The sequence below is a fragment of the Ptychodera flava genome, chromosome 6 (assembly GCF_041260155.1).
Source record: "Ptychodera flava strain L36383 chromosome 6, AS_Pfla_20210202, whole genome shotgun sequence".
NCBI lineage: Eukaryota > Metazoa > Hemichordata > Enteropneusta > Ptychoderidae > Ptychodera > Ptychodera flava.
The window spans coordinates 32,280,741-32,524,533 of NC_091933.1; the positions used below are offsets into that span (position 1 = coordinate 32,280,741).

Genomic DNA, 243,793 nt, shown 5'->3' on the forward strand with positions numbered 1-243,793 from the left:
TTTTCCAGGCGATTGAATGCGTCACGTTTGAGTCTGCGCAGTAGTGAGTTAGTTTCTGCCGGATTCACCGACTTGGACTTCTTGCAAAGTACAGGCGGTGAGACGGACTGTGTACACAGTGACGTAGAACAAATACAAAATGATTGACAGCCCCCGCCGTTATTCTGGCCAATAAGAAGAACGCTTACTAATAAACCTCTGCATGCATTAAAAAGTTTGTTGTCATCTCCGCGTGCAAAGCTAGACATCGAGTGCTTTTTATATCTGGGCGAATAATAGCATCAAGTTCGTACATCAACCGCGTTTTACAACTGATTGGTCGACCACCGCTAATCATGCGAGATTACCAAAGAAAGCTTGTGGAGAGTTACATTGAGGGAAAAGATGTGTTCGTCTGCGCACCAACCGGCAGCGGAAAATCACTGACATACGAAGTCGCTCCACATTGTTTTGATTTCCATCGCTTTGGGCACGTAAGAGAACAGGCTACAACTGTAAGGACGCGTACGGTGTCTTTTTCCATCCTTGAATAACCGGCCACGATCTTCGCATTTTGTAACTTTGGCCCCACAAACAATACAGATATTTTCACGCGTTTTCGGTGATAGAACAGAGGTTGTGCTGACTTTTTATGGGAGTGATCGCACTCGACATTTTGTCAACAACGCCATGTGAGTTTTATGCACGTCTCGTTTGGGTCAATTGGTAACTCCTCCCAATGTGTAAAATTTAGTGATGTCATCTTATGAATAATATATGAGTAACGAAAACGTCATTTATGAATAATTTATAGCAACGCAAACCCTGCAAGAAAGCCAAGTCTGTGATTCCGGGTGAAACTCCGCTGTATAGCGTTCACTTCACTCATCGCGTTCACCCTACTCATCGCGTCCACTCATGCGCGCGTTTCACATGGAAGCAAAATACAAATCATTGCGTTCACTCCACTCAAACATTCACAAATCACAGACTTGAACCAAGTCTAAAGATCTTCATACCTTCTCCTTTTTCATTAACATCACTATCTTTCCGATGTTGACCAACCTCTGATAAGTCCACGGATTAGCAAAATTAGTTGTGTTGACGAATTAATTACAGCATGTGTGTATGAGAGATATACGTCCTTGTAATGGAGTGTAAAATAAATAAAGAGTCACAGAGGCTAGGTTAGGTTATATAAACCATTTATTTCATTTATTCCGAACATTCAGAGCATGAAGAAAGAAGAGAAAATGATAAAGAAAACAGTGTGAAAAACTCAGAACCTATTGGGTCGCCTGTGGTATAAGTACTTCGCCCTCTGCAACATTTTTGACAGGTCACGGCAAGATTTTCGTTCGGCAAACATCTGGAAGAAGCGGTGAGTCACATGCTGGCAGAGACAGTTCTCATTGTTGTTTTCTGGTTCAGATCATTACTTTATCAGAAGAATTTATGACATGGCGAATTGTTATCAATCTGGTTAAGACTATCCCAAACATTTTGCCCGAAGGTTAATTTAATCTTGAGAAGGCTGACCATGAGATCCGAGTTCAGGGGCCCGTTTGGTGAAATTAAATATCTTTGCCGCCAACTTCAACGGTGCTGTCGTGAGCCTGAGACCACGCAAACTTGACGCTGGCAGACTACACTAGACTGTCAATATCTAGAGAAAGCCAAAAGGGATTGTTCTCGACCGTGTTGGTGATTTTACTCCACCTATAGCTACAAAGGAAAACATGAAAGCCGCAACGGCGCTATGCCAACAACCCTCGGGCGGCGAATGCATTGTTTTGTAGTGATGTATTATTCACTATCTCCATAAAAACCAATCTCGTGTATACACTGTAGTACACTGAAGTGGACTCAATACAGACGCAGTGTGCATTATTTAGCATCGTAGCAAGGCCACGCACAGTAGCCGCGATCCCTTAGGGACTGGTCAGTTTCTTCGGCCTGGGGGGTCACCCTGTTTTTGACTTTGGTGATAGGGGGTCACCATGTTTTTGAAATGCCCAATAGGGGGGTCAGTGTGTTTTTGAATTTCAACACAGGCTCATCATTGCCTAAAATGCATCGTGTCAGCCTCAAATTTCATCATTCAGTTGCATTTTTCGGCGCCCTTCGGGTGCGTAACTTTAATAATCAGACATATTTTTCAGCACCCCCAACTTCCACATATCAGGCATACGTATATCAGAGATATCTGAATGTTCAATATTTTTCAGCATGCTCTTCAAGCGCATTACTTTAATATATCAGACATTTTTCAGCACGCCCTTCCTGTGCATGACTTTAATATACAAGACATATATATCAGAGATATCAGGATGTTTCATATTTTTCTCCGCGGCCTTCGGGCGCCATACTTTAATAAATCAGAGATATATGCCAGAGATATCTTGATGTTTGCTAAGTGAAAGTGTACCGTTATGAAATATGCATTTCATATGATAAGCAAGACAAATTCCTGATACTTTTCTGTTCTCTGTATGAGAATTCAGTATGAGAAAGCAACATGCATAAATATTTCACGTTGATACAGTGACTTATTTTAGAGATAGAAAAATGACAAGATATCTTTCGTTCTCATTGATGCTACTGTTTTCCTTTGTGTCTCAGGTTTTCTGTAGAATGATGCTTTTTTATGACCAAAATAACAGTTAAAAAGGCAGTTTTTGTCATTATTAGCTGTGCTTTTATGGTTTAAATGTTACAAGAAAAGGTCATCTCAGACACTGCACACATCAGATTTGGCTAAAATGCCTCTCTATGGCTCCTCAGGAGATTTAATTGGAAGGCTGGCAAGTCTTAACACCCATCAAAATTTTTGATTTACTGCTATTTCCTCTTTGATATTAATGATTGACATCAATTTCTGTACAACAGTTCAGGACATCTGGTTAAGCATAGAAAGTGTGAAATACATTCACAGCTCATTCAAAATGTACTGTATTCAAACTTTAAGATTAACACTTTGAAATTCATATCTTACAAGTGACATGTCAACAATTTCTTTAAAACACAGAATGACTGTTAAAATATATATATATATGATATATATATATATATATATATATATATATATATATATATATATATATATATATATATATATATATATATATATATATATATATAAAATTTGTGTCCACCTTTTGTTTTACAGTTGTCGCGTGCAGGGGGGGTCACCCTGTTTTCGAAATTTGGAATAGGGGGGTCACCCTGTTTTCAAAATTGGAAAAGGGGGATCAGCCACTTTTTGACGTCGGCCAAAAATAATCCACCGCCCCTTCCCCCCAGGCAAAAGAAACTGACCAGTCCCTTATATAGTATAAATCGCTTCAGTCTTGGATCTTTAAGTGTTTTTTTCCCTACAACTTCAGACTCAGTCATCGTGAAGCCCAGAGAGTTCAAGTACGATGCGAAGCAGAGAACGCATTGAACTTGTCAACAAAAAAAACAAAACAAAACAACAAACTGTTCGTAAACAAGTGAAATTAATTTCTATAGAGGAACTTGGACCAGGGGTGTATGTACCTCTTGTGCGAGCATGACAATCTCGGTCGCTATTGGACACGTTTCTACCGACGTAGAGGGCGGGAAACATCCGCACAGCCCACGTAGTCTGTTTAAAAGGCTTGTCATCGGCTGATCGTACAATAACTGGCGGGATACTTCTTTTGTGTCAGTCGACCGACCGAAGCAACACTGTGAAGACTGAACGGCCGTACTCCAAAGCCGCTGTTCAACAGGTACTGTACAACGACAAGAGTTGACAACTTTGTAACGGTGGAGAAGAACTTTTCACCAGGATTTTCATATGCAATCCATCTTCGATAAGGATTGGTGCGTGTATGATCTTTCATGCGGGAATCACTCTGTTGTTGACGTTGCTCGTGTAACGCACTCACCTATCAGTTTGCATGTGGGTAAGTGGGCCGTGCAGGATTTGTGGAAATATTCAGCGGTGTATGATTACGTCAGCGTTCCCCACTCATCGATATGACCAACACCGTGAAACCAGCCCGGTGACTCTACACGGCATTTGGGTGTAATTCAACCCAAGGAATTTCTTTGACGAGCTTTGCTCCGACGACCCGGACCATAGCGGGAAAGGCAACTGACACCTGCGTCGGACTGTATACATTACTCGAGCAGAACACTTCATTACTCACAGAAGTGTGCTCCTTTGACCGGTCAAGCGAAACACTGAGATCACTGGTCCGCACTCAGACTGGACATGGCTACCACGAACAATACGACAACAACTAGCGTAATCGAATGTTTCATGAATGAAGTGACGGTTGTGACAGTCACAGAGTTAATCGGCATCGTTGGCGTGATTTCAAACTTGTCGTTTCTCTTCGTCACGGCCCGTGTCAAGGCACTGCAGAACGCTACCAACTACCTTCTGATCAGCCTCAGCGTCTCCGATCTCGTGTATCTGTTGTTTCACATCACACTGCGGTCGTCCTGGATACCAGCGGATGATGAGAACTGGCAGAAGGTGAGGTGTGTCAAGGGTACACTCACCACCGGCGTGTACACAACGTCCATTATGACGATCTTGACGATCGGCATCGAACGATACCTAGGTATCTGCAAACCGGTGTTCTACAAGACACGTGGACTCGGCCAGAAAACTAGGATCATACCGCTGATCGTCGTCCTCTGGGTGTTGGGAATGATCTATGGTTTTGTGTATACGCTGCATTGTTATTTCGACTACAGTTCTTACAATGAAGTTGCCGTTTGGTGGGCCACGTCGGTGATTATGACCCTGCTGTACTTCTCTTCTATGGCTGTAGTTTCTGTACTGTACGCGCTGATCATCCGTCGACTGCACGTGTCGTCCGGAAGACTCGAGCATGCAAAGAAAATCCAGCGAGACAGAATTCAAGTCGTCCGGCTTTGCGTTGTCACGGCGATTGTGTTTTTCGTCTGCCTTTTCCCGCGCACTCTGTACTTTCTCGCCTACTTTCACTTCCTCGCCACGGATGACGAAGAATTTGTGGATCTCTTGTGGTGTTGGAATGACATATTCATCATTATCTTGATGTTTAACTCAGCCGTAAATCCAATGATTTACAACATCACCTGTTCCCGCTACCGCCGTGCGTTCGCCCAAGGCTTCGGTTGCAGGCCGATGGAGGTTGATCGATCCCGCGGTGTCAGCTTCACCTCCACTCGCAATCGCAAGCTGTCTGAGATCTCCCGCAGTACGTGCGTCACAAACACCGTCATCAGCAACGGCAACGATCCGTTCGCCAAGCCGTACAACAACTCGCTGAACGACAACACTTTCCAAGTGAATATCGAGGACGCGGACGAACATTTCGTGTAGCGTGCCGATTTTCCCACCCCTCTCCGCGACCAGTCACTCCCACCGAGTACGGAAGATAACGGTAATCGTTTCATAAACATTGGGTTTGAATGCAAACCAATGGCTTTTAACTTTTCATATTTACCTTCGATACTGCATATGTTGTACATAGAAAATTCAATTACATAGTACGTGTTGACAGTTGTATTCCCCTGTGTACGTAGTCGAACGGCATGCCAGGGGTTCTGTGATTCGTCTTTTAGTAGATGTATTGTATTCGAAACTGTAATTTGAAATGGATTTGTGGCAATTATGTCAATTACACACGATTATATCAATACGTTTCAATTTGTAACTTGTTTTGTGATCACTTTTATCGATTGGGCGAGATTCAATCAACTTGCCAAATCAAATACCAGTAAGTCATTTACAAAGGAAGTCGGGCCTGAGTTGGCTCATGTGCTTGTACTTCACACCTCATACGATGCTCTTCATTCTATATACGATGCGTAGAACCTTCATCGAGTGTCGAAATAGAAATCAGTCGAGATCTACTCTCTGATATAGGAATCGGCATGACGCTATCTTTTGTTCTGTAACTCGTCGTATGAACAACCATACAACAGGATCATGATATCTTTGCTTGTTCTCTTTTATGTACAGAAAGTGTAATTACTTCCAATTATATGTAATAGGAACGCAGTCGCAAACAGCGACAGCTTTCAACAGAACTTTGTGTAAATGTCACTTTTAGGTATTCAATTGCGTCGTTTCGCCTTTCGACAGTATCAGTCTCTACCATAAATTTAACTCGCGGAAAATGTGTCTGCTATATGTCTTGTGGCCGTCAGCGTGTCCCGAGCGATCCACCGAGGATAAAATTGGACAGTAGCAGCAAACCACCGGTGATATATAGCGTCAATTAGTGTCGTTTTCCTTTGGTGATGAGCTAAGCACTGCCTGGAGCCTGTTACTCAGTTCTGTACACAGCCACGGATTTATAGCCACTATTATAGTCACACAGTTGGTGCGTAAGGATTAAACTTCCAAGGCTGTAACTTGTGATAGTTTTTGACGTTTTGGTGGTCAAAACGAATATGTTTTGTCGTTTTTCTACCATGATGTAAATATAAAGTGTTAGCCTTGCCAACCAAACGCATGTTTTCCAGTGTCAGTAGCGTGTTGACATACAAATTTCTGTCCGGACAAAAATTCAGTGTTCGGTGAAAACACCGGGCATTAAATCATTGCGATTCGTCAAGGAGTAGAATAAGGAATGTATGATTACTAACGAGCAAAATAAATGAGTTACATCGAAAGTTACAGTAATGTAATTGTAAACAATGAAACCAAGGCGTTTTGATCGTACTTCAAGTAGTAAATGTAAACGTGAGCAATCTGAAAGTACAAGTAACTCTGTGTTCTTCTGTATTGCAATGATAGCCCAAACAAGAGGCAATTTCTGTGACTTTGATATTGCTCCTGTCATTCACTGACCAAGTGTGAGATGCATGTTCTTGACCTTCCATGCCTCCAATAGTACACAAACGAGGCCTGCAACTCTCGAACGGCGTCAAACAAAATCTACAAGTCTCGAAACGACCTTCCGTGCCCCCAATAGTACACAAACGAAAGTTTGTCAACTCAGAGATGTATTTGTCAAACGTGTTTTGTCCAAAACTTTTACCATGTGGTCTGATAGATTTCGCTTTTGTCGCGGAAGAAATATGCACACAGACATCACGATTGGGTGAGATTAGCCTACAAGCATACATTTAGTCCTTCCCGAGGTTTTATAGCCATGTTAAAGCCCACCAAAGGCCACTTTCAAATGATTCGTGTTGTGGCAAGTATTCGCCTAAGTACTGTTCAAAGACACCGTTGGAGACTTAATCAAGTCCCGTGAAGGTATTACTCGTATCATTGTATATGTTTTGACCAAATGGATGCAGGCTGGTGATATCAAAACAACAGATTAATCGAGTTGGCAAACTGAGGCACGAGCCCCTCCTTCATCATTACCGCCATGAATGCACATCGAGCCGCATTGTTTTAAGACCGTACGCTATTCAATCAAGAGGCTATTGATTCTGTCAGGTTTGACTCAAAGAGAATGATTGACATGTACATTATCAATGACAAGTATGTGTTTTTCGGGGTTTTATATAACTTGCAGGGAAACACGAAATCCGGACACTGTTTGAAAAACGTTTGGATATTCCTCGTAATACTGAGTCTTTTCCGTGTTGGGATTTTTGATGTTCACTGTGAAAATACCGGCTGATGAGCAAATGTGTATGCTTTAGAAAGTTACCTGGGATATATATATATATATATATATATATATATATATATATATATATATATATATATATATATATATATATATATATATATATATATATATACATACATACATTTTAAAAAATAATTCTAAGAAATGCAAGAATGATATCACTGCTCATGTTTTACTTGGGAAAACGTGGGAAAATCGGATTAAAAGGAATATGGATGCTATCGATTCTATTGTTTGTCAACAGCAAAACTTTCTTTCACTGCTAGGGAACGCTGGAGGTCAAGGTCAGGTCATCGCATGCAATGATCACTGTGTTCAAACTATGACTGCTCCATGCCCACATCGATTTCATCGCTAAAATAGTCTCAAGCTTTCAGCTGTTTTTCTTCACTAAGTCAGAAGTCTTACAGGAGGATACATGTATTTATACTTTACAAAGTGAGAATTGCGCCCCTGCGAAACTACGACCGGTCTGAGTGCCTTACTACTGTCTTTAGCAGCTCTCAAAGTACATTAGGTCTAAAGGACCTGAACACCAAAGTAACCAAATCTGACCATTGAAATGAAGGAAATATGGTAATTTCCCAACGGATATTCGTTTGTTTATTATGATAATTCGAAATTAGTAGAAAATTCCGCACCTCGAGTGTTTCGGGTGATGATTATGATTTGGAAAGTTTAGGCCCGGTTCCCGAGGCAAAATATGAGTTGATCCCAGGAGTTTCACACAGTACTTTGCGTAACGTTAGAGATGTGGAGTATATCCCCAGACCTATGTTTAGGCTTATGGCAATATGACTCAGTAGATAGGCTATGATTATTTGATATTCTCCATCAATAATAAATGTTCTGTAAATGCCATTCTGATTGTAAACAACGAATCGCGGTTGTCGAGAATGACGCCTTGAGGTTGAACCGACAGCATTTGATACAAATATAGATTCGGGTACGACTGCCACCGGTGATGTTTCGCACATGGCTTTCTTCAGATTTGAGCTAATTGCAAATAAAACGTACTTAAATGAGAATATAATATACTTTCCCTACTTTTCAGGTTTTCTGTAAAAATGTAAAATTAAACGGGCGATGTACAATTTAACTGGTATTCGTTAATCTGAATGAGGACATGGTCTGCTCCTCGGTAAATGTCATGTAACCAATAATTGAGAGAGAGAGAGAGAGAGAGAGAGAGAGAGAGAGAGAGAGAGAGAGAGAGAGAGAAAGAGAGAGAGAGAGAGAGAGAGAGAGAGAGAGAGAATTCTCTATCATTACAGTACTCGTATTGTTAAATTGTTAAGGTAGAATGCGCCTTGGGGACAGATATTCGGACTCTGTAACTTTTAAAATTCTTTCCTTAACTACCTCTTTTGGGTATTCATTAAAACTCTTGCTGTAAGAAAACTTGTCACCGTCTTAGGTTTTCGAAAATCGATTGAGTAAATTGTTTCCCTAGTACCAAAATTTGCACGATTTCCCCCATGTATATTTTTTATTTTGAAAGACAGTGGTTGAAATATTCCTTGAGAAAAGTTTGAGAAAAAGCTTAAGTCTTTCACATTCCAGACGCATACTACCTTTAAACAACAAAATACAACTAGGTTGAAAATTCTGACTAAGATTCATTTTATATCAATATGTTTATACATGTACGCTTATTGAAAGTCTACATTAGCCAACATAGTATAAATCTATTATTAGTCGTTACATAACATGTAAATTAACTATTTTTTAAGATAAACTATTATTTCGACGATGTTTTGCGTCTTTTGTGAAGTATAAATTTTGTGAAGTCTTTTATTTACAAGTGTCTGTGATGAAAATGTAAAAGTCCCTTGTCAATCATTTCGATCCTGAACATTTAATTATGTGTAAGTTACGTAATAAAACACCTGTATATAAAGCATTATCAGTGTGTTATTGTAAAAGCCTTTACACAAATTAACAATTGTCCGGGGATTTTGTTCAGCTAATGCTTCGGCCATCAAGTATATACCGTCCGGTTTGTAAGTCGTGAAGACGGTGTCATTGGCTTTGAAGATGATACCACAATTACTTTCACGAAGTTCAATCAAGTTAATGTAGGATTATTGTGTGTCGTTCTATCTTATTGCCATTTAAAAAGAATTTATGGTTTAATTTGAAATCGATATTATATCTTGGTTTCACCTTATTGACTGCTATCCCACAGCTTAATGAACGTTGGAGATAGTTTGTATATACTCAGTGACTGCGGCACAAAAGAAAAATTAAGTGCACAAACGCGTATCATTACTGTATTCGCCATAAAAGCGCCGTAAAGTCTATTTTAAAACGAGTTATGTAACGACCACGTTTTACCTTTAATGACTCAGAGTTCTGTAGATATTTGCTAGAATTTGAATTGACCTCAGTGATGTGTACCACAATGATCGTTCCAAAAGGTAGACATCCACAGTCAACACAGATTAAGAATAGTATTCTGTTGAAATCTTAATCTTATTGGGTGGGGAGGGATGGACGGGCCGCTTGTAATCAATGATATATGAAAGTGAATCAATGAAAGTGTCTTAAGTTTTTCACTCATTTGCTGGTTCGGAAACCTCACTGTACAGTGCAAGAACAAACTTGGTAGAATAGTAAACATCTGTAGTAAAATAATTGGAGTGCAACAAACTAATCTCAGTACATTGTATAAAAAACAAGTTTTACACAAAGCCAATTCTATAGTCAGGAATCATCACCACCCACTTTACAAGGAATTCAATATTTTACCATCTCGCCGGCGTTATAGGGTTCCAATAACTAGAACAAATAGATCAAAACATTCATTCATTCCCACTGCAATTTCTGTACTGAATCAAAACAGAAACGACTAGTCATCTCTGCTTTTATATAATGTGTTTTAACGTCACTGACCTTTTTTAAATATTTTATACATGTCTTATCTGTGTAACTTTTTGACTTGTCCGCTGTCGTACAAAGAATTGCCCATGTTTTGGGATAATAAAGAGCTATTGTATTGTATTGTATTGTATTGTATATGCAAGACGTTTGTCTATATGCTGTTATAGACGAAGAGCTTTAACAAATGGATGACCGTCAATCGTGATGGGTGTTACGCCGACGTTCGTTCCGGATTTTGGCCACTGTGGGGAAATTCTGTCATACATATGTATGTGCGTGAATATGTACATCCATACCTACACATACATACATACATACATACATACATACATACATACATACATACATACATACATACATACATACATACATACATACATACATACATACATACATACATAGGTAGGCAGGTAGGTAGGTATAGGTAAGTGAAGATGGAAAGCTTGGGGAGGGACGAGAGGTAATCATGTTACTGTGTTTAATAGAACATATTCCTTCCCATCACAGAGGTAATAAAAGGCATCTGTCCACTGTGTAAGTATTAGAGCTTGTTAGTCCTCTATTGTTTTGTGATCAATGATAAATGCTTTCTTTTCTTTGAATCAGTGCGTCAGCCAAGCTGTCTGTGGGTATGGTTTTCAAATCAAACACGGTCTGATCTACAACAAGATGAATGAGTCATTACGCACACACGCAAAGTGAATTACTGTAACATAAAATCTATTAGGTTGCAGTTAAGAGAAACGAAGATAAATTATCAAAGAAGGTGCATGGCTCAACTCTTTCAGCGCTGCAGATCTTTCAGGGCACAGAGTTATAGGAATATCTCTTTTACCGTATAACGCATCGGTCAACGCGACGACGTAGTCGGATAACTGCAAATCGATAGCTTGTGCGGGCCCATCAAAATCGAACAACCAGTTATTGTGTAACATCGTTTCGCCCCGATGAAAAATAATGGTTCATGTTTAAACCTGTAGAAGAGGGATTCATTCGTGTTCACGTGGCTGAAGGCCCGCCCAGCTTTGGCGAAAGTGTTTTTTATTGTGCGTGTGTGTAGAGTATTAAACATCAATTAGAAAGTTTGCTAAATCCGTACCGCAGATTAGTCGTAATATTACCACTCGAACTTAAATAACAGAGTAAAGTGATGCACTACCTTTAGGACGCCGACTTTGCAATGTATCCTGCATGTACGAATGTCTGTTAGCTGCATTTCGTCAGTGCCTAAAGAAGTCATTTTGTTCAGTAAACGTTTGGCGTTTGTAGGGACATGCGTGCTGTGAGGTTAGGTACGAGTACATGTACACGTATAGATCCATCAACTGTGAAAGGCTTGACGTTAGCTTTGCCACACTCCGAGTCGTAACCGTGCGTTCACGTGGTTTGGTCTGTAGGGTGCATCGTGACAAGATGACGTTTTCTTACATGAATTTTGCATTCAAAAGCATGTTAAGTATATTTAAAATGTAAAAATGGTAAAATAATTAGGAAGCCAGAATCACCGGGTTTGATTCCTTTCGTATTTTCTTTGCAACTTTACCATATTTAGTTTTCGTTTTGATTGGTTTGACACAATAAGCGCCTTTGAAACAGAACGTATAAAATATTTGTTCAAACTTTCGTAAGCGTAATTTCAACCATAAACTGTCTTTCATAACTGAAAATCAAAGCTATGGGCTACCACACCAATTTGGGGCTTAGATAGACAAATGACCTAAAATTCGTGATATTTTAAATTCCAAATGGTCGGTGTACCGATAGTAACCCGTCGTTGACTATATGGAGAAATTTCCGATTTACAATGAAAGAAAAAGGTAAAAATTTATCTGTTGTATTCAAGGGGTCTTGAAAAAACTGCACAATCGCACCTCACAGGGGAAATATTGTAAAGCTTGAGTTTTCAAAAGTGCCCGAGGTACTTCTACCTTAAAAGTACAAGGTACATGTGTAGATGTTAGTGGAGGTTTTTGAAATGCTTTTTACAATAAACTAATCGATGGGAAAATCGTGGATATTGTATGATTGACGACACCCTCGACACTTGGCTATACTTTACACCGAGGTGTACTGTTTGCCTGGGCAACCTTGGATGTGTTTCTGTTTGGGGACAGAAATTAGTTTGCTTTTCTGTTTGATAGCAATATACAGCAACTCGTGACAGCTACAATGATACAGAAATGAGAGAGATAAAGATGAAGACAGGGACGTTACCTCTCGACAAGGTATTGTTTTAACCATCAATTTGCCTCCACGTGTCACGTTTTGTCACGTGCATACCCTTACAGCGCAGAAGAGAAGTTCAAATTTCCTTCAGAGGGAAATGGAAGCAATTTGTTCTGATTAACATATCGCGCGTAATTTACGAAATGTACGGATTGTACGAAAAACGGCTGAAAATCAAAATTCACGAAATACGCTATTCTTTGTCAACAATAGTCTTAGGAAACAGCTTCTTAACATCGACTTTCAATGCTTATTCATTCGATACGGTTGGAAAATCCTAACGATCGATTGATTTTCTTTGATTCTCCCCACTGCCTACTACGACTTGATAATGTAATTTAGAGATGGGACTTTGCAAAAAAACAATACGCGAGGATTGAAAGATAAATGACCCATGTATTGTCATTTGTAGTGATAAAAATACCCCTACACAAACACCCGTCCTCGCAGGACTGAAATTAATAGGTGTTAATTTGTCATGACATATCGCGGCTAAAGTAAGCGACGGCCAGTCGCAACCTGAGGGGCTGATGGCCCGTCGCTTCGAAGGTACGTATGCAGAGTTATCGGAAATTCTATTTGACTAATCGGTTCATAAACACGCAATTTACTTTGGGCTTCAGTTTCTCATTACGGTGGTGTGTTAAGGTTTTTCGGGTATAACTTATTCTGCACGTATAGCGATTAACACAATATTTAACACCATAAATCATCGTTTTATTAAGAAAATTTAACTGCCCCAATTTCATAAGCATTTTAATTGTCTTCTTAAATTACCCGTGAAGGCCCTGGGGGACAATAATTTGTGAATGCCATGCTTTACGAGGCCCTGGGAGCACCAGTGTTGATATCGAACACATCAGACTGTGCAGCCGTGAGTCTTCTAAATCCAGATACCATGCACCGTACGTAGCTTTTCCTGTCGCTGTCCCGTTTCTATACTTCGGGAATGGTCAGTTTCTGTGCCGTAGGGGATCGGTCGATTGGAAGTGGGTCATCGAAATGCTCAATTGAGGTGTGCGGGTCGATGTGTAAGAGAATACAAATTTCATGCATCCTGCCATCCATAATGTGCATAATTCTATTTCGGCTTTCGGCGTGCTCTCCGGGCGCGAATCCATTCACGTTGTCACGGTCATTCTATCCGTACATGAGGCTAAAGTAAATGATGTGTGCAAGCTGTTTCTTTAACACACTACTACTACTTGACTGACATGATTGTTTGCATGCCCTACGATTCATAGATTTAATCGCGCTGGCTTCGATTTTAATCATCTCTTTGTATACGCATTAGATTGTACGATAATGTTGACGTATTTCTTGAAAATTGTCAATCCATTCCGAATATATTCTTTAATTCTGGCTTTTTAAATCATAACATAGCGCGATGGCTCCAATATTTACCTGGAAATAACTCAAGCTGAATTCAACGACAGTTCAGAAAATGTTTTATAGTAAGTACATAAGACTAGTGGCAAACAGCGTGATCTCCGATTTTAAACATCTCATGACCATCACCTTCAGGTATGGCGATCGAGAAAATAGAGCTGTTACTATTGACTTTAAGCTTTATACTACTCAAGGGTTTGGGCACAGATTGCGTTTCTTCGATGTGATGACATTGATAACTCATGATAGCAAGGGCAAGATCACAATTCGTTACCTGCCCCAGGGCCGGTGCTCATTTTGGTAATGTTGGTGACACCCTCACCTTCGGCTTGGTCAACATGATCAGACTGCGTTCTGCATAATAATGTTATGCATTTCTTATGTAAATGAGCACCTCCTAATATGGCTGATCAATCGAACACTCGGAAGTTTCAAGGAAGATGTGAGTCACGGAACAGCTTTATTGGAGCGAGTTCTAAAACTTTGTCTTTCTCGATGATACATGTACCCAATAAAGTAGTGGCGGGTAAAGTGCCTTGCTCAGGGGCACAGCACAATGTTCGAGTGTCGAACTTACCATTCCCCCTATAATGAGTCCCGTGCCTTAGACATTGTCCCACGATGCCTCCGTTTCATTTTCGTATTTTCCAAATTAACATGTGATTTCATCCGAAGGAAGGAAACAAATTTGGTAGATTAATCTTAAGTGACCACCCCATCAAGATTGATCGAAATGCCATGCATGGCTGTTTTTTTTGTAATTCCCATTTTTCCAAGAAGTAAAGACAAAATACATTAAATCAGTTATTATAATTGCGTTCGATAAAGTTTATTAATTTCATGAAACTAAACATAGGGGATTAGTTTTACCCGGAAAGAGGCAACATTATGAAATTCTGGTTGCCAAGTGACCCGTGTGGCTTGAGTAAACTGTTAACAGGACGTGTTCGTTGGCCGATTGGGCATTGCGTTTCCAGAACAGTGAAATCACGTTGATGCCCTTTTATATAAACAGTACTTGTACATTCTGCTATGCCTTTAAGTGTTAATGAGATGTTCCCAAGCACCATCACATTCCACCCGTCACATCTTGTTATACGATAGACGGCGTGAATTGCGTCAGTGTACATGACACCCCGAAGGGATTTCGTTAGAGGGAGAAGAGAGACCAACGCAAACTCCTTCAATACAACTTAGAAGAGTGATTTATTCCAATATGACCGCTCACTGATTGAGAAAGAATGGAAATTTAATATATTTACTGTAAACACATATAATCCTCACCGGCTAATTCCATAACCCTTCCGACACAAATTACTCTCCTGTGTTTCAACTCCGTCATTTAACTGAGTAAGGGACGGACCATTAGATCTTGGGAGGGGGGTGGTCAAAAACAGAAAAAAAAAATTTCAGAGCAGAAAGTTAGGAAAAAAAAATCTTCAAACTAGTTTGCAAAATAAAAAAAAATAAATAAGAAGACAAAGGCGTAAAAAGAATCTGCAAAAGTCTTTAAAATTTTGATTTTTTTTAGATTTTACCGACAGAAAGCAACTTTCTGTATTTTTTAGTACATCCTCCCAGAACATTTTTAATTTTAATTTATACATTTAGAGTGACTGTATCCCTTATACTGGAAGTTATGATTATCTTATCTTTTCAGGACTTTTGTATTCTGATCACTTGAAAATTATGAAATTAAGAACCTTTTTCTACTTGTTTCCTGCGTACAAACCAAGCAGGTACACTAGGTAAAACATTGAAACTATGGTATGGTTGTTAAGACAGAAAGTTGTATTTGCCTTTTAAGATCAAGGTAAACAGATGCAGGCCACATCAGTTCATTTTTTCACAGCATTTTATTGCAATGATAATGCAATGATGGGTTAACAAGTAGAAACACGTCAATAATGACAAAAGAACATCAAGTCATTATGTATTATCTTGCTTTTAAAAAGGCATTTTCAATTCTTTTTTCTCAAAAAACAGCCTCAAAAACCAACAGCAACATATGTTTTAACATTCAACAATACACTACGTAGAATGCCATCTATCCAACAAATCCCAACACAAAAAACACACAAAAGGGGTTGAACTTTGAAAGTTTCTCGATAGCAAATACTGAATAAATCTGCATGAATAATCGTTTTTGTGTAGCAAATTTCAAAGAAATTGGACAAGCCCTTTCAGAGAATACAGATTTTTGACCATGAATGGCATAAATTGCCCTAAAAAGAAAAATATTGAAATTTCAACACATCTATACACATCCAATCAATTTGGACATGCTGCTACAGAGAAATAGATGTTTTGATCAAAAAGGGCAACAATTGCTCTAAAAACACAAATATGCAAATTTAACTATATCATTTAGCTTATTTTAGCTTCTCAGCTTGTCAAAATCAATTGTAAATCATGAAATATGCATGATGTTTGGTGGGGTGAATGTAGGCATTTCACCACGCAGTAGGAAGGGAAGCCAGGAAACCAAAATAGTCAATTTTCAAAACTATAGGAAGCTACTGAGGAGCAAGAAGACCATGTTTCAGAGGAAGATGTGTAATCCGAAAAAAATGCTCCCAAAATGCCACCAAATAACACCATTTTATCTCTATTTTTCAAAAGCTCCAACGGCAGGAGGGGGACACCCCTCCTGACCACTCCCACAAAAATACTCCCCAAGTGCCACCAAATAACACCATTTTAATCTCTATTTTTCAAAAGCTCCAACAGCAGCAGGGGGACACCCCTCTCCTGACCTCCCCCCCCCCCGTGACCGCTTGCGTGGCCGCTTGTGGTGCTTGGCACCACATCTTTGCCCTCTTTATCTTCAGACAGCGACGAACTAAAAAAAAATTATAAATCTGAAAATTTACTCTGAAAAAAAAATTTGCACAGCTAATCTCAATTGGAAAAAAAAATTTCAGAAATTTACAATTGCAAAAAAAAAATTTCACAATTTCTTTGTGACCACCCCCCTCCCAAGGTCTAATGGTCCATCCCTAAACATGCGGTCTTTCCTCCAAACACTTCAGCTGCAGATGGCTGCACAGCACTGAGACAAGATATTACAAGAACACGTATAGGCGGGCACAAGAGGCAGCGCCAAAGTTTAGAAAGAATCGAAGAGTACTTAGCAGCCTCGCCGTTTGTCACGTTCGCCATCATCTTCAGTTTATGACAGTATTAAAATTAGGGAATATTCAAATCAATGTTTTCCTACAACTGTGTGCGTAGTACGTACAATTCATCTCATAAATATGTTTACCGTGATAAAAATGTCTACTCCATTCACGCTCAGGTAAGGAACGATCGTCGAACGTTGAACGTTATTTTATGTTCGATTGGCCGTTCGACAACGAGGTAGAATGCATGATGCTAGTTACACCCGTGGCCACTTTAGTGTTGATCAAGCCTGTCTGGTACAAGTAGAAATTCTGTCTGCAGAAGGGTGATAAAACGGTTACTTTTACCCTGTATCAGTGGTGATAATGATCCTACTATCGGTACCCCGTGGACACGCCGATTAGCCTGAAATTAGGGAGTGATTTAGACTTGGTTCAAGTCTGTGATTTGTGAATGTTGAGTGGAGTGAACGCAATGATTTGTATTTTGCTTTCATGTGAAACGCGCGCGTGAGTGGACGCGATGAGTAGGGTGAACGCGATGAGTGGAGTGAACGCTATACAGCGGAGCGGAGTTTCACCGGAATCACTAGTACATCACTGATATGGCAAAGTGCTAAAATGGAGTCAATTGCATGTTTTCTTTTTTTACCTCTCTTTATTAGAGTTACGGTGTTTATATTATGTTGCACATCGTATCAACAGATGATGATGAAGTACATATGCAATAAACTCATTATTGTTCATTGTTTATATTGTCGTAGTTTGTCGTATAAGTGACCTCGCTCCGATATTGAAATGCTGTTAATACATGCTGCAAATTTACTGCAGGTGCGATAATTGTTTAATAGCGAACATACGAAACTTCTCTCGAAATGTTTTACATTTCTCTCTCGAAATGTTTTACATTTCTTTGCGATCAAAGGGCGATGGTACACGACTTCTCTCAGAAATCTTGTATTTAATCTACAACTCTTTACGAATCAAGAGCGATAGAGGCTGTCTATTGATGGAATTTTATCGAAACTTCCGATTTAAACATTGTGTTCGAAGAAAAAGTGTATAATTTTTTTCCTCGACGAAAAGTGATTGACGAAAAGTTGACCTCCATATTAACAGACTAAGACTGGTGTATTCTTATATCATGAGATTTCTGTAACCTATACGTATTCATGATGCCTCAAGCACTAAAATAACATATTTACATGTAAAGTGTTTTTGCCAAGTGGCACGTCTCTGTGTTTTTCTCTCAAAATAGATGTCTGGAGAACGTTGTGATTACTACGATGCGGTGCTGAGCCCGGTAACATTGGCTTATGAAATGGTTTACGCAACTTCGGATAAGTTTTCCAGTATGGGCGTTTTCCGAGTTAGACGGCACCATGACAAGTTAGAGATGCCTTCACCCGTCTGACAGCAACGTAACATTTTAATATGTGTTCATTTCATCTCTGGAGATAGTGATCAATGAATGTGGTTTTCAGTCTTTATTGTTAACATGTCAAACCGTGAACGCTTAATGGCCCCACTTTTTTTGAAATCGATTATACATCAATGTGACATCCGGTTTCTTGCATCGTTCCGTCCCATTCTTGACCGTGGCGTCCTTAATGGTGTTGGATTACATTCTTGGTACTTATACACTCACATGCATCCCAAGGCAATATCTGTAAACGCATAAAGGAACTGGATGAATGGCCTTTACAGAACCTAGCTTCCGACAATAAAGTTGATCACAAAGACACGTGTGATAGATCAGACGACATACAGACACGAAGTTCAACATTGTGATTGATTCGGATTATATTCCCTTGAAATAACAACGGAAAATCCATTAAGGGGGCTTGCAAGTGAATCAAGCCGCAAGCCTTGCATTAGGAAACGACGCTTTCTCCAGTTTTCATTGTACAAACAAAATATCTTCTTTTTTCAATACAGCTTTTAATTGTAGAATCCTCTGAGGTATATTAGCAATATCAAACAAAAACTGCCCAGGTTACCAATGTTATTTTTGAATGAATTGAATACCGTAGCCGTCGATTTGTTTGACAGTAATGAGAAATTCGTGTTTTCATAATATGCCATCGATCTTCTTGAATGACAATATATTGTCGATATTTCAACTCGTCTGGCGTTTCTCCGTTGATATGGCGTGCAGAAATCTACCTCAAGGTTAGGCCAGAAAAAGATCATTTCTGGTCACCTGCGCGTCACGGCTTTTTTTTTGGGGGGGGGGGGGTTGTTACATACTAATCAGTAGAGCTATCTTTTATATCCCTGTTTGCATGTCCAAAAATGCAAAACGGAAGTATTATGCAGCCAGTGATAAAAGACAATAACTGTTGCATCAATAGTGCCAAACCAGCATTGTTAGGAATAAAAGGGAAAAATAAAAGAAAAACGAAAATCGCGTCGCCGCATACTTTTGCTGAATGTCAAGGACCAGAAACAATTTTTGTTTTTGGCCTTGTAGTCAACGCTACCCCTGATCACTTTATGTGACTATAATTTAATCTGATAAGATGACAAAATACCAGATCATGCTAAGCCACTTTTAAGCCTCAATTACAGTTCAAAATTGTCAAAGTGTGACGTTATTTGATAGTATGTATATATAACATAAACCCAATAAATCGTGACTTTGTAAAAACGGATTAAAGTTTATTGCTAACTCGGGTACTATCGTATTTAGATTAAATATCACATACTGAAGTAATTGAACCCAAGAAGCACGTAGATCACTGTATCAGGACCGGACACTCAACTCTGCAGGCGCGCCTTGTTAGTTGTCTGTTCTATCTGCAAGTGTGAATACTTGGTACACGGCGAAAATTAAGTTTCCACCTGAAATAGACTTAGGTTGTGAAACTCTATTTTAGACGATACGGGTAGCCCTTCTGGATTATCTGGAATAAAGTCGTCGATGTGAAGTGATGGAAGTCGGGTCGTACTTCGAAAGATTCCTGACAACCAAACTGAAACACAGTGTTGACAACGATGTGTCGTACCTGTTTGTACTAGACTCCAGTCATTGTATACGCATTGATACACTGATGGGTCCAGTTATGATTTGCTCAGAAAGTTGTTAAGTGAAGTGATCTCTTATAGAAAGAACGGAGGGGTGGGGGCACTGGATTGGGACTTTTTTTTTCTGTCCCTTTTTTAGCACAGTTACAGTGTATCTCAGAGCAGCTGCGCAAAAAAGAGTTTTAGAGCAATAAAATCACACGCCCAAATATCCAAAGTAGCCAAACATCAAAACAAAACATGAAATATGACGCACTATAATGAAACTTTAATAGATTAATATATCCTAATCAGCGGTTTTTCATTAGGCTGTACGTGTGACTACAGAGACATCTATTTCATTAACAATTTATCATGATAGCTGGATACTGATATGTTTCGAGTTGGCAGCCTTAGTGTCGACACATCGTTAAAGGGAGACGGTCGTCGAAACTCTGTCCAAAGATTGCCGGGGATCCCTACGACCAATGTAAACACTGTATGTAGGGTACGTTGGCGACCGATGAAAGTTAAAATATGTTTGTTAACAATGTATATCGTAAAATTTAAATGTTGCAGCTATGTTGACGTGACGCATCTATATATCATACATGAAATTCATTGTTTGTCAACAAGAAAGTCGCACATGCGCAGTTCCGACGACACCTACCTTTAATTGAAAAAGTATGATATTTCGTACGCTGAAGATCTAGAATCATGTCGCAAATTTAACTTCTAAGTTCAAGTGTGTATCAAGTTCAAATGCGAGAAACCTTGATAAGTCTTCATAGAGTACTGTACTATATTGCCATATTGTTTTTTTAGAGTACCGATTTATTTTCATTTTACTGTCCTCTAAGTGAAACTATCGGCTATACAGAGTCGTCCAGACGCTTACTCCCTTGCTTTCATTGAAACCCTGTATTCTGTCCAGTGTAAACACGTCACGCGATCTGTAGGCAAACACTGGTGAGTAGCTGGTGTATTGATTGAAAAACTGTAACCTTAATCCCAGTCGATATTGCCGAGTTCAACTTTTGACACGCAAAGATAGGGGAGATGAAAACGTTTAATATTTCTCCTTTGTGCGAAATATTTATCTCTTCGAAACGTAAATATAATTTAAAAATATGAATTTTCATGTTTATAAGTAAATAAGACATGGACTACTTACAAAAAATAATTGGAACGTAGACACTGATAACCTCATTGTGCATTGGGCAAATTTGTTATGGTTTGAAACAAGAATGATACGGTTGCGGCTACTATTCCGTTGTTAGTGTTAAACACGTTAAAAGAAGAGGCCGCCAATTAAATACTCTAGTATCCTCATGGATTCTTTGGAGATTGGAATTTCTATCATCTCAGCATAGCAAGACAGATGTAAACCATAACTTTCTAACTTTTGGCGTGCAAATAGTCAAACAAATGTCGAGACATTAAGCGAATGTCTTCCAGCTATGCTAAGATATGGAACCCCTGCAGCAACTGAATTGTCAAACCAAGGATGCCGACTTGGAGGAAAGAAGTGACATCTGACAGAATGTTTATTACTGAATTCTATCGGGGTCAGGGAATTCCAATAAAATGAATGTGACAGTTTGTTGATAATTTTTATAATTTACGGGCAACTATGCCGTTCGTTATAATCTTTATCTCATTCTCTCTACACAGTAAAGCAACATGGAGAAACCCTAGGGACTGTGCTGTCATGTATTGACCAAACCGGCGCGTTAGAAGTTAGGCAGTCTTGATTAGTCGGTGAATTTCACTCTTTTCGAGAAAGGAAGTTCCGATGGCTGTTTTGCAGAATGAGAATATTGTCCGTGGACTGTATGTATGAATACATGTACGGAAGATATATAAATATGCATGAAAGAACTTGTACATGTTTCTTTGAAATCCAATCTGCTTTCGTCTTTTTATTTGCAACGGTCGTCAAATTGAGCGCAAAGAGGATTCTATAACACTCACCATTAGCTTAATATGAATGTTGGAAATTAAGAAATGCCAAACTAATATCCGCCCACGTCAAATGAGAAAATCGAACCCGTTTCGCACACATCACATGACTAAATGACGTAAAGAAAGGTACAACGCAGAATGAAAAATGTTGAGTAGGCACTCTACAAAGAACACGATAACAAAACTGAAACTTGCACAGAAGTGACACTTTATCAATTACGTATGCAAAACATTACATACTAAATGTTTAGGCAGCTGGCTTTTTTCCTGAATCTGTCTTTGCTTTAAAAGACAAACGTTTCACAGCAACATGACTTTATTGTCATCTGAGATGTAACTATTATGTCGCACTATTTTCTGGTGTCTTATGGCCTTACTTTCTACTTACCATGCAAATAACAAGAAAACAAAATTACACGAATATGCGAACGAAAGTAAAGCTATTGATACAAGCACCATTGATCATATCGACCATGACACGCTCTCACAACTAGGAAAGAATTACCAAACGAACGAACGACAAAACGGAAGTGACGCAGACAACAAACCGGAAACGGCAGCCTGAGAGCTTGATTAACTCACTGTCCTTTGTGTGACTGTGATTAATTTTACTTTCTTATACCTGGTTTTACGTCTAATGATTTCAACACAGAGTAATTTAGGTATGTCTACAAGTGCCAGCCTTCTCATATTAGAATAATGTACCATGACCCGAGTTTGGCGTCTTACTTCAACTGCTTCGGGATATTCAGCAGGTTACCAATTTATCAGCATTTTTCCAATACAATTGCAGTAATATAAGCTTATAAGGCGTCACCGAACCTACTTGTGTCACCGACTTCATGAGTAAAGTATTACACAAGGTGGTTTTTCAGCTGAAAATAATTCGAGGTTTGTATCCTGCTAATTGCCATTCGAAATTTATATGCGTGCGATATTCGTCTGCTCGACTTGATGTATTTCAAACGCCCCTCACCAAGGGGGGAATACTTGATCTTTTACGCCTACATCGGCAGGAACCTTCTGGGTTGAAGTTTCTAGAATACATATATCAGGTACGACTACAGATTGAATACCGAATCCAACGATGAATCATCTTTATTTAATTTTGCAGGTTAAGTCAAGACTATAAAACACCTTCCTAATCAATGATATAATCATCCGTCCAATTTTTTGTGGCAAACGCTGACAAAATTGGCCTGGTTTCATGCATTTTTGTGGTCCAAATTGAATCACTGCTACGGAAAAAGAAAAAGCTATCTTGCTAATAGCAGACCAAGAAAGTTACGCTTCCACAAGTTTTGTTCTATAGCAGTAATTTACAGTTTACTTTAGTGTATTTTGTTGCATTTTGTTACTGCTGTATTTTAGTGTATGTAATTGCTGTATTTTGGTGTACATGAATTTCTGTAAATTTTGGTGTAATTTGGTTCAGTTCACCTCTATAGCCGGACATACAAGGAACTGACAATGTCTCTGTGTTCCATTTTCAGTAATAAACGCTATCACTAGTGAAATGCATTTGAGTGTCGGGTTGTGGTTGACAGCGAGGACCGTGACAATGACTATGTTACATTTTCATCTTCAGTCTGGCTGCTTGTGTCAATATCCAGCAAGATGACCTTTCGACCTGGAAAATACACAGGAAAAAAGTACGAAATTCACACCTTTTGAAATCTATGATGTTAGCAATAAAGGCATGTATTTACTATTAAAGGGATTTCTTTCACGTCGTCAGCATATCGCTAGATGTTGACTGATTGATTCAACCCCCCCCCCCCCCCCGATAAGGTCAACTTGGTAGAAAAGCAGGCAATGTTTATGGATCAACATCAGTGTGGTGGTCATGTGATCAGAGGGTACAATTGAAGTGTTAAAGTACAGGGAGAGGGGATCGTTAGCAAAAGATACACGTCTTTATGGAAATATCAATGATTTCAAAAGTAGTGAAGAATTTCGAACATTTCCTCGTGGCAAATGCGAAAAGCCCAATGGGTAGTAACTCATATCGCACCATCGACTTTGTAATAAATCTCCGATTCGACGACAAAATTAAAAACTATTGCCTTGAGTCATGAAGTCGATACACATGCGGCCTGTCTTGAATGATATGGTTGTGTACCCTGGTAGAATTATTTGTGTTCGATTTATGGGCTATAATCATGTGTCTTCGAGGGGCTATACTTTGTGTTGGATCAGCGCAAGAGCTGTTGGCAGACATCGTACCACAGTGTCTGCATATGGTGGGATCGTAAAAATTTCCTTCAGTTGAATATCCCTTGCCAACTCTTTGATCGTCAACTCTACACCACTTTTTAAGTCAAATTTCAAGTGCCCGACGTTTGATTTAAAAGTAAACATTATTGTAGATGGCAAGGATTTATGATACTATGGGCTTGCCGATGGGAACAAAAGGAACGCTCGTTCCCAAAAGTCTATTTCGACGAAATTTGCCGCCTGCCGGCCATAATTCAACCTTCTGTGATGAATGTAGTGAGTGAAAAATGATTATTATTACATATACGAGTACAGGGATTGTCGAAAAAAGTATGTACACAAAGAAACTATCTGCGTAACGACATGTGCCTCTGATGTTTTAAATGATTAGAAAGATTAGTCAGTCCATTTCGTGATGCAATTTTTTGCACATAAAAAGTCATATATCCGACGTCAATCTAATCCTTGCGTAATGGTTGTACCATGCATAATTACCGATGTGGAGACAAAGCTATAAATCAAATACATGGAAAATAGAGGAGAGGAAGAACAGGGTCACTAAGAGGGTAATTGATATTTTGAAAGTTGAAAACTCCCTCAAGGTAGCTAAAAATTCAGCGAGCAAAGATGACCACAATAAAACAGAACAGCTAGATTTCATACTGTTTACGAAAGCAGCTGCTGAAATTACTTGATATAATATTTATATACGCGGGGCACTTTTCCTGACTTACGTTTTAGGCCGTCCAGCTGTGTTTCTCTACTGCCTATGATTTGGTTTGTGGGCTTTTCTGTGGCTGACAGCAGACTACCATCGACCTCAAGATGTAGGCACAAATAAAAGCGCTCAGTAGTGGATGAGAGCGCAGTATGTAATTAAAAGCACACCAAATATGTCGCACAGAACCACCGTTAATTTGTTTGACTAGTGCTGAGGACCAGACCTATTTTCCAAGGACAATAATCCTCTCATGCACGGAGTTATAAAACCCGCAAGGAAACAAGCCTAGGCGAACAATTGCTGTAATATTTTGACAAAATTTATGCATCTCCTTATAAGCTTACTCCTTTATTATGAGAAAACTATGGAAAAATTATGAAAAAAAGGGGCAAATCTTAAAGACATTGTGTACTTTCATGTGACACGTGCGTTCTCTGAATCTTTGCCTGATAAGTATTATATACTATACTAATAAGTATTATACTTATTTGGCAAAGATAATCTTTGCCTAATAAGTATAACGCACTGGTGTTGGAAATTGATTGGTCCCTGGGCCCCAACCCTGGTGAAAATGTGGGGGTCCCTAAAAGTTTTTGGGGTCCCACATGTTATGCAACTCAACAGCTCACATACTAGCATTGCTGACTGGCGTTGAACATTAAGGTGATGAAATGGCCTCGTCAGGCGAGGAGGCAGTCCTTTGCGGGGAAACACGGTAACAAAGCGATGCATGACTCTGCTCTGAGCGTTATGAAGCATTCTTGATTTTCTGCCCCATATCTATACTCGATTCCGTCATAAGGCAGGTGAATCGAACATTGAAAAGGAACAAAGTTTTAAAGATTTTCTTCGTCAAAAGTTTTAAAGTGTGAGCCGCAAGTTCCTTTCGTTCATGAGTCGCCATGTCTGGTCTCGCTGCCGACCTTTGACGTTTGCATACATTAACATAAAATTATCACGACGCATCAAACTGTGATCAAAGCAAGTCGACCGCTCGTTCACACACACTGTACCCCCTGCTTGTCAGGAAGTTTTCATACTTCTTTCTTTACAAATGTCAAATTTTGAAGAAAGGGGAGTTAAAAACGTAAATGCAGGTCGACCGCAAAGTAAAAATAGGATCATAGGAGAGATCGATCGGCTGCAAAGCCGGCCGGGTCAGACGCATATGTGTACCCTACGCTATGAGTCCCAGGGACGCGCACATCAAAAGCAACTTGCTTCCCATGCAAGAAGTTTGCGTCCGGGACGCGGTATTCTGCGTTAACGCAAAGCCCGAACAACATCCCATAATTTATGGGATGTTGTTCTTATGACTAGTCCAGACTAGTAATTCAGTTGTCGACGATAAGATTGGACAAAACACGCATAAGATATGTGCTTATAAATTAAAGACGCACGTTTCCGACATGAGTTTGGGAGTTGAACAGGAAACTGTATTTTGCACAAGAAAATAAAGGCATTGGAAAATATTCTGAAAGTTACAGCTTACAGATCTTGAATGTTCCTTATATGAACATGGCTATTTTCAAAATGTAGATTGTATCATGTTTTGCTAACCCACCCCGACCCATCGAGTAGACATTTGATAGTCACTGTTTGCATGGGGCTTATTGTAAGCTGGGAAGTTCAGCAGTTCATGTTATAAACATGATTGATGGCAAATATAATTGGACTCCAAATTTCAGTGCAATTATTCGAAAATGTAACAAAGCAAATATGAATCCCCGAGCACTTTGCACAGCGGGTGATAAAACGAATTTTGAATTGATTAACATTGAGTCGGGACTGCAACTACGCTCTTGTGTAAACAAATCCTGAATGTATGACAGTTTATTTCCTAATATATTGTCCAAAAACATAATTAAATATTATGGAGGTGTTTAATTAATTCCTTATCTAAAATTTCCTATGTTTGTTTTATAAGCGATTTTCTCTTGGCAGTGCACGCAAATAAGAGAACATCCATGGTATTAAAATCGCGTCGTCGACGGTGGGTTCTCATTTTACCAATGGCGATACCACCTTTGTTTACATTACCGTGAAATGTCGGTTATGGATCATACAAAGACATAAAGCAGGCTTTTGGCAAGGGTCATGGTGCGCGACCCCCAGCATACAGATCAGTAATTGAACTTCTGATAACCTTGAATACGAGTGGAAACTATTAGTAACAATTATAGAGGATTACAAAGGTTAATTTCAGAGTCGGCTGATGTTTCAGAACTTTACTTTGACGTGAAGTAATGAAGTGAATATTTAACGCTATGAAAATGTTAGACAATTATAAATGACACACTTAACACGGAAACAATAATAGTAATGGTCTATATGGTTTCCGAGTATCCGGCTACATATCCCGGAACCCACCAGAACTGTTTAGATTTGAAAAAGCAGCTGGTTGGAATCGTCCTCCAACGACATCAGGCCGTTGCATTCAGTTCAATTCAATTATTAATCCTTTAATTGCCCGTCAGTTGAGCTTTATGGTGTCATTTTGCCTGCAATAAAATAGCCTTTGCATCTTTTCGTGGAATTTTTGTTGAAAATAAGTAGCAACTTACGTCATCCAGCTGCTCTGCATGTCATTAACCTATCGTGAAAGTTGCATGTTAATTACAACGGGAAATCCCTAGGGAACATTGTCGAGGTTCTAGTGTCAGAAATTACAATTTCGATCTGAGATCGCCAGTCACTGATGTAATATTTTAATCCAGACCACCAAGGGCGCAATTCAGAAACTAACGAGTACATTACAAGAAAAAACGAGACTGGACACGTTCACCCTACTATTTTTACCCCTGTTTGTGTGTGTTGAAGACACTTTAATGTGAAAAATCAGAATGTTGCATCTCAAACGTCACCATTTCAATATCATAATATAGTGAATATCGTATGCGGTTTGTAACAGCTGGACCACCGAAAACACTATTGGAACTAATTTGGTATAATCGGATGGTGAATTAAAAATGTCGTCTTAAACTGCGAATGTAACCTCATCTGCTTTTCTTTTTAGGTTATGCACTTGTTTTGCCGAGTAACTTGTAATATTGCAACATTCAGCTAAAGGGCACCTAAAACTTTCGAGAAATTTGAAAATATGAAGATCGAATTATCCCAAATTAGTTCCAATCGTGTTCGAAGTAAACGTATCACCTGTTAATTATTCATCTGTACTCAGAGAATCCCTTGCTTTTATATCAAAACTTTTATCAATATCAGAGAGAGAGAGAGAGAGAGAGAGAGAGAGAGAGAGAGAGAGAGAGAGAGAGAGAGAGAGAGAGAGAGAGAGAGAGAGAGAGATTATAAGAGAAAGGTTATATTTATATTTGTCCATTTACTCTGTTTGCTCCTGAGTTACAAATCCGTGGCACAATTCGGCCAACCAATAAACCAATTTGCATTTTCAAAAAAGAAAATGGAAATGGAGCTAATTTTCAATTTTCAAATGGTTTTATCGTCTTGATTTTTAACTTTTAGGCCTATTTCTAAATTTAAAATCTTTGGGCTGAGATTGAAATATAGGAAACAGGTGTATACTGCTGCCACGGATTATTGTTACAAGCTTGTTAAGTGAATTGAAGAATTTACCGAAACTATGATTGTAGAAACGAAGAATAATATAAGCTGGTGCAATAACGTTATCGCATTCTGTAGAATACAATAATACAATAAACGGAAATTTCAATATTTCTCGTCGAATATTGCTACATTAAGTTTAGGTGAAATCTCCAAGGATGAATAAAGTTTCCCCTGTACGAAAAGTTGAAACATTTCAGTAAAGGATTAGTTACATTTTCTCAAATCGACGATACTTCAAACTATCGACATCAAAAAGTAAAATTAACAATTTGCTTTTAGTAAGTAGATCATGTTCCAATATTTAATACTTATGTAATTTGTACGCCTAAAAGTCAATACATGATAATGACTTTCTACCTTCAACATCACACTGAGTTTATCGGATGACCTCATTACGTCACGAAGGACTGAACTCGCAACACAATTTTTTTGTTGGCGAACCAATCTTTCTTGTATCGATATCCATGCATTACGGCGCGCCAAATGTTTCAAAAATATTTATCGTCATAGAGTAAAAATAAACTGTCAAATTTTCTTTCTAAAAAAAAAGTCTTAAACGTGTATGAATAATAAAGAAAAAAGTTCTTTCGTCCATATCATTGCATTTTATATTATAAATGTACCTTTTCATAAAAATAGCATTCATTTGAAAATACGTGTCATTAAATATTTGAATGTGCCTGTACAGATAAAGATGACGTGCAACCGTCTTTCTCGATTGAAATAAAAATTCGATGGAATTACGGAAGAAAATAAAGGGCAGAATGTTATGTAATGCTTAATTGCAAAATATTCTTTAAACCGTAATGAGAAGATAAACTTTTCAAAAATTTGGAAATACCACACTCCCATACTTATTGACGTACGCATACACGTGTATGAGATGTAAAGGTGCAATGAATGCTGATTATAAGAGAAAAAAGAAAAAAAATCAAGCAAACACACAAAAAATATTAAAATGATGAAAAACAAAACCACAAATAGTACTTGCACTACTACCAAAAAAACAAAAGGAACCACCATCAGGTCTGACTAAAAAAGAAAGAGAATCACAATTGAAAAGTTGACCGAGATCGCGCCGGTGTTGAGATTGTAAAGAAACCAAAACGAGGTCAGCTTGGAAAAAAAAACCAAAGCGAGGTTACAAAAAAAAAAAAAAAAAAAAAAAAAAAAAAAAGAGGTTACCAAAAAAAAAAAAAAAACCCTCAGTAGAAAAAAAAGAGGCCCGTTCGAGAAAAGAAAACAGAGTGGGACACCCCGCAGAAAAAGCCCAACATGAAAATTGAATAATTGTCAACGTCATAATTGTTACTGTTTAATGCCAGATCGCCCTGCGTACGATGCTGTGTGTTCCGCTTACAGCTAATCGCCCCGTGGTGAGCGGGGCGATTAGCTGTAGCGGAACACACAGCATCGTACGCAGGGCTAAATGCCAGAGGGTTTTGGATCATCACACTCGGATGTTGGACATGATATTTGGGGTATTTCAGCGATAACTCTCAGCTTCTAGTCTTCAATATCATCTCATGGACGTCCAAGTTACCGACACGTCCCATTCTATATTAAACAGTTACCAGTTTTGGTTAAAAGTGGACAAAATACTCGTGGTGGTTCGTCGGCTGCCAGCGGTCCCCTCGCTCCAATGTACACTCGAGGTGGTAAGCCAGCAGCCGGCGGTCCCGTTGCTAGTACAGTAGGTCACACGCCGGCAACCAGCGATCCCTCGCTATAAAGTGTAGGGCGGCCTCTCCCAAATCATAGACAGTCTGTGCCCAAACCCCAACAAAACGGCTATTGACAAAGGTTGAGACGACCCAAACTAGCCAAAATTAGCCAAACCACCATAAACCACCATAAACGACCCATATCATCAAGTAAACGACCTAAAATAAGCACAGGGATGAAATATGTCTCAGATTTCTGGAGAAACCGCCCCAAAAACGGCGAAAACCAGCCGGCATTTTCGATCATTGCAAATTCCTATACATGCCATCAACGAGTTAAGGGGTTCGGTTTGTTTCTTCAATAGAGGGCGCTGTGCAAGATTGTTACTGCTTTTACAACGTAAAGTGTAGCACAGGGAATTTCCCCGTTGTCGTGTTTAGTGGCTTACCAAGGAATGAGATCAAAGTTTTTAGTTTATTACATTTTTACAGCTCATTCACATTTTTTTGATACCAACATTAATTTATTTGAATAAATTCTACAAACCAAATATTAAGATAACATGTGCCGTGGCCCTGGTTCCATACATGTACATACACATACCTGCATATATGTGCATGCATGCATGCATGCACACAAACATATATATGCGTGCATGCAGGTTACCATGGAAAGTTGAAGATCTAGCAAATAACAGATTAAGTGGGTGGTCGCTTTAAAAAAACAGCGCCCTCACATGGCCATATTGATACAAGGGCATATTACAGGAAACATGCATGTCTACATTTATATGTGGAGACACACACATACATACATACATACATACATACATACATACATACATACATACATACATACATACATACACATATACATGCATGCATGCATATACACACACATACATACATACATACATACATACATACATACATACATACATACATACATACATACATACATACATACATACATACATACATACATACATACATACATACATAGGCAGGCTGACAGATAATGAATGTAGACTCGGACTCTAAGCACGTGGTATTATCAACATCACGCAGGACTTTCAACTGCATAAAGGTTTTAATTTCAAAAGTTTGAAGCTTTAATTTTTTTCACAAACAAGTCATCATCAATAATACAGCTGCATCCACCTGATAGAGGTGTTTGAATTATCATGGTGACTGAATAACACATGTAGTAGACTTGTGCTTCAAAATACATGAAACAATAAAAAAATTTCTTCATTCACTTGGCTGGATGTACTCAAAGTGGATCCATTTTTCAATTACACATATTACCCACAGCATGTTTTCGAAAATTCGTCAATTATGCCCCACTAGCACTGCACTGCACAAAGTTTGAAAAAGCGCCCTCCTTCGGTGAGCCCAGTTACGATGCTGAAGTTATTTTCGTTTTCAGTTGTGTCATCGAAATGAGCCCCACAACTTGGTAATTGATAGTACCAACAACATGGCTGCCCGCAATTCTGTCGACGGTTTCTCCAGAAGGTGGAGTTTTATTGTATCCCTGAATACCTAGAATGTTTGTTTTAGGTCGTTTACTTGATGATATGGGTCGTTTTTGGTGGTTTATGCTGGTTTGGCTAATTTTGGCTAGTTTGGGTCGTCTCAACCTTGTCAATAGCCCAACAAAACTTTGTAATAGCCCACAAAACGATGGCTTGCCGCTAGCCCATGGTTACGTGTGGTTCGATACACAGCGGCCGCCATGTGGGTATGCACAGTAAAATTGCATACCACGCAGCACGCTGCGGCCTAGTTCTGCATGGCAGGGCTGTGTGTTACCGGCGTGACACGGCCTCCCGTATAACGCCGGTAACACGTACACAGCCCTGCCATGCAAAGCTAGCAGCGGCCGCTATGTATCGAACCACACACGTATCCCGTGGGTTTATCCTCTAAATGGAGTGTGGCAAAGGCAAAAATACTCGGGTTGAAACACTCCGATTAAATTCGAGGCAACGTTTTCACTAGTACCTGTAGAACGCGAACGCACCCGCGCCCGACTTGACAAACACTGATCAAGCAGCCGCTATTTCTCTGTACACTGTAGCTCAACACAACCAGCAAAGGGAGTGGTAGGGCTACGGAACCGCAGCAAGGCCGGGCTGTGAGTTGCCGGATACGGCCAGGCCGTATAACACCGGCGTTATACGGCCAGGCGGTATATAACGCCGGTTTTAAACTCACAGCCCTGCCCTGCCACCCAGAGCTATGTATAGGCTACTGCACAAATATCGTAGCTCCATATATTGGACTGTGTGGATATAAAGATTTCTGCAATGGGGATCGACATGTCGTGTATGTGCCGGTCTAGCCGTGCGAGTATAGTGAGAGTGTCTGGCGTTGCGAAGGCCAGACACTCTCGCCATACTCGTAGTCGTAAGGCTTGTACAGTTGCGTCGCTCGTCTTGTCGAACACGGAAAACGATGGACGTTCTCTCAACACGCGGCAGATTTCTTAAAAACTATTCATTTTATCATGATTTGGGTAATCTTTGAGGATAGACGAGGAATTAGCAAACAACGAGGTGGTTTATTATCATGGTATTTGAACCAGATGTATCGAACCATACGTATAAAAACTGTGTAGAAATCATGTAGGCCAAACGGCGATGACAGTGCGGCTCGGTGGAAGGCCTGCAGTGGGCTCCCTGCCATACCGCGCCTAAGGGACCGTCTCAGATTGTCGCAGAAGTTCAAGAAACGAAATTTCTTCGTTAGGTCAAAACCCCCTCCCCCCTCCCCCTAAACGAAACTTCAAAAGTGCGAAATGTTCATGTCTGCCTGAGAGTACAATGTTGCATTTTGCTATAGCTACTAAAGACGTATTCCCCTTGCCACATTACAATTAAAGTAAACGATCAGATTTGAGTACTTACAGGGCATTTTACGCATAAAAGTTTCATTTTATTTTACTTTCCCTTTTTGCATCTCTTGTGCTGTTGTTTGTCTTTGTGAACACGCAATTTGTACTTGGTAGGGCGGTAAATAAGCGAAAAAATTTGACAAGGGGGCCCAGGCATGTTCAATCATATTAAAACGACTATGACCAGGTGCATAACAAGAGAGAATAAAGACATCTAGTAGTTAGAGCAGACGCTTATAAATAGCACATTTTAAAAAAATGATACTTTTTGTCTTTGTATAATTTGATGAATGAAATGTTAAGGATACAATGTTCCTATCGGTAAATTGTGTTTGGGCCACAAACGAGATGGAAACAGTTACAAATTTGTTGGCACGAGTGTGCAGTTTTTCTTTAATTTAAAATAAACACACGAAAACTTGTGATCACAAAATAAAAGTGCGAAAGTGAAGTTCACTAATTGAATGGAGGTCAAACCCCCTCCCCCCCCTAAACGAATAAATTCGCTTTTTGAACTTCTGCGACAATCTGAGACGGTCCCTAAGGCATCGATATGTTCGCAGTGTTGCTATGAAGGGTCATGGGTTGTACGTCTCGCTCGTGATCTGACCTATGGACTGTCTGAAATTGGCTCAGCTAACTCGACTCTCTGGAACTATTCACTGTTAACTTGGACGTTCTTTAGGTGATATTGCCCACTTCATTTCATCAAGTATGGTTTCCAGTAGAGCAGGGCCTAGCCAAACAGAGCTAGGTTTCAAGATGTCACGTTATCACTGAAATGCTCAAGTAATATTTCGTCAAACATTGGAGTATGTGGTGATCGGATTCCCCGCTGTTGGGGATTCATCGATCGAAGGAAACGTGAACCATGAGTTTTTTGAATAAAATAATTGTAATTTAGGGCTTGTTGTTTTTTTTCTGTGGCGAGTGCTCGTTTTTTTCATTTTTTTTTTTTTTTTTTTTTTTGCTGTGGCGAGTCCTCATTTATTTTTTCTTTCCACAGGCCCACGCGTTTTTTTTGTATCTATGTTCATGGCATTTTTTATTTTTTCGTTTTTTATTTTATTTTATTTTATTTTTTGTAGATTAGATCCACTTTTGTCTAGAGCCATCACTGCCGAATGTTTTCTCCGATTTTCTCTCTTTACTGTCAAAGCGGCTGGTGATTCATATTATATTTTGATTATCTATAATACGTTTATTATGAGACGTAGTGCTTTTTAATTTTCTTAAGTACATAAATAATTTTATGTATGCATGGCTTTTTTTGTCTGATTCTTTTACAATCATTTTCTGTTTGTGGTTCACGTTTTTATTTTTTGTACTATTTTTCCGAGTGGTAGTAGTGATTTTTAGTGATTTTCTTGTGAATTTTGTGGACGTATCACTGTATAACATATTTTTCTTTTTTCTTTTTGTAAAATCAGCACTCATTGCACCTTTTTCGCGAACTATTATACGTGTATGTATGTCGATAAATATGGATGTATGACTTTTTCAAATCGTTGAAAATTATTTATTTCCTAATTACGCTTAAAAGATTTTTTCTCAAGTTAAAATGAAGTATTAAATGACATTTCTGTCTTTTGTTTTTTAATTATACTTTTCTTACTTATTTCCTTCCTAATGAGACCGAATTTTTATTTCAATTGAGAAAGACAGTTTATTTTTGCACTGAATCGATAAATATTTTTGAAACATTTGGCGCGCCGTACCATGCATAGTTTAGAAATACCCGAGTCCCACGGACTCTCACGTGACAAACGGAACTGGCTTAGGCAGTACACCTGTTTTAGATCCACCCAAAAAGCCGTCGTTGAGAAAACATGGTCGATTAGGTTTTATGACATTCTCATTAGACCGATGATATATGGTAAAATTGTCTTTCCTATTTCCCAGTTTGAATAGAATTGTAATTAGGGCGATGAATTGGCTTTAATGAGTGACTCTTAATCGGCAGTGAATATTTAGTGGCAACAGATACTGTTGCAAGTTGTGAGCAAGCGCAATCAATCTGTCTGCTCATTGACTAGATCCCGGGCATAAATCAATACAAAATAGAGGTTAGCCGCGATGTCTCCGTGGCTTTCTTGCTTCCTGTGGTCAGGTCGGGTCATTTCATCAATCTTATTGATTCCCTTTCTTAGAAAGGTGTTATAATTACGGCAGAAAATGACACCTGGGGTTGCTTCCATCTCGCGGTTTCTTTGACTTCCAAGGCTCGTCCAAAGTCATCAAAAGTTGCATTTAGACGCTATATTTTTAAAAAGTGCTTCAGGAACACGATTTTTCCCTAATTTTCCTAATTATTGTGGGTGATCCACCTGCGCAATATGCTCAGGGAGATACTTAACCGACAAGAGAGAGGCAAAGGACCCGATCCCGAAGAAAACAGATCTCATAACGTGTCATAGAGTATACTGATAGTCCCTTCCTTCAATGAACAAGATGTTTAACGTTGCTGGATATTTGGAATCGCATGGCTGTCAATTTGCTTTGTAAAAAATTTGCTTTGTAAAAAAAATTTGTTATGTGTAAACAAGGGGAAAAGCACCATTTCACCTACATTAAATATCATCAATTGTGTATCGTGATTTCGCCCGTTTTTAATAATACAGATGCACTCCATTAATAAGTGTAAAACGTTTTGGAATCACAAAAATCTTGCATCGCTAAAAAATGTCAATCATCCTTCATACAAATGTCGCGATCACTCTATTATGAGAATGCCTTAGTTGATTGCTCTGCTCTTTACGTGTCGTTCGGTTACAAGGCCAACATTGCAACACCACCTGACGGATTGCCAATTGACATTTTCTGTATTAAAGTACGAGCGAACCGAGACTTTGTATTTTCCATAAATTTGTCACTTTATTGCTTCCACAATATTTGCAGCATGCATGTTCGTCGTATCAATTATTTTTTTCACGAAAAACGACACCGAGCGATAATATTGAATGAATAAGTTATAGGCGATGACGAAACATAATGACATTCAAACACTCGTTCAATAGACAATTTAAACGCAATTAGAAGGTACAGAGTACGAGATGCCTGTTGCAGACGTAGGACAAGTTTCCGAGTAGCGATCAGCTCGTGAGTCAACACGTCTATGTCAAATGGGCACGCCTGGTCTCCATGCTGTGTGTTGACGTCTCCGCCGCTGAAATCATGGAAAGTCAATACAAACACTGGAAGACATTCTGATGATGACGTAAAAATCTTGCTGTGAGACAGACTGGCGGGATCAAACCCTCCCATCTGCCACTTTGTAGTGTGACAAGGTGAAAACGTCTCAGTACCACATTTTTATTCGTTTTTTTGATCACGTGACAAGGTGAAAACGTCTCAGTACCACACTTTTATTCGTTTTTTGATCAATATCGGCCAACACTGATATAAAAGTCGGTGTTCAAAAGACATCATATGCATCCCTGAAATCAATTTGTTGAGCATCAATTGTCGGTTAACGAGATATAATGGATTAAATTAATGACAATGATGTGATCGGGTTTTCCTGCACGACTGATAAGACATTGCGCAGTAGATAGAATAGGAGACGAACCTGCTTTCCTGAAATTACTGAATCAGATCAAGGTTTGGTGAAATCCATATGTCAGAATCCTCAAAATTGCGCGGGATTTTATCGCGTCCCAGAACGCTCATGTATCGACAGCGTAAAATATTGATTTTGGCGCCAATTTTGAGGATTCTGACACGCGGATCTAACCGATAGCTTGCACCATCATTATTCTCTATTTGTGAGTAGTCTGACAGTATAGATACTTTATCATGCGTTCTAACGTATATCAAGATCGCCATCTTCTACCTTCAAAATGAACATGTTCGGTCTACTGTGCCAGTTTAAACTCATGCACGCAGTAAAAATAGTAATGGCCTGACGTACCTATTGATGTTAAAATGCTTCCAAGTGGATTTACAGTCACTGTGTTGTCCTGTGCACTGAGCACGTTGTCTACCTAATTCACGTGTTGTTCTGTCCACTTTCCTGGGTATCTCTAAAGTCGTGTGCAATTATTCTTATGTCCTATTCATTTGAAATGTCGTCTTGTGCATGGTTTCTTGAACTTTTACAATTCAATGTTGTTACTGGCATGTTACCCTACTCTCCTGTGTGTCTTTCGCGTTTTCTAGGACAGTCTTTTCTTCCGTATTCACAGTTTTTGCCCTTTGCATTTAACATGTTATTTTGTTCGTACATTTCGCCCAGGCCGTATAACGTAATGACCTGAGCATTTAACGTGTCGTCTTGCGCATGAAATATGTTGTCGTTTGCAATGATAATGTTGCAATCGGCAGACTAGACTTGATTTATGGTCACTGGAGCGCACGGCGTTCCCAATATAGTAAGTGTGTTTATAAAAAGGAGGTGGTACTGTAATGTCCGGCTCTACATGTACTTACCGGTATGTAAAAGCGGGTACGCAATATACAAGTACACAATCGTGGGCATGTCGTAGGCGACAATGTCAAATTTAGTCTGGTATGTTCAGTTATTACCTAATGATTACAGCAGAGCCGAAAAGAAGCACAGCCCTGGTGACATACCGACTTAGAAATGATTTTGTCAAAAATATACATATTTCTAATTATGGTATTCCTAATAAAGCTGTGAGTGTTATCCACTACTGTAGCCCACTTTGTCTGATACGTTTTTGCAAATTCAAAACTGTATAGCGGCACTGCGTTGTTGTAACTGTAAAAGTAATTGGTCTGAGAAACACCGAGCAGTAATTGTACTGGCTGATATACCTCAGATGCAGAGAATCATGTTACCTTCCTGTAGTTCCGACAATTACATTAGGGGTACACAATTCGATTTTTGGGACGAGAACATTTTTTTGGATAAAAAATATCGCTGCCGGTCAGATAGGGGTAGATTATAAAACTTGCTTTGGGATGCTAAACATTTGTGTCGTGCACTCAAGCCTCTCTGTTTGGTAGAGTATGGTTTGAGTCGACTCTGTAGCATTTGCAAGCGGGTTCATCTTCCATCATTTGCCTATTATTTCGTATGTATGTATGTATGTATGTATGTATGTATGTATGTATGTATGTATGTATGTATGTATGTATGTATGTATGTATGTATGTATGTATGTATGTATGTATGTATGTATGTATGTATGTATGTATGTATGTATGTATGTATGTGTATGTGTGTGTGTATGTATGTATGTATGTATGTATGTATGTATGTATGTATGTATGTATGTATGTATGTATGTATGTATGTATGTATGTATGTATGTATGTATGTATGTATGTATGTATGTTCATACTTTGATGCCTGACCAAATTCTGCTTTTAGCAGCATAGTTTAGTTAAAAGCCTAGTGTGAATCTGTTACTTTTGACACGTTTTTCAGGTTTTAACTTCATAAGTCAGCAAGTTTTAGGAGTACATCCCACATCACGTTACAATATTATACACCTAGGTCTCAACTTGTCAACATTGACTGTATATCTTGTGTACCGCATTGTTCGGTTTTAAAACTCAAATTCAGATCTGGACTTGAATTCAATTGTCAGTAACATTGCTCGTCAAACAATGACACGCTGCATTGACCAGCCAAATGCCAGGTATTTTAAAATGTTGTCTAATGTAGACTAATGAATTGTCGTTGATGCATGGTACAAAAATCTTGGACAGAAAATTATGGGAAGTCACAAAGAACAAAAACTTATGGAATCAAAATTCAAGTGCTTCTTTAATGTTGTACAGAGGGGGTCATGACACTTTTAATTTCTAAGCCAGGGTCACGGTCAATTATATTTAGTCGATGGAGGATTCAATAATTTTGACAGAAGCGCAAGTATAGTAACACCCGACCATAATAACTGAACGTATCCAAGTACTACCTGCGATACGGGTGACTTGACATGCAATGTGTGCGCTACACAGCTACTAGTACTGGCGGTCGTCTTTCTCCCTTTATGATTACTTTATTAATTAATGATAATAAAACAAATTACAGTGTGCCTATTGTTAAGGCAAACTATTCTCTTTCAGAAATATCACCTTAAGAACAAATACTAATGGCACAGTTTTTAAAATCTACACATACATTTTTGCATTGCTTATGGCAGACCCTAAACAACGCTTTCATCACTTTATGATTAAAAAACAAAGAAAAGAGTGATTTACAACTTTTTTTCTCATTTAATCGCTATCTAATCATTCAAAAATAGTTCTTATCGTGTCATGCTTTTATTACATCTGTAGAATCTGTTAGATCACTTCATTCCGGTTCTTTCTGGCGTGGGAGCACGAACATGAATTTAAGAGGACAAATATCTCGCAAAAAAGATAATATGATCATCCTCAGAATAAAGCTCTATTAGACAACGTGACGAATGCCGAGAGACATCTATACATGGTAAACGCGGAGGATGACGTGAAGAATGTGCTTGACAACGTAGTGCATCTGTGTCAACATTATCCATGTAGAAATCAAAGAAAAAACCTGTGAAATAGTATTGCCAAATTGTCTTACTGCATTACGTCGTGTTCTTTGCGGTTACACAGAGACTATTACCGCCCTTATCTGAAAGCCTTAGCAAAATTATAGTCATGGATCTAGAAAAAGTATCACCGAATTGTGTAGTTTTTCGAAGGCACTTTTCCCGAAACTTCGTGTCAAACATTTCAGCTGTTGCAGGGTGCTAAATAGCCTGTGGTGTGTTTTGATCCATTGGAAAAAGTCGCAATGAAACGATGATAATAACTTACATTAAAATAGCGGCAATGACCTTGTAAGACAGCGTTAACCTCTATCTGACAGAGCGGGAAAGCATTTGAGCTGTGATATCTGTACACGCTATCTACGACCATGGAGAAGCGAAATTTGGTCAAGACATTTGATGGATCACAATTTTAAGAGATTAAAACCTCAACAATGATAGCACTAGTTTCACAGTAAGAGCTTGCCAAATCTAATCGTCGTTCAAAACTGACCTTGACTTGAGTAGGGAAGCCCTGATGTTGCTTGAATTGTCAGATAGCGAACTTAGGAAGAAATACAAGGACGACTTAGCCTATTGCTACACCCAAGCCATTGCGACACAACAAGAAACCCCTACAATACACCACTACAATGCAGTACAACACAACTCAGCAAACTATGACACCGTGGAACTTTCGACATAACACAGATGAACATGGGTGATGTGTCACATGACAACGCAACCAAAATGTATATGTTACCACATGACAAGTAAACAAATATACAAATCACAATTTACTTCTTCCCGCTTGCCACACTTCCACAGCCTAGCGACAACAATACAGACGGATTTATCGCCCAGAAAGTCTCAAATTTTCTAAATAGGTGCATTTAAATGGCTAATACGCTTACTGCTGTATTTTATGAGATTCAAATCATTGTTACAATTATAACCTCGCTTAAAGAAGTTCAACTCATGAAATAGCAATCTGATTTTCATATCATAATAATTATGGTTCTCTTTCATCAAAAGTGCGCACAGTCATAACAAATGTTCGTAATCAAACACAGACTCCATAAAACGTGTTTTCTCAAATACAAGCAATTATTTCTTATTTTATTTAATTTAGTGGTTTAACATAATTAGTTCTGTAAATTTCGTTAGCTCCGAGAGCCTGACCGTCAACTTCATCAAAACATAGCTTAATAACATGACAAGAGAATGCATTTTATGATAGCGGCATCTTTCATTAACTAATATGGCCGCGGGATCACAAAAGTAATCCTACGTTATCATCTTTATTTTCCTTTCTTTATATCTTTGTTTGAGTCACAACAAAAAGAAGCGCGGAGAACAGGCATCATGACAAAATAACACGCATTTCCATGACAACGTCAATTCTGCATGGACTCTGCAAATGAGGTCCTAATTCTATACTTCCGTCAATTTGTGTGAAATCACACCATTGCCATTTTATTGGTGTTTCATTTAGGATTTTATTTATTGACAGCGTACAGCGTCAGCAAATTACATCCCTGGTAACATCTCATTGCCGAGTCATTCATCCGGCCAAATAGCATACGCGCCACTCATTAGATTTAAGGTTGAAGGCACCTGGGGGACAGATTTCGGGACACACAGTTTTTTATGGCGCTTTTATGGCCTACTATTTGTGGAGACTCATTTCCAAGCCTGTGGAGAAAATGAAAAATTCATCGTATTTGTTTGGACTGAAAATTGAGCATTTAATTTTTCCCACTAGAGTTAACACAGAATATGGCCACATTTGAAGTTAAAATATCGTACAATTAAGTCAATCAATTTCTCCAGTCTTACATTTTTGCACGATATTATAACCTCTTGATTTTCCTTACGTCTCCTAAATACTTGCAAAAATTAGTTGTCTTACTTTTCTTGTACACTTAGAAGAATATGGTACACTTCGAATCTTCATTCCATATCAAACGTTTCATATTAATATTTTTCCTCACTACTGTCACTGCATAAAAACGCTATAATACTTACTGTATTAGCATGGATTATTGCCTGTATTTTAGCTGAATAGTGCATATACAGGTGAATACAGTCAATAATCCATTGCTTGTATTCAGCAAGCCTGTATTCATGTGGATTCATGTGAATTCACGTGTATCAAATACTAATGGCATGACTAATATCATATTCAGATTCATTAATAAAAATTATCACATCACACAGTGTCTTCTTATATTTACATATTTTCGTAATCTTCAAAAGGGTTACACATTCTTGTTCACTTTGAAAAGTGTCGTCTGCCTGCGCTGTAGTGCCTGCTTTACAGTATGCGACCTCACTTTCGTCAAATGATATGCATAACTAAAGCGCGGGCCAGCAAAATGACCAATGAGCATTCGTCAAAAGAAAATGACTCAGCTCTCGCGGGTACAGAGTGTGAGAATATATCGATCCCGCACCGGTGTTCTCACACTCCTTGCGTACGGGGACATGAAAAATTGCAATACGCAAAACAAACCCATAAACTTTGTCATTCTAAGTGGATTAGATGCTTGCGTTCAGATGAAATACAGCAATCGTCAAGAGATTTCATAAAAATATGAGAGGAATTTTTAAAACGGTGAAACTCACTTTCCTGAAGCTCAAAACACCCCCGTTTTCGCCAGCACGTCAATTCCGCTCAGCACTACACGACAACAACAACACAAACTTTGCCGAACATACTTTCGCTTAACAATTGGCGAAAATCCAAAAATTACCGAAGGATGCATGGTCGGCACTCTTCGGAAAAGAGAGGCGAGGCGAGAGCAACCTGAGGCGAGGCGAACATGGATGGGTTACGTAACCGCTTCACGCCGTAAACAATACCCCTTGCGACTCTGTCCATGTTTCTCTGTGATCGATCCCGCACCGGTGTTCTCACACTCCTTGCGTACGGGGACATGAAAAATTGCAATACGCAAAACAAACCCATAAACTTTGTCATTCTAAGTGGATTAGATGCTTGCGTTCAGATGAAATACAGCAATCGTCAAGAGATTTCAAACTTATTACACGTTGTGCCCGCTAGCTTCAAATCTATATTCTAAGTGACAACTACGAGATTGTTATTTGACAATGTTTATTCATGACAGAGTCGCAACGCTTGCCTGCCTTTTGTTCCATGGTCGTCTCGTAGACTATTGGCTTTTCATATTAAAATGAGCTTCAAAGATGTTAAACTTTTTGGAGGCTTTGTTTGTGGTTGATAATTACACGAGATTATGCGAAAAATACGACGAGATGGCATCGTACTGCCAGTCGCGTAGCAACCATAGTTACTTTGTGAGCTCTCAGGCCAGAAACACTGCTTCACGCCAATCAAAACATAACACGCCAGCAGTTTCATAAACATGTCCTTCCTTGACGCACGTGTAAAAGACGGTATGACTGACCGTAAACCATTGAGTAAAACCAGACAGTATCGATAAAAGACTTTCAAATTTGGTTCAAAACACACTCATTATATATTCATAAAAATATGAGAGGAATTTTTAAAATGGTAAAACTCACTTTCCTGAAGCTCAAAACACTCCCGTTTTCGCCAGCACGTCAATTCCGCTCAGCACTACACGACAACAACAACACAAACTTTGCCGAACATACTTTCGCTTAACAATTGGCGAAAATCCGAAAATTACCGAAGGATGCATGGTCGGCACTCTTCGGAAAAGAGAGGCGAGGCGAGAGCAACCTGAGGCGAGGCGAACATGGATGGGTTACGTAACCACTTCACGCCGTAAACAATACCCGTTGCGACTCTGTCCATGTTTCTCTGTGATCGATCCCGCACCGGTGTTCTCACACTCCTTGCGTACGGGGACATGAAAAATTGCAATACGCAAAACAAACCCATAAACTTTGTCATTCTAAGTGGATTAGATGCTTGCGTTCAGATGAAATACAGCAATCGTCAAGAGATTTCGAACTTATAACACGTTGTGCCCGTTAGCTTCAAATCTATATTCAAAGTGACAACTACGATATTGTTATTTGACAATGTTTATTCATGACTAAATGCTTTGCTTTACCATACATGTATAAACCTACAGTGAGAAAGCAAGTGGTCCTCTGCAGACAAATATATTTCTGCTGCTTTCCTTGCGTGGGGGTTGTCAAAGGGAAAATAAGGTTCGGCCCACGCTCAACTTAAAATTCTCCATTAGCTGTACTTTTTGGCGTACCCACTAATATTTTTCCTGATATTTAATACTGATCCCTGTTCTATAAACCATGTTGTTGTGTCTTGTTTTCAACACGCCAACAAATCATTTATGTGTGCGTGTTTTGTACAAATGTTGTTGTTGACAACTGCATTTTAGTCCAGACTAAAGGATTCATTTGCCAACACAGTGTTTGAAATTTTTTCCGGATCTTGAAAAGACATCAGAGAGCAGAGCGTCAGAGTTCTGTCTTTCAAGATAGTCACTGGTCCTGTTTTTCTAAACCTATTTTGTAGGTCAGATCACTTACTTGTACTATGAAACGGAGTTAGGCAGAAAAAAATATTGAGTTCAGTGATTGAAGTTGCAACACCTAAGTTTTCTTATGTTGATAAAAAGGTGTCTGTATGTACTATGCCAACTTTGCAACACACGGCGGTTTCATCAGTTTGCTGAACTCATTTTTCCACGACATGATATGTCTTTTTCGTTTTCTCATGTGTTATCACATGGCTTGTTGGAATTCCTTTTATCTCAATATTCCTGGTCTTTTTTCCCGGGTGCCCTCACCTGCCCCAACCGCACCCTCCAAATCGGCTATTGATAGGAAACTAAACCCCGAGACTGTGTCACAGGTACACAACACAACAAATGTCAATGGAAGTCTCGTGGTGTGCATTTTGTACGAGAACGAGAGTTCAATGCTTTGAAAAAAGACCGAAGACAATTAACACCACACAAGTTCATTTAACCATCTTCTTTGTAACACCTGTGTGTCCAAATAAATGGAGAGAACAAACATAACACCCAGCACAACAATCGTCAGAACATGGATGAGCACATTCATAATTTAAAAATTTGAAAATTTGATCAGTGTATTCATCAACATACAGCATATCAATATTAACAGTTTGTGGAATCAAGTTCTGCTGAGCGCATCGGCACATTTACTTTATTGTTGTGATGATCAAAATGCGCTCTCTAGACAGCAGCAAAAACCTTAAATGGTATAAGGTGTCTCTTTCTCGTCACAAGATTATGGGATTAACCTGACGCTGTATAAGAGTAATTGACACTTGACATATCGCTACGTCTTCGCAACGGTAAAACACCCCCGCAACACTCAGTAAATTTTCATGACGTATATCGTAGACTGGACAATTCCTAAATAAATCAGTAACGCAAAAATCAGCCTAATATACCTTAGTCTCTCGTTGAATCTGTAAAATAGGATACCGTCGAGCGGATAAAAAAACCCGCAACATGGAGAACGCGAAGCAGAGCTACGGTGACATCTGACAGTCGTCAACTTTACTCGTAAGCGCCTGTACTTCTTCCGCCGATGGTGACAAAATCATTATTGTATTGAATTATTACTCGCATGGTAGAGTAAAGAGACAGATTGCCAATAGGACATATCCTGAAACGTAACATTTACCTGGTAGAATTGGCAAACATCGTAAAAACTATTTGAAAGTGAGTGCAATAAAAATGGCATTTGTTCCGGAAGGTGATTGATCTACGAAACGGTAACTACAACAAACTCGTAATTGCTAAGTTCGCAGTGTCGACGACCTCTGTACCACTTCTCTGTGATTAGCGCTTAAATTCTCGAGAGCTATCCTAAACATCCTTGCGCGATATCACAATGAAAAAAACAGTCGCCGTTGCATTTTCCAATTTTATTGACCTGTGGACAAACAAAACACCCCAGGACTCCATTAGAGTAAAAAGTAAAGACATTTTAAGCGACACAATTAATAAAAAATCTTGCGACGAACAGTTTAATTTTGCATTCTAGTTAGAACAAATAGATGCTCGAAAGATTAATGACACGCTTTGATAGCAGGAATACATGTTGCCATGGTTACATGGTAAACGGGGCTCAAATTCAGCCAATAAGGGAGTGTTGATTAATCAATTAATCAAGCAGGGTAGCCCATTCGACCGCACATTTCTATCAAAAGTACGAAATGGTCATAATTTTCAACAGGCTTTTAGATTTTGCTAAGCATGCTACATAGCCGTAGAAGTGTTAAAATGTCGACGTTTTGCAACATGTTTCTGTGCCATTACATCGTTAAACGTATTTGACTCCATTACCGCGCTAACATGTGAGTGTATCTTGCAGGCAATGGGTGCTCAATTACCTCTTGATTGAAATTTGATGCAATTGTTACTTTCTTCATTGTCTCAATATGTTGTCACTTTTTTCAAATAAATGCTTGCCACTCTGATATGTAAAATATATCCAAAAACACTAGGTCAGTTTTCTTAATTTGCTCATTTGCTTGAATTCAATTAACCTGGCGGAGCAATTACACTTATAATCACTTGCAATTACAGATGCTATCTACAGGGAAATGTGTCGTGTTATTCTAGTTGTGTACTTTAAGAAAATGTAATGGTTTGAGTGGCTGAGAGAACATTCAGTTTGGAAACGTTTGCCATGTTTGAATTCACAACAATCTGCGCATTTTGCGAAATTTTCGTAGAGGGATACAGTCGCCAGAACTGCGCTCAAAGGTCGTATGGGACTCACACGAAAAATGTCAACACTGTATCCAAGGTACGATGTCTGTCATAATCTACATCGTATAATTTAAATGTTGCAGCTATGATGATGAGGTGCCTCTAGATACCGTGCACGAAATACATTGTTTGTAAACAAGAAACTCGCACAGGTGCAGTTTTGACGACGGTTTCCTTTTAATATTGCGAATGTTCTTAAAGCTCCAGTGCTGCTAACTTTCGATGTTTTTTTTTCATTATTTTTATTTTATAAATCAATTGCAACTTCTTATTCTACTCCCCAAAGAATGTTGAAACACCCACTATTTAGCTTGTCAACTTAGCGTCTATATGTGTAAAATGCATGAATATTGTTTACATCTGAATTATAGTCCGGACCAGAAGTCAGTTTTCAACAATAACAATGCACTTTACAACCATAGGGGCTGAGTTGACAAGCTGGATACTGTGTATATTAACATTCTTTAGGGAGAAGGACAAGGAATTATGGTTCACATTCAAAATAAAAATGGTGAAATTATCATCAAAAGTTAGCAGCACTGGGGCTTTAATATTCTTCATAGGATAAATTGAGGAACAATGTACAAAATGAATGTGAACATAGTATTGAATATGAACCAAAAGAGTGTCGTTTGGAAAATATCAAAATAGTTAATAAAACTAATTCTGATATATGATATCTTTGTTGTAACACCACTTTCGTTAGCGGCAAGCGGAATATTCATGATTGAAGGGAAATTGACATGACAGTCGCGTAGTCAAGCAATTAGATAGACAGTCGCTTTGTCAAACAGTCGCGTAGTCAAGCAATGAGAAGGCCAAGTGTAGGAAATTGTAACCATTGAGGTGGTCGTATCTATAACCAATCGTCAGGTAAAGGTATGATAGATAGAAAAGTCGCCGATCGACGATTAGAAGCGAAATGAGGGCAGTGTTTATCTATGGTAAACTCATCCTAGCAAATCCCTATTGTGTTGTGCGCGATTGCTTCAAAGCACAGCGAAAGAGTAATTACTTTTCAACCAGTGATTCGTTATAGCGCCCTAATAACATTAACACAAGTGACACTGTGACAGCATGATTACCTTTCATATTTCACAAATAGATTTCCGCAGGATTTATTGCTTAAGATAATTACCCCTGCGAATGTACCCTATGCCGTGTCGGTAAATATGATTAAAGCTTCCCATTGAATGTGATTGATCAAAAGACCTCGAGATTTTGACAATTACATTAACATTGAGTGACAATGAATCCGTCAGCCGATAGGTATATGAAGTTTTGCAAATCGTTTCCAAGGTAATTTGAATATATATATATATATATATATATATATATATATATATATATATATATATATATATAGTCGTCACGTGGTGATGTTTTCCTGAGCAACGTTGTGAATATACCAATATTTCATTAAGAGCTCTACTTGACACAGCATAATTGTTAGGGGATATTTTAATCACGTTTGACAAAGTGTAAAGTTTGTGAGATATTAACGACTGTTTGATGAAGTTTTACAAACGCGCAGTGATTTTGGGTCGTCTACAAATATCAGACACCATTGGAATCGGGTTCCGTGCCTAACGTTGATCTGACACTAGGGAATATGAGATGAATAAAGTTACTCTGTGATCAAATATTCCTGGACAATCTCATGGTATTGTATACAGGAACACAGAGTCTAGAAAGGGTTTTTGACTGGAGTTACGGATCACATTTCCGTAACAGCGTCACCTGTACACATGTCATCGGGAAGAAGCGTAGTGATTGTCAATATTTGGTGTGAGCAAAATTTGTTTTGATCAGATAAGATTTGACTGATCAGACGAAGATTACAATGATGACGACTACGACGACGACGCAAGCTGCTGCTCCTGCTGCTGCTGATGATGATGATGGTGATGATGGTGATGATGACGTGGTGGTGGTACTATTGTTGTTGATGATGATGACAATGACATGATGATGATGACGACGACGAAGACAATGACGACTACGGCGACGACTATGATAATCATCATCACCATCATCATCATCATCATCATCATCATCATCATCATCATCATCATTATTACTATTGCTGTTGTTGTTGTTGTTGTTGTTGTTATTGTTTTTTTCATTGTTGTAGTCATCATTATCAACATCGTCTTCATCATTATCATCGTCATGATGATAGTGTCATCATCGTAATTTCTGTTATACCAGATTATTACCATCATCGTTGTTGTTTCTTTTGTTGATGTTATCGTTGTTTTTGTCGTCGTCGTCGTTGTTGTTATTATTATAATTGTTAAGAACTGTGTACAGTGTTTCTCACAGGTTTCAAGTGCAGCCTCCATATTGAACGAGGTTGTTACCATATCCCGTATGCATACAACAGTCAGGGTCACTCAGTAATATGTGCAATGTAAATTGTGGCCATAGATTGAACGGTAGCACACCCGTATGACTAGTCTGGGACATCACATCATAATAGCAACGATGAAGCATGGCAACTAATTTCCATAGCATACCTCATCGGTCTTATTACTGTCATAGGCGCCAGATTACAGCTCATTTCATGTTAACATCGGTCGACAGTTGGTCCCTTTCAAGGAAACAGATGCACCTACAACGATGGATGTGTCTGGCTGGTTAATGTCAGGTTTCCAGAAAATATTTATGCAAATCATTCTTTAGTCTGGGCAAGTCATTTGATACTTAAAGAAATATTATTGTGAAGTGTTTGACCTTTTTTCGATGCAGATAGGCCTTAATTCGAAATTCACAAAGTAAACTGCTAAAGTTTGCCTCTAGAAAATTGACGGCGAGTCGGTGTATCTTCCGCTCGATTTACCACATACTGTAATTAGTTGAAGAGGTCACCGGGTAAACATTAGATCAGCAATAAGTAAATTAATTTCAATGTGTTTTTTAATGTGCTTCCGCAAATTAATTAGAATGATTCGTGTTTGTAATGACGATGGCTTGAAGAAATAGACCGCGGAACGTGCATGTAAGTTTTCACAGCTAGCATCATATATCTCCGAACTTTAGGGGTCGTCGATCATAAAGGCTGACGGACCAGAAACGTAATTGCTTGGTGTTGGTGTCAATACCCCTCCCCCTCAATACGAAACCTCTTGTATTCTAACTTCACGTTTATACTTTTTCAACGTTCCAAGTAGTCTATATTCTTCTTGAGTTCAAATTATGTTAATTTTTTTGTTTTGTGGTTGTGCCCCATTTTTTCTCGATGAATGCGAAGATACTACTGCGCAGAAGCCGTGACATCACATTTTAGTCGAGTCCACATATTTAAAACTGCACACTCGGTGAATTCGTGTCCACTGTCTGTATTGTCATTTCTTTTTCTTCTGTTTTGGTTTCAAATCTGATTGCTTTATCTTATTTTTTGTAACAGCCTACATCGTACGCTTTGGTATTGTCCGAGACGACAATACCTCCGCTGCACGATGTACTCGGACATAAATCCTGGTATTTTGGGAATAACCTTATATTAGAAAGTTGTATCCTGAAGAGTCAGGAGAGTACGTTGGCTGTAAAGATTGTAACCTTCCATTTTAATGTGTGTATACTAAGACTGATAGAGTAATGGTATAAGTAAAATATCAAAATATAATCCTGTTCGCGTCGATTGAATGTGTTATATTTTTGACGAGCCCCGTTGTCCGGTTTTTCTGATCGGTTCTTCGGCCCTATTTTTTTTTACATTTTCAGAACGTTATGCGTTCATTTTCTGAAACCTACCGTTTTCTGAGGGTCACATCTTCAAAAATCGATTTATTTAAACACAACTCCCTTGCAACCCATTGAAACTCTATTTTGCATATTCATCGAAGTTTAGAAACTCTATATCCGTAAGGAAGGTACGCCATGCTGATTCGGCATTATATTCACAATATTATCGAAATAAGAGTTACGGGCGGAATCTAGTCAGGTGTGCGGCAACGACATCTTCAACAGGGGGTCTTGGAGTTGGTGCAATATTGGCAGGTAAGTCTGGAACGTTGACGTTTCCATCTTCACGGCCACTCCTTCTTCTTGCGATGACATCGGACATCATTTCACTGACATGACTGTAGGATTTTTTCTCCTTGGTTGGTTTAGCCACCCATGCCTTCCTGTTCTTTGGGAACACAGTCCTGTACCTATGTTCCCCTTGTCTGTCACCATTCGTTATCGATGCGTGGTTTCTGACTGAGTTTGCGTTTATGGTCTAATGCCGCAAGTTGTGCTCTCGCTACCATACCTGTAAGATATCAAAAATATTAAATTATAAATAGTATTTTTATATAGTCAATATTCAAATGTACTTAAAATATAAAAAGATTCTTAACTATGAAGAGATATAAATTAACAGTGCAACGCGAGATGTAAGAAACAATATTTCTGACGTATTGTATGATAATGACACTGCAATACGATAAGATTAGTTTTACCTTTATATGAGAAATGTTGTCGCTTTGGACAGTACTTGGTAAGCAAGCAATGCATGAAATGACTCCAAACTACCAGTATGGCAGAATTCTGAAATCTTCTCAGCATCTGCCTGGATCTTCTTATCAAAGACCACCTCTTTCAGTACGTCATGGCTTTGTTCTCCTATTTTCAACCACTTGATGGCTTTCTCGGCGTCTCTCTCAAGCGGTGGGTGGGCACAGCCATGGAAGTGTGTACACCCATCCCAATCGTGGACACTGGCAGTACTATGATGAACGATGGACAGCCACTTTTCCCTAAGGATATCTGGATTTCCATCACATGTTCCGGCGCTCCACCACAGGTGGTTTGAGACGGACTGAACCCATGACTTCAAATCTTTGTATTTCTTCCTCTTGGTGTACTCGGTTAGCCGTTTGGTTATAGACTTCGCGACGTGCCAGACATCAAACTGATGGGAAATTTCTGGGTAATCTTTCTTCATGGTGTTGACGATTTGTAGATGCCTGTCAGTTGCTACTGTTGACACTTTGACTTCGTCGGTTAGAATTCGATCGAGGGTTTTCTTAAAACCTGCCTTTTCCAACGCGTTATAGAGTTTGTAAGCTGCGACACTTTGGTAACTGTGAAATCGACCACTTTCTCGCTGCTCTGTTCGCTAAACGAGTACAGTCCGTACTTTGCATTGTAGTCAGGAGAGTCGCAGCGTCCATCGCCGGATAGCTTCACTGTCTCCATATTTCGCAGGTCGGCTTTAACTTGTGTTGATTCTCTTTCCCATGCAGTGTTAATGACGGGAAACAGATACCTATTTTGTGTTGACAGATAGGTAACCTCGCTTAAGAACGTGAGATTGAGAAATGAGAAGCACTGTGCTATACGATTGAACGTGTTCCCACTAAAAAGTATGGCAGCCATAAGTAAGTTACCGACAGACATTCGATTTATAAGTGGCTGTGAGCGCCAGATAACGCTATGTGAACGTCTGCATGTCATTTTCACTGTCAACATCGATCCGTTTGTACTTCTGGAGACTTCGGTTACAATTTCTCCGCATTCCGAACACCTCTTGAATAGTATATCTAGGCAGCTTTCAAAAACGATGAATTTCTTGTCACCAAGAAAGTCTTTCTAAATCGTGTTCTCCTTCGGAGTCGTCAATTGTCTTCCCACTTTCGCTTTCGTCACTATCGCTTTTAGCAGTGAATGAATCATCTGCATCTACAATACTTGACATCGAGACATTTAAGAGAGACCATTTATTTTCACGTTCTGGTAGGATCGAAATCACCTTTGTCAAATCTGTCATAGTGCATCTGAGGACAGTTCTCACACCCTACATCATATGGCGTTGTCTAACCTGGCAGTGATCTCACAAACTACGTTGTTGTGCATAAGACATTCTTCACTGTCAACCATAAAAGACAGGTCTTGTACCAGTGGATCTATTTCTATATCAGTGTCATTTGTACATTGTAACTGCGTCGTTACAGATATCGGGGAATTTCCTGCATTATTCCGCCTCTTCTTTGATGAAAACGTGTCGCTAGAGTATGGATGGTCCAACTTTACAGACATACAGTTGGGACGCTCGATGTTATAACGGCTACATGAACAGACTGTCTCAGTTTGTGTGCCAACGTTTATCGAAGACGTGTAGGCCTATAAAAATGGAACTATTACTATTATTATTGTTGCTGTTGTTGTTGTTGTTGTTGTTGTTTTTGTCAAAACCGGCTACGTTCTTATTGAAAACGAGTTTTCTTTTGTGAAATGAATTCAATTATCGACAGGAAAACTTTGCAAACACCAAAGCAATTATAGACACACCAGTCAGTCATTCCGTGGTGAATAAAAATCATTTACCTGCCCGATCTGACTGGACATTCGTGTATAAGACAAAGTAGTTTTATAACACAAAGAGATTCGCTGGATTTGTTTTCTCTTTGAATTTTGTCGACATATTCGAACTCATGAATGTAAATTTGCCCCAGAGCATGGAGCTAAAAAGGAGCCCCATGCCAAGAGTAACCGTGATTTGCCAAAAGTTTAGCAGTGACTTTCAATTTGCGACGAGTGAATCAGAATTCCACTTATACAGCACAGTTGACTTGTAGTGAAATAAATATGTTTTCAAACGAATTTTACATGTACTTTATTTTGGTTTTCGTGCTCAATTTACAAAATCGGCCTTTTAAGACAGTAATTCTTTGTATCCAATAATTAACACTTCGCATTGTATATAATGTATGGAAGACAAACTATCTGTGCGGAAACAAGCCACACTTTGACGCCTCGTTCGACAAGCCTAATTAACCACAGACTGACATCCTCCTACCTAACTATATCTTTTTGTCCAAATACACGTACTGAAGCTGCTGAAACATCCCATCATGAAAACATTCCACATTTCTGCAAAATTTCTGATCACGATTTCAAACTAGTCTCATCTGTAACACGATCCTTTATGGAGGGATCGTGTCTGTATCCATTACAAACCGTTAATTCCAGATGAGTCGTAATGTCTCAGCAATCAACCACGACCAGTAGTTTTTGCATTTCTCTAATATGTTCGCAAGGCGATTAAAAAAAATGAATGAAAACTAACCTTCAAATCCCTTATAAAACAATTATCCTTGAAATGTGCAGAACATAACTTTGCGTCTTTTATCACCTCGCCCTACTTTTGTTGGGGAGCAAAGTGACGATGTGAATCCCCTTGGGTGGGGTTCGAGATAAACTGACGTCGAAACAGAAGCGAGTGATTCGGTTTAATGTAAAAAAACAAGGTTGGTTTATTACAATTCGAATCCAACAACAATGACTAGTAACACCAGAGAAGCAAGACTTGTCCAGCCATGCTATGAAGCATCGGCAATCAAGAGCTCTCTCTAAAACCTGCTAAACTAGAATCGTGGCAAGTTCCTATCCCACCTCATGAACGCTGGCGTAAACATCAGGAAAAGTAGCAAAGTAAGCTTAATTTGAGCTGGAAACATACCAAAGTCTGATTGGATAAACTAAACGTGTGTGATTTGCTGAGAGTTTCTATCTAGTGTATGAAAGGAATAAATTTTGAATTACTTTCTAAACTTCTCCAAAACGTTTTTGCGCAAACTGTCTCGGGAAAAGCTGACTTGTGGAAAATCGGTAAAAACTGACACCGTTTTTGTTCTTCCTCGAATCGTTTTTGCACCCAACTGTACAAAAGTAAACCATTTTGCATGCTACTGTCAATTAAAAAGTTGTAACGTGCAGAGATCAACACTTAAAAACTGCACTACTACAGTCATAGACTATGATGCTGTAGTGCGTTGTAACACACGTCTGTGTATCGCCGATGACGTCACGCCCGCTCCTCCCATGAGCCCTTTCACGCCAATGGGATTCGGAGCTCATTTTTAGCTCACGTGTGTAAACACGTGGGCTATTGTCATAGCGATGTCTGTCTGTCTGTCCGTGTGTGTGTGTGTGTGTGTGTGTTAGTGTGTGTGTGTGTGTGTCTGTCTGTCTGTCTGTTTACACGATAACTCAAAAACGCCTGAACGGATTCAAGTCAGATTTGGTACACAGGTACCATGTGCTACTTGCAAGAACTGATTAGATTTTGGTTAGTGTGGCTTGCATATTAATGAAGTTATGCAATATCGTTTTTTTCCGTACAATGGTTTCCCTATGGAGACGGTAATGACAGTGTAGACATATATCAAGAAATACTGCACAAAATTTCATGAAACTTTTCACAGATGACAATCTAAGAACATTATGATGATACTGTGAGTGTCATGTCAAATATCTTCTCATTTGCATATTTAATGAACTTTTGTTATTAGTGAGATAACTCTGAAATTCCTGCACCAAACTTGATGATACTTGCAACAAGTATTGATCTAATGTATATCTAATTATAGTTAGAAGCATTAGGCAGTGTAAAGTTAAAAATAGCTCATTTGCATATTTTATGAAGGTCTGTAATTAGTCATATAACTCCGATATAACTTCACCAAATGTGATGAAATCTGCTGCAGATACTGATAAGACAGATATCTAACTGTTGTGTAAAGCATTTAGTAGTGTGAAATTAATTAAGGGTTCATTTGCATATTTATTGAACTTTGTAATTAGGTATATAACTCTGAAAGTACAGCACCCAAGTCAGTGAAATTGGGTACAGATATTGTTTTGATAAATATCTAATTGTACTGAGAAGCATTTGGCAGTGTCAAGTTAACAAATAGGTCATTTGCATATTTTATGAAGTTTAGTAATTAGTGATATAACTCCAAAATAACTGCACCAAATATGCTGAAATCTGCTGGAGATACTGATCCGACAGTTATCTAATTGTGGTGTAGAGCATTTAGTTGTGTGAAGTTAATTAAGTGTTTATTTGCATATTTAATGAACTTTGTAATTAGTGATTTTACTCCAAAATTAAAGCATTAAATTTGATGAAACTTGCTACAGATGTTGATCTGATAAATATCCAATTGTACTGAGAAGCATTGAGGAGTGTCAAGTTAATAATTAGCTCATTTGCATATTCCATGAAGTCTTATAATTAGTCATATAACTCCGAAATAACTGCATCAAATGTGATGAACACTGCAGCACATACTGATACGACAGATATCTAACTGTGTTGTAAAGCATTTAGTAGTATAAAGTTAATTAAGGGTTAATTTGCATATTTAATAAACTTTGTAATTAGGTATATAACTCGGAAATTTCGGCACTAAAACTTGGTGAAACGTGCTACAGTTATTGACTTGATAAATATTTAATTGTGCTATGAATCATTGAACAGTGTCAAGTTAATGTAGGGTTTATTTGCATATTTAATGAACTTTGTAATAAGTGACATTACTCTAAAATTACAGCATTAAATTAAATAAAACGTGCTACAAATGTTGATCTGATGGATATCTAATTGTCCTATAAAGCATTGAGCAGTGTCAAGTTAATTGACAGCTCATTTGCATATTAAATAAAGTTTTGTAATTAGTGATTAAACTCTGAGAGTACTGTGCGAAGTTTAAAAAAACCTGCTACATATAGTGATAACATATATCTCATTGTTCTGTGAAGCGTACTACTATTAATGAACCTGTTGTAAAACACGTGAGCATATTCAGTTCATATCTGGTCATAAATGTCGTTTACTCCAAATTCTCTTTCGTCGCGCCGTAGCCGTCTGCGCGTGCGAGCATGTTGCAAATTCGAGCCGCATTTTATTCAAGGGCTATTTTGGAAGGGATAAAGGGTGACATGCGCTGGACTTAGGTTTCCCTTAAACGTCTCATACACAGCAAAAATTGGCTATTGGCGACAGCAAAGCCCCTCCATTATCTGGATTGTGTCGTCAATTATTGTAATTGTAATGATCACAAAATGGCTGATGAGGTCGCCCAAAGTGCACACAGAGATCCTCTCTTTCCTTGACGTCACCATATACATATAGTTGTCTGTGCGCGTTCCGGTCTATCATTCAATATCATTCAATAGAATTTTTTTTTTTTAAATTTCCTCAACGGATTAAATAGTAAGCATAGAGTAATAGTGGTAACAGTAATAGTACTTCGACGAATGAGACAGGTTTGAAATTCGTAGAACGCAACTATTGTAACCTTAAGGCCCAACTGATCATGAGAAATACATGGAGAAATGATTAAACATAATCCTGCGAATTTACTTATCGCGAGAAGCACGAAGCTGGTGTCGGAATGAACATGAGTACATTGGTTATTACACAGTCCGGGACTGTGGTTATTACAATTTCAAATGAGCATTTTACAGTGTATTTCTAGCACACATACATCTGGTATAAGTAGGAGTAAACATAATTATATGAAGAGCCCGGGAGTGGCGATACCGTCTTGCATATGCTCTGTCAAGTAGGGTAGACATTTTGGTCACCTAGTCCGAACTGCTTTCAAGAATATTTGACCATGAAGCTCTCTGCTGTTGATCGCTTTCAGTTACCGGCGATCGATAAGTTAATACCCTGTGTAAACGTCTCATGGCATTCTTTTTTACGCCTAGTAATCGCCTTGAAATTCCATTTCCGTTTGTCGCCGTGACGCAACTTTTTTATAGGAAGTAAAATCGGAAGAGATTTTTTGTCGTCGACTTCTAATTCTTTGCCGCTGATGTGTGCCTTTAGAGTTGTTGGCGGGATTGAAGCAAATGAACCACTTTGTGTATGGTTGCATAGCAACATGGGGGAGGACGTAAAAGTGTCATAAATGGCGTCATGGTAACGAATGCACTATGACTGCGCATGTACACAATTGAACCTTAGGAAGAGTTCACTTATTATATGAACAGGTTCGACGCCTCCGTAGAGGGACCGAGGGACTTGTAGACTTGCACGGGCAGGTTAAATCGAGTCGGGTCATCTGACATTTGAAAACCGCATTGTGGTGGTGTTTCACACAACACGTATTTTTTTCGAAATTTCTGACTGTCATAATTTTCTCATCATTTTAAGGGACCCCTGTCTGTTTTTATTGATTGGGTAGGGAATTCACATATCGTGACAAACTTTCAAAGGCACGAAAAAAATCCACCAACCTATCCCCGGACGCGTTTACTGAACATTTCCTAAACATGCCGATGAACAGTTATCGAAAGATCCGACATCGTACATTACCTTCTTTGGCTTTCGAAATCTTCTAGAATCCCGTGTACCCTTTCAAGATGTACGATGACCGAGGGCAGTACTTTATTTTCTCGTTGGCAGACTGACTTTTCAATTCATTATTTTGGTCATTAGGTAACCTTTTCAATTGTACCAAAACTGATGATACAGTTTTTTAATAGCATATCAATAATAATGCCCTCTCGTAAAAATGGATATGTGCAAGTAGATGTATGACAAGCAAATACTCATTTCCGGTGCCACTCTCATAAGAAACTTGTTTGAAACTTGACCTTTGCCAAAGAACGAAAAGAACACGTGCGCGCCATTTTATTGATCGATGCGCGCTCTTCTAAATGCCATCCCCGCATATTTCTGTAATTTACTGGAACACGTGAAAATTTTCCTCAATCATTCACGGTGGCAATCTTCGATCACTCAGCTTTTTCTCGGGAAATATAAGTATATATAAATGAGAAATCTCATTTATTTTTGCCGTACAAATACATAGACACGAAGAAGAAAAATAAGCATTGAGAATTTAGAAAAACGCAGATGTAATGCAATTAGTACATAGTGTACATATTTGTCGCGTGGTTTATGTTTATCTGTTGAATTAGTAATCATTACTTGTCTATTTGATGAAAATGCGGCGGTTTAACATTTACAGAACGCCGCTTATCTGCTCTTCGTGTCGCCAAACAAACTATTCATGTCTGCCATGACGCATACGTATGACGTCACCCTAAGGATCTCACATTGTGTTGCATTATTATCGATTACAATTAACTCCTACTTTTAAACAAGGAATGGCAGCTCACAGAGACAGCGTACATCAAAACCCACCGTCTTCGCGGCGTCCCATTTCCTATGCATCTTGCGAAACAGTTGATGGAGGTCGGGCGCAATTAAACGAAGTACAATTGTAGGGCATCACCATTGTCCATTGAACAACAAACGGTGAAGTCACGTGATCTTTGTGTGGAAGATATTTTTCGCTATATTAATTTTTAAGGAAGCCGTACCAGGTTAAGCACATATAAAAAGCTATGCAAATACCGATGACTAACCTGATGGCGTCTGCACTTTATTACGTATATGCAGTCAGTTACGTCTCATAAACAATCTGTTTCAAATTATGAGTCAATTAATATACTTTCTATATGTGCCTGTCTTTAAGGTAGTATGGGCCTCGAAAGTTGAAGACTTAAACATTGCTCAGACTTCACTGAATGAAACTGTCAATCATTCTCTTACTATTGAAATAAGCAATAAAATCGGGGGTCACCGCGCAAAGTTTGGAACTAGCGAAATAAATTAACCAACATTTTGCGACATTTGAAATTCAAAATGGCCGCCACTCCTGTGTTAACCCAATGGAGGAATATTAAATTTTGATTTTCAAAAAAAATTAGACAGTGAACGTTTTTATTTCTCCAAGAGCTTTAAAATGAGCTGCCACAAGTGGTGGATCAGAAAAAAAAATTGTAGAAATTTGAGAGTCCGACTACCTGTCCACGAGGAGAGTTCAACCTTAATATATAGTCCCACACTATGTGATGGCAAATCAACATATGGCACGGGCCAAGGAAATATTGTTCCAATGGATATATCGTAGAAAATATCGTAGAACTAATGTATGTCTGGGCCACGGAAAGACAAAATGGGGATATTGACACAATATTAAAAAGTGTCACAACCCTTAAAAAACGAAAAATTCCATTGAAGCACCGTTGGCGGTGTTAGCCTCTGCGCCAACTTTAAATGTGCGTCGGCAAAATGGTAAGATGTTACACCACTCAGAATCGGGGAAGGGGTATCTGGTTTGTTTTTGCTTGAGAGAAGTAGATAGTGTTGGCTATTGAGAACATTCCTTTAAGTTTCTGTGAGTATATACCGTTACATACCTCTACTGGATTGCCCATAGCGAGGCATTCAACGGCACAACAGCACAGCATTTCTTGATCATTGCTATATATATATCACCGTGGATTCAGAGTGTGTCATAGAAAGTCAATTATCGCTCTATTGGTTCGTAGTTGAATATCCACGTAGGCAACTTCTCCAATGATTACTGACTCGTTTAGATTGAACACATTACAGTAAAGTTACAGCGAGAAATCCGAGTCACAGGCTCGCCATCTGATCTTAAGTGTGATACTATGAATATACAACATACATTAAACATATAAATAGTTCATGATACAAACGATAATACTAATGTTGATGATGATGATAACGATGACGGCGACGGCCACAACAAGGATTGCGACGACTATGATTATAATGATGATGTTAATGACGATAACAACGACAAAACAACAATAACGACAAAAACAGTATAACAATTATTGCTATTGATACTATGATTATTGTTATTTTCTTATATGATGTAACATAAGCAAATATTATTCAAACAGTGGAATGTCTAAAGTATGATTGCAGTGCAAGTCTCGGATGCTTTGCGGTCAAAGCACTGGTGTATCACGCTCATGTTATATGATGATACTGAATACTTTACAAATTTAGTACAGGCTATCATCGAGAGCCTTAGACGCCAACGGTGTCTCGGCCTCTCCTTCGGAGGAAGTGGCATTCTGTTGCAAGACCGTATCATGAAACGATATTCTCTGTCTGTTGTGCCATTATATATCATTTTAAACGGGTTACTAAACGTATATATGTAGTTTAGTTGGGTCAACCCTGTATCCCATTTATCTGAACTACATATGGATGCCACAACCTCCAGTGCTATCTGATCGAGCTGGTGTAATTGATTGCAATTTACAAGTGTGATGAATGGTCATCGTTTCCTGCTTCACGCCCGTGCCTTTAACTTTTCTTTTTCATCGATCTGGCAGCTTATAGAGTACAAAGTAAAGTCTGCTGGTTCTGTTGGTGACATGCAAGATATATGTAGTTTTGAGTTCAAGATTTGGGGAGAAAGTGAGACACGAGAACATGCGTTTCAGATAAAAACACTACAATTGTTTCACTGGCACATTGTATAGAGCCATTGCCCAAAGAAATTTAAAGAGAGAGCCGTTTATTCTGTTATTAGATAAAAACCTTCAGTCCGTATTCTGACTTGTAGTCTCTTTATTGTGGCCTACATTTCCACTTCTTTTTTCTCCTTTATAAAGATACGCCTTTTCTTTCCTGAAACATAACATGTAAAACAACAATCATTGTTGGCTTCTGATTGAGAAATCATTGTTGGCTTCTGATTGAGAGAAAATAATTTTCTTCTATGAGAAGATGCTCGACTGGTAGAGTATTGACCCCTTGAATGGATAACCATCTTTTTATGGTGTTTAAAGATCCTCGAATCAAGTCAAGCATCTTGTTCGCATATCAGAATCAAGATGAACCTGTTGACGTCGTGATCTAAAAATATCGGAACAGTCAACGTAGAGGGCGAAACGTCATGTAGCGAATGACAGTATAGTTTTGTCTCACTTTGCTTTGCTAGTCTCACGTCCACGCACGCACTTCAGAGTGTCACCCCCCTTGAAGTGAACAGTCGCGAAGTGTGAGGGTCTTGTTCAGCGGTTGTACACCGACCTCGTCGTTTTAAACCGGATAAACTTGGTAAATAATTACTTGGCAAGGTTTATCCTCAGTGACCGGAAAACGTTTTCATTTCCTCTGTGTATATGTTTCACCCTGCATGAGAAAGCCTGGTGTCGACCTATTTCGGCAGACAGTGTCAGACCATTGAGGATAACACACATCGATGATCAACACGGATGCCGTTCAATATGACCACTGTCCACAACACAACACTGTGCTGCCTAAACCCCAACAACACAACACTATGCTGCCTAAACCCAAACAACACGACACCGTGCTGCCTAAGTCCCGACAACGGAGAAGGCTCTGTCCGTTGCGTGGATGCGGTGGCGGTCGAGACGATCACGGTGTTGATCGGAATAGCGGGAGTGATCTCAAACCTATCTTTCCTCTTCGTCAACGCGAGGGTTAAGTCTCTACAGAGTGCGACGAACTACCTCCTGATAAGTCTCAGCGTCTCTGATCTCGTCTATCTGTTGCTTCACACCACCCTGCGGTCGTCCTGGATACCAATGGACGATGAAAGCTGGAAAAGGGTAATGTGTGTTAAGGGTACGCTCACCACCGGCGTTTATACCACATCTATTATGACAATCCTGACGATCAGCATCGAACGGTACCTGGGTATGTGCCAGCCTGTTTTGTACAAAACTCGCAGACTCGGACAGAGGACTAGGATCATACCGCTTATCGCCATTCTCTGGATGTTAGGAATAATCTATAGTTTTCTGTATACGCTCAATTGTTATTTCCACGAAAACTCTTACCACGAATTTGCGGTTTGGTGGGCCACGTCGTTGATTATGGTTCTTTTATACTTCGTTTCGATGGCCGTCGTCTCTGTACTCTACGGATTGATCATCCGACGGCTGCACATGTCGTCGGGAAAGCTCGAGCATTCGAAGAAAATCCAGCGAGACAGAGTTCAAGTTGTCCGTCTCTGCATCGTCACCGCGATCGTGTTTTTTATCTGTCTTTTCCCGCGCACTTTATACTTACTTGCCTACTTTCATTTTCTTGTTACGGGGGACGAGGAATTTGACGACTTGCTTTGGTGTTGGAATGGCATATTCATCATTATTTTGATGGTGAATTCAGCAGTCAATCCGATGATTTACAACATCACCTGTTCCCGCTACCGTCGCGCGTTCGCCCAGGCCTTCGGCTGCAGGCCGATGGAGGTGGGTCGGCCACGCGGTAACAGCCTCACAGCGTCCACTCGCAACCGACAGATCGTGCGATGCACGGATGGAAAGAATGGGTGCAGCCACTACGCCAAGCAACTCAACAAATCGTATTGAAGGATATCATTACCGACTTTGCCGGCGGGAACCGTGGTGGAGAGTGCCGTGTTTAGCTTCGCGTCACCTCATCACCCATCATAATGTAACTTGATCGGAGAGAGTATTTCGACTTCCAACCACCTCTCGTGGATCGAATTACCGTTCACCTCAGGAGATGCGCGGTCACCCGATAAGCATAATGCCAACGAGAAGGTCAACGATCAACAACGTGTGACTTTATTAAGCGCGTACCCACCGTCTTGAATGTGAATATTATCTGTATTCGGGATACGTCGCCAACATGGGCAGACTCTTTAATTAGACTTTCTGTAATTTTTAATACGGTGTTTTCATTTTGACACCGACTGTAAACACGTCAAAGTCGACCAAATTGCAAGTTTCCATTAGTCTGTCAGATAAAGCTAGAAGATTTTAATGATTGACCCTGGAGAAATGGCGAAATAATTACGGTTTACTTTTGAAGTTTGCAGTTACTGCCTGCACAGCGAGCCATCAAACCTTCAATTCAGGAATTCAGCTTTGAAATTTATTCTGAGTAAACAATAATTGATAAAAAACACTGATTATATCCGTTCGTGGTTATTAAATTTCACTATTCGGCTGGATATTGTGTAGTCATGGAAAATGTATTCTTAATATTGTGTAATAAATTAAGTCACACCATTCTAGATGAAAATGAAGCAGTAAACACTATGATTACATTTTATTTTATTTTATTTCATATTTTAGAATGACAGGAATGTATCTGGTAAGTTTGCTTTCGGTGTACTAGACTGGTATGGACAATCACTTTATGGTATTGACCGACATTGACCGACGTCAACTTAAAATACGATCTCATAAGCAAGGGTATTCTTATTGAGACATATAATCATACACGGATAATTGTACTCTGTTATTCCATGGTTGACTGAATTTGATGTCCATAATTCATGTTATCATTAATGTATGGTTCTGCAAAATTATCGGAACTGGTTATTGTAAATTGGTATTCAAAGAACCCGTTATTATAAACTAATTAATGCATGATTCTATGAAATTACCAATACACCTTATTGTGTTTTAGCCTTCACTTGGATCTTTTGTCATACTATGATTAATATGATTTGGTTCTCGGAAATTACCGGAACGCCTTGCTGTCTGTTTGCAATCACTCAAATCATCGTCATATCTTGATATTCGTCATCCATATTGTCCTACTTACCTTTTGGCGCCAACGTGGGCAGCGCATTTATTTAATCTTTATACCATTACAGCTTAGACCCTCCAAAAATTTGGAGGGTCTATGATTAAAGTTATTGTAGTGTGGTTGAAAAGCTCCGTCCAAACGTCACTGGTATCCTGACTCGTTCGAAAAAATCTTCTTACGTCACCGATCATTAAGCAAACAAAGGTCTGTTGATTGCAGTGCGCATGTTCAGTAACGCAGGTGCCACTTTCACTGGTAATGCGGCGGTGTTTCCTGTGATAACAAGCGGGCACACACAATATGAACTCATATTTATAGAAAAAAATACATCACCAATGAAACAAAAATACAGAGCTGCTGGGTTCATCGCTTTCTGTAATTAAATCAAGCGGTGTTCCTGACAAAAATCCATGACACATCATGTCAAAATACATAATAAAAAATACATTAAATATACAAAATACATAGTATATAATGTACATTCCTGGTGAATGCATCGATTACACAGATTAAGACTTAACATTTGGCACCATTACCAAAGATGATTGATTGGGTCATGAAGATGTGACGTGCATGAAGCGACTGTTGTATAATAATGAGATGCAAAGTGTCAGATGTACTGTGGAGGTTACAGCACGGTCATTCCGTCTTCCAGCAATTTTATACTTGCTATTATTACTGTTTTATTATATTTTTACGGAAACAAATATCAGTATTGTCAGCAACCACGCGTGGGTTTACTCTTATGATCTTGACAGCCCCATTGAAAGCTCTAATCGCCTTTTTGCCAGCCCAGTTGTTTGATTAATTCAACCACATCACCTCCTCCGCACAAGAAGCGACGCGCCACAAAGGAATCAGATTTTTCATTTCCGTTGTCGAATACTGTTACCATAACAACGACGGAACAAACACTTTCTAGACCAGCTCTCCCTGGAAGAGAACAGTCCACCAGCGTAATTGAAAATGACTTTGGCTTTTACCAGGAAATTCCACCCGTATCCCCGAACAAGTCCATCTTCAAGAAATAAGTCCCTTCAGAGTATCGTTCAGGAGGATATCTTTCCTAATTATCTTTGTATGACAGAACATAGTTGCAACATTTTGTGGTTACTGATGCGACATGGTGTTGATGATTTTGACCTCGTCATTGTTGCTGTTGTATTCTTTTACATGTAAAGGGAGGCAGTCGTTTGAACTTTACTCAAAGGTTGTCAGGGACCCCTACGACCGATGTAAACACTTTATATCATGCATGACTCTTGTTTGTAAACAAGAAAGTCGCACACGCGCAGTTCCGACGACTGCTTCCCTTTAATCTTGTCGGTGATGATGATAGTGGTGAACGCACTGCTGTCGTTATTGTATATCCGTTGCTCTTGACCCAGTCTCGGGTTAACAGAAACATTTACAACAGACAGATACAAATACCTACATGTATATCCCGTTTCACTATCAGTTCCTCAAAATCCCCGCAGCGTGAGACATGTTTAGGCAGGAAATTCCAAAGTGTCACGGGCAGGAAATGTGATTTATGGAAAAGTGCCGAACCATTTGAAGTTCGAGATGTCTAATTCACCCATGTCTGGTTTCCAGAAAACAACAAGACTTTTCGGCTTCATATTATTGGACGTGCACGTGTGCAGACCATGTCACCAGTACATATTCAAGAAGCACGCTTTCTCGAAAAAGAAAAAAAAAACACTTTTCGCATTCTTTTCTAAATGTAGTAGTATTTTTTGTGCGAATCGATATAATAACAAAGATTGATTCACTGATCTTGACGATTTAAAAGTTGTAGACGGCGATAATTTGGAACCCGTGGTGTTTTGGAAGAGTATCCACGTGGAAGCTATTGTACATTGCGGTGTAGGTCTAGACTCTCCTTTCCGGCTCTTAGAACCCCAAAACAACAGAACCGGAAAAGACTTGCAAGATTCTGGACCATGACATTTCGACAAGATAAAATAGGGTGAGTAAGTACTATGACCAAGTAACATTACAGCAATAAAGATATGCTACAAAGGAGTGGCATGAGAAAAATTTAAAATGTTTCTCTTAAGGTAGAGTGTGCCTCTTTGGCAGATATTCGGACTCTCACACTTTAACAATACGTTTTGTTGTACTTGAAACTAATGGAGTAAATAAAGGTTTCACCTGGTTGTTTTTGTGAAAATAAGAATTTTCATTTTCCCCATAAAATTCATACAGGAATGGCGGCCATTTTGATTACAAAATTTGATGAATATCGGGTAATTTGATTCTCAAGTACCAAGTTTTGTATGGCAACCCTGATTTGTATTCTTGAATTCGACAGTCAACTGTTTAACCCTTTGAGTGCTGTAATTTTTCCACCAAAATTATAATGCAACATTTTAACAATTTTTATGAATTTTTCTGCATTTTTGTTTTGGTTATATTGGACCAAACTGACATCACATTTCATTGGCTACAGGTTTTGATCAATATTTTGACAAAAATCAGAAAAAAAATTGACTGGGGTACATTTTATATAGGCGACAAAAGTTGACTTTAGCGCTCAAAGGGTTAAATTTTCCTTAAGGAAAGTTTGAGCAAAAGCTTGACACTGCCCATTTCGAGGCGCGTACTATACCTTAAGGAGACAAAAGTAAAACTTTGATGATATTTTCATCATTTGGCTTCTATAAAAGAAGTACATTTTCGTCACCCGCTTTCTCAAGGATACAATCAAAATACATGTTGTTAGGATAATGCAACACGCAATATGAACAATGTATTAAAGTAGCATGCGCCTCGAAAGTGAAAGACTGGAACTTTTGCTCAAACCTTTCTCAATGAAACTTTCGACCATTCTCTTACCAAATCGACATTAAACATCAGAAGTCACCGTGCAAACTTTGGTACTAGAGAGACTAATTACCCAAGTTTTCGCGATATGTGAAATTCAAAATGGCTGCCATTCCTGTGTTAACTATATGACAAACAAAATTTTCAATTTTTGAAAAACTAAGACGGTGAAAACTTTTCTTTCACTAAGAGCTTTAAAATAAGCTCCCACAAGTGGTAGGTCAGAAGACAATTTATAGAATTTCTGTCCCCGAGGTGCATTCTACCTTAATTGTATCTATTGTTGACAAATAAATTCTAGTATGGACTAAGGTTTAGCCGTCAACAGAGACATTGGACATCATTATCACATTCAGACTAGTAACACTGGGCATTTCAAAATGATCTTAGGATTAGAACAGAGATTGTATTTTACAGAAAGAACAAAGACAATGCGTCAAAAATTACAGCTAATAGAGCTGCAAATAGCCCGTGTTAAACCTTTACCTTATCGATGGATGTAGTTGTTAGTACTAGGATTGAGATCATCTCATCCACTTAACGACTGTAATGAGTAATGAGTCATTTTGCTAATTGGAAAGTCAGCTGTCACACATTATATATATATATATATATATATAGATATATATATATATATATATATATATATATATATATATATAATGGTCATGATTATGACCGCGGAAATGGATGAAACTCGAGTAACAGATACATAATAATCCGTGGCAGGTCTAGCATATCGAACATTCGATATTGCATTAAATGTATTGCATGGGTCCAGCTGATGTCCGATGAAGATGTTAGATACATCAGCGCGTAATAGCTCGAACGTCACACTGTTATCGTAATTCACATCAAAAAAAAATTAAAAGGGGTTAAACTATCGCCTTACAAAGGGTTTGAGTAAAATCGTGTTGTGCGGGGAGTGGCAATTTGGCAAGCTTGTTTGATTTCTCGCTCTGGGCTTTACCCCGGTGACGCAAGTCGGACGGCTGAGCCATGCATGATAAAACTTTAGTAATACGTTAACGAACTGGTCAACTAATGATATGTGGTGACCAAAAAGGAATATTCATAGGTTCCACTTTCAATAACTAATTTCGCTGTTTTCACCGAAACTGAGCTGAGACGTTACTTAGTCTCCATTTCAAAGTAGGGTGGGCTCAGGGCATGGCTTGCATTTTAGTTCCCATCACCTAAAATGGTGGATACAACGTTTCAAGCAGGATGCAGAAAGATGCCGCCATGCTTTGTCGTTTTGTGGTAACACGATTGAAACTAATTTTGGAGAATATGATCTTTTAATTGTTCAAATTTATCAAAAGTGTTAGGTGCCCTGTAGCTGTAATTTCCAATATTACAAATTACGCATAAATACAAGTGCACTGCAAACAAAGAAAAGTAGGTGAGCTTAAATTTGCCGATTAAACCAACATTACTGCAATATACGATTATCCCAAATTAGTTCCAATTATTTTGGTGATCCTACAGAAATAACCTGATCGGTGGACTCAACATTTACATTAAAAGCCACCGCGTCCGTCCGCCGTCGTCATGGTTAATACGCACCTGAAATCGAAAGACTTAAACTTTCGCCCAAACCTTGATCTGGAAAACTTTAAACCATTCCCTTGCGAAATCAAGGATGAAATTAGGGGTCAGAGTGCAAAATTTCTCAATATTTACTCAACTTGATATCCAAATTTGCCGCCATCCCTGTGGTAACTCAATGGGGAAAAACAATTTTTTCTATTTTCATAAAAAATCAGACATTGAAAGATTTAATTACTCAATGAGCTTCAAGATGAGCTCCGACAAGCTGTAGACCAAACAGGTATTGAAACAGTGTGAGAGTACGAATAGCAATTCTCCTTGAACTCACAACTTTGAAAATGACACACTCATCGAGTTATAGCCGTTCCAGATCCATGCCTGCCCTGGTGCCACACTCTAAGGTAAGCCCTTGACCGGGTAAACAGTTTCTCAGCAGATGATCTCAATCCTAGTACTAGCAATTACTGTCTGAAATCAAAGGCAGTAACTCTAATGTTGGCAGAAACCACTGAGTTTTATTTGAGGCCTAACAGTGCAGGAGCGTACGCATGATTTGCCCATTTAGCGTGTGGCGGGGTAGGTAAACCAATATTGAAAAGCGCATAATCGATCCGCACTCCGTCGTATAAAATGCTAGTGCACGTTGCACAAAGACCACTCTACCGAATGCACCGTGTTTATATCCAACCATGCATCATAATTGAAAGCTGATTCAAGTTGACACATTCCTTTTCACTTTCTGAACAAGAAAAATACCATGCCGAAAATGTAACGCGCATATCGTATGATGTTCGAATGCGTTTAGAAGTTCGCTGCAATTTATGTAAAAATTGCCTGTGGCTGCTAGTTACGTCGTCGCTTTTTAATGCTGGCAAAATTGTTATATAGGGATATATTTCAATTCATAAAAGATGAAACAGCCCATATAGCTCCACCCAGGTGAAGTTTTCCGTAAAATGCCAGCCTTGATATTTTACGGTAAACGTCTAGATGTGCACGATACACGTCAACAGTTTTAGAGTGTTCCCGAACAACATTTGCTATTTGATAGTACGCAGAGTAAACAAACAAAATGGCTACCGCTTCCGCCTACGGTGCGACGTTGCCGACATAATGTCTGAAAAGCTTGAGGAACAAGGATATTTCGGGTAGTTAAATACCGGAATAATATGTTGAATCTTGTAATATGTTATCACCTGGTTATGCCATTATAGTTTTTGTAATTTTTTTAGACAATCTCTAGCAAACATTCTAGCTTTCGCACAGCATGCTCTACTTCCGAACGAGTCGCATGGCGTGCATAGCGATGTTACCGCGCGACACCTGTTGACAGTGCAACTCTCAAACAAAGTTGCCGCCTCTCTCCGCTCTGTACGACGATCGATCGAGCGCCATCGAAATCGGGAGAGATTCAAAGTTTTTGATCGGTAATGGTTGTAATAAAATATTTCGCCATATAAAAAGTTCTTCCCGTGCGACTATTATTGAATCCCGGCATCTTCTCGTTTGGTGTTCACGGAGATATGGAGGATTAGTCGCACGAGGTTTTGACTTATTCGTATTATAGTTTATAGATGAAGCCTGTGTACACAAGCATTGCCATATGCGCAAGGCGGAATAAAGATAAGACCCATCATTGTAAAATTCTGGGCACGAGTCCTTGCATCGTATCAGCATTCACGTCATTTGTGCCGCGTTAGACACTCACTCATGCCGATACAACACAGGAACAGGCGATATGGGCAGCAACCTCTCTATATAATACACGACTGTTTTAGCTACGATATTACAGTCATCTATTTCGAGTAGATTAGGTAAACATACCCATATTTTGCTACGATAATATCTAAAGCGATTCTCTATCCATTGCACTCACTGTCAATTGTAATAAAATAAAGTGATACTTGTAGGAAGCGTCCATTGATAACCCGTGCAATGGTATGACCAGCGGACAGATTGTTTACGTGTATGAACACACGCAAATGACTTTACCATTCCGATATGAGATAAATAATCTATCCTCTCAGGCAATAAATATGGCTAAAACATGCCATATAATTCATTAATCGGAGTGGAAACAATAAACGACATGGAAAAGGCACAGAGACAACATGTCAATATGCACATACGCAATGAAAAACTGACCTCTGAGTTTTAATAGTATCGGGTTCGATTCAATCTACGAACTTCAAGTAAATTCATACATCATATAAGTCAGATGGTGACTTCAAGTCATGCATACTCTGAGTCTGATTACGCGTATTATATCAGGCATGGATAGAGCAAATGTCCCGAAAAGAAGTTCACCCAAAAATGGGATATACGATCCAACGATCAGAGCTAAAGAATGCAATATTAAAAATAACGTTACTTACCGACAACACAATGTTCCTTTTTTTAAAGGTATACAGTCACCTGTTCCAATCTTGCCACAGTTACCATGGAAAGAGAAAATCTAACCAATCACAGATTTTAAGCGGGTGGCCGCCTTTAAAAAAAGCGCCTTCACGTGGGCATTTTGAATACCAAGAAATGCCCCTGTGACCATATATGGGCATATTTAAATTACAAGTATATCTTTAATTGTAAACTATACTGTTGGCCTCCGTAACTGCAATACGTGCATGTAATTTACAAAGACAATGTATTTGTTCAACTCTTTGATTGCGAGTTACTTTCCATTTTATTGATTCATTTTATCATTTAGTCTTTTCTTTTCTTTTCACGTGGATGTCTTTCTGTTTTTAGTGGGATTGCGATATCCGATGAAAGGGAAGCCTGTGACTGCACATTTCAGTACTCGATTACAAAATTGTTGCCACTTCGAAAGAGCGAGGTCTACGCCTGTGACAAGGATAGCAATCGATCGTTGAGGGGGTATGCAAACTGATCTTGTGGAACGCTTGAAAGCTAACTACAGAGGCCTATCAGGTTGAATTACATACAAGTAAACAAACAAACAAACAAACAAATTGAATTTTCAAGATTCCGCTTATATATCAAGATATACTGACTCAAAAGTTGATGAAACTTGGTACAGATGTTCATATACCAGGGCTGTAAACTGTGTGCAAAGACATTTAGTAGGGTAAAGTCAATTAATAACTAATTTGCATATTTGATGAATTATTGTAATTAGGGTGATATGACAAGATATACCAACTCAAATTTGATGAAAGGTGGTACAGATGTTGATGTACCAGAGCTATAACAGTGTGCAAAGATCTATACATTAAGCAGGATTATGTCAATTAATTGCTAATTTGCATATTTGATGAAATTTCGTAATTAAGGTTATATGTTTAAAAATTGTGCAGCAAATTTCATGAAACCTTGTACGGATGTTGATCTCTCAGTGCTCTAATAGTGTATAAAGACGTTTAGAAGTATCTTGTCATTTAATTGCTAATTTGCATATTTGATGAATTTATATCATTGGGGTGATATGTTTAGAATACTGTAGTAAATTTGATGAAAGTTGGTACAGATCTATAGCACACAGAGCTGTAATAGTGAACAAAGACATTTAGCAGTATCATGTAATTAATTGCTAATTTGCATATTTGATGAATTTTCAATTTGTGTGCTATATACAGAAATACTCCACCAAATTTGATGAAACATCGTAAAGATATTAAGTTAAGAAATTGTGCAGCAAATTTCATGAAGCCTTGTACGGATGTTGATCTCTCAGTGCTCTAATAGTGTATAAAGACGTGAAGAAGTATCTTGTCATTTAATTGCTAATTTGCGTATTTGATGAATTTCTATCATTAGTGTGATATGTTTAGAAATACTGTAGTAAATTTGATGAAAGTTGGTACAGATCTATAGCACACAGAGATGTAATAGTGAACAAAGACATTTAGCAGTATCATGTCAATTAATTGCTAATTTGCATATTTAATGAATTTTCAATTTGTGTGCTATATACAGAAATACTCCACCAAATTTGATGAAACGTAAAGATATTAATCTCTTAGTACTCTAATACTGTGCAAATACATTAAGGTGAAGTACTACGAATTACGTCAAAATTAAGTTGTGGTGTCATTTTCTTGAAACTTTGCACAAATATTCTTGGAAGTTGTGCAAGTGCAAAAATGAAATAAAAAATGGGGGTCACCACGCTCGTTTCCATGGAAACGGACGTTAAAATGGCGTCGTTAGAAATAAATAAAAATGATATAATTCACTTAAACTAAAGAAAGCAATTATAAAACGCTTAGCAAACGAGTTAATTTTAATAAATACCAAGACTTAAGATCCATATCTATCGAATGTATAGTTTTCATGATGTTTGTGGAGAAATTTAACATAAGTATCGATTACAAAATGACGATATCGAAATTATATCACTACATAATTTTCGAACTTTCTTCCTGTCGCTTTGAATGGTGTCATTTTGACCAAACTTGGCGAATAAACTCCTGAAATAATACCATTTAGTTTACACTTTTAATAAAAGGGTGTCACCACGCTACTTTTTACAATATCTCCAGGTGAATGGGTAATTTGCGCCATATAAATGGGAGAGAAGTGTTAATTTTTCGATCATATTGAATAAAAACCAGCTTCCTAGGGGGTCAAAATATGACAAGGTTATAGGTCACATGTATTTCTAAGACACTGGGTCAAAAAATTAGGTAAAAGCGCAATTTCAACAATGACAGGTGATGTTAAATATATGCGCTACAAATAACCCATTTGCGGCAGGCTGGAGTTAAATCTGCGCAGAAACGTTCGAAAGCGTGTGCGCGTCCGAATTCGTCGCCCTTTACCTTAAGCCGTATCATGACAATTATTTACTAATTTGCATATTTAATGAACTTTTCTAATTTATGTGCTATGTCCAGAAATACTGCACCAAATTTGATGAAACATGGTACAGATGTTAATCTCTCAGTATTCTAATACTGTTTAGCGACATCCTGTTCATTAATTATTATTTGACTAACAATGACCTTTTGTAATTAAGGTGGCGGCCAAGATTGGCTGTACATTTTAACCACCGTGGTAAGGAACAAATGCATTGTTTTCTGTAGTAAAGTTGAGCCTCTTGTAACCTCCACAAATGTAATATCAACCACAATTGTAATAAAATAAACCCATAAATGTAATATCGCCCATAAATGTGACAAAAATCAACCATAAATGTAAGAAAAACACCAACCACAAATGTAATAAATGGCAACCATAAATGTAATAAACAAAACACCCATAAATGTAATACTTATCAACCATAAATGTAATAAATCTATTTTGTCGTTGCAATTGAGGAATTAGCCCTTAAATATTGATCTATGTAATAAGGAAAGCAACTCCACACATTATTCATTTCTTAATTGTTTGCGTTTAGTGTGTTTTGCATATTTGAAAGTGTATTTTACGTTTCCCTGTTTTGTGTACAGAACTGATTGGCCATGGCTAGACACAGCTGTAATGTGAATGTCAGTGCAGTCTCTACGTCAGAGTGGGGAAGACTGTGTAATACTACGATCCTTTAACGCCGTTTTTTCGAAAATTGCCGTACTTTTTTAATCAATTGCCTCAAATTCGTCTTCAGTGGATAAATTGTGTGGAATAATCGATAGATTGTCTGTATTCCTATGTTTTCCTACTTGAAGTTTGTTCCTTCACTAGGGATGCCAGGATGTCTAAAGATTGTCTGTATTCCTATGTTTTCCCACTTGAAGTTTGTTCCTTCACTAGGGATGCCAGGATGTCTAATTCTGTTCTACTGTGTTCAAGGTAGTGTTCGTATTGTTTTTTACTAGATTGAAATATGTTCTCGTCAACATGTTTTGTGTCGTAAGTTTCTGTTATAAGGTTTTATATTTCTCTGTTATTTGTTCTGAGTCATCTGTCATAAACTTTGTGTGGTATCACTGGTTGACGAGTTATTTTGACGCTTCCTTATTATGTAATTATCAGTGTCTAGAACTGCTGTTCCACTTCCATTATCTAATGGTTTGATCAGTACCTCGCCGTTTTCTGATAGCGTTCTCAAAGTATTCTATTCTGTGTTTCGGAAAGGAAACCTAGTTTCAGGAAAGTATGCAATAACATACACTAGTCTTATTAAAGTTATTATTTACTCAGGCATTGATAAACAAATGATCACGTATGCAAGTTCAAGTTTATTACATTTATGGTTGAGTTTTATTACATTTATGGTTAATTTGTTTATTACATTTGTGGTTGCGGGTTGTTACATTAATGGTTGACTATTTTATTACATTTGTGGTTGATTTTATTACAATTGTGGTTGATATTACATTTGTGGAGATTATTACATTTGTGGAGGTTACATTTCTTAACAGGGAAACAATGTTTGTAATTAGAGATCTATATCCTGAATGACTGCATTAAATCTGATCATAACACTTGCTGCAAATGTTGATCATACAAAGATTTAACAATCAAGAAAGGCAATTAGCAGTATCAATAGCTAATTATAGGAAGTCTCTTTTGTACTGTATATGAGGGCATTTTTGGTTCACATCTGACGTTCGGACTTTTAATGTCAAGAGCCATTGCTGAGACATGCCTGGACCAGTTTCTTGCAGATTTAGTTGAATTTTGACATTTCAAGAGATAGGGTATGACATACCTAATTTTGTCCAACTTCGTAAAAGGACATAACCCCATGGCATGTATACTATTACTGATGTCTACTTGTTTACAACACAATCCAATATGCGCATCAGTCACGGACAGGGTTTTCGTAACCGCATTTCTTTTTTCATGCGCATCATATCGACTTCAATTTAGTCACTTCCTATAACAAATTCCCAATTACAAGCGGGGACTATGTCATTGTAAATGACTTGTTCCAAATAGTTACTCTCAGACTTTTTTGCTAACCGCTTTGGTTGAAGTAATAAATGTGACCTAAATATAAATGTCTGTTATGATTAGATGTACTTTCTTTTAGCGTGTCAGGGCCACGAAGCAGCTGAGGAAAACACAGAGACTATAATTGAAGTGATATCATGAAGGAAGCTATCACCTTACAATTAGCAGATCTTAGTGCAGTGTGTATGGTTTCCATTCTGGACATATTATTTTAGCATTCATGTTTTTATTTTTCACATTTCAACATGTCCTACAAAGAAAACACGTATTAAGACAGAAATAGAACAAGATTTTGTTTTGCATGTAGACCTATGACAAACCGCTTTTAATTATAATCTACGCTCCTTTTAATTATGTTACTTTGCTTCCTAGCAGGAGAGACACATCTTCATCCGGGGGGGGGGGGGGGGGGGGGGGGCAAAGGCCCCTATTTCGTTCGAATTCTACTACTACTGCAGTTTCTTATTCTTCATCTTCTTTAAGAGCTCTGTGCCACCAACATCTGTACAAAGTTTCATTAAATTTGGCGATGTCCCTTTGGAAACAGAACACTTATTTTTTTTAAATCACTGATTATGCAAATTAGCACTAATTATGCATATCACATCCAAAACAATGGGCGCGCATATGTATATCACTGTGTATTATCCTTGTACAAAGTTTGAAAGGAATCGTCTCACTGAAGGCATTTATGAGATATCTGCGCCCTATTCATAAGTTCCCCGTATTTTTACATCGAGACTAATAACCAGTACCCTTATTGCGACTCGAATTCAACAACATTAGCATGTGAAGCACTACCTATAACCTGTACTCCACGAGAACAAGTTGGAAAAGGGGGTGAAATGTTCCATATGAAGGTTAGGTTGATAAATATATGCAGGAACTCGTTGTTCATCGATTTATACTGTTCACTGGCAATTAATTTGGGCATTTTGGTTTTTTTTAATTTATGGCCTGGCATTGATTTCTTATTTTTTTCATTGTCTTGTTTGTTATGCAAGTATATCATTGTTTTAATATAACCAGTGATGATCAATAAAATTTTAATACCAAAACAGGAGGAATTAATGTAAGCATGCATAAAGACATCCTTGCATCTTGCACTAAGAGACCGGAAATGGATACTAGTCATGCGGTGTACGAAAGGTTATGTCTGTGTAATTCTTATTATGACACAGTTACTAAAAATAAGTAATTACAATCCATATGGCGAGAGATAAGATATCAGGATGACCGGTACCAGGGAAGTACATCTGGTCAACACCTATATCCACTAGTAGCTTTGAACTCCACGGGAATATGAGCAGTAGTTACTGGCTTGCCAGTAACTATACCGGCGTTTGAGTTTGGGTTTTTGCGATCAACCCATCAACGCGACGGTCTGAGTCTGATTGTAGTTATTCGGTCAATTCCACGATCAGCCAATCATCAACGCGACAGTCTGATGAACTTTGTTCGTTCAGTTTTACTCTTCTATGATATCAGTAAGCCAACGGACTTTGGGAAAAGTCTACAAAAGAACAAAGAAAATGAGAAAATGGCTCTAAATGATTAATAATTAAAGCTGCAAGTAGCATTACCCTAGCTTGACGGTAATTGGAAAAAAAAGCAATTATTAGTCGCTCAAGTTTGTGGGCTGACAACGTTTGATCATTACTGGTTATATTAAAACAACGATAAATATTGATGAGCATTCCACATTGAATGATTCTGTATCAATGTGGAATATTCATCTACTTGGCATCTTATACTGTATATATATATTCAGTATCAGGGTGTATGCAGAAGCGAATGACAGCTGTGATTTATAATTTCAGGTTTTGCCAAACCCACTCAACCAATCTCCTTGGCGAGTACACTCATTGATGTGAATAAATGTCTAGATATTGTTTTGTACAAAAACATACATTTTTAATTTATTTTTCTCACAGCACTAGTAAGAAAGGGAAAGGGCTTTTTAAATTTTTTTGAGTGTTCGGTGTTTCATTTCTTACTTATCCGCTCGCTCGGAGATGTCAGAGAATCTGTCTACGGACACGGCTATTTGACTGAAGCCACCTCCAAAATATGAATCACGACTTCCGGTCCTAGATGCGATAGCGAGAAGCCGCCGCACATTTATTTTTTTTATTGCACTTGGCAAAACACCTACCACGCGAAAATTCGGAAAGTATAAATAACTTTCCCTTATTTGCCGAAGTACATATACTAAATGAATTTATGCATGCAAAACAATAGCAAGCATGGCAAATGCAGTGGATTTTTTAAATGTTGGGTATATATAGTGTTACGGAGGTCATTGACGTTGATGTTACATTAGCATAATATCTAGACTTTTTACTTTTCGCGGGTGGCTGATAAATCATAAACTCTATAAAAAGGCCATCAAAATGGAAACGAAATTGGGGTAACAGTGTACAAGGGTCTGATCGTGCATGATATCCACATGTACAGTGGATGATGTGACGAGTTTGCATTTCATTTGCATGTAAATAAGGATTGTACAGTATATAGAAGGTGTCTTTCGAACACCAGGGCTGGCACAGATGAAGGGACATCTTGAGAGAAGAAACTATCTGGCAATATGTAACATCCATATATAATAGATAAAACGGTGGTATCTTTCAAGGCTTGAAGTCACGCTGTTTCTGTGTCCCGACGTCCTCTCGCATGGCAATTCCCGGAAAATTGTCGATAATAGGTAGCTAGGAAATGCAAAAAGGTGCCCTGCTTGCTAGTCTTGGAGGGCCACAGGGAAGGGAACCCTCTTACGTAAGATCCACTCCTCCCTGAGTGAGAAAAAAATTGAAACTTGAACGTATTTGGGGGAATTTTATGCACTCTTATGTTTTTCAAATTGGGAACGCAGCTTCGTTTGCCTGAGATGATAATCTTGGCCGTAGAGATATATGCACACCAGACTTTTCAAACGAATAGGAAATAATTATATAAAACTTGACGTAAAACATTACATGTATTTCAGTCCATAGACCCTTTATAACGTTCTTTTTTAGTTTCCTTGTTCAGTCTGAAAGTGGTGTGGAAACACTAGCTAAAATCATACCTTCAGGCTAAGTAATTTACCATTGGTGATAGCTCTGCGTGGCAGGGCTGTGAGTTGTAGACCGGCTATTAGCCTCCCAATAGCCAATAGGCACACAGCCCTGCCACGCAGAGCTACATTGGTGACAGCCCTTAAGTGTGACCAGCAAGATTTAATTGACACCATGTCAATTTGGCCTACTACCTGCTAAAAATAGACAGCCTGAAATGTTACGTAAATGACATTTACTGTTTATAATTAATTTGTGTACGACAATATCACGACGTATTTGCTTTTGGCCTGTCTCTGTGAGTCTCACAAAAATCATCTGCTTCTTGAGGCAATGTCACAGAACTGTTCTTGGTGACTTGGGCCACGGGACTTTATTTTCAGCCAATACCTCATAGTAAATCAGTCTGTGTGCATCGTTCCACTTAACGTCACTCTGACGTAGATGGATCTTCCAACCACTGTTCTGCTATCGGCAATTATAAGATTGCAATTAAATGCACATTTCAACTAACTGTCTGCCAAATCTATCAGACTCTATGTTTTGATCCAATATCCATATTTTTAAAGAAATTTTCTGTGGAGTTATAAGTGAGTAACGGTAAATATTGCTTCCAGTCACCATCAATCACATTGTTCAATTTTCCAATTCACCCAAAAGTAAAAATTTCATTTTGCTTTGAATCTTATGACATCTTTCTGTAGTATTTCAAATAAATTCGGGATATTAGAGCGATTTAAATTTAAAATTATCTGGAGGGATGTAAACACATCGGCGTCAAATCTAGAGAAATTATGACCATTCGAGCACTCTATGGCAACCGAGGGCATTCATTCTTTTTATTACATGCCTAGATGTGCATGAGTGCAAATCGGTGCACTGATTTAAATAGGAACATCCGGGGAGGTAGCCGGCCGTGTGGACGATGTACGGACCGATTTCCTAGTTACCCGTCCCGGTTTCAATGTCAAAGTTGATACTTATACCATAGACCCTCGAGAAAAACATTATACGCTAGATGCAAAATGTTTTTGCTCGCACTGCTATTCTCGTTAAAATCTGTTTGATGCTGGTAGATAATGGTAAAATTGTTTAGGAATGCCCTGCATGTCACTAAATGTCGTGAGGGCGGGGGTAGGGGGGTAGGGGTTTGTTGGTATGTCAACACGAGTACAAGATAATGTTATGCTTCTAAAGCTACTGTAACCGTATATCAGCAATGCATGCTGTATGACGTATGGGGAAGACTTGCATGTCCGCTGTTCACTCAATCATTCAATCCGACTCCATGGAAAAGTAATCGAAATCTAAAATGGGCAATACTTTCATTGAAATTGCTCATAGGTCATTATAAGACCAATACCATATGTGTACGATAAAGCGTGGCTCTTACGAAAGTTTTTTTTAAATATTCTATGACGAATTAAATGGCCGGCACATGACTTGTATACATTCGAGTCGAAAACGATTTCCTTAAACGCGGACGATTTCATTCTCCTGACATTGCCGACATGTTCATGTAGCAGATGACAATGTGCATTTCGTAATTTTATACTTCTACAAGGCGAGACTGTGCAGCCACTACATGTCGGACTTACTAGACTGCCCTGGAACCCGGAGGGGCACTCAACTCTGAATTTGGTACAGTTGATCTCCAGTAGGAGAAAGGTGGGTGTTAAGACAGCGATACATATGTGTGTACTCTTCGAATGGGAATGCCCCTGGCTCGATTTTCGAAGGCCGGGTGAATTACTGGATCGAAACTGAGAGAATTAGAAATATGATTTGTATGAAATAAATTCCTATTTACAATATTACAACACTTGGTTTAACTGCAACATATTTAGTCGAGTCCTACTGTAATGGAAATGGATTCAGTAGTAGATAATATTAAATTCATGATATCACCTGAAAATTCAGCAATTGTCCCCGACGTAGGCAGATAAGCTTATACTCTCATTTGGGTACAATCTTATTCATGTAGCACCCGTCTAGTAGCTGTTCTCTATGGCGCGCGTATTGTTCAGTTCCGAGTTTTCCGAACTGCAGCGATGATTATTTATCTTGAGCTTAAGACCACAGGCGCACGGCGAATTTTAAAACCACTTATCTGAAACTTCAATGTTGACACATGCATTTTATTAATAACTGTGCAAACGGAAATTATGCGGACAGCTTTTGAGATATACAGTGAGCAGAGCCCAGAGCACGGCTGTGGCCGCTCGGCTGTCTTGTATACATTATACCCACTAAGCATAATTAATTTATCTTAATACTGCAGGTGATGCACGATATTTTCAAGATTAAGTGTGTTTTTAAAAGAATGTAGTTTTTGTCTTATGAAAGTCTATCAACCTGTGGCATTTTTTTAAGTGTTAGAGTAACAGTAGAGCTGAGCGACCACAGCCGTGCTTTGGGCGTGTTCACTGTATGTCTCAAAAGCTGTCCGCATGATTTCCGTTTGCCACAGTATTAATAAAATGCATGTTTCAACATTTAAATTACAGACAAGAATTTAAAAATTCGCCATGCGCCTGTGCTTAAGATGGGAAAGGTTTTTGAAGTTTGTATATGGAAGTGTAGAGTGAGGTGACGTGACGAGTGAGCGTCGAAATATTTTGCCGTTTTTCTGAGGGTAGAATCAAAGACCCGGCCGTGTGCGGGCGCCCTTCAGACGAGGACCTCAAACTGCCGGCCGGAGCGGCAACAGAGCCCCTGACGGCCGAATCTTTCCGTCTTATCCCATGAAGTCACAAATAAATAAACAGCTTCGTGAACTTAGCTTACAAACTATATTTTACTAACATTTCCGATCAATGTACCGCTAGCGGGTCAACTTTTCCATTAAAACTCTCCATACGTTTGTAGACGTTTATAATCCGATAAAGAGAAATAAATGTACATATTTTTATATTAGTCACGAAACAGCCGTGCATCAGCTCAGTATTTTCCGAAAATTCGTCGAGACCACAAACTGCAAGAAATTATATGCGTGAAACTGTTCTACTCTGGCGAACATTCATGGTTTATTACTCGGGTTGACCCTAGGTGAACCCGGTATGTGGCGACAATTGATTCTTTTGGCCTTTTCGTACTTTTCCAATGTCAGTGGGACCTTATTCACTATCATATGGAGTGCTTTGGTTATTCATCATGAAGACAGTCAAGAAGGAAAGTAGAACTTCAGTTCGCGTTATTCGACCTGCGGCCATGTCTGTTTACTTTGCGCTTAAGCTGTTGAAAAATGTGAGAAAACAATTTAATGCTGCGGTGAAAGTGTAGAGTGTGGTGACGAATGGGCGTCGAAAATTTTTGCCTTTTGCCGGGAATAGACTCAAAGACCCAGGTAAGTGCGGGTGATCTTTGGCTTTCAACGCCAAACTGCCGTCGAAGCGCAATGGAAACCCTAATCTTTCGGTCCTTTCTCAGGAAATTCAAACAAATGAATTTACCTTGTGGACTAAGCTTACAAACTATCATCTTATCGACATTTTCCCCACAATACAGCTGCCAACTTTTCGATCAAAAGTGCCACAGTTCGATAGACATTCATAAGATAAAGAACTAGCAGGAATACATTCTTTTAAAATACACATAAGCCTTGAAACTATCATGCATTACCTGAGTAGTCAGAGAAATCATCGGAGACGATCAGCGGTGATATGCGTGAAACTGTTCTTCAGTAGCGAACCTGTAAGTTTCATTGCCTGGGTTGACCCCAGGTACTAGGTGAACCTATCGTGGAGACATTTTGTTCTTTTGGCCTTTCGTACTTTTTCCAATGTGGACCTTTATTCACCGCCATGCATCACTTTTATCACTGAAATGTATCTCTCGTATATACAGTCCTATAAACGTTTTACTTGTATCTGGGTCACGTGAAATAACATGTCACAGTTCTGAAAAGTTTACAATCCATGTCCTCTCCGCTGACATTTGACACCCGCCTTCATTAAAATCTCTGATTCTCTAAATAAAAACACTTCGTCAAATATATCATACTTCCCGGCGCCCCACCGATTTCTCGAATTTCACATATTTTTTGACTGAAATATAGAACTTCATATATTCGAATAAAATGTGGGGTCATGAACCTACTTACGTAGCTATGCACCTCTAATTAAATATCTATCAATTTCAAACCAGATTAATAAAATATAAAAGCAGATTAATGTAAAAGAAACGAGTGTTCTTTACGCGATTCTCTTGAATTTTTTATTAGAGATTCTGAACTGTACCAATATCTAACGATTTAAAATTTCAGTCTTTGAATTTCATTTAAATACGTCTTCTCACATGAGTTGCTACCAGAGCTGCTTGCATAAAAGGGGGGGCGCTGACAATGCAAATTGAAAGTTTTGATGTTTTTCCAGAAAGTCATTTTGTTTTGAAACACAAAATATTTACATTATTTGGTTTAAAAAACGCTAATTATACAAAAGATGCATTGCACGGAAGGTTCAATGATGTGTCATCCTCGGCCACCTTGATTCCAGTCCGCTTTATATCACCTGGACATCTCTCTCTCTCTACTGTCTCTACATATTAGATGGATTATGAAACCATCGTACGAGTCCAGGAAAGTAACCGTCTAGAACCTCCGTAAAGAAAGTGACGTCGAACCATGGGTAATAAACGTCAGTTCTTCGTGTCGCTGCCGATCTCACGATGAATTCTGCCGCAGCACTCGGAGAATGGGAGAAGAAGGCTGGGTGAAGGATCCCTTTCGTTGCGGCTATCACGTGCTCTGTGCTCACTCCCCCGAGAACGCACACAGTGACACTGACGTCGATCGATGATAACACCAGTTCATGCCTCAGACTGCGGAAAAATCCATGAATTGCGTGCTTTGAAGCACTGTAGTGTCCCACATAAGGCAAACCAATATTACCTGCACATTGTCAAGGAAAACAATGTCTTAGAAAAACTATCAGCATTAAATTTTCGCTCGAGGGATGCTTAGGGATACTCTGTCATCATTCTGAGTGTTTTTGTTGTGTTATTTCGTTTCAATGTCATTGTTTATACATATGCTTGTCTCCCAAGATGTGTACAATTAGATGAAAATCTTGCTTTGCTAATGTAGACATTAGAGACAGAATCTTTCATCCTCTAGAATCTACCTGATTGCATATCTTTTCCGAAACCCCAGACAATTAACTTATTGGACGCTCGGAACTGAGGTGTACACGATACGAATATGGAACAACTGGTAAAATGTTTAAAAGTTTATAAAGATGAGGCTGAGTTGTGACGGCGAGATTGCTCTGGGAATTTTAGTGACTTGCAGAGAATCTTGTATAGAAAACGTAATATTTTTAATTCCTCCCCATGGACATATGCCGGTCTTACTGGATTGGTTTTTAGTTAAGCTCTGTGAAGTTGGTGCATGTACGGAACGTGTCTGTCCGAGTTTCTGTCTCTCTGTGTCTTTCTCTGTTTGTCTCTTTATATTCGTCTCTTTCTGTCTTTATCTGTCTGTCTCTTTCTCCTCTCCCCTCGCTCCCCTCCGTTAGTCTGTCTATCTATGTCTGTCTGTCTCTCGCGCGCGCATCGCCGCGCGCGAATTTGGAAACTATCCACAAAGTAAGGAATACTGCTTGAGAGCGCGGACGTTACCAGAAACTCTTTACAAGATTATGACATGTCAAATGAGCAAGTTATCCTGCACAGAAATAACCAAGAATGTTTAGTGATACATTAGAATCATCTCGTAATAAAATATTTCATTAAAATCTCATTTTGATGGTTCCCTTTCTTTCCATGTCATTTCGCTACTTTTTAATTCATTCAATAATTTCAAAAACATTTCGCGGTCACAAAATATCAAAATAACGTCAATGTTTCTCAGTCTTACCTAAGACTGAAGAGACAGCTGTTACACTGCCGTTGGAGTTCTGAAGGAGAGGCAGCAAATCCGTTGTCATGGCGACAAACGACATGAAGTTAATATTCATGACATCCACTAAACGGCTGAGGTCTCCATCCCATCTCTTCCAGTAATAAAGGGCATGGTTCAATATAAGAAAATCCAGATCGCCCAATTTCTTCTTGATCTCTGCCGTTACGACGTGCGTCTCGTTGTATTTCGCCATGTCAAAGGATACGAAGTGGACCTCTTGGGCGCCAAGAGAGCGGCATTTTTCAGCTACCTGTGGTAAGAAACGCACATGAGCTTGCACATAGGTCAAAGCTGGGTCGAAATGATGGCTTTAGAAAACTGGAAGGCTATCTATTCTTTGGTACGCCAATACGTAAAGTGAAAACATATATCAGTGATAACATATTGTATAAATTGAGCTTTCTGTTTTATTTCATGGATAATAATTGCCGGTGATGTGATGGGGTTATTAATTGGCAAGAAGTACAAAGCAGATGTAATTTGATGACATGTTCAGTACTTTTATTCTACGAAAGTTGTGTATATTCTTATTCTTCTCGTTCTTCTAAAATAGTGCATTTTGTACAATATGCAATGGCGTTGCTGACGATTGAATATTAGTCGAGACTTGAATTCATTTATCAACAATAGTATCGAACATATACACGTATGCACGTATACAAGCTGTGTTACGTTGACGGGAAGAACGCTGGACATGTCAACTCTGTGAGACAACTTTAAGAAAACACTCAAGAAAGTTGATCTGACAAACAGAATAGAAAATACTTGGGAGTGCGTAAAAGATGACAACTAATGCAATTTTGGGCGCAGCTTCATTGCAGATGAATGTTTAATGTTAACTTGACGTGCAGACCCGAAAATACGCTTTGCCGATGCGTCATAACGAGTGACGCCTACACACTAGGCTGTGAAATTCAAATTGGAGGTGCTGCAGACCAATTCTTAGGTTCTCTTATAACACTGTCGATGGGATTTATGGATCAATGCGAAAAGACTAGCGGTTGGAAGTATTGCTATGACATGTCAATTTTGAACGTTTTCGACTTTTGCCACTTTTCACCAGCCGGGTACTTACTGACAGCTACAAGTAATTTACTTTTCATTCACAATGGATTCAGCATTTGGGGTTACCAAGCCAAAGTCTATGGACAATAGAAGCCTTTTAAGCATTCTCTGCCTTTCTTTTAGATGCATGGGTATGTCCTCTCATATATTGAGCCCACTGACATTTCCACTTTTCAACAGATACGAATATAACAGGACCACTATGTTAATTACAAAGGACAGCAAAAGCCATTCACTGAAGACGGGTCAGTATTTGGACAGCGGTCAAAAGACGTGTGGTGTATGACGGGTTACTGTGGACTACATTATTTTCACTGGAATTTATTTTAGCTGAAAATGGATTTTCAACGTTTCACTGTGGTCTTATTTTCACTTTGTCTAGTCTGACAACATGCAAAGTAAAAAAGATTAAAATTTTCATTTGGATTTTATTTTACGGAAAAAGGTATAAAATAGCGAAAATAAATTCTAGGTGAAAATAAAGTATTCCACAGTATGTCCAATCACCGAGGAATTGATGAGGACGAGCGTTTGCTGGGCCCATTGCCATAAAACATAGCATCGATGGCCGATGATCGATTCTGAGAAAGTAAATTGATCCACAAAGACGCGCATGAGTATAGTGAGGGAGTTTTAAGTAGTTTTTATATGGTATTACTGATTGCGATGCTGAAAATGTCACTCGGTAAAGGTCTGTTCACAGTCCCCTGCACACACGGGACTTAGGTCTGTTCAACACGACAATTGTTGATTTTACCTGCTGTAGAAGATTTTCCCTTCTTGCAGTGATTAGGATCCGAGAACCTAAGCGTGCAAAGTGGTATGCTAACTCTTCACCAATGCCCGAGCTGGCCCCAGTTATGACAACAGATTTCCCTCGGAGTGCATCTAGATTGCAAGACAAAAGTGGACAGCGTCAGTTATTGAAAAACGCCGTCGCAAACCTGTAAATCTTAAGAAGCATAGTTCGTCGATTATACAAACGAGCGAGGAAATGCGATGTCAAACAAGAAATACATTTCAGCAAGGTGGTTGTCCATAACATGTCACTGTAATCCTGGGGGGGGGGGGCATGACACGAGAGGATTAATATATACACATATATATCACGCTCTTGCCCCATTTTTCGCCTCATGTAGACTTTCGAAAAGGGAAATTAATGTAACATATTGACCTTTGACCCTTTTAAACTATGGAGAGCAAAACTTTCCACCCGAAATGAGCTTATTAGGCACTTTCGATCTTTCATTTTGTAAAAAAATATAGTTTTAACATATTATTTTGCCAATTAAAGTAAAATTTTGAAAAGCCCCCGACATTTAATGGAAAAACTGCAAGAGTTCGTGCAGATGAAGTTTGAACTACTAAATGTACAACTGCACCAAATCTTCTTTGTGTTCACCCGAAACTAAATTCCAAGATCACCGGGGGAGGGGGTGTCTTTTGCTGTAGCTTGCGTACGGATCCTGCGAGGAAAAGGGAAAAACAAAACCAGGGCATGAATGTACTTCGGTTTGGCTTGTTCTTCGTCACTCACCTGGATCAAAGTTGTTCCGTACACAGTAACCGATATAAATCGCCACGGCTGCGCAGAGAAAAGCCGTTATCTTTATGACGATTGCCATTATACGTCCTACAGCAGATACACTCAATCGCTATTCAGGTGGTTCTACCTATGGCAACGCCAAAACTTGTACATACCAACATTGACCGTACGTATCAATACAAACCAGACACATCGGTGGATGGCGGCTTCTCATGGAAACCTCTATAAATGCCTTTTATCGGCGATGTCTGAGAAATGTCAAAAAATTGTCCGCTGGATTTTGTTGATGTGCAAAGCTCGGCCGTAAGCTGAGTGTCGCAGTGACGTGTCGAGTTATTACTAATATATCGTCGCCCCCCTTTTTCTGTTCGCATCGACCTCACTGACAACTACCATTAATTTCTGTTTTTCCCTTCACAATGAATGAATTCTATGTTCTGGGTCACCGAGTAAGGTATATGGAAAGTAGACGCCTTTTTATGCGTTTTCCGTTTCTTTTAGATTTTATAATATGTCGTATCATATTGTGCCCCATAGACATATTCAGAGTACAACAGATACGAACATAGCATGTCCATTATAGTAAATGTAAAGAAAACGAAAAAAAACCCTACTCAGCAAAGTCGGCAAGATGGGACAGTGGCAAGAATATATCTAAGCTCCAGGCGACGACTGCCCATAGATGTTGGTTTGGCTTGTTCCCCGACACTCACCTGAATCAAAGTTGCTCCGTACACAGTAACTAACATAAATCGCCACGGCTGTAAAGAGGAAACCCGTAATCTTGATGGCGAGTGTCATCCTACCTACTAACGGATGATTCGGTGGCCTGCCAATTGCTATCCAAGGGAGTCAAACAATTGCAAAAACCAAAACTTGTATATACATACCAACGCGAGCCAACGGTGCCACAATACAAACGAAACAAATCGGGGATTTGTATCCCCTCTCAGAAAAAACCTCTAGCCTCCTTTTGTAACTAGTGTCACTGCCTCGCTGAAGTGCTCTACCCACGTTGACAGACCTGGCCAACGTTTAACCGTGTAAACTTAAGAAATCTATTCACAAAAGAGAGACAACAATCAAACGACAACTACAGCAAGTTTCCTAAGCATCTCGAGTGGATCAGTAAACCGTCGTCTCTCTTTATTTTCTGGACATGTAAACAACTAATGTGGGCACACAGAATTTTTAAACTTTGCTTTCACAATCGACTTCGTGGCGTTGTTTAAACGGTATACTCTCGACCTGTGCGGAAATGAACCAGAAAGAAATTTCCCAAACTGTTATTGTTAAAGTTGTGATGTGACTATACTACAATCCACCGGAAAATCCAAATCGTTCACTAACACCATCTGACCGACCTGTCGACACAGCGCAAATACACTATAGTGGCTTAAAAGCCTGGTAATTGGTAAAGCATAGACCGTCGAGTGTAAAAGGTGAGCTCTCTTTTGTCTGGCAAATCCCTACTCAAAGATGGGCAGTCTTGCTTACTGTTAAGGTACATGCGAGCTTTGCAACCGGGGACAAAGATTTCAAATAGCGACCGTTGAAATGTGGGAAGGCCCAGATAGATAGAGATGAAAGGGAGAGCCATTAAATGAATTGGGATGCATTTTGAAAACAGTTATTTCATATTATGTGAAATCTCGCATAGCTGGGCAGCTTAGGGAAGTTTGAACTTTCTATGGTAATTCGAATAATGGCAAAGCAAAGAAATAAGTTCAAGTGACCTCAATTTATGGATTTAAAAGGCAAGCGGATGTAACTTTTGTTTTTTTCACTATTTTTGATTTGTATGTCAATTTAAAACAATTTTTGATTTGTATGTAAATTTTCAGGTCTCGTCCAACTCCCGAAAGCATGTTGAAACACAAAGTATAAAGCTTGTCAACACCGTGTCAATAGGTGTAAAATGCGCTGTTATTGTGTACATTTCAATTCAAGTCCGGACCAGAATTTACTCATCAATAATTACAATGCAGTCTACCCACGTACAGCGCGAATTGAAAAACTTAACACTATGTACCACAACATGCTTCGAGTAGGACAAGAACTGCCGTTGACATAAGAAACAAAAAATTGTGAAACTAAATCGTCATAACGTGCAGCTATCGGCCCTTCACTAAGTAAGTGCTGTTAATAATCGTATAGACCCATGAGCTTGTTGTTTTGCTATGTACCTCTGACAATCATAGATATGACAAACATAACCACACCTTGGGGGTCTACATTGTATGTATGTCGGGAAAACTTTGAGGAATGTTGCAAGAGTAAATGGGAATCCAAGAATTCCTGATATTTCCGCACGTTTTGCATTGAATTACGTAAAGGGGCAATCCTCAATCCCTGGTTCTCGCATTAGTCCTTGTTGATGATGTGAGTATTTACATGGTGTTAGCCCTTGGTTTTCCAACGAATTTTTTTTATCAATGTGGTCCATTTGATTTTACATAAAGCTGATGTATATAACCTGTCCCTTTAAGTTATTGATTCTATAGCCTTGCTTCAGACCATAGGGTTATAAGCCCCTAGCTTCAGACAAGTAATCTTACAGCATTTGACCTTGCCTCTTATCTTTTAATTGCTGGCAATTCAAAGGATTGAAAGTTATATTACTTGCACAAGTAATGAAATTTCTCTTGGATACGCAGTACGGCACAAGTGATAAAAATTTCAGATAAGCCACATAATCAATAACCTCGGTCATGATTTAAGTGCATAATGGCAAATTTAGGCATTGACCCATGTGTGCTTGCTCTGATTAATGGCAAAGCATACTTAAAGGTATACAGTCACCTGTAATCTAAATATGCCCATATATGGTCAAAGGGGCGTTCCTTGGTATTCAAAAGGACCATGTGAGGGCGCTGTTTTTAAAAAGCGGCCACCTGCTTAAAATCTGTGATTGGTTAGATTTGCTTATTCCATGGTAACTGTGGCAAAATTGGAACAGGTGACAGTATACCTTTAACTGATGTATTCAGATAAATGCGTGCTCTGTAGGTCTACTGGTTTTGTCTAATGTTAGCCACTGATTAATGACAGACTTACACATTCCTCCACAGCACTTTTGTTTTTATGACCACTACAATATTGAAAGATATTGGTGCTGTATGGAACATTACTCATCTTCCTGGGACAAAAATCTTGTAAAGTGGCTATTAAAAGTGAACAAGTAACCACAAAGACTTGACGAGAAAGATTTGATGTAATTTTTCTGTCATGCGCAAAACTATAATTCACACACTACAAGGAATACATGCTCAACTCATAATGTTTAATACTTTATTATGGCAGAAACACATTTCAATAACTTACAAATGTTTTTTGTTTCATACATTTTTGGTTTGTCTGTGTGATATTTCTCAGAGTTTGTTGCATGTGAAAAATGACAAGTGTAACTAGATCACTGGAACTCTATTTACATATTTACAGTTAGTGGGTTATAGTTTTTAAAATACAACACAACTTTAAATATAAAGCTATTTATGTTGGAGAGTTGTACATACATCTGATCTGCAGCACCCTACATCGACTATAAAAGCATGTAACACTCTTGCACTGTATTCATTTCTGATAGAAAGTACGATTCATATGAATTGTCTTGTGTTCTCACTATGAACAACTTCAGCCAGTTTTGCAACTTTTTCGATCACATGTTTAAGCAATGCTACAGGTTCAGTAGATGATAGTCGCACACTGGATACCGTATTGACCTTTCCACCGAATGTTGTCAGAAGTAAAAAGGGAGTAGGTATGTATATAATAAGTTGGCAGTTGGATTCATATTATAACACGACAGATCTCTTATAATGAAAGTTGTATCGACAACTTCTTTCTACAGCCATTAAACAGGTCAAAGTCCACACAAACTTTCACTCCTATGGTAAATTTCAGCTCATTTGCATTATTGTCAGTTAATGCCACCATACAAAGGTTCTACTAGAGAGTAGAAAGTACTTTTGTGTTGCAATCAAAGAAAACTTTTGTTAGCAGTATCCAAAAGGCATTTGTCACATGTGGAAGATCTGAATCAGTGGTCACCATGGTAACATGAGGACTCAAAGTTACATTTAATGATAGAATTTCCTTGAAAATGTAATCATTGAGTATTATATGTAGTCTGCATTTAGTCATAAGAAACAGCACCAAATGTAGAAATGAGAGTGCATACATTGGAATTACCCTGAACCTTGTCGAAATTTGTTTGTAAAAATGTTAAGGTAAAGTTAACACTTTCTGTCACTGTGATGGATGTACAGTTTTATTAGCTGTGCATATACTTGTTGTATTTCCTACTGTTTTTGTTCCGTGTTTATAAATAAAGTTTCTTCTTGTTTACTTAAAATGTTGAAATGCTTTGTGTTTATTGTGTCAACACAGTTTACCAGAGTTAATTTCAGCGCAGATGTCAGTCTACACTAAAATTCGTTTTAATGATATAATTGTATAGTTTTGCAATGTTGTGTTGGTAAGGCTAAACAATTTGCATTTCAACATTAGAGAAGAGAATGAGAAAACATTTTAGTTTTACAGACCCATAATAGATGAAAATATTGTCTAAACTTACATCAATAGTTTCTCTAACTCTACGGTTGAGGCAGGATTGTGCGCTACATACATATCACAATGAAAATCATTAGAGTTGCGTGTACTGAATGACTTTTAAAAAATAGCCAAACTTCAGGATGGAATCCAGGCATTTGTCTGCACATGTATTTCCCCAGTGATTTCCATGCAGTGAGCACAGTGAGAAAACTGTTCAGCAAGGGACTACAATTTAACTACTGAAGGTAAGGCAAAAAAAATAAATTGTGCTGTTCTGATAAAATGGTTTTCATAAATAGGGTAGGTAGGTCGGCAGGAATGTTTTTTTTTTCCGAAACATTTTAAATATGCATTTTTCAGGGGTTCAGGGCGGCCAAACACTGGCCACACTATTTCCAGAAAAATGTATTGTACATATAAAAGGAATAAAAACATAAAAGACATCCTTCTTCAAGCAAAAATCAAATGCCAAGTAACGAACGCATAATTTTAATGGGTTTTTCTTTCCTTCTTTTTCTTTCTGTCTTTACATTGTTTTAAACAGTTAGGGTCAGCAGGTAAAAAATACGTAGGTCGGGTTATCGGAACAGCACAATTTATTTTGTTCCGCCTAATGTTCTGAGTGTTCTGTTGAGAAAATGTGATGGGTGACTTCACAGAAATGCAATTTGCAGAGTCTCAGAAAAAAGTGATGATGAGACTGAGTTTACGCTGAGCTCTGAAAAATTTCTTGTTAGTCTGGTTTCACTGGTTTCAGGCTGTTGAAGTATTATTCTCAAACCAGAGAAGAATCGAAAAATTCGAAAACAGTGTTGCTGTACCACTACATGACCATTTGTAATCACTAAACAAAGTTGTTCTTCTGTATCTTCTGAAGTATGTTCACGACGACATCTGTGGTGCTGGCCTGTCCACCCAGATCAGGCGTGTGTATCTGAAATGAGAAAACAATAAAACGAAATGAGATACAAACTATTTTGAAGCCTTTTTCCTGAATCTGGTCTTAAAGGGATCATTTTTACCTTGGCAAATCAAATTATACCCACTATTTGAAATTCACAAGGACTGTCAATTTATATGTTACTCTATGGAGGGAAAGTCAATTCCTTGAGTTTCCTGAGGATTAAATGTGTTTAGAAAACATAAACACCTGGGCAAGTAAACTCCAGGGTTATTATTGTACATTTGTGTTCTTTTCAAGACTGTAATTTACACTGTGGCAAAATGACGGAGTGATACCCATATAACATTCATTGGCTCAGTGTTCATAACCAAAAAACTATGCACCAGGTACAACCAAAGGTGAAAATTCATTTTCAAGAGGGCGCTGTGCATAATGCAACATGCAACTGTCAGAATCCGTAAACTTTATCAAAAAATTGAACTTGAAGTTGATTTGAAGCGTCAAAGTAATCACACACACATTAGTGAACAGGTCCATTAGGAAACTAAATGTGTTTTATTTTCAAGAACTTGACCAGCAATGAGCAGAGAACGTCATACGAAACCAGTGAACTATGAACATGCATCAATTGCTGAATTTCCTTCACATTTGAACGACATCCATCGCCAATTTCTGGGAAGATGCAATGTTTATCAACAAGATAGTCTCACAGCTGCAGAGGGGATGACCTCTCCCTTTTAAGTTAAAATAGTTCAAAGAATTCAAGTTCGCAGAAGCAGTCTGTGACAGGTTTCAATTCCAATTTGTCACTTCACCAACTAGGGGCAGAGGAGATAATATGCTATCCGTGATTTTGTTCTTTCCAATGATGAGGATGTTATCAATTGTGTGACGATTGAAACTCCACAGGGTAACAGTGACCATGCAATTCTGTGTATTGAGTTGAACTATTCTTACAAAAACAATAATGCTAAAAAGTCTTGAAAGAATAATAACATAGGAAACTATGCCAGCTTGAAACTAGATGTAAATATAGATTGATAACTTGAACTGAGCATACTTGAAGAAAACACTGATAAACAATGGCTAATATTTAAGATGAAACTGAAAGAAGCATGAATTGGAATGCAAAATATAGATTGATAACATGAACTGAGTATACTTGAAGAAAACATTGATATACTATGGCTAATATTTAAGATGAAACTGAAAGAAGCTAGGATTGGATGCAAAATATAGATTGGTAACATGAACTGAGTATATTCAAAGAAATCATTGATAAACAATGGCTAATATTTAAGATGAAACTGAAAGAAGCGTGAATTGGAATGCAAAATATAGATGATACATAGAACTGGCATACTCAAAGACAACATTGATAAACACTGGCTAATATTTAAGATGAAACTGAAAGAAGCTTGGATTGGATGCAAAATATAGATTGGTAACATAAACTGAGTATACTTGAAGAAAACATTGATAAACAATGGCTAATATTTAAGATGAAACTGAAAGAAGCTTGGATTGGATGCAAAATATAGATTGGTAACATAAACTGAGTATACTCAAAGAAAACATTGATAAACAATGGCTAATATTTAAGATGAAACTAAAAGAAGCTTGGATTGGATGCAAAATATAGATTGGTAACATAAACTGAGTATACTCAAAGAAAACATTGATAAACAATGGCTAATATTTAAGATGAAACTAAAAGAAGCTTGGATTGGAATGCAAAATATAGATTGATAACATGAACTGAGCTACTCAAAGACAACATTGATAAACAATGGCTAATATTTAAGATCAAACTGAAAGAAGCGTGAATCTGAATGCAAAATATAGATTGATAACATAAACTGAGCATACTCAATTTGCTAACATTGATAAACAATGACTAATATTTAATATGAAACTAAAAGAAGCTTGGATTGGAACACAAAAAGTTTATGGATGCCAGACAATAAACGATGACAAGCATTCATCTATTTGGCATGCTTTGCACCGCTGGCAGTGGAGATAAAAATAATGACATAGAAGTCTACTGTGTTAAACGCATACATGTAGAGCTACAAATTATTACCAGGCTTCAAAGGACTTTCTTAGAAAGAGAAGTTAAGAAAACTAAAGCTACCACCGTTGAAATATAGGTGAGTTAGAGGTGACATGATAAAGTTTAATACAAATCTCTATCTTAAAAATAAGGACGATGAAGACTCCAACTTTATCAAACTACATATAGCAACAAAAGGCACAAGGGGGCACCAGTACAAACTGATAAACAATTTACCAGATTTAATAACAGGAAGTACTTGTTAAACCATAAAAATTTAGTTTTACGGAATAGTTTACCAAATACCATAGTCACTACAAAAACAGTTCAAACACTTGAAAAGAGATGAGATTAACTATAGAAAGAAAAACTCTTCAAATTCAATACGTATCAAGACAAGGCCACTCCAAGACAAAACCAAACAAAGCTGGCAATCGGGACCCAGCAAGAGCTACTGTCAAAAGATGACCTGAAAACCTGTAAGAACCTGTGCACATCAAGTAATAGCTCATCAAGAACTTTTCACCAACTAATTTTTGTGAAAATCAAAATCTAATTTTTCCCCGTAGAGTTAACAAAGGGATGGCAACCATTTTCAATTTCAAATATTGGTAAATTTAAAACAATTTGATTTTTTACTTAGTGCCAAAATTTGTGCAATGACCCCTGATTTTTATTTTTTATTTTGAAAGACAATGGTTGAAATTTTCCTACAGGGAGGTTTGAACAAAAGCTCTAAGTCTAAAACTTTTGAGGTGAGTACTACTACCTTTGCGATGACTGTGAAAGAACAATTTTGAATGATTTTTATCTTACCCTGTCTTCGGTGACAGTTTTCCAAACAGCATCTCTGATGTTACTGGCATAGCTGCCAAGCTGTAAATGATCCAGCATCAATGTGCTGGCCAGCAACATTGCCGTTGGGTTGGCTATGTTTTTACCAGCGATACTTTTACCAGTATTTCTGGTTGCCTAGAAAAAGAACAAAAACGTTTTATTCTTCTAGGTTGCACTTCTCGGTTAAGTCAACACGGTCAAATTTTAGTTTCATAAATCATCTACAATAAATATAGCAATACTGGTAACAAGCTGTTTATAATAAATACTTACGGCTTCAAAGACGGCAAAATCCTTGCCAATATTCTCTCCCGGCACAACTCCAGGACCACCGACCAGGCCAGCGCCAATGTTACTTACGATGTTACCATACAAGTTCGGCATGACCATCACATCAAACTGCTGGGGTCTTGACACAAGCTGTAATGCCAAACAAGATGTGACCTGAATGTGTACCCTTGTCTTGAAAGGAGGCTAAATATTTATGGTTTTGTAAATTGTTGATATGGGCAAACTCAGAGACACTGATAAATCCTGATAGGTTGCCTGTTGACTTATTTGGTAGCAATCTAAACTTGAAACCACACCAAGGCATGTAAAGTTTATTGATGTTCTACATAAGTTTTTGACCTCCTGTTATGAATTTACATACAAAGGTTAACCCTTCTGAAAGTGCAGCAATTTTGATCACTTCGTATATTGCCCTTAAGTTTCTGAGAACACCTTAGTGTAAGTGCACACACATAAATGCACACACACACATACACAAACAAAATTATTCAAAGAATATCCCCAGTTTGTACATGTAGTAAATTTAGTCTAATAAATAATTTACTGCATATTTGCAGCAAATCAAATGTTTTAGATTGTTTTTTCAATATGATCATATCTTTATATCATGAACACATTTTCTAATTGAAATCAGCGCAGTCTTTTTGTATATTTACACTTATAAATTTGCTAAAGACTGAAATCAGCAACTAATTGCATGACACTGCTGATTGCTTTTTAGTACAAATAAATATTCATATGGCCTTAATTACTAAACTCTGTCTATTAAACATGCAAAGGAGCACTGAATTGAATGACACTCTTAATAATTGCCTGTTGGGAAAACTGCCTGGAATAATGGCAATTCGTTACAATCTCTCTTGTCAAGAAACAGCCTTGCTAATATTAGTGAAAGATGCCAATTATTCTGCCAGAAACTGGTCAATAATCACGTCTACTCGTAGTTTCCTCTGTGAGTGAATAAATCATTCTGCCACACATACCTGCTTACTGCCATATCAATGTATGTACAGCAGGTACATGTAGGTATTGTGCCAAATATATACCCACCTACAACATACATGTACCTATTCATCCACAGCCCTCTCTCATACTTCACCAGTAATTATCACTGAAATCACACTGACCTGCATACTGCAGTTGTCAATAATCATATCGCTGAATTCAATGTCTGGATAGCTTTTAGCAACTTCACGACAGCATCTCAGGAATAAGCCATCCCCTAGTTTCCTGTAGCAAATATGATTGAAAAACAACAATAAAATCATGGTGACTGGCTCAGCTGTCATGCTGACAGTCAAACAACTGATTATTTAAAAACATCTTTGACTGTTGTTCCTTGTAAATGATCATCAAACAATATTGATATCTACCTGTATTGCCAGTTTCATTGACAGATTACAAAGATGAAACCGAATGATGTTGAAAGAAAAAAACTACAGATAAATAGAATAAATGAAGTTGGGGAGCAAATGAGACACCTTGTCTGTTCAAGGAGTCTACTTCCTTGCTTGAAAAATATTTTGTTCGTTTTGAGCATAGGTAATCTACAATGACATGCATAGGGGAAAATTTCTGGTAGCTTACATACATGATATTTGCTTTATGGATAGCAGTGACCTTCTTTCTGCCATGTTTTCTTGCATACTCAAAGGCGTATTCAGCAATTCTCGTGGATCTCTCTGCTGTGATTATCTTCAAACTTTCAACTACACCTTTCACGTTCTGAAAATAGAGCCAAAAGCTCACTTTTCAATCACAAGCGTCACTTGTATTGTGGTCATGAAAGTACTAGCAAATGAAATCTATGCCACATAACAGTATTCCGTTTAGTTACAAAATGAAAACACACACTGTGATGAGGATATAGTCAACACATTTATTGTACATGTACAGTTTAGATTAAAACTCACCTAAAGTTCAAGCCTGATGTAACGTAGATCACTTACACACAAAATTCCATGAACTCACCTCGTGTTCGAGACTAGTATACTCTCCTTCAGTATTTTCTCTGATGATGACGATATCAATGTCGCTGTGTCGTGTTTTCACTCCCGGTATACTGACACACCTCAGTACATTGGCAAACAGGTCCAGCTCTGTCCTGTTTGCACAAAAGTGGATAGACTCATCCTTATTGGCAAGTACAGTTGGTTGGATGTGAATTTACATGAATTTCAAAGTACACTTTACAGGAGAGGTTGACTTTCCTTAGATCATTCATATGATGTTGATAAACTGGGTAGTCGCTTAATTTATGAATTCTGAGTCAATTGAGGACTATCTGGAAATTTCTTCACATCATCCCTATACCAGTACATGTGTAACATGTAAAACTTTCTTGCATCCGACAGAAATTTCAGTAGTCAGTGATGTGTAAATTTACGTATACAGCACAGTGCAAAAGTGAAATGTTTGAAAACAAGCCTCTACACAGTAGATGAGTGAGTTCATACAATCTGACTCTGAGTTCCTGTAGAAAGAAAAGTTTTGATAAATTACCACCAAAGCAAACACAAACATACCTGAGTTTCACATTTTTTGTTTTGGTTGGAGATGGGTCATCGTGGTTTGTTTCCACATTGCCCTTCAAAGCCACACCGTTCCTCTTGACTGCTGTGATTACATCATCAATATCATCACTCTCCAGGTTAGAGGACAGGTTTACCTCCTCAAAGTCCACAGGAACACCAGTTTGCCTGGGAGAACATACAGAGAAGCATATACACTTAAAGGTGAAATGTGGTATAGTTCTATTTGATACACAAAATCGTCAAGGTGATTTCAGTACCATCGATTGAACCGAACTATACCATTAGGAATCCTTTACATATTTTTATCCATTCTTGGTCTTATGGTAGACAGCACCTTGGGTACAGTTCAGACTCTCAAACTTTTACAATATATTTTTGGTCGACCACTTGTGGGAGGGGGGGGGGGGGGGTTCATTTTGAAGCTCATGAAGGCACAAGTTAACATGGAGATGGTGGCCACTTTGAATTTCAAATGTTGTTAAGTCTTAGGTAATTTGTCTCTCTAGAACCGAAATTTGCACGGTAACCCCGGATTTTTATTCTTGATTTTGAAAGAGAATGGTTGGAAGTTTCCTTGAGGCAAGATTGAGCAAAAGTTAAGTCTTTCAGTTTCAAGGCACATACTACCTTATCAGTAGGTCTCTTTGAAATGCAACAGCCATTATCTAAGATGGTATGTATGATTACACAAGTCGACATGTAAATATCTAAATCTGGTAAAACACTACTTTCTACATTTGTTTCATGTAATCAGCAAAAAAGTTAACCTCCCATTACATTACAGTGAGAATATATTCACCATTGTTTTTGGAAAATTCATCACCCTCATTCCCTTCTTTGAAAACTGATGAATTTCAGATTATATAAGAACTTACTTGAAAATGTCTCTGATGTGTACCATGAGCTCTGGTCCTATTCCATCACCAGGTATGAGTGTTACTGTATGTCTCCCACCATACTGTGCTGGAGGGGGCTACAAGGCATAAGGAGACAAAATTAATTTTGTGGAATAGTAGAGGAAAGAAATGCAGTTTGGTACTCTCCGATGGATGTGATTCCTTAATATTTGGTATAACACTGATATGTCATTCACACTTGCCTTGAATGATATAACATGAGAAAGGCAGAGTCGGGCATAGATGTACTATTATGACCAGGGTCAAAGGTCAACTTGCTTCGCCCAATGATAATCACCATGACAACACTCCATGTTATGGCTGACAGTGATGTAAAAGTACAACAATCCAAAGTCAACAATTCCCATGTGCAGATGAGTATATTGCTACATGGGTATTTTGATGAGAGTCAAGGGCAATAAATTTCAAATAGCTGTACATTTCAGGATACAGAGTGAATCTCGGTTTGAATTTGTTACACAGGATTTGCACCATCCCTGACAGAACTGGGTGAAGTATAAGTATACTAACAAACAAACAACCAATCAACAACCAATCAAGGATGGTTTTTACTCCTACAGTGAGGTGCTTGGTTTGTTAAATCTTGATACTTTGGAGACTAGAGATGTCACAATACATGTACCTGTCAAATATTTGCCTTACGCATTTTAATGTTGAATCATAAACTTCACTTTTTTACACCAGATATCACTTCTCATATATGTCCAACATACAGTAGTTAACAAGTGACTTTCAAAAGCAGAACATAGCGTGAGAACAACTTCTGCACTGAGTATAGTGTCAATCTTAATATGCGAGTACATCTTTATCTTTTTCTATTTTCTGAATCAATGTTTAAGTTTTTATGAGTATTTCATTGCCAGACGTATTTGTATGTTTGATTTTATAGCTTTTATATCAGCCTATCAGTTTTAAAGGCCATTTTCATTTGGCAAAGTGGTCACAATAGTGTGTTAATAAACAATAATTATTATCTGTACATGTCTTTTGTACAAAAATATAATAACGAAAGCAGGTCTTAGATAACTAAACTTGACAACTTAATTCATCTTGACAAAATACACACAGCTCACTAGTACAGTGTCCACTCACAGACTTTTTTTCTTCACATGGTATCTATTTCAACTATTAATTGAAGTGCAAATGAGCTGCAACTACCTATCCGAGAACTAGACTGTGGTAAACATCAAATTATATGTGCCTACAAAAGTAAATGGCAGATATTGTAATTTTTCAGTATGTGATTGTTGATAACTTTTCTCTTTCAACAACTTTTATTGAAGTTCTCCTCAGTCAGTGTGAATAATTAAATGCTGTTAATCAGTGGAGTTTGAAATGTCACTGGACAAAGCACAACCACCAAAACAAAAATTGCAAGACCAGCAAAATACCTTAACAAAACACATGCTACCTGAAAGTAACACAAAAAATGCAATGCAACAAAAAATGACAGCCATATACAAAACAGAAACATGTAAGTATAAATAGAATACACTTACCAACAATGTTATGTATTAAGATAGCGTTAGACCACAGTATCTACTGCACATATGCACCTGTTCCCCATTACTTTGTCCATAGTGGTCAAAGCTAACCTTGGAAGATTTGGTTCATACCACAGGACAAGACAGGTGATAGGGTTTTAGCCCTTACCACTAAACCTTACCATAATTCCTGTTCTTATGCTACCTAGCAAGCTAATGTAGCTAGTAACCTATTAAATGCTGACTATTTCCACTCTTATGTGGAATTGTGTTTTCTATACTGCTTGTAGCGTTCTTCTAATGTTCCCACTTACCATCCCCTTATATGAGTGATCCTAAGATAAGAAAAGTAGACACAATTGAACAAGTGAAGATGAGTTACTTGATTATGCGATGCAGGTCTAAGCAATGAGCAGGTTAATACAGAAACATACAGACTGAGATAGAGCTGACAAGTTACCGTCACACAATGAATATTGAGATATTCATTATTGTGTTATAAGACTTAAGTGTGTAGAACAAATAGAATTTAGTATGAATATGTTGTGTACGGAACTGAATATTACAAACAAAAAATCATCTTTGACAATACTGTAACAAAAAACATCTTCTATAAATTGCATAGTTTCAGTCAATGAGATATTGATATGATCTGGTTGATGGCCTGATCCTGTTATTAATCTATTACTTTTAAGGATCGATTACAATCATGGAAAATGATGGCAAGACTGAAGATAAGTGGACACAAAGAAATTTTGTTTGATTGTTAGTAACCGTAGGAGTCCACTAATACCATCACTTTTATTTAGACCCCCTCAGAAAATCCTGTCTCTTTGGCCACCAATGGTGTATCCATTATTTTCGTCAGTCATCCAAAAATGACAAATAGTTTTGTATGCTAATTTAAACTAGAAAAATATCTTAATTTGATCTACATGTATCTCCTTGAACTAGAAACACACAAAACAAATACAGGATACTTTCATGTGCTTGGTGCTCATTTCTTAAACATCTGAGCATGAAGATGTGTATATTTGAACATTTTCCACAAGTGGAAAATGTCTTTAAAAACATAAAACTCATAATTTGTATGTAATAAAAAAACACACACTGAGGGTGTTTTTACATTTCTTCATAATAATTTTGGTGTTAAAGTATAGTCTTTACTGCATCTTGCAAGTCAGGAGTTAAGAGCTAACTGAGTCTATATTCTGTATTCAATATCCAATTTCTGATGAGTACCGATGTCAAGAGGAAAGGAAAAATATTGCAAATATCAGGCAAAACAGAAAAAGAATTCAGGAAAACAAACTGTAAAATACATGCCCTTTCCATGCAAACAGTAAAGTTCAAGGACGTGTCACATTATGTAAACTGATGTAAGCTTACATCATCACATGCAGTGCACTACAGATTAATATCGAAATTGTGATTTGACAATTGTTTAATAAAACTCCGATATTTATGTTATTTTCACTTACCACGGCTGTAAGACATCGTTCATCTCTTCTAATCACACTGGCTGGTGCCAGTAACTTAAAGAAAGCAGATGAAATAGATTGTTGAAAATTTGGCTAAACACAGTCCCTCTATCAACAAGGGACTGTGGGATAAATAAAAGTTAAAACTGAAAGCACGAATGCAAAGGTTCGTCTGCTTCCTTCCTGGATATCCTGCCACTGTTGTTCGATACACACTGGAAGTGTCTACTAACTTATCTTGAGCTTTGTATGAGAATAGATGAAAAAAGAGAGTTCATCCTATCTATGATAGGAAATTTCACATATATACGTCTAGGAGATAGGTGATGAACGTGAACTGCGCGCTGCGTGGTTTCTCGATCCATACATGGACGTAGCAGACAACCGAATATTATTTGCGACCTGGCAGATCCGTCCGTAGGTGAGCATAAAATACAAACCGCCGAATTTGGTTCCATTTGCGACTTACTGCGTGAAAAAAAGTGATGGTAGTTTTAAAATTAATCCTTACAACAATAAAAGAGGAAAAATACCTTAAGAACTGAGTTTGATAGCGAAAAATTGTGGAATTTGCAAAGCGAACGGCGGAATATGGGTACAATGGTAGCCATCTTGAATAGTGAAATTTCGAGATTCTCGCGAGATGTGCGAAAACGAGGCTGAGGTCTGGCATGTAATAGTATTAAAAATGGCCGCCGTAGAACTTAGAAACTCACCGATCCCGGAAGGAGTTACAAAGGTAACTAATTGTTTCTCCATCAAATATATATTTAACGCTGTTGAAATTATTATCATGTAATCATTTCTTGCGAAATTCATCTAAAGTTTGCCAATTGCTAAAAAACCGTGTTGTTTATTCATTCTTCTGTAAATCGACACGGACGGTTTGCCCCGCCGGTTTGGTTTCGACAGAACTGCAGAACGAAATTTCTTGACCGCGGAACAGTAGCTGAAACGCACGTGAGCGAGGTGAATTAGAGATCAAACGATGCAGAAGAGCGAATGATACAGAAATTGTGTGAAAAAGGCAGGGCTAAATGTTATGTCGTTTATGCCTGTTGAAACTTTGGTGGTTGAAAGTTGTTTCACTGCGCTGTGACGCCAAAATGACGTAAGAACCCGCAAGTACCCGTATCATGGCCCGCAGTCAAGAATACACTCAGTGTGACAATTTTCGGACCACCTCAGTTTTCGGACATTTAGTGACATGCTGTTAGTTACACTCACTTCGCTCCGTATCGATAGCGTTTTACAGGTCATGTGACCTTATATTAAGTCAGGTGACACTGTTGTCCCGTTTTCGATAGTTTTTCAGCTCCCATAGCCATATGTATATATGGCAATGGAAGCTATTCTTATAGGCTAGGGAAATGTCTGTATGTATGTCTGTATGTCTGTCCGTCAACATCAAAAACTCCAAAACCGCTGCACATTTCATCTTGATATTTGGTGTGTACATGGATGATGGGCTGTAGATGAGATTTTGTTCAAATGAAGTTGTCATTGCCAAAAATATGCAAATTAAGTGAAAAAATGTAAAAACAGTCAAAATTGAAAATCTCAATAACCACTGAGGAGATTACATGAAAAATTAGCATGTAAGTACTTTGGGCTGACCTGAAATAATTGTGCTTTTTTTGATTTTTTGATATTGTTGAAAATATACAAATTAGTGCCAAAAAAGGCGTTTTTGGTAAAAATCTTCTTCTTCATGAACCGCTGTCAGACAGCTTTGGTATTTGGTATACAGGTCCCTAGGGATAACCCAAATTGGATTTGTTCAAATTGTGATGAAATATGCAAATCTGTATTTTTAAGGAATTTTTTTGTCATTTTTGGTCAAAAATTTATTTCATCAAAACCGCTCGTCTGACAGTTTTGATATTTGGTATACAGGTTCCTACAGATAAACTAAATATGATATATAGAATATATGATGAAATCTGCAATTTTGTATTTTTGGTGCAATTTTTGACATTTTTGGTCAAAAAATGTGTTTCTCAAAAACTACTTGTCTGATGCCTTTGATATTTGGTATACAGGTTCCTTGGGGTTCTCCTAGTGTGATATAGTGAAATTTGATGAAATCTTCAATTTTTGTATTTTTGAGTCAATTTTTGCCATTTTTGGTTTATGTCAATAAATAAGTAACTACAAGTGCTATGTCCTTTGTATTTAGTAGGATGGGAGACCTTATGACAACACATGCTTTACCTCATTAATTTTGCACACATCTTATTCTGGGCAAGTGAATAGAGCTAGAGGTCTGATTTTTTGGCATATAGGGATTAATTAGCAATATAATTTTTTTTTCAAAATGTCATGTACCTCAATGACCTTTGACCTTGATTATACATATATATGCATATCTCAGTAACCACAAGTTCTATACCCGCCAATTTTGATAGGATAATTAGACCTTAAGATGTCACATCTTGTACCTCATTTATTACGCGCATATGTATTTCTTGGCTGGCCAATACTGCTAGAGGTCTGATCTTTTTTCCCGATTTAGAACCATAACTTAGACATGCCTCATGTGTTTTCAAATTGGGAACAACGACATAGACCTATTTGCCCATAGATCTCAACATATACACTCCAGTGATACTTCTTAATGACCACATTTCCCTGCCCCATCAAGACTAATACTCCTATTACAAGTGGGGACTGTCATTGTCAATGACTTGTTTAGTTAATGGTTGTATCACAGTATACGATATTTCTAATTCTGTATTTTTTCCATTTTATATTCTGAATAATACATTAAACATATTTCACTGTCTCCAGTACATTACATTTAAGTATTTTCACTTCATGCACTTTATCCCTTTCACACATGTTCAAATATCTGACCAGAGAACAAACACTAAATAGTCCAGGATGGGAGCTACAGTGTCATTGACGCTATTTTTTGGTAGAAGCTATTGAGTTCGCTACGAGCGGCGGTCACAAATTGTCGTCTGACACGGCGTCAGTGATACTGTCAACATACTGCCGTCAGGTCAAAGTAACTGAAATTTTGACAAAGTCCTGATTTAGCATTGAATTTTGAATGTGGGGGAGAATAATGATTTTGAAAATATTCTTTCCATTGTTCGCTACGATTGCATGTAGTTTTAACGAAAACTGCGCAGTTGTTCCGAGAAAAAAAAAGTACATTTAATGTACGTAAGAAGTACAAGTTTTCGGACAGACAATATTTAGCATGTGTAAACGTAGTAAGTGACTTACCGCGTAAAAAACTTGACAGGTAAATAATTCCATACGATGAAATATACCGTAAAAACCCGATCAATTCGACCACCCTATTAATTCGACCACCCTATTTTTTTCACAAAACATAATTTTATTGGGCCCTTTCAAATCGACCACCGACTAAAATTGGGACTTTCTCGATCTCTATTAATTCGACCGAATTACATACCCTTCAAAACCTTCCTTCAGTTGGTGAATGAACGATATTTCAAGACATCGAAAACCACCGTTACGAATACGATGAACCACGGGTCAGACAAAAAGGTAGAAATGAGAACAACAAAGGGCTTTGTAAACGGCTTTCAGATTGGTTTTCATTGGGTCACATGATTATTTTCGCTGAGTATGAAACCTCAGTGATTTATAGTGAGCTGGATCTCAGTCGCCCTCTTTCGAAATCTGCGTGAGTTTCAGCGTGTGTGAAGTACCAACCCTCTAGTCTCTGGTTTTGTCACTATTTTCTCACCTTAATATCGAAGAAACTAAGAATAAATTACCTACTTTCTCCTTTTCTTATTGTCTTTTCCGAATTCTTACCATCCCGTGTCGATTGAAATTTACAGACTCTTTCTGTGTGTGAATCAATATCCCTTCCTAATTGGACAGATATTATGTTTCTAAACCACATGTTGCTTGTTCCTAAAACACATAGACAGATGTGCCCCGTGCAATAAAAGGACGAGTTTGCGAAATCTTTTGCGAACGCTGAAAAAATTGCTGAGGAAAAATCGATGTTACATGTCAGTAAGTACGGCCGCCGCCGCCGCGCCGTGCGTTCTTACCGACTGGGAACAGAGTAATATTTTCAAACGCAAATGGGGACAGTGTCAAGGAAAGAGTAAGACGACGACTTATTTTTTCAAGCTGAAGAAAATGCTCTTTCTGGCTGTTTTAATGACTCAATCGAATATTTTTGTACCCAATTAATAAATCATAGACAATCTCAATTCTCGGTTTCTGGCAATTTTTGTCGACCGATAAGTCTTTTCATCTTCAATATTCCATTCTAATTTCACCTATATAATATCCTAACCTCCTGTGACTTTCCTTCTAAACGTTGATTTGCCTTGTGCACCAAAAGAGATGCTCTATTTTATGCCAAACGATGAAAAGATCCCTGAAGGCAGGCGAAACCCGGATGGCCATACCGATTGGGGACAGAGCAGAGTAGATCGAAACGCAAACGGGGTGTTATTATAGGAAAGGCGGTTACTTATTTTAAAGCTGAATAAAGTGCTGTCTCTGGTTGTGTAAGTCTGTCGATCGAAATATAATTATTTTGTTCCCAGTTGATTAATCATGGGGGATGGCAGTCTCGATCTCCCCTTTATGGTTCGATATTTACTGACTCGTTCCTTCTCATTTTTGTCAATCGATGAAAGCATTTTCGTCTTCCTTATTCAATCTTACTTTGACCGATGTGATATCCTGACCTACAGTGTCATTAGTTTTGACCAACGTACAAAGACGTTGCCCATTGCGCCCGGTTGACGAGGTATTTTGCAAAACGGTGAAGAAATATTATTATTTATTTATTAGCCGTGTTCACAATAATGACACTGGCTCAGAAGAAAGAGAAGGACAAGAAAATGTATAACACTGAAATATTTGGACACGTACGGCCGTACTGCATGGGGGCCCGGGAGACATCGATATCAGTCTTTCCGGACTGTTTACATGTAGCTTAGGGGATATCAAAGGAGATGAATCAGTTGGTTGAATAAAACAAAAGTTTTCAGACATATTTTATGTCAATGTTGTAAATGTTGGACTTTTGATTCGATTGAGAAACCAGAATCACCTTCGAGAGATGTCTGTATTAAACACGGACGCACAATTCGGAATAGTTTGTTGTGCTACTGCCGTCTCCAGTCGTGGTGTCTCTCTCATAAAATTTCGAAGCTATAGGCCTACACTTGTCGTTTGATTCACAGGTAGCAGTACACCGATGACCGGATATTAAAACAAGTCTAAGCAATTTTACGCCGTGAACGTCCTTGAACCTATGGACGTGACCATTGTTTTACTGCGCCCATTAGCGTGTAAACCCCTGCTCGTTCCCAGCAGAGTACTTTTTTAAAGTTCTGTACATCAGTGTACACTTTGTGTATAAGCCCTAAACCTAGTTTAATTCAATTATGGAAAGGTATTAGTAAAGAATAAAGGGTCGTTACAGTTGCTAAAATTGCGAGAAAAATGGCACGTTTTTCCAGTACTTTTACAGTTCTGTGCTTTCCATCCCTGTTACTCAAATGGAATAGTCCTATTCACAAGGGCTATTGTTTTAAATCACGTCCAGGATGTGCTGTTGATTTTCATTCTTTCGTGCAATTTCATTCGTTTGAAGCAATTATCCTTTCATTTGACTGCTCTGTGGGACTCTTCTGGATATGTGTTTTGGATAAAAAGAACTCTACAGTGAAAGACATAAACTTTGACGGTGATAGGTATACAATATCGGTTCGATGTGCGAAGATATACAGATTACAAGTTATTTTAGAATTCTCAAAACCAGTAAAAATATTTCTGCGCGCGCACTTATTGATCGTGTCTTTATGTGAACGTCCTTGAATCCGTGACCGCGACCATTGTTTTTGAAGTATTCGACGGTCGATGATCGGTAGATTAATGAAGACATATGTTACTGAACTATCGTGTGTTTGTTAGCATGGTTAGGTAATAGACGGTGTAGTCTGTAGAGGCGATACGGCGAAATTCCAAGGCCCAAGAGAGCATGTGACGTACATCGCATGCTTTCTTACAACGAACGAGCCGTCGGTTTCCATGTCCCTGTCCTGATTCGGAGAACAACTTTCAAGCTGCGAGTTGAGGTTCAGATGTCCGATTTTATCATATTCAAAGGCTTATTGATTCACAGCGAACGCCCGTCTTGTTTTTAGCACATGAGGGCAATTGAAAATTCAAAGCCAAATAGCCAGTGGGAAAAAATTCCACCGGACGACTCGCTCTCACCAGCGGTCGCAATGAAAAAAAAATCGAAGTCTCTGAAGTCGGTATCATTGCTCCGCCATGTTTACTGTTAGTAGTACCGCCAGTTTAAAGTCACAGATTTTTCTACACGGCAAAATTCATATAATTGCCATACCGCAAAGTTCCCTGTGCAATATGTCTTATGTCAATTTGGCAGCAAAAGCGTCACGGACATTCGATCGATGGTGATACACTTTCTCCAGGCCGTGACATGTCACCAGTTACGAACTTTACCGGTTTTCGATACGAAATATGCAATATATTATCAGCATTGTTCACGTTGTGTTTTGAGTCTGATATCGAATATAACAGGAAAAAACTAACGATTTGAGAGACGATAGAGACCATGCCCGATACGAAAATTGACATCAACTACTTGCATTGAGCAGTGACCTGAAACTTCAGACTTATATATAAATGTCGACAATATAAAATATCGAAATACCGGAGAGAGAGAGGGAGAGAGAGAGTTTACGCTGTCGCGATCTGATTATACTGTTTCGGATATGACTTCGGTATAGACGATACACAGACATCGAAAATGTACACCTACTTTCCAGAAATTCGACTAATCTTATAATAAGAGTAGAATAAATATAAAAGTGTTGGTTGAAGTAAATCTTCAGATGTTGGTTTTCCAAAGTTAGACAATACTTACAGAAATATGGTCATCATAGTCTTCTCTTAAAAACTATTATCTTCAACACCACGTTTCTTATGATCGGTGATGTCATTTTTTATTATTTTACAAACTTTCAATGCATCAAACGCCATTAGACTATCTCATCTGCCTGTCAGGGAGTTACTCTATATTTCCAAGGGCTGGCACACGATGTCAACTTACGCGTCGTCCGTCGAGCGGCCGGTGGCAGTGTCACAGATCGCTCCGTCTGTAATCGCGGCCACTTTGATTTTGATGTGACACCCAGGTGTGTTTGAGGTTTTTTGTTACCTAATTTGTCGACCTCAAAAAATTCCACAGTCCATGCTTTGAAGCAGTCTCAACATAGCAAACATGTCTCGCGTAAATTCATCCTCGTCGTTCCAATTAATTCGACCACTAAATTATTTCGGCAGTTTTAATTTCCTAATAAATCGACGATTTTGAAATCGTAATTATTTTTTCTGGTCGAATTGATCGGTTTTTACGGTACTCGCTATTTTTATTAAATAATGCCTGTGCGATTCTAATACAAACAAAATATGCAATGGAAACAATTATAAGTAATACTCACTGAACAAACTTAGCGAAGTTAGCCACACCGTACGATACAAGTGCCGAAAGCAACACACAGAGACAGCCAGTGTCCGATATCTAAGCGCTATACACGTCAAAATATAGTTGAGTCGTCCATGGATTAAACATAACTAATTATCATGAAATATTCTTATATACAGTTTTCTAAACACATCGAAATTAAAAATCGGTGGTTTGAAGTTTCAAATTATCAATACTTAGCTCCTAATCACATTCCAAACACGACGTCCGATTACTGGGATTGCAGTCCGATTATTACGCCTTCAACATGGGGTCAAAACTTTGGCAACTTTGACCCCGAAATACCACTCCCTTCGTGTCAACTGATTTTCAGGATAACCACAATAAAGTTTCGAAAGGTATGGTAATAAGATTTCATATTGCTGGTCATTTACGAAACGACTGTGGGTGAAATTCACTACCCTGTCCGAAAACTGTCACACTGAGTGTACTCAACTCATAGCAAGAGTGTGGTATGGTACATTCCAAAATCTGACAAAGTACAAAACTGAACATTTTCAAGAGGACAACAAAGCATTTAAGTAGTACAAAAAGAAGGCTACTGTAGGGTCAGCACAAATCAGTGTTCTTCAAGAATAGCGAGATCTAGGAAATTATACTTCATAACCCTTTTTATTTTTTGTTTATTTTTTTTTATACTTCCTCACCGGCATTCAAAGATTACAAGACTGAACATAGACACCCAAAAATAATAAAAATAATAAGGGCCTTCTAAGGGACCGTCTCAGATTGTCGCAGAAGTTCAAGAAACGAAATTTCTTCGTTTAGATCAAAACCCCCTCCCCCTCCCCCTAAACGAAACTTCAAAAGTGCGAAATGTTCATGTCTGCCTGAGAGTACAATGTTGCATTTTGCTATAGCTACTAAAGACGTATTCCCCTTGCCACATTACAATTAAAGTAATCGATCAGATTTGAGTACTAACAGGGCATTTTACCGCATAAAAGTTTCATTTTATTTTACTTTCCCTTTTTGCATCTCTTGTGCTGTTGTTTGTCTTTGTGAACACGCAATTTGTACTTGGTAGGGGCGGTAAATAAGCGAGAAACTTTGACAAGGGGGCCCAGGCATGTTCAATCATATTGAAACGACTATGACCAGGTGCATAGCAAGTGAGAATAAAGACATCTAGTGGTTAGAGCAGACGCTTATAAATAGCACATTTTTAAAAAAATGATACTTTTTGTCTTTGTATAATTTGATGAATGAAATGTTTAGGATACAATGTTCCTATCAGTATTGTTTGGGGCACAAACGAGATGGAAACAGTTACAAATTTGTTGGCACGAGTGTGCAGTTTTTTCTTTAATTTAAAATAAACACACGAAAACTTGTGATCACAATTTAAAAGTGCGAAAGTGAAGCTCACTAATTAAATGGAGTTCAACCCCCCCCCCGTAAACGAACGAATTTCGCTTTATTGAACTTATGCGATAATCTGAGACTATCCCTAAGGCCCTAATTGTGTAACACTGCAACAAGTGGAATATCTATTCCACTCTCCTGGGACAATAAAACCCGTTCAGTGATAAACTTTTAACATGAGAATACCGTAACAAATGAAACTCATCACCTATTCTTGATCGCGGACATCCGGGAACGTGCGGTTTTTCACGTCATTTTTGCGTCACACTGCCGTGAGAACAAAATATTGAAGTGTGGCTTTTTCAACCTTTACACAAGTATTCAAAGTTTCAACATTATGTCAATGATAAACACTAAGTTCTGTCCTTTGTCACATAATTTCTGCATTGTTCACTGTCCTGTATAGTCAAATCCCAATTCACCTCACTCGCGTGCGTGAGGTGAAAGTGACGTCACTCCGCGGTCAAGAATTTCATTGCTATCACATCTAAGACAAAGTCTTATCTTTCAAAGATAATTTTGGCTTACTTTTCCTTCCCAATTCAATACTTAAACTATGATCACTCAATCTTAATTTCAATAAAGCTCTGCGAAGAGTAAAATTTGACAATATCTTTTAGGTATTTTTCAAAATAAAAGCCAGTCTTGAAAGTTCTATATCTACGCAATTTGTTACCACCTCCATTTTTTTAGCTCATATTTGGTTTTATATATAAATACCAAAAAGAGCTTATATGATCATTTCCTGTCATTGTTTATCATGTATTTTTGATATATTCTCTCTCCAAGTATTCAAATACTCGTTTGATGTCTTTCTTTTTAATTAAATGTTTAACTGGGTAAATAATGTCAGTCTTAGGGACTTGAAAACACTCATTTGATTGTAACTTCCCAAATTACAAAGAATAAAATTTGCCCAAGGAGAATATATCTATGTTTTCTTGAAGAACCTGTTTCAGAATATCATCTCCTTGCAAACTATTTAGACTCACCTCACCACACAAATTTTATTTATTTTATAGTAAATGAAATGAAAAGTGATCCATGGGGGACTCAAACCTACACATCCCCCAAATACATTTTGGATGCTCTACCAACTGAGCTAATGGATTAGTCGGAATTACTGTGGTCAGTCCTGTCACTTAGATGGGGCTCTTCATTTCATGTTCATGTATACATGTAGTGAGTTTTGGCAAAACTCTTTACCTACATGTACATGTAATCTTTCTGCCTAAGGATCCTATGGATTCAACAGGGATTCGCACGGACGTCACCAACTTAGAAATTGATTTTTGGTAAATCTGTGTTGGCCGTTTTTTCTCAGAGTCTTCATTCAAATTATGTGGCAGGACAATTACAATTTCTTGAAAAGCACCTCAGTCTAACACCTTCAATAGTGCATAACAAAAAAGGGCATATAAAGGAAATGCCAGACATGGATTTGAAGGGTATTCATGCCGGAAAATGCCGAGAGAGTTTGACCGGTTAAGAAGGGCTTGACTACGCAGTTTCTGCGTAGTGAAGCTTCATTACGTATTCATGGTGACCCCTGGCCAGCTGTCAATAACTTTGGGGGCTTTTGTCTTTTGGCCTGCTTTGCATATGCGTCGTTGGACATGACCTGCCAATCACCCAGGTAGTCAATTAAACTATTAGTTGACTGTTTACCGACCCAATTAACACTATCCAGCAGTATCAGTCATATTTTAATCGCGTGGCCCGGGTGGGCACAACGTAGGAACGCGTGTATTTCTATGTGTACGTTTCACTTGTGGTGTTGTTTGTACCATGGAGGTAGGAATGTTTGTTACCATCGTGCGTTTGAAGTAAGCTTACTTGTTTCACCTACAGCATTACCTTCAAGGTGACAGGCTTACTATTAATGTTCAGTATCATTGCACCGAGTTCTGCCCACGGTGAAAACCACCTGTTTTGCCACGGTCCCTCTGTGGAGGGACCGTGGTTTTGCCTACTAATTACTGCCCGTCACTGCCCGTCCTGAATGTAGCCTATCTATAGCTACAGTAATCAGTCAATATATAATACCCCGCGCCTTATAATTTTTATATAAACCACAGTCTCTCTATCCACGAGGGACTGTGTATAAACTTATAAAATCATAGTCCGTGCCGTAAAATTGTTGACTTTCGATGCGATATAGAGGTTGATCGTTGAATCGCACCGGCGCATCCATATTTACTTGCCCCATAAGCTTACTACTCTGTAAAGAGTGGGTAGATGGAATTCCTGGGCCAAAAATGAACACCGGGGCGAAACTTGTTGTGAACCCATGTGAAAACATAAATCATTTTATCAGTTTTGATATATACTCCTAAATTGTAAGTTTGATCATGGAGGTACCTCCATGGTTTGATCAAAATCGAGACCACATTCAAGGGCTATGCAGACTGTCCATGTACGCACACACAGTGACAAGAAGGCGGCAAACACCTACTTACCAAGCACATCGAATCGGCGAAAAGACGTCCATGGCCAGAAGTCGGGATTTTTTCATTTTAGACATTTTTACATTTTAGTAGTGCATGTTTGACATGTTAGGTCGGAACTAACGTGACCCAAAAAGCCAATCGTGCAAACCTATCGTGTATCGTGCACGCCTAACGTGTACGGACCTAACGTGTCTAAAATGTCTAACGTGTATGTCATTTTAGGTTTTCATCATGAGTCAAAATCTATCATGCCAATCGTGCAACCTATCGTGTATGGTGCAAACCTAACGTGTACGGACCTAACGTGTCTAAAATGTCTAACGTGTATATCATGACTGTACCATTCAACTTATCTGGAGACCCTAAAATGACATACACGTTAGACATTTTAGACACGTTAGATACGTACTCGTTAGGTATATGTACGATACACGATAAGTTTGCACGATTGGCATGATAGACTTTGACTCGTGGACAACCTAAAATGACATACACGTTAGACATTTTAGACACGTTAGCTCCGTAAATCTTAGGTCGGCACGTTATACGATATGTCTCTAACTCTATCATGCAATCGTGCAAACCTATCGTGTATCGTGCAAACCTAACGTGTACGGACCTAACGTGTCTAAAATGTCTAACGTGCATGTCATTTTAGGTTTTCATCATGAGTCAAAATCTATCATGCCAATCGTGCAAACCTATCGTGTATGGTGCAAACCTAACGTGTACGGACCTAACGTGTCTAAAATGTCTAACGTGTATATCATGACTACCATTCAACTTATCTGGAGACCCTAAAATGACATACACACGTTAGACATTTTAGACACGTTAGATACGTACTCGTTAGGTATATGTACGATACACGATAAGTTTGCACGATTGGCATGATAGATTTTGACTCGTGGACAACCTAAAATGACATACACGTTAGACATTTTAGACACGTTAGCTCCGTAAATCTTAGGTCGGCACGTTATACGATATGTCTCAAGATTCACGTGATGGCCTACAAACAGGGTAAGGTCTAACTCTATCATGCCAATCGTGCAAACCTATCTTGTATCGTGCAGACCTAACGTGTACGGACCTAACGTGTCTAAAATGTCTAACGTGCATGTCATTTTAGGTTTTCATCATGAGTCAAAATCTATCATGCCAATCGTGCAAACCTATCGTGTATCGTGCAAACCTAACGTGTACGGACCTAACGTGTCTAAAATGTCTAACGTGCATGTCATTTTAGGTTTTCATCATGAGTCAAAATCTATCATGCCAATCGTGCAAACCTATCGTGTATGGTGCAAACCTAACGTGTACGGACCTAACGTGTCTAAAATGTCTAACGTGCATGTCATTTTAGGTTCTCAACATGAGTCAAAATCTATCATGCCAATCGTGCAAACCTATCGTGTATCGTGCAAACCTAACGTGTACGGACCTAACGTGTCTAAAATGTCTAACGTGCATGTCATTTTAGGTTCTCCACATGAGTCAAATCTATCATGCCAATCGTGCAAACCTATCGTGTATCGTGCAAACCTAACGTGTACGGACCTAACGTGTCTAAAATGTCTAACGTGTACGTCATTTTAGGTTCTCCACATGACTCCAATTTCTATCATGCCAATCATGCAAACCTATCGTGTATGGTGCAAACCCAACGTGTACGGACCTAACGTGTCTAAAATGTCTAACGTGTAGACTTTTACAGTGTTTAGTCATGCACGTTTGCCTTACACGTTTGGGTTCTATAATGTACAATGGCATACACTCCCCATAGCACGATAGCTTCAACAATGTGAAACGTGCATTTTTACCATCTACTGGCCATAGCTCCGAAAAGAAGCATAAAAAAGCTATAGGCTCATCGCCAAAACAAACGCGCCAAGCGCTAACAAAAACCCATACCAAGCGGCCCTTTTCAGGGCCACCAAACACTCCAAAAAGAGAACTACCCAAAAAAAAAACCAAACCATAAAATGACATGAACACACAAACACTTAAAAGAAATAACAAAAATCGTACACATAAAAATAACGTGACAGAAAAAATGGCCGTGGAAATAAATCAGCTATTTCCAAAGAAAAGCCGACAACAACATGAAATTCAACAACAACCTACCATCGCTCAAACTATGAAACTCCGAAAAATAGTACTAGGCAAAGGCCTTAAAATTAATTCGGACGCCAACAAAATCAAACAGAATAAAACCACCTCAGGATTTCAACAAATAAAGTCGTAAAATGTGACTACGCTACATCGTGAGACACAAACAATCGCAACAACACAAATTCAAAGAAAAGTCAATTGGGCTCTACAAACAACAAACACCAAAAACTTGAAAGCTATCTGAAGCTGCTAAACTCGCACTTCTAGAGATACCCTTTCAAACAAGGAAACAAAACATGTCGCGTGCTAAAAGGATCGCGATAAACCAGCTTGCAAACAATAGACAAGTTTCGGGAAAAAAAACCCTCGACAAGGGTCGGTTTTCGTCATTGTCAACACAAACGATTACGTACTCGAATGCGAAAGGCAATTACGCAACACTCAGTATTATACACAACAAGCCAGAACAAACAGTAAACAAAGTAAACGAACTATGAATCAAAATGTACGAGAACAAGCACATCAACCAGGATACTTGTGAGTATCTTGATCCAATAAACATAAAATCCGTACCCCCAGTGGTACTTATTGCCTTAAAATTCACAAACCTCCGCAAAAATCTAAAAGACACACCAGTCAAAACAAAATTTACCGAAGTAAAGAAACATAGAACAAACAAACCGAACCACCAAACGGACTCACAACGTGACCAAAATTAATATACTTGCCTCGCTAATCGAAAAGCAAGACCACTAAAATGCATTAAAATAATTTTCACAAACACAAACTAAGGAAAGAATCTACACCGCGACTGATGAGAAAAAACATAACCGGGTTTCGAAACGCAAGCGTCAAAGGGCGACTCTATCAACTTTTGTAACAACATAGGTCCGGCTGCGTCTCGCCATAAGCTTTCGCCACACAAACAAAACATTACCGTACACACTAATCCAAACTTCTCTACAAATATCCAAAGCGAAACAAACATTTTTATTAACACACACAATCGGATAAGAATGTAGGAACACATTTTAAACGAATCAAACACAAACTCGACACAAAAACATTTAGGATAGTTAGATGGGAGCCTCTTTCACATTTTTTACATCTCGCTATACTGTCTATGATTCTAAAAATAAAGTCATCTGCCACTTTTTCTGTATACGCGGTTTGGCAAACCCATCTCTTCAATCGAAAGTCGGCGATTTCATGGTTCTTTGGGTACGTCGAGCTTAAGGAATGTGGTTATATTCGCGATGTTTTATTCGAAATTATTTATTTCTTCTAGGGCAAATGCACGTAATTCATGCTGTTGGAAATACTGGCCGCTCATAACAAGACAATAAACTCAATATCTGTGCATCTTTACTTTTATTGTCAAAGTACCATCGACACCCAAAAAAAACCAAATGGTTCAGTCCACGCGTGGGTTCAGTCCAGGTATTTGCAACGCCAGTCACCTAGGCGACGGTAATCCGCACCACTTATCACCATCGGGAAGGTACTCCTCCCCTATACCACTGGCGATCCCACCCTCAAGGCACTGCGTCATTCGACCAAGCATTGTTATTGTAATTTCCTGCATAAAATTAACAGCGAGGTCAACCGGTCAAACTCTCTCGGCATTTTCTCTCATGATCAAGGCTTGTCAATGCACAAATTTGAGCCGGAAACCGTGCAGCGTGTTCGCTAAATTGAGGAAAAACCTTTTTTTGGAAGGTTCAACAAAACGCTTGTCACATGATTATTATGCAAATAATAACTATGTACTGTGCACGGTCAGATTTCCCAATATCGGGGCTTTCAGAGAATACACATATATACTTAAGTGAGGTTTGGAACTTCTATAACTGAGAAAAAAATAAAAATTTGAAAGTGTGTGTAAGGTATGTAGCTACCTTAATCTTACTGTTATTATCTTTGTAGAAAACCAGAATCAGCAGAGGAAGGCAGTGCTGCGCATTTGGTTGTGCAAATACTGCCAGGGACAGACAAGGTAATCCTACTGGAATCCACCATTTTAGGTTTCCTCTTAAGCCTCCCATGAAGGATATATGGTGCAGCAAGATATGCCGGAAAGATGGGCGAGACAGCTTTAAAGTGACAAAGTCAACAGTGATATGCCATAAGCATTTCAAAAAGGAAGATATAACAGTTTCTCTTGGAGCTAAAATTTGGAAATTGAAACCAGGTACGAGTTAAATAATTCCAGTCATTTATATTTTTTGAAAAATATTTGAATAGTGTTCAAAAGATATGTAAAAAATTGTATGTATGACAGTACTTAATCAAAAGATGATGGAAATCTTATTTGACAAGATTTCGTGTCATTTTTAGCTCCCATATAATATGCATATGTATATATGCAAATGGGAGGTATTCATATAAGGTGGCAAAATATCGTCTGTATGTATGTATGTATGTATGTATGTATGCAGTGTTGGAAACTGGCCAAAATATTTGCCAGACATCAGGACTGGTAACTTTCAAAACTTGCCTGTCCTGCCAGAAAGTTGCCTGTCCTGAATTTTTGACAAATCCATTCATTCAAAACACAAAACCATTATGAACTTCAAACTGTGAACAACTTTATTTTCAACATGAGTATTAACTGTGATCTTACAAACATACTGTTCTGAATTCCACTGTTTGAAATGAATTCTAATCCGGACTTGAATACAAAATTTCTGCAATAACAATGCTGATAACACTCTGATTAATTAATTAGTTAATTCAAACACACTTTGCCCATATCGCTCAAACAGTTAAAAGGTCTCACGATAGCGGTTTTAACAACGGGGAAACATTTTTTTTTAATTTGTCTCCATTTTATGCCACTTTATCGTATAAAACCAAGATGCAATCTGTCATCGAATTGGTACTACAATCAACCAAACTGAAAAGATTGCTGAGCAATACAGAAAACATCATCTGGCAAAGAAAATCAAAAACTGAGAGAGGTGCCATATAAGTAATCAAAGTTGGCGGCATGAATTAAATAAACCAATACTCTCCTCAGACCAAACCGATTTCAAAGGCCGTTTACAGCAAATATAGTTAACGAAACCATGAAACCTGGGAATGGCTAAACACAGAGAAACAAGATTTATTTCTCGAAGCAGCCCTTCACAACATGCTTTTCAAACACCGGAAAGCAGGCAAAAATATCGACCCGAAATCTATTACAAAGTCCACGAAAAATTGACACAAAACTAAAAGTTCGGATAATAGATTTAAATGCCTAAACAAACTAATCGTTGACAGATTAGGACAACATGTACTGTTAACATAACGAGCACTAGCAACGCTCAAAATATGCCCTAAAACAAAAATCCTTATAAGCGTCCAGAAACTCCGGTCGATGCTTGGTCATGTTAGATGTAATATGACACCACACACCGGATCGCTCACTATAGAGTCAGTCAATAGTGGCTAACTCTCTCAATAACGAATCTGGCTTCTCCTCCTGGAGGACGAAGATGACTTCATCACACAACCAAACGGATGGAACGAGAGAGCGACTGATGAAGGAACCCCATTTGTGGTTCCGAAACACCGTTAAGACGAATCACTCAATCAACAAACCGGTTTACCGGGGACCCAAATCACATGACTAGGGTCAAGGCACTATCGATTCACCGGTGTCTCGCCATGTATTCCACACAAAATAAATGCAATGATCCTTTTATTCACCATATCGTAATACTAAACAATTTTGGTAGAGCCGATGTGTGGAGTTGCCCTCATTTTCCTTTATATCCTTTATATCTTTCCTTTACATCTTTATATTTATAGCACTGGCTGATATCGCGCAAATCTCGCTTAGTGTGAGATTTACTAGTATGAGCGACTTCCTGTTTTCCCGTGTTTACATGTCTCGCTTGCACTGCATTCCGGCGTCACACAGTTGCACAGTTTCAGTAGCATATTAGCGCGTCGAAGTCCGACATATTGGTATACTACATTTCGTTTAAAACAACATCTGGAAGCAGCTGATCATGATCGATGAGATTACTGGGTATGCCGTATGGGCCACAGTTACGAGTGGAGTGATACGTACCGGCCGCCGCGTACTATGCATATAAGAAGGGGTACGCGGCGGCCGGTACGTATCACTCCACTCGTAACTGTGGTATGGGCTACTATCGAGAGCCCGACACACGGACGTGGAAGTACAATTTTCCTCCCGTCCGACTGAAAAGTTACCCGTCTCGGACGGGAGGACGGGCGTAGTTTCCAACGCTGATGTATGTATGTATGTCCGTCCACATCAAAAACTCCTAAACCGTAGCACCTACTGTCTTAGTATTTGGTGTACAGGTGCACCTAGGGGTGGAGATGTGAATTTGTTCAAATGAACATGTCAGTGCCAAAAATATGCAAATGAGGGGGGAAAAAGGAAAAATCCTGCAAATGGCTAAAACTCAGTAAGCAGTGGTCAGATTTGGTTGAAACTTGGTATGCAGATTTTTTTAGGTATTCTAAAGTATGTGTGCAAAAATTGGGATGAAATTTGCATGTTTGTATTTTTAGCGTATTTTTTCAGTTTTTAGTCAAAAAATCTTGTTCTCTGAAATCGCTCGTCTGATTGCTATGAAACTTCATATTCATGTTCCTCAGAATGACCTCAGTCATGCTTGTGCAAATTGTATTGATATTGTCATATTTGTAATTTTGGGGCAATTTTCCCAATTTTTGATAAAAAAAAATTTATCCAAAAACTACTCATTTGATAGCTTTGATATTTGGTATACAGGTATCTAAGATTAATCCCAATATAATGTATTGAAGGTATGTTGAAACTGGCAATTTTTTTTATTTTTGGGGCAATTTTTGCTTTTTTTGGTCAAAAAATTTTTCTCCTAAAACTTGTGATCTGGTAGCTTTGATATCTTGTGTACAGGTTCCTAGGGTTTATGTTAATGAGATATATTTAAAATTAGGATGAAATCTGCAATTTTGTATTTTGGGGGCAATTTTTCTCATTTTTGGTCAAAAAATTTGTTTCTCAAAATTTACCAGTCTGATTGCTTTGATATTTAGTAAACCGGTTGTTAGGGTTTTTGTTAATAAGATATATTGAAATTAAGTTGAAATCCGGAATTTTGAATTTTTGGGGCAACTTTGCGAAACTGTCAGTTTTACTGAGATATCTTTCATTTTGTATTTTTAAGATTTTTTTTGGTAATTTTATACCTACTGGAATTAAGAGTATATAATGTGGTGATTTAGTAAGCATTTGATATGGTTAACTTTATTTGGTGTTGAAATGCAGTAAAAAATCCTGGCAGATTTTGACACAATTCCAAACAAATGCCAATAAAAAATTCAGCCAGAGAAGGTTTGACAAAAAGAAAAGGTGGGAGAGTGGGGAAAAAAGAATGTACAATGGATCGGATAAAAAAGATAATGTACCTCATCGATCTTCCAGACACCATCCCTCATCATATGGTCCACCCCGATGTATTTTTGTGCGTAACTAACCATGCAGTGTATTTTAGTTTAAGATGTCAAGTAAGGTAAGGATTTGAAAGGAATAGTCAAGTTCACCACAGTTTAACTTTATTTCTTGTGTCATCATCCTTGTGTAATTGGTTAAGTTTGTAAGTTGTTCCAGATGTGGATGCACCAGCTGTTCTGGAAGAAAACAATGTTTACTTTTCCCTGTATAGGGTTTTCTGAGTAATAATTTTATGTTGAAATTCCTCCATGTATCTGGTGTATGGGCAAAGTGTAAACATTGGTTGCATGTTATGTATTTCAGTCCATGTCAAATATTGTAAATGAAAAATCAAGAACAGTTTACTGTGTGCTTGTAAAAGATAACATATTTGTCAATACATAAACTGCCTTGCAGATTGATTGTCTTAAAGATTATCACAGAAGTAGAAAAGGAAAAGAAACTAATCAAATTGCTGTAACATATTCACTCTCAGTGCCTGTATAGGCCTATACTTAACTATTTTATCATTACATTCAGCTGTTTGCTATATCTTTATCACTCTCCATGGGCCAAGGCACACTTGGGGTCAATGCCATCACTCTGTGCCAGTCTGTGTATGTCAGTCTGTCTGTATATGTATGTCCATGTTTCATACAATTGTTGACTTGTTTTGATAACTATATGGGAGCGAACAGTGATGTTGTCACTATTTTTTATCTATTTGGGCATTTTTCAAAGAAGGTTGTCAACTTGGAGAACACATATACACTATGTACATTTTAGTATATGCATGTACAACATAGCCATTTCTCTTACAAACTGTTAAATCAAGGTTACACCAGAGAAAGACTTGTCTCTACATTCAAACACGGTCCCTCCACAAAACGGTCGGGAAACGCAATGCATTTCTATTGTCCTGATGCGCATTGCGCTTCCGTTACACTGTTTATTCGCGTAAAGAGATTATCGCGACTTGGTCTAACATTAGCATAAACGATGACACCATTTTTACCTGACATGCAATGAACTAAAGGACAATGCGCATGCGTACATAGGCTGTGTTTCATATTTACACGTGCTGGTTGCGTTTGACTGGACTACACTTGCAGTCAACACCAATGTAATCATTACGACCATGTTTTCATTTCTCTTGATGACAAGACATCGATTTGCAACATTTTCATTAATTGATGGTCGTTCATGTTAGAAATATGAAACATATTATTTAGTTGAGTTAAAGCGCAGTGGTCGTCGCGCTGCGTGTGCGTGTTTTTTTGTTGATAAACATAAATGTTTGTAAACATAAGTCTTCTCAACTTCAATCGGAGTGAGATGGGAGCGGTCCCTCACTTTGTCAACGGCCTGCCTTCGTAAAACTCATCATCATGCAATAGTAAAATATTAAGATCGGAAAAGAACTTCAGTGGTGTATTTCTATCTATAAACTCATGTAAGGCTACGAACATTGAGAGACTACACTCGGCACATTATGTCGCTGAGTTTACTGCATGCAGTCACAGTGAACAAATGGGTTTGATCGCGCGCGGTCACGCTGGTTGTACACAGTGCTATGTACAGCACAGTAAAAATACATCACTAAAATGATCAACATTGTATATATATATATATGTAGACCAGCAACAAGCACAATGCCTAACACAAAAATTACACTCAAGACCATGATCGGCAAGCCAGAGCAGGACACGGGAGATGCTGTTGCTTCGATAAGGGAGAAGGTCACCGCGTTGACGTACACACACATATAACAGAATCCGGTCCCACAATGTACCGGCCCCGCGACGACTTGGCCCACGACCCACTGTTGATCACCATTTCTTACTTCTTCTAGTAGTACGTGACACGAAATAGTCAAATGACGGGACACAATAGACAAAACGAGCGGGTTTTCGTGGCATTTTGCAGGAAAATTGCACGGTTACACATAGGGACGTATTGAGAAATCCTGTGCACGGTCATGGCAGTGATCCAACGGCTAGCTAGTGTAGGCCTACTGGTGCTGCGCAAACTTCGTTGTTGTACCTTCTGATTGCCAGGTAGGTCTGAATCCTCTTTCAAATGAGATAATCCCCACATAACAAGAAGACCTATGAAAGGTCCTTCGCTTGACCTGATGCCTGTGCTCGGAATTCTCATTTGCACCCCCAACGAGGTAAACTTCGCAGTGGATTTGGATTCTTCACAGCCGAGTGTGGCGCGCCATATACCCGGTTCTCTTGACACCGACGTTCATGCAGACCACGGAACAGATGCTTCTTAATGCAGTGGGCATTGCTCTGCGAGCTGTAGATTTCTGTAGCTTGCGTTTTTGTAAATTGTACTCCTGTTGGGCCTCTTGAAATGAAAGTTCTCGTCCTTGCTAGCAATTTCGTAGACCATAGCCCGATCATTGATAGTCTGTTGGCATATACACGGGTACGGGTAAGTGTTTAGCTCCATGGCCAGAGTAAGCCCCATTCAACTGATTCAAGAAAATCATGATCAAATGTGATCTCAATCCAGCGTGTAATTACTGTTCAATATTCAGCAGATATTTAACTTAGATTAATTGACCTTTTATTGCGTGTTAGATTTGGTAAGTTCGTATGCTTGTGACAGATCAGCCACCATTTCAACAAGCGGCAATATTGCAAACATAATAATTAACACGTAACCTCATGCGGCATTCTCAGATATGTTTTCAACAAGGGGGGACCCCTTCAGGAGCATGCGCGGCGCGACAACCACTGCGATTTAATACATCAATCTTTAAATTTCCATAGGAGCTGTTCCTAAGCCTGTCCTATCAGGAGGTAAAAGTGTAGGCCCTGAAAAACCAAGAGAGAGAATTCAAACAGAAGCAATACCAAAGGCAGTCAGACGAGTAGCTTTTGATCATTCGACAGACAGAAAGGTAAGCATATAACATTACAACATTCATCAATAATGTATTCCATGATTCAAACATAGATCATCAAAAATGCTGATTTACACAGTAACAATCAAGTTGACTAAATTCAATTTTTTAAACTTTTTTTAGGTTATTTTTATGGAAACTATTTTTGGCTCATATTTGGTATGTCTACAAATACCAAAATGAGCTTATATGGTGAGTTGGTGGCGTCTGTATGTCTGCATGTATGTATGTATGTGCGAATGTATGTCCGTCACACGCAAAAGCTCCCAAACCGCCGCACCTACCATCTCAGTATTTGGTGTACAGGTAGACCCAGGGGTTGAGATGTGATGTTATTCAAATGAACATGTCAGTGTCAAAAATATGCAAATGAGGTAAGAAAAAGGGGAAATCCTGCGAATGTGCGGGAGTGGTGTCACTACCTAAAACAGCCCACACATCTGAGTTGGAGATTCTGTAATCTCTAACCTATTTGTATGCAGTGTACCTATTATGTGTAGGAGTGGTGGCAGTGACTGAAACAGGCTACTCCACTGACCTTGAGTCATTTCCTGTCATTGTTCATGAACTGATACATATTGGCAGACCTGCTGAAACCATGAAGGACTGTGTTGAAACATTCCTCTGCTAAGCCTGTTCCTAAAGTTGACCTCCAGTACCTAAAGTTTCAGACCTTATTTACTTTTGTCGTTCTTGTTTTTCTGGTTTAAATATTTCTTGATGGACCAATTCAAACCAAATATGAGCACACTGTCCTTGACGGTATTTTAATGATATACGAGGCATACAATGTATATGTGCTGTTTCTGTATTAAGCAAGCAGTTTGAAAGTTGCTCTGTGTCATATCCACAGATCACTGATTATCGTCCAAACACATGTGACAGTTGTGAATAATATCGAATGTATTAATTAATTTCTGTTATGCAACAATCTGACAAATTATCTCATTCTCTTCATATTTTTCAGATATCTGTCAGAGATGCTTCTGTACAGACTGACATTCATCATATTATACCACACCAAACACATATCGAAGACCATTCGTATTCTTTTATTAAGCCTTCTTACCTTGATACCGTTGATTTGTGTAAAGAGTATATTTTATTTTTAGAGAAAAAACTGTCAGAGAGCACCAAGGAGATTCAGATGTTGAAATGTAAACTTAAGTAACTTCAGATTGAATTAGATGAGTTTAAAAACAAAAAAATTTTTGTTGATAATTTGAAAGATGATGATTTTCCAACAGTGTATAGGAATTCCTATGGGTACTAAATGTGCACCCTTGCTTGCTTACTTATTTCTGTACTCATACGAGGCAGATTTATCCAAAACTTAATCAAACAGAAAAAGGTCTCTGTAGCTAGAACTTTCAACTTAACATTTAGATACATAGAAGATTTTATTTCAATGAATAACTCCAAATTCAGTGACTATCTCACTATATCTATCCTCCAGAATTGGAGATTAAAGAAACTACAGAAACAGCCTCTTCTGCTTCATAGCTGGATATTTTCCTTGAATTTGACTCTAATGGTCACCTTTCTACTTGGCTATATGACAAGAGAGATGATTTCAACTTTGGTATTATCGATTTCCCACACCTCATCAGTAATATTCCGCTCTCACCAGCTTATGGGGTATACATTTCCCAGCTTATTCGATATGCAAGAGCATGTAGTTCATATGGTGATTTTGTAGACGGACATAGCCATTTCTCTTACAAACTGTTAAATCAAGGTTACACCAGAGAAAGACTTGTCTCTACATTCAGACACTTTTTTGGCAGGTATCACAAGCTGGTAGATAAATACAGCATCTCTCTTCGACAAATGATCGCTGATGGCATCAGTGACATTGGACCTTAGTTGGTGACCACTACCTATCTGACTTACAGATTGATATAGTGCGGGTGCCACATGTAGGGCAGGATGTGCTTACTATTTTCGAATCACCTGACATCACTTCTTGGCCTTTTGGCCATAGGTCCATATATCTTTCTTTCATGAATTTGACTTTGTTGTGTGTACCGGTGCTTTACTGTCTGTTCTGTGCTGTTTTGTGTCTATGTTTATAACTAGTGTATTACGAATTTTGACCTAGTGTTATGGATTATGGATGGGTATGATTGCGGTTATTTTGCAACCCAATTCTATACTGGTTTTCCAAACTATGCAAGTTTTTATGCCTTTTTTCACTATCTTGAACCAAAAGCCACAAAATTGCAGTATTGGAAAGGTTCAGAGACAGACAAAAGCATCTATGCCCTATCAAGATCATTCCACGTCAAAACCTGGACCAAAACATGCTGTTTTATCGGTTAAATTTATAATATCCTCTAACTTCTAAGTTAGAGTGTAATATTAGAAGGGATGGTGGCAGCTGATACCTGACATACTGTTTTATTAGATAATATCAGATAAACTTCCAAGTTAAATTCTAATATTAGAAGGGTCGAGAAGTAATAATAACAGCAATGTCTGGATTTTGTCTCTAATTCTGATTTTAATGGTGGATAAATGTTCAGTGTTGCCACCAGGTCTGGAGTGTGAAGGGGAGCTCCTCCCCCTCCCATTTCCACATCATCAATATGTAAATTTATGTAAATAACCCAAATCATAGCAAAGTCAACGTTCTGTGCTTTCATCCCCGTTTACAACTGGTCAGATGCAGTGGAATAATCTAAGACACTTCACCCATGAGTTTGGTAGAGGAAGCTTCTCACGAAAACATCGAACTTCTACTTCCAGCCAATGACATTATATATAATACATCAGTGGAATATTGGCCACGCAACACTTATCTGAAGGTTTGACCAATACATCTAGCAAGTCTGGTAGGTTGCAGGGAATGTTGGAGGGATAGAAATTTGGCTTTCCTGATTCCAGTGAAACCAAACTGAGTAGCAGCATTGCTTGCCACAGTTGCCTTGATTCAGACTTATTCTACATCTTCCAGCTCAGATAGCATTACAGGTATACTGTCACCTGTTCTAATTTTGCCACAGTTACCATGGAAAGAGAAAATCTAACCAATCATAGATTTTAAGCGGGTGGCCGCATTTTAAAAACAGCGTCCTCACCATGGGCATTTTTAATACCAAGGAATGCCCCTTTGACCATATATGGGCAGATTTAGATTACAGGTGACTGTATACCTTTAATAGGGGGATGTTCATGCTATTGTACAGTCACTGTGGCTCAGTCTAGTATATTCCTGTTATTATTCCTGCCAGTCTTTGTGCCTTGATTGATTTTCACATCGCTAAGGTCATTGAACTCTGGATTCAAAGGTATTCCAAATCGAAACTCGTTTATGTTTATAGTAAGAAAAAATAATTTATTTTATGCATGCAAAATGAAAACAGACTGCATACTCAGTGGACATAGTGCCTCACCGAGGTATATAAAACTTTGTACATGGAGGTGCAGAGCACCGACGTAGCTATATATGGAGTTACCAAGTGCCTTGAGAAGTTGCTTAGTGCGTTTTTTAACCATGCACATAGTTCAAACTGGTTGAAACTGGTTAGAGGTATCCCAGAGTATACCATCTACTCCCGGCTCTTTCCTTTAAATTCTTTATTAAAGCCCCAGTAATGCTAACTTTTGATGATAATTTCACCATTTTGAATGTGAACCATAATTTCTTGTTCTTCTCCCCAAAGAATGTTGATATACACAGTATCCAGCTTGTCAACTCAGCCCCTATGGTTGTAAACTGCATTGTTATTGTTGAAAAGTGACTTCCAGACTACAATTCCAGACTCAAATGTAAACAATAAAAACGCATTTTACGCATTTGAACGATAAGCTGACAAGACAAATAGCGTGCATTTCAACATTCTTTTGGGAGTAGAATAAGAAGTTGCAAATTAATGATTTATAAAATAAAAATAATGAAAAAAAATACCGTCAAGGACAGTGTGCTCACATTCGGTTTGAATTGGTAAATTCAAGAAATATTTAAACCAGAAAAACAAGAATGACAAAAGCAAATAAGGTCTGCAACTTAGGCACTGGAGGTCATCTTGAGGAACATGCATATCAACTTCTATAGCAATGGGACAAGCAGATACTACATACATAATATAAGCAAATGTCAACAAAAAAATTAGCCAGAGAAGGTTTGATAAAAAGAAGAGGTGGGAGAGTGGGGAAAAAATACAGAGTGGGAAAAACATGTACAAGGGATCTGGTAAAAAGTAATACTAACTCATCAATCTCCTAGACCTTTCCCCCTCCTGAATATCAAATGTTCCACCCCTTGGTAGACCATGTTTACGTAAATCCAGCTGGCAGGAAATATATTTACAACCTTGGGGATGTTTTAATTAATGCTATGAGAGCTTTCATTCGAATGTAAACAGCACTTCCACTGGGGGGGGGTGGGGGGGGGGGGGGGTGATTACGACATCTTGAATTATCCTGGATCCAAATTTCTCATCAGTTCTTGTATCTTACATGCAAAAGTTGCAAAAATTGGTTCGCAATTAAAAAAATTTACCTCTGCTTTGTCTGGATCAAATTTTACTACAAATTGATACCAAATATGACAAAATTATGTTCACAGCCTTTGAAACTGTCTCACAACATATCCTGGGTTGGTGTAGGTCATTTAAGGTCACAAACTGAGAAAATTACCTAAAATATAAAAATTTGGGGGTTTCCCAACACTTTGAGCAGAAAATCTATCTAATAACATCCCGAGGGACTTTTGTAGCAAATTACAAAGCTATCAGACAAGTAATTTTGAGAAAAAGTTTTCTTGACCAAAAAATGACAAAATTGTCTTGCAAACACCCAATCCAAATTTTAGAGGAATTGGGCTAGCGGTTTCAGAAATTTTACTTAAAATGAGAAAATTAACCAAAAAATTCAGCAAAAATACGAAATTTGAAATATCTTCACGATATTCATAAAACTGATTTTGATCAACCTTAGGAACCTGTATACCAAATATCAAAGCTATCAGATCAGTACTTTTTGAATAAAAAAAATTTTGACCAAAAATTCGGAAAATTGCCCCAAAATTACAAATATGAAAATTTCAATTCAATTTGTATAAATTTGACTGAGGTCATCCTGAGGAACATGTATACCAACTTTCAAAGCAATCAGATGAGTGGTTTCAGAGAAAAACATTTTTTGACTAAAAACTGAAAAAATTACCCCAAAAATAGAAACATGCAAATTTCACCCAAAATTTTAAACACCTAATTTAGAATACCTCAAGGAACCTGCACACCAAGTTTCAACCCTATCTGACCAACGGTTACAGAGTTTTAGCAATTTGCAGGGTTTTTCCTTTTTTCCCCTCATTTGCATATTTTTGACACTGACAAGTTCATTTGAACAAATTCACATCTACACCCCTAGGTGCACCTGTACACCAAATACTAAGACAGTAGGTGCTGGGGTTTAGGTTTTTTTGATGTGGACGGACATACATACATACATACATACAGACATGCAAATTGGATGCAAATGAACTGATTCAGCTTATACGATTACCTCACATTGGTATACCAAATGTGAGCTAAAAATCATCAAAAGTTAGCATTACTGGGGCTTTAAAATGTAAGATACGGGACATGTTATGCCCACCAGTTTTGATCAACTTTCAAATGATGGTGACATAGGGACTTGGCAGGGTATGTAAATGCTCTCCATTCTGTGTCCTCTAATCCTACCCTACAATGTGCAGTATAAGAGAAGCCATAAACAGAAGACACAAAACCAGAAACTTTACAATGTCTCATTCACGATTTTTATTGTAGATGCTTTCATAGATCATCTTTATTGCTATGAAATTTGAAAAAAAATGTACATATTTGTCAAAAGATTCTTGATGATTTTGCTGATGCTAAAACAGGTTTGTTGGAAGGCACCATTTCAAAAATGAAATTGAAACAATGATTGATAAATGGTAAAAATGCAATGTCACGAGAACTAATGAGGCGCAGACACAAGTGATATGACTTGGTTTGGCACTGAATACGATGTGCATCAAACAACGTCATCAAAATTGAATTTCATGTGCAAAAGGCACGCAAAAATGATTTAAGAAAGTTCCTAGTTCATGGTCATGATGAAAGAGGTGCTAACATCGGGTTCTTCCCCTCTGTCTACTGCCCTCAACCTCCTTGCCGTATCTGTCTGAACACCAACACTCACGAGTTGTTGGATCGCACTGTTCTTTCTCGTAATAGCCATCTTCATCGCAGTATGGAATGTGTTTTCCTGAAAGAGTGACAACCAAGAAGATTTAAAGTAGTGTGGGTAACTTTCTTGAAGTACAAACCAATTGGAAAGTATATATATGCTTAGACTTTTAACAAAGTCTGGCACAAAAATGCGCCATGTGCCTTGGGTGGGGAATTTGCTCAGAAAGTGTCGATATTGCAAGATTAAATATAGCATATCACTTCCGAATTCACTGTACTCTTGACCTGCAAGAGTGTTTATGTTCATACATACATCTGGTGGACAAAATGAATCTTACGATGAGCATATACAGACTACCAGAGAAGTGTGTGTATAGATTTGATTTGATTTGAATATTACAAAATTTGCTTTGTTTTACCCTCCAAGACTATTATAATCCTTCAGATAATTTTACTCCTCTTTTGATAACAACAGCAGTCAAAATACAGTGTCTCGCTTAGACGTGTGTTGCAAGAGTTCACTAGAACTGCAACAGAAATGGAATTGCTTCTCTTGCATCCAAAGCACAAAAAATTCAGGCACACTTTAGGTCTGAATTAGATGACAGATTCAAATTGCTTACCTTGAACAAAGTTAGCATAGGCCTCACGGACAGCAGCAGTACAAGGTGGCTCTGATGGTTCTGTAAACAGACACATGTAAAAATCAGAATAGAGAACAGATACGGATGTGGTTTCTGATTAGAATACATGATGTTTTTTAACGTACTGGTTTCTGTTATTTGATGTCTGTCAAACTGCGTTAATATTATTTATGATACTCTGTATAGTTGCCTAAGCCTGCTATACACCATTGCTTGTCTGTATACAGATAACTGACAGTACAAATACAACTGAGAGAGTTAAAGGGAAACCTAAGTCCAGCGACATTGACCGTTTATCCCTTTCAAAATCACCCTTGATTAAAATGCAGCTCAAATTTGCAACATAATTGCACGCGCTGACGACTACGGAGCGACGAAAAGAGAAGTTGAGGTAGACGACATTTATGGAAATGAGCTCGGAATCCCATGGGCGCGAAAGGGCTCATGGGAGAAGCGTGCGTGACGTCATCGGCGATACAGACGATTGTAGCTTGCAGCTGGAGGAGTACCGTGAACAGTTTAGCGCGTTCGTAAGACGACTCTAGAGAGTTCGGACAGCGATATTTCTGACATATCGAGTATTACTTTCCCCACACTAAAATCAAACCATACTAATTTAAACCAAGATATGTAATAATGGGAAAGTATCTCCACACATCGTTCGTAATTCCGCGGAGGGAGTCACTGTGCTTGTAGGCCTACAGACCCCGAACTGGATTGGAGACCTGACACTGAGTGACTCTGCGATCCTTTAGCGTTACGTTTCTAAAGCAGAGTTTTCTTTATCAGTCGCTTAAAATTAATTTTTGGTTCGTGAATGATACGTAAGTCGAGCTTAGCCAGATCTTTTAGGTTGCGAAATCTTCAATATACGGTATATCGGAAAATATTTATTCGCAATTTGACAAATGTATAGCGTCGTCTTTTTTTCGAAGTTGGTGTCGAACTTAGGAAGTCGGGCTTACTCAGATCTACAAAGTGATGAAATCTCCGATATAATGGATATTTGCCCGCTATTTAAAACAATAGTATCGTCTATATTGTTGTAAAGAATGCATTTCATACAAGACCAGCCAAAACTCTCGACGATGTCCGATATGTCCTCTGTTCAGGTCTCGATCGCCAAGTAAAAATGTATTACATGTAAAGAATGTTATTCCTGCACGGCAATCCCCAACTCACGGTGATATCTGATTGGCCCTCTCGACGAAGTTCCGATTGTAGTGTATGAAAGTTCGTGTGGAAATTTAATGAAAAAAATCCTTTACATGTAAAAAATGTATTTCGTGCATGAATAATTCTAATAATGTAAACATACAGTATTCTTGACTATCGGCCACGGATGCTATGAACTAAGAGTCGGACAGAGGTGGTCGGGTGTAAAAAATGTGAAAGAGGCTCCCCACCTAACTATCCAAAATGTTTTTGTGTCGAGTTTGTGTTTGATTCGTTGCAAAAATGTGTTCCTACATTCTTATCCGATTGTTTGTGTTAATGAAATGTTTGTTTCGCTTCGGATATTTGTAGGGAGGTTTGGATTAGTGTGTACGGTAATGTTTTGTTTGTGTGGGGAAAGCTTATGTCCAAAGTCGCCGATATTTATCGGATAAATATCCGTGATTTCGCAGACCCGTCGTGCCGACACCACACAGTGCACGTAAATCTAGTATCGTCTGGTATCGATATCGATATTAGCCTAGGAGTCCCGGTGCAATTGATATTTAGGCCTATTGGGTAAATATAATATCGGCGATTTCTCAGACCCGGCGTGCCGATCGAGACACATCATTCTCGACCGCGGGCCATCCGGGTACTTGCGGATTCTTACGTCATTTTTGCGTCAGCGCCGTTGGAAGTTTGAATTTTTCAACCACCAAAGAAATATTCGAAGTTTCAATATACATAAATGACATAACTTTTAGTTCTGCTTTTTTCCACACAATTTCTGTATCATTCTCTCTTCTGTATCGTCTGATCTCTCATTCACCTCGCTCGTATGCGTTTCACCTACTGACGTCACTCCGCGGTCGAGAATAGGCAAGAAGTCATTCCAGTATCTTGTAATATCAATATTACCAGATATAGTCACGAAATCGCCTATATTTATCGTGTATATAAGAGCGATTTCGCAGATCCGGGCTGTCGAGATGAGAGACGCTTTGTGTAGTTTCGTCTTCGGATTTTAGAGTCCCGAAATCGCCAATATTAACATTATCTGGTTAAAACCGGCGATAGTAGGCTGACTCAGCATGTCAAGATACGAACCGCATTGTGTAGTACCGTCTTGTATCGGTATCAGAGTCCCGAAATCCCTTATAAAACATCCTGAAAGAAGTAGAACATAACTTTGTATCTTTTGAGATTTAAAAACTCGCCCGACTTTCTTTAGCCACTGTCTTCGAAAAAGCTGTTCTGTGGGACGACGATAAAAGCTGACTCCGTTTGTTCTTCCTTGAGTGATTTTTGCACTCAACTGAACAACAGTTAATAATTTTTTATGCTACTGATGAGATTTAAAGAGTCGTAACGTGCAGAACTGCACTCCTGCAGTCATAGACTCCAATGCTTTGGTAAGCGGTCACACACGTTCGTGTATCACCGATGACGTCACGCACGCTTCTCCCATGAGCCCTTTCGCGCCCATGGGATTCCGAGCTCATTTCCATAAATGTCGTCTACTTCAACTTCTCTTTTCGTCGCTCCGTAGTCGTCGGCGCGTGCAATTATGTTGCAAATTTGAGCTGCATTTTATTCAAGGGTGATTTTGGAAGGGATAAACGGTCAATGTCGCTGGACTTAGGTTTCCCTTTAAGCATACTGTTCCATATGACGAACTCTATTATTCCAATGCTTGCATCTACTAGATTGTTACTTTTATGTTCCCACTAGACTGTCTAAGCGTGTCTGTTAATGTATGGGCAATATCATTTTTGTCTGATTTGGGAGACAGAACAGCATTGTAGACCTGTTGAGAAAATAATGAAGCACCACACATACTGATATCTGCATTGTCTTTCACCCTTTGAGTGCTGTAATTTTTCCCATCAAAATTTTAGTGTAACATTTTACCAAGTTTCATAAATTTTTCTGTAATTTGCTTATAATTTTGGACCAAATGGATGCCACGTTTCCCTACTACAATTTTTAATCAAAATTTTGGTGAAAATCTGAAAAAAAAATTCACTGTGGTGTATTTTATATGGGCAATAAAAACTGACTTTGGCACTGAACGGGTTATTGCCATAATAGGGCTGATTCGCGACGATATCAGTGTTCAATCATAATATACTATGCAAAAATAAATATCTAACCAATAGTTTTGACTAGTCACATTCTGAAATTACGATTAAAGTTGCACAAAACAAGATATTTCATGGTGGGAGCAGTCGGAGACATTGCAACTAGCATGCAAATACAGGTAAGACTTAGCGGGAAACTGTTTGTTGGTGTATAAATAGGGTCACTTCATGATATTTCTCTCTGTGACGATTCAGGTTTCAATATGCTTGGCCTAAAATCAACAGTTCATATTAGGCTGCACATGGGTAGACATATCCCTCTTGTGCATTGTTGCTATACGAATAAATTTTTTCCACAAGTGATAATTTCTTAATACCTTGCATACATTTAGTAAACAGGAAACGCACCTCTCGTGGTGAGCACAATAATGCAAGACAACTTTATTGGAATCCATAATAACACACTCTTTAAACCAATTTATTAAAATCTGTGATCTTTACATGATATAGCCACAAAGGCTGTACGGTAACATTAGATTATTTGTATGCAATTATAAAAGTGGTGATTGACTTCAAACAAAGTTGAGCGAGTTGAAAAATCTAATATGCAAAAAAATTGGGTACCTTTTTTTTAAATTTGCACAGGTGAAACCAGTGAAATACTATACGGATAAATGTTTTGTGTCTGTGATACTACCGGTAATTCAGAATATTCAACACAAAAAATCAATATTTAAGTTAAAACTAAATACGCTAACATTTTCATCAGCGTATTATAACTATATGAAACTGCACACAAACACCATGTGGTACTTCACGGTGCGTTATACTAAATCACTGGCATTAACTGTATTACAGTTAGTGATGATTTGAAATCTTGATTCCTACTGGTATGTCGGAATAAAGACGCTGATTAGTATCAGGGAATTTCTTACCTATTCTGACACAGACATGACCGCAGCCATTGGAACAACATTTCTCCTCACCATCACAATCATGATCATAGTCACACAACTCCGCACAGATGCCCACAGAATCACTCTGCACAGCTGGACACGTTCCTGGTTTATCTGTGAATAAATAGAGCAATCATTTAATAGCAACTGGAATATTTCTTGAGCCTACAAATTCAACGTAGAAGATATTCATCATATTGGGCAACAAATAAAAAAAAAGATGACGCTATCACCAAAATAAGGTGAAAGTGCCCTCAAAAACTAACATCATGAAATTTTCTCATCATTTGTACAGAAATTGAACGCCAAGAAACTTACCACATTCAAGAGGTCCCCTTGTCTTTGTTCCTTCCACTTCTTGACCGTCTTTGCTTGCACACCAACAATGACCAGTACTACCCCAGCACTGTTTCTTCTGATAGTAGCCATCGTCAGTACAACGCGGTTTGAAAGCTCCTGAAACAAAGGTATATTACAGGCAAAGAGTTCTGAGAATTTGTTTTCAAAGTTGACAATGGAGTGGATACTGCTATGAAACAAAGAATGTGAGGATTTTACACTTCTTAAAGGGGAAGTTCACCAAGGATGATTTTTACATGTGTGCTAGCTTTGTGTTAACTTATTCTGGAAAAGCCATTTTCACCATGTATAACTTATTTTATTTTATTTTATTAAACCTTGTTTAACGAGGGTAGCCTGGTAAGCTTCAGTAAAGATGCTTATCTTCCCCAGGGCCCTCAAATGAACATACAAACTGATACAAAGCAGAACAACATGAAACATGACAAACAAAGCTAGAACAATACAATGCACAGAAAAAAGTGGCCAGGAGTCACCACCTGCACACAGGAGGAAAAAAAATGCACAATCACACTAGATAACAAAAACAAATTTAACAAGAAAACTAAAACTTACAAACACAAAAAATTATACCCAATAAGCTTTCAGGTAGGCAGTTTTAAAACTGCTTAATGAGTTACTAGATCTTATATTTAAATCGACATTATTCCACTGATTGGCACTATTTACAGTAAAGCCTTTTCGATAAAAATCCTTATTTGTTGCAGGAACCACTAACAATTTTTGCATCTTGGATCTTGTAACTCTTTTATGATCAATTTCGGTAAAAAACTTGTCATATATTGCGGTGCAAGATTATTTAAACATTTAAAAACCATACAAACATTCTTATAAACTATTCTATCTGGTAATGGCATTATATGCATTGTTTTAAAAAAATGCTCGGTCGAAGCATTATACCTTGCATCACACATCACTCTGATAGCACGTTTCTGAATCTTATGCAACCTTTTCATAAACGGTGATGCTCACCCATAAATGACAACAGTAATCCAAGTGTGGTAAAATATAGCTATTATAAAAAAGTTTTCTTATATTCATAGGTAAAAACTGTCTTATTCTCTTGAGCAAAGCAATATTACTATTTACTTTTTTAAAAATCTTGTCACAGTGCTGCTTCCATGACAGATTTTCATCGACAAGCGTACCAAGAATCTTTTCACAGTGTACTGCTTGCAATTCCGTTTCACCAAGATTACAGTCTAAAGTTTGTTTATTCAAATGTCTACGTCTTTGTTGCGTTGTTACAATCATTGTCTTTGTCTTGTCACAATTAATGGCCATTCTATTATTCTTACACCAATTATGAACATTATTTAAGTCAGAGTTCAAAGTTGTCTCAATTTCTTGAATACATTTTGCACTGGTAGTTATGGTTGAATCATCTGCGTACATGTCAATGTTATTATCAATATAAAGTGGCAAATCATTTATGTAAATGATGAAAAATAAAGGCCCAAGTATACTACCTTGGGGAACGCCAGTCAAAATATGTTGCTTTGTAGAGTAAAAATTTCTAAATTGAACCAATTGCATGCGATTTTGTAGGTAAGATTTAAACCACCGAAGAGATTTACCATCACACCTGTAAATTGATAATTTTTCTAACAATACACTATGATCAACCAGATCAAAAGCTTTCTTAAGATCCAAAAACACTACTCCATTAATATTTCCATTATCCATAGCTTTTAGCCACAAGTTGCTAAGTTTAATCAAGGCTGTAACTCGCTCTATCTTTCACAAAAATGGATAAAAATAGTGCCAGAAGTTGCATTTTAGGGCTTCATCAACTCCATCTATTTTGAATCAATGGAATAAATGACCACAAAGCTAGCACATATGTTGAAATCATCCTTGGTGAACTTCCCCTTTAATGGCTGAACTTGGGATAGTCAAGATTTATTGACAGATTGATTAGTTGATGATGTCAACTGTACTTGTTCTCAACACAGTTAAACATAGTTGTTTACAGTGCACAAAACAATTTATAACTTTTTGTTAGCGTACTGAGACCCCTAATTTTACAGACTTCAGACAACTTTGATCTTGTGCACATAACTCTATTCTTGGAGGGGGTTGAGTGTGACTCTCTGAGTCGACATCCTCTGTTAAAAGGGAAAGCATAGTCCTTGCATGATGATAAATAAAATTTCCATGTTGTCATGATAGTGACATTATGTTTATTACCAGGTACAAAATGCAAACATTCCTTTATAACTAAATTGACTTTATGGTAGGAAACACCTCAAACTTTCTGTAAAGAAATTTTGAGCCATTCCCTTTTGAATCAACAATGAGTATCAGGGGTCACAGTGCAAAATTTGGTACCAGAGAAATAAATTATTCAATATTTACGGACACTTGATACATTCAACATGGCTGACATTCCTGTGTGGACTTCATGGGGAAAAATGAAACTTTCAAAATTCACAAAAATAAGCCCATGAAAACTTTATTTATCCAACAAATGGTAAACAAAAAAATATTGTAAAAGATTAAGAGTCCGAATATTGACCTCTGAGGCGCATTCTACCTTAACACAATGTATTCACAACTTGGTTGACAATGAAACTATGTGATCATAACCTTGTGGATTGCCGGTGAAACAAACACCTTCTGCAAGTAACTTGACTAACAGGGAAATGTGTTTTTACGTGTAAGGTGGCTGACAGTGAAACCATTGAGCTATAAATGTATTGATAGTGAACTAATCTATTCACAGCTTGATAAATTTGTAAATCAACAGCAAATTGTGTGAATTATTGTCTCACCAATTAATCGTCCCCTGCTCTTGACTTCCTTCAGTTCTTTATGGCAAGGTGGTAACTCCTCTTCAGGTTGGGCTGTATATGGGAAAAAGTCAGGAAGACAGTTCATAATGGTATGAAGCAACATCATGTGCCCACTATGCTGGCCAGATTAAACAAACAATCAATGACATTTTTTGCTGGTAAAACAAATGATTAATACGCCTGTAAAGGTGTGTATGTGTGGGTAAATTGAGTTATGTTAGTTTTGAATTACAGCTATACATCGTATTTAAATAATTGGAAGAGATGAGTTAAAGAATTCTATGACATACATGGTACATGCATTTGTAAATGATTTCATGATCCAAGATTTATTTTCAGTAAAATTCTTTGCTATGTAATCCTACAGATGTCAAGGTCTGTGTTTTGAAACATCTGCCACAGTGCACCAACTTCAACTGCTTTCTAATTTGGGGGTTGTGTTTCTCAATATAATTTGTCTGGCTTTTAAGGGTCAGTAACTTTAAGCTTTGATGATTTTTCACTATTTTTGTTGTACTTAGTGTCTACTACATCTTGTTGTTCTATTCCCCAAAGTAAGTTGAGATACACAGCACTCAGCTTGTCAACTCAGCCTGTACATGCGTGGACTGCATCGTTATTGTTGACATGTGAACTCATGTCTGGACCAGAATTCAAATAGCATTACATTTTACATGTATAGATGCTGTGTTGACAATCTAAATTATTGGTGTTTTCAACATGGGCTGGAGAGTACAACAAGAAATTGTACTTGACATCAAAAACAAAAACTGTGAAAAAATCATCAAAAGAATAGCTCTGATGATAACTGATGATTGGTACATCTCATACACCTAAGTACGGATGTCAGTAATGTTTCCCTGACCTAGCTTTATTTTTTCAATTCAATTCAATAGAACTTTATTTATCCCAAACACGGGCAATTAAAAAGGCGTGGCTCAAATACAACATCAAAAATATATAATACAAATTTACAAAATGGAGGAGACGCAGGACTATACAAAAAAACAGTTTAGGAATCATTTAAAAGCCGCACAGCGGTTGGAATGAATGACAACTTGCGCCGGTTTGACCTGCAAGCCGGGTATCTAAAACGCCGACCAGAGGGAAGTGTGTCGAACTCTGCTGATAAAATATGATCACTAGACAAAAGAATTGAGCGGGCTTTCCTGAGTACTTGCTGATTATAAAACGTAGAAAGACTTCTCTGGGGTATACCAATTAGTTTTGAGCTAAGTGAAACAATTCTATCAAGTGAAGTTTTGTTTTTAACAGACAGATTTTGATACCAACAAATGAATGAAAATGAGATAACGCTTTCAATGTAAGATTTATAAAAAAGAGATAAAATTTGTCTATCAACCATGAATGAACGCAGTTTCCTTAAAAAGTACAATCTTTGCTGCCCCTTCTTCAGTATAGCATCGGTGTTATGATCCCATTTCAATTTGTTGGTCAAATATTGAACCAAGGTATGTATACTTCGAAACAATCTCGACTTCTTGATCGTGAACAATGGACGTAGGAGGGTTGCGTTCTTGCCTCCTAAAATCAATTATCATTTCCTTAGTTTTCTTAACATTTAAGTTTAGATACGAATTATCACACCACTCAACAAACTCACTAAGAGCGGGACCATGATGACTTCTGATCCCTGTAGAAGTGTAAGCAGAGCACTATCGTCAGCAAACTTAACAAGATGGCTACCTTCATGTGTACTTCTACAATCGTCAGTATAAAGGATGTACAACAGAGGAGACAGAACGCAACCCTGAGGAGAACCTGTATTTGTTTGAATGATACTTGACAAAATACCATTGACAAACACCCTTTGTGATCTATTTGTAAGAAAGTCATAATCCAAAGTACAAGTTGATTGCTAAAATTAAATTTTAAGAGTTTTTCTGCAAGGATGTGGCGTTGGATTGTGTTGAAAGCACTGGAGAAATCTGCGAAAAGGATTCTTGCATGAGCACCTGTTTTTTCTAAGTGTTTGTACAGTGTATTGAGAATGAAAAGCTTAGCATCTTCAACACCTTTTCCCGGTCGATATGCAAATTGTAGGGGGTCTAGTTTGTTGCCAACCTTTGTCAGAATAATGGACTTAATTATTTTCTCAAATGTTTTCATTACCAGGGAAGTACAGCTTTCGAAAATCATTGGGTTTTTTATGGTTAGCTTTCTTTGGGACTGGTACTACTATAGAATTTTTCCATATGGCAGGAATACTAACTGTATCAAGAGAAACTTGGAAAAGGTGTTGTAAGACTATAAGCTGATCAGCACAGAACTTCAGGGTGCGACCACAAATACAATCAGGACCTGGACTTTTGTACACATTTAATGATTTTAAAGTTTTAGCTACTTTCTCTGTCTCAATAGACATCCCTAACTCAGGAGATAATGACTGTTTTAGATTTGAGATTTGAGATGAGAAATCCTCTGTTTCAAAACGAGTGAAAAATGTGTTCAGGACCTTTGGCAGCGCCGCTGAGTCTAAGTTATTTAGTGTAACTTTTGACTCTGAAGGAGTAACCTTATTTACTGCTGCCATATGCTTGATACCTTGCCAAGTAGATCGAAAGTTACCAGAAAGAAACTTTGATTGAATTTTATTTTTATAATCTAACTTTGCCTGCCTAATCGCTCTCTTGACCTCTTTGTTTATCAACTGCTTCTCGCCTGATGTACCCTGAAAAAAGATTCTCTTCTTCTGGTTGAGAATAGACTTTAATTTTTTGGTCACCCATGGCTTGTTATTGGGGAAAATTTTAACAGTTTTCGTAGGAATAACAGAATCCGCACAAAATGAAATATAGGAAGAAATGACATCGACAAGTTGATTAAAATCGATACAAGAATGATAAAACATCTCCCAGTCAGTACATTCGAAACACGCCTGTAAGCTAGAAATACTGTCTACTGACCAGTTCTTCACAGCTTTTGTTACTCTACGAATCCGCTTAATGACTGGTTTATAGATAGGGGCAAGCATTACAACATTATGATCTGAAGATCCAAGAGAGGGCAACGCAAAAGATTTGTATGCGTCAGGAACTGTACCATAACATCTATCAAGTATTTTATCAAAACGAGTAGGACACGAAACATATTGGTGGATATTTTTTGCACTCTTGCTAAAGTCACAATGATTGAAGTCACCAAGTACAAACTTCGGAGCATCCGGGGCAAGTGATTCCAATTTCTGTAAATTATTTGATATGTGTTCAGCTGCTGTAGAAACATTCGCTCGTGGGTGTACGTAGACTAAAGTGAAAAACAATTGAGAAAATTCTCTGGGAATGTAGAACGGACGAAGAGAAATAGACAATAGCTCAATATCAGGTGTGCACATTCCATCACGGACAGTCACGGTTTTACACCATCGCTCATTTACATAAAAAACACACTCTGCCGCCATGATCTTTTCCTGTCTTCTCTTTCCAAACGGATTGGTGTACCAAAACCATCAACAAATAAATCTTGATCACAAACCTGTTCATCCAACCAAGTTTCCCTGAAAGCAAGCAGACATGAATTTTTATATTCATTCATGTAGTTTACATTAGCTTGCAGTTCATCGACCTTTGCACGTAAAGAACGAACGTTTGCTAGAAGAACAGTTGGTAATGGCAGTCTGGATTTTCGCTGTCTCAGTTTTTGTCTTACACCACCCTTCCTACCTCTTTTCCTTCGCTTGTGAGTTCCTGCAGTAAAATTGTCGTTCTCGTCTGAGTGTATCGTTGTACGTAAAATATCAACTGGAAAGTTAGCATTCAAAACATTAGCAGACACCTGTTGGTCACGCAAGCTCAGCAAGATTTCCCGGCTGTAAACAAAGGGAAATGGACCATGACCATGGCTGTTCTGTGTCTTCACTCCGCCACATCGATGAAAGTGTACCAACAGAGCCAGGAACACCAAAAATACACAGAACGAGTTGCCGTCCATTCTCCAACCATTCATGATGAAAATACGTATGAAAATGAGGGAAAAATATCACTCACAAGGACGAAAATCCAACAAAAAAACGTAGAGATAGAGCCACAGTGTCGCCGCTAGTGCAGCGCCAACATTCACATTCATTTAGTGATGGCAATTAAGACTGCCTAACTCACCTCTGATACAGGAGTGGCCGCAGCCATTAGAGCAACACTTCTCATCTCCTGGGCAGTCATGATCATAGGTACAGAGTTCAGCACAGCTACCATAAGATCCGGCGGGCTCTACCGCGGGACAAGTTCCCGGTTTGTCTTCAAATGATCAAAAAAGTTATTGAGATCATGTCAGTGCTTTGTGGATGTTTGTGAGCACCGCAATAAAAAACACAACCACACCTTCTAAAAGCTAAAATATTATGTAGACTGTGGCATGCAAAACGATGTAAGGAAGATGCAATGTTTACTTTGTAGAAATTATCCATCTTCAGTCCTACTGCTGTCAGTTGACTGATATATTACCATGGATGAAATTAAAAGACCTAATTAACTTGAACTTCTCCTCAGGGAAACTTTCCAGTCATTCTCTTTCAAAATCAACGACGCAAACTGAGGGTCACAATGCAAAGTTTGGTACTATGGAAACAAATAACCACAAATTTACTGAAAATTCGAAAAGGCTGCCATCCCTTGGTTAATTCTATTTGGTTTAATGAAATTTTTGATTTTCACAAAAGTAACCCCTTGAAATATTTGTTTATTCCATGAGTTTCAAAATATGCCGGACAAAAAGTATGGTGAAAGTTTAAGAGTCTGAATATCCGTTCTGAGGTATATGCAACCTTAAACAAGCGACCTAGTGGCAGATATAGCTCCACTGCTGGGCTGGTTTGTCAATGAAAAGAATATTGGTGAACGTTGGACATTTCCTTTGACAGAAACCAGCAAATTTTCCCAAAAATCATAAATATGAATAATTTCAACAATCTCAGTCAGGTCATCCTTACAAACCTGTAATACAAAAGCAATCAGACTAGGACATACTATAAAATGTGATGTTTTTTATGAATTTTTTGACCAAAAGTGACAAACATTGTCCCAAGAATACAGCTTTACAGATTTTTTCACAATTTGAACAAAACTGATATGATAGTTCATGTATGGGAAATGCGATTGATCCAATATTGAAAGTTAAAAGGACTAATTGAAAAATGACTTCTGCAGTTGCTTACTGATCAAGTTCACTTGTACAGCATACTTCAACTAAACCTACCACAGACAAGGTTGTCTCCAGTTCTAACATTGGTACGAGTTCCTTCCACTTCTTCACCGTCTTTGTTTGTACACCAACAATAACCAATGCTTTTGTGACACTGCTTTTTGTCATAGTACCCATCATCTCTACAAGTCGGCTTGAAGGCTCCTACAACAACATAACAACATTATCACGCATTTGAAACATATTCTCTCTATGTCCTGAGGTTTCATATGGCCACAGAACTTTTCAAAACGCCTTCTGTATTATCATATCTTGTATTAGATTACACCTGTTTTATAAGCAATGATTGTTGTTGTTCTTGAATATTGCATCTCCTTTATTTTGTACACTGAAATCTGTCTCTGCACAGGTTTTACTAAAATAAAAATAAAAGTAAGTAAAATAACAATTTAAAGAGAAATTATTATTAATATAGCACAGACCGCCAACAATCTACGTTACAACTTTTGAGTTGAAAAATGTTACACAGAAACCTCCCCTTTCCGCTGTAATTTTTGATGAAAATGGTCTGTCTACAACAATGAGCACAATAGTGTCATGCCTAATACATTTCTTCTGCATGAAAAGTCCTGAAAGCAGAACCAAGTCGAGTGTTCACAGAAAATGTTCATGGAATTTCACTGTTTATTACAAGTCTCGATGTGAGTGCAAATCAGTGCATTGATTTGAATAGGATCATCTGAGAAGTAGGCGGGCCAGAGAACCAAGTACTGACTGGTTTCCATGGTTACCCGGTCCAGTGAAGGTGTTTGACGTTTTCGATGTCAACGTAGATGCTTAATGCTAGAAGAAGAATATCCATACACTGCAGCAGGAGACAATTTGCCCTCCTGGCATCAGGCACATTGTTACCTGCTCTCGGGTACATAAACCCATGTATTCAGGATAATATATAATCTTAAACGTGTGAAAGTAAAACTGTCGTGGTAAACCATGGACTGGACAAGTGAAACCAGGAGTTCACAACTTTATGTAATATATTTATACAGAGAATACAATCGCTATGTCTACTCTAAATCAGCACCTACAACTGACAGCAAGTTGCCATGAGTGACAAGTATGTTGCACAGTTAGGTGACATTGCCATGTAACTCACCTAGCAAAGGTCCCTGCCTATCAGCATCACGGAGTTCCTTGTGGCAGGGTGGCAAGTCCACTTCAGCTGGTACTGTGAATAGCAAAATGGCAGAATTGTATAGTTTGTCAGTCTAGATAAAGAGGAATCAAACCTATCGTTGAAGATTTTCAAGACAATGCATCTCCGAGAATTCTTTCATATTCTGAGATTTTTCAAGTACATTTCTTGCCTATTATTTATCAAAATTATCCGTAAATACATGATTCATTTATCATTTCTGTTCTATCTTTGTGCTCTACATTACACAGTGACAAGGCTACTTTACGTTACTCTCACTGACTTCTGCCAGACCCAGTAAAGAGTACACACGATTTCCATTTTGTGACTGAATTTATATTGACATCATTTTGACTTGGAGCAACGACAGCAGGACTGAACCTCACCTCTGATACATGAGTGGCCGCAGCCATTAGAGCAACACTTCTCATCCCCTGGGCAGTCATGATCATAAGTACAGAGTTCAGCACAGCTACCAAAATATCCGGGCTCTACCGCAGGACAAGTTCCCGGTTTGTCTGCAACAAAATAATACAATAAAATCACGATGATACTAATACTTTACAAGTGAGAGTCTTTACAGATACGTATTTGCACCATGGATTTTTTACATCCATGATGACACTGAGACGGAGCAGATACCACACAGCACATTGATTGTCACCATGTTGTGTTTAACAATGGGATCTCTTTGGGTTATGACTCTTTTCCCACAGGTCTTGTAATTTCTGTACTCTCAATGTTTGTCTGACAAAGAGAATCAGAATAACACAAAAATATTTCCTACAAATCAACATCTTATAGAACGCAAAGTCACATAGTGACACACAGATTGTTATGTGTTACATGTACCCCTTGTTACAATACACCTACCACAGTCAAGTGTGTCGCCATATCTAACATTGGTACGCGTCCCTGCCACTTCTTCACCATCTTTGCTTGAACACCAACAATAACCAATGCTATGATAACACTGCTTCTTATGATAATAACCATCACCTGCACAGGTTGGTGTGAACGATCCTGCATCGAAATGAGAAATATATCGCCCCCAAATGGTCATTAAAAATTATGTACAACTGACTCTGGCCTAGAAGGCAGGACATCTCCATGGGGACAGTTTTTGATGGCTTTAGCACAGATATTGATTTTTATAGAAGAAATCTTGTTTTATGTAATTTCCATCAACCTACATGTGTTAAAGATTTAGCAATCTGATCTGTATAACTGAATCCCTTTACTGTAAACCATGAGAACAAATTTGGGGAGAATACGAGACTGCATACAGAATGGCGCTAATACTTGTACAAACCTGAATACACTGGCTAAAGAGCCAATAGCTTTCACCTTGATGATTCATTGCCAACAAAATGACCGATATATGAATATCTCAGTTGCTATATACCGTACACATCTCTGAAAGTCAGTCCGTGATTGAAAGACAACAGTGCGCATAGGTAATAGAGTTCCTTTTAAAAATTGTTGTGCCATTAGCACCATACATATCTGCATTGTATGGAAACTGTTGCCTTACCTGGTGGAGAACCACGTCTTTGTACTTCTTGGAGTTCTTTCTGGCAATCAGGTAAATCTAAGAGACAAAAAGTGGAGTAAGACCTAAAAAGCATCACATACCGTCAACTCTACAGCCAGGAATATAATCTTACATTATTTGTAAATTGTTCTATACTATCCTGATACACAACTTATATTTTTTCCCCATATCACAGATTTCACTCGATCATGTCAAGTCAATCAAAAGCACAATGGACATATTGGCTCACTGAGTTTAATGTTGATGGCTAAGGTAACCACTTAGTTTTTTGTTGTGGATAAATAAAATCTTTCACTTTTGAGAGTCACCGTCAGTAAAACACTGCAGCTATAACTCTGGACACCAAATTGCCTTAGCCCTTGACATTGAATAGTGTAATTAAACGAGCACAAACCTCCTTCATCTTTTCTGTTGTCTCCTCCTCCTCCTCCTCCAAGATCAAACGGAGGAAGACAGATGTGACCACACCCATTTGAGCAGCACTTCTCTTCTGCGATGCAGTCATCGTCTGATGAACAGAACTCTATGCAAACTCCACTCACACCTGGTTCCACAGCTGGGCAGCTGCCGGGCTTCTCTGTAACAGAGTGGATAAAGACTGTGGAGTCATACAGTAGGTTTATGACAACCAAAGTGTATCTGGGGACCACTTGTATGCTCTCATGTGTACCACATTTGAGGAGGAATAGACAGACATGAGTCTGCAGAATGTAGGTCACAGTATTAATTTACTTAGATTCAGTTATTGGCATTGTTTGTCAGGATTCATTGGATCAACAATCTGCTGGAGTGTACATTATGTCAAGATGTTACTAAATCTGCGATATGCCATTTACAAACAATATCAATGAACCAGACATATTGACAAAAGCAGTGTAAATATTCAAATTGAGTCCACCGGGTGTGAAAGATGTGATGAATACTGCGATGGAAAAAGTTACCCTTCACTGTGTAAATAATCATGTACAGTAATATGCACACAGTGACCATACATTGCTTCATTTGCGTTGTACACAAGGCACCACCTTGACAGATGCAAGTAAGTCAAGCACGTACAATTATTAAAACATGCATTGAAAGCCATACCTTTCTTGGCTGGTGATACACAGGTATGTCCGCAGCCGTTGGAACAACACTTGTCAGTGCCTGGACAATCTCCATCGTGGGTGCAGAACTCAAAACAGGTGCCAAAGGCTCCTTTTTCAACAGCAGGACATTCTCCTGACTTGATAATGACTGTAAAGGTACAAAGACAAATAAAGGCCTTTATAGTTCTTGGCATACAGCAATTTACTTGTAAAGTGTTGAGGCAGCTTGTAGACAATTTTCACAGAATACCACGTTTTAAGAAGGATAAATTTCAAAGTTAGGAAGAAATGAAAAGATTATACATTCTTCACTTGAAACACAATCAATATGAGCCTACAAGCCATAACACCATGTTAGAGTAAAAACAAGAGTGCCACAATTACCTGACACTTGAGGGCGTATGCATGTATGTCCACAACCATTGGAGCAGCATTTTTCATCACCCTCGCAGTCAAAATCATTGTTACAGTCTTCCACACAGATACCGCCAACTCCAAGCCCAACAGCGGGACATCTGCCTTCTTTCTCTGTAACATAATAAAATGCAATAATAATATTGAAAACCACTGAAACAAGTAAGCAAGAAATAATCAAAATATATGACCTGAAATGAATGTAATCAATTTTCGTAATTAGTGCTTGTTGTACTTGGGCCTCAGCCCAAGTACATTTGTTTTCATTCCGTGGGAAAAAACTGTAAGGTATGACCATTTCTGGCTGAGACCAGGGAGGGCAAAATGTCTTGGCTTCATCTTTCTTGGCATAATAAATGGCGTAATGATGTTAACAGAATGGAAGTGCTGCTCTCAGCCAGTCTTGAATAAGTGAGATGTGAATATTAATGCTTCTCTATCTGAGTTTTTGCCACAAAATCTTCTGAATATAATCAAAATGTGCACCGAAATGCAACAATTAATGCACCCTCCGTTTCCTAGTCATTGGCACGACCCTTGCTACACCCACTGGACGAGCCAAAGTGGGAGGGGTAATTTCAGTTTGGTCGAACAAGAGGGCTCGAGACCAGAATTTAACATTTAAACTTGAAACATGTTTAATCGCTGACAAGATGTGGACTAGTGTTAATCAGAGTAAAATTGTGAAAAGGAAAGGTTTTATATCCCGGACACAATGAAAACCATTACGACTGGAAACTGTACCCCCAGTTGAGAATAGTAATGCTCACAGTGATGGAGAACACTTATCCTTGAGCTGAGAAAACCAGACCATCATTTCGAAATAGAGCTGCAGATTCGAGAAGCTCGTTCAAAATAGCTAGGTACACCCCATAAAGGGGTGGTTTCGAGTTTTGAGGGCAAATTTCGCCTCCTTCATATAGAAATCGTACGTTTGTTTTTCCAGGAGAACACACCATTTGACACAAAATTTGCATGTAAAGGGGTCGCCAGTAAGCACGTGGTCAAATCTGGCATAAGAAACAATATGAAATGTTGAGTAAAGCCAGTCCAAAATAAACTGATTTGAACTTTTGTGTTTTGTAATTTATACCACTGCAGTAACATTACCTTTTTTTGACAACATCACACAATGTAATACGTTTTGAAACTGAATACTCCAACGTATTCTGTGTCTCCTTTGCTAAAAAATACGGTATGCCGATTACCATGTAAGGAGATGATGACGTCAAGACAGATTTGTAGTGCGTTTGGTCCTGGATGGTGCACGAAGTTTTGTCAAGGTAGCTTGTGTATTTATTTCCTAAATGGGAGAGATTAGGGTCGATCTAAACGAAGGCCGAAGAATGTTATGATACCCTAAGCGAGCTGAACTCTAACGCGAATGGTTGGATAATTTGGAGGATGTCTAGAGTATTGAATTTCAACTGCGTCACAAGTTTGCGAAATGAGTATTCCGTCGAACGGTCAACGAACGATATTTTAGAAATCTGGAGACATGGCACATCGCATTTTTATTTTAGTATTTTATATTTTACAAAAGATTTAAGAAGCAATGATTTTGTCGAAAATTCTGAAAAAAATATAGGAAGATTTGATCGCGAACACATTTTCACTTGGGGTCAACTACTGTAGCCCTGCGTACGATGCTGTGTGTTCCACTACAGCTAATCGCCCCGCTCACCGCAGCCCTGCAAAGACCCGTACGTAGGGTCGGTGACTTCAAATCCATTTTGGGACTTGACGTAAAAACTTAAAAAAGCCAAATTACTGCCGAAATTCAGCGTTCTTGGGCCCAAGTCGTATCCCAGCCTACCTCAGCTACTCGATCGCTTCCAAAAATGACAGTCTTTTATTCACTTCTCGTAAATAACCGTCGATGTCGGCAACTCTCTCGCTAGCCCTGCGGCCCTGCGTACGATGCTGTGTGTTAGCTGTAGCACATAGCATCGTACGCGCGCGGGGCTAGGGGTCAACATGGGGTCGCAGCCATGTTGCCTCAAAACTTATTTCTGTCTGCACTCAAAACTCAAAAATGTCGGATATGAACCTGAAAAATCGATGCAATTTTGTCAAACTTCGGCGAAATTTCAGCCTATAGACAAAATTTCATCCAGGTAAGGTAAATTTACTGAAATTTGATCGACAAATAATCCTGAGCTTGAACGTGACAGCTCGCCTTCCTTCTCCGGGAAGTCAAGTATCCAGCTGCCCATACACAGTTGCCCATATGGCCAGGTTTATGAGATTGCTTTCAAGCGACGGCGGCAGACCGTACGGTGCTCTGGATATGAACCTACCGCCGGTGTAGCTGTAATAACTGTTGCATTGTTTTTAGTGCCCAAGGACGAAGTCCTGGGGGAGTTATAGGTTTGGTCATGTCAGTCCGTCCGTCCGTCCGTTCACGCAGATATCTCAGACATGCCCTGGTCAATTTCTTTCAAACTTTGCACAAGAATAGTACCTAACCCCATACAGATGCACGTCGATTTGTTTCACAATGCGATCAAATTTGGCCGTGTTAGAGGACTTTTTAGTTTACACCTCCATAGACTCCCATGTATAAGGCAGTTCTCCATAGACTCCCATGTATAAGGCCAAAAAAAATAAAAATTTAGTTTCTCATCGTATTCATATTGCCTAAAGGATGCAGTGACACAGTTTTTTGTCCCCTCGGATAAAGTCCAGGGGGCTTATAGATTGGGTCATATCCGTCCGTGAGTCCATCAGTGAGTCCATCGGTTCACACAGATATCTCAGACATTTTGACAAAATATCATGTGACCTTGGCGACCTTTGACCTCAAATATACATATTTGTCCATAACTCGGTAACCACAAGTGCTAAACCTTTCATATTTGGTATGATGGGACACCTTATGACGCCACATATTGTACTGCATTAATTATGCGCATATCTAATTTTGAGCGAGCCAATAGAGCTAGAGGTCTGATTTTTGGTATATAGGGATAAGTTAACAATATAATTTGTTTGACAAAACGTCACCTGACCTCAATGACCTTTGACCTCAAATATACATATTTGTCCACAACTCAGTAACCACAAGTGCTACATCCTTCATATTTGATATGATCATAGACCCTAAAAACGGACTCCGTTTTTAGGGTCTATGGTATGATAAGTCACCTTATGACACCACATATTGTACCTCATTAATTATGTGCATATCTAATTTTGAGCGAGCCAATAGAGCTAGAGGTCTGATTTTTGGTATATAGGAATAACTTAGCAATACAATTATTATGACAAAAGGTCACGTGACCTCAATGACCTTTGACCTCAAATATATATATATATTTGTCCACAACTCAGTAACCACAAGTGCTACACCCTTCAAATTTGGTATGATGGGACACCTTAATGACACCACATATTGTACCTCATTAATTATGTGCATATCTAATTCTGAGCAAGCCAATAGAGCTGGATGTCCGATTTTTGGTATATAGGGATAACTATAGGGTAGAAATCTAAATATGCCCATCTAAATATTAGACATCTACCATCGAGAACAAAAGAAATTTGCTGTAATTTGAATATTTAAGGAGTTTAAGCAATTTCCACTATAAATAAAGAACCCCTGCCTCAAACTCCACAAAAGTTGCTAGACATATTTTGCCGTTGTCATGCCATTGCTTCGTTTAATAACCAGTTACTCAAATGCCTAATTGACAGGAGGAAATTCAAGACCATATTTGAATAGTAGTATATATTGTCCTCAAAATTACTCTATCACGGCCCAAGTACTCATTGCCTTCAGCAATACTGCCTTGTTTGATATGTAATTGTTCCTTCAACTGTTCAGTATTTTGTAGAATAATTAAAGTAACACCGAAGTGTTCATTCTATGAATACTGTGTTCACTGTCATTGCCTGTGTTTCCTCATCCACTCTCAAATTCGTAAAATTACTAATTTTTTAGATGATTTACTAATTTTTTTCATTGTTGATTGGTAAATATACGAATGCAAGGAAGCAGCTAGTTGATTGAGAGCTGAAGGCCCTCAAACCTCAAAATAGTTCTGTCTAAGCACATGTTGTACTTAATTTGAATTTGATTGAATGATATTCCGTATTGGAACGGTTAAGTTTACTTAATAAATTTCAAAATTTACGAAAAGTTTCAATACCCGATTCGTAAATTTACTAAAAAATTTCAGAAGCCAGAGGAAACACAGATTGCCCTTCATCAGTATCTCCTGTCCTTTGAAAGAACATTAATGATAAGTCAGAACAGAGCATGTAGGAAATTTGGATTATGACATTGTCTTTCCTCTTCACAGTGTGGCATGTGTGTGGCAAAATACAAGGCAAGATTCAAGATCACAGACAGCATTTTGCATTAATTTCCAGTGACCTAGGGGCATCATCAGGGTTACGCGCAACCCTTCTGCTGCGAATTTAATATGTCATCATCATCAGGTCAAGTTGGCTAATACTAGTTATAAGTATAATATCTCCCATATCTTGCATTCTGACAAAGGCTTGAATGTTTTGAGGCCTTGGAACATGTATATGTAGTAAACATGATTTTTACTCACTTATACTTAAACAATTACATACCATGCCAAATAGGTGAAAATATGGATAGGTTTTGGCTCAATACCACTTTAATACTAACTTATAAGATGAGGAGTTGACAGGCCTGGCTGGATAAGGGTTAAGGATAGTACATACAGCTAGATACTCCCAGCAAAACCTTTATAAACCTTTTAAGTTTAATCCAAATAGATTGTGACCACTAATCCACTAAATTCCAAGATGTTACACAAGAACAAGCATTCAAGCTTGCAAGAGATTCTTAACCTTAAAGGTACGGCAAGAGATTTTGATATCTACTTCTGTTTTTCAAATACATCTCAATAAAAGTATCAATAGCCTCTGGGGCAGCTTGTCCACCATTATTGCAATCAATCATTGCTACATTCTGCACAGACCTGAATGACTACCCTGACTGAACAGCTGGTCGTCAACCTAATTTTTTTCCTTAGCAAAACTGTCAAAGAAAATGATCAGTTTGAAAAATAATACAATTGTCGGATTAAAACAAATTATCAGTGCTGAAATGAATAAAGAAACATATTAATATACACTCATCCATTTGAACATAATTCAAGCGTAACGGTGGAAGAACTCTGTATATTGAATAAGAAAATACAGTTATCTTAAAAAGTACCTGGCACTTTGACATCGATAGTATGTCGACAAACGTGTCCACATCCATTGGAACAACATTTCTGGTCTCCTTGACAGTCATAATCATCTCTACATTCTTCAACACATGCCCCGATTGAATCTGACTGAACGGCCGGACATGTACCTGGTTTTTCTGAGAAACAAATGGGAAACCTTTATGAGTTCACAGTATCAAAGAGTCAAACTACAGAACTGTAATATTTTATGCACAAAAAGACATAACACTGGGTCAAATACACTCATAGTCAACTACAATTGAAAGCTTTTTTAAGTACTTTATTCAGCTATTTTCAAGGTGTTTATAGGCCAAAATTCCATTTTCTAGGTATCATTTTACAGTACATCATATTGTCTAACATGTTACATATCATTTTCAATATCATGACTGAATGTTTCGTTATTTTCTAAAACTATGGGTGCGTATCAACTCTCCAGGACTTTCCACAACTCATTTTTATTTTGAAGTAATTTCAAATGACTTTCCAGGCTTTAAAATTCACAGACTTTCAAGAATATTCTAGGAGCACACAGACCCTGATGACAAATTGGTGAATTTGAATATTGTTGTGGCAGATGAACAGAAAGTAAATGTAATATACATTGAGTAAGAATACTGGAAGGTATGTGACACTTTTCATGTCTTGAGGAACATGTCAATGACCATCAAAGGAACATCATAGATCTCCTTTACAATATTAACTGCTATGGTGCATTCTTCAAAAAGGATACTACTAAAACCTGACCAGACGGAGGATGTATAAACTAGAGTTGTGCTACTGTGCAAATACCAGCAGGAATATGCACTTCTAAACAGTTGGGCGACGTAAACTAGTCTTCAGTCGCTAACTGTTACCAAGCAAGAGTACATGAAACTTCCTGATCTCTGTCCTTCTTACTTCAGTAATGAACTAAGAGATTTTTAACTATAAATATTATAACAAACCCGATGATAACTTTGAAATGCTGTTGTCGCTACTATATTATTGTTATCAACTAGCATTATTAACCCATCTCTGAATGGGTTTCCTGGTGCTGTTACTCTAAAGAACACAAACATCTTTGTCATAAACTTCTATGAATAATCCTTGATGATGAAATAAACAAGCCTGTTGCGTGACAAACACTTCAGAATAGGCTGTTTTGATTTCAATGGTAAACAACAGGATTTCCAAATGTGCAGAGAGCTTCCATGAGCTTGACAAACTGAATTACTGAGAAAAGATATAGCACAGAAAAGTTGTTTTGATTTCCACGATTTGCTAACACTGTCCTACGATGAAATCTTTTCATTCATGAATTACTATGAAAGAATATCAGCACAGCAGGCTAATCTTAGGGTAACAACTCATTGTAAATGGTGAATATTCAGATAGGAAAAATCATGCACACTATATGTACGTGAAGGCAAATTTAACATTTGTTTCTTTGTTTCTTGCAACAACATCAATGAATGTAGACTTGCATAGCTGTAACGTAACTTTTAGACTTTATTTATCATATATTGACAAGTTGACACACAACAAAATTGTGCTTTCCGCTTGGTTTTGAAAGTCATATGTGCATATAGTGGGACAGGTTATTTATAAAGATCAAATGGAAATGATTAGATTCAAAATACAAGAAAATTATTCTACTTCTGAAATCATAAAGCCATGTACAAAACTTTCCTCCAGTATCACATTTAATTTATATCATACCTGGAACTGCCAATGGTTTCACACATGTATGACCACAGCCATTGGAACAACATTTCTCATCACCAGAGCAATCACCATCAGAACTACACTCCTCCACACAGGTTCCAAAACCATCGTTCCCACGGACAAAAGGACATTCACCTGGTTTCTCAATGTCTTGAAAATAAAATGTATACCGGTAGTCTTTATAATAATGATGTAAGACCAAAGAATTAGCACATTACAATAAATTATATTACCATGCCCTGCCTGTCGCATTTTGATTGGTCGAGCTGAACCACGTGACTGACCACAAATAGACAGTAATGGTCTGTTTATATGCCCTTGAATATGAATAATAAGATTAACAACTCAAAGTATCGTAACTTTGCAGCTCAAACGCAAATCATAATCAATCACAAAATAAAATGGAGCACTTGTGGGCCAAGTTGAGATACTTTTTTCTGAAAATATTTCCAGATTTGCCAATATTTTACCGTGCGCATGACAGTGCGTCGCGTACTGCTCAGTTCTGGGGCCCAGTTGTCGTTCGCTCCGAACATTTTCGCTAATTTTGACGGTTTTCTCCGGTTCGTTGATAATATAATGGAAATAACAGACTCCGCACTGACCATTAACATTTATTTGTGGGCGCGGGCTCGAGGAAAGCCAAATTAATGGGCTCGGCAAGCCTTGCCCGTTAATTTTTGGCTTTCCTCTCGCCCTTGCCCACAAATAAACATTAATGGTCAGCGCGTCGCCCGTTATTTCTATAATATTTAGAAATACTGTCACAGTGATTTTTACGTAATATTACAAAAATTTTTGGACAATATACTAAACAGTTTGAAATCTTGGAAATATACACCAGCTAATGTTGTCAATTATTTTCTTATCACAATGAGCAAAAAGGCCTCTATTTTGTTCATTCAACGCGCGCCCACTTTTTGCCACACATATGTCGAGTGAGCATACAGAGAGTCAAATCAGTCTTCCGCATAATGTTGAAAACTTCGCCGAATTTCCTAGCCGCACAGCTAAATATTCATGAAAGAGTTGCAGATTCCATTTCCTTATATGTTCCTCTTTCCATTACATTTCGGCAATAATTTCATGAAGGAATTCTTAAAATACCGAAGCAATAATACTCTATGCAAAAACAGGTGAAAACAAAGCAAACAGCATTGACAGTTGTAAAATCGTCATTTCATAAAAATAAGATAGAAAATTAAAAAACTAAAACAATAGAGTTATAGTTAACCTTCATGAGAAAAATTATCAGTGTTGACATGAATAAAGACAGATATATACCACACATCCATTTGAACATAATTCAAGCATAACGGTGGAAGATCTCTGTATATTATATAAGAAAATACAGCTATCTTAAAAAGTACCTTGGATATAGATAGCATGTAGACAAACATGTCCACATCCATTGGAACAACATTTCTGGTCCTCTTGACAATCATGATCATTTCTACATTCTTCAACACATGTCCCGAGTGAACCTGACTGAGTAGGCGGACATGTACCTGGTTTTTCTGAGAAACAAATGGAAAACCTTTTTGAGTTCACGGTATCAAAGAGTCAAACTACCGAACTGTAATATTTTATACACAAAAAGACATAACACTGGGTCAATACACTCAAAGTCAACTAAAATTGAAGGCTTTTTCAAGTACTTTTTTCAGCTATTTTCAAGGTGTTTATAGGTCAAAAAATTACATTTTCTAGGTATCATTTTACAGTACATCATATTGTGTAATATTTTACATATCATTTTCATTATCATGACTGAATGTTTCGTTATTTTCGAAAACTATGGGTGCGTATCAACTCTCCAGGACTTTCCACAACTCATTTTTATTTTGAAGTAATTTCAGATGACTTTCCAGGCTGCTTTAAAATTCACAGACTTTCAAGAAAATTCTAGGAGCGCACAGACCCTGATGACAAATTGGTGAATTTGAATATTGTTGTGGCAGATGAACAGAAAGTAAATGTAATATACATTGAGTAAGAATACTGGAAGGTATGTGACACTTTTCATGTCTTGAGGAACATGTCAATGACCATCAAAGGAACATCATAGATCTCCTTTACAATATTAACTGCTATGGTGCATTCTTCAAAAAGGATACTACTAAAACCTGACCAGACGGAGGATGTATAAACTAGAGTTGTGCTACTGCGCAAATACCAGCAGGAATATGGAAAACCACGTACATTACCACTGCATTTCTAAACAGTTGGGCAACGGAAACTAGTCCTTCAGTCGCTAACTGTTACCAAGCAAGAGTACATGACACTTTCTGATCTCTTCAGTAATCAACTATAAATCAACTATAAATATACATGTATAACAAACCCAATGATAACTTTGAAATGCTGTTGTCGCTAACATATTATTTTTATCAACTAGCATTATTCTCGTATCTCTGAATGATCACATTTCCTGGTGTTTTTACTCTAAAGAATGATTCTATAGTTACAAACTTCTAGGAATATTTCTTGATGATGAAATAAACAAGCCTGTCGTGTGACAAAACAAGCACTTCAGAATCGGTTAATTGTTTTGATTTCAATGGTAAACAACAGGATTTCCAAATGTGCAGAGAGCTTCCATGAGCTTGACAAACTGAATTACTGAGAAAAGCTGTACCACAGAAAAGTTGTTTTGATTTCCATGATTTGCTAACACTGTCCTACGATGAAATCTTTTCATTCATGAATTACTATCATGAAAGAATGTCAACACAGCAGGCTAATCTTAGGATAGTAAATGGTGAATATTCAGATAGGAAAAATCATGCACGCTATATGTACGTGAAGGCAAATTTAACATTTGTTTCTTTGTTTCTTGCAACAACATCAATGAATGTAGACTTGCATAGCTGTAACGTAACTTTTAGACTTTATTTATCATATATTGACAAGTTGACACACAACAAAATTGTGCTTTCCGCTTGGTTTTAAAAGTCATATGTGCATATAGTGGGACTATAGGTTATTTATAAAGATCAAATGGAAATGATTATATTCAAAATAAGAGAAAATTATTCTACTTCTCAGGCCTCGAAATTAGCGTTATAACTGCCTCCACAGACCACCAACTTTTCTCTGGAGCTACCAAACTCCATGAAATGGTAGCCAACAGGGACTACCAAAGCCTGGGACCTGAAATTCAGTCAGTACTTGGCATGCCATGTCCGGTCCGTCACTTTGGGACGAGCTAAATGCATTAAAACCCAGTTTGACTTAGAAAGGCCATACTATTACTTTGCTATGCAAATTACAAAGACGATGGGCCATGCGGCGGAGCTTTGCAACAAAGTTTCAATATCTGAACCGACGTACTTGAATGACAGGTAGAGGATATGATGGCAAATGAAAACGCATTTTGTTACATTTTGATCATAATGTATCAATCACAATTACACGGAAATTACGCCTCTTCGTCTACTTTTAGCCCTGCTACAATATGTCTCAGTGCCGAGAAGGTGGTGTTGTTGTCATGACGACTAGCAAAATTTGTATACAACTGAGAGTGAAACAGGTTGTCAATAGGTCCATCAAACTTGTGAGTATCACTATTGTACATTGCACCTGTTTTCTTGGGTATTAAAGGTGTGCAATATTCACATCAAACGACTAGAAAATTCACTTTATGAGCAGAATCTTGAAAAAGAGCCTTTCCTTGTCTAGTTAACGAAAAAAGATATCCCTGAACTAAAATATGCATGGGCTACCAGCCATTGTCACCAGGCTACAAACTTCAGAAAACGGTAGCTTAAGTGGACTACTACAGGCAAAAAAATTAATTCCCAGTCGTGCTTCTGAAATCATAAAGCCTTGAACAAAACTTTCCTCCAGTACCAAATATAATTTATATCATACCTGGAACTGCCAATGGTTTCACACATGTATGACCACAGCCATTGGAACAACATTTCTCATCACCAGAGCAATCACCGTCAGAACTACATTCCTCCACACAGATTCCAAAACCTTGATCACCACTGGCAGCAGGGCATTCACCTAGTTTCTTCACGTCTTGAAAATAAAAAATAGCATAACATTAAGAGCAAATAAATAACCAAACACATTAGCATAATTTACGATATGAAGTATTCAAAATTTACTGAAATGCTTTCAAAGTGTTGAAAAAAGCCTTAATCACTCTACAAAATAGTTTGAGGAAATCCTGAAATTATTGACTAAATTTGGTCTTCAAACAAAAATTTGTACAGTGAATTTTGATATAGTACTTCTTTAGCATACATGTATATAACATAAACATACCTGATACTCCCAATGGTTTTACACATGTATGACCACAGCCATTGGAACAACATTTGTCTTTACCAGAGCAATCACCATCAGAACTACATTCTTCTACACAGATTCCAACACGATCGTTGCCGCGGACAAAAGGACATTCACCAGGTTTCTCAATGTCTTGAAAATAAAATGTATAAAGTCTTTACATATCAATGATGTAAGACCAAAGAAATTAGCATAATTTATGATGAAATATATAGAAATACTGTCACAGTGATTTTTTTTAATATTAAAAAAATTTTTGGTCAATATAATAAACTGTTTGAAAATATACACCAGCTAATGTTGTCAATTATCTTCTTATAAATTTTTCAATCAGTGCTTCTATAGCATACAACATACCTGCTACTTGCAGTGGTCGAACACATGTATGACCACAGCCATTGGAACAGCATTTCTCATCACCAGAGCAATCACTGTCAGAACTACATTCCTCCACACAGATTCCAAAACCATCATTGCCATGGACAACAGGACATTCACCAGGCTTCTCAACATCTTGAAAATAAAACAGTATAAGATATTTCCATATCAATGAAGAAAGACCTAGCATAGTTTACCCTAAAAGCATATATAGTCATTTGTGATATTTTTCACAAATGTTATAAAAAAAATTGGTCAATACACTTCACAGTCTAAAATCTTGATGTTTTGAAAATGTACACCAAATAATGCAGTTGTCAATTATTTTTCTGCTGAACTTCAGTCCTTTGATTTCTTACAACCTACCTGATACTTGCAGTGGTTTCACACATGTATGACCACAGCCATTGGAACAACATTTCTCATCACCAGAGCAATCACCGTCAGAACTACATTCCTCCACACAGATTCCAAAACCTCCGCCACCACTGGCAACAGGACATTCACCAGGCTTCTCCACATCTTGAAATTAAAATATCATAACATAAAGAGCTAATAGATAACCAAACACAGAATAATTTATTATATAATGTATTCAAAATTACTGAAATGCTTTCAAAGTGTTGACAAAAACCTTAGTCATACTCTACAAAATAGTTTGAGGAAATCCTGAAATTATTGACCAAATTTTGTCATCAATTAGACATTTTTACAATGAATTTTGATATAGTACTTCTTTAGCATAAATGTATATTTCATAAACATACCTGATACTCCAAATGGTTTCACACATGTATGACCACAGCCATTGGAACAACATTTGTCTTTACCAGAGCAATCACCATCAGAACTACATTCCTCCACACAGATTCCAACACGATCGTTGCCGCGGACAAAAGGACATTCACCAGGTTTCTCCACCACATCTTGAAAATAAGATACATAACATCTTCACATATCAGTGATGTAAGACAAAAGACATTAGCATAATTTACAATAGAATATTTAGAAATACTGTGAAATTTTCATATTACAAAAATTTAATGTTCAATATACTAAAAAGTTTGATATCTTGACAACTTCTTGAAAATGTACACCAACTAATATTAACAATTTTTTTCCTTGCGAATTTCTTAAACAGTCCTTCCATAGCATACAGCATACCTGATACTTGCACTGGTTTCACACATGTATGACCACAGCCATTGGAACAACATTTCTCATCACCAGAGCAATCACCGTCAGAACTACATTCCTCCACACAGATTCCAAAACCTCCGCCACCACCAGCAACAGGACATTCACCAGGCTTCTCCACATCTTGAAATTAAAATATCATAACATAAAGAGCTAATAGATAACCAAACAAAGCATAATTTATTATATAATGTATTCAAAATTACTGAAATGCTTTCAAAGTGTTGACAAAAGCCTTAATCACTCTACAAAATAGTTTGAGGAAATCCTGAAATTACTGACCAAATTTTGTCATCAATTAGACATTTTTACAATGAATTTTGATATAGTACTTCTTTAGCATACATGTATATTTCATAAACATACCTGATACTCCCAATGGTTTCACACATGTATGACCACAGCCATTGGAACAACATTTGTCTTTACCAGAGCAATCACCGTCAGAACTACATTCCTCCACACAGATTCCAAAACCTCTATCACCACTGGCAACAGGACATTCACCAGGCTTGAACCTCACATCTTGAAAAAAATATAAAATTTTATATATGTCAACAACAAAAGATTAAAGCCATTCACATCATTTATGATAAAATATTCCCAAGTACTAGGAGGCTATCAATATGCTTTTAATCAGAAATCTTAAATCTATACTGAACAGAAATCTTAAAATTATACATGGAATTATAGTTGTTTCAGATTTTTTGATGAATTTCTGATGGGGTCTATTGCTTACAACATACCTGATACTTGCAATGGTTTCACACATGTATGACCACAGCCATTGGAACAACATTTCTCATCACCAGAGCAATCACCGTCAGAACTACATTCCTCCACACAGATTCCAAAACCTCTATCACCACTGGCAACAGGACATTCACCAGGCTTCTCGACATCTAGAAATTAAAATATCATAACATTAAGAGCTAATCGATAACCAAACACAGCATAATTGTATTATATAACGTATTCAAAATTACTGAAATGCTTTCAAAATGTTGAGAAAAGCCTTATAGTCACTCTACAAAATAATTTAGGCAATCCTGAAATTATTGACCAGATTTGGTCTTTAAACAAAAATTTGTACTGTGAATTTTGATATGTTACTTCTTTAGCATACATGTATATAACATAAACATACCTGATACTCCCAATGGTTTCACACATGTATGACCACAGCCATTGGAACAACATTTGTCTTTACCAGAGCAATCACCATCAGAACTACATTCCTCCACACAGATTCCAACACGATCGTTGCCGCGGACAAAAGGACATTCACCAGGTTTCTCCACCACATCTTGAAAATAAGATACATAACATCTTCACATATCAGTGATGTAAGACAAAAGACATTTGAAAAATTTACAATAGAATATTTAGAAATACTGTGAAATTTTCATATTACAAAACTTTAATGTTCAATATACTTAAAGGTTTGATATCTTGACTTCTTGAAAATGTACACCAACTAATACTAACAATTATTTTTCTTGTGAATTTCTTAAACATCCTTCCATAGCATACAGCATACCTGCTACTTTCAGTGGTTTCACACATGTATGACCACAGCCATTGGAACAACATTTCTCATCACCAGAGCAATCACCGTCAGAACTACACTCCTCCAGACAGATTCCAAAACCTCCGCCACCACTAGCAACAGGACACTCACCAGGCTTCTCAACATCTTGAAATTAAAATATCATAACATTAAGAGCTAATCGATAACCAAACACAGAATAATTTACGATACAAAGTATTCAAAATTACTGAAATGCTGTATAAGTGTTGAGTAAACCTTATAGTCACTCTTCACAATATGGTTTGAGGAAATCCTGAAATTATTGGCCAAATTTGGTCTTCAAATACAAATTTTTACAGTGAATTTTGATATGTTACTTCTTTATATCATATATTAATTATATATATTTTATATATTACATAAACGTACCTACGACTCCCAGTGGTTTCACACATGTATGACCACAGCCATTGGAACAACATTTCTCATCACTGGAGCAATCACCATCAGAACTACATTCTTCCACACAGATTCCAACACGATCGTTGCCGCGGACAAAAGGACATTCACCTGGTTTCTCCACGTCTTAAAAATGAAATGCATAAAATCTTCACATATCAGTGATGAATGACAAAGACATTATCATAATGTAGGATAAAATATTTAGAAATAGTGTGAAATTTATAATACAAACATAGGGTCAATGTCCCTGAAGCTACTATAGACATGGATACAAAATTAAGTATTTCCTGACTGTGTGAAATTATCTCACTAAGGTCATCCTAGGGATCTGTATACCAAATATTAAAGCTGTCTGACCAGTGGTTTTGAAAACACAAGCGACCTAACAGTTGACAGAGCTCCTCTGTGTATGTAGAGAATAACTTTTTGTGACACATGTGTTGATGATGAAGGTGGATATCTTTGATAGCTCATTTCAGGATGGCCTGACCAACCATATATGAACTGAAAATGCTCACATGTTTCATTATATTGCAGTTATGTGTAAATTTGAACCTTTGCCACATGTTTGCAACTTCATTGAAAATGTTATGAGCAACATAATGAATAATATTCACCACGGCTTAATTCTAAATCCAAGTATATATCCCCAATCAGGAAAGTTCATTAACATAGGCAAATTAGGAATTGACTGAAATGTTCTTATTAAATATGCAAATTAGGAATTGGCTGAAGTAAAAATGTTAAATGACTTTCAATAATGTTGTATCATAGTATCTTTAATGTAAAAAGCAATTCGTCAACTTTGGTCTAGTCAAGACAGATAAATATCCTTAATTAGGAAACTTCATTAAATTTGCAAATAAGGAATTGGCTAAAGTAAAAATGCTTAATGACTTTCAATATTGTATTATGGTATCTTTAATGTACATAGCAAGTTTCACCAAATTTGGTCTAGTCAATACAGTTAAATATCCCTAATTAGGAAAGTTCATTAAATATGCAAATTAGGAATAGATGATGAAGGTAAATGTAAAAAAGTAAAAAAGTGGAAGTAAAAAAGTTTGCTGACTTTCAATAATGTTGTTTTGTAGTATCTTCAATATATGCAGCAAGATTCATCAACTTCAGTCGAGTCAATTCATATATATATCCCTAAATAGTTAAGTTCATTAAATATGTAAATAAGGAATTGGCTGAAGTGAAACTGCTTCATGATTAAATGTTATATCATAGTATCTTCAATGTATATAGCAAGTTTCATTAACTTTGGTCAAGTCAATTCAGATATATATATCTATTAGGAAAGTTTATTAAATATGCAAATAAGTATTTGGCTGAAGTAAAAATGCTTAGATGTAATGACTTTCAAAAATGTTATGTCATAGTATCTTTAATGTACATAGCAAGTTTCATCAATTTTGGTCATCAATTCAAATAAATATCCCTAATTTCAAAAGTTCATTAAATATGCAAATTAAGAGTTTGATGAAGTAAAAATACTTAATGACTTTCAATAATGTTAAATCATAGTATCTTCAATATACATACCAAGTTTTGTCAATTTTGATCAAGTCAAATCAGACATATATCCCTAATAAGGAAAGTTCATTAAATATGCAAATTATATCCATTATCTTTTATGTCACCCTTAATATCTTTCACAGCTGATATATCTTGGTGTGATCAACATTTGTAGCTAATCTCATTAAAATGTGTGCAGTCGTTGTCAATATATATAAGTTTTTTCTAAAATTATTAATTATGCAAATGAGCAAAAAGTAAGCAACCCACACCCACCAAAAACTAATCAGTTCTTGCCATTTGCAACTGAATCTATGTACTAGATTTGATTCTGATGTGATGAACTGTTTTTTAGATATTGAGTACACAGGCAGACAGACAGACAGACAGACATTGCTGCGACATATGCTCACGTGTGTCAACACTTGTGCAAAAAATGGCAAAATTAGCTGCAAAAATACAAAATTGAAGATTTCATCATAATTTCAATATATTACATTAACCCTTTGCACCCTGACCCCCTGGTACTCTATGACGTCATCAGACATTTCTGTCCGAGCCGGGTTCAAAGGGTTAAGATAAAGCCTACAAACCTGTATACCAAATACCAAAGCCATCAGATGAGTAACTTTTGAGAAACAAATATTTTGACCAAAAATGGCAAACATTGGCCCAAAGATACGGAATTGAAAATTATTGAATATATTGAAATATTGCATTAAGATAAACCCTAGGAACCTGTATACCAAATATCAAAGCTATCAGATGAGTAACATTTGAGAAACAAAGATTTTGACGAAAATGGCAAAAATTGACCCGGAAATACAAACATTGAAGATTCATCAAATTTCAGTACATCACACTAAGACAACCCCTAGGAACCTGTATACCAAATGTCAAAGGTATCAGACAAATAGTTTTTGAGAAACAAATTTTTTGACCAAAAATAGCAAATATTGCGAAAAAAGTACAAAATTGCAGATTTCATCATAATTTAAATATGTCATATTTTGATCATCCCTACCAAATATCAAAGCTGTCAGACAAGCGGTTTTGATGAAATAAATTTTTGACCAAAATGACAAAAAAATTCCTTAAAAATACAGATTTCCATATTTCAGTTGGGTTATCCCTACGGACCTGTATACCATATATCAAAGCTATCTGATCAGGGGTTATGAAGATGAAGATTTTTTACCAAAAATGCCTTTTTTGTGCAGAATTTGCTGAGGCACAACTGGGTGAACATGTCAAGAACCTACGCACATATATAAGAGACACACCACATTTCATCAAACGAATACAACAGGAGGAGAAACAACCATTACCACCAAACACCATTATGTACTGCATGGACGTAAAAGCACTTTATCCGAGTGTTCCTAAGGAAGAGGGGATGAAGGCCTGCAAAAATGCCCTTGACAACAGAATAAACAGACAGCCACCAACGAAAGATGTCATAGCAATGATTGAACTGGTACTTGACAACAACCACTTCACATTCAATGGTAAATATTACATAGAGACAGAGGGAACTGCCATTGGCTCACGCTTAGGAATGAATTACGCCTGTACATATATGGGAGAATGGGAGAGCACTTTACTCGCAAATAGCCCAGACAAACCGCTAATACAATGGAGATACATCGATGATATATGGGGAATATGGATACATGAAGCAGAAAATCTAGAAGCATACCACGCGTCCTTTGATGTCTTACACATACCTGATACTTGCACTGGTTTCACACATGTATGACCACAGCCATTGGAACAACATTTCTCATCACCAGAGCAATCACCGTCAGAACTACATTCCTCCACACAGATTCCAAAATCTCCGCCACCACCAGCAAAAGGACATTCACCTGGTTTCTTAATGTCTTGAATATAAAATAGCATAACATTTGAAGCAAGTCAATACAACACGGCTTTCGACAAAATACTGGCATTCATGTCTGAGTACATCGTGCAGTGAAAGTCTTACCAAAGCATACCACATACAGGGACATAAATTCCAGTATTTTCTGAATAACATTATTACTATACACCTTTTTAGTTCAAATTTACCAGAAAAAGTGGATGATTAAAGCATCTTAGGATAATAGATGATTTCTGAAATTTCTTAAAACAAAAGCATTTCAGAGTTACTCTTCCTGTGAGGGCGCTGTTGGTGGGGCTACACTTTACTGCAACCTGTGTGTAATGGCTTTGGTCAGCTACAGGACACATCTGCTGGAAGTGGTGATGCTCTAATTTTATAGCAATGACAGACTGAATTTAAAGGCTGAATTTGTTCAATGTCTCAGAGCCTGGTGACTTTAGAACATATGGGACGAGAGTTCATTGCGTAAATGTTCTATATCTGCAGCCATTGTAACCCCACTAATCGTAAATAAACAGCACCCTCTGAGGCAAAATTGTCCTGAAATACTTTTGTTTTCAGACATTTAAGAAGTCATCTATTGCCCTTCACTCATTGCGTTGTACAACTGCAAGCAGGCTGGGTACGCATTCAGCGTGTCTGCTAAGCATACAGAACGAACCTTTAACCTACGTAATGCAAGGCATGTGGTAGAAATTGTAATCAGCAGCATAATTTCACTCACACTCACAGGCTTTGGACTGGCCATTATTCACTGCATGAAGTACCGAATGTTTAGATGTAAATTTTTTTCAGAAAAAAAACCGTAAAATCTTCTCTTGTTTTTCCCCGTTAAGGTCAAGGTGTTATGGGGTCAAAGCTAACATACAGTCCAATAACACCAAAAGTTATTGTTCTCCACATCGTCTGATACCGAAACTTACTGTAGGATGAAAACTCGATAGGTTGCAGACACAGGTGTATAATAACCAAAGATATGAGTAATTTACAGTAAGAATTAAGAAAGACATTAAATTAATGATTTCATAAAAATCTTCCATCAAGGTTAATTTTTGAGGAAATGTTGAAATTGCAAATCAAACAATTATATATATTTCATGATTTTTCTGATGAATTTCTGATACAGTTTTTATCCTAAAACGTAGGTTTTCTGATACAATTTTTGAGGAAATGTTGAAATTGCAAATCAAACAATTATATATATTTCATGATTTTTCTGATGAATTTCTGATACAGTCCATCGATGTCTTACACATACCTGCTACTTTCAGTGGTTTCACACATGTATGACCACAGCCATTGGAACAACATTTCTCATCACCAGAGCAATCACCGTCAGAACTACATTCCTCCACACAGATTCCAAAACCTCCACCACCACTGGCAACAGGACATTCACCTGGTTTCTTAATGTCTTGAATATAAAATAGCATAACATTTGAAGCAAGTCAATACAACACGGCTTTCGACAAAATACTGGCATTCATGTCTGAGTACATCGTGCAGTGAAAGTCTTACCAAAGCATACCACGTACAGGGACATAAATTCCAGTATTTTCTGAATAACATTATTACTATACACCTTTTTAGTTCAAATTTACCAGAAAAAGTGGATGATTAAAGCATCTTAGGATAATTGCCCTTCACTCACTGCGTTGTACAACTGCAAGCAGGCTGGGTACGCATTCAGCGTGTCTGCTAAGCATACAGAACGAACCTTTAACCTACGTAATGCAAGGCATGTGGTAGAAATTGTAATCAGCAGCATTATTCTACTCACACTTACAGGCTTCGGACTGGCCATTATTCACTGCATGAAGTACTGAATGTTTAGATGTAAATGTTTTTCGGTAAAAAATACGTAAAATCTTCTCTTGTTTTTCCCCGTTTTGATGCCAAGGTGTATTGGGGTCAAAGCTAACATAGAGTCCAATACCATCAAAAGTTATTGTTCTACACATCGTCTGTTCTTGCTGTAGGATGAAAACTCAAAAGGTTGCAGACTCAGTTGTATAATAACCAAAGATATGAGTAATTTACGGTAAGTATTAAGAAATACATTAATGATTTCATAAAAATCTTCCATCAAGGTTAATTTTTGAGGAAATGTTGAAATTGCAAATCAAACAATTATATATATTTCATGATTTTTCTGATGAATTTCTGATACAGTACATCGATGTCTTACACATACCTGCTACTTTCAGTGGTTTCACACATGTATGACCACAGCCATTGGAACAACATTTGTCCTCACCAGAGCAATCACTGTCAGAACTACATTCCTCCACACAGATTCCAAAACCTCTATCACCACTGGCAACAGGACATTCACCAGGCTTCTCAACATCTTGAAAATAATATAAAATTTTATATATGTCAACAACAAAAGACTAAAGTCATTCACATCATTTATGATAAAATATTCCCAAGTACTAGGAGGCTATCAATATGCTTTTAATCAGAAATCTTAAATCTATACTGAACAGAAATCTTAAAATTATACATGGAATTATAGTTGTTTCAGATTTTTTGATGAATTTCTGATGGGGTCTATCAGCTTACAACATACCTGATACTTGCAGTGGTTTCACACATGTATGACCACAGCCATTGGAACAACATTTCTCATCACCAGAGCAATCACCGTCAGAACTACATTCCTCCACACAGATTCCAAAACCTCCACCACCACTGGCAACAGGACATTCACCTGGTTTCTTAATGTCTTGAATATAAAATAGCATAACATTTGAAGCAAGTCAATACAACACGGCTTTCGACAAAATACTGGCATTCATGTCTGAGTACATCGTGCAGTGAAAGTCTTACCAAAGCATACCACGTACAGGGACATAAATTCCAGTATTTTCTGAATAACATTATTACAATACACCTTTTTAGTTCAAATTTACCAGAAAAAGTGGATGATTAGAGCATCTTAGGATAATTGCCCTTCACTCACTGCGTTGTACAACTGCAAGCAGGCTGGGTACGCATTCAGCGTGTCTGCTAAGCATACAGAACGAACCTTTAACCTACGTAATGCAAGGCATGTGGTAGAAATTGTAATAAGCAGCATAATTTCACTCACACTCACAGGCTTTGGACTGGCCATTATTCACTGCATGAAGTACTGAATGTTTAGATGTAAATTTTTTTGGTAAAAAATACGTAAAATCTTCTCTTGTTTTTCCCCGTTTTGATGCCAAGGTGTTTTGGGGTCAAAGCTAACATAGAGTCCAATACCATCAAAAGTTATTGTTCTACACATCGTCTGTTCTTGCTGTAGGATGAAAACTCAAAAGGTTGCAGACTCAGTTGTATAATAACCAAAGATATGAGTAATTTACGGTAAGTATTAAGAAATACATTAAATTAATGATTTCATAAAAATCTTCCATCAAGGTTAATTTTTGAGGAAATGTTGAAATTGCAAATCAAACAATTATATATATTTCATGATTTTTCTGATGAATTTCTGATACAGTACATCGATGTCTTACACATACCTGCTACTTTCAGTGGTTTCACACATGTATGACCACAGCCATTGGAACAACATTTGTCCTCACCAGAGCAATCACTGTCAGAACTACATTCCTCCACACAGATTCCAAAACCTCTATCACCACTGGCAACAGGACATTCACCAGGCTTCTCAACATCTTGAAAATAATATAAAATTTTATATATGTCAACAACAAAAGACTAAAGTCATTCACATCATTTATGATAAAATATTCCCAAGTACTAGGAGGCTATCAATATGCTTTTAATCAGAAATCTTAAATCTATACTGAACAGAAATCTTAAAATTATACATGGAATTATAGTTGTTTCAGATTTTTTGATGAATTTCTGATGGGGTCTATCAGCTTACAACATACCTGATACTTGCAATGGTTTCACACATGTATGACCACAGCCATTGGAACAACATTTCTCATCACCAGAGCAATCACCATCAGAACTACATTCCTCCACACAGATTCCAAAACCTCCGCCACCACTGGCAACAGGACATTCACCTGGTTTCTTAATGTCTTGAATATAAAATAGCATAACATTTGAAGCAAGTCAATACAACACGGCTTTCGACAAAATACTGGCATTCATGTTCGAGTACATCGTGCAGTGAAAGTCTTACCAAAGCATACCACGTACAGGGACATAAATTCCAGTATTTTCTGAATAACCTTATTACAATACACCTTTTTAGTTCAAATTTACCAGAAAAAGTGGATGATTAGAGCATCTTAGGATAATTGCCCTTCACTCACTGCGTTGTACAACTGCAAGCAGGCTGGGTACGCATTCAGCGTGTCTGCTAAGCATACAGAACGAACCTTTAACCTACGTAATGCAAGGCATGTGGTAGAAATTGTAATAAGCAGCATAATTTCACTCACACTCACAGGCTTTGGACTGGCCATTATTCACTGCATGAAGTACCGAATGTTTAGATGTAAATTTTTTTCGGTAAAAAAAACGTAAAATCCTCTCTTGTTTTTCCCTGTTTTGATGTCAAGGTGTTATGGGGTCAAAGCTAACATACAGTCCAATAACACCAAAAGTTATTGTTCTCCACATCGTCTGTCCAACTTACTGTAGGATGAAAACTCGATAGGTTGCAGACACAGGTGTATAATAACCAAAGATATGAGTAATTTACAGTAAGAATTAAGAAAGACATGAAATTAATGATTTCATAAAAATCTTCCATCAAGGTTAATTTTTGAGGAAATGTTGAAATTGCAAATCAAACAATTATATATATTTCATGATTTTTCTGATGAATTTCTGATACAGTACATCGATGTCTTACACATACCTGCTACTTTCAGTGGTTTCACACATGTATGACCACAGCCATTGGAACAACATTTGTCCTCACCAGAGCAATCACTGTCAGAACTACATTCCTCCACACAGATTCCAAAACCTCTATCACCACTGGCAACAGGACATTCACCAGGCTTCTCAACATCTTGAAAATAATATAAAATTTTATATATGTCAACAACAAAAGACTAAAGTCATTCACATCATTTATGATAAAATATTCCCAAGTACTAGGAGGCTATCAATATGCTTTTAATCAGAAATCTTAAATCTATACTGAACAGAAATCTTAAAATTATACATGGAATTATAGTTGTTTCAGATTTTTTGATGAATTTCTGATGGGGTCTATCAGCTTACAACATACCTGATACTTGCACTGGTTTCACACATGTATGACCACAGCCATTGGAACAACATTTCTCATCACCAGAGCAATCACCGTCAGAACTACATTCCTCCACACAGATTCCAAAACCTCCGCCACCACTGGCAACAGGACATTCACCTGGTTTCTTAATGTCTTGAATATAAAATAGCATAACATTTGAAGCAAGTCAATACAACACGGCTTTCGACAAAATACTGGCATTCATGTCTGAGTACATCGTGCAGTGAAAGTCTTACCAAAGCATACCACGTACAGGGACATAAATTCCAGTATTTTCTGAATAACCTTATTACTATACACCTTTTTAGTTCAAATTTACCAGAAAACGTGGATGATTAAAGCATCTTAGGATAATTGCCCTTCACTCACTGCGTTGTACAACTGCAAGCAGGCTGGGTACGCATTCAGCGTGTCTGCTAAGCATACAGAACGAACCTTTAACCTACGTAATGCAAGGCATGTGGTAGAAATTGTAATAAGCAGCATAATTTCACTCACACTTACAGGCTTTGGACTGGCCATTATTCACTGCATGAAGTACTGAATGTTTAGATGTAAATTTTTTTCGGAAAAAAAAACGTAAAATCTTCTCTTGTTTTTCCCCGTTTTGATGTCAAGGTGTTTTGGGGTCAAAGCTAACATAGAGTCCAATAACATCAAAAGATATTGTTCTCTGCATCGTCTGCACTTACTGTAGGATGAAAACTCGATAGGTTGCAGACTAAGGTGTATAATAACCAAAGATATGAGTAATTTATGGAAAGTATCAAGAAATACATTAAATGAATGATTTCACAAAAATCTTCCATGAAGGTTAATTTTTTAGGAAATGTTGAAATTGCAAATCAAACAATTATATATATTTCATGATTTTTCTGATGAATTTCTGATACAGTACATCGATGTCTTACACATACCTGCTACTTTCAGTGGTTTCACACATGTATGACCACAGCCATTGGAACAACATTTGTCCTCACCAGAGCAATCACCATCAGAACTACATTCCTCCACACAGATTCCAAAACCATCATTGCCACGGACAAAAGGGCATTCACCTGGCTTATTGACATCATCTAATCAAAACACCAAAAAAATCAAATGGTAATTACAAAAACCTATGACAAAATATGCACAATCAATGAAATTTATGCATTGTAACTGAGATTTGTATATGTGTGTGCTGTAAAAATTGGATCCTTTTGACTGTAATTGTCATTGTTGATGTTTGCTGGCAAAAGAAACCATTTAACTTCCTAAAATCAGATGTGTTATTTATACGTTGTCCATCTTAGCTACTGTGTATCCCAGAAAGCTCAACTCCATAAAGGTCAAGTCAGTAAAATCAACATGATGCTAAAAGTCACATTTGACTTGGGGATCGTAGGCAACTGTAAACTTGAAAGAAAACTCATTTCATTTTATTTCATACCAGACCCCTCCCTGAAAATGAAAGTTTCAATGAGCAGCATTGCGACTAAGTATTGATATTACTTTCCTGAAATACAAGAAACTGCTGAAATAGGAAACTTTGAGCTGCAGACAGGTTTTTCAAAGCAAAATTTGAATATTCACCATAATTTCATATGGATTGTGCGAATTTTGGCGCCACAATGAAGATATATTATGTAAACCCCTAGTGAGTTTTGTTTGATATGCGTGTGTTTAAGTTATTTACAGCCCTTAAGGAAAACAAGTCTGCCAAACTTCTGCTGTGTACTTAAGCCAACCTACACTATAAATCAGTAAAATATGTTGTGGGAGTTAGCTAAAAATTCATTTCACAAGGCAAGTTATTCTTTAGTATTTCTAAACCATTTAGCCCAAAAGCAATGAAAGAATTTGGCAGCAAGGGGAGGGGGGAGCGTCAATAAGCATGGTCATGATGAGAACCAAACGCCAACACAAAAATAACAAAGACCAATTTTTAGCAATATGCCATGCATAGTTACCCTTGGCTTTTAGCGACACACATGTATGACCACAGCCATTAGAGCAACATTTAGCATCACCAGAGCAGTCATAATCAAAGGCGCACTCTTCAATACAGGAGCCGAATATGCTGTCTTCTAAAGCTGGGCAGGTACCTTCCTTGTCTTGAAGAAGAAGAAAACTTGTGAGAGTTTCTCGCCAAATTAAGGCATTCAGATCAACAGTAGTAAGTTTGACCGACAGTTTTGAAGAACACATCAACTATATACATTGTGCACTGTCATTAATATATCGTCCTTTACAGAGGCACAGCTAAAGCATTATCATGACTCTCAATTAACATTAGCATGCAACGCAGCAAACCGACAGCATGATGTAAGCAGCAAATGTGTTAAACCAACAGATGCTGGAGACAATCTTTTGTTTCGAGTGCCTAGCAGTAGTTCATTGTCAAAATTGTATCATCGGATGGACGATGACAATCTTGGGAATCATAAATTTTTCCCAAATTTGCCGACTTACCACAGTTTGTTCGACCTTGCCTCCTTGTTCCGTCCACTTCCTTACCCAACCTGGTGGTACACCAACACTCTCGTTTGCTGTGCCAACATTGCTCTTTTTCGTAAAAACCATCCTGAGAACATCTGGGGAAAAATACATCTGACACCAAACACAGACGACATTATGTCTCTGTAAGCTTTATCTTCAATCAGATTTGTTCACAAAAACTTTCCAGGCATTTTGTTTCAAGTCGCACATGAATGGCAATAGACAGAGTTGCAGTTTTTCATCTTGTTTATGTGCCTATCACTTGTCTATTGTGTCAGCAGCTTGATCTTCTGAACATCCTGTCAGGGAATTTATGATTTAAGATTGAGGATGGGTACGATTGTTGCTAATACTTCACTTCTCTGCTGCCTATCAAGGTAGTAATCCCAGGGAACAGGTCTTTGCACTATAAAACTTTAATACTTCTTTGCTGTTTTGTACCATTTGAGAACTCATTTTGAAATGTACAGATAATGAAATTTTCATGGACCCAACTTTTTTGATTAAAAAGTTAAAATTTTCCTTTCCCAGAGAATGGATAAGTAGCCACATTGAATATAAAATAACTGAATAAATATATCTGAGGTAATGTCTCTCTCTCCTATCCAAAACTTTGCACAAAGTGAAACTCCAATTTTCATAATTCTTGATTATTAAAGAGATAATAATTTTAAGTGTCCTGAGCACAGCCGGAGAGAAGTTTAAAAATATTATTTATTATTTGCATATTATCTCAAATGTGGTAATATTTAATACATGATTTGCACACTTTGGTGTAAACAAAATTCAAAATGTTCAAACATAGCTGCATTTTCCCTTGAATCATGGTACATGTAAACATTTACAGTAGCTGACTTTTTAACATGATAATGGAGATACAATGATTTTCCTTGTGATAAAATACTTGACACAACAGCTCAACCAGCATGACGATAAAACCCCAACCCTCGATCCTTACCTCGGCTCCCTGAATCATATGCCTGGCGCAATTCAACGTTGCATGGCGGCTCATCTGGAACAACATTTTCTGAAATGAGAACATTAAATTGAAATCTGAGCTATTCACTTTAGTTTTATCAAAGATGTCATACATCACACACAACTGTTTGATGACAAATAATTTGCAACCTGAATGTCAATTCTTGAGATTTTATTCTAATACTTTAACATGTCATGCCCCAGAAGTTTTGCAAATGTCAGTATTTAAGTTATATTTTTACAAATAGCGAGCAACTTGTAGTCAGACAACACATGACAGAAACACTGACGGCTGCCATAACAACACGCTGGAAACTATCATATCAACATCTTATGGGCTAGAATAATTCCATTCCTTCAGAGGTCTTGATTGCTGTTTTTAATCTAGACATTTAGGGTATATATCCTTTCTTGTCAGCAGTCTTATCAGTTACCATATATGTTTAGGTTGAGACACAGACTTTCCATACTACTTCATTAAATAATGTGATAGAGAAACAGCATTTGGGAAAATTAAGCTATATATATATATATATATATATATATATATATATATATATATATATATATATATATATATATATATATATATATATATATAGATATATATATATATATATATATATATATATATATATATATATATAAATGAAGGTAAAAACATACACGGAAAACATATATATATATATATATATATATATATATATATATATATATATATATATATATATATATATATATATATATATATATTATATATATATATATATATATATATATTGAGACACAGACTTTCCATACTACTTCATTAAATAATGTGATAGAGAAACAGCATTTGGGAAAATTAAGCTATATATATATATATATATATATATATATATATATATATATATATATATATAAACATACACGGTAAAAACATATATATATATATATATATATATATATATATATATATATATATATATATATATATATATATATATAATATATATATATATATATATATATATATATATATATATATATATATATATATGAAGGTAAAAACATACACGTATGAAGAATAAATCCCAGGGTTTAATGAGATGGAAAGGTCATAATCTACACTGTGTAGAACACTGTTGCACAAAATGCATGAAATCTGCATTAATTGTCTCATGTCATAATGTTTTACAAATGCAGTTAAAACTGCCAATGTTGTACCAACCTGTACATGCAATGCATATCAAAATGAAAAAGTATTTAATATGTAAAGGTTACATACCAATCAAAGTACAACTTGAGGTCAAAGGTCAAAATTGTAAAGACAATAGCCCTATACAGACCTGTATGAGAAGTTTTGTGTACAATACTTAAACTCGGCACAACTTCACAAACATTTTCATCTAGACCAATTCAATCAGTCTACACTTGGTAATTGAAGAAACTTTTTTGTGCCGCAGATCTCATAATATATTACAACATGACCCTTTACATAAACTATGTGATAGAAAGAAGAAGGACACAAATTAAACGACAAAACAAAATGAGTACAGAAAAATGAACAGATATCTAAGGGGGGGATCTGTGGGAGGTCAAAGGTTGATCTTACATACATATATACATGTGGTGGAGTTGCATGTCGGAAGGTGGGTGCTGATTCAGTTCTGTGGATCATACAATGTATATTTATATACATTATCTAGTTCACAAGTCTATAGGAATACTGCACTTACAATTAGGGCTGTTTGCAAATGACAACATTGCTCTCTCATTATTGTGCAAAAATAAACACCCGTGGGCAAATCAAACTTTTTTGATCATTTTTTGTAATTACAGGAATGCGCTTGTAAACTACCTCTGCTTGGCTTTGAAATGAGTTCTTCAATTGTACAACATGCATCTCCCCCAACAATCATTGTAAAGAACAGATACAAATGTACATCTTGTAAATTTATACAATGTCTTAAGAACTTGTGAAATACATATATGTCAGTGCGAAAAGTCTGAAGTGACATTACATGTTTGTGATTTTGAAAACGAGAAGTTACTCATGAGTGTTTTACAGGGTCAATGGTGGAAAACTGTGCTTATTCAGATACCACCGAGAGAGTAGCACCTCTGAGATGATAATATTCACCATTCAGGATATACCTTTTGTGCGCAGTACATGTAGGATATGAGGTAAGTCTTTGAATAACGAGTATGGTACATGTAATATCAGAATTTGAAATAAAAATTATGAGATGTACTGACTCCAACAGACACACATCATGGAAGAGTACAGTACTTGCTTTGCATCTTCAAGAAGTATAGAAAAAGCTGTTATATAGGAGTAGGTTGTTTACAGTTAGAGGTGTATTGTGGGATGAGGATACTGTGATGGTTTCAGTAGCTGTTGGCATCCGGAGAGCCGACTTGACAGTATTGAACTGACCTGGTTTCAGAAACTCATCCACCTCATCAACAAGATCAGCGATTGTGCCACCGGAATTCACAAAGGCATCCAGCTTCTCATCTAGGTTTTGCAAGGCGTCATCGTTAAGGATGCCGGCCAGTGCATTAGCGTCAATCACATCCTTTACATTGCCCTTATTGTCTACATCTTGTATCTGGCCGATCAGATTTTTATCGAGGACGGCGCCAAGCCTGCTTCGTAATTTTTCAAGCATATTTTCCAAAGTCACTTTCTCTGCCTTGACGAGATCCCTCACGTCATCATCCCCACTTCCGTCGACATCGACGTCGTCAGGATCGACCGACATGCAGTCATGTCCACATCCATTTGAACAGCATTTGTGGTTGAGTGGGCAGTCATTATCTGAACCACACAGCTCGACACAAGTGCCAAGGGAGCCTGGCTCTTGGGCTGGACATTTGCCCGGTCTCTCAGCTGGAAGTTAAGTGTAGGTGGTTTTGCAGAATCCAAGGTTAATAATACAACTATCCTACATTAAGTCATTACCATTGGGTTAAAGGCAGAGATCTTGCAGCTGGGTAAGTTTACATTGACTATTTGATGTGAATTTGAATCCACCTTTGAAAGTTGTATTTAGTTAATTTGTTCAGAGATATAAAGCTGGCTAATAAACTCTGCCTTTAACTGAGACTGGATGAAATGTTGTGTACAGTGAACATCAGCACAGATGATGGAAACAGAGATACAGTACTCCATTTGTTATGTATGGATTCTAAACTGTTGCATGACGAGTCTTGATATGAAAATGGACATCCAAAGCACCATTGACAAACAGGCAAGTGCTACAAGGTGCACCCACAGTTTGTTGCTTGATCAAGGTGTATCTTGTATCCTTCAAAGGTGGACAGGTCTCAAAAGGAGATATAAAGGCGGGAGGTAGCGTGACCAAAAGGAAAAAAATATTGCTAGCAGAATTGTTCTGTCTATCTGTATAAAGACACTAGGGCCATGTATATGAGGACTGAGCAATCTGACGTATTTAGTCTGTGACTGCTGGTTTGTTTAGTTTTGCTCTCGATCGGAGTTGTAGAATTGAGATGCAATGCGCCGAAACAACAACAAATAGTTAAGGGGGAGGGGGGACGTACATGATAGATAAAAAACTCAGTCCAGTATGTACACCAAATACACATACATGTATGAATTGATCTCAGCGACATTTCAAATATTAAAGAAAACATGATTAGACAAACCTCTGCTGAAATGTGAAAAGTGCTTTTTATAGCGTCTATGTACAATCATCATACTGCCCTCTCATGTTAAAAACTGAAATATGAAAAGTGCTTGGAGTGTTAGTGTACAAGTATGTATGATACCGCCCTCTCGCGTTCAGGTGCGATAAAGAAGGTTAAAAACTGCCTGGTGTAAGCTGGTTACATTGATCAGTGTCCATACAAATGTCATCTTTCTATACCATTTTTTTCTTCATCGACACTATATCCTAATTTCACTTGTGAAGCAAAGAGCGTGAGACACATATTTACATACCTGTCATGGAAACACAGACATGACCACATCCATTGGAACAGCATTTCATATCCTCTTCGCAGTCGTGATCTCGACTACACTCCTCCACACAAGAGCCAAGGGTATTGGGATCTGCAGCAGGACAGGTACCTTCCTTGTCTGTGCAAAGACAAAAAGTTATGTCACATAGGTAAGAGAGCCGTGTCAGATTACAATTTAAAATTGTTTTACATACTGCTGAGAAAGATCTTTGAATATGAAGATGAGAGGAGCCGTATCTTTAGTTTTAACCCTTGCACTATCATGGTTTGGCCCAAACCCACTGCTATGGATGGTGAGTGTGGACCAGTCTACATGGAATTAGGGGTGAACAGATAAAACACTAACTGCATGGTGCTCTTCCTCGTCTCCTGGTATTTTCAACTTCGTTACCATTCTTGTATGTGCACCAGCACTGTCCATCATGACACTGCTCCTTGTCATAGTAACCCTCTTCTGTGCATCTTGGCACCATCATTCCTAAAATTTGAAAATCAACCAATGACAAAATTGTTTTCAAAAATGTCTTCACACTGCAACGTCACTGTCCTTTTTTCAAATGAATTATGGTAAACACTTGAATGCAAGTCACTTGTGAGAAAATGAAAACTACATAATATGCCACTGTTCTGTGACATCTTCTTCAAGGAGTTATAGTGTGCAGTCTTCTGATCAGTAAGACCACAGGTGCTGTCTTCCGAAAGGACCATTAACATTTGGGAGTGTGGTGATAATAGTGTCAAATAGTTTAAGTTTCTTTGGTATTCAAAGATTTGACAAATTTCTTAAAGGGAGGGGGGTCGTACGAACTCTGCTCACAGGTTGCCAGGGACCCTACAACCGATTTAAACACTGTATCCAGGTTATGTTGGCAGGGTTCAGCATGACTGTCTGTACTTGTGAATCAATCACAGCCTAAATGCATCATTTTGAGCCAAAAGAACACTCCACATGTTTCTCTATCCCTCATGGACCTGCATGTTTCCAACACAGTTTTTTCAAAGCAATATTTCTCATCAAAGATGACAAGGAAACCCCCTAATACCATATATTTTCCAAAAGCAGAGACTCTACAGTTTAGTATGGTAGCTGTAGTTTACTCGAAGGATAAAGTGGGTGTATATTTGGGGTAAAAACCTCAGTCTTGGTATTAATGATGGAAATTAAATTAAGTCAAACACTTGAAGCTATTTTCTGAAATGTAATATTTCACTTTAAAGAAGAGTATATGAAGAAAACAAAGACAACTTTATTTATAGCATTATATATCCTCATATTAAAATGGCAAGGGTTGAAAGACTGACACTCAAAATAAGTTATTAAAATCATGATTAGCAAAATTAAAATGTCTCCTATTCAACATATAAAAACTTTATTGCCAAACAAAATAGTCATTTTGTTAAATAGAATTTAAAGAATATAGTGAGACAATTTCAGAAAATTTGACCCTGCCAGAGAGGAGTTAAATTCTGTGGAAATTTTGAAATTGAGAAGAAAAAGAAGCCAGGAAATCGGGTGATTTGCATACATTTGCATAAATTAACACTTCTTTATCACGCAACTTACACCTGCTTGGCAAGCTAAAAGGTGAACCCAACCAATATTTTAATCTTGGGTTGACAAATTAATTAAAATTGAATTTACATCTGCAAAAATGTGATTTTTTAGCAAAATATGCTGTGCTGGGTGCAGCACCCCATTAATTTATGTCTGAACATTTAAAATGTCTTATTCAGTTCAGTTTTGGTATTCCTGTGGCTGTCATTACACAACACATAGGAATAGCCTTACCTTGCGGAAATGGGTTTGGCATGTCCTGCAATTCTTTACGGCATGGCGGTTCATCAGCTGGTACTATTTCTGTGAGAAAGAGAACATCAACATAAGAAAGCAGACTAGAAATCTGAAATTGGCTGACGCAAAAAAAGTCAATATGAATTGAGTTGGTTTCCTGGTCCAATGCTACATCCATGTACCTCTGCCCCTTCTTTAATAATTCAATGATCAATTGGCATTAGTTGAGGAAAATTGTTCATCTCATTTCTGCTCCAAATTTTCTGCTAATACTTTGCTTGGTGAGGGATGTACCTTTCCGAGTTTATACTTCTCTTCTACTAATAATTATCATATTCATATTTTCTCTTGATTCATTGCTGATGTAATCACTCTGTGATCCTCTTCCATTTGATAAAAACAGAGACGACAATATATTTTTTTGGAATTTTTCTCAAATTTTTGTAAAAAAGGATTTACAATTTTCAATTATGACAACAGAGGTCCAGACAGTAAACCCTTCAAAAGCAAACACACCCACTGATGTTTTCTTACAAAGAGATAAAACATTGAACAGATCAATAAATCTCTTCACAATCTAATCTAACTGCTGGCAATAAAATCTGCAGATCAGCCGATATCATATCACAGCACCGCAGCCATATCAATATTTACCTGGCTCAAGCCGACCACTGTGCAAACATGCCCGCAGCCATTAGAACAGCATTTTTGGTCCCCGGGACATTCCTGATCAATAGTGCACATCTCAGCGCAAACACCAACTGGGCCTCCGTCTACCACTGGGCAGGTGCCTGGTTTTTCTGCATGAAAAAAAGTAAAACACACGACAACAATGATTCTCTGGTTCTGTCTCTTTTATGATTTAATTCTGTTTATTGTTTTGGAGAGGAGGGAAAATTCTCTGTATTGTATTATTTATTGCAGGCAGTACAATTGTGATAACATATCATTGATTTCTGATGAATTCCAGCACACGCAAAGTCTCACATATATCTTGTTTTGACTTTGCACACAAGCAATATGTGATACTTTCATTGCAAAAGACAGTTTCTTCTTCTCCCGACAAGGAGTTGCAATGCCAAGGTATTCAAGTTGTCAACTAATCAAAGATTGCTTTCCACAAATGAATTGCAAATACTGCGTTCACACGGGGTCCATTGAAACACTTTTTGAAATGTCTCAGGTCAAATACAATATAGTGGCATAAAAAAACTACATGTATGAGTGAACGGTCCTTATAAGTCATACTGGTCCCAGAAGGTTTTAGATTTGAGACGATGTTGCCCGCAAGCAGACCTGAGCCAGTGTAAGGATTAACTCTATCTGCAACACGTTGTCCAAACAGACCGAGATGCAATTGAAGAGACTACTGCATCTCATTGTCGTAAACCACACGCCCCTCTACGACAACAGCTTTGCATAGGTCTGTGGAGCGGATTTCATGCTCTGGCTCCTGCAAGAATGTTGCATCTCCGGTCAACAATCAGTCTGATGAAGAGGTTGAATTACTAATTTCAGTCTGCTCAGATGAAATCATCCAACGAATGCTGAACCAAACATGCAGGGACAACCATATTCATTAAAATAATAGTGGAAATTTAGACTCAACCAGACAGCCGAGCAGTGCCACACGAAAATCAAATCACTGAAACCCCAATACAAGCAAATTTTAGATAGATGTAGCAACAGACGAAGTGATACAGGAAGAACGCATGTAACTTTTTATTGTTCAAAATAACTTTCATCACATCATTGAAAGCATACAGTTGTACGTTTACCTCTCATGGTTTCTTCAGCATTAAGGCAGACGTGTCCACAACCATTGGAGCAACACTTCTCATCACCAGCACAATCGTAGTCACTGCCACATTTCTCAGCGCAGACGCCATAGATGTTTCTCGTCGCATCAATTCCTGGGCAAGAACCTGGTTTCTCTGAACATGCACACAGGACGAAACAAGTTGTGTAACTGCAAAACATACTTTACAAAGATATGATGGTTGTGTGAAAATTATATTCGCCAACTATAAAAATATGCATCATTAAACCATTCATCGCATCCATTGTCAACCGTGATTATTTATTAAGTTTCTCTAAATTCATACTGTCACTGTAAAAACTTCAGTTTTTTTAATAAATGCCATAGCTGCATTGATATACAGTGCGCACTCTATGGGGAGGTGAAAAAAAATGTTTTTGAGTCAGATTGCTTGGTGCAAAATGATGCAGGCAAGTATAACGCCCTCTATTATTGTATGCTCTTCTTGATTACTCATACTCTTGAGCAAGTCTGCGAGAAGACAATGAAAACAACAATGGCTGTGCCCTTTCTTTCTCATTATTCAAAACAGCTAGATGAGTGGTTATCAGTGCATACTATGCTACAGGAACTAATAGAAATGATGTACTCAAATATTTTTTTCCATGTAAATTATGAATCCACTGAACATTCTTTACAATCAAATTGTACTTGTAATTTCACAGCATCGGGCAGGTCTAAGCTGATACTGCAGACAACAAAATCGTTAATTTTCAATCTTTCACTTCACCTGCTGGTGGTTTGCATTTGTGACCACATCCATTGGAACAGCATTTGTAATCGGACTGGCAGTCATCATCACTAGAACACAGCTCAGCACAGGTACCGAAGGACGACCCAGACACTGCAGGGCACTCACCGGGCTTCTCTGGTGTCACTGATAATAAAGCAATGTCAGAAAATCTTATATGAGGAGGGTAAATTCACGATCAAATGCTTGATTGTCTGAATAACTGGCATACATAATGCACTGTATATAGGGATAGATAGACAGACAGACAGACCGACACACATACATCATACGCCCACACAAATACATGCATGCAGTATTGAAAACTGAGAGCTAGTATTTTTGACTTCATTTTTGAGTTGAATAATGAACTGTATAATATAGACACAAGACAGATGTAGAAAATGCAAGACAGATACCATTAATAGAGATTTATAAGTTTCCTTGATTATTAAGCATTTAAATAATGCAAGATGTTTGAATGATATGTGCATAATGATTTTCATCATTTGTCTAAATTTCATTTATGTTCATGAAAGGCACGCAAAGTACAAAATAACATTTACCCTGTATATCACAGCTAACTTGGTTTCCATTACCGTCGAAGAATTCAGCTTTGCAGTCTCCGCAGTAGTTGGGCTTACACCTGGCAGAGGGATTGGCAGCACAGGATGCACCATCACAGGGATTCCTCACGCAATTGATGAGTGGAACTCCAAGAGGACATTGCGAACTTGAATGAGTTCCTGTGATATCACAATTGAAATACAGCTGACACTATTGAAAAACACTCTGAACGTGTTGCGATGACAAACAAAGGGTAATATTTGCATAAATTTGCATAATTTACAAATTTAAATACTGGCGTGTTTTTTTCGCGTATGCAACAACAATCAGCAGCTCATGCAAATTACAATATGGGGCATCCTAGTACTGGAAAGGGAGAATTAAGTTAAATATGGTGACAATACAGCCATGCGAGAGTCGTCTCTGGTGAACATGAGGCCTGTAAAACCAAACATATCAATACGGTAACTTTCCAATAATTTGATAAGCATTCCTCTACACTTACCTCCATTACCACACTCTACAGGACTACCATCGTCACCGAAGAACTCTGTGTTACAGCCACCACAGAAATTGAATTTACAGCGAGCGTTGGGATACCGAGGACACGTGGCAGCAAGACAAGGGTCAACCCTGCACGCCACAATGGCAACACCTGGTGGGCATCCGTAGTAGTCGTTGTCTCTATTGCTAACTGCAAGACAAAAAATACCGTCAAGGACAGTGTGCTCACATTAGGTTTGAATTGGTCCATTTGAGAAATATTTAAACCAGGAAAAACAAGAATGACAAAAGCAAATAAGGTCTCCAACTTAGGTACTGGAGGTCATCTTTAGAAACATGCATATCAACTTCTATAGCAATGGGAGAAGCAGATCCTAAATACATAAGCAAATGTCAACAACAAAAAACAGAGAAGGCTTGATAAAAAGAAAAGGTGGGAGTGGGCAAAAAATGCACAAGGGATCTGGTAAAAAAGTAATGCTACATCATTGATCTTTTAAACCCTACCCCCTCCTGCATATCAAATGTTCCACCCCTTGGTATTACATAAGACCAAATGACAGGAAGTACATTTACAACCTTGGAGATTTTTAATTAATGCCACCAGTGTTATCATTCTAATGTAAACAGCACTTAAGTTAGTTACAGATAGTGAAATGCCTTCCACTGTGGGTGGTGATTACAACATATGAAATTATCCTGGATCCAAATTTCTCATCAGTTTTTGTATGTCTTACATAGAAAAGTTGCAAAACTTGGTCCAAAATGAAAAAAATCACCTCAGCTTTGTTTTCTGGATCAAATTTTCCTACAAATTGGTATCAAATATGACAAAATTATGTTCACAGCCTTCAAAATTGTCTCACAACGTATCCTGGGTTAGTATAGGTCATTTAAGGTCACAAACTGAGAAAAGTACCTAAAATATACAAATTTTGGGGTTTCCCAACACTTTGAGCAGAAAATTTATCTAATAACATCTTTCGGGACTTTATACCAAATTACAAAGCTATCAAACAAGGGACTTATACCAAATTACAAAGCTATCAAACAAGTAATGTTGAGATAAAGTTTTCTTGACCAAAAATGACAATATTGTCTTAAAATACAATTTTCTATATTTCAGGACAATTTCCACATATCTAACTATTGTCATCTCTGTACGTCTGTGTACGAAATATGAAAGCTGTCTGTCCAGGGGTTTTAAAAAGGAAACACTGTCTAAGATTTTTTGACCAAAAATGACAAAATTGCACAAAAATAGTAATTTTCCCAATTTTGTCATAATTTCAACAAATTAGAAGAGTAACACCCTTGCAAAGAGACAACCCAAATTTGAGAGCGATTGGGCCGGCGGTTTCAGAGAAGAAGAATTTTTACTGAAAATGAGAAAAATCACAAAAAAATTCAGCAAAAATACAAAATTAAGGATATCTTCACAATATTCATAAAACTGTGTAAGGTTAACCTAAGGTACTTGCACACAAGTTTTCAAAGCAATCAAAAAAGCGGTTCTTGAGTTATTAATTCTTAACCACTTTCACATTTTGTAAGCTCATTTGCATAATTTTGGCAATGCAGACTTCATTTGAACAAAATCCCATCTATAGCCCAGGATGCATCCACAGACCAAATACCAAGCTGAAACGTGCAGTGGTTTGCGTGTTTTTGATGTTGATGGACATACTGTACGTACATACATACATACATACATACATACACACATACATACAGACGCCATCGACTTCAGCCTATACGATAAACTCACATTGGTCAAACCAAATGTGAGCTAAAAAGCAAACACCGATGATGATGGACAATATCAGGCAGGAAAATATCAAATATTCACTGGACTAGCTAGCTGTCCTTTACAGCCCTCGGCTGTCTTTGCTAGGGCAGGGGCCACGTTCCCAAAAACTACCCTCGATTAAATAGGCCTGTAAAGTGTGTATCTTGTGGTAGAAAACTGCCTGTAAGAAGGAAATCAACTCCTCACTAGCTATTCTGTACACCTCAAAACAAATGTTTCAAAACTGAATGGTTTTACGCAAGGCTAAATTATGATGTTGTAAAACTTTTCAATGACTCACCTCCAAGTCTGCAATCTACTTTGTTGCCGTATATATCATAGAAATCAGCATTACAGCCACCACAGTAATTTGATCGACATTGAGCATTAGGATATTTCGGACATTTGGCCTTGTCGCACGGATCACGCCCACAGTTTACAATCTCAACACCTGGCCTGCATCCATGTTGTACGGCTGAAAGAAATTGTCGGGAAATGTGTTCATCATGACCTTTGACCTCAATATGGATAGATACCCATTATTATAAGTATGTAGGCAAGTTGGACCGTGAATAAAGAAATGGGAGAGACAGGCCTACTGCTAACAAATATGACAAACACACATGATTCATAGATTTCAAAGAATTAACTGCATGCTATTCACGTTCTATGCATCTAGACATGTTCCTGCACTATCGTAAGTTGTCTTTTTACATATATGTTTATACTTTGAAAAAATTCAAGTTGTAGACATATATGTTTAAGAAGGGGAATCAAGCCACATCACTGATTTTGTTTGGGTGTCCACATGAAAAGAGTGCACCCTAGTACAGTATGCTGCTACTCAAAAGTTCCTAATCCAAGCGTACACATGGCTGACATGCTCCTTATACTGTATCATATACATGTACATATGTAGGAAACTATGTTGTCACCAAGTATAATTTTAACTTAAATGATAAAGTAATCGACACATTCTGTAGGCCACATACTTCTCAGTAATGCATTATGTATATGCAAAGGAGCTTGAATACTGACCTCCACATACAAAAGTTCATAGATTATGTGAACATTTTTTGCATAAATTATTACAGAATAGAAATTTACATGATACCAGCATATCTTGCACTGGGAAGTTAACATTGAAAGAGTGTATGTACAACAACAACTTGATCAAGTGGCTAAATCTAACACTTCCACTCAGAAATCATGCACACTTTCAGTGAGAAATCTAACGTGAAAATGTTGTTACCTTTCATCTAAAAACAGTGAATTATATTTACCTTGACTTTGGCACTCAACCTTCTTGCCAAATATATCAAAGTGTTCAGCATTACACCCTCCACAGAAATTGGCTTTACAGCGATAATGCGGGCATTGGGAGTTTTCACAGGGGTCGACTGGACATTTCACCTCACGCACGCCTGGAGGGCATTTACCAGTGGTGGCGCTGTCTACATCAACGACACCTGAAAAGTAAATCCTTACCTCAGTGGATGCCATTGGCTACATTGCATTTATATCAAAGTAATGTAATTTCTCATCACGGTCTGTACAGCTGAATGTTAAAGTCAACATTTGGATTTTAGTTGGGACTGGAAATCATTTGTCACTGATAACATCGCATGTTTTCCACACCGCTTCATATTTCCAGAGCCAATGCATTGCATTTCAAACTAATTTTGGGAGAAGGACAAGAAAATACACCAATTTTCCCTATTTAATACGATGAAATTATCAAAAGTTACAGACAAAAATAGAATAGTAAGTTCTCAACTTTTTACAGGCAAGAAAGCAGAGGCAAGTATGTGTCTCTGTTATACAGAGCAGTTAATGCTTTCTTTGCAGTTTTGTTCTATTGAACGTGTAGTCATTGCTAGTATCTGTTTTTGGTAGTCCTGGTTCAAGTCAAAGAGTTTTGTGAAATAAAGTCATTCCAGTAATTTATTGCACATTAGTGTTGCTTCTTTGCAAATTGCTTTAACCTGGATAACTGCAATTGCGTCGTAAACAGTCTTCACGTGGTTCTACAAAGGTGTGGTACATGCCAATATATTTGAGATAATTGACATGGGTAAGTTAAAGTCGGAATCTCACGAAAACTACAATAGACTTTGATAACTCTATTACATCACATTCCAAAAATAGTTTTCATAGTTTTCCTACAGACAAAAATATGATCCCGAATTAGACGTTTCTATCCAAATACAGGCACCGGGCAAGGGTGTGATACAATTATGTGCGGTATAAAATGCATGGATGTGAGGGCGCTTTTCCTATAGCTTTTAATACACAAACACTTACATCCAGGTATATGACAAGAACAATTCCTTCCCTTCAGCTTGTCTTAAAAGCAAACTATAATCAGCATGTGAAAAATATAAAACAAACATTTCTTTGGCTGAATGGAAATTCTCAAAAGTGATAAATTATAGCAGCCAGTGAACAATTATTTAAATATCTTACCTGGACCTCTCCTTCTACTTGGTGTTTTGTAGTAATATACCATGGAGATAGGCCCACCACCCATGGCATTGAATGCCTGTACAATAAAACCATATTGTGTCTCCGGTTTGAGCCCTTCAATCACAGCCCTAGTGTCTTTCCCATCGATGCGTTTGATTGGCCAAGACATGTACGATTGTGAATACTCTGCCGAGTCCACCTCAGTGTAAAAGATGATATGACCTAAAATATTCAAAATAATGAGAATCAAAAATTGTTTTCATAACCAAGTGTTTTGACTCATTTTTCTCCTTGTGACATTTTAAACATTTTCTATCTTAGATGGAGAAGCCTAAAAGAATCGTAACTACACTGTACTGTGCTGTACTTGAAATTATTTTCTTTCATAACCGAAAATAAATCCAGAGCTAGAGGCAAATTTTGAATAAGCTAATAGAATAACTTCAAATTTACCAATATTTTAAAATCAAAATGGCCGGCACTGCAGTCTTTGTGGCGACACTCTGAGCAAAAACTTGGATATTTTGTATCCTTGAGATTGGAATCATGTGCATCCCTCTTTCTCTTGTAAGTCTCTCAAAGCTAACACGTTAAGCAAAACATGAAAAAAATTTAAAGAACTTCAATTTCTCTGAAAAGCTGTTTTGCAAGTTCCTTTCCACTAAAGACACCATCATGCTGATGGTCTTGATCAGGTCTTGTGTTACAAAGTCGGCCACACAAATTCACTTTGACTTCAGTTTTCAGTTTTCATTGTACCTTAATCCCTTATATCCTGGACCAAACTGGTCTGCACTCCCTAAGTCCACTATAGTGTGTCCACATTGGTTATTTTGAAACATACACCTGTGTCAGGCCAAACTGAATTTTGTAATGTGAATGAGAACAGATACTCCAGTGATCCTACCCAGACAGAATTGCTCCAGAAAAGGCTTTTACAATTTAAAAACCATAAACGTGTTCTTGTCTTGCAAGTTACACATGACTCACCTGTAAGTTCATTGTCAGGGTCATTTTTGGTGGTCCATCGTATCAAACCATTGACAGTATCATAACCTCCATATTCTTCGACACTCTCAATAATTGGAACAGAGGTTGGTGATCCTTTTGCTGTGTGCGGAAAAAAACATTTGCAAACCCATTAGGAACCTAAAGAGGAATTGTTCTACTCAGAACACAAGTCATCGCTCGCACCATTGACATGCACACCACGATACAATGGCTGTGTGCCTGTTATGGTTCAAAAACGTAGGCAGAATGAATTTGGTTTTAAGGGGGAGTCGTCTTACCCTCTAACACTACTGTTGTCACGGCAACTAGTTCGCTTGGTTCACTGACACGCCCATCTTGCACGATATTGATGAAAATTTCGTAGCGGGTAAAAGGCGAAAGGTTCTCCAGCGCTCCCCATGCTTCATCTGCCTGTTCTTCCTGGAAGCTGAGTCAAAACATCAAGTACCGTTATCTTGACTGCTATCACGGTCCCTCTACCATGGACTGTGATTACTGACAGACACCGTGATATCCAAAGCACCACATGGGAGGCCGTATAACGCCGGGAACACACAGCGCACGATACGCAGGGCTAGCATCAAGAGTAACAAAACGCGCTCTCTCTCTCTCTCTCTCTCTCTCTCTCTCTCTCTCTCTCTCTCTCTCTCTCTTATTGCATCGAGTTCAATAGTTGATTTCACTATGCTTCTTCCTAAACCATGGAAAATTTGACACCAGGAAAATCGAAACTTGCGAAAATCACATACCTGGTCTGCCACGGATGAGTTGCCCTGAAGTTTATCAAGTATAATCTGCCACGAGGGGGAGCCCTTCCACCGGGTACATCCGGGTCTCTCCAAGTTATCATGATTTGATTCACTGTGTGCGCCCTTGCAATGACATGAGTTGGTGGCTGTGGATCTTGAGCTGCGTACAAAATTTTTATATATGAATAACATATATTCGTACAGACACTTTCACGAGAGGAACTGCAGTGAGCTGTTATCAGCGTAGCATGTATGCGCGGCAACTTCAATGCCAACAGAGCCAGAGGCTGATGTGCCTATTTCGTCTTCAGGGACCGATTAAAAGAAAATGTAAGCTTATGGATGAAAAATGAATAATTTAAAACAAATTTTTTACGCCATTTTTAAGAAGTCGTCAAACAGTTGGACGACGACGCCTTCACATTGTACACATGTACGATGGTTACGGTCTAATGTGTTTTAGTGGTTTGTTTACAGTACAATATTATTTATTTGTAGCTCTCAGGAGAGTTTGCGCGCGTTTGATGTTGATGATGCTGACGGGGGGGGGGGGGCAACAGTCGTCGGAACTGCGCCTGTGCGAGTTTCTTGATTACAAACAATGTATTTCGTGCACGAAATTTAGAGGCACCTCATCATCATAGCTGCAACATTTAAATTATACGATGTAGATTATGACAGATATGTTTTAACTTTCATCAATCACCATCGTACCTTGGATACAGCGTTGCCTTTGGTCGTATGGGTCCCATACGACCTTTGAGCGCAGTTCCAGAAGAAGCTATTCTCGTTTCTATTGTCTATGACATCATTGTGTTATTATTCATTAATTGTTCGGTGCAAATTTCTGAGGTATTCTTATATCTAAGCGAAACCGATAGAACAATACTCGTTTCTCGTTTTATTGTTTTGACCATCAGATCAAAGGCAGCTAGAAAGTTTCCGGAGATGCCTCCTTCAACAGTACATGTACTAGTGTTCGATGTTTGGTTCATTTCTACGAGTATCGCGTACTTGTTCTGCCGATCTATTCGGACGTATAGGCCTACGTAAACATATCCGCTGATGTTATCCCTGATGGGAAAAGTGTGAATTTGCTCAATCGATTTACAGAGTGATATCAAGCCAAATATATCTTCCTTGCCAGCACAAAAAAAAGCTGAGAGAACCGACGTTCTTCAAAATTCTGGCAACAATAATCCATATTGATTGCATTCGTGTGACAGATGAACTCATATTTAGGAAATTACTCAATCCTCTGCTACCATAACATTTGGTCCAGAGGAAAACATTTTGCAACTAGACGCGGGTCCATAATAATGCAATTTTCTAGTGCATGAAGGTGCTTTCTGACGATGTTTTAATGTTTAAAGCCGTCCGACATCAGCATTTGTGCGATTTATATCCCCGACAGCTGCAAGTTTTTGACCTTTGACATACAGATATGGAAGCAGCTTCTTGTCTTCCACTCCAAAACATATCGCGTATCATTCCGATTGTCACTGCTATTAATAGCACATGTTGCGTGGCGTCTTGGTAGCATTTAACTGTACAGTTTGCTCCAAGTGCTCTTTGATGAAACTTTCAAAAACTTTTCGAGCGACAAATTTGCAATGTGCTGATATTGTTTCGCTCGTAATTCCTTTTTGGACACACCAAAAGAAATTACGGGATCTATATTATATCCTTATATAGGGTGGTCAAAACTGAGGGGAAATTAAAATTTGCAGGGTAGGAATACTTCTTCCTATTGCTATTAGCAACTTGAAAAAAAACCGATAAGTTAGTATGAAATCAGAAAAATACATGTGATTTTTAGCTCTTTCCAAATTTCAAACAACCTTCAGTAAGTTTTTTGGGAATTCAAATCACAATTTCGTCGTTGGATTTTCTCAATTCAAATATAAACCCTGGACCTAGAGTCTATGAGTCAAACTTTTGTATTGGAAAAGAAACACGTCACTCTCAAATAAAGGGTGGCGCAAATAGTTGCACGGTAAACATTGTTCAAGTCGGTGTAAAAATCAATCTTGCCATTCATAATGAACAAAGCGTTTCTTATCTTGCAGGTTGCAGTTCATACTAACATCCGTAGTTAGGGTACAGTGTCTGACCTTTGACAGAGTTCACATGAACTGAAGGATGCAGTACGTACATAAAAAGCGGCTGTTGAAATTTCAAAGACTGCACAAGCGTATCTGTGCCCGAACGACGGAAAGACAATAATCCTAAAAAATCTAACAATTTTCAAAAAAAAACTAAGATTTTGATGCTACTACTTTACGGGTTTCCCAAACTCACTTTTTCTGGTGCGAAGTATCGTTCTGAAATGATAAAGCGTCCAACAACAATCGCAAGTGACTGTAAGGTTTGAAAAAACAATTAAGGTAGATCGCGCCTCGGGGACAGATATTCAGACTCTCAAACTTTTACAAATCTTTTCTGATATACCACTTGTAGGGGCTCACTTTAAGGCTCTTGGTAAATGAAAACTTTTCACCGGCTTAGTTTTTCGAAATTAGAAAATTTTATTTTTCTCCATAGAGTTAACCACAGTCGCTCGAGAGCTATTCAGCTCTGGGACTACAGTATTCGCCCCATAGACGAGTGTACATAAGCGAGAATGTACACTCGTCTATGGGGCGAATACTGTAGTCCCAGAGCTGAATAGCTCTCGAGCGACTGTGAGTTAACACAGGGATGGCGGCCATTTTGAATTTCAAATACCGGTAAATCTTGGGTAATTTGTTTCTCTTGAACCAAAATTTGCACGGTGAGCCCCGATTTTTATTCTTGATTTTGAAAGAAAGTGGTTGAAAGATTCCTTGAGGAAAGTTAGAGCAAAAGTTTAAGTCTTTCACTTTCGAGGCGCATACTACATTAATAGAACTTTGGAGGCGGGAGTAATTAATCCGGTCACTACCTTGTAGTGTATTGATGTTACGTAAGCGAGGCTTATACCTGGGAGCTCATGCTCTTTATGTTTTACACTAGTAGAATCAGTGAATATATGAAAAAAGCTGACACTTGCCATTTTGTAGGCGACATTGCGGGAAGTCTGAAGTGCTTCCCCTTTGAATCAATGAAAGGTTTCTTCCTTACACTGCTCCAGGAGTAAAACATACAGCGACAGACGATAGTTCAGTTACTTGCTTTCGAATAACCCTATTCGTGAGGGTAGAAGCGACTCGCTTCTACCTCTTTGCAGAGCCCCTCCATCATGCACAGTCCGCTGTTGCAGTCCTCCATGCACAGTCCCTCCATCGCGTGATGGAGGGACTGTCCACGGTCCTTTGTGGAGGGACCGTGGACTGTGTCACACAGTCATAACTCGCGAAGAGCGATGCAGACGAGTTGATAAGAATCGAGCTGGGCACCGGGATAAGCGCGAGGATCGCCATAAACCATCGGCTGGGTAGTTGCGTGTGGGTCAAACTTGTCAAGTTGCCGTGATTTGCCTTCTAGGCCACTGGTCAAAGATAACGTGTAAAAAAATCAAAACGCTTACCTAATGCACATGATGAAAATAATGCACACGCTAAAAGGATAGCGACGCGCCCCATCTTCACCGACGAAAATTATATCTTAGGTATATATATACTGTAAGACTTCGAAGAAGAGATAGGAGTTGGATTTGATGCGAGCTAGTGTCACCTCCCCTGTCTTGTGTGGATTGCGAACTGACCTGTCCGATTCTTTTATCAGGGGTCATGGGAGTTTACTTTATGGCCTGAGACAGTGATTAGATATGCCATTGTTAGAGGGCTTTTCTTTCAAGATTATTAATATGTTAATGTACAGGTTACAGTAGGCTCGTACAAGGATCATAGGAGGATGGTCATGAAGTCAATTAATGCCCAGGGGAATCGAAGTCACGTGACAAAATTTCCCCTTGACAACTACGCTGCCACTTTCAATTTAAAAACCTTGCAAAGCGAAGTATTATTTAGGATAATTTAAACAGAATTTCTTTGAAAATAGTCACTCTATGATTTCGCCACCTAGAGCTCCGGCGAACACATCTGGTCTTTTCGACATCACTCTGTAGCTGAGTGATTTTTTAGCTTTGCCGTCCTCGACAGAAGTATCCGCTGTCGTTTGACCTGTAAACACTGGCAGTATAAAAAGCAAGGAAATTGGAACAATGAGTAACATGTGTGACTAGAATTATGAATATGTATATCCGCCACCAGTGGTCTATTTGACCTGGCAGATAATGGAACGCGTAATCCGTCCCATGGGCGAAACAAACAAGTTAGGCCAATAAATCAACGGGCCGACGTGGCAATAAATCTTCAGACGCTGTCATCGGTGAACTCGAAATTTCTTTACTTTCAGGGATTGAGACGTCTGAAATTTCAGGACTAGTTCTGAGTCCTTGCAAACTTTCATGAGGGGATTGGCAGGCACAAAGCATGTAGTATCTAGGCTAATCCCCTGAATGCGGAAAATTTCCACGTTACCGAATTAATGGTTTGTGACTCCCCAGAGAGTAAATAAACTACCGATCAAGTAGAAAAAAAGATTACAATGTTTGTACATATGACACCACCTGTAATATTTGTAGAGTTATCACCGATTGACAGTCAGTTCGCACCTCAAGTAAGGTATCTTCTGTATCTTTTCATATGGAAATGATTTCGAACCTACAGCGTTTGTGCTGGGGAATCTTGGCATGTTCATTCAACCTTCGTGGTCTCACAAATTACTGCTTCCAAAAAGTTTTTTTGTAGCAAGCAACAAAGTCCTATCATACCAAGCCATGTATTTGCTGTCAGAAAACAAGGCGTGGGCAACTTGAAGTCCACTATAGCAGTTCATGCGGTTTTATTTCTTTATGACTGCAATATTTTGATATTTTGATGCAGGCCATTTCCTATGCTATAGTCTGACGTATGTACAGACGTGTGGGCAGTATACCATTCTGTTTGACTGCAGTACGCCATGACTAACCGCAGGGTAGGTCAGATTTACAAACTTGCAAATCTTGCTATCGTGTCAAAACGATTTATTAAGAAAAGAAAACAAAGGGTGCTTGGTATGTAGCGGCTGGTTTTGCATTTTTTGTTTTTGTTATTGTTTGTTTTGTTTTCATATTGTCATGTTCATTTTCCAGAGCCAGAGTTACCTATGATCACATGTTCACAAATCAAGTATCGCATCTCTCTCTCTCTCTCTCTCTCTCTCTCTCTCTCTCTCTCTCTCTCTCTCTCTCTCTCTCTCTCTCTCTCTCTCTCTCTCTCTCTCTCCTTTGTTGTCCGGGTAAAGCTCGGTTAGCTTTAGTGTTTGGTGTATTTGTCATTATTTTTGTTCTGTTATATTTGGTGCTCTTCACCAAAAATCACGTTAAGACGCCGCTGTTGTTCGACCCGTCAACATAACCTGTATATAATGTAGTTATCGTTTGTCAATTGAACCATAATCCGGACTAACATTCATTTGTCAACAGTAACGTTGTTAGATGTGCACAATATATCGTGGTTGTAAAGTTGATTTTTTTGTATTTCGACCTACCTCGTAAAGATGAATACGATAAAGCTTAAATATTTGTTTTATATAATAAATGTCTTTAGGCCTAAAGATGCCATCAAAAGTAACAGATACACCTCAAACCTAAAGATTGTCACCAATGGTACTCTACGTAGCCTGTGCTCCTACGTCATTGGTGATACCTCAGGCCTGTATTTTTTGAAAAAGATAAATTTATTTCCACATAGTCACAAATGAAACAAATCTACATAACTGTGAATGCCTGTATTGCTTGCGTGTTACTGAAGAACACGCCCTCGCTCGGTGGTTTATCTAGAAAAGGAACTTTGTCGACAACGCACTCTAAGAATATTCTGAATAATGAAAATCTAAATTTCCTTTTTTTGCCATTGTTATTACCCTGTTACATACTCTGGGATATCATCGTACGCATTGTATGCTAATCATCACATGACAAGACGAATTCCCGACTCTGATGTAATTTGTTGATTCAGCAAACTTGCATTTACTGGCGGCATTTTTACCACCTGAGTGACCTGAGGACGTTGACCCCCGAGAAGCACTTTGTAATTTGCATACAGCCAGTATCTTCCGAGATACGAGACACCTTAGCCTATCGTGTGTGACACAGCTGCAGCTGGTGGCAGATTCAGAAATCTTTCTCCCTAACTCAAGACTACGGTTATTTACTGTAAGTGCGCTGATTTTCCGTAAAGACCACAAATCTGCTTATCTCACAGTGAAACGTCTCGATTCCATAGAAATAAAGATACCTGCATGTGTCCTGTGCAAGTCAATAAAAGCGTAGCAAAACTCTAGCAAAGTGAAAAGGCTGTTCCCATGGACGTTTCCTGTCCTGTCTCAGGTGTAGCTGAGACGCGACAAAAGCTTGTGACTTTATTTTGACTCACGATCTCGGACATCCATAACTTTTAGACGTAGTCAAGTAACTTTTAGTGTATGTATTGTCGTGATTGTAGTCAAGTGAATAAACAAACTACTTATGCAATTTTTACACTAAATAAAAAATGGGCGCGGTTTCACCTAATGTCCCATCGATTTGAATCGTTTTGTGATGGGGTTATTATACCCTTTTTGTCTAAAACACAAAAATCCTTCTATCAGGAACCAGGCAATCCTAGTCCCCAAGAGCAGTTGGGATCGAGAGAATGGCGCAAAGATGACTTGATGCCCTATGGTGTCCTACGAAACATCTTGATTCAGTAGCCACTATGCCTGGCCAGCATGCGACTCATGTACAAATATTCCCATAAAGATAAAATTCGAAATTTATTTAAATTTCTGTGAATTATCAGTATCATCATAATATTTTAAGTTCAATGGGGACCTCAAGAACGTTATGCCCAAGCCCCGTACCCCTGTACCTGCCCACCTGGTACACTAAGTGTCCGGCCCCTGCAGCTTGTGTCCTATTAAAATCCGGAGAGCCTAATATCGGGTACGGACATGATTCTGAAACAACTTCAGGCAAAGAAGCAATTGAGCTTTTACATTTGGAAAGGCCTATTCTCAGTATACATTGGCTAGCGGCTAGCATCTTCTTTTAACCTGTGTTTACGTTCTGCAAAGTATATGGCTTGCTTATGCGATCAATCAATCCATGCCCAGAACTCAATATTGTTGTTATGACATCTTCAAGTTCCGTTGATCTCAACGTTATAAGATTTCCATGCGCATATAATCGTTGGAGAATATATATATATATATTATATATAATATATATATATATATATATATATATATATATATATATATATATATTTGTACTTGAAGTAATTTCTGTATTATTTTTAACGCTCTGCTTTAGCATCGAGCACTGTAATTTCCAACGAGGATATCTGTATACTTACACACACACACACACACACACACACACACACACACACACACACACACACACACATATATATATATATATATATATATTGTGTGTGTGTGTTTGTGTTTGTGTGTGTAAATATCTGATATAGATGTACAGGTTTTTACCCACAGAGCATCTGCGCATCGAAAATGTACCTTCCGAGTGACCCATTTCATGCTTCTTAACTTCTTAACGCCTATATTACGAGATACATATATTTCGATGTTGGTGTCATCAATGGTAGGAAATCTGCCATTACTCTGCATATAGATGTATACACATAATACACAGACCATGGAATGTTAAGTTCTTTTGTTTATTTTGTGTCACATCTGAGTACAAAAAATTAACTCGATCACGACTCTACATAGCTATGATGACAGAAGATTGGTTAATTCTAAGTTTATTGGTGAATTCTAAGTTTAATTGAATTAAGTCTTTGACTTGGTGAAAACAAAAACAAAATGACGACCCGAGCGCCCCATCAGGATGCTAGTGCGTCGCTATGCAGTAATGTCGATTTCTGTCTCAAGATTGGACACCGTGATGACGAACACTTTCATCATCCATCCTTTCCTTTGATCTGTGAATTCAGTATTTGTTTATTTCTTTGTTTTTCTATCTTTTCTCTGTACAAATTTGAGGCATAGATTACAATTCCATTGCTCAACAATAAACAGAAGTCTCTGAAGACTCATCCAGTATCAATCTCCAAATTACAGTACTTCTACTCCTCGGGCTTGGGCACGCGGCCAATCACACAGCAGCCAAGACGAGCGCCGGCGTTCCCTGTTGTCAGACTGCCTTGGTCACCACCTTGTCCAAGATCATCAACCCCGGCGTGAATCTGCGAGGGAAAGTTTCACTTCATCAGTGCTCGTAAGATACGATTGACCAGGTTAACAGAGCTTGTGACTATAGGAAACGGGAAGAAATCTACCAGGCCTACATCAGCACAACTTACAAATTCAAAACGTCTCTATTAATCGAATGCCCCGCCAAATACGGTGTCATCGCATGTTTTACAGTCTCACCCGCGAGATATGAAACAAGTTTTCTCTTCGACTCAACGCAATCAGTACGATATAATGTTAATAAGGCCTGTTTTATGGGGTGTTTGCAATTCGTCTGGGCTGATTCTCGATGTCCGGGCGAAAGCCTGAGCAAAGACTTCTGAACTTACGACAAAAGATCGCCCGATGATCGAGTTTGGGCCGAGCAAAGAGGCTACGTTGTCTGTCATTGAAAGTTGGATTTTGCCATCGCCGTCACTTACAATATTACCGAGATCACCAACATGTCTAGGAAGAACAAAATGAGAGAAAAACATGATTAAATGAGCAGAGCTTACATATATCATCACATATGCATATGTGGGAGATGCGTATATACAGATGTTGCAATGAGATGTTGCCTGCCACACTTTGAACAGTGGGAGCGATCTTTTGTGTTAGATAGACAGCGTTTGAAAATCAGAGTGAAATATTTCATTGCCATTTGAGCAAACATAGATCGACAGGGTAGCCAGACAGAACGTTTGAACTATAAAGTTCGATTTTAAGGCCTAGGATCAAAGGCAAAGTGCAAGAATATGCTTCATTGTGAGAAACTGTAAGGGGGTTTGAAACAAAGTGATGGAGTGTTCTCAGAAGCGCAGAACGTGTTCAATAAGAAACTTGTAATACTAAATAAATGAAAAGCAGTACCTGTGGGTAACTGAGCTACATTTTCCAATTTGTATTTGCTGTCCATCATAGCCGAATATGAATGGAGACTTTACCAAGTTATTGGAAAATTAATATTTTGTTTTAAACGCGGAATTCCCATACTTGCTCAGGCTAGAATAGAGATGTACAATAAATTGTTATTTCTGTTTGCTTTGAACTAATAATTCATTGTATATTCTTGAGAGCAAAATCGTAGGCATAGACTCTACCGTTCTTCGTCTTCTGGAGAGCCGTGCACCTTGTCATGAGGATTGTAATGACCACCGGTGGCGCTACAGCCCCGTTGCGAGTCGATGTAGCCATACTGGTGGACGTGAAATCCATGGGTAGTGTTGGGAGTAAATCCAATCAGGTCCAAGTTGATGACAATGGGATCGTCGGCTGCCTTGAAGTCGAAGATTTCAGAAGATCGTTAGTATTCATACAATAACACGCTACAGAGGTTGTTGGTGGCGATGAGAACTAAATATTTTTTATTCCGTTTATTGGTTTTGACAGGCATCATTCTATTTTCTGTATAGCAGACGATACGGAGATAACTGACTTGATACTGCTACATCATGAAGAATAACGGTATGGTGACTGCAACTTCATTATTGAGGTTCAAATGGTTTCCAGTTTTTAACTCAATTTTCTTGGTGCACCTCAGCGAGCACATTAAACTATACCCGAAGTTAGCTTTGCTATTGATTGATATTGAAGTTCAGACAGAAATTTCTGCGCCTCGGGGACAGATATTTGAACTCTCACTCTTTTACAATTCTTTTCTGATCTACCATTTGTTCAGGTTCGTTTTAAAGCTCTTGTTGTAAAAAAAACCACTTTTCACCGTCTTAGTTTTTTTGGAAATTTGAAATTTCATTTTTCTCCACAGGAGTTAACACAGGAATGGCGGCCATTTTGAATTTCAAATATCGGTAAATCTTGGTAATTTGTTTTTCTATTACCGAAATTCGTACGGCGACCCCAAATTTTTATTCCCAATTTTGAAAGAGAACGGTTGAAAGCTAGATTCCCTGAGGAAAGTTTGAACTAAAGTTTAAGTATTCCACCCCAAGGCGCATGGGCCCACTACCTTAAAGACTGAAAAAAGATGCGTTGATTGGCATGGTTAATTCATTATGCTGCCGAAACAAACACAATCCCCCCCCCCCAAAAAAAAAACAAAAAAATTGAGAGAAAAGACAAGAGTCGCAATTACCGGGCCTATAATTTTTGTGACATGATATAATTAAATACAGCAAACTGGTAGATCGATGAGTCTGACTGATGACGAGGGGAAGCGAAGTGTAAATATACAATGATATTTTCTTTCGTTCTTTAAGCTTTGCGGCTCGTCTGTAAACTCATCCGGCAGTCTTAACGAACGATGGCGAATTTTGCATGAAATAATGTACGAGGCAAAACGGAGTACATTATGGAGTCCAAAGTTTGCTTTAGTCCATTATGGGTGGGGAGGGGGTACATTATTTTTATTATTTATTGTTTTGGTAATTGTATAAAACACCACAATTCTGGGTTATCGGATAAATTGTCAGTATAACATGCCAGATGACGCACAAAATTCACTAGTATCGACAATAATATAATATAATATAATATAATATAATTATAATATAATATAATATAATATAATATAATATAATATAATATAATATAATGTAATGTAATGTAATGTAAGTAATGTAATGTAATGCAATGCAATGCAATGCAATGTAACGTAACGTAACGTAACGTAACGTAACGTAACATAACATAACATGCAATGCAATGTAATGTAACGTAACTAACGTAACATAACGTAACATAACATAACATAACATAACATAACATAACATACATAATATAATATAATATAATATAATATAATATAATATAATATAATATAATATAATATAATATAATATAATATAATATAATATAATATAATATAATATAATATAATATAATATAATATAATATAATATAATATAATATAATATAATATATTATAATATAATATAATATAATATAATATAATATAATATAATATAATATAATATAATATAATATAATAAAGAATAAGAATCTTAAAGAACTGTTACTGCAATTTCAAATCGATACTATAATCATTGTCACCCTTAAAGTGGCACTCCCACTTGGTAACATTTTTAAAGCACATTTTTTTAATGGCAACGGTCGATATTTGACGTGGCGACTGCGCGCGGATCGCGTGATATCGATAAAAACATTTCTTCAAAAAAGTAAAAGTTTGAATTTCGGTGGCCCACCTAAAGTCAGCTTCCGAACATCGAACGTGGCACTGGGGCCATTATCAGCTAAGCTATGGAGTACGAGTCTACACTTACGCTGCTGTATGCCACAGTACCACTCGCGTCGGTGATCGGTCATGCCCCGTGGGAGAAAGCTGAGTCTCACTTACTTGGCGAATAAACGAAAAACAATTTTTGCTGATTCCAACAGAATTCGCATAGGTGACTAGCACTAATAGGTACGGTTGATACATAGCGGCCGCCGCGTGGTATGCATAGACGCATACCACGCGCGCGGCAAACCACACGTACTGTGTGGCAGACGACAAAATGTAGTCATCGGAGGCGGCTAATATTTAACACGTAAAAACTGATGTTTATGTGGTATTGGTTAAAAATATAATACAACTGATTTAGAATAATGAAAACGACAAAAACTAAGGAGAAGTTTTTAAAAACTTACCTAAGGTAAAGGCATAATGCTGTATAATAAAGTCTTTGCAGTGGGAAGTAAATTAATTGCGTCGTTCGAACTTGTTGTAGACTCCCAAGAATATCGTCAATCAGCACAACAACAAACCTTCGGGGGATTTCGCGTCAAAATCAGAAACGATCGTGAAACTTCGGGATGTGAAAAATACGCTCGGGAAATGACATGTTTTTATCGATATCTCGCGATCCGCGCGCGGTCGCCACGTCAAATATCGACCGTTGGCATTAAAAAAATGTGTTTTAAAAATTATACCAAGTGGGAGTGCCTCTTTAAAACCCTTTCACCACCATGGTTCAGCCCAAACCCATTGTTATCAATGGTGAGTGCCACAGGTAATTAAGGTTTAATACGTTAAACTTACCCTTTGTGAGACAGACAATCTGCCTTGGATGGGCAGGTAACTTCTCAGACTGGGACTCATCGCCGGATTGGGAAATATGTAGCAACCAGCATATGTCGTTTCTGAAAAGGAGACGGGGTACGCAGACTGTCTTACATTGGTGAAATTACTATTTTATTATATTTTAAGATATCTCGCCAATTTTGAGGGACTATATATTGCAGAACGGTTTGAGAAAATATCTCAAACTCTGCAAATGGGGAAACGCGCTTGATGGATTATGTGCAGGTGGAACATGATACTGATTCAAAAGAACGCTGTAGTGTCTTTTGACCCGTATAAACAGTTATCCCTCGTAAAGTCAAAGAGCTCTGGTAGTTTTTAACTTCGTTCCACCCTGCTTTGTTAAGGAAGATAGGTAAGAGAAGTGTTCTCGGACCTTTCAATGGGGATATTTCGTCCTGTCCAAGCTGCTAAAATTTCAGAAAACGGGCGAACAATTCTCTCTGATATAATTCCCCGCTCGTGAAGATATACTCTGGAATGCTAGGTAGACATAATATTGAATGTCGTGTAAATACTTCACCACAGGCATATTGCAATGTCCACCTATTGTGTATATATTGCTGTTGGATCACAAACCTAAACAAACACGGTAAACCATACCCCCCCCCCCCCAAAAAAAAAGAGATAACAAATAAAATTTTGAGTGCATGCTTTGGTCTATCTAACCTGTGATACAGAGAGGTTCGGTGCCGGACCACTGTTGTTTGTCATCACATGTCCGTGAGATGCTGCCTTTCAGTTCGAAGCCGACGTCGCACGTGTAGTAACACTCCAAGTCGACATTGTTGCCGTTTGAGCAATTGACATTGCCGTTGGCAGGTGGTTCCAACTGCGTGCAAGTCCACTGTTGTATAGGCTCTACAGAGAATAGTTCAATTAGTTAGTTAGTTCAATTAGTTAATTAGTTCAAGTCGTTCAATTATTTTGGTGTAATCATTTTATAATCATCCGAAATATGTCAACACTAAAACGCCACCTCCCTCTTCTACAACGCACACGGTAGATTTCTGTTTTACAATATGAACAAAGCAACTAGTGTCGGTTAAAACATTCACAATGTTTGGTTACCATTCCTTTGAACTCAAGCAACATGTATTGAAGAACATATTGTCGCCTTGTCATGGGAGAGCAATGTGTTAACCCTTTGAGCACTGCAATTGTTCACACTAAAATTATAGTGTGCAACGTTTTACCAATTTTTGTGAATTTTCCTATAATTTGTTGACATTTTTGGACCGAATAAACATCACATTTTATTGGCTTCAGATTGTTATCAAAATTTTAGCAAAAATTAGAAATAAATTGACTGGTGTATATTTTGATATAGGCAACAAAAATTGACTTTGGCGCTCAAAGGGTTAACATTATTATGATTCTGTAGAATATCTTCTTACCTGGTAGCTGAGGAGCCGTCGGGGTAACACAGTTACGTCCACACCCGTTGAAACAGCAAATTTGTCCAGCCGGGCAATCGAAAGCTCTTTGGCATTCATCGACACAGCCGCGGTAATTTTCCATGTTGGGACAGAGTCCGTATCGAGTTGGTTCTCTCGGACCTATATTTGAAAGAATAAGAAGTAAAATGAATATGCATGTATTTCGTAAAGCGGTAATTTATTCTTTAAATTTCTAAATACGACACTTTTATCTTACTGAACACTGACATCTTCTAATCTAGAGGTAGGGCTGCGTTCACAAATAACGGTTTTGGGGGAGGGGATGGAAGAATCGCGATTAAAATCTTGTTTTTCAGATCCCCCTTAGTACCCTAAAAATTTTCAAGTCCTCCCCTCTATATGATCTAAATTTTTAAAGTCCCCCCCCCCCATTATCATATAGCCCCATACTTATTATGTATTGGGCAGTTCTACTCGCAAATGTTCGACGCTACCTGTCATAAGCAGTTTGTAGAGTCATATTCCTATAAGGCAAGTTCTTAAATTGATTCATTTTTAAATGCATCAGTGGATTTTTTGGATTTATCAGTCTAAGCTGACTTGAGTCAATCCAACTCTTGCCAGGTCAATGGCATCTGCTGAAGAGGGCACAAATGGCCATCATGAGAGAGTATGTAAATTGTGGAATTCCTGGCTACGTTTTGCCAAACTGTGAAAATTTGAGCGAAGTGACCAACCAAAAAATATCTTTTTCAAAAGTACAAGACATTTATGACTAAGATGCTGCTCAAAATTGACAATACTGGAAGGTTAAAATATTCCATAAAATAAACTTTTTCATCTCTTAAAGTTTGGGTGTAATAATGGCAAATTTGGTAGAAAATAAATAATTCCATTCAGTCACGTATTTTTTTCGTTTAAATTAAAGTCTTTACTGTTCAAAGTTTTACTTTTGTGTTATCTACCGATGAGAATGCGAAAATTTTGAAAATCTAGCACGGTGACCTTATCTTTTTCCTTTAATATTTGATGATTCCCATATGCCAGAATTCAAAAATTCCTGATAACTTTCAAGTTTCCTGGTCTTCCAGATCATGTTTTACTCGCTGGTCTGATCTTCTGCACAAGTATGTTTCACTGTCATGAGCGTCATTTGACCAAAACTCTTCTTCAACTACATCATAGTCAGAGCTTTCTCTGTCACTGCCGATATGCAGTGACAGTGACACTGTAGTAGCAAAGCAGTAGCTGTATCAACTTTGATTATTTGGACAATATTTTTGTTCAGTTTATACAACCGCGTTCTTGTTTTACTCCCTACAGCATGTTAAACTGTCCAGTATTCAGCTTGCCAACACAACCAGTGTATGTGTACCGTGCATTGCATCATTGACAAATGACTTTCAGTCTGGACTCTTTGTCAATTATCATCCAGTACATATTTACATATCGTGACAGGCTTTGTCGAAAAAACGAAATATGTACCAGCACACTGTCGGGAGGCAGCAATAAACTGTAGAAAATATTGAAAAAATTATAAACAGTTGCAGGCCCACTTGTTTGGGTTTTTACGAAAAAATCATACGTTTAAATTTTTTCGAGATAAAAGTCATGAAATGTGACACAATGGCTCTAGATTTTGTCTAAGTATTACTAATATTAGAACAATTAGATGGCATTAAAATGTTATTCATTTTTCATTGAATTACCTGGCAAACCTTGGAATTGGAATATGTAATTTTAAGGTCAAGAGAACCAAAAAAAATTCACCCCCTCCCATAGGCAGTGCTAAACCTTCAAGTCTCCCCTCCAATACCCCCAAATTTTCGAATCCCCCTGAATTCCTCCCGTGAGCACCCCCCCTTTCAGTGATTTTTGTGAATTCAGCCTGGAGTGGAGCACATTTTCACAGTACATAGGTATCCTAAGGCGTCCCAATGTTAAAATAGCACTTACAATCCTTCGTGTTTCACACAGTAGTAGTAGTAGTAGTAGTAATTTATTATAGTGACTAGTGATAAACACCAAGCCACAACGGGCTTATTAGTCACTTTAAAATAAAGTTAAATACATGTGAGGAAAGCTGTTCCTAGAAAATCTAAATACAAACAATTACATTTTCACAGTACAAATCAGGTAAGTCATTTGAAAACTTTAACACATTCAGTTTACTCTTTGAAACTGGTTTGGTAAATACATCAGCCACATTACATTCGCTTTCAATGTAAGTTAGTACAATATGACTATTGTGGACTTCATCTCTAAGAAAATGGTATTTGATGTTAATGTGTTTTGACCTCTTACGATACACTGGGTTTTTAGCAAGTGCGATGGCACTCTGGTTGTCAATGAATATTTCAGGTGTTTTCTCTGTGTGCCCATGCATGTCAGAATATAATTGTCTCAAGAATTTTCCTTCTTGGACAGCACTGGCCAATGCAATATATATTCAGCCTCACAAGTGGATAAAGCAACACACTGTTGTTTCCATGAGATAAGTGGCCCACCCTTGCTTAAGGAAAATGCATAACCTGAGATACTTTTCCTATCATCTGAACCCGCCCAGTCTGAATCACAGTAACCTATTAGAGTTGGTTCAGTATCTGATCTACAGTATTTCAACCCAAAGTGTTTAGTACCCTTTAAATATCTCAGCACATGCTTTGCCATGTTCAAGTGCATTTCTGTCGGCCTGGACATAAACTGGGATAACTTTGTCACAATAAACGAAATATCTGGTCTTGTAGTTGTCATTAAATAAATCAAACTACCAACTATCTCTCTATACAACCTTCCATCTACCAACTCTGGTGATGGTTCATTCATGGCTTTACAGGCGCCTGGATCACAAGGCGTATATTTGGGTTTACAATCACTCATTTTAAATCTCTGTAACATGTCATTTACACTTTTTGTCTGTTTCATTACAATACAGTCTTTACCACAATCAAATTCAAGTGCGAGAAACCATGATAAAACTCCCATATCTTTCATATTGAATTTCCGACTTAATGATGCTTTACATTCTACTAAAGCGGTATCATTGTTGGCAGCTACAATAATGTCATCAACCCAAATAATTAGGATGATCTTATTGCCATTACTCTCTTTTGTGTACACACAGTAGTCAACTAAAGACTGTTGAAAACCCTCATTAATCATATGAGTGTGTAACATCTGGTTCCACATTCTACCACTTTGTTTCAAGCCATACAGTGATTTCTTAAGTTTAAGAACCGTATCTTCTTTGTTTCTAGTTACATAGCCATCTGGTTGTTCCATATAAATTACACAGTCAAGAGGAGCATGTAAATATGCTGTCTTAACATCCATCTGATGTACAGTAAGACCTTCATTCATTGCTAATTGCATTAACATTCTTACTGATGTCATCTGGGCTGTTGGCGCAAATGTTTCGTGATAATCAACATCTTGTTTCTGAGTAAAGCCCTTAGCAACAAATCGTGCCTTATATTTCTCGGTACCATCTGGATTCACTTTAATATTATAAACCCATTTACCTCCTACTACATTTTGGTCTTTTGGCAATTTTACCAACTCAAACGTATCATTCTCTCTTAGTGCTAATATTTCGTCATCCATTGCTTTCTCCCACTTACGTTTATCAGGTGAATTAACAGCTTCCTGATAAGTTTGAGGTACATGACACATTTTGTAACAATAATATATCTCTCATCTTCCATGACTGTTACATAATCTTTGAGATACTCTGGCCTTCTAGTAATTCTTATAGGTCTAGTCTTAACCTTTCCTTCCTTTTGTGTCACATCGTCCAAGTTTTCTTTACTACTTGAACCCCAAGTTTGACAATCATCTGGTACAATCGCCTTATCAACATCATATGTGTTTTTAACTTCTGTACCTGTGCTATCTGTGACATCTCTCCTGAATATCATTTCATCATCATACACATTTTTGTTATCACTTAACTCTTGTACAAATTTGACACATCTTACTCTTTTTACAGAATTATTTTCTTTAAAATACACCAAGTATGCTGGGCTTTCTTTGTCATACCCTACAAAAGTACCCTTAATACATCTCGGATCAAGTTTTGACTTAACTTGTACATATGCATAACACACAGATCAAAATGGATACAGATTACTTAAATTAGGTTTCTTGCCCGTTAAACATTGGAAAGGGGTCATTCTTATTCTATGGTTATAACATCTGTTTCGTGTATAGGCGGCAGCCATTACTGCATATGTCCAGAACTGCTTGGGAAGTTTGGACTCTAATAACATACATCTGCCCATTTCAAACAGTGTACGCCAACTTCGCTCTACTGTACCATTTTGGTGTGGTGAATATGATGCTGAAAACTCCTGACAAATTTTATTCTTAATCATAAGAGATCTAAATTTGTCTGAGGTGAATTCAGTCCCGTTGTCACTTCTCAGCCTCTTAATCACACCATAAGGTGCACTCTGAGCCAAAAATCTTTCTGTGGCTACAATGGTATCACTCTTATTCTTAAGAAAATACACAAAGACTGTACCCGAGTAATCATCGGTAAAACAAAGAGCATATTTGAAACCATCTCTTGCAACAGGATCAATTGGCCCTGCTAAATCACAGTGTACAAACTCCATGGGCTTGGTGACACGTTTATCGGCAACTCTATTAAACGTTTGAGTCATTTTCCCCTGAATACATGTATCACAATCGAATTTTTCTTTATCGCTTATTATGAAACCTTTGGATACACCCTCTAAACTGATAATATCTTTAAAGTTACAGTGGCCCATTATTTTGTGCCAATCTTTCAGTGATCTAGATGCCGTTTTACAGGAAACTTTGTTCAAGAAATACAATCTCCCATCTTTCTCAACATCAAACGTAGTGCCCTTTGCTATCAAATGAGCACCATTTGGATAAAAACTTACTGACGCCCAAGTACTTGTTGCAGCTTGAACAGAAAAAATATCTTGTTGATAAGATGGTACATACAAAGCATTCTCTAAAATACAAAGCAACTTTCGCATTTCCTTTGCCCTTAACAACATCATTACTCTGGCTACCGTCCGCTAGCTCTATCGTGTGTTTTCTGCTATCGAAATTCGTCTCGAAACTTACAAATTTGAATTTATCCTTTATTATATGAGTAGTTGCTCCACAATCTACTAACAAACTATGCTGCTTAGCTTCAAAATTACATAAATTCTCATGACTTACACAAAAACAAAAATGAATGTTCGTCTGCATCTAGCGCATCTTTGTCTTTACTTGTCTTTGCCGCGTCTCTGTCTTGTCTCTGTCTTGTCTTACGGCATTCTCTCGTCATGTGTGTCGTGGTTCTGCAAACGTCGTTTGACAAGTTTTCCTTCAGGGTTTTCGCTGAAGGCTTAAAGGACCGACTTGACAGGAGCTACGCTTGACCTGTGCATGTTGAACTTATGAAGAACTGGCCAGTTTTCATGTAAAGTGGTATCACGCGGGAACAATAACCTGTCAATCATATTGTTGGCGGTTTACAAGTAAGCTTACAAGTATGGGAATGTAAATACACTCTGAACATGTTTCCGGTGTAAACAACGCCCGTCTATTGCAAGTGATATATAGACTTTCAATCTAATCAGTTGCACGACTTTTCACTGTGCGGAAAGCTGCAGCGTTGTCGTTTAAACTAAATTTTTTGACGATTTGGTTGACATTTGAATGTGTTTTAATTGACATCAAAGACTTTTGTGGACAGGTAGCTCTATTTATTAGAACGATTTACCTATAAACCAATCTCTCAACAGAAAACTAATCAACCAATTAATCAATCAATCAGTCAATCAAACGTATAAATAGCATAAATGTGACATTCCAAATGTGTAAGGGTACATAGTCGGAACAGTATTACTACTTGCGGATTGACATATTGTCTTAAACTCCTTGACAGAGGACACCTCTCCCGTTTAAATTTCAGAAAAAAAAACCAAAAGTGACATAAACAGTAAATACTTAAGTCGAGCGAGTAAAATAGACAGTTTTCAAAGCCGTGTAGAAAGGATTTGCTGTGTAAGCTGGCCACCTTCCGATTGAAAACTAGCAGTATTTTCTACCCTGGGTTGATAGTTCTGCTTGTGGACAGAATTGTCCCCGAGACTAGTCGTTCGCCCAGTTTAAGCAATGTATTCATTGCTTCGCTTCGATAAGTTTGTGTGTGTGCGATGTGTGATAGTCAGCGTTCGTGCGTGGGTGCTTCACGAACTCTAAAACGTGTGGAGCGGTCGCAGTTAGAAAATGTAAGAACTTAGCCGGTTATTGAACCACTCTTTATTGAGAGTGGGGATTCAGCCGAGCGATTCTGTCTGCTGCCTCTGCGCAAGGCGACTGATGCCGTATGTTGTGGGTTCGAACCCGATTGAAAACTAGCAGTATTTTATATACTCCTAGTATAGAGGACGGCTTATGTCATACACAACTCATACACATACAGCGTTTTTTTTATCGAATTCTCCTCCTCATAAAATAAGTGCAACCTGGACGAAATACGAACTCGCTTATGTGATATCATTATTTCATAATTACGATTAATTATTTTTATAATTATTTACAAATTATCATATTTTAGACTATTAATTTCCAGTTGGCCTGTCATGTAGCTTGTTACGCCAGACATCGATCTAACATGTTGGCTTGTTAGTGCAGTCTCTCTCTCTCTCTCTCTCTCTCTCTCTCTCTCTCTCTCTCTCTCTCTCTCTCTCTCTCTCTCTCTCTCTCTCTCTCTCTCTCTCTCTCTCATGTATTTTTTGTAAGGATAAGTTCTATTAGACTTGTGGCAAGTAAAGTACAACCAGAGTAACACTTACGTAGAGGTACGGTATACAGAACGACATCAGAGTATGGTCCAAACCCATACTGATTTCTTGCTCTCACAGAGAAAGCATATTGAGAACCAGCTTTCAGATTATGTATGTAAATCGGGAAGTCAAATGTGCCTAAAATGAGCCTAGAATTACGGTCGTCGCCGGATGGATGTTCATGATAATAAACGGTGTAACCTGTGCAAGAGACGACACAGAAACCGATAAGTGCCGATTCGCCTACATTAGAACTTTGGGATTGGCTTCTTGTTCGTGAGGAATGTCCGTTTGTCACAAAAGTTGTAGAACCCGTGAAAATCGCCAAGTCAAAAATTCTAACATAACTTAGTAGCACGTTTAATTCTAGAAACGGTTCTACCCAATGTGAAACAAACAGCAATGCTATACAAATATCCTCGACAAATAATTGGTGTTATGGATAGGCAAAGTTTCATTTCTATAACAATGTTTTCACGTGCCCCACAATGATGTTGAGTAAAATAACTATTTTGTCACAGAACACGCATCTAAGGTACCGTTCAGTTTTTACGGCCGGGGGGGGGGGCGGCAAAATCCAGGGGGGGGGGGTCATCAAAATTTTGGAATCCGCAAAGGGGGGGTCATCGCTTTTTCACTGGTAGGAAAGGGGGGGTCACCACATTTTAAAAAACATAATACCAACAATAAAGTTCACTTTATGCCATTGCCATGATCGACCCTCTTTACCGGCGGGCCGGCTTCGGTGGCCCACTCCAATAAGGTTTACTTCATGCAATGGCCATGATCGACCCTCTTTACCGGCGGGCCGCCTTGCGGCGGCCCACTCCAATAAATTGACTTTATGTCATACCCCACGGCAATCTTAATGGCCGTGCGCCTTCAGCGGCCCTGTCCAGTAAAGTCTACTTTATGCAATAGCCATGATCGACCCTCTTTACCGGCGGGCCACCTTTGGTGGCCCACTAGAATAAAGTTGACTTTACGTAATGGCCCATGACCCTCTTAACCGGAGGGCTGCCTTTGGCGAACCACTCCAATAAAGTTCACTTTATCCAATGTCCATGGACATGAGTTGTCTATGGAAATGAAGTTAAAAATTGCCTTACAGTCATCCTAATTAACAGACGTTTCAATGGATGTGGCTGAGAAGTTTGTGCACTGGCATCTCTGCTACACGAATAAAGTGCGCCGCATACTGGAGTTCAAATCCAAACCATGCGGGTAAATTTGACATATGGGTTTTAGTTATTTTTAAGCGGGGGGGGGGGGTCATCAATTTTTTTAGTCTGACAAAGGGGGGGTCATCTTTTTTTCACGAAAAATGCAGGGGGGGGTCTATATTTTTTTAAACACCGGCGACAAGATTTTGCCGGCCCCCCCCCCAGCCGTAAAAACTGAACGCTCCCTAAAGCGTATGGGCATTATGCATATGGACAAGAACACCTACCTCCGCGTCCGTCCTCATCCGGCAACGTGTTAATCAGCTCAAACCTGACTTCGACGCTGCCTTCTTCACTTCCGGCTGACACTGACAAGCCGGTGGGAGCTCTCGTTGGCGGTCCAGGCGGTTCTTTGATAAATTACATAAAAGATGCGGAAGAAAGAGAATTGTCTCCAGTAAATACCTTTATCATCCGACAATGTGTGATGGATAAGTGGAATAATTTAGCTATTGCGTTTTTCGGAAGAAAAATAAACCAGTGACATTGTTTTAATTGGGTTAATTTATATTTGAACTCCTTGACTTACTGCCTGTGTACCAAGGCTCTCCTTTTTCGTGAATCTCTCACAACCACCATTGTGATGGTTATCTGAACGTTTTTCATACAGATAGTCAGGAAAAGGCCGATGTTTGACAAGTTTTCCTTCAGGGTTTTCGCTGAAGGCTTAAAGGACCGACTTGACACGAGCAACGCTTGACCTCTGCATGTTGAACTTATGAAGAACTGGCCATTTTTCATGTAAAGTGGTATCATGCGGGAACAATAACCTGTCCAGCATATTGTTGGCGGTTAACAAGTACAAGCATGGGAATGTAAATACGCTCTTATCCTATTTCCGGTGTAAACAACGCCCGTCTATTGCAAGTGATTTATAGACTTTCAATCTATGCAGTTGCACGACTTTTCACTGTGCGTAAAGCTGCAGCGTTTTCGTTTAAACTAAATTGTTTTGACGATTTGGTTGACATTTGAATGTGTTTTAATTGACATCAAAGACCTTTGTGGACAGGTAGCTCTATTTATTAGAACGATTTACCTATAAACCAATCTCTCAACAGAAAACTAATTAACCAATCAATCAATCAATCAATCAGTCAATCAAACGTATAAATAGAATAAATGCGACATTCCAAATGTGTAAGGGTACATAGTCGGAAGAGTATTATTACTTGCGGATTGATGTTTTGTCTTAAACTCCTTGACAGAGGACACCTCTCCCATTTAAATTGCAGAAAAAAAACCAAAAGTGACATAAACAGTAAATACTTAAGTCGAGCGAGTAAAATAGACAGTTTTCAAAGCCGTGTAGAAAGGATTTGCTGTGTAAGCTGGCCACCTTCCGATTGAAAACTAGCAGTATTTTCTACCCTGGGTTGATAATTCTGCTGGTGGACAGAATTGTCCCCGAGACTAGTCGTTTGCCCAGTTTAAGCAATGTATTCATTGCTTTGCTTCGATAAGTTTGTGTGTGTGTGTGCGATGTGTGATAGTGAGCGTACGTGCGTGAGTGCTTCACGAACTCTACAACGTGTGGAGCGGTCGCAGTCAGAAATATGTAAGAACTTAGGGAGCGTTCAGTTATTATGGCCGGGGATGGGCCGGCAAAATCCAGGGGGGGTTTACCTCAAATTTGAAAACTGCAAAGGGGGGCATGTATTTTTCAAACAGCTCAGAGGGGGGGGGGGGTCACTTAATTTTCATAAGTAACCGTCCCGTCAAAAAGCAGTTTAAGTGTTCAGAAATATTCTGGGAGATAAAAATGATTCGTTGCATGATTTCATTCTCTGAGGTTATTCACCTGTAAATCTGAACAAAAGAATAATTATCTGTCACATGAACATCTTGACTTGACAACTCTGAGGCTTGTCTTATTGTAAATCAAGCTCACTGCACTGAGGGCAATGAACAATTCCTATTAGAGATATAGCAAGTTTTGTCAGGGAAATTATTTAACTGTTACCTGTACTGAGACTACTAGTACCATGAAAAGTTAAATAATACTTTTAGGTGAAATTCCAATATCATAATTGTTGTCCACATCTGAACTTTTAAATACTCTATTTGAATCAAGTACATTTGTATCAATTATCAAACACCTATAAAAGCACAAATTAATTTAGTTTAGCATTGTAAAAAAATATTCTTAGTTTTCTCATAGACTCCAGTGTATAGTGAATCAGCATTTCGATGAAATTCCAAAATCTAATTTCTTGCACACATATCAACCTTTTACCATCCTAGGCTAACTAAGTACTTTAAAATGAATCAGCAAATGTCTATAAATACACAGATTTTGATAGTTTTGTATTGGAAAAAAATTATTCATATTTTCCTCAAAGACTCCCATGTACAGTGAATGTACATTTTGGTATAATTCAAAAATCCAATGTCTGGCGAACGCATCTATTTGTTACCACCCTAATCTAATCAAGTACATTGATATCAATAATCGAGAGTACATAAATACATGGGTTTACCTATTTTTGTATTGGAAAAAAGTAGTCATACTTTCCTCATAGACTCCCATGTACAGTGGATGAACATTTTCAGTGAAATTCCATAATTTTTCAGTGAAATTCCATAATCAGATTTCTTGTACACATAATATGCACCTTTAACCATCATATTCTAATAAAGTACGATTATGTTAATTATTGACCGTCTGTATTATGCACAAGTATACCAAGTTTTTCATTGGAAAAAAAATTATTCACAATTTTATCATTGACTCCCATGTATAGTGGATGAACATTTTTGGTGAAATTCTAAGGTCAAACTTTTTGTCCACATGCCAGTTGTAACAACCCTATTTCATTTAAGTACATTTATGTAAATTATCAAATATCTATAAATGCATAGATATAGTTTTGCATTGAGAAAGTATAACATAGGTTCCTCATACATGTATGAGAAAATATATGTATACCATGTGTAGTGAATCAACATTATCAACAGCTGATTTTTAATTAAATCCAAATATCAAAAAATATACACACACGCTTGCGCAAAAATATTGCCATCCACCAGTAATTTCTGTCCAACCCCTTTGAGCGGTAATTTCAAAATTATAGCAAGTCAGAATGGGAAATCTGAGCATTAACACCTTTTGAGTTTGTAAGGAAGGTCATTTGAAAAAATCTAAGCTCTTTTTTGGGGGATTCTATCGCTCCATACCCCTGACGTGTTTGTGTGTGCAGTTAATTTACTCAAGCAATGGGGGGGGGGGTCATGAAATTTTTGACATCTTGAAAGGGGGGGGGTCATCAATTTTTTGGTACAATGGGTAGGGGGGGTTCACTTATTTTGACTGGTGCGCAGGAAGAATTTGCCGGCCCATCCCCGGCCATAACAACTGAACGCTCCCTTAGCCGGTTATTGAACCACTCTTTATTGAGAGTGGGGATTTAGCCGAGCGATTCTGTCTGCTGCCTCTGCGCTAGGCGACTGATGCCGTATGTTGTGGGTTCGAACCCGACTGAAAACTAGCAGTATTTTCTACCCTGGGTTGATAGTTCTGCTGGTCGACAGAATCGTCCCCGAGACTAGTCGTTCGCCCAGTTTAAGCAATGTATTCATTGCTTCGCTTCGATAAGTTTGTGTGTGTGTGGTGTGTGCGATGTGTGATAGTGAGCGTTCGTGCGTGAGTGCTTCACCAACTCTACAACGTGTGGAGCGGTCGCAGTCAGAAAAATGTAAGAACTTGAACCACTCTTTATTGAGAGTGGGGATTTAGCCGAGCGGTTCTGTCTGCTGCCTCTGCGCTAGGCGGCTGATGCCGTATGTTGTGGGTTCGAACCCGATTGAAAACTAGCAGTATTTTATATACTCCTAGCATAGAGGACGGCTTGGCCGGGCATGCGCGCCGGCCAGCCGCTTATGTCATACACAACTCATACACATACAGCGTTTTTATCGAGTTCTCCTCCTCATAAAGGAAGCGCAACCTGGATGAAATACGAACTCGCTTATGTGATATCATTATTTCATAATTACGATTACTTATTTTTATAATTATTAAAAAAAGTATCATATTAGACTATTAATTTCCAGTTGGCCTGTCATGTAGCTTGTTACGCCAGACATCGATCTAACATGTTGGCTTGTTAGTGCAGACTCTCTCTCTCTCTCTCTCTCTCTCTCTCTCTCTCTCTCTCTCTCTCTCTCTCTCTCTCTCTCTCTCTCTCATGTAACTTTTGTAAGGACAAGCTCTATTAGACTTGTGGCAAGTAAAGTACAACCAGAGTAACACTTACGTAGAGGTACGGTACACAGAACGATATCAGAGAATGGTCCTAATCCATACTGATTTGTTCCTCTCACAGAGAAAGCATATTGAGAACCAGCTTTCAGATAATGTATGTAAATAGGGAAGTCAAATGTGCCTGCAATGGTTAAATAAGTACGGTCGTCGCCGGATGGATGTTCATAATAAAAAACGGTGTAACCTGTGCAAGAGACGACACAGAAACCGATAAGTGCCGATTCGCCTACATTAGAACTTTGGAATTGGCTTCTCGTTCGTAAGGAATGTCCGCCTGTCACAAAAGTTGTAGAACCCGTGAAAATCGCCAAGTCAAAAATTCTAAGACAACTCAGTGGCACGTTTAATTCTAGAAACGGTTCTACATAATGTGAAACAAACAGCGGTGCTGTACAAATATCCTCGACAAACCATTGGTGTTGTGGATAGGCAAAGTTTCATTTCTATAACAATGTTTTAATGTGCCCCACAATGATGTTGAGTAAATAACTATTTTGTCACAGAACACGCATCTAAAGCGTATGGGTATAATGCATATGGACATGAACACCTACCTCCGCGTCCGTCCTCATCCGGCACCGTGTTAATCAGCTCAAACCTGACTTTGACGCTGCCTTCTTCACGTCCGGCTGACACTGACAAGCCGCTTGGAGCTCTCGTTGGCGGTCCAGGCAGTTCTTTGGTAAATTGCATAAAAGATGCGGAAGAAAGAGAATTGTTTCCAGTAAATACCTATGTCATCCCACAATGTGTGATGGATAAGTGGAATAATTTAGCTATTGCGATTTTCGGAAGAAAAATAAACCAATGACATTGTTTTAATTAGTTTAATTTATATTTTAACTCCTTGACTTACTGCCTGTGTACCAAGGCTCTCCTTTTTCGTGAATCTCTCACAACCACCATTGTGATGATTATCTGCGTTTTTCATACAGATATGTCAGGAAAAGGCCGATTTTAATTAAAATATCTGTCTGTCAAAAAAGTTAAAAAAAGACATTGTTCATTTTCGCTCAGCGAAAAGTAGGATGTGATAACACTATTTAAGTTACCATCTGCTTCTTCCGGTCCGCCGTGCACATCATAATACATTCTTTCCGACAATGGTCCTGCCCCTCTCATATTGAAGTTCTGAACAACGAATACATATCGAGCTCCAGGTTGTAGTCCCGTTATAAGAGGCGACTCGTTTTCAGTGTTATCCAAACGAACAAGAGGCCATGAGAGATGGTCCGTAGAAGTCGGATCATCGGAGTAGAATACCAAGTTTCCTGAAATAATTAAAGGACACAAACTCCAGTTTAATAAACGGATCTTTTTCCGCTAGGTCGATTGATTAGAATCACGTGGAAAGATCAGTCACAGCGAACTGAAAGACAGCTCTCAAACATTTTAAAGGATAATAACTCGTAAAATGATGCAAAAAACACTGCAATGAGTCGAAGTCCTTCTGTGATAGCATTTCTGAAGTGAAGTCACGCACTCACGGTATTGTGTAACTTTATGAACAAAACATTGCAGAAACTGTCGAATAACACATAAACACACATACATATCCACTAAAAACCTCTTCTATATTCCTCTGAACAGTCGCACTTATCCATCCGAAGAAAATCTGTCTCACCTGTGTGCTCAAATCCTTGGGCACTGACAGATCTGAAGGTCACGGTGACATCAACTCCTGATTCGGACCTACCCACTTCCTCGACTTTGACTACAAGAGGTTTGAGAATTGGGGCATCGCGGCCTTTTTTGAATAAAAAGATATGTTACAGTTGTTACAGATAAAGCTGGGATATCAATGATGAAATTTTTGAGCTTGTTGGAAAATGTGAGACTTTGGAAAAGCTTTTTTGCAGGTCCATTACATTGAGTGAAAATCTTCTCAAACAACACGTCAAGGGTAAAGTAATGCCTCTTGAAAAAGTATATCAATGTTCTGGTCAGAAAGCTCAAAATGTATCGCAAATGTTCATCTATTCAATGCTTGCACTTATACCTCCAATCACAGACGTGGTGGCGTAGACTGGCTCTCCGTATGGTCCGTAACCCGTGTCGTCCCCCTTACGAAGTCTGAACCGATATCGAGTGAAGGAGCCAATGCCGTTTGTGATGGTTACTTCTTGGGAGTCAACAACTTCCTGATATTTGGCTCTAGAACAATACAAATGTTTTTGTTTTTAGCAATTGATCGATTGACAGTAGAACCATCGATAGATTAGTAAATGATGGGTAGATAGAAATGTATAGATAACTGGCGGATAGGTACATAAATTGATGAACGTTGGCTAGATGATTGGAGGAGTACACGGATGGATACGTGATCAAGAGGACGGGCGTTTGGACAGATGTATAGATGAATGGCATCAAAGATGCGGTCATAGATTAACGGTTTGCTGGTGCTGTATGGGTAAGGAGATGGGTATTCGGACAAAAACCGAAATTGCATGGTAGGGACAGACTGAAAAAGAAACCAACGAAAAGAAGAAAGATGGACGGACGAACAAAGAGAAAAACAGGTTTTTGTTGCACAAAACAAAAACATCGTCTCGAGAAATCGAGGAACAAATAACATATTTCAACGCCAGTCAGAAATGCTCAAAATTTTCGTGTGCATTCATCTTTTTAGAAAAAAGTTTACGTCAATCATTTCAACCCTTGATCATTTGCCCAGACTGCTTTCTTTTATTCTATTCGTTCGTGCGCACACCTGTGTGTGTGTGTGTGTGTGTGTGTGTGTGTGTGTGTGTGTGTGTGGGTGGGTGTGTGTGTGTGCAGGAGAGAGCGTCAACTTGATTATCGATATTATCAACTTGATAATATACATAATTGCGTATGAATATGCTTGTGACAAAAATAACTTCAGTCGTACTCTGGAAAAATGAAAAGTGAATACAAACACATCAAAACTAAAAGCTCTTCACGCAAAGTTTGGAAGCCAGTTTTAAGAATCCCTTCAAGTACAAATCTTCACCAGACACAAACTGAAGGAATTCTAGCAATTGTTCACAAGTTTCCAAGGTTATTAGTTGTACCCGTATTGTTTTATTTTCTGCAAAGATGAATTTTTGTCATCTGAAAAAGAAGGTGTTAATTGCAAAGAAATTCGCCGATGAAAACAAGAAATAAAATCGTGTCTTAAGTTGTGGACTATCTTTAAGTATCAGGATCATGGGAGAACCTACCCTTGACTTGTCGATGTCGGATTGACGGGTTGATATTCTATGGTGTAGACGACAGGGCCTGTAGCCAACGAGGCCAGGGGGTCATCCCATGTCAGCCTCACTTTAAACAACGTCACAACTTCAACGCTGATATCAGGCGGCTCATCGTTATAAGTGCTAGCTTCACATTTGACTGTAGGTATTCAAGAGGAACAGTTAAGGTTATCAATCACAGGCGTTATCAATTTTTCATAACACAAAATTACATGATTGTCGACGTTGATATCGATACTAAATGTACCATAGCCACATCAACAGAAACCCCTATGTCATCATATTTTCTAATCAAATTAAATACTACTGTATAACCAAATTCAGACATCAGAACAATATGAAACAATATTTAACTGTAGTTTCATTATTGTGATATAGTTGACTGTATATAACATATTCCTGCTACTTTTTGTGACATTCATAGACCACCTATTACATTTCAAGTAATTTTGCTTGCATACCTTAGGAAGACTGGACTGAATCTTTCTTATAACAATCGAACCTTCTTATGGAGCTACTACAACTTTATGAAACAAGTGAACCCCTAGCGTGCCGTCATCTGTACCTTCATCGTTGACACTGTTTCATTATCAGAATCACGATGATAGCCGTCATCAGTCTTTCTCGTCCATCTTTGTTTTCACCATCTTTGCAACAACAATGTGCTACGTTCGCGTACAATACCGGCATGTGATGAACACGCGAGTTTGTTTACAATTCCTTATCTTAAGGTTTTCTGTCTACGCAATCATTTTCAATCTTTCAATCTAAACAATACCGAAATCACAGCGATGATGACAAACGACAGCAAGTCCTGTAGAATGTAAAGGATTAGCTGAAGTTTTGATGACAAATTTGTTTGACAAGTTTTCCTTCAGGGTTTTCGCTGAAGGCTTAAAGGACCGACTTGACACGAGCAACGCTTGACCTCTGCATGTTGAACTTATGAAGAACTGGCCATTTTTCATGTAAAGTGGTACCATGCGGGAACAATAACCTGTCAATCATATTGTTGGCGGTTTACAAGTACAAGCATAGGAATGTAAATACACTCTTATCCTATTTCCGGTGTAAACAACGCCCGTCTGTTGCAAGTGATATATAGACTTTCAATCTATGCAGTTGCACGACTTTTCACTGTGCGGAAAGCTGCAGCGTTGTCGTTTAAACTAAATTTTTTGACGATTTGGTTGACATTTGAATGTGTTTTAATTGACATCGAAGATTTTTGTGGACAGGTAGCTCTATTTATTAGAGCGATTTACCTATAAACCAATCTCTCAATAGAAAACTAATCAACCAATCAATCAATCAATCAATCAGTCAGTCAATCAAACGTATAAATAGCATAAATGTGAAATTCAAAATGTGTAAGGGTACATAGTCGGAACAGTATTATTACTTGCGGATTGATGTTTTGTCTTAAACTCCTTGACAGAGGACACCTGTCCCATTTAAATTGCAGAAAAAAACCCAAAAGTGACATAAACACTAAATACTTAAGTCGATTTTTTCTGATATCAGAGTGTAGTCAGTGGTTTGCCAACCGGTCAAGTCTATATAGTGTATAGGCAGTAACAGCAATCTATAAACTGCACAAGCGAACCATATCTCGCCATCGTGGATAGATAGTTCAGCCCCTGTTCATCTACACTGCCGTAAAGTGATAAACAATGTAGTCGACTAACTCGCAAGGTCATTCAGCCGTTATCAGACAGTTACACCGAATGCTATGATGTTAATAACATATTGTTGCATGGAACTAAATCATATCTGTTGTACAACATAATCGGGAACTGGGCAATTTCGTACACTGAAAGAAGATATATTTGTTTATTGAAGAAGGAATGTGAGAAAGTAGATAACAGAAGTATTTACAGCAAGTTTATGTTTTTGGTGTGTATGTATTTTGCAATCATCCACTACAATCATGTGACCATTTATTTGTTCGGGTATAATGGAGTTAAAGGTCAATTACAGTGAAGCCCTATATTACTTGCACTCATCATCATCACCACCATCGTCATCCTCCTCATCCTCATCTTCCTCCTCCTCCTCATCATCATCATGTGGTTGCGCTATTGTTTAGCTTGCGCCATCGGTTTGTTGGCATAAGCTGCCATTAAAATGAAACAATATGTTCTCACTGTTCTCTCAAATAAATTCAAAGTAAAAGTTCAAGTATGGCAAACACGTTGTTATTGTCTTTCTTGACATGTTTTCATTCTAGATGCGTGTGACAATGTCAGTGGGAATATGTTTGCGCAATGCAAGGCTAGGCTTTTGACTTAGAACTCTTGCTACTTTAACAGATTAAGGGATTACTCGCTAGTCACCGAACGACATGAATGATTTCCTCGGGACAGCGTGAACGCCCTTTTTGATTTCAACGACGGAAGAGCCAATGGTCAACAACTTGATTATTTTACTATCCCGACGCGTTCCTCTTGCCGCGCCTCGAGCTCGTCATAGTTGTTTGGAAGCAATGGAAAATTATAAAGTGCATTTTCTGTCGCAAGTTTGAGGCACTCGAAAATGTTTGTGAAGGACAAGAATTGAAACCTTCGATACCAATTTTATTTTATTTTTTCTGTGAAACAAGTGTATTTTTCTCAGTATTCTCCCAAAAGATGTTGATATGTAAAGTGCAAACCTTGTAATCAAACGGCCACTGTACACACTCTGTTATAGTTGACCGGGGAATTCAATATCAGACTAAAATGAAGTCGTCGGCAATATTGAACATTGGACGAAAATACTGGAAAAACATCAAAGTAAAACAGGTGATTAAGGGTAAAGAGCCAGTAAATGTAACTTTCGGTGATTTGTCACATTTTTGTTTTTCAATGTCAACTACAGTGTCTTGTTCTGCTCCCAAAGCATATTGCAACACGTATCCAGCTCGTCAACTGAACTCATCGTGCACACATGTAAAACTGCACAGTCTGTTATGTTTGAAATCTCGTCCGGACTAGAATTTAAAGGTAAACAACAACAATATAGTACACATGTACGCTCCATGTTGACAAGCTAAATATTAAAAGTTTCAATATGCCTAGGGGAGTAGAACAAGAAATTGTTGTTGACACACAAAATACAAAAATAGTGGAAAGAAAGATTGTCAAAATCTATCGCTACTGTTGCTATTGGTGAAAGCTACAGTAGAGACGGTTATGCTGATAAGGAGGCGTGGTCTGGAACTTTGAACGGCTTTACGATGAGGGTCGACTCTAAAGTGTGTTGACCCTTTGGCTAAATTTCTTGCATATGGTCCCATATTGATTTACAACATCGTCGTAAACCACGCGCTTCTTTACGGCAACAGTTTTGCATAGGTCATCGGAGCGGAAATTATTGCTCTGGCTCGCGAGAATGATTTACAACTGATCTATAACTCATCCATGGCACTTCATTGCATATCTACTCACTACGTGAATGAGCTATAAGAATGTCAGCTGGTTCAAATTTACTTATTTTCTGTAGCGCATGATACGGGGCAGTTCAGTTTCTCTCATTCGGGGTTTAGTACACAGTATTTTCTTTCAAAGTATGCTGTCCTAACACGATAACTCCAAACACTCCCCCTTCCCGGTCTGAATGTGAGAAGATTGAATGTGAAAAGATAAGCAAAGTCAGAAAAGAAAATCAGAAGTAAGATTTTTTAGGTTCTGTAAAAGTCAAAAGATGTTTCTGTAATTATTATTAGAAAATCGATCGGATACATTTCTTGGAGTATATGGGCATTATGTCTGAAGTTTCGTTTTCGAGGCGACCGTATCATAGACAGTACGAGAAACTTCTCTATTGTCTATAATCATATCTGTGACTGTAGTAGAGTTGCCCGAACGACGTAGTGCCTCTATACACGGTTCCTCTGTGATAGATAGCTCTGGATCTGTAAAAAGTACTTTTCTCAGTACTTTTCTGACGCTTGCCACAGAGCAGCTATCGTGTGACAATTCACAAACGACTGTGATACGGCATGTTTGAATTAGTACTATCTCGATGGATGACTTTTATAGCGTGTTGGACTTTAACTTCAGTCGAACATCAGAGTTACAAAAGTTATACGGCCCTTCGCGGAGGTTGGGGTGTTAATATTTTAAGACAAAGTTGAGGATTATAAGAGATAGTCTCGAATAATAAAAGTCAAACGGCACCAAGTTGTTTGTCATATTGATATAAATTTACGAAAATCAGAGTTACTACTTTACTATATGCTAAAGTTTGACATCGGAAAATTGGTAATTTGTACACCTGCTATCATAAGTTTTCTAACACATCACTGCTAAATTGCTCGTTAGCACAGAACTAGTCGATATTGCTATATTTTGTCTTTCAGAAAATTCGTTTTTAGGAAACACCATAAACAGTCATGCAAAACGACCATATCAAAAGATGTATTTCATCTCGCAATATAGGCTTATGTGTTACATAATCAAAGTACTTACCAAAGTGACAAAGAGCAAGACAGATAGCCAGCACGTATATCAGCCTTACGAAGTAGGCCATTCTTGAAGTCACCGTCCAGGGCCCAGGCTAGAGATGACTGATTCAAAGGAGGATATGACAAGCCTTGAAAATACCTGCAAAAATAAACAAATAGCATTTGATTCCCCGGGGGACACTCTACCCATGGGAGATGTACAGGGTTAAAGGTCCAATTTTTACGCCAGTTTGATTGAGAATTAGTTAGCACTTCATCGGTATGATTGTAGAATTAACTTTTCAGTCGTTCGTTGACACTGTATGAAAATATAAAGACACGGAAAGAAAGGAATTCGAGAAGAAATTGGCCATGTAATAATTCTTTATTTGACATAAACAAAAAGACAAACAAAACAAACAAATCACGTGGATCTCTTTTGGACCTAAAAGAGCGACCATGAAGAGGCGTCCATGAAGAGATACTCTTCTGGACATCAACTGATCGTTATTACGGGTGTGCACAGATCCAGTGAGTGATTCCATTTACATGTAATATTGCGAAGGATTATTAATATTGCGAATGATTATCGATTGCTCTTTTCGCTTATTACCGTAGAGCCCCCGGAATATGATTTTATCGACAACACGCTCCCTGACCCTTGCTCTATTTCAAAAGATAAAGTGGGCACTTCTCGGGATCGTGTTTTGCATTCAGTCATCGATAACACGGTGTATATATTAAGCTGTGCGATATGAATATCAATTTACTTAAACTTAAGGTTATCGGTGACTGGTCGCTTTCAGCGAATAGACATGATGAAAAGGGGTGGGGTGGGGGTGTTCATGCAAATAGGAAATTTGACATCTATCACGTATATTATGAAATCATTGTTTTTCAGGCATTATGTCTACGTAACATGTTCAAGATCTCGATTCATCTTGCACTCCGAACGATTTTGAACTCTGTCTGTCTGTCTGTCTGTCTGTCTGGTCTCTTGTCTCTCTCTATCTGTCTGTCTCACTATCTGTCTGTCTGTCTGTCTGTCTGTCTGTCTCTCTCTCTCTCTCTCCCTCCCCTCTCTCTCCCTCCCCCAGTCTCCCCTATCAGATGCACAGTATAAGAAGTGGAAGTCAGATCAATATTCATGAACGTTCATTCAGACATACAATACATGCTTCACTTTTGGTAGCTTCCCCAACCTTGGACGATATGAAAAAGGTCTTCGCAGGGTCACATAAGTTCCTTTGCCCTGAAGATCGCTGACCTTGACGCTGACTTGTGACTTCGAGTTGTACAGGAGATGTTTTGAGCGACGCGGAGACAACATGTTTAAAACGGGTCTTCGTGCAAATCCTCTTCTCACTCCTCAAAGGCAGTTCGTGCTTGTATTCTAAAAATCTCCATCTTTTCTTTTGTACTATGATACAACGTGAGGCTCGACATTCACCAAGAAAAGCGGGATAATTAATTTTGACTCGTTTGTTTTGCAAAAAAAGGAAATGTTGCCAAACCACTTTCAATCACAAAGTCTGGAGAGATTTCTTTGATTGTCTTCGTGTAGTCAGTCAGCATTGAACTCTATTTCGCAGATCAAGATTGATCAGCCAAACCAGAAACGCGGATAGCCTAGCCGCCGTTTCGCAACCTCAAAGCTTTCAAGTTTTAAAGTCCGAAAAAGTGGCTAGGTTACAGGAGAAGGGGTGGGGGAGACACGGACTTTTTTGAAAAAGATAAATTTATTCCAACAAAGTAGCAAATAAAACAAATGTACATAACTGTGAATGTGTCAAAATTACAATGAAGCAACTTGTCTGAAAAAAATCAGTCATTTAACTAAAATGACCATCATCTAAATGCATTCAGGAAGCATCCTTCTACTTCAAGTCTCACAAGGATTGAAAACTTTGTGTTGTATATATATATATATATATATATATATATATATATATATATATATATATATATATATATATATATATATATATAAGTGTGTGTATAATATAATGGCTCTGAAAAAGATTAAAAACTATAATTAATCAAACAACACACAATCATGACAACAGACCTGTATGCATTTTACAGTGACAGTGGTGCATACACATTTTTGGTCACAGCTGCGTGCACAGAAGCACAAGTCAGCTGTGCAGAGTGCCGGTCAACTGTAATTTTCAATATTTTATCAATTAAAGAAATTAAATACCATACCCCTGTAATTTTTCAATTCCATCACTTATGCACCCATCTCTGAAAAATTGGCGTGAAGATTTAAAACTTACCACACCGTAACTGTATGTATCCAGTTTATCGGTGATCAGCCCTTGGAAGGCCTCTTTAGGCATGTACGGAGAAGTGCCAAACACTGTGGTTGTAACGACGGACCAAATCGGACAACTCCAAAATCGGCTACTTTGCCCACATAGTCTTCATCAAGTAAAACATTGGCACTTTAACAGAACAGAAATTTCCATAATAAATTTTGTGAGTACATTATGTTTTACGCCTATGTACATAATCGCTTTGGTGGTAAAGAACTCAGTATGTGGTCACGCCCGTATGAAGATAACTGCTACATGTTCACAGTGAATCAAAATGTCACTGTTGAGTAACCATCGTTGAACGTATTTCAGGGTCCCCTTGAAAACTGTGGACAGATACCAATAATCTCACAGATGACTGCTGTGGTCATATTCACACTATGGGATTTCTTCAGATGTGAAATATTTCCCTCAAATAACATGAAGTGAGAATAATATGAATATGAATCCAGTGAAAGCATGAAATTCGTTCATGTTTTCACTGGATTTTCATTCTTGTTGTTTGATGGCCGTGTGTTTATTTTTAATGTTGGGATGTAAGATGTCTTTCCTGTGAGGGCAGTGTTCTCACAGTCATCAGTGTTGTCCAGCACAGGTACTACAAACGTTACTAAATGAGACTTTGAATCAAGATTTGGCGGTAATTTTCAACTGCTGATTGACCACCAGATTTAAACACGGGGGACAACATTGGCCTGTTTAAACTGAGAAGGAAACTGACCAAGACAATGGATTTTGGAATAAAATTTGGAGGGGAACAACAAGAACATCGGTACAGTGTTTAATGATGCAGGTGGAGATACCGTCCGGGCCACTCGCTTTGTTCAAGTCTAGAGAAGCGATGACTTTCTTAATACTGTCCGGACATATATTAACATGTGATAATTGTCCAAAACATGGATAATTAAGCTCGTGCAGATTAGGATCATTGTTTTCAGTGAACACAGAGGCAAACAAATCTGCAAACATTTGAGCAGCCTCGGAACTGGAGTTAGAATGCTTACCGTTAAATTCAAAGTTCAAAGAATTCAGAGTTAATTTGCGTTTTGATTTCACATAACCCCAGAAGCGTTTGCTGTTATCGTGGATGGAGGACTGGACATCTGAGAGATATTCCCGATAACGTACGTCCTTGGCTAGATAGGTTAAGTTGGGCACGCAAACGCGAGAAAACAGAGTAGTCGGTAAGGGACTTAGAACGTTTATACTGGCGTCTGGCGATTTCCTTCTCCCTAACAAGGGAGATCAGGTCAGCATCAAACCACTGAGGGAACTTCCTTCTTTTTATGCGGACTTTAGGAACAGTGTCATCTATAGCTGATTGTAAAATATCGTAGAAAAGTTCTACATCTTCGTCAATGTTTGAGCTGTTCAGAAAAGCAGACCATGGAAGTGTGGAAATGGTGGTATTTAAGTGACTGAAGTCCGCGTTTTTGTAGTTGTAAACCCAATGATCACTGTAAGAAATCCGCTTCGGAACTGCCAGATTAATGTCACATTCAAGTGGAATGTGGTCCGATGGGATAAGAGATTCACAAAGTGCGACGGAGATTTCGTTGAAGCTTGAACATACCAGGTCGAGTGTGTGTCCATTACAGGTGGGATGGCCGTTTACTTGGTGGAGATTGTGTTCATTAAGAGTCTCAATAAATCTCTCTGACGATGCAGAGGACCATGCACTCGGAACAAGTGGTCCAGCTCCACATCAGAAACCCAAGAGATGTCCGGTAAATTGAAGTCTCCTAGCAGTAGGATTGAGTCATTGGGCGTACAAAGGTTACTTATATGGTCGATACTGTCATCAAAGAAGTTGTATGACTGAAGGTTGGAATTTGGCGGCATATAAACAGCACCGAGGTAAAGATTGGTGTTTGAAAGCTTGAGTTGGATCCAAATAATTTCAATATTACTGTTAGAATCAACATCAGGACATTGGTGAGCTTCTATGTCCGATCTGACTGCATGAGTACTCCACCACCACGAGACTTGCAGGTAGTTGATGTGTCACGGTCGCGGCGGAAAATAGAGTATTGACTGTTCAGAAGTTCACTACAGTTAACCGAATAAATGAATAAATGAACTTGAATTGATTGTTACATTTCAACACATCAAACAATTTTATTTCAAAATAGTGCCAAAGGAGGTATACTTCCTTTACAACACGCCAGACTTATAAAACATTTGTCATCTGACAAACAAACAACTGCGAAGAATGTCTCCATATCAGACAGCTTTCAGTAATAAGAACACTCATTTTAGTTTTTTGATGTGACAGCTATTGAAATGATTCTGGCATATATACTTGCATATGAAGAGCCACTTTTCAGTAATGTACGGCTTAGGGTACATGGCTAGCTATGGACAAGACAATATGTATGGTACATGGCGAGCTATACATAATGCGATATGTAGGGTATGGCTTGGTATAAATAAGGTGATATGTAGGGTAAATGTCTAGCTATTGAAAAGTCGATATGTAGGGTACATGGCCAGCTATGGACAAGGTGATATGTAGGGTAAATGTCTAGCTATAGACAAGGTGATATGTAGGGTACATGTCTAGATCACAGAGAAACATAGACTATTTATGTTTCTCTATGTCTATATGTAGACAAGGCGATATGTAGGTACATGTCTGTATATAGACAAGGTGATAGATCGGGTACATGTCTAGCTATAGACAAGACAATGTAGCAATAGAATATATGTAGTTGCTATCTCTTTTACCTTGAAAGTATTTCCACTTCTATCCTGAACTGTTCCACAACTTTTTGTAAAAGAACTGTTTGACCCTATACAAGAAATAAATGTAAGTAAACAAAAACACAATTAAAATTTCTATTGCATTTTCTCTTGTTGGAAGTACACTAAAAAGATGTCAACTGCACAGAAATGAAGAAAAATTTGCACACTTTCAAAAAGTAAAGAGGCTTTTAACAATTTGCAACATCTGCAGATGAGAGATGATCTTCAGTGTGAAACATCTGTCTACATACCTACCTATTATCTACTGTTCAAGGGCATCTTGGTTATACAATGCAGCTCTATTTACAAATATATATATATATATATATATATATATATATATATATATATATATATATATATATATATTTGTTCTTGAAGTAATTTCTGTATTATTTTTAACACTCTGCTTAGCATCGAGCACAGTAATTTCCCACAAGGACATCTGTATACTTATATATATATGTATATATGTACATATATATATATATATATATATATATATATATATATATATATATATATATATCCAACGACTATATACGTATGAATATATATATATATATATATATATATATATAATATATATATATATATATATATGTGTGTGTGTGTGTGTGTGTGTGTGTGTGTGTGCAAGTATCTGATATAGATGTATAGATGGTTTTTACCCAGAGAGCATCTGCGCATCGAAAATGTACCTTCCGAGTGACCCACTTAACGCTTTAGGTCTATGTTACGAGATACATATATGTTGATGTTGGTGTCATCAATGGTAGGAATTCTGCCATTACTCTGCATATAGATGTATACACATAATACACAGACCATGGAATGTTAAGTTCTTTTGTTTATTTTGTGTCACAAAAATTAACTCGATCACGACTCTACATAGCCATGATGACAGAAGATTGGTTAATTCTAAGTTTATTGGTTAATTCTAAGTTTAATTGAATAAAGTCTTTGACTTGGTGAAAACAAAAACAAAATGACGACCCGAGCGCCCCATTAGGATGCTAGTGCATCGCTATGCAGTAATGTCGATTTCTGTCTCAAGATTGGACACCATGATGACGAACACTTTCATCATCCATCCTTTCCTTTCATCTGTGAATTCAGTATTTGTTTATTTCTTTGTTTTCGATCTTTTCTCAGTACAAATTTGAGGCATAGATTACAATTCCATTTCTCAACAATAACCAGAAGTCTCCGAAGACTCATCCAGTATCAATGTCCCAATTACAGTACTTCTACTCCTCGGGCTTGGGCACGCGGCCAATCACACAGCAGCCAAGACGAGCGCCGGCGTTCCCTGTTGCAAGACTGCCTTGGTCACCACCTCGTCCGAGATCATCGACCCCGGCGTGAATCTGCGATGAAAAGTTTCACTTCATCAGTGCTCGTAAGATACAATTGACCAGGTTAACAGAACTTGTGACTAGGAAACGAGAAAAATCTACCAGAGGCCTACATCAACACAACTTACAGATTCATAACGTCTCTATTAATCGTATGCCCCGCCATATACGGTGTCATCGCATGTTTTAAATAGTCTCACCCGCGAGATGTGAAATAAGTTTTCTCTTCTACTCAACGCAATCAGTACTATATAATATTAATAAGGCCTGTTTTATGGGTTGTTTGCTATTCGTCTGGGCTGAGTTCTTGATGTCCGGGCGAAAATCTGTGCAAAGACTTCTAAACTTACGACAAAAGATCGTCCGATGATCGAGTTTGGGCCGAGCAAAGAGGCTACGTTGTCTGTCATCGAAAGTTGGATTTTGCCATCACCGTCACTGTCAATATTACCGAGATCACCAACATGTCTAGGAAGAACACAATGGGAGAAAAACATGATTAAATGAGCAGAGCTTACAGATATCACCACATATTGGAGATTCGTATATACAGATGTTGCAACTGAGATGTTGCCTGCCACACTTTGAACAGTGGGAGCAACTATATGTGTTAGATAGACAGCGTTTGAAAATCAGATTGAAATATTTCATTGCCATTTGAGCAAACATAAATCGACAGGGTAGCCAGACTGAACATTTGAACTATAAAGTCCGATTTTAAGAATGGAGACTTTACCAAGTTATTGGAAAATTAACATTTTGATTTGAAACGCGGAATTCCCATACTTGCTCAGGCTAGAATAGATATGTACAATAAATTGTTATTTCTGTTTGCTTTGAACTAAAAATTCATTGTATATTCTTGAGAGCAAAATCATAGACTCTACCGTTCCTCGTCTTCTGGAGAGCCGTGCACCTTGCCGTGCGGGTTGTAATGGCCGGCGGCGGCGCTACAGCCCCGTTGCGAGTCGATGTAGCCATACTGGTGGACGTGAAATCCATGGGTAGTGTTGGGAGTAAATCCAATCAGGTCCAAGTTGATGTCAATGGGATCGTCGGCTGCCTTGAAGTCGAAGATTGCAGGAGATCGTTAGTATTCATACAATAACACGCTACAGAGGTTGTTGGTGGCGATGAGAACTAAATATTTTTATTCCGTTTATTGGTTTTGTCACAGAGTAACATAAACAGAGTGGCAACACTTGCATGCCTTTTGTTCCATGGTCGTCTCGGTAGACTATTGGCTTTTCATATTAAAATGAGCTTAAAAGGTGTTAAACTTTTTGGAGGCTTGGTTTGTGGTTGATAATTACACGAGATTATGCGAAACATACGACGAGATGGCATCGTACTGCCCGTCGCGTAGCAACCATAGTTACTTTGTGAGCTCTCAGGCCAGAAACACTGCCTCACGCCAATCAAAACATAACACGCCAGCAGTTTCATAAACATGTCCTTTCTTGGCGCACGTGTAAAAGACGGTATGACTGACCGTAAACCATTGAGTAAAACCAGACAGTATCGATAAAAGACTTTCAAATTTGGTTCAAACACACTCATTATATATTCATAAAAATATTAGAGGAATTTTTTGAAACGGTAAAACCCACTTTCCTGAAGCTCAAAACACTCCCGTTTTCGCCAGCACATCAATTTCGATCAGCACCACACGACAACAACAACACAAGCTTTGTCGAACATACTTTCGCTTAAGGTAGAGACACACGTTAGATGATACTTATTTTAAACTCACTTTTTCTCAATAAATTTCACTTTTAGACCCCACACATTATATATTTTCTGTTAGCCCTATATCTCAACATTATGAAAAATATGTTTATTTCCGAAATCACAGTGTTTGTGACCATTTCTCTCAAAAATATGCGTTTTTGAGTTTTTTTACCTAAAAAAAATTAGGTGTTACAGGACTATGGCGACTTGAGATCTTTTAACAGAAATCAACAATAGAGTAGTCTGGGGAAAAAACCGTGTCCCAGATTTTTTCTATTCCCTTTTGTTTCAGCACAATAAGGTGTGAAAGTAACAACTCTGGGTTTTTGAATAAATTACCGGGTTTCATTCACTTCAGCAAGAATTTCTCTTGTTCTATCAATTTTACTGAAAATCTGGGACACCGTTTTTTCCCCAGACTACTAATTGGTGAAAATCCGAAAATTACCGAAGGGTGCATGGTCGGCACTCTTCGGAAAAGAGAGCCAAGAGCTTCGTGAGGCGAGGCAAACATGGATTGCTTACGTAACCGCTTCACGCCTTAACAATAGCTGTTGCCACTCTGTCTGATATTACTCTGTGGTTTTGTAGAGCAGACGATACGGAGATAACTGACTTGATACTGCTACGTGAAGAATAACGGTATGATGACTGTAACTTCATTATTGCGGTTCAAATGGTTTGTTCCGTTTTTCAACTCAATTTTCTTGGTGCACCTCAGCGAGCATATTAAGCTATACCCGAAGTTAACTTTGCTATTGATTGATATTGACGTTCGGACAGAAACTTCTGTCCACTTTACAATCGTTGAATGCGCCTCGGGGACAGATAATTGGACTCTCACTCAGTCCTTTACAATTATTTTCTGATTTTAAAATTACCACTTGTTCAGGTTCGTTTTAAAGCTCTTGGTGTAAAAAAAAACTTTTCACCGTCTTAGTTTTCGAAAATCTGAAATTTCATTTTTTTCCCATAGAGTTAACACAGGAACGGCGACCATATTGAATTTCAAATATCGGTAAATCTTGCCCGGGGGTGATTTTTTTCCTAGTACTGAAATCTGTAAGGTGACCTCAGATTTTTCATTCCCAATTTTGAAAGAGAAAGGTTGAAAGATTCCTTGAGGAAAGTTTAAACTAAAGTTTAAGTCTTAACTTTGGAGGCGAATACTACCTTAATGAATAAAAACAGATGCGTTGATTGGTATGGTTATTTAATCATGCCGCCGAAACAACCACCCCCCCCCCCCCTTAAAAATAAGAAAAACAACACGAATCGTAGTTACCGGGGCTTCAATTTTTGTGACATGATCTAATTAAATACAGAAAACTAGGAGATCGATGAGTCTGAATGATGACGAGGGGGAAGCGAAGTAAATACAATGATATTTTCTTTCTTTTTTTAGCTTATTTGTGGCTCGCCTGTAAACTTATACGGCAGTCGTCGAAAGACATTAAGCAATAATGTACTCCCTCCAGGCCTTTTATGGACGACGGTGAATTTTGCACGAATTAATGTACGAGGCAAAACCGAGTACATTATGGGGTGCAAATTTTGATTTAGTCCATTATGGACCGGGAGGGTGTACATTATTTCTATTATTTATAGTTTTGGCAATACCAGTGAATTTTTAATTGTATAAAACACCACAATTCTGGATTGTGATAAATTGTCAGTAATAACCTGCCAGATGACGCAAGAAATTCACTGGTATTGACAATAATATAATATAATATAATATCATATCATATCATATCATATCATATCATATCATATCATATCATATCATATAATATCATATCATATCATATCATATCATATCATATCATATCATATCATATCATATCATAAAGAATAAGACTCTTAAAGAACTGTAACCGCAATTTAATTTCAAATCGATATATAATCATTGTCACCCTTAAAACCCTTTCACCACCATGGTTCAGCCCAAATCAATGGTGAGTGTGGACCTGTTTACAGGTAATTAAGGTTTAATAGGTTAAAATTACCCTTTGTGAGACAGACAATCGGCCTTGGATGGGCAGGTAACTTCTCAGACTGGGACTCATCGCCGGATTGGGAAATATGTAGCAACCAGCATATGTCGTTTCTGAAAAGAAGACGGGTACGCAGACTGTCTTACATTGGTGAAATTACTATTTTATTATATTTTAAGATATCTCGCCAATTTTGAGGGACTATATACTGCAGGATGGTTTGAGAAAATATTTCAAACTCTACAAATGGGGAAACGCGCTTGATGGATTATGTGCAGGTGGAACATGATACTGATTCAAAAGAACGCTGTAGTGTCTTTGACCCGTATAAAAAGTTATTCCTCGTAAAATCAAAGAGCTCTGGTGATTTTTAGCTTCGTCCCATTCTGCTTTGCTAAGGAAAATAGGTAAGAGAAGTGTTCTAAGACCTTTCAATGGGGATATTTCGTCCTGTCCAAGCTGCTAAAAGTTCAGAAAACGGGCTAACAATCCTCTCTGATATAATTCTCCGCTCGTGAAGATATACTCTGGAATGCTAGGTAGACATAATATTGAATGTCGTGTAAATACTTCACCACAGGCATATTGCAATGTCCACCTATTATATTGCTGTTGGATCACAAAGCTAAACAAACACCGTAAACCATGCCCCCCCCCCCCCAAAGAAAGAGATAACAAATAAAATTTTGAGTGCATGCTTTGGTCTAACCTGTGATACAGAGAGGTTCAGTGCCGGACCACTGTTGTTTGTCATCACATGTCCGTGAGATGCTCCCATTCAGTTCGAAGCCGACGTCGCATGTGTAGTAACACTCCGAGTCGACATTCTTGCCGTTTGAGCAATTGACATTGCCGTTGGCCGGTGGTTCCAACTGCGTGCAAGTCGACTGTTGTATAGGCTCTACAGAGAATAGTTTAGATGTGTAGTCGTTCAATTATTTTGGTGTAATCATTTTATAATCATCCGAAATATGTCAACACTAAAACGCCACCTCCCTCTACTACAACGCACACGGTAGATTTCTGTTTTACAATATGAACAAAGCTACTAGTGTCGGTTAAAACATATTGTCGCCTTGTCATGATAGAGCAATGTGTTCACCCTTTGAGCGCTGCAATTGTTCCCACTAAAATTAAAGTGTGCAACATTTTACCAATTTTTGTGAATTTTCCTATAATTTTTTGACATTTTTGGACCGAATGAACATCACATTTTATTGGCTTCAGATTTTTATCAAAATTTTAGCAAAAATTAGAAATAAATTGACTGGTGTATATTTTGATATAGGCAACAAAAATTGACTTTGGCGCTCAAAGGTTTAACATTATTATGATTCTGTAGAATACTGTATCTTCTTACCTGGTAGCTGAGGATCCGTCGGGGTAACACAGTTACGTCCACACCCGTTGAAACAGCAAATCTGTCCAGCCGGGCAATCGAAAGCTCTTTGGCATTCATCGATACAGCCGCGGTAATTTCCATGTTGGGACAGAGTCCGTATCGAGTTGGTTCTCTCGGACCTATATTTGAAAGAATAAGAAGTAAAATGAATATGCATGTATTTCGTAAAGCGGTAATTTATTCTTTAAATTTTTAAATACAACACTTTTATCTTACTGAACACTGACATCTTCTAATCTAGAGGTAGGGCTGCGTTCACAAATAACGGTTTTGGGGGAGGGGATGGAGGAATCGCGATTAAAATCTTGTTTTTCAGATCCCCCTTAGTACCCTAAAAATTTTCAAGTCCTCCCTTCTATATGATCTAAATTTTTCAAGTCCCCCCCCCAATTATCATATAGCCCCATACTTATTATGTATTGGGCAGTTCTACTCGCAAATGTTCGACGCTAGCTGTCATAAGCAGTTTGTAGAGTCATATTCCTATAAGGCAAGTTCTTAAATTGATTCATTTTTAAACGCATCAGTGGATTTTTTGGATTTATCAGTCTAAGCTGACTTGAGTCAATCCAACTCTTGCCAGGTCAATGGCATCTGCTGAAGAGGGCACAAATGGCCATCATGAGAGAGTATGCAAATTGTGGAATTCCTGGCTACGTTTTGCCAAACTGTGAAAATTTGAGGGAAGTGACCAACCAATTTTTTTTTAAAAGTACGAGACATTTATGATTTAGATGCTGCTCAAAATTGACAATACTGGAAGATTAAAATATTCCATAAAATAAACTTTTTAATCTCTAAAAGTTTGGGTGTAGGCCTTATAATGGCAAATTTGGTAGAAAATAAATAATTTTCATTCAGTCACACATTTTTTTTTCGTTTAAATTAAAGTCTTTACTGTTCAAAGTTTTACTTTTGTGTTATTTAACGATGAGAATGCGAAACTTTAGAAACTCTAGCATGGTGACCCCATCTTTTTCCTTTAATATTTGATGATTCCCATATGCCAGGATTCAAAAATTCCTGATAACTTTCAAGTTTCCTAGTCTTTCACATCATGTTTTACTCTCTGGTCTGATCTTCTGTACAAGTATGTTTCACTGTCATGAGCGTCATTTGACCAAAACTCTTCTTCAACTACATCAGAGTCAGAGCCTTCTCTGTCACTGCCGATACGCAGTGACAGTGACACTGCAGTAGCAAGGCAGGAGCTGTATTAACTTTGATTATTTGACAATATTTTTGTTCAGTTTATACAACCACGTTCTTGTTCTACTCCCTACAGCATGTTGAACTGTCCAGTATTCAGCTTGCCAACACAACCTGTGTATGTGTACCGTGCATTGCATCATTACCAAATGACTTTCAGTCTGGACTCTTTGTCAATTATCATCCATTACATATTTACATATACAGGCTTTGTCGAAAAAACGAAATATGTTTCAGCACACTGTAGGGAGACAGCAATAAACTGTAGAAAACATTGAAAAAATTATAAACAGTAGCAGGCCACCTTGTTTGGTTTTTTTTACGAAAAAATCATACGTTTAAATTTTTTCGAGATAAAAGTCATGAAATGTGACATAATGGCTCTAGATTTTGTCTAAGTATTACTAATATTAGAACAATTAAATGGCATTAAAATGTCATTCATTTTTCATTGAATTACCTGACAAACCTTGGAATTGGAATATGTAATTTTAAGGTCAAGAGAACAAAAAAAATTCACCCCCCCCTCCAAGAGGCAGTGCTAAACCTTCAAGTCTTCCCTCCAATACCCCCGAATTTTCGAATCCCCCCTGAATTCCTCCCGTGAGCACCCCCCTCCTTTCACTGATTTTTGTGAATTCAGCCTGGAGTGGAGCACATTTTCACATTACATAGGTATCCTAAGGCGTCCCAATGTTAAAATAACACTTACAATCCTTCGTGTTTCACACAACACAGCTGACAGGCTGTTATATTGATCAAGACGCCCTGCTTGGTAGGCTTCATGACCCCATTTCAATCCAATACTAACTCAAAAGATCACACCTCCTACATTGAAATGTAGCTTGTTAGGCCTATTAGGCCAGACATCGATTTAATACGTTGGCTTGTTAGTGCAGAATAGTATTACCTCAAATCACACACATACAGACACAGACAAATGAACAGAGAGTCACAGGCAAACATATCTCTCTCTCTCTCTCTCTCTCTCTCTCTCTCTCTCTCTCTCTCTCTCTCTCTCTCTCTCTCTCTCATGTAATTTTTGTAAGGATAAGTTCTATTAGACTTGTGGCAAGTAAAGTATATTCAACTAGAGTAACACTTACGTAGAGGTACGGTAAACAGAACGACATCAGAGAATGGTCCAAATCCATACTGATTTGTTGCTCTCACAGAGAAAGCATATTGAGAACCAGCTTTCAGATAATGTATGTAAATAGGGAATCTAAATGTGCCTGAAATGATTCTATGATGACGGTTGCCGCCGGATGGATGTTCATAATGAGAAACATCGTAATCTGTGCAAGAGACGACACAGAAGCCGATAAGAGCCAATTCGCCTACATTAGAACTTTTAAATTGGCTTCTTACTAGTAAGAAGTTCGTGAGGAATGTTCGCCTGTCACAAAAGTCGTAGAACCCGTGAAAATCCCCAAGTCAAAAATTCTTACACAGCTTAGTGACACGTTTACTTCTACAAATGGCGGTGCTATACAAACATCCTCGACAAACCATTGGTGTTATGGAAAGGGAAAGTTTCATTTCTATAGCATTGTTTTCATGTGCCCCACAACGATCTTGAATAAATAACTATTTTGTCAGAACACACATCGTAGATTACTTCCTGCAAAGCATATGGGAGTAATGCATGGACATGAATACCTATACTTTCGCGTCTCTCTTCATCCGGCACAGGGTTAATCAACTCAAACGTGACTTTCACACTGCCTTCTTCACGTCCGGCTGACACTGACAAGCCGCTGGGAGCTCTCGTTGGCGGTCCAGGCGGTTCTTTGGTAAATTACATAAAAGATACGGAAGAAAGAGAATTACGGAAGAAAGAGAATTGTCTTCAGTCGATACCTACGTCATCCGACATTGTGTGATGGATAAGTGGAATAATTTAGCTATTGCGTTTTTCGGAAGAAAAATAAACCAGTGACATTGTTTTAATTGGTTTAATTTATATTTGAACTCCTTGACTTACTGCCTGTGTACCAAGGCTCTCCTTTTTCGTGAATCTCTAACCACCACCATTGTGATGGTTATACAAACGTTTTCCGTACAGATACGTCAGGAAAAGGCCGAATTTGATTTAACTATCTATCTGTCAAAAGAGTAAAAAAAAACATTTTTCATTTTCGCTCAGCGAAAAGTAAGATGTGATAACACTATTTAAGTTACCAGCTACTTCTTCCGGTCCGCCGTGCACGTCGTAATACATTCTTTCCGACAATGGCCCTGCCCCTCTCATGTTGAAGTTCTGAACAACGAACACATAGCGAGCTCCAGGTTGTAGTCCCGTTATAACAGGCGACTCGTTTTCAGTGTTATCCAAACGAACAAGAGGCCATGAGAGATGATCCGTAGAAGTCGGATCATCGGAATAGAATACCAAGTTTCCTGAAATAATTAAAGGACACAAACTCCAGTTTAATAAACGGATCTTTTTCCGCTAGGTCGATTGATTAGAATCACGTTGAAAGATCAGTCACAGCGAACTGAAAGACAGCTCTCAAACATTTTAAAGGATAATAACTCACGCATGATGCAAAAGACACTGCACTGAGTCGAAGTCCTTCTGTGATAGCGTTTCTGAAGTGAAGTCACGCACTCACGGTATTGTGTAACTTTGTGAACAAAACATTCAAGAAACTGTCGAATAACACATAAACACTCATACATATCTACTGAAAACCTCTTCTATATTCCTCTGAACAGTCGCACTTATCCATCCGAAGAAAATCTCTCTCACCTGTGTGCTCAAATCCTCGGGCACTGACAGATCTGAAGGTCACGGTGACATCAACTCCTGATTCGGACCTACCCACTTCCTCGACTTTGACTACAAGAGGTTTGAGAATTGGGGCATCGCGGCCTTTTTTGAATAAAAAGATATGTTAGTTGTTACAGATAAAGCTGGGATTTCAATGATGAAATTTTTGAGCTTGTTGGAGAATGTGACACTTTGGAAAAGTTTTTTGTGTGGGTCCATTATATTGAATGAAAATCTTCTCAAAGAACACGTCAAAGGTAAGTAATGCGTCTTGAAAAAGTATATCGCTGTTCTGGTCAGAAATCTCAAAATGTATCGCAAATGTTCATCAGTACTTGTACTTTACCTCCAATCACAGACGTGGTGGCGTAGACTGGCTCTCCGTATGGTCCGTAACCCGTGTCGTCCCCCTTACGAAGTCTGAACCGATATCGAGTGAAGGAACCAATGCCGTGTGTGATGGTTACTTCTTGGGAGTCAACAACTTCCTGATATTTGGCTCTAGAACAATGAAATGTTTCTTTAGGAACTGATCGATTGACAGTAGATCCATCGATAGATCAGCAAATGGTGGGTAGAGAGAAATGTATAGATAAATGGCGGATAGGTACATAAATTGATGAACGTTGGCTGGATGGTTTGTACACGGATGGATACGTGATCAAGAGGACGGGCGGTTGGACAGATGCATAGATGGATGAGATCAAAGATGCGTTCATGGATTAATGATTGGCTGGTGTTGCATGGCTGGGGAGACGGGCGTTCGGACAGAAATAAAACGAAATGGAATGGTAGGGGCAGGCTGAAAAAGAAACCAATGAAAAGCCAGAAAGATTGCCAGTGACGGACGGAGAAAAGCAAATTGCACAAAACAAGAACATCGCCGAAAAATCGAGGAACAAATAACATATTTCAATGCCAGTCAGAAATCCTCAAAATTTTCGCGTGCATTCATTTTCATTCATCTTTTAGAGACCAATTTCCGTCAATCATTTAAACACTTGGCCATTTGCCCAGACTGCTGTCTTTTATTCTTTTCGTTCGTCCGCACACCTGTGTGTGTGTGTGTGTGTGTCTGTGTGTGTCTGTGTGTGTGTTGTGTGCAGGAGAGAGCGTCAACTTGATTATCGATATTATCAACTTGATAATATACATAATTGCGTATGAATATGCTTGTGACAAAAATAAGTTCAGTCGACGTACTCTGGAAAAATGAAAAGTGAATACAAACATATCAAAACTAAAAGTTTTTCACGCAAATTTTGGAAGCCAGTTTTACGAATCTCTTCAAGTACAAATCTTCACCAGACATGAACAGAAGGAATTCTAGCAATTGTTCACAAGTTTCCAAGGTTAAGTTGTACACCTATTGTAAGTTTTATTTTTAGCAACGGTGACTTTTTGTTATATGAAAAAGGATGTAAATCGCACAGAATTCGCCGATGAAAATAAGAAATAAAATAGTGCATTACAGTGGTGGACTATTTTTAAGTATCGGGATCATGGGAGAACCTACCCTTGACTTGTGGTCGATGTCGGATTGACGGGTTGATATTCTATGGTGTAGACGACAGGGCCTGTAGCCAACGAGGCCAGGGGGTCATCCCATGTCAGCCTCACTTTAAACAACGTCACAACTTCAACGCTGATGTCAGGCGGCGCATCGTTATAAATGCTAGCTTCACATTTGACTGTGGGTATTCAAGAGGAACCGTTAAGGTTTTAAATCACTGAGCGCAATGATATTCATTAACGATTTTTCATAAACACAAAATTACATGATTGTCGACGTTGATATCGATAGTACATGTACCATAGCCACATCAACAGGAACCCCTATGTCATCATCATCATCATCATCATCATCATCATCATCATCATCATCATCATCATCATATCATCATCATCATCATCATCATCATCATCATTATCATCATCATCATCATCTACATCGTCATCATCATTATCATAATCATCGTCGTCATCACATACTACATCAACAACATCACCATCGTCACCAATCATCATCATCATCATCATCATCATCATCATCGTCATCGTCGTCGTCGCCGTCGCCGTCGCCGCCGCCGTCGGCGTCATCTGTACAATCGTCGTTGAGACTGTTTCATTATTAGAATCACGATGATAGCCGTCATCAGTCTTTCTCGTCCATCTTTGTTTTCAGCATCTTGACAACAACTATGTGCTACAATCGCGTACAATACTGGCATGTGATGAACACACGAGTTTGTTTACAGTTTACTTCCTTTTCTGTCTACGCTATCATTTTCAATTTTTCAATCTAAACAATTCCGACAAGGCAGCGATGATGACATACGACAGCCAGTCCTGTCGCATGTAAAGATTAGTTGAAGGTTTTGATGACAAATTTGTTTGACAAGTTTTCCTTCAGGGTTTTCGCTGAAGGCTTAAAGGACCGACTTGACACGAGCTACGCTTGACCTCTGCATGTTGAACTTATGAAGAACTGGCCATTTTTCATGTAAAGTGGTATCATGCGGGAACAATAACCTGTCAATCATATTGTTAGCGGTTTACAAGTACAAGCATGGGAATGTAAATACAATCTGATCCTATTTCCGATGTAAACAACATCTGTGTACTGCAAGTGATATACTTTTTATTCAACCATATGCAGTTGGACGACTTTTCACTGTGCGGAAAGCTGCAGCGTTGTGGTTTAAACTGGATTGTTTTGACGATTTGGTTGATGGTTGAATGCGTTTTAACATCGAAGATTTTTGTGCACCGGTAGCTCTATTTATTAGAGCGACAAACCTATAAACCAATCTCTCAACAGAAAACCAATCAATCAATAAATCAGTCAATCAATCAAACGTATAAATAGCATAACATGTGAAATTCCAAATGTGTTAGGGTACATAGTCGGAAGAGTGTTGTTACTTGGGGATTCACGTTTTGTCTTAAACTCCTTGGCAGAGTACACCTCTCCCATTTAAATGTCCCCCATTTACAAAAAAAAACCCAAAAGTGACATAAACACTAAATATTGAAGTCGATATTTTCTTATGTAGTGGTTTGCCAATCGGGTAATTCCTATTTGTATAGGCAGTAACATCCATCTATAAACTGCACAAGCGAACCGCATCTCGCCATCGTGGATAGATAGTTCAGCCCCTGTACATCTACCATTCCGTAAGGTGATAAAGTCAGCCGACTAACTCGCAAGATCACTCGGCAGTTATCAGACTGTTACACCGCATGAATGGTGTAAAGGACATATTTTTTGCCTGGAACCTAATCATATCTGTTGTACAACTTGTCTATCTCGTATAGGGAAAGAAGATTTATTTGTTTACCGAAGAAGAAATATGAGAAAGTGCAATGTAGGTATCAGAAGAATTTACAGCGAATTTATTTTGTAAGTTAAAGACAAGACTATGTTTTTGGTGTGTGTGCATTTTGCCATTATCAACTACAATCATGTGACAATTTATTTGTTTAGGTATATAATGGGTTTAAAGGTCAATTACGGCGAACTAAGCCCAAGTATATTACTTGCTCTCATCATCATCATCATCATCATCATCACCATCGTCCTCCTCATCCTCATCATCTTCATCGTCATCATCGTCATGTGGTTGTGCTGTTGTTTAGCTTGCGCCATCGGTTTGTTGGCGTAAGCTGCCATTAAAATGAAATAACGGGGAATACTCCGCAAGCATATTGCGACACGTATTCAGCTGGTCAACTGAACCCAGTCTGCACACATGCATTAAATGCACTGTTATGTTTTAAGTCTGGTCCGGACTAGAATTCAAAGGTAAACAACAACAGTATAGTACAGGCGGTGTTGACAGGCAAAATCATGTGTTTCAACATGCCTTGAAGTTGAGGAGTGTCAAGAAATTGTAGTTGACTCACAAAATACAAAATAGTGGAAAGATCGTGAAAATTTATCGCTGCTGTTTGCTACTGATGAAAGCTACAGAGACGGTTATGTTGATAAGGAGGCATGGTGTAACTTTGAACGGCTTAACGATGTGGGTCAACTCTAAAGTGCGTTGACCCTGTTGCTGAATGTCTTGCATATGGCGCCTTATTGATTTATAACTGATCTATAACTCATTCATGACACTTCATTGCATATCTACTGACTTCTTGAATGAGCCATAAGACTGTCAGCTGGTTCAAATTTACTTATTTTCTGTAGCGCATAATACGGGGCAGTTCAGTTTCTCTCATTCGGGGTTTAGTACACAGTCATTTTCTTTTAAAGTATGCTGTCCTAACACGATAACTCCAAACACTCGCCCTTCCCGGTCTGAATGTGAGAAGATTGAATGTGAAAAGATAAGCAAAGTCAAAAAAGAAAATCAGAAGTAAGATTTTTTAGGTTCTGTAAAAGTCAAAAGATGTTTCTGTAATTATTATTAGAAAATCGATCGGATACATTTCTTGGAGTATGTGGGCAACATGTTTAAAGTTTCGTTTTCGAGGCTACCGTATCATAGACAGCAGAGAAACTTCTCTATTGTCTATAACCATATCTGTGGTTTAGTAGAGTTGCCCGAACGATGCCTCCGTACACGGTTCCTCTGTGATAGATAGCTCTGGTTCTGTAAAAAGTACTTTTCTCAGTACTTTTCTAACGCTTACCACAGAGCAGCTATCGTGTGACAATTCACAAACGACTGTGATACGGCATGTTTGAATTAAGCTTAGTACTATCTCGATGGATGACTTTTATAGCGTGTTGGACTTTAACTTCAGTCGAACATCAGAGTTACAAAAGTTATACGGCCCTTCGCGGAGGTTGAGTGTTAATATTTTAGGACAAAGTTGAGGATTATAAGAGGATAGTCTCGAATAATCAAAGTAAAGCGTCACCACGTTGTTTGTCATATTGATATAAATTTTCGAAAATCAGTGCTACTACTTTACTATGCTAAAGTTTGACATCGGAAAATTGGTAATTTGTACACCTGCTATCATAAATTTTCTAACACATCACCGCTAAATTGCTTGTTAGCACAGAACTATTCGAACTTGCTATATTTTGTCTTTTAGAAAATTCGTTTTCAGGAAACACCATAAACAGTTATGCTAAACAACCACGGACATATCAAAAGTTGTATTTCGTCTCGCAATATAGGCTTATCTGTTACATAATCACAGTACTCACCGAAGTGACAAAGAGCAAGACAGATTGCCAGCACGTATATCAGCCTTACGGAGTTGGCCATTCTTGAAGTCACCGTCCAGGGCCCAGACTAGAGATGTCTGATCCGAACGAGGATATGACAAGCCTTGAAAATACCTGCAAAAATAAACAAATAGCATTTGATCCCCCGGGGGACACTATACCCATGGGACATGAACAGGGTTAAAGGTCCAATTTTTTACGCCAATTTGATTGAGAATTAGTTAGTACTTCATTGGTATGGGTGTAGAATTAACTTTTCAGTCGTTCGTTGACACTGTATAAAGACAGAGAAAGAAAGGAATTCGAGAAGA

At 38.1% G+C, this 243,793-nt stretch overlaps 7 protein-coding genes across 11 annotated transcripts; 2 read left to right on the top strand and 5 right to left on the bottom strand.

Annotated features, from left to right (window-relative positions):
- Positions 1 to 1,285: 1,285 nt before the first annotated feature.
- Positions 1,286 to 6,654, top strand: LOC139135515 (neuropeptides capa receptor-like). Its single transcript, XM_070702927.1, has 2 exons — positions 1,286 to 1,360; positions 3,366 to 6,654. The coding sequence occupies exon 2, from the start codon at positions 4,223 to 4,225 to the stop codon at positions 5,324 to 5,326; it is 1,104 nt and encodes a 367-aa protein (XP_070559028.1). The 5' UTR covers positions 1,286 to 1,360; positions 3,366 to 4,222; the 3' UTR covers positions 5,327 to 6,654.
- Positions 6,655 to 80,844: 74,190 nt separating this feature from the next.
- On the bottom strand, positions 80,845 to 87,255 carry LOC139135516 (hydroxysteroid 11-beta-dehydrogenase 1-like protein). 2 transcript variants are annotated; one of them, XM_070702929.1, is made up of 4 exons: positions 87,152 to 87,255; positions 85,650 to 85,780; positions 83,783 to 84,077; positions 80,845 to 82,816 (listed from the first exon to the last, which is right to left on the bottom strand). In XM_070702929.1, exons 1-4 carry the CDS (start codon positions 87,237 to 87,239, stop codon positions 82,464 to 82,466), a joined length of 867 nt encoding a protein of 288 aa, XP_070559030.1. In that variant the 5' UTR covers positions 87,240 to 87,255; the 3' UTR covers positions 80,845 to 82,463. The 2 variants fall into 2 exon arrangements, with proteins under 2 accessions (XP_070559030.1, XP_070559029.1); XM_070702928.1 differs by lacking the exon at positions 87,152 to 87,255 and adding an exon at positions 86,430 to 86,718.
- A 2,448-nt stretch (positions 87,256 to 89,703) lies between these two features.
- On the bottom strand, positions 89,704 to 102,141 carry LOC139135517 (isocitrate dehydrogenase [NAD] subunit gamma, mitochondrial-like). 2 transcript variants are annotated; one of them, XM_070702930.1, is made up of 11 exons: positions 102,027 to 102,141; positions 101,494 to 101,547; positions 100,327 to 100,347; positions 98,487 to 98,584; positions 97,603 to 97,776; positions 97,049 to 97,181; positions 96,669 to 96,802; positions 96,205 to 96,307; positions 95,060 to 95,206; positions 94,766 to 94,921; positions 89,704 to 91,926 (listed from the first exon to the last, which is right to left on the bottom strand). In XM_070702930.1, exons 1-11 carry the CDS (start codon positions 102,102 to 102,104, stop codon positions 91,837 to 91,839), a joined length of 1,188 nt encoding a protein of 395 aa, XP_070559031.1. In that variant the 5' UTR covers positions 102,105 to 102,141; the 3' UTR covers positions 89,704 to 91,836. The 2 variants fall into 2 exon arrangements, with proteins under 2 accessions (XP_070559031.1, XP_070559032.1); XM_070702931.1 differs by lacking the exon at positions 100,327 to 100,347 and having other exon boundaries at positions 102,027 to 102,140.
- LOC139135518 (uncharacterized) lies at positions 102,108 to 124,715 on the top strand. The gene is made up of 4 exons (XM_070702932.1): positions 102,108 to 102,232; positions 116,878 to 117,142; positions 123,175 to 123,305; positions 124,276 to 124,715. Exons 1-4 carry the CDS (start codon positions 102,137 to 102,139, stop codon positions 124,477 to 124,479), a joined length of 696 nt encoding a protein of 231 aa, XP_070559033.1. The 5' UTR covers positions 102,108 to 102,136; the 3' UTR covers positions 124,480 to 124,715.
- Positions 124,716 to 129,052: 4,337 nt separating this feature from the next.
- LOC139134449 (balbiani ring protein 3-like) lies at positions 129,053 to 179,708 on the bottom strand. The gene is made up of 44 exons (XM_070701310.1): positions 179,528 to 179,708; positions 178,085 to 178,216; positions 177,719 to 177,856; positions 176,189 to 176,644; positions 173,750 to 173,818; positions 172,765 to 172,902; positions 172,263 to 172,406; positions 171,228 to 171,386; positions 170,287 to 170,442; positions 169,909 to 170,064; positions 168,965 to 169,120; positions 168,587 to 168,742; positions 167,647 to 167,802; positions 167,269 to 167,424; positions 166,333 to 166,488; positions 164,917 to 165,072; positions 161,633 to 161,788; positions 161,213 to 161,368; positions 160,820 to 160,978; positions 160,419 to 160,574; positions 160,039 to 160,197; positions 159,640 to 159,795; positions 159,243 to 159,401; positions 158,842 to 158,997; positions 158,455 to 158,610; positions 158,074 to 158,229; positions 157,669 to 157,824; positions 155,166 to 155,312; positions 153,790 to 153,945; positions 152,073 to 152,225; positions 146,846 to 146,989; positions 146,460 to 146,609; positions 145,768 to 145,950; positions 145,353 to 145,409; positions 144,692 to 144,841; positions 144,205 to 144,336; positions 143,780 to 143,851; positions 142,678 to 142,827; positions 141,585 to 141,719; positions 137,446 to 137,517; positions 134,630 to 134,767; positions 134,291 to 134,425; positions 130,096 to 130,155; positions 129,053 to 129,548 (listed from the first exon to the last, which is right to left on the bottom strand). The coding sequence occupies exons 1-44, from the start codon at positions 179,706 to 179,708 to the stop codon at positions 129,409 to 129,411; spliced, it is 6,564 nt and encodes a 2,187-aa protein (XP_070557411.1). The 3' UTR covers positions 129,053 to 129,408.
- A 431-nt stretch (positions 179,709 to 180,139) lies between these two features.
- Positions 180,140 to 192,858, bottom strand: LOC139135520 (uncharacterized). Its single transcript, XM_070702933.1, has 12 exons — positions 192,674 to 192,858; positions 189,166 to 189,325; positions 188,695 to 188,843; positions 188,396 to 188,515; positions 187,406 to 187,627; positions 186,223 to 186,408; positions 185,241 to 185,414; positions 183,152 to 183,340; positions 182,646 to 182,825; positions 182,080 to 182,226; positions 181,309 to 181,464; positions 180,140 to 180,330 (listed from the first exon to the last, which is right to left on the bottom strand). Exons 1-12 carry the CDS (start codon positions 192,726 to 192,728, stop codon positions 180,155 to 180,157), a joined length of 1,914 nt encoding a protein of 637 aa, XP_070559034.1. The 5' UTR covers positions 192,729 to 192,858; the 3' UTR covers positions 180,140 to 180,154.
- A 3,976-nt stretch (positions 192,859 to 196,834) lies between these two features.
- LOC139135531 (uncharacterized) lies at positions 196,835 to 243,576 on the bottom strand. 3 transcript variants are annotated; one of them, XM_070702963.1, is made up of 15 exons: positions 243,462 to 243,576; positions 218,300 to 218,471; positions 217,114 to 217,268; positions 216,739 to 216,861; positions 216,167 to 216,385; positions 215,669 to 215,791; positions 215,107 to 215,298; positions 211,078 to 211,200; positions 209,637 to 209,828; positions 202,810 to 202,971; positions 202,082 to 202,273; positions 201,371 to 201,471; positions 198,474 to 198,649; positions 197,721 to 197,838; positions 196,835 to 197,384 (listed from the first exon to the last, which is right to left on the bottom strand). In XM_070702963.1, the coding sequence occupies exons 1-15, from the start codon at positions 243,520 to 243,522 to the stop codon at positions 197,265 to 197,267; spliced, it is 2,229 nt and encodes a 742-aa protein (XP_070559064.1). In that variant the 5' UTR covers positions 243,523 to 243,576; the 3' UTR covers positions 196,835 to 197,264. The 3 variants fall into 3 exon arrangements, with proteins under 3 accessions (XP_070559064.1, XP_070559063.1, XP_070559065.1); XM_070702962.1 differs by lacking the exon at positions 243,462 to 243,576 and adding an exon at positions 222,784 to 222,930; XM_070702964.1 differs by lacking the exons at positions 209,637 to 209,828; positions 243,462 to 243,576 and adding an exon at positions 222,784 to 222,910.
- Positions 243,577 to 243,793: the final 217 nt, after the last annotated feature.

Coding starts and splice junctions, on each gene's coding strand:
- LOC139135515 (XM_070702927.1), top strand. CDS start 4,223: ATGGCTACCACGAACAATACGACAACAACTAGCGTAATCGAATGTTTC.
- LOC139135516 (XM_070702929.1), bottom strand. CDS start 87,239: ATGACACTCGCCATCAAGATTACGGGTTTCCTCTTTACAGCCGTGGCG. Junction 84,078..85,649: donor GGGAAAATCTTCTACAGCAG/GTAAAATCAACA, acceptor TTCTTACCACAG/GTAGCTGAAAAATGCCGCTC. Junction 82,817..83,782: donor AGCTGTCTCTTCAGTCTTAG/GTAAGACTGAGA, acceptor GACAATGTGCAG/GTAATATTGGTTTGCCTTAT.
- LOC139135517 (XM_070702930.1), bottom strand. CDS start 102,104: ATGGCTACCATTGTACCCATATTCCGCCGTTCGCTTTGCAAATTCCAC. Junction 101,548..102,026: donor TATCAAACTCAGTTCTTAAG/GTATTTTTCCTC, acceptor GCTTTCTTTAAG/TTACTGGCACCAGCCAGTGT. Junction 97,777..98,486: donor CACATCAGAGACATTTTCAA/GTAAGTTCTTAT, acceptor ATGTTCTCCCAG/GCAAACTGGTGTTCCTGTGG.
- LOC139135518 (XM_070702932.1), top strand. CDS start 102,137: ATGTGCGAAAACGAGGCTGAGGTCTGGCATGTAATAGTATTAAAAATG. Junction 102,233..116,877: donor TCCCGGAAGGAGTTACAAAG/GTAACTAATTGT, acceptor TTATCTTTGTAG/AAAACCAGAATCAGCAGAGG. Junction 123,306..124,275: donor ATCATTCGACAGACAGAAAG/GTAAGCATATAA, acceptor CATATTTTTCAG/ATATCTGTCAGAGATGCTTC.
- LOC139134449 (XM_070701310.1), bottom strand. CDS start 179,708: ATGGATGTAGCATTGGACCAGGAAACCAACTCAATTCATATTGACTTT. Junction 160,575..160,819: donor GAAACCATTGGGAGTATCAG/GTATGTTTATGT, acceptor TTTAATTTCTAG/ATGTCGAGAAGCCTGGTGAA. Junction 134,768..137,445: donor GAGCAGGGGACGATTAATTG/GTGAGACAATAA, acceptor CCTTTGTTTCAG/GAGCTTTCAAACCGCGTTGT.
- LOC139135520 (XM_070702933.1), bottom strand. CDS start 192,728: ATGGGGCGCGTCGCTATCCTTTTAGCGTGTGCATTATTTTCATCATGT. Junction 188,516..188,694: donor GACAACAGTAGTGTTAGAGG/GTAAGACGACTC, acceptor TTCCGCACACAG/CAAAAGGATCACCAACCTCT. Junction 182,227..182,645: donor AGTTAGCTGTGATATACAGG/GTAAATGTTATT, acceptor CTTTATTATCAG/TGACACCAGAGAAGCCCGGT.
- LOC139135531 (XM_070702963.1), bottom strand. CDS start 243,522: ATGGCCAACTCCGTAAGGCTGATATACGTGCTGGCAATCTGTCTTGCT. Junction 211,201..215,106: donor TCTGTGTACCGTACCTCTAC/GTAAGTGTTACT, acceptor AATTTATCAAAG/AACCGCCTGGACCGCCAACG. Junction 197,839..198,473: donor TCTCCAGAAGACGAAGAACG/GTAGAGTCTATG, acceptor TGTTCTTCCTAG/ACATGTTGGTGATCTCGGTA.